The sequence below is a fragment of the Lutjanus erythropterus genome, chromosome 21 (assembly GCF_056507025.1).
Source record: "Lutjanus erythropterus isolate fLutEry1 chromosome 21, fLutEry1.hap2, whole genome shotgun sequence".
Classification (NCBI taxonomy): domain Eukaryota; kingdom Metazoa; phylum Chordata; class Actinopteri; order Lutjaniformes; family Lutjanidae; genus Lutjanus; species Lutjanus erythropterus.
The window spans coordinates 18,189,728-18,447,610 of NC_139337.1; the positions used below are offsets into that span (position 1 = coordinate 18,189,728).

At 38.8% G+C, this 257,883-nt stretch overlaps 11 protein-coding genes, 1 long non-coding RNA gene and 1 other non-coding gene across 16 annotated transcripts; 7 read left to right on the forward strand and 6 right to left on the reverse strand.

The window, feature by feature from the left end:
* The first annotated feature begins 300 nt into the window (after positions 1-300).
* cpa6 (carboxypeptidase A6) lies at positions 301-24,738 on the forward strand. Its single transcript, XM_084747742.1, has 11 exons — positions 301-1,028; positions 6,782-6,857; positions 13,971-14,095; positions 16,764-16,878; positions 17,448-17,549; positions 17,660-17,764; positions 19,389-19,499; positions 20,556-20,646; positions 21,428-21,630; positions 21,779-21,863; positions 23,322-24,738. The coding sequence occupies exons 1-11, from the start codon at positions 919-921 to the stop codon at positions 23,534-23,536; spliced, it is 1,338 nt and encodes a 445-aa protein (XP_084603868.1). The 5' UTR covers positions 301-918; the 3' UTR covers positions 23,537-24,738.
* A 4,698-nt stretch (positions 24,739-29,436) lies between these two features.
* Positions 29,437-107,541, forward strand: arfgef1 (ADP-ribosylation factor guanine nucleotide-exchange factor 1 (brefeldin A-inhibited)). Of its 2 annotated transcripts, XM_084710379.1 has the most exons (40): positions 29,437-29,766; positions 56,918-56,948; positions 62,314-62,470; positions 63,705-63,851; positions 65,749-65,928; positions 67,088-67,141; positions 70,094-70,469; positions 71,527-71,652; positions 73,249-73,496; positions 73,905-74,038; positions 77,171-77,405; positions 79,467-79,566; positions 79,870-80,009; positions 80,133-80,241; positions 83,540-83,741; positions 83,842-83,953; positions 85,197-85,402; positions 85,541-85,625; positions 85,769-85,934; positions 88,306-88,457; positions 88,552-88,680; positions 88,776-88,934; positions 90,052-90,196; positions 90,331-90,421; positions 91,799-91,839; positions 91,987-92,156; positions 93,291-93,442; positions 95,206-95,378; positions 95,706-95,866; positions 96,735-96,865; positions 98,061-98,190; positions 98,545-98,680; positions 99,179-99,317; positions 99,611-99,683; positions 100,446-100,605; positions 100,714-100,853; positions 101,061-101,232; positions 101,430-101,568; positions 105,511-105,628; positions 106,200-107,541. In XM_084710379.1, the coding sequence occupies exons 1-40, from the start codon at positions 29,643-29,645 to the stop codon at positions 106,419-106,421; spliced, it is 5,865 nt and encodes a 1,954-aa protein (XP_084566505.1). In that variant the 5' UTR covers positions 29,437-29,642; the 3' UTR covers positions 106,422-107,541. The 2 variants fall into 2 exon arrangements, with proteins under 2 accessions (XP_084566505.1, XP_084566506.1); XM_084710380.1 differs by lacking the exon at positions 67,088-67,141.
* Positions 107,542-109,537: 1,996 nt separating this feature from the next.
* On the reverse strand, positions 109,538-124,025 carry cspp1a (centrosome and spindle pole associated protein 1a). Its single transcript, XM_084710381.1, has 26 exons — positions 123,671-124,025; positions 123,482-123,579; positions 123,298-123,378; positions 122,220-122,321; positions 121,663-122,027; positions 121,463-121,540; positions 120,243-120,334; positions 120,024-120,120; positions 119,608-119,665; positions 119,141-119,460; positions 118,928-119,052; positions 117,168-117,240; positions 116,815-116,926; positions 115,033-115,180; positions 114,781-114,927; positions 114,566-114,636; positions 114,226-114,369; positions 113,870-113,974; positions 113,679-113,783; positions 113,530-113,590; positions 113,319-113,445; positions 112,187-112,326; positions 110,596-110,733; positions 110,485-110,519; positions 110,221-110,284; positions 109,538-109,659 (listed from the first exon to the last, which is right to left on the reverse strand). Exons 1-26 carry the CDS (start codon positions 123,717-123,719, stop codon positions 109,538-109,540), a joined length of 3,057 nt encoding a protein of 1,018 aa, XP_084566507.1. The 5' UTR covers positions 123,720-124,025.
* On the reverse strand, positions 122,907-122,979 carry trnar-ccg (transfer RNA arginine (anticodon CCG)). Its single transcript has one exon. It is a non-coding gene; the product is annotated as a tRNA-Arg (tRNA).
* Positions 124,026-124,833: 808 nt separating the features above from the next.
* cops5 (COP9 signalosome subunit 5) lies at positions 124,834-131,308 on the forward strand. The gene is made up of 8 exons (XM_084747716.1): positions 124,834-125,119; positions 125,498-125,732; positions 126,765-126,893; positions 127,302-127,367; positions 127,932-128,017; positions 128,715-128,826; positions 129,549-129,697; positions 131,011-131,308. Exons 1-8 carry the CDS (start codon positions 124,983-124,985, stop codon positions 131,099-131,101), a joined length of 1,005 nt encoding a protein of 334 aa, XP_084603842.1. The 5' UTR covers positions 124,834-124,982; the 3' UTR covers positions 131,102-131,308.
* Positions 131,309-133,808: 2,500 nt separating this feature from the next.
* On the forward strand, positions 133,809-142,605 carry ppp1r42 (protein phosphatase 1, regulatory subunit 42). The gene is made up of 9 exons (XM_084747183.1): positions 133,809-133,829; positions 135,490-135,694; positions 135,782-135,948; positions 136,790-136,928; positions 137,705-137,821; positions 140,641-140,758; positions 140,910-141,044; positions 141,449-141,539; positions 142,198-142,605. The coding sequence occupies exons 2-9, from the start codon at positions 135,563-135,565 to the stop codon at positions 142,280-142,282; spliced, it is 984 nt and encodes a 327-aa protein (XP_084603309.1). The 5' UTR covers positions 133,809-133,829; positions 135,490-135,562; the 3' UTR covers positions 142,283-142,605.
* A 139-nt stretch (positions 142,606-142,744) lies between these two features.
* On the forward strand, positions 142,745-146,739 carry tcf24 (transcription factor 24). The gene is made up of 3 exons (XM_084747182.1): positions 142,745-143,894; positions 145,434-145,890; positions 146,164-146,739. Exons 2-3 carry the CDS (start codon positions 145,453-145,455, stop codon positions 146,272-146,274), a joined length of 549 nt encoding a protein of 182 aa, XP_084603308.1. The 5' UTR covers positions 142,745-143,894; positions 145,434-145,452; the 3' UTR covers positions 146,275-146,739.
* A 1,832-nt stretch (positions 146,740-148,571) lies between these two features.
* Positions 148,572-151,908, forward strand: LOC146307511 (uncharacterized). Its single transcript, XR_014772705.1, has 6 exons — positions 148,572-148,695; positions 150,572-150,616; positions 150,728-150,791; positions 151,030-151,098; positions 151,512-151,556; positions 151,765-151,908. It is a non-coding gene; the product is annotated as an uncharacterized LOC146307511 (long non-coding RNA).
* Positions 151,909-152,648: 740 nt separating this feature from the next.
* Positions 152,649-161,480, reverse strand: mcmdc2 (minichromosome maintenance domain containing 2). Its single transcript, XM_084747247.1, has 14 exons — positions 161,384-161,480; positions 159,994-160,124; positions 159,858-159,917; positions 159,514-159,709; positions 159,211-159,333; positions 158,777-158,878; positions 156,968-157,096; positions 156,291-156,528; positions 155,980-156,185; positions 155,423-155,580; positions 154,324-154,503; positions 154,089-154,228; positions 153,507-153,616; positions 152,649-152,870 (listed from the first exon to the last, which is right to left on the reverse strand). The coding sequence occupies exons 1-14, from the start codon at positions 161,478-161,480 to the stop codon at positions 152,701-152,703; spliced, it is 2,040 nt and encodes a 679-aa protein (XP_084603373.1). The 3' UTR covers positions 152,649-152,700.
* Positions 161,481-182,527: 21,047 nt separating this feature from the next.
* sgk3 (serum/glucocorticoid regulated kinase family member 3) lies at positions 182,528-199,446 on the reverse strand. The gene is made up of 17 exons (XM_084746959.1): positions 199,204-199,446; positions 192,690-192,872; positions 192,213-192,296; positions 191,986-192,058; positions 191,753-191,828; positions 191,411-191,486; positions 189,252-189,301; positions 189,062-189,119; positions 188,612-188,695; positions 188,384-188,515; positions 187,726-187,838; positions 186,504-186,540; positions 186,024-186,110; positions 185,615-185,710; positions 184,358-184,513; positions 184,061-184,150; positions 182,528-183,193 (listed from the first exon to the last, which is right to left on the reverse strand). Exons 2-17 carry the CDS (start codon positions 192,783-192,785, stop codon positions 183,023-183,025), a joined length of 1,479 nt encoding a protein of 492 aa, XP_084603085.1. The 5' UTR covers positions 192,786-192,872; positions 199,204-199,446; the 3' UTR covers positions 182,528-183,022.
* Positions 199,447-202,537: 3,091 nt separating this feature from the next.
* mybl1 (MYB proto-oncogene like 1) lies at positions 202,538-216,951 on the forward strand. Of its 3 annotated transcripts, none has more exons than XM_084747115.1 (16): positions 202,538-202,951; positions 207,040-207,139; positions 207,465-207,536; positions 207,808-207,900; positions 209,417-209,637; positions 210,048-210,249; positions 210,349-210,423; positions 210,697-210,807; positions 212,743-212,982; positions 213,393-213,785; positions 213,910-214,049; positions 214,614-214,728; positions 214,863-214,979; positions 215,104-215,208; positions 215,394-215,585; positions 215,964-216,951. In XM_084747115.1, exons 1-16 carry the CDS (start codon positions 202,929-202,931, stop codon positions 216,087-216,089), a joined length of 2,325 nt encoding a protein of 774 aa, XP_084603241.1. In that variant the 5' UTR covers positions 202,538-202,928; the 3' UTR covers positions 216,090-216,951. The 3 variants fall into 3 exon arrangements, with proteins under 3 accessions (XP_084603241.1, XP_084603242.1, XP_084603243.1); XM_084747116.1 differs by having other exon boundaries at positions 213,411-213,785; XM_084747117.1 differs by lacking the exon at positions 210,697-210,807.
* Positions 216,952-225,802: 8,851 nt separating this feature from the next.
* On the reverse strand, positions 225,803-230,030 carry LOC146307515 (vexin-like). The gene is made up of 5 exons (XM_084747454.1): positions 229,595-230,030; positions 229,337-229,368; positions 228,642-228,809; positions 227,430-227,521; positions 225,803-226,737 (listed from the first exon to the last, which is right to left on the reverse strand). The coding sequence occupies exons 1-5, from the start codon at positions 229,659-229,661 to the stop codon at positions 226,482-226,484; spliced, it is 615 nt and encodes a 204-aa protein (XP_084603580.1). The 5' UTR covers positions 229,662-230,030; the 3' UTR covers positions 225,803-226,481.
* Positions 230,031-233,275: 3,245 nt separating this feature from the next.
* On the reverse strand, positions 233,276-234,898 carry rrs1 (ribosome biogenesis regulator 1 homolog). The gene is made up of 2 exons (XM_084710334.1): positions 234,241-234,898; positions 233,276-233,989 (listed from the first exon to the last, which is right to left on the reverse strand). Exons 1-2 carry the CDS (start codon positions 234,845-234,847, stop codon positions 233,544-233,546), a joined length of 1,053 nt encoding a protein of 350 aa, XP_084566460.1. The 5' UTR covers positions 234,848-234,898; the 3' UTR covers positions 233,276-233,543.
* Between the last annotated feature and the right edge of the window lie 22,985 nt (positions 234,899-257,883).

A 257,883-nucleotide genomic window follows, 5' to 3' on the forward strand; every position in this document is an offset into this window, starting at 1 on the left:
GGCATGTTTTCAGGTTGTCCCATTCTTTTAAACTCAAGAGCACCTTGAGGAAATTTCTTCAGACTTGACACAGATGACCACCCGAATTCAACGCTTAGATTGGTTTTGAACTTTGTTGCTGTAAAGAAAGTGTCAGCCCATGTTGGAATATTTTTGTTGTAAAAGGGAGTATGAGAAATAAGAATAAGTTTCAAAAATACATTTAAAAAACATAACTAATGTGTAGATGACAGCTACTTAGTCCAGACTAAGAAGTGTGCATCATTTGCATGAAAGTGAACCAGTGGACAGTCGCAGCAAATCTGACAGTGACATTAAGTCTCTCAGTTGTTTATGTCAAGAAAAGAAAAGAGCTGAGTTTCTTCTTCAAAGGAGCTGAGCTGAATGAGCCTGTTGTTCTGAAGTGATAAAGATGAGTTACTTGATACAGTTCATCTCTCCTCAGAAAACGTTATACATCACTTTAAATGTTAACAGACACATAATTTACAATTTTAAAGATTACACTTGGTGAGTGCAAACGTGTGTTCATGGTTAGATGATCCCCTGACTCTGAGCACCCAGTGCGCACCAGTCATCAGGGATCCAGTTACCAACTTCGCCGACACCGGCCCACGTGACTCAGGTCCTCCTCGGTTTTAAAAAGAGCTGCTGCCCTGTGATTCCCTCCACAGCTCCAACGAGGTGGTAAATGCTTCCCTGTGCCAGATGACCGACTTTCGCACCTTCTGCACCTTCTGTGTCAAAGGGACAACCAGCGGAGAGCGCAGCGCCACGCTAAAGTGATTTTTCCAGTCTGCTGATGGTGCTCTGGACCGAGTCCTCTGAGTTTCAATCACATTTGAGTCCTCATAAGTCTTCGTGCATCCTGCGTAAGAGCCTCATCGGTGTGTTGCGTCTTTGATCCGCTGGCCAAGGATGGACCACAGGAGCGCATTTCGCGCCTCCGTTTTACTGGCTTGTGTGATAATCTGCAGCAACGTGTTATGTCCCGTCGGTGCCTATCTGTACAACAACCGCTACGCAGGGTGAGTAGAGTAAAGACCCCCCATTCATTTCTGGGGCTCTCCAGAGGCTGTGTGTACTACTGGGGCTCTCACTCTGCAAGAGAAGCGCACAACAGAGGAGGGAGAAGTTTTCTGCAGAGACTATCTCCTCACCAAGAGACGGGCTTTATCTGAGAGTAGAGAACAAAGAAAGTCTTTATGCTCACCAGCATCTTCATCGTTTTCCTGTTTGAGACAAAATATACCGTTTGTAGTTTACCCCAGACTGATCCTGTTGCCTGATGGCATTTTGGATAAGACTGTATCTACTGCAGAGAGCCATTCAGATCGCTCAGGATAGACGCAGATGGCACTGCTGGGGATGCTTGCACTGCTGTAACAGCGGCCTGTCAAACTGCTCAAAGTATTCATTTCAGAAATTATAGCTGTAAGATGGCAGCAACTCCCAGCTCTCTTCATGTAGCCATTCTATAATCACAAGAGAGAACAAATTTGTCACAACAGTCATTTTTGTCAGAATTCCTCCTGGCACACCAGTCTGTCTGCATGTTTATGATGCTGAATGTGGGGCACACATCTCTTCGCACAGGAATTTATCGGAATCAACTTATCTTTTCTCATCAACATAACATAAATATACGAGTTGTATTATTCAAGTTAATTAACTGTTAGATTTCAAGTGTTTATTTTCAGAACTTATTAAACTTGAGCTCCTCTAACCTGAAGTTTTTTCACTTAAACGATGAGTTGATTTAATGTCCAGTACAGAGTTAAATCAACTCATCAAATTAAGTTTCTACAGAAACATGATCAGTGCATTAGCGTCCTTCCCAGAACGCATTGTGTGAGAGTTAAAACTCTCCTGAGACCATGTTTTTACATCTGATGAAAAATTGCTGTTTGTCTCTAATACATTTTAAGATAAGACCTGATCGTTCGTTTTCACGATAATGGAAACGTTGCAAACTATGATGAAATATTGAATTCAGTCTCTACAAGTAAAATGTAAATTGATCCACCAGGACCTGAAAAGTAGCTACACTCAAAACTTAACATTGAATGTGAACTTTGGGGAGCAACTGGACAAATAGATGGTCTCCAGTGAAACCATCTGGAGCTGAACACATGCAGTAATTTGGGTAAACATACAGAAGACATGACTGGGGCATGTAAGGGTTTATTAGACTCAGACTCTGTTTATTGTCAACGCATCCATGTATAAGTAGAGATGCCATTACCCAGGAGTCTATAGTGCAGCGGGTAAAAACACAGTGCAAGACATAAAAAAAAGGAAGAACATAACCTGGGCAAATCTGTGCATAACATAAATCATGCCAGAGACAAAGACTGTAGTGCAAAAACAATATAGATTACAGACAATTGACAGGTCAGTATAAGACCGTGTAACTTTAAGAAATATTAAAAACAAGGCAGTAGTGCAAAGACAGTATAAAGTGTACAGTAGTGCAAGAGAATGTGTCTACTTTATGGTCTGTTTTTTCAAAAGAGCTTTTGATGTAATTTAGCTGAAGCAGAGGGAGACCACCTCTGCTGGAAACCCCCCTCCTCGTCTGTCTCAAACAACATATATTTTGGATATACTCCAAAAAATGTATAGCTCACACCACCTCTCGTTTGACACAAAAAAGTCTACAATGCCATGGGGCCTCTGTGAAGTTAAGTTGAGCCGAGTATGTCCCCTAATTTTCTTTGAGGAACTTTTCAAATAAATCTCTTCAAGTGTAAGTTTTAATACTGGATCACATTTTAAACTTTAATTAATTTCACTCTCAGTTTAGATAAAACTGGTTTAAAGAGAGGTTTAAATTTAATCTTTAAGCTAGTTTTTAAGTTCAACATAATTTTACGTTAAATTTAATCTGGTTTAAAAATGAATCTGTGTCAGTGCAACTCAGCCTTTGTCTATAAAAATCAACAAAGCATGCCTTATCATTCATTAACAGAGCATCTTCACGTTATTTAACATTGGAAATTGATAAATGACGATTGTCCTATATTGCAGACAGTATCAAGACACTACTAAGTTTCAGCGTCTTAGTTTAGGAGGCCGGATCTTTAAAGCAAATTGCTTCCATCCCGGCGAGAGTGCTGCTGTTGGAATCAGCAGATCTGACAACTTAAGGACAGCTTTAGCTCAGAAAGCCCTGCAGCTGGGAGATGCAAAGCAAAAGGCCTCTGCCAGGCCAGCGCTGTAACAAAAACAGTCTGTCATCATCTTTGAGAATCGTTAAGAGATGAAGAAATGGTTCAATTTAGACTGCAGCAGAGCTCTGGGGTGCCACTTATTTCTCAGTGGCCTGTATGCACTGGTGAAAACAAAACAGTCAAGTCCTACTAATTTGGTATGGAAACACATTTCTCTCCAATGAGAAAATATAATATAATAACAGAATATAAAAGCTTCTTTTTGAAGTTGGAAATCTGTTTAGATTATTTTTATTTTCATTTTTTTTAGCTTTATTTGGAATCACATAATCACAGCAGTCTACATGGTCATCTTGAGTTAACTGCCTTAACAGAGTGATCAGACTTTCCAACATTTTACAGTATAATTATTTTGGCTGCAACTAATTATTATTTTCATCATTAATCAGTTGTTTGGGCTATAAACTGTAGAAAATGTTGCTCAGTGTCCTAATGACCAAGGTGACGTCCTCAAATGTCATGTTTTGTACACAACCCACAGAACATAGGGTGTTTTTAAATTTTTTTTAATTTAATTTCATTCTTTCCAACATAAAGATTTCATAAATGATATCAGTACTCGGAAGATGGGTTTCCTGGTTTAAGCCATTTCCTTGTAATTGCTTTTCCAGCTGCTACACACAATTCCAAGCAAGTATTTCATTCAAATATTTATAGATGTTGAATACAAAAGCAGCCTCCAAAAGGAGTTTGCCCCAGTTAAAAGTCATTTTGTCCCTAATGTAGTCACTAATTCTTTGTAAACTTTCGCTAAATGGTACGTACTTTTGGACAGATCCAAAACAAGTGGAAGCAATTTGCTTCTTGGGAGCCACACTTCCTCCAGCAGCTGGAAGAGCCTGAATGATGGGATTTGTGAACAGGTGTGATAAAATATTCCTATATAAAATATATAAAATAATCTGTCTAGATTCATGGTACTGACTGTTTTTTTATCAGTTTCCTCCATTTCTGTCACATCCCGACAATATTTTTTACCTCCAAAAACAACCAACCGCCTGTTCGCTTTAAAGTCCATCTTCTGTCATTGCCATCGCCATAGAAACGGGCTGTTTTCTGGTGTTGTGGTCACTGAAACGGGGTGGCCAGGGCTCATGTGGGACACCCCGGACCCTTTTGTTCCTCAAACCTCAGAGTGGCCGACTGCCACCTTTGTTTAGGGGGGCCCAACATCCTGTGTGGCACATTGTAAAACAGCTCTTTGAAATAAACGAAACGTCAAGAGAGAGGAAGAAAGAGGTTTAAAAGTGGACACATATACAAGCTGGCACACAAACAGGTAACTCAGCAGACACAGAGAGTCTATAATTAAGAGACTGTGCTGAATTATTGGCAGTATGTTAGCTTTAAGGTCAAGCCCAGGAACTGAAAGCTACACTATGTAAGATTCACAATGAGGATAAAGACTATCTTTGTTTTGCAGTAAGGAGATGTAAAAGATGTGGTTTGCAGACTGAGTGTGAAAGGCTCAAGCCTCTCTATCTGCTTACAGTTTTTGTTTCAATTATGTGCCAAGACCAACATGTGAAGAATAATATGACAGAATTTATATAGAATTATAACCAGTGAAACTACTTTAAAACTGTAGTTTATCAAACTACACAATGAAAACTAGTTCAACTACATCTGATTGCTCATTAAAAAATAGCTTGTGAAATAAAAAGAACTTTCAAAAAGTAGTTCAGTTTCATCCAAACAGCATCATAGGAGGTTGTCATAATCTGAAAGTGAAATCTTATGATGTTTCACAGAGGTACAGCTGACACTGAGTCAAGTGTGTTTGATTTAGGGACGAGGAGAGGCCAGTCCTCGCTGAGGCAGCCCGAGGACTGGAGACAGGAGAGGATAGGGAGCAGATGTTGAAGTGGAATCAGGAAAATGCAAAATCTCTAGGAAAATTCATGGTATTTGATCATAGACTTCTTGGTCGCAAACAAATCATTTGATTTCAATCAAGCAGCTGGTGACTGCCGTTAAATACCAACAGTGGTTGATGAGCTGTGGCACTGTTCCTTATTGTAGGGGGTGAAAACGTCATGAGAACACTTTGAATATGTAGTTTCTCATAGACCTTTTTCACAGCACCCATTTTCACATAAAATAGTAGAGTAAACACAGGTGTTACCAATGATACCAATTAAAGTCCTGCTCAGTTCAGGTCAAACAGAGGCAGGGTGCTGCTAATGTGCATGTTGGGTCACTGGAAAGGCTCTGATACACTGAGTGAAATGGGACCCTATCATTGGTAATACCTGTGTTTAAGCTACTATTTTATATCAATACGGCAAAAAAAAAAGAGATAACTACAGGTAGTTAACTAAACCCATGCACTTATTATATATAATTTAACTAATGTATTCTATAACAAGATCATTCACTTTTTTCTGCAATTGACTATAATTATTTTTGTCAGCCTTCTTGATGAACAAAACTGAATGAAGTGCTAAAATCAACAAAATCACCATTGTTTTTAATCTGATGCTTAATTTCAGTGTGTTAACATGAAAGGTCAACCAGCTACAGCTAGACTACATTCATCCATTTTATTTCACTCATTTATTGTACAGTTATACAGCTTATTACATATTTAACAGATGGAAAAGGGAATGACAGTAAAAAAGAGGAACGTTCAAGCACAATGTATTGAGAATAAAACATCTACTGTCTCCACTCCAGACCACAGAGCTCTGCTGTTATCGTTTGCAACAATCCTGGTCAGGGTCGAAGTAAGTTGTAAAAGGAGTCCAAACTTAATAAAACTGAAATGGTTTGTCTCCTAAATTTAAGTTCAGAGCTCCTCAGGACACGAACTCTGTCATCCATCATGTTGTCTGACAGCCACTTTAATGCATCTTCCAGCACAAAAAAAAGGATATTTGGGGTTTTTAATGGTTTTTGAGGAACATTTGGGGGATTATCTGCACCAAAAATACATGATAAAGGACAAATGCTTACTGTTTGACCAATTATGTCATTGATTCCTGTAAGAACATCTTTATGTATTATCTTTATCTTTATGTACCTCATGCAAAAAAAACCTTTCAGCAGTCACTTCAATGTATAAGCCTGTTGCAATGTCAAACACTTCAAAGTAATTGATGATTCTTCATAATTATATGTTTTCTCCTCTAAGAAAAAAATGTTTCACATCTATCTGCAGTACATATCAGTGTATGATTGAGTGTATGAAAATGTGAAACTGCTGCTGCTACTGTATCTGCCAGAAGAATAGTTCCAGATGCTACCTGCAGAGCTGGAAACAATGAAATATAATCCTGTAATGATGCCTCCCACAGATTGTTTGACTGCGGTTTGACCCTGTCATCTATAGGATCAAGGAACCACCCATTTCACCATCAAACATCTGCTATTATGAGTGTCACCTTCAATCAGCACAAAAGGAGGTTTCATTACCTGTGACTTTATGGGCCCAAATGTTTTTGAAATGAAAATGGATCCAAGCCCTGTCGTGGTGAATTTTAGTGCCGTAAAAACCCTTTGATCTGAGTCGTAAGCCGACACTTAGAAGCGCTCTGTTGTTTTTGCAGTGATCAAGTCTTCAGGATAACTCCCAGTAATGACGAGGAGGTCCAAGTGCTCAAGAGGATTCTGGGACATATGAAGGTTGGCACATATTCTGTCTTTTTTTATCTATGTTTATATGAGCCTAGAACACACTAGTACAATGTTTGAGCTTCCCACCCTCAGCGTGTTGTCAGTGGAAAATGGCCCCCATGTGAATACAGTGAGTTGTTGTTGAGGTTTTTCCTTTTTTCTAAAATGCCATATTAAAATGTATAAATATCTGTTATTATTCTGCTCACACCAGCCTGTAGTCCCCCAGTGGTGTTTGTGTGACACTTCACAGCAGCCACAGACAGAGTGAAGCGTGACACTGGTGGTAAATGGGGGGCCGATGTGACAGAGGGCTGGGGACAGCGATAGGCAAAACAGAGCGACAAGGAGCAGCCGAGTGTGGTCATCTGTCAACGTCAGAACATATTCCCTGTCTGAAAGACTGAGATACGGCTGATGGGATGTATTCGTTTCAGTGAGAAACCCCCGAGAGAAGAATGGGAGGGAAAATACAAAACATTCTTCATAATGACGCTGAATGTTTGGAAACTATATGAACATGTGTTTCAAAGATACTCAAATTAGGGGGGGAAACCCTGGAGGACACACAGGCCTTGCCTCTTTTCCCAAGATCATTTGGGAGTAATTACCCAACAGCCTCAGGAGTATGGAAGACCTTCCTTTGCACATTGTTTTAGTTTGCAAATACACAGCAGAGATTGTTTGTAAAGATTAAAAAGTATGATGCAATTATAAACGTTCTTGATCGGCAAATTGTCAGAGTACTACTTTGAATAATTGATTGAACAGCTGATTTAAATAAAAATCAGTTTTCCAGTATTATTATTCCTCTGCAGGTCAATGGTGCGTGAATGAATGTTGAATTAATGTTGCATTCTGATTCGGTTGATGACTTTGAGGAATTCTGCTTATGAAAGAACAAAGCATATTTGTGAACATTAGTGAGATGCCGGTGATCGTTTTCAGCAATAACCAATGATTAATAGATCAAAGGCAACTAAAAAACTCATGTGATACCATCTGATCATCTAAATCAATAAATCAATGGTTCTATCAGTATTTGGAAGGAAGTCCTATAATGTATTTGATTCAGGAAAAACTGACCAGGAGATATTTGAAACTGTATTCTACAATATTTTGTTGAATTTTGGTGCCTTTGTTGAGTTTTTATATATTTTTTACATTCAGAGCAAAAGACATCATTGAACAGCTAACTGAATAAAAAAATATCCAATTGAAAATATTTTTAGACACTTTCTATGTAAGGGTTGCAAAGATTTTGATGTCAGTATTTCCACAGCCATGGAGCAGTGTGGTCCGTTCCTACACTTTGGTTTGGTGCACTGTGGTTGTGTTTGTGCAGCCAGATGCCTCACCAACATATATGAAAGGCGTCTGTTCGGGTTCAGGTCAGGCTTTCGTTGAGTGGTCCAGAACCAATACAGCTCTGAGGCGGCAAAGAACAGAGGAGGGCAAAAGAGGATTCAGTAAATGTTTATGATTTGCGGCGAGGGCTAACAGAAGAGAGCCAGGCCGCTGGTCAGGACCTGGCCGGAGTTTTATGTACGTAAGGGCAGCGGACACGGACACGGTGCTCCAAGGCCAACCAACTCGAGGCAGTGGCAGCTACTGTTTGGACAGCTGTGGACGTGTGTTTTCAGTAGCTGAGCCACACTGCCATGCCTCCATTGCCAGAGTCAAACTTTTCAGCCTCGGGCTCGACATGAGGCCAAATAATAAACAACCACTGTACACAAGAGAATGCAAGAGAATCAAGAAACAGATCCATCGTCAACAAAATAACACATCAATTCAAGTCATAATCCAAGATTTTTATATTTTGGTTGGCTGTGCTCAATGGCTGATTGACACAACATTTAAATTATACCCCTGAAAGGTTTCACCTTTGCTGTTCCAAACACCCAGAGGTGTGCAGGTCATTCCCAACACAAACCCTCTGGTAGACAAAAATCAACCTGTTCTGTATTTCCAGAAGCAGCAGCAACATTTTTGGATAAATTGAAGAAACGCGAATGGTCGAAAAACATGAGTTTTGAAAGCCACCAGATCAGTCTGATCTACAGAAATGAATAGGTAATACAAGTTTAAGGTAAACCTCACAGTCCTGAATGCACTGTTTGACTGACCTGAACTCTGAGCAGCCTGCACAGAAGAAGCACAGCAGCTCCTGAATGCACCCAGTAGAGCAAATACCTTCACCAAAGTTATGCATCGTCAAGATAAGATATTTCTGCATGTTGCATTTTCACAAAAAGTTAATAATTACTTTTGTGCGTCACACTTCAGCTCCCGGAGAACATTTTTATGACCGTACCTGACAGGGGCCATAAGATATGCCTGCTGATTCCAGAAACCTGCAATACTTTTAGATCTGGTCAGTAGCTACTAGGACGCTCTTCTACCACATTTTGGAACAGTGCGATAAAATAATGAAACATGTCAGTGACAGTTTCCTAAAGCTCAAGTTGATGGTTTCAGATTGCACTCCAAATTCTCCAAAACCCAAAGATTAAATCCCCACAATACAAAAACTGGAATTAGGTATTATGTTTGGTATTTTTGAAACACCTTTTTCAACCGTGGCCAGAGGGATTATGTTTTCAGGTCGCCCCATGTGAACGTAATACCTCACGAACGCCTTGAGGGAATTTCTTTAAACTTCAAATGACCACTTGCATTCAAGGATGAACTGTTTATAATTTAGTGGTTAAAGATCACCGTGACCTCACAATACACGTTTTTGCCCATAAACTCAAAACTTTATACACTAATTATGAAAAAATACCACACAAATGTCTATTAGGATACTAGCGGTGGTGTAACTAGTTACATGTAATTAAATTACAAAATATATGTGTTTGAAATCAGTTACTGACAAGAATATGTAATTAAATTACAGTTACTAGTCAAAATGTTGGTGATTTTAAAGAGATTATATCAAAATATTATTTTTGGGTTTCCTGTGGGAGATCTGCACTCTTCTAGGTTTTTTTTCTGTCAATCAGTATTCGATTTATTGGCTAACCGTCTCTGAGGCTAAACTGAAATGAACAGAAGTCTCTGTGGGCCTCATGCTGTTTGATGGGAGCCATGACACATAATGACTGTCTTTTTCTTGGAGCTTTAGAGGTTTTGTTTGAGATATTCCAGACATTAAATCTGTAAAACAGATGTACTAATATCTTAGTGAAATCACCATCACTGCTGTCATTGAGTACTACAATTTATTCCACTATTCACTGTCCATGAAGCAGTTTCAACTTTTGTCCACAGATGACATCATTATTACGGTCTGTCTGTCCTGCTGTTGTGGGGGAGACAGGCTGTTGGTTGTTTTGTTATAGTCCACATTTATACCGAGTTAAACGGCTTTTAAGAAGATGTGTTTATGTATGTGGTGGTTTTTCTCTTTTATGAGTTGATCCTTACTTCTTACTTAATCCGTGACTGAAGTTCCTACAAAGGTTTTTTGCAGATCAGTTGATTTGATTCAGCTTCAGCTGATTGAAAACACAGATATGGTGTGGTGAAGACACTTTATAACCATCCCTCTCTGCTTAGACGTTGTCAAAACAATAGTTTGACATTTTTATAAAATATGTTTATTTTCTTTCTTTGAAAGGAGTTGGAAGAAAACCTGAAGCTGGAGCCAGCAGCCACTTAGCTTGATGATTAGAAACGATAAGAACGAACATCCTGGGCTCTCTGCTGCCTGGCAACCTCATGTTGACAACCAAACTTCAGGAAGTGACTGCACTCAGCCAAGAAATTATCCGGCACATAAAACACCTACAACTTGTTTTTGTACAGATCAAACAAACGTTATATAAAGTGTTAATTAGAAAGTTTTAGAGGTGCTGGTTGGCAGATTTTGTTAGTTTCGAACAGAACCAGGCTAGCCGTTTCCCCCTGCTTGCAGACTTTATGCTAAGCTAAGCTAACTGGCTGCTGGCTGTAGCTTCATATTTACTGTATGGACACAAGAGTCTTCTCATTTAACTCTTTGCGAGAGGAAAAAAGATTGCCTGAGATTCAGAAACCATACAGTGAACTGTTTTGTTGTAGTTGGTTTGTTTTCTTTTACTTGACATAAACACTCAGTTACAACTTCACCTCATCTGCCTGCAGGAAAACCAACTCCTTTTATTGAACTATAACTTTTCCTTTCTTGTTTTGCCCATGCCAGTATTACATCAACCAAAACAACACAAATTCAATTTATAGCCACCCTGCATACACAGACGCACTCACAAAAAAAGAAGAATCACATAAAACAATCAAGAGACAAAAGATTTATAAAGCAGACAAAGAATCTCTGAGGCTCATAAATTCAGCTATAAAAATTTAAATTGAAAGGATTGTTTTTGAGGAGTCGTGTTATCTGATCAGTGGATGTTTAAGTGCCTTTTAGGCGTATGTGTTTTGGATTTGTTTGGCCAACGGAGGAGCCGTGCTGAAACATTTGTGGCACTTAACCATTTGGAAACGCCATAAAAGAGCAGCAGCAGAGAGCGGTTTATACTGGAGGGCACCACACATTCCAGCCCCTCTGGCTCTAAACAAAGTTAAATTAATCTGGTATGCATTCTGTAAACCATTAAACCAATTGACACATTAACAAGCATGTGTGCCAGGCAGCCTGCATGTCTCTGCCTCCATGCTATAGTAGAAATGAAATCCAGCTGAGGGTGTCTGCAAACACAGAAACACCGAACACACAGGCTCCTCTCTGCACTGACTACTGTGTGTATCATCTGCAGATCAGAGCTCAGAAATGATTCTTCTTTCTTTCAGTTTCTCTGCCTCTCTCTGTTATTTTATCAGTTACCACATGGTGTCTGTGTTTATATAGTTGGCTAGCATAGCCAATGGGACGTCTGTTTCAGCTAAAGCTAACAGAGCCAACTATCACGCCTTGATAACAGGCGCTGAAAGACTTTTGGATTTTTGTAGCTAATAAGAGGTCAAACGGTAGAGAGGAGAGCAGAGAGAGAGAGAGAGACGTTCACTGCAGGTTGTTAATGGGACACGTCCAAGAGTGTTTAGCCCCATTAACACTGTAGAGACACCTACATTCCCCTGATTCAGTCCATCGCTGGAAGGAAGAAAGAAGAGGAATGTTAAACAATTTGGCCATCATCACCAAATATTTGGTGCTATTTTAAACACCCAGAAGATAAGATAATGAAGTCTTTCTTAGGGTCAGTTCTTTTTCTCAGACATGTGCTTTTTACCTTCAGTTTAGTTTAGTTTAGTTTAGACTGTAAAAATATACAGGAACTTAGAGGAATCAGCTTATCTTTTCTCATTAACTTCACATAAATATACAAGTTGTATTTAATCATGTTAATTAAACTTAAAATCTTTAGTATTTCTTTTCAGAACACGTAAGAACTTATAATCATGAGTTCTTCTAACCTGAAGCATTTTCACTTGAAATCGTGAGTTGAATGAATGTCCTGTGCACAGTTCAGTCGACTCATTAAATTAAGTTTCTAAAGAAACATGATCAGCATATTAGCAGACGCTCAATTACACATTAAAATAAGTCACGGTTGCTCGTTTTCACAACAATGAAAACACTGTGAAAAATGTCCTGAATTCTTAAAATGTAATAAATTCACAGGGAGCAGTTTTACATCTTAATTTTGTACCAATGCTTGAACAAAATAATCCCAACAGGAGCAAATGCACCTGAATGTTTTTGTGTGAAATGAACTTACTTTTCAAATGGAGAAAATGTAAAAGAAAATCAAATTTGTTTATGTTCAGCAGTGTAACTGAACAGTTGTTGGTTCGACTTCATATCTTAAGCTTGAACATGTTTTCACAAGTACAACTGAATTAATATCAAGTTTATTTGACTAGAGAAAGTTATTTGTTTTGAATCATTGCAAAATTACCATATCAACATTAAATTTTAAGGCAGCCCAGCCCATTTTTTTAACTTTTACAAGTACTTTAGTTTAGTTATGATTATAAGAGGGCAGAATTACACAGATCTTTCAATGTCAGTGGTGAGATAGTTAAGTTCAAGACTTATTTCCACTGTGGTTTTATTGTAAAGAGTGAAGATGGCCATAGACAGTGGTTAGATATGGTACAATAAATATTTGTATTGGAAAAAATGATTTATTCTCTAAGAGTATGTTTAATGGAAAATGTGCCAATTCTTCTTTTTCTCAACCGATAGCAGTTCTGGGTTCCTGACAAAACCAAACACCAATCCAGTATGAGTGCTCTCTTTTTTCCAAAGTTTAAATCCCACGTACCACACTGCAAGGAACTAAATGGAACCATTTTTATGTGAGGTAACATGAGGTGGAGGATTACTGTGGCACTAAAACCGGAGACGGTGGCCAGCTGTGATTAACTGCATGTAACTGATTGCAGAAACCTTGTATTTTATAATGAAACTGACAAGAATCTACATGTGGATCTTTTTTGTTTTCACCGACACTTGAGCCACTTAAAAAGTCTGTATAGGTGCAGATCCAGCATATCAGACTGGTGTGTCCCGTACTAGTGAGCTGCCATCTTTACTCTTTTTTTTCTTTTTTATTTATTTGTTATTTATTAACTACGTTTTTCCATTTTATGTTAAACACATCTTCTTTCACTGTTAGAGAATAAGTTTTTTTTTTTTTTCCATAAGAAAAAGACTCCAGTAAAAGACTCCAAGAAAGACTAGTCAGACAAAAAAAGGATAAATATTAGATTCATGTAACTTTTGCTTCAATTTGATGAAGTATTTTGATTTTTCAGGCACTGAAGTAGCTGGTTTAGTCAAAAAAAGGCATTCCTGTCAGATTATTTTTGTCCAATGCACCATTTTCTCAATCAGCTTCTTCTGACAATGTTGTGTATCACAATGTTCCCATAATTAAACATGACCATAGTGAAGGATTTTGTCTCTATCATATATTCCCCCTCCTCATTATACAGTTCTGCTGGGCATTTGTCCAAAATATCTATACTAAGAAAAAAGATTTTTTTTCCTTTTTGCCATGGTGCTGAAAGAGGTATCGAGTATTTTTTATACTATACTACTACTAGTATTGTGACCACTCTAGGTGTTTGTGGAGCTTCTGATCTTATATATTTGTCCTCTTCCTTTAGGTGGACTTCTGGCAGCCCAACACTGCTGCTTTAATCAGTCAGAATGCCACTGTGGACGTCCATGTGAAACGCAACGACACACGAGGTTTACACTCACGGTTAAAGCAGGAACATATTGATTATCGGTGAGACTGGGGTGACCACCACCCACAGACACGCTCCAGTACACATGCTTTTACTCTCATACACTTGTTAGCAGACTTTCTACACCCCGAGACACATCTGTTATTCAAAGGGCTGGTGCAATTACCCCGCTTCCCCCACACAGAATATATGATTTGCACATGCAGTCAGAACTGGCCATAGTTTGCATGCAAAAGACGCTGTACTTTTTCCAAAGCTGGGACACACAGAAACACACAGCCAGTACATCAGAGCCCCTCTCCCAATCTGCTCCAAAAAGCAGCCCTTTCATCTCCCCACCACGTTCCTCATCAAAATTAACGTTGAAATGATGGAGGTTTATCAAAGCAGCCGCAGCCAGAAAGAATTCCATTGTCATCTCTGTCCTGAGGGAGGAACTGTAGATCTGAGGATGAAGCGTTTTTTTTTATACTCTGTGTTGATTGACTGAGAAAATGGTTTACACTGCAGGGGACAGTCAGTGGTAGGTGGCTGAGTTCTGAGGGGAATGATGTGTCAAAGGGAAATAATCCATCTTTTTAGACTTATTTGAGGTAGTTATGGACAGAAATGTATATATAAAGGCCTCGTGAGGAAATGTACCTCTGGCTGTCCACATGGCTGCTATGAAAACAGATCTGTTTTAGGCTGGAGTGGGAAGTGAAGAGGCACAGGGTGTGATCAGCAGTCTATAACCAGATAATGATGGTGATAATTATAGTTTTGGCTAATTTGCAGCACATTTCATTTACTGATAGACAGCAGTGGCATTACTAGTATCATTTGTGCTGTCAAACAGAAAGAAAACTATAGAAAACTGATTCAGATGTTGAGTTGATGAGTGAGAGCAGTTACATAATTAGTGTTAAGAATAAGTCAACAATAAATCCAGGACCCCTGATCCACCACCAATAAATATCAGACATAAATTCTAGACTGCTGTAAAAAAAAATATTAAATTGGAATTGGGACAGCAACTGACTATTTTTAATCCATTAGTCATTCATTAGTCAATAAAATGTCAAAGAATTGTGAAAAATGCTCATCACAATTTCCCAGAACCCAAAGTGAAATGGTTTCTACCGTCCAAAAGTGTTTACTATAATAAATGACAAAGAAAAGCAGCAAATCCTCACATTTGCCAGCAAATGTTTGACATTTTAACATTTAATCTAATATCAAAATAGTTGGTAATTACTTATTTTTTTGGATTGACTATCTGCAAATTGTATGTTCTCAAGTTAAGTTAGAGTTCATGTTGTCGGCGAAGTGCACAGACACAAACACTACTGTGCAGGCAGATCAGGTCATTTTGCTTTCACACACAAAAAAGCCAGACACAGAAACCAAGAGAAATTTAAAATATATAGAAATTTAATTACAACCACATCACAGCCCAATATGTAGTCATTTTATGTGCTATTCATATGTTTTACAGTAGCCATGGCTACCACTCTCTAATGAACCATATTTGTAAAAGTAAGTTGTAACTTAAGGCTTTATTAATGAGTGTTCGCCCCACCCTTTGGCTGAACAACACTTCAACACTGAACCAAATCAACCACAAAAAGACGTATTTAAAATAACCAAATTTATTAGCATACAGATAACAAGACACTAAATCAAGACAAACAAAAGGGATTAGGTCAAAATTTGAGTTTACAGCAACACACACACACACACACACACACACACACACACACACACACACATACACACACACACACACACACACACACACACACACACACACACAAAAGTCCCAGGCTGAGAGGCAGAAACACCAACAGTCCCCAGGCCAGGAGTCTCTGTTCTGCTGCTGGCACAGCTGCTTCCTTCAGGTGCACCTCATGGACCAATCAGAGTGGCTGAGCTGGAGAAGGCAGAAGGGGAAAAGACACAACATCATTTCCCAGACAAAACAGAGGAAAATTTTACTTACTGAAGTCTCATCTGTTTCTCCGGATACAGGTGTTCCCCCTGCGCTTAAGTACACAAGACAAATCCATATACCTGTATACATTGCATGCACAGACACATACCTACATACATACAGACACATACCCATCCATCCATGCATGCATGCCAATACACACATCTAAATGTCAACAGTTTGTGGCTTTATATCCCTTTGTTCAACCCCTTATTTCCCTCCCTACAGAGTGATCTATAATGGAAATAATTATTAGCTACATCTCCTGTACAATAACTTCAATGCATTTTCATATTTTTATTTACTTATTTAATTAAATATGCTACTATTTTGCGCACATCACCATCACTTCTCACTGCTATCATGAATACATTAATAACGATTAACATGTATGCAGTAACTTCAGGCCTAATGGTTTATTATGACACTCACTCATTTAAAAAGACAGAACAAGTTACACAAAATGTGAATAAAGGGCAGCAACACAGCAACCCAGAAGTGTTCTGATCTATAAAGCATTATTAAACGATTTATTGGCCAATAGTTACAGCAGTTAAAACTTACAAACCTTTAAAGTATTGCTTATTAGAATGTGGTACCAAATTTACCTAGAAAAGCAGACATATTGAAAATATTCAAATATTCTATAGGTAACACCTGGTTGTACTCACATGTTTTAATGTTATGGTTAAAGATGCTTCAGTGTGTGTGTATAACTCCCTCTCTTCCATCCACAGGGTGTTTATCTCCAACCTACAAAAGGAAATTGAAAAGCAGACGGGATATCGCTCCTCTCGTAAGCGGAGGTCAGAGTCTCAGTATGACTACGAGGTTTACCACTCTCTGGAAGAGGTAGATGTGAAGCCCACCATCTACCTGCCTATCTCTCGCTCGCTCTGCTCTGCTGCTCTGTAATCTAATGCACGCACAAAGTAAACAAACACCCGCTCTAAAAAGGTGCTCTCAAACTCCCAATTACCCCATTCCACAGGTCTCTCTCCCACTGCCGATCGTGCTCTCACAAACACACACTCTGCTTCAGACACTTCACAGCTTTAGAGTGTTTATTTTCCCAGCTCGTTCCTAAATCTGTCAGGCCCTATGAAGCAGCATGAATTCCACATGCACACGTCCTGGGAGCTTACACAAATCTTTAGTACTCTGAGCTTTGATCCTGTCCTTTGCTGTAAAACACACATGCATTTCTGTGTGCTTGTGCAGACACATTATCCAGACGAAGACAAAACCCCACACAAATGCACATACACATGGATGCACGTGACAGTACATGCATAAAATATCTTTTCACTCTAGCTTTAGAACTACTTTTGATTGCCTGAAAAATTAAATTCAAATGAATTCAACCATTTTTTTCCCCTGTTTACTCTTGAAAACTTTGAATCTTCTTTCTGTCCCTTAAGATCCAGAGCTGGATGTTTCAGATGAACAGAACCCACTCTGAACTGGTCGACATGTTCTCCATCGGGAAGTCATACGAGGGGAGACCGCTTTATGTGCTTCAGGTAGGAGAGAAAGCACAAGATGCATGTATGAAAAATGACATACACACAAGGGCATACACATGCATACACATGCTACTATAATAAAACTGTCAGCACTTGTCTCCTGTCAGATAGGAAAGAGAAGTCGTCATCAGAAAAAAGCCGTGTGGATCGACTGTGGCGTCCACGCCAGAGAGTGGATAGGGCCTGCCTTCTGCCAGTGGTTTGTCAAAGAGGTAAGCTTGTTTATTTAGTCTGCAGATTTAAATATAAACCTTCATTTGAACTTCTATGTATCAGTGCGAGTTTCAACAGTATCTTAACAGGAACATGTATCTAAGTGACAGCCTGTAAAAAGCAGCGTGATATTTAGTCTCTGGGGTCTTCAACAAAACACTAACATCTGTTCACATATCACTTTATTGTTCAGATGTTGAACGTAACTCCAACATTTACACAAGTTCCATCACACACTTAATGTCTTCGTCAGTACCTTATGAAGTGAGGACGGTACCAGACCAGAGCCCAACATTAATTACAAGAACCTTTAATGGCTTTTTTTATACAACTCAGATGCCAGATGAATTGGACTTGCAACACGATACAACACAGTGAGTGCCAGAACGTTAATAAAAAAAAGATAATTAAAGGAAAGTCTATGAATATCAACAGGCACAGCCTGTTTAAGGAATTCTTGCATAATAAACCTCAACTGACAAATACTTAAAAATACTAAAAAAAAAAAATGCGAAGAAATATTTCAAACCAAATGAACCAGTGTTGATGAGAAAATAACTGCTTCAACATCTGTCACTATAAAGTCTCACATGCACATTCTAAAACTTAGCTTGTCTAGACCCAGGTTTTACTGGACCGTACCATTTACAATGGGTCAGTTCGAATATGCATACTACCATACTTTTTAGTATGCCAGAAAAAGATTTAATATGCCCCAATACATGGAATGTCAAATGCACAATGCCAAAAATACCAGGATGTCCTACTGCATCTGGTCGCATTTTGCTGCATGCAAGTCACCATGCTTTACTGGCTATTCTGACCCACAATCCTCTGCACACAAGGTGCGTTGCATTGACTGAGCTACCGTGAGCACACAGAAAGATGACAGCTCGCTGATACTGCCCTCCAAATCACAAATCAAATGTTTTAACTTCAAATTTTGTCCGTTGTAAGGGCAGCTGCAGTATATAATAAAAGTAAAAAGAAAAAGTATGCCACATGGAAGCAAGCATATATTCTCTTGTGCTCTACAGTCATTCTGTTCGCAGACACTACCTCAAATAGGCTCAGATATGATGGTTTAGTCATAAATTATGACTGAGAAACAAAACAAAATACTTGAATAATTCATCATATGACATTATATAGATTTACAAGTTCTTCAGAGAAGAATTAAGCTGGATAGGAAGTGAGTAAATATGACAAATTACAGCAGTAAATCAGAAACAGAATGACATAACCATGAAGAAATGAAACAAACAAACAACAAGGCAAAATGTTTGACTGAGGAAACAGTCAGAGATGCTCCACTTGGCTCAAACATGGGAATGTACTTTAATGTAGTAACTGAGGTTGGCCACCAGAGGTCAGGGTACCATCTTTGTTTAAGGCTTAAAGCATACAGTATTAACCTTGATTCTAAGCAGAATAAACTCTAAGCAGTATTAGCCCAGTGACCGCATCACCTCACTCCAATCCTTATCTATGGTCTGAGTATTAACCTACTGTATTTGTGGATTTAAACAACTGTGATTATAATCATGAATAATGTTATAAAACAATGAATATATATGCCATCAGTCAATGCTCTAATTATACTGTTTTATATTGTAATTTAAGGCCATCAGCTCATACCAGTATGACTCTGTGATGAGACGACTGCTCAACCAGCTCAACTTCTACATCATGCCTGTCTTCAATGTGGATGGATATCATTTCAGCTGGACCACGGTACTGTAGCTCGTTCTACACACGCAAGATAGATTCAATCCTGCTGGTGATGACGGTCAGACAGTCATGAGTCAGACGTTTTGATTGTTTTCTTGAAGGGGAGGCTATTTTCATTATAGATATTCTTAAGCTGTTTTTCTACAGTACCCTAGTTCTTTTTTTTTATTTTATTCAGAGGCAAGTAGGGGAGACTGAGAGGAATTGTAACAGGAGGCAATTGTAACACACTCAATTCCTCCAATCAGAAATAAACTATAGTGATGATGCTTACTCTGCACATGCTCAGTAGGATTCTCCCTCTGCCCGTAGAACAGGAGCAGGATCATTTCACCTCTGCAGAAGTTTTCAGCAAAGAAATTATTTTGAGGGATGAAACAACCTCTTGGATGTACAGCGTTTTTCTTCTACTGTCTAAAGTTTATATGACTGCAACCTTAAACTTACATACATTTTATCTTTAGGTTATTATTAATTAAAATGAACAAACTACTTAATACAAATAATTAAAATGTAGTTACCACTACAATGGTTGTCTAGTGTTCTACAATAGAGATTTAATTTATATAAAATTGTTTATTTTGAGTGGCAATTGTACTGTGACTTTTTGCTTTAAATTTAATATTATAGTCTTGTCCTTATTAGTGAAAATATATCAATTGAGTTATTAATTAGTGCATATATTTATGTTTAAATAAGGACTACTGTATTTCAAGTAGTCTGAAGAAAAATGTTAAAGGCATTACAGTTGTCCCTGGTCTCCCCTACATGTGTGCAGGATAAGTAACACATCACCCACATTTTTTTTATTTAAAAAAGTTTTTGTCATAAGGCTGTCCCTATTTCTGTATCTGTGTACACTTTACTGGAAACAACGCCTGTAAAAAAAAAATGCCCCTCAGCCTCTGTCTACATATATCTGTGGTTAAAAATGGACCGAGGGGAGCTGAGTGAGTGACGGATGGGTTATTTTGGAGATGGCAGGTAGCTCCATTTGTTCAATGACTCTGACAGTAAGTGGATGTACACAGTGACAGTATCTTTATTTTCCCCCTGTAGGATCGGTTCTGGAGAAAGACACGGTCCAAAAATCACAAGTTCCACTGCAGAGGAGTGGACGCTAACAGAAACTGGAAAGTGAAATGGTGTGGTGAGTTTGATAACACTCAATGTCATGCACGCATGCACACACGCACACACACACACACACACACACACTCCGCAACTTGGCAGAACCCTTTTTTGTAGACTTTTCTGTCTATTAATCAGTGTAAGCTGAGGACAAAATATTTGCATGGTGTAAACAATCTGTGTTTAATGTCATTTAGTCTCTGGTGGGGGGTGGCTGGTGGTGATAGGGGGTTTCTGCTGAGTCATCATCACTCCAGGGGGGCTCTGAGGATATAGGAGCGACATTTGCGGTACACAGACATACGGAGATTTGATGCGAGTACATAAACAGATCTTTTAAAAAATACAGAACCAACAGAGCAGTTTATGGGTTGGCTAGTCGTGGGTGAACGAAACAAACTGGGACCGCTCCCCCTGTTACAACGAACAAATCGTCTACAGGGTACATACATTGATGTTCAGTGTTTTAAGCACCAAGCATGCTAAGCTGCGTGTGTTTAAAGGGAGAGACGGGGACGGAGTGCTTGTCAGAGCCTCAAACCTCACATCAAAAGTAACCAGAATCCTTTATCTCTGTGTGTAGGTCTTGGCAGTGGGGTCTGTGTTTCTGTAAAGCATTTTGGAACCATATTGTATTTGGCTTCTGCTTTTCTCGGCATTTTAATCTGACTGTGGTAATTTCAGTCTGTTCCTGCGTTAGTTTCCCCCCTTGCAATCTGCCTGCCTGGTCTCTGTAGTGTCCAGAATATAAAGAATCTAAACTAAAGAATAGAATTGTTTTCCCTCCTTTCCTTCGCCAGATGAGGGTGCCTCCTCTCATCCCTGTGATGACACCTACTGCGGTCCCTTCCCCGAGTCTGAACCTGAAGTCAAGGCCGTCGCCAAGTTCTTGCGCAAGCACAAGAAACGTGTCAAAGCGTACATATCCATCCACGCCTACGCCCAAATGCTGCTTTACCCCTATTCCTACAAGTACGCCACTATCCCCAACTTCAGCTGTGTGGTAAGAGAGCCATTGCTCATACTCGTATCCATCACCTTCCAGTAGCCTCCTGCATGGTATTATGTCGAAATCACTTAACAGGAACGCCTTGATATTAAATCCTACTGTGAAGACATGTATAGGATCGCTGTGCTTTTACCATCTACAGGAGTCAGCAGCTCATAATGCAGTAACCGCCCTGTACTCTGCCTATGGAGTAAGGTACAGATATGGACCTGCCTCCACAACACTGTGTGAGTACTCTTGTGTTTCTTCATTGCATCCTCCAGGTTTAGAAAACAAAACAGAACTGGTAATTTGTCATGTCATACCAGTTTTTTTTTTTGTGCTCTTCTTCCAACCTTGTCTATGTGTTTGTAAATGAAAATTTATTCATGTTATGAAGTAGGGAGAAGGGCCATATTTCAATTTAGTCTTGTTCTCAGTATGCGGTGTGCTGAATGCAGAGATGTTCATGTAACACCAATAAAAATGAAATGCTTTCATGGTCACCTAAAATTGAATCAGCTTGTTGTCAGCAGTGGTTGAAGAAGTATTTGGAGCATTTACCTTTATAAAAGTAGCAAAACAACACAGTAAAAATGTTCCATTACAAGTTAAGTCTGGCACTGAATATTGTATGTAAGTTAAAGTAGAGAAGTACCAACTAAATACAGTCTGAATATCCCCCCCCCAAAAAAGTGTGTGACCAGTGACTGTATGCTCAAGGACGTCTTCGTGGTTGCAGTGATTCACAGTTTTTGAAAAACCTTGAAAAAATCTTAACTGGTTTGTTTTATATCAACAAGACATACCTAGTTTGTTGCAGGCCACATTTTGACCTTTGTTGTGGCTCAAAAACTGATTAGCTTCACCGCCGTCTCCTCTATGCGTCTGCCTGGTCGCCATATTGGTCCGCTGGTAAACAAATGAGAGATGCAGACAAAATCAACTAAATTGAACATGATAATGTCTGGAATAAGACTAAGTTACTGGGTGCGATCTAATCAGCTCTATGCCAAAACTCCATCCCTCTGAATAGCTACAGCTTCCAGTGGAACATGCAGGCTCTGATGTGTGAATAGGCAACATCAAGTGGAAATTATTCAGAATTGCAGGAATGCAGATTTCTATTTCTATTATTGTTATTGTTGTAAAGCTGCGTGGTTGCTTGTAATATAAATAATCACAAAATGTTCTAAATACAAAACCAATGTTCAAACTGAAAAGTTTGGATCTATGTTGTTTCCTTTTTAAGTTCATACAGTTAGGCAAACCCAGGATGCTCAGTTACAATACCACTGCACTGTTCTATGCATCTTAAAGAAAACTGGGACTATATACTATACAAGAACACTGTATTCCACTGTATTGTTTATAAACATCTAGATAGGAAAGCTACACTATACTTACAAAAAAAAAACTTTGCAAATATCCACTGGTTCCATCTGGCATTGCAGTAGGTGCTTCACCATCTACCTCCTGGTTCAGATCTGCACTCTACTGAGTGACCACTTGTAGTGATAATCAAGCTGTGCTTTTTTGCTGTAGTTGTTTAAGGTGGAATTTTAACTACTGGATGAACTGTTTGGTAGTTTAATGCATCATATTTTATAAGCTGGTCCTATGCTGTGTGTATTGGGTTGGGGTTGGTTGTATAACGAAACACTGTTTGAAGCTTTTCTTGTTCTGTTTGATGACTTTTCCCACAGATGTCAGCTCAGGCAGCTCTATAGACTGGGCCTACAGAAACGGGATTCCGTATACATTTGCATTTGAACTTAGGGACACAGGATACTTCGGCTTCCTCCTGCCCGAATCCCTCATCAGCCCGACCTGCACTGAGACGATGAGGGCAGTGAAGGCCATCGCATCGGGTCTGCTGAAGAAGTGTGAGACGGACAGGCACAGATTTCCATATATATGACCGTCGCACTGCAGCTCCACCCTTTCAGTTACTTATCTCAGCACCTCATATTCCCCTCGAGATTTAATATTCCTCCCAGATATTATCCGGTGATGAGCTGACAAGGACCGGCAAAGTATGAATTTTAATTTGCCTTTCTTGTTTTTGAGGTTATTCGCCTTATTCTCTGATAAGATATGAACTGATGGTGGTGGGATTTTTTTGTTCCAGTCACAAGAAGTCTTCTAAATGACTGCCCTGTTCATATACAGTGCAGTAAGATCCCACTTACAGTGTCAGAGAGCATCCTGCTGTTCTCTAGCACGTAATCTCCTCGTTCCCCAGATGTTGCTCTCCACTTTAAAAATAAAATCAATAAAAATAATGCAGACTTTTCAATAATATAAGCTTTTTACAGTGAATGGCGGTCATGTGAGCACTTGCCATGATACAGCAGCACTTTTTTTTTAAAGAAGAAGCTACAATTTTTAATGTCTTCCAAAAACGTGTTATGTTAAATTTTTCACAAGAACTGTTTATAATGAATATAACCCTATCTCTATGCATTTTATTTGAAATTAGTCATACCAAGTGCCAGTTTTGATTTCCGACTATAATGTTAATGTATTAATGCCTTTATTACTGCAACATCGTTGGTGTACATGATATGCCATCATATGAAAGCCCATTTTCACCAATATGATGAAAAAAAATCCTGTAATTTTCCTGAAATTACTTAGTAGGTCAATATAAGGAGTTAGTATTTCAAAATAATGAGAAACCTTCTCAAAATCATAACTTAGTATCTCAAAATAAGGAGTTATTGTCTCAAAATGATAAAAAACCTCAAAATAATGACTTACTTATCTCAAAATAGTTAGTATATAAGTGCTTATTTTGGGAAAGTTTCCCATTATTTTGTAATACTAAGTTTTGACATAGTTTCTTATTATAATGGGTTATAGGGTGTTTTTTTTTTTCATCACAATGGCAGAAATGGGCTTCCACCTGACAATCTTGGTTTGGTTTAAACTGAGATGTGTTTTTGTTACTTGTTTTTTTTTTTAGACTGGGGTTTGGACCTGTCTTTTCAGTAGCTTACTGTGTCATTACTCAGGTATGGATCAATGACAGAGTCACAAATGTTTACTTTTGACAGCTGATGTGCTGAATATGAGATTTTAAATAAATGTCTGACTTGAATAAATGTTGTTATAAACACAGTTTGTTCGTGTTGTCACATTAATCTCATCTTTGCATCTATACTAGTCAACCAATCATCAGATTTTTCTATTGTGCCCATATTTTGTGTATGTTTTGTACACATGCTGGTAGGGATGTTTGATAATAAACATAATTTTAGTCACGTGATTTTCATTATGATAGACTCGCTGACTTATTTTATTATGAAATGATAACTTTAAGCACTTTAAATCAAGCTCACTCCGGTTTTTCTTTTCGACTCTTCATATCCAGTCTCTGATTCCGCAGCTCTGCTCTTATTTATGGATTCAGAAACGGTGAAACTGACACGTAAGACATCCCAAAGTGAAAGTGAACTCTGCCGCCCACAGCTGCCAAATCCGTGTTGTCAAACTGCCAGATTTCCTGAGTGTATTTTCTGTTGAACTTTGCTAAATGTTACCCAAGCCTGTGAAAGGCAGTGCAGCAATACTAAACATGTAGGTGTGTACAGTCAAAGGTGAAGTGAAGTGCTAAGCAAAGTCATGGTGGGATTAAATTATCAGGTACAATGATATTTGCAACATCATGACAGAAATGAGAAGGAATATGTCCATTTTCACAAAAGCTGAATGTCTCATATGCATGTTTGACAAGAAATTGAAGTAAATTTATAACATATTTGTGATTTTAGTGTTGCAGACAGTGAAATCTTTTTGAATACAAATAAGTGGCCGTATGTAGGACTAATCAAACGTAAAAGAAATGTAAACCCACCAGCAAAACACAGGAGTGAAACCTGCTTTCACACTCTAATTGATTGACAGGTCTTTTAATGCATTTTTAGACACTAGACAGCATCCAAATCTGAGTTATTAGTGTTTCTTCATCGAAGGGGTGGCATTAAAAATACAGTCCCAGCCTCTCAAGTGACAAGAAAGCCTTTTAATAAATATTGGTGAAGAAGAGAAGTGGTTGTTTAAAGGGACAGTTAACCCCTTTTTATCCATCTAAGATAAGGTTGTCAACTCCTTATCTTAAGAACACCGCAAGGGAATTTCTTCTCAAACATAGCACAAATGTTCACTTGGACTCAAAGATGAACTGAGTGAATTTTGGCGGCCATGAGTCAAGCTCACTGTGACCCAGAGAGACAGGTCGGAGGGACCCCCGGCACGGCTGCTGCCTCAGTGGGCCTCTTCGGACTGCGGAGTAGATAATTAGTAGGGAGGGGAAGAACTTTTACAGTTTTTCCTCACGTTTAAACACGTTTCCAGAAACCAAAAGCTGACTTTCTTAAAACTCTAACTGCAAAACTGAAAAGAGTAAACCACTTTGTCAAAACTCAATAAATCTCTTGAAACACTGCACTCAAATCCATGTGCTCTCCTCCCAAAACTGATTCTTGATAGACACAGCTGTCATGAATCTCTCTCAGAGCATCAGTTTAAACACTGGTGTGATAAATTTAAAACACTACCATCAAAGCTCCAACTCCAAAGTAAGAAAATGGTTCGACTGTCTTTCTGGGAGTGTAATGATGTAGCTTCAATCATTGTTAGGACATGATTGAGTACATGGCCGAGTAAAGATCCAAATTTCATGAGAAAAATGGGCTCCCCTTCCTCCTCCTCATTCTCCCCTCCTCTTGCTCTTACTCTTTCTTATACTGTCCTTGCTGCTCCATTTTCCCGAAGACTGCAGAGGTCACCTGAGGCTTCTTTTGTGCTCTGACGCATGAATGAAGTGTTTTGTCACTGGAGTTTGAACAGGTGAGAAGTGAGTGAGACCAAAAGGTAATTAGGATGAGGCATTTTGAAGGCCAGAGTTCTCCAGGTGAGCAAAGTCTGCACCATGATATGATTTGTGTTGCGAGGTTTGCAGAGATGTGACTTAAAATTCCTGTTTGAGTGAAAACAAAGGAATTGTTCCTTGGGTTTTGCAGTCTTGGAGTGTTGTTGTTAAAACATGAGTTTAACTCTTGTCTGAAGGCCGTGGTTGGCTTGCAGCAAACCCACTGGACACTTTCACTCAATGTAATAGAGCGCTGAGCTCTCTCTATGAAATCCTGAGAACCTGGATGAAAACCTAAACAGAGCCAGCCATATTTGCTTGCAACACAATACACCTGATGACATAGCCTCCCCCACGTCACATGTCATTTGTGAGTGGGCTGACAAAGCAACCATTTTACGCAAAGCTGCCAAGAGGATAGCCAAGACACTTCCCACATGAACGACACCTGCAGCGCCATTAAATGAGAGTGAAATCAGGCGGTTGGTTTTAGTGCATGTCTTCCTGGTGCAGCGAGGGGTTAGTAGAAACCTGCACCAACGCCATCCATGACGCTAAAGCCTGTTCTGCTGGTGTCACGTCTCCAAGTCCAGTCCCTACTGTGTACTGAACATTAGACAAGCATTTATAGCCTGTGTTGAATTGAGGCTTCTCACATGTATTGTCCATGCAGTCCTCAGCACTGAACCATCATCATCTGCTACTGGAATGCAAGGTGGGGAGTTAGTCTGAGATATGCCCTCCAAGACACCTCTCACAGGGGCTGGAGCAGATACAGGATGCTGTAGACCAACAGTTTTTGCTGAACTAGGCACTGTAGAGACAAGAGGATTTGTGCCCCTGCCACTGCTGATTCCTCATCCACCCATAGGCGGTTTTACCATATAGCATAGGTAGGCAGTTGCCTGGTGCCTCACCCACCAGGGGAGCCTTGTGAATCATGAGTGGTTACACACACACACACACACACACACACATATACATCATGCGCTGTGCATATGGCACCCTGTGCCAGGGGAGACACCAGAACATAACATATGGACATAAGTTTAAATTTTCTTTGTCCATAAAGTCTGATGTTTATCTGTAATTCTGTGGTATATCAGAAATGTATAAACCACACTGCAGGAGTCTGTTAGAAACAGACAGATCTCATCTCCATACGTCTGTCTCTATGGAGGAACATTTCTGCTAATATGATGAGAAAAAAGATCATGTAAGACACTGCAATTTGAATTTATTCTCCAAATAATGATTTGTTATCTCAAAATAATGATTTAGTATTTCAAAATGTTGAGTTAGTATCTCAAAATAAAGACTAATAAGTCACTATTTTGAGATACTAAATCATTATTTTAAGATAGTGAGTTATTATTTTGGGAAAGATTGACATAATAATGACTTACAGGAAGAAATAATTCATGATATTTAAATACCAAATAATTATTTGGAGATACTAACTCAATATATTAGAATACTTCATCATTATTTTAAGGCATTAAAACATTATTTAAAGACACTAATTTATTATTTTAAACCATTAAATTCATTATTATTATTATTATTATTATTATTACTATTATTATTATTATTATCATCAATATTTATTTGGGATACGTCAGTATTTACACACACACACACACAGCCAGAAAAAGATCCTCCTAGGCAGGGCAAGTAGGAATTTAGATGGGGTAAGTAGATTTAAGAAGTACTTGCCACTAATTGTGATAAGTTAGACAGAAAAGTTATTTGTCTCATAATATATTGTAGAATACATTATAAGTAAATAGTGGTGTGATTTGCATAAAAGAAAATCATTTTTATTCTCATTTGGCAAAACACACTGAATACAATTTGCATTATTTCAAAGAAATAAATTGTAACTTAACACGCGATCTGAGACTGACTGTATGTGGAAGTAACCTGGATTTCACCACAGTATCTGTGTTTGGAAAATCTCTGTTTAGCCGTAGACATCCTATTGTACGCAGAATATGGCAATATTCTGAATAAAGTTAATATATCATGGAGCATATTGTGATTATATGCTGGTATTATTCTGTTTTTAGGAGCCTTCTTTGGACATGTAAACAGTAAACCCAGAATATGTGTCTCAGTTGGGGTTTTTACAGCAGTTTGTCACACACAACCTCTTCTGCTCTGTGCTGTAAACAAACCGAATAGCTGAGGGACGCTAGGAGTTTGCGCACTCAAACATCTCTGCCACCAGATGCCACCAGTGGAAAACGCAGCTGCATGACTCATAAACAGACACTCACTCACTGAGAGAACATTCAGCATTGATTTGTGATTAATGAGAAATGGCCAAACTGAAACACTTTAAAATGTTTTTTTTTAATGTTTTTAAAAACATTTTAAGAATTTAAAAGTTCAATGAATTGATGAAATAATTTAAATTTTGTGATTAAAAAGTGTCTTCATTCTACAGTTTGTATATATATAGTTAGTATAGTATTAAAATTAATACAGTAATTACTTTTACAGTAGTTGAATGAGTGTGATAATAAATACAGCATACAGCATGATTATTTCTGTAATAACAATTGCAGTACTGTGGCACTGTGATTAAATTTACAGTAATACCAGCTAATTGCTACCAGTAAGTTGAAGAAAACTTTACAGTATTCTTGTTACAGTGCAGACTTACATAAATGCATTTACATCTAACCCATACATACTGGATAATGGACATTATTCTAAGTATGTTAAGTATAAAAGTGGCATGTTTTATTCAGCAAGAAAAGTAAATCTATTTGAAGCTGGTATGCTTCCTTTAATTCATGACATGCATTTATTAATTTTAGTTATTTTACATCTGACTTTAATAAGCCCATGTGGGCACACACATATGTGTAGACAGCTCCTCTCTCTCCTCTCTGTCCTCTCTCTCTCCCTGCTGCCTCACTGCGGCCGTTCTCAAACGTACGTGACGTCGTTTCCTCTCTCCAACATGGCGCAGGAGGCAGGTCGTTAATGGAAATCTGAGGGATTTACCCCACCTTCTGTGTTTATTTATGTTTGTCTGTTAGGGGCTCTGCGGCTGACATTTGTAAAGGAATACATCTCCATTTCGAGGCGGCTGCAGCCCCCCTTGGGACCAGGCACACCTCGCCCCAAATTCCGGTGCGACATGTTTGAGGGCAAAAAGACGAAAAACATGTTCCTGACACGAGCTTTGGAAAAGATCCTGGCCGACAAGGAGGTGAAAAAGGCTCACCATTCACAACTGCGAAAAGCCTGCGAGGTGGCACTTGGTGAGTTGTGTTGTTTTAGCATCACATTTTAAGCTGTCTTGGACTCATTGATTTAGACACGTCATGCACCCTTTCACTTATTAACCGGTTATTCTGCAACTGTGTCGCAGTGTTTGGTAGCACAGTGGTTTCCCACTCCTTACAAGCTTTTTGCTAATATTGTCTCATTGTCTTGAATTCTAATTCAGCAAAACCTGCGTATTTAATTGACGTGGCACGGGCTCCTGTGGAAATGATTCCGTATAAAACACGGAAATGGTGCAGGAGGGGTGGGTGTTTGCGGTCGTGTCTAGAAGGGAACCTCAGTCCCACAAACTATTTCGCGAGAGCGATTATTGTAACCCAAACCATCACCTTTCCCTGACCCTAACCAGGCGCGTTACGTCCCTAAACATACTCAGATCCCAACTACAGCGTTATCACATTATAAAACACAATTAGTTTGTACAAGATGCAAAATGAATAAACAACTCGAACAAATCTCGCGAGAGTTTCGCAAATCAACGGTTCCCTTCTAGACACGGCCGGTGTTTGCAACACTGAAGCGATGCTGCGAAACTAGTAGCGATGTGAGAAGAACAGGCCGGACACTGGACGGAAAAACAAAGTTATTTACGGCTGTATCCCCAATCAATATCAACCTACAACATAACAACACCTTATATATTGTTCAGGTGCTAATTATATTGATCTAAACTGCTAAATGTACGTGTTTAACCCCGTAAAGGTGAGATGTTTGTGTCTCTTCCTGGTACACAACTGACGTAGCCGTGCCCGTAGTACAGGGAGTTCTGAGAGGTATTTTATTTAGTCTTTATTTATTGACCAGTTTAATCATTGAATACATTGGCTCTACTTTTCATTATTACATTGTAAAACGTGATGTCGGAATAGTGAAAGCAGAAGGTGACAGCTGTCAGTAGCACATCTATGCTAGAACACTGTAACTCTGGCGGAAATAAGGAGAGAGGGTTTCCGGTACACACCAAAATAAAATTGAGCTTAAAATTACAATTACGATACATGTGATACTAAACAAATTACCAATAAATGAAAATACTGGCAATGTCAAAATATTTACTAATTAATTTTAAACTACAGACTCCCTCTTCTTATAACACGTTTTTCCTCAACAGTAGCAAGACCATGACAGCCGTTGTGACGCTGGCTGCGCTTTTATTTTGAAGTCAGCACTTAACGTCCGGTTTTGATTTTTGTGTATGTGTTACTTTTATGAAACTATTTGTTAGCAGGTGTTTTTTCCGAAGTATGTCCTTGGGGTCGACTAAAAATAATAAATATATAATTTTAAAGCAATTTATTACCCTGATTCTAAAACGTACATAAAAGCAAAATAAATCATATGCAGAATGAGTGTACATTTACAAAAAAAAGTTTATTATTTTAAACATTAAATATCTTGACTTTGCACTATACTCGACCAGAATTTACTAATAATTGCGTTCTGTTTTTAATTACGTTTTACACAGGGCTCCAACTTTTTTGGATTCAGTTTGCAAACAAAAGAGAAATTCATATATGATCAGACCAAATAATATACTACCATAATATAACCATATACAGTGTTTTTATTTTCACATGATCGATTCACATCGATTAGTAGGTTAATTACATAGTTGACTGAAAGAAAATTAGTTGTCATCTATTTTGGTAAATCGTTTCAGTCATTTCACAAACAAAATTTCAAAGACTTGCTGGTTCCAGCTTCTTAAATGTAAAGGTTAGCTGCTTTTACTTGTCATTTTTCACACTAGTAAATATATAGTCTTTGGATTTTTGACTGTTGATTGGACAAAAGAAGCCATTTGAAAATGTCACTTTGGGCACTGGGAGCATTTTCATTTTGACATTTTATAGACTTAACGATTAATCAGGAAAATAATAAACAGATTAATTGATAATGAAAATAATTGCAGGCTGGAGCCCTACACATGTCAGGCTTTGTAAAAATCGTCTCTGTGTCTTGGAACAAGCCTTGTTTTGTCCTGCAAAGGGAGTAATATGACACTACCAGAGAAACAATGAGTCCATGTTGTGCAGCAGGCAAACAGCCTACCTACCCCAACAGTTACTGCCCCTATTAACTCGTTCAGCTGTTGTAGGGTTTTGCAGTGGCCTTGAAGGCTAAATACACTGATTGTGTTTGTCTTTGCTTGCTCTGATATTTTTTCTAAAGACCAACCCCCCCAGACAAATGATATAGTCCTTCCTCCACCTTATTGTCTGTCGAGCAACAGAAAAAAATGAGTGCAATAGGTTAGCTTTCATTAAGAGAGTGAGGCACTCTCTAGCGTGGATAATGATCTGTTTTTACGTAGTGCTGCTCCAGTGATCTGTGGCGAGTCAGTATTGTTTATTTACCTGGGAATCAGAGCATAAAGACTTGAATTGATGGTGCCATCAGGTGAAACTCTGCGTTCATTGTAAGTGAAGTAGTCACTCACCCCGTAGGTTTTATTGAAATTGAAAGTGAGTCAGACAAAAACAAACATGGCTGCTCTCATCAGGGCTCAATACTAACTTTTAAAAGCAGTTGCCAAGCATCAGCTTTTGGTTGCAGAAATTGAATATATGGTTGCAATTTTTGGTCCCCTTATATTTTGAGTAATTAAGATACTATGCAGATATACATCACCTCAATAATAAAAAAAACTGCCATAAAAAAGATTTAAAAGTTTTACTTACAGTAACTGTTGGTTCTGCAGGATGCACTACCTCAAACTAGGGAACGTGTATTACTTATCGAGGTGTATGTTTTACATGTGTTGTAGTATAATCTGCCATTCAGCTCAAATTTTGTTTTTATTTTTCATCCAAGTTCATCTGGCAAAGAGCCAGTGACAACCTGACAATTGTTACTGTCAAGACCTCGTATAGGAGCCAGGCAGTTGTTCTATTATTTCCTGTTTATGGAGCAGCTCCATATTTTTGACATAATTACTACAGCCTGTCTCAATGATGCAGATTAAAATTCACACCGAATTCTATTTTAGCATGTACTTTCCCTTTTAAGAAGCAGTATTAGTCACACAGTCAGTGGTTGCAGGTCTTCTCAGGTCAGAAAAGAAAAGAACAGTATTCAGGTAATACCCTTATCACTGTGCAGCATTACAGTTAAAAAATGAAACAGTATTTTTTTTTATTTATTTAACCTTCATTTTAGAAGGAGAATCTCATAGAGATTTGTTTTTCTTTTTCAAGGGAGACCTGGCCAAGACAGCAGCATATATAAGAAATAAATGGTTACAGACAAAAACCATAAAAGGAGACTAAATGGAATTTTAAAAAGTCCAAGGAATTCACTTTTCAAAAAGAGAAACTTCTAGGACTCATAAAATCTCATCATGATGAACTGTCTTAGGCTCAGCCGTACACTAAAGATCTACAAAATGTGAATCTCTGCAATGAGCGTAGCAGCTCTACAGTTGTAGTGCATATCAAAACCGACTTGGTGACCCAGTATACTGAGTGACTTACATAATCCCCTCCAGCTCTTGGGGCTCTGAGACATCTCAGAGAGAGTGCCTGTGCCACAGTCTTCTTTTTGCTGCCTCTCACTGAAAGTTCTCCTGTTGTTCATTGACACCGTTCAAAATAGGTATTATATATTGTTGCAGTCCAGGTAGGTTTTTGGTTGCAATTGCCCCTGGTAGTGAATCACTGCAGGGATTTAATGTATAGGAATGAGCAGTGGTGGACAGTAATGAAGTACATTTACTTGAGTACTGTACTTAAGTACATTTTTTGAGTATCTGTACTTTACTTGAGTATTTGTTTTTGTGGAAACTTAGTACTTTCACTCCACTACATTTCAAAAACAAATATTGTACTTTTGACTCCACTACATTTCTAGGAAGGTTGTTGTTACTTTTTGACTGAGCGCATCGTTGAAGTCAGCTGTTGCTGTTTTTTCTTTTCTAAAATGCAATTGGTCACATGCTGTGTTACTCACAAAACACAAGAAAACAATCACAGTAGCTCCTCTCAAATGGGACTGATGTAAAAGCAGAAATACGTCCATGCGCTCTCTGTAACAACAACAAGCAAGCTCTCCCTCTTTCATTCAAACAAAAAGCAGTAATGGTGACAGCAGGAGAAAGACAAAATGAAATCTCAAGATGATATTATAATTATTCATTATTCCAGGTAGCTTTTAAAGTTGGATTGTTTTTATTGGGGTGAAAAATACCACATAATTCATGTACATACTGCCTCTGAAGACAGAAAGAAATCTCAGTTATTTAACAGACTTGGAGAACTCCTTACAGTTATCTTCAATCTAATTTTATGTGGTGATTTTAATACAGTTACATCAGAAAATGACAACAGCTGTCCTTTTTGGTTTTGATTGTATTTCTATGCTGAAGTTTTTATAGGTGTTTCTATAGACTTTGTGTAGCAGAGTGGTTCTACAAGCAGGTCAGTGCATCATTAGATGGTTTCAGAGAGTTACAAGCTTCTGTAAATGCATCATGAAAACAATACAGCATGTATTGACATTAGAAAATGTACTTTGTAATTTGTACTTTTGAATACTTAAGTATTTTTATAAACGTGTACTTCTGAATACTTAAGTATTTTTAAAACCAAGTACTCTAGTACTTTAACTCAAGTAAAATTTTGACTGAGCAACTTTCACTTGTAGTTGAGTAATATTTGACCAGGAGTATCTATACTTTGACTCAAGTACTGGGGTTGAGTACTTTGTCCACCACTGGGAATGAGGTAAAAGGCTCTGTCCAGGCTGCCTTTGCCAGACAGCCCATCCTCCTTGCAACCAAACTGACCTTTCTCTTGGATTATCAAAATGTCACTCAGCAGTTTCCCAAAAAGAAAACCGTCTCAATTTCTCACACACTCTGAACTGCAGCGGTGCAGTGGCGTCCTGTTATCTTTGGATCACACCGGCGGCTTCTTTGAGAGGAGCTGTCTGAAAGCACAGAACAGAAAGAGAGGGCGAGACTGACAGTTAAGTCACAATATCAAAAGGCCCCTTAGGCTGTATATGCCCACCACCTCTGAGAAGTGAACATAAAGCTTTGGTTCATTGTTGTCATGTGTTGCTACTTTTGTATTATGCTGACTTTGTGGACTGGCTGTTGTTTTTAAAGCCAACCTGTCCTCTACGACTTAAAGAACTTCATGTGGCTTTGCTGCTGCTGGAAAAACAGTCACACTGTGAATGTAACAAGCTAAATCAGGGGACTCGGTACAAGCTACCATGCTAAAAGGAGTGAGAACTTGTTTCCAACCTAGTAGTCACTTAAGGAGTTGACTCCTGCTGAGCACACTGCTCATTATCTCTCCCCATAGGGTGTATGATCTGAGGGTCAGCTGCAGAGGTCACAGCAACCTGGAAATGTGTTGCAGCTGCAATCTTGATGTCTCCCATCAATATTTGTTACCTTCAGGTACATATTTTCATTCACGTTCTGGAGACAGCTATACAAAGAGAACTCCACTAAAGCCCCTTTTACACTTGACAAAAAATCAACCAAAATAACACCCACTAACATCTGGCTTTTGTCCTCAGTGGGAAAGGGTACAATTAGCAATCTTTCCTGGGTCAAATGACTCCGCACTAGTCACGGCTATTTATTGGCTCCAATCAGCAGTGATGTAAACATGACACCCGGGTAGACATGCTAATGCTTGCCCCTTTTCGGCTGAGTCAATGAAGGCTCGTTTCCTCTGTTGGTAATTTCTGTGACTCTTTTGCCCACTTTTCATACACAAGCCGCTTGGTTTGACTCGGTGTATCAGCCTAGCACAGCAGAGTTAGCATCCAATTAAAGGTGTGTATTTACTGATGAAGCAAAATCAGGAAATGTCGGGTTTTCACCTGCAGTAAGTTTACACAACTCCTACCCAGCTGAGAGAGATCATGAAATAGTAAACTAAAGCAGATACTTGAAAGTACAAACAGCAACATGGGAGAGAAAATAAACTTCAAACCACAGAGATTCAGTTAAATACTACAAAAGTACTGAGAGCTGAACACACAAACTTTTAAAAACAACTTTCTCTTGTGCACAGAGCAGAGTCTCAGCTTTTACATCTGAAAAAAACAAAGGCAAGCTTGCTTTCTGGCAAAGGGAAAAGGATCAATTGCCTATTTTTGCCGCATTTAAAAAACCTGCATATATGTGCTAATTTTGGTGTTGGTAGCTTTGTTTGTTTTGTTGTATTTTTATCCCGAACCACAATTATTTATTGAGTACTTACGGCTTAAGTTTAGTGGCCAGTAAGTTGTAGTTTGAGCTGAATTAATATGGTGACAACTGTTGACAGACACAGAGCAACATGAACATACAATTAGCAGCATCTTTATTGCCACTTGATGAAATCCATCATTCAGCTGTGTTTTCTTCCTGGTTTGGTTTACCAGCTCTTGAAACACATCAGGCTCTCGTGGCTTTCTACATACTCAGTGCTCTTCATCAGAAACTTCAGCTGTTTCACACTGCACAGGTTTGTCTGGGCTTATCTGGTGCCTTTAGTTTTATACGTGAGAGCAGAAAGTTCTGTCTGGAGCAAGCTTTATTATAGTTGTCGATTGGCTTGTCAGCTTGCTTGCTCACAGATATTGACAGTTTTAGTGCCTGTGGTGTGTTCCTGATGGTCTGAGGGGTTTGACATTCATTAAATGTGAATGTTTTGCAACATGGGGTGGTTTGGAGAAGAGAAAATTAGAATAAACGAGGAGCTAGCAGCAATATTGTTATGGTCCACTGAATCTTGGCATGCTATACTGGTGGTGTTTGTTTTCTTTAATTGATTTATTAATGCTCTTAAGTTCATTGACATTATGCTTTGTTCTATGAAATTTAAGGTTGGGTGCAGATAATAAATGCTCTTAAATGTTGTGCATTTGTTATCATAGTTTTTCTAGTTTTGGGGTGATACTTTGTACTTTTATTGAGAATAAAGAATATCAGTTGATTTATTGATATGGGATTTTTTTTTTATTCCTTTATTTTGTTATTGACCCCATAAGTTCAGTTTCAGTCAGGCCCAGGCTCCATTACTTTAATTCAGAAGAACTGAAGAAAAGTCTCTGTTGATGGGTGTTTTTCATTTGAAGAGACCTATCAAAGAGGCCTGTGAAATAGATCTTTTTGTGAAGAAAGTTCTGAAATAGAGATGCAGATTTTAAGCTTTTTTCTAAAACTGATCCTTTGCGACATTATAGTCATCATTAGGGCCATGCAGTTTATCAAAATATTATCAAAGTCGCAATATGACCAAAAGCAATATCCAAATTAAAGAAGCTTCAAGTTTTTGAGAAAGTAAAACAGCATTATAATGAAATGCTGTAGTGCTGCAGAGATGCCCTGGCCTACAAGTCTTGTTCTCTAGGTGTAAGAAAACATGTTTGTTTGGTACAAACCCCAACTAATGTCACATCAATTCTTAAATCGTTAACTCAAAACAGCATGGATTATTTGAAAGTTCCTTAATTCTTACATTTGTTTTTACAGCGAAGCTTGAGGTGGCTATTCTGTTTTGTTGTATGTTTAGTTGCGGATCTTCCCATGGTAAAGAGAGTAAAGAATATTTCATGTATCTGCCCCATATTTCAGCTCCAAAGCTAAATGGGTTGTTCCTTTGCCCATGTTCCACCCTTCCACCAAGTTTCATGAAAATATGCCCCGTAGTTTTCCTGTAATCCTGCTGACAAACAGACCAAAAAACAAACTGAACCAAAACATAACCTCCTCGTGTAGGTAATAACCTTCTCAACTGTGGGCAAACAGAAAGTAAGCAGCAGACCTGTTGCTTATCAAAGTCACATTCAAGATCTATAAAACCATCATCAATTAATCATTAACATTCCTACTCTCAGTGTACTTAAACTTTTAATGATTGTCTCCTGCTCATACATGGGATTTTTTCTTAACTGTAAGACTTGATTTAGACCAATCACACACAACATTATCTAACAGCTTCACAGCCTTTGTGTGGAAAAACATTTCCCCATCCAAGGTCAAAAGAACCTTGAATAAAAGCTGTAAACACAGACAAAATCAACAGGAGTTTGCAAGCTGCTCTTTTGCTCCAAACACAAGGCCACTGCCTGCATGAGCCACCTTTTCTGTAGAGCCGGCAAACCTGGCAGGGAAGCCGAGGGGACAAATGTACGTCTGATCATTAAGGATGGCGGACACATGCTCCCCCATGATAAGCTGCACCATAGTCGCCACATGCTCACCCATGATAAGCACCAGGCTATAAATGATCCTGTTTGTTGATTAAGGTTTTTACCATGACTCCCTAAAGACCCAAACAGCCTTCCCTAAATATCAAGTGCAGCCTCGGATGTTTGTACTCTTACTGCATAATAAAAGGTTCCCTGATTTGTGTACCTGACAGCCATTTTTACCAGCATCCTTCATATTCCTGACAGAGATTTATTAACCCAGAAGTTGAAGTCAGGCAGTTTCATTCTGATTTCCATGCAGCGGGGATACACCAGGCAGGTAACCTGCTGGTGAAACTCGCAGGCACTGCTGGGGATGAGAAAGTGTAAATGAGGGAAAAGATTCCACCCGTCAGCTACATTTTTATGTCACCTTTTATTCGTCAGGGTGCTGTAAATGCTCATGGCACTAGATGAGTTATCCTGAGGCTTTTCCACTGTTTGACTTTAACTTGAAACATGTAGTCCTATATGTGCGTGTATGTGTGTAGTTCAGTACTCTTAAAAGTATGAAAGATGTCCATACTTTCTTTAACGGTGGAGCTTCAAACAAATGGAGACCTATTAGACATCAGACATGCTTTGTAGCTCTACATCCCGTCTAGTCTGTTGTAGGGCTGATGATTAATTACATTACTTATTAATCCATTGATTAAAGTTTGAGAAAGTAGTGATGAAAACCTACAGAGATTTCTCAACCAAAAGTGATGTCTGTAAGTTGCTGATTATGTCCGATCAACAGAACAAAACCCAAAGAAATGGCAGTTCTAAAAACATGAGGAATAACAGCAATTTTGTCACATTTGAGAACTGTGAGCCAATAATTTTTTTTTTCCTTGATAAGCAATTTTTCTTTGTTTCTTTGTTTTTGTTCAAGCCACAAGGCCACCTCTCTTATCCAAACACTGCTTACACCAAGCAGATAATGGAAAGCTATATTAGCTGCTCTTGTTCATCAATTTTAGGCAGAAACAAAGTGTGGGCAGTGGCAGATTTTACTATTTGTGCATTAAGCAATGAGTAGAGGAAAGGTCTGCTAGCCACTAAGCTACCTTACCTAATGTATAATAGCATAAGCAAAGTGAATAGTGGTGATTAGCAAAAAATAATTGTTTCGTCTATAAATCTTATGATCAAGCCGAATTAAATATATTTTGTTAAATGTTGTTAATTTAGTAAATTTAAAGTAAACTTTGCTGCACTTAATCAGTTAAAACTATTTACAAATACGTATATCATATAATTGTCCAAATAATCAATAAAATATTGCATCATGAAAAAATTAAACCTGTGCTTTACATCCCTAGGGCTGTATGGGTTAAGAAGTTAAATAAATGTATTGAGATAAATTGTTCCATAATCAGGTCTACTGCTTCATTGCCCTGATGTAAAGGGAGAAATGAGAAAGGGTGAGGCCCCGTGCCTGGTTTCTGTCTCGGTTCTCCCCTCCAGACTAAGTGCAGACACTTAAGCTGCTTGTAACCCCAAAGGTTGACTGGTATTCATATAATGAGCAGTGGAGTAGTCAACATGGCAGGGCCAGTGCTTGCTCTGAAAGCATAAATAATCCTTTTATCTATATGGAGGAGACGAGTTAGAATTTAGAAGGAAGTCTGTTTTTTTCCCCTTCCACTTTTTTATTTATTTTCTTTCACTGATACCTCCATACATAATACATTATGTCTCTCCGCTGATGCCTCCTTTAGTCCCGGGTTAGGTGATAAATTAATTATACCGCAAACAGATGAGGCAGATGAAGAGAAACCCTCCCCTCTCTGTCTCTTCCTATCTGTTTCTTTTGCATCTCATGGTGCTTGTATTTATTTGTATTATCTATCTTGTATTGATCCATCATTTGTATTCATCTAAGGAAAGCTGGTACCAAGCACATCATACATCACCATTACTGAGGGGTATGGAGGGAGGAAGAGGGAAGGCCTGTGAGGATGGAGGCAAAAATTGAACTCAGATTAAAATGAATATTTGCTAAAAAATCAGTGTATATTTCCTGGGTGCAATAGCTGTGTGGAAGGGCACTTAAAGTAGTTCTAGTAGACATACAGCAGTTATCTGGGGGTTGAGCATTCCTTATGTTTCAGCTCGGCTTAGCTCCGCTTGACTCCACTCACACTTTTTTGGTTTTCCATTTTGAAAAGCTGTGGATTGTAGCTGGTACCTGGCAGTTTTTGTTATCACCTCGGTTGCAAAAAAGCTGTTTCCATGGCTGTTTTGGGACTCTGTACTAAATGTCTTACTCACACCGGGAAAGTAATGCAATAGTTAGCCATTTTTGCTAAATTTTCTGCTAACTGTTACTTTTCGTTCATGTCCACCACGTGGCACACATGAATGAAAAGCAAAGTATGAACACATTCGCAAGGGCAACTAACTAGCTATGTTCTATGTTCCTAGTGAAAGCTAGTTAGCCTAGTTAGCTAGCTTCCAGATATTGCATGGAATTTGAATTTAACAATGTGATGGATTCTCAGAAGTATTGAATGTTGTAAAGGGGCAGGGGTAGGTTTAAATCATGAAGTTCTTCATATGCAGTGCTATGTGGGCTTGTGGAAAAAGAAAAGAAAATGTCCTGTATCAATGGGCTCTAACTTTGTCATTCTCTTTTAAAATATGTAACAGTATTCACAAGTCTGTGAAAGTCTCACATATAAAGTACCGTTTTACTCCATCATAGCTTGCTGCTGAGCATGCTGGGACCTAAATGAAGGTAGGCTGGATGCGAAAGGGGCACTTTCGCTGAATGAGGTGAAGAGGATGCAGTTCAGAGTGCACATATTTATCTTCCATTGACTTGCTATTAATGTTCAGCTTGTGCAGCACAACCCTGCACAATAATAATAGCCCCAATTCGGAGAGCAGAAAGTGCAATTCACAGTGTTGGAGCAGAAAAGTGCCAAATCATGTATCAGCAGCGGAGTTATTGAAGATGAATTCATTTCAATAACAAAGCCAACAGCTGAGTAATCAAGGCCTTGTGGAGGCCGAGTGCTTTGTGACTTTTTGGCTGGAAAATGAGAGCCTTGATTCAGCCTTGGGAGTGAGACTATTGATTAGACACAGGCTTATGAAAGTGCAAGTGAGGGGGTTGGTTGGACACACACGAACACAGACTTAACGCACACATACAGGCATGTGCGCACACATGAGCACACACATGATTAGGTAGCCCAGACAACCTCTGACAGTGTTTCCTTCTTCCCCTCCAAATGTAATTACTGCTGTGCAACCTTTCCTTTCAGCTCAGACAATAGAAATGTCAGGGGTCTGATTTTTCTCAGGCTCTCCGAGATGGTCGCAGCTGCCCTGTGTTTATCTGTGTTTGGTAGGTGGTAGAGGTAGACACCTACACATAGATTCATCCTCAGATTAGCCTGTCTTAGCCGTGCCTAGCTGCAGTGTGGTCTTTATTATTATTATGCCTATCGACATTATCTTATTACAAACTGTTCTCAAAATGCTTGATTAATGAATACACCAGAGATGTAATAATGTTCACGGCCTGGATAATGGGGTTAATTCTCAGAATGGAGATAAAACTTAACTATTTACATCTTGCACCATCATAAAGTCACAGATTATGTCCATATGAGTCCTGAGGCAGCTTTCCTGGTCACTTAGGTTTATTTTTCTTATCCCATCCTGCCACACACGCCTCTCTGTCTCTTTACCTGTTTGAACGTCCTGCATGGTCAGTAGTCCATATCTGGAGACACACAGTTGCCGTGACCGCAGTGCTTTACTGAGGTGAAAGCAATTGGGCGGTCGATTGAATTTTAGCTCATCGCTGTGTACGGAGGGGTTAGAGCCGAGCATGGGATCCATGCCAGATGCAGATGGGCTCTAAGCTCTTTGAAATGGAAATGCTACTGCAGGAGGCTGAATGCCCTTTCTCAGTGTCCAGCTCCTCGCTCAGGTGATGGAAACTGAGTCAGGGAAAGACCCGTAACCTCTCCTTTCTCTGTCTGTGTGTGTGTGTGCATGTGTGTGCACATGTAGAGATCGTTGTCGTGAGACGATTATAATTCATGACCTCAAGTAACATGGTACATTTTGGACTTTTTATAAAGATGTCTCTGAATGTTATATAGCTGTTTTAATGACAGAGTACAGGACCGAGGTGATTTAGCTAACAGAGTTACCTATTGGGCAGACAGCAGTGAGCTAATTTACTTGTTGCTGAAGTAGGCTAACCACTGTCTACTGTTACCTGTAGCTGACATTAGCTACTTAGCTAGGTAAGCCGTGGAGCTAACTGTCTAATTAGCTGACTCTGACTGAGTTAACTTGCTAACCCCAGCTACAGATGACAGCAGCCTAAGCCTAATTTAGCAACAATTAAACTAGCTAACTGCTATCTGTCCTTCATAGCCATAACCAAGACATCTCTAACAATGTCAACTTTGCATTAAAAATGACATGATTGACCAAATGACACTGAATACCGACAGTCATAAACATACATAAAGACTCCTTCATTTTCATGGCAGGTGTTATGACATGGTTATGATAGTAAGTCTTATGCACACCCTTTAAAATAAAGTGCCACCCAGATTTGTGACCCACCCAAAGGACAGGAAATGATAAAGAACTGAAATCCTTTCAATTTTCTTTCTCTATGCGCTGCCCTTTCTTTCTTTAAATTCTTCTGTGTTATTGGCATATAATGTTGAGAGCTGCACAGAGAAGGAACCAATACATGTCTCACTACAGTGTTAAAATGAGACCTAGCATACTGTTCCCCTCTAGTAGCCTTGTAATATGAGCACCTAGATACACACACTCATACAGCACTTGGACACAAACCACGAAGCTGGCGAGAGACAGGTTTATATAGCGGATTTATTTTGGACGCCAGCCTCGTCCTTGTCCCTGCTTTGTCTCGCTTTCTCCCTTTTCTCCCCTCACTCTTGTGTCTGAACCCGCTGTCCCCTCCCAGTGAGCTGTTTTCTTGCTGCCGGTCTTGTGACGTACTGCAGAGCATCTCCAGAGAGCTGTCTGTTTATCTCTGTCCCTCCCACCGGTGGGGCAGCCGTGTGCAGGCTCTGCTGTGTCTTAATTGATGAAATGTTAGAGCTCTCAGGAGGTTTTTGGTGTTTGTGCATGCGCATTAACTGTGTCTATGTGTGTACTGTATTTGTGCGCATGTATTTATTGTGATTCTCTGTGTGAACATCTTGCTGGCAGAATGACTGCTTATTGAATTAGTGTTGATCCAACAGCTTTAGTCAGCAAGAATATTTGCCCAGGTGTGCACAGCCTCCAATGCCTGTCATTGCACGTCTCTCCCTGCTGTACACACTGTTGAAGTCTTAATGATGATACTGTTTAGACGAGCCCAGGAGAGTCCAATAAGTGGACAGGGGTACGTTGTCAGACAGTGTTGTTAGGTTTTGGTAAAAGATATTGGTAGCACTTCATCTTAAGGTGCTTTCATTAAGTGTTCAGTTTTAGTAAGAGGTCCTTTATAAGATGCATAACAAGAAATTTGTTAACAGTTTATGGACTCCTTAAGAATGTTAAAAGCCTTATAATTTTTTCAACTGTTTATTTAAAGCAACTTAACTAATTTAACAATAATGTCATTGTTAGCTTTTGTTGTTGCTTTATGAAGAATTCTACATACTTTATTATGCACTTATTAGCAGTTACCAACGCTTTTATGGGGGACCGGAGCTCAAATCACTTTATCCTTTATTATGCACTTATTGACTGATAACCATTTGACCGGATGGCCTGGGCCAGATTTGAACCTGGACCTGGGCTATAAACAATGACAAGAAACTCATAAAGTTTTCATTAACATTCGTAAGGGGTCTACAGTGCTCATAAAGTCTTATAATTTAACAACGAACATGTTTATGATGCTATTATTAACAGTTATATAGCTTTATTAGTCATACTAATGCTAATAAGACCCTTATAAGGATAGTGTTAATTTATACCTAACATTCATTATAAGCACTTTATTATAAAGTGTTACCAAGGTATTTAATCTTGTTTTCTAACCTTTTACCTGATAAGGTATACGAGTTGGTCATGGTATTTGAATACATTGCATTCCAGGTGCAGCATCTCATTGTGTTCACTTTTAAAAACTAAGAACCTATTCCTGACGCATAGCTTTGCAAGAGAACTGCAGGGCAGCACGAACAAATAAACAGCAGCCGCGTATTTTCAATTAAATGTCCGCATTGACAGCATGCATCAGCCAGCAGAGCCCCCTTGGGTTGAAGTAATGGCCTCTATTTGCACAACATTCTGCAGATGTATTCTACATCGGATTAGCTGCTGGTGGTTGAAAACTGCTTTTGGACTTCTGTATTTGTTTATGCTCTATGCCTAAATTTAAACCCTGGACAAACTCAACAGATTCACACTGACACTTCACTCTCCACAGGTATTAGCCTTTTACAAACCAATTAAGGAAAGCTTCAATGCAGGCTACATTTTCTTATGGCAAACAGGCTGTTATGCATAACAAAATCTGACTGATTTATAAATATAATGCAGCTCTACTTTATGCCGCGTGGGCAACATGCAGCTGTATTATGACCCTGTATTTTATGTGGGGAAAAAATGGATGATGGATAGTTACTATGACGAAATTATGAAAGTATTTGTTTTAATTTAGTGGTTCCCAAACTAAGGGGCGGGCCCCGATTGGAGGTGTATGGTGAGCATCACCATACACCTCCGTATGCCGTAATATTGCAGTTTCAGCAGATTTCAGTCTGTACAACCATATCTAGTTGTCAAGCAACCTCATTTGAGGCTCATGTGATTGCTCAATTTTTGAAGTAACATTATGTTAGTAATGTGACTCATGCTACTCTATTCTGCTATATGAAGCAGACACTTTCAGTTTATTATTGTAGCGTCTGTCCTCTGACAAAATATTGATAACTCGCTTGGTTGGTGATGCCTGAACTGTGCAACATCGGTAGCTCCAGCTGCTGTGGCAAGCCTACCTACTGCAGAGTCCACTGTAACTGTGTGGGTTAGCTAGAACAACAGCGTGTTTTAGAACTAACTGGAATGTGAAAGTGTTTTTGTTCACAGACATTTTCTTGTCTGCCTGCCACTCCTTTCTTGTCATTAATGGCATGGACCCCCTAGATGTCTCACAATCTAATCTTACTGTACACCTTTTAGGCTAATGCTTGTTGGTTATAGGCTACTGAATCCTCACAATGCTTGAAATGACAGTCGTTATTTTCTTTATTTACATTATTTTCTGTATTTTCTGATTCTGTAAAAAGCCTCACTTTACACTTAACATCAGTTACTTGCAGGCAGCAACTGACGGCATTACATTTGCTTAATTCTCTGTTGCACAAGTGCACATTACATAAACCCAAACACGCCCCGGGAGGGGATAGGACCTGTGATTCCTGTGTTAATGGTTCTTGCGAGCTGTCCTCCCTGTGGTGGACACTCCCAGCAGGGTGCTCTGCTGCTACTGCTGGCTGAGGAATGCTTTGTCACGCCACTAAGGCAGGGTGGCGCCCAGGACGATGTAGACTTGAGTTAGCCTGTGAGCCGCAGCTTTAGTCTGCAGTGGGAGACGAGGAGCAGGTTGTTTTGTCATGCAGCCTCGAGACGCACTTTGATGTGATACATCAAGAAAGCAGACTGTCATTCTGTTTACATGTGTGTTAATGGATGTACTTTCTAAAATGCATCATCATGTGTTGTAACAAACACAGTATAGTTATAGCTGCTCTACCATGTTTATTTATTCAGTGAGGGTTTAATGAATATGCATGCACATTTTTAGCAACACTGTTTACTTTCATCCAGATACATAAACTCACATTTGGAGCATTAGAGTGTAAACTGCAGTGCTCTGGGGATTTTGGTAGTAGTTGCTCCATGAGGGGAGCACATTTCCCATTCACTTTGCTCAGATTTTCCTCCAGATATTCCAGGGATTTGAGCTGGTAAACCTGCCACAATCCTGCCTCTAACCTTTGGCTCAGGCTTCCCAAATACTCCTCTTGCTGATTCATCAGCCTTATCTATCACAGCTGCACATTTGCATCCTAAGAGGCTGACTACACCATTGTGCACTTGATATCTAAGCCATGATCAGCTTTTGCTGTAGCTCAGTGTAAGTGTGATTGAAGGGATCACTGATAAGCCCCTTTTGAAACATGTATTACATAAAGTGCTGCAGAAACCCGTCTCTGCTCACTGTCAAGTTCAGCGACTGAGTGTGATGTTGCTGTCTCTCAGTCTAGTTCAGGCTGTGTTTATCCTGGCTTCTCAGTCACACACTGTCACCTGAAGCTGTGAGGTTGTTGTGCTTCTCTCTCGCACAATAACAGCTGTCCTTCTCAGAGGATTTCAGTTGCTCTCACTTGTACTTATGGACCACAGTCTCCATACAGCGCAATACAGTAGTAGTCACATGTACACCATGCCTGCTCATTTTTTTTTCCATTCAGATACATCATTGTAGCTGTTTTCCATTGTGCTGACAGAGGTGGCATTTGGTTGTTTTGCGTGAGCTGACTTCAGACTGAGGTGCTGAAGCTTTTCTCTGAATGCCATCATCATCTCATGTATTTTTCACACACAGCCTCAGTGTGCAGGTGTCGTATATCCGACTTTGTTGTATTGAAGAACCGAGGATATCATGTTTTCTTTAATAAGTCTGCCACAAAAGCTCAGGCTGACATAAAGGATTGTTTGTGCAGAGTTGTCTTCACTAGATATGGAGATATCCTATGATGAATGTGATTCTAAGGAGGATATGCATCATTATAAAGGCTGGCAGCATTAACTCAGCAGCATTAAAGTGTGTTATATTTTCAGGAGATCAAAGATTTTCAATACTGTTAGTGACAGTGGGGAATAGGGTTGGGTTCCATTCAAATTTCATGTCACAATTATAGCAATCAAAATGATTATGGTTATCAGTATTATCATGGTATTGTTTAAATGACCTGAAAATCTTCAAAAAGTCCTGATGTTATACTGAACAACTTTAGAAGCACATTTGTTACGTGAAACATTAATTCATAAAGCACAAAACAATTTAACAAACACAAAATAATGAAAGTAAAACAATAAGGGTCTCGCTCAAAGTGGTTGCTTTTGTCCACCTGTTCTTATTCAAAAAATGGTGCCGCTAAGCGAAACGATGTCTGATGGGACGCATTTACTGCCATTTCTGGACTAACAAGACAGAACCACCAAACCGTGAGAAAAATTGTGAGCTCTGGAGAAATGGTGCACGAAATGTGCATTGTCGGTTAATACATATTTAATTGGATAAATTCATAACAACGATTAATTAATTAATAATTAATTATTAACATCCCCAGTACACACGCACACTGAAATAATTTCACCAAGTTTTATATTGAAAACCCCTCAGTGATGTCAGTGTTTTCAGTGACTCTGAATGTTGTATGGGAGACTGTTGCTAACTTGGTTGATACTTGGTGCAGCAATCAATCACTGTTTTAAAGATAATTAAAATTTTAAATGGTAATCCTAACCATCAGGGATTTTACTGTAGTTTGTTGTGAAAACTGTTATTGTTTCATAATGTCATTATATTTGTTGGCAGCATTGACTCAGCAACTTTTAGGCGTGCCATTATGTCAAGACAGTTGCCGAGGCTGTTGGGCTGAATGTTTTGTGAAATTCAGGAAGTGTTTTATTTCCTCGTCAAGAGGACAAAGGTTGTTAATACTGTTGGTGACAATGGGGGAATACCTGACTGAAGTCTGTGCCTGCCTATCCCTGGTTGCTCTCATGCATGTCCATTTTGCACTCTTGCTCGCTCACAGAAATCTCACTCTCTCCACTCTTGCCTTTATCCAGGCTTGGAGACTGCAGTCACTCCGGAGTAGAGTGGAGAAATGATTAGCCAGCTTTTGACTGACCTTCTCCCCAGCTTAGAGGCAGCTTTAGGGGGGCCCTTGAATAGATGACAACCTCAGGGTATATAGGATTCTGCACAAACTGAAACAGGGTAAAAGGCTCATACTTACACAGTATCTGGACTGACTTTGGTCAGGGCTGGATTGGTTATTTGGCCTTTGTGGACACTGGCAGCAGTAGCCCAATGCAATAACACGCCAGAGAAATGGGAGATTTCTATGTGTATCTGACCCACTTGTCTCTTTATGATGTAAGACTAGTTAAATGTAGGCCTAAAATGACTGTCTCCAAGGGGGAATTTGATGTGCTGACATTAATGTCTTACTGTCATCTACTGTAAGGATCTGGGTCAAAGTCAGGGTAAGAGGAAAAATTACCTTGAAGATAAGGGAAAATGGTTGAGGTGATTCAGGGCAAAGCAGGCTTGCCTCAAGCATTATGAAGCTCTGAAAGGCTTTGCGTTGAGGTCTGGCATGGCTCCCTCTAATGTATCTGGTCAGTGGTCAGTGTACATAGTCTTATGTACACCACTTTCCCAGTGGGTTTTGGTAAAAGCAGTGTCCTAGCCAGTGTTTTTTTTTAGGATAGTTCAGAATTTCTTAAAGTTGTATACCTGTCCATAGTCAGTGTATTACCTACAGCAGATGGTGGTTGACATGCCTGCAGTTTGGAGAAGCAGCAGGAGTACTGGTGCAGGAAGCTGAGCAATGTACTGGTATGGACAGGGTCAGCAGTAAAATGTATTTTAGCCACTTAAATAAGGTCCATCAAGGCAGCGGTAGTCAAGCAATTCCAGTTTTTTGCAATATAAAATTGCTGCTTTTGCCTTTGGAGTTTAGTTGGTTTCGAGAGAGAGCAGTATTTGGGTTATAAAGGCTGTCTGATGACAAGGTAAAGCGGTATAAAAAAATGTAAAAATAGCGTACACTTAAACTGATAATGATTTATTTTTTAGGTGAACCTTTTATTAAACTGGATAAAATACATTTTGCTATTGACCCTGTCTACAGAAGTACATTGCTCAGCTGCCTACACTCCTGCACCTATGCACCTGTATCTCGTACAACTCCACTTCAAAACATCTGGACTATCCTTTTAAAGGGAGTGTGCGGAGGGCGAGTAGTTATATTCTCATCTTCAGAAGCATCAGTACATCAGTGATGCTGATGGTAGAGCAAAATCAAGCTTGTAATTCATTATTGAATAGTATGATTAAAAAATTATAGCAATTTATTCTCATGAACAATGCATCCCTGGTGCAAATCAATTTGTTTCAAGAGTTTCTTTCAGTCAGTTTAGACAAGTGCAGTGATTTCATTTATTTTATTATGGTATTTTCAGAAAATTCTGTCGACTTCTTTGAAAATATGTTTTTAAGGTGCAATGAGAGAATAAAGGATGTGTGGAGACATCAATTTTTGGCTTTGTTTCTAAAGTTTCAGTTTCACATTTTCAAAGTTTTAATGAGTTGATTGACAAAAGCCCCTCACTGGGGTGATTGGTAGCCTTTTTCATGTGGACTCATTAGATTGAAAAGTGGTGAGCCATTCGGTTTCATCTGCATCACTGTCATCTTGTGTGACAGCAGTGTGGACGACGTTTTAACCACTCCACTGAACCACTGTTACTGTTTCTCCTTTGATTATACCAGAGCCCTGGGACAAACCAGCGCACAGAACACGGTGTCTTCAAGGTCAGCTGTGTTTAGTCAGGCTGCTGCAGAGTTGAGGTAGAGGGAGAGTGAGGTCGGGTAAATAAGTGACAAAAAGCTACCATTTCAGGGCTGATGAGAGCCTGTGCGAAAGAAATTTAAAGCTTGTGTCCAATCAACTATTTTTTTTAAAGCACCGAAGTGTTTGAAGATGTTTAATGTGTCCAAGCTGGGCCCACACTAGAGGATAAACGGTCAGATTTTAGGTCTGATTTGCTCCTCTCAACAATTGCGAAGGTGTTCCTGATTCAAGACTGGTCTGAACAGATTATCTCCCGAAATGGTCCTGTAGTGTGAGAGATTTATAGATATAATCGTAATGTTACCAACTGGATTGGAGTCTAGTGATGAGCAGAAACCTGCAATAGCTTATGACAACGAGCTGACCAGGAAGTGTCCCTAACCAGATGTTGCAAACTTGTAGTAGCTTGAAGCATTTGGCACTAAGAATAAAACTTTGAGTCAGCTTATCTCTAGCTTGCACTACAAAATGTGTGAGGCTGGGACAGTGGAAAGATGAACAGAGATGTTTTATTTAATGTCTGTAAAGTTTGAATGAAGATGACGATGATGCAAAAGGATTCCGGTGAGTTTGGCGAGTACAATTAAACAATAACAATCTGAGCCTGTCACTGGCGAAAACAAGTGCAAACAACAAGCAAGCGTCGCCTGCTCTGCATGCTCAGTGGATTCGCCTGCATGAGGGGGCTGACAGCACGTCGCGTTGCACTGCGCTGCGTTTCTATCACCTTTCATCACCGTTTGTTTTGTGGTTTGTGGTGATTTAGAGACTATTTTGAGAGTTTACAGCCTGTCATGCTGTTTCATTGCGCTGTCTACAATGACACATAAAAAGAGCTGAAACTTGTTTACCCATAGTGTATGTGGTCCTGAGGATATTTTTTAATAAGTACACCAGCTAATATAAAAAATATAATTATGATTACTATTGATTCCTGATTGAAATCTTCTCCCTGTGCATTTCTTTAAGCTATGTTTTATCCTGTAACTGTAATGCACACTGACTGACAAAGGGACCCCCCCCCACCACCCACCCATGATAAGGTTCAATTAAAATACAATGTAGCACATGCAAGGGAAATAGTTAAACAAATAAATAACCATAAATATGAAAATTGTGTACAATAATCATGGTGAAAGTACATTCTGTTTTCTGGGGCACCAACGTGCACAACACTGACATCTCAGGATCTTTCCTGCCTCGGTTGAGATTTTAAAATACTCTTGTGTTCACCACTTTGTTTTTGTTCATTATTCAAGTTGTCCACTAAATAAAAATTCCTACTTTCACGTAGTTTTAGCTTTGTGGATTTTTTGGCCAGTATTTGGTTTATTTTAGGAAACCTAATCAGACTTTGATTACCAATTTGGTTACATCTCATCCAGGATGAAAATATTTGTATTTACTGTTCTCTTGTGTATTCTGGGTGCATTTGTTATGATTATATTGTGGTTAATTTGGTTAAAAAACAGATGCAAATGAATAAATAATTGTTTAGGTTTACGTGTGTGTTTTGGTCCCACTCAGCTGTCTGTTCCTGCCTCTCAGCATATGTCTGGGCTCTATAACTGTGTGTGTTTGTTTTGAAACTGGTAGCTGGCAGAGGATTCGTGCTTCCATAGCTTTAATTTGCGGCTCGCGTCTGCCCATTCCCAGGAGTATCCAGCACTTATATATCTATTCTCTCTCATCACTGCAACACCACCCACTGTTGCCATGGTTTCACTGTTCAAATCCTGAGGTGACAATTCCTCATCAACACACTCCTGACACACAAAGCTAATTATCTGACGGTTACTTACACAGTCAATATGACAATCCCCATTCTTCCCATCAAACTGTCTGCCTGTGTGTGCGTGCACGCCCCGCTGTGTGTCTGCAGTATGTGTGTGTGTGTATTTGCATAAATCTGATAACCCTGTGCTACAGAAATCAAATGATGGAAGTTGATATTAAAAGCAGAATAGCCTGGGTCAGTGCGAGTTTGTAATTTCACACATCCTGGAAAAGAGACCTCCAGAGTCCTGATATAACTTTTATATTATAGAGTACAGAGCAGCAGACCTACACAGACACTGAACAGACAGACAGCTTTTCTTTCACTGTGACGTGCAGTGCAGTGTGATATTGGTCTAGTTTTCTCTTGGGTCCAGCCCTATGATCTTAGGCTTTGTGCTGCGCTCTCGCTTAAGTGAAAGGGTAGCTGAGAGAGATAAAAGATCAGATTGAATTGATTATTCACTTTGGTGGAAACACCCCCCCTCAGTTTGGCTGTCAAGATTCTCAAAGTTTGAAAGGAATGCACAGAGCGAGAGGATAATACAGATTAATATTTATGTGTATCATAATACGGTATTCATGATAGTCACAAGTAATGTATTAGTCAATCAACATAAAATGATTCAGCAACAGTCATGATAATTGATTAATCATTGTGGTTATTCCTTAAGCAAAAATGCAGAACACTTTCTTGTTCCAGCGTCTCTTTTTATATTAGGGTTGAGTGATATATTAAAGTTTCAGCTGAGAGATATGTGTGTGAACAGTGTGTGAGTGGTGAGTTCGCTGCACTTTTGTTATGTCCAATAAATAAATGAAATAAACTCACAAAATGTCAAGAAAGGAAACATTTTTACACTTTACATTCTCATTGAATGGATAAATACAAGATTCTCTCTTTTATGACAGAAAAGAGACCAGCGATGGACTCTCTGTCAGCCAGTCGTTGGTAGCTGATACATACGTTCAGTCACCCAACCTTACTGTATATCTTTGTAAATTAAATACTATTAGAGTGTTGGACTGTTGGTAAGACAAAGTAAGGAAACAATTCACAGATTTATTGATAATAAAGATGTTATTTTGCAGCTGTAGTGATAAAACAACTGACTTCGAGCAATGCATTTGGTTCAGGTCAATATGCTGTCACACTTGTGTGGTCAGGACAAAAACAAGCAGTAAAAGTAGCTACTTACCAGCTCTTACCATTTAAGTTAACACCTCTTACTTAAAGGAACTAAAACTCATTCAGTTATTGCTTCATGTATTAGATTTTACTTGCAGTGAGACAGCTGTGATGGTATGTTCAAGCCTGCTGCAGTTATTCCATAATCACCTGATCGTGATTGTTTTAGCTGACCGCAATCATTTTTCTTAATCACCTGAATAAAAGCGGTTGGATGAAGCTAAAAGAAATTTCAGATCTCCATCTCTTTTTCCACACTGGTGCCTTTTTTTTTAATCATCTCATTTCCTTCCTTCGTCTGCTATGCTTTAATGGCACCTGAGTAGAGAATTAGTGCCTTCAACTGTTTATTTGAAGTTGTTTAACTTTTAATATTCACAGAATTGTAGTGGATGCACATTACTTAGCATTTTCTTTTGCAGATTTTCTGGCAATTTGTTTGAAATTTGTTCTAGATTGTTGTAGATGCCAAGGACATGCCCTGTTTTGCCCATTGTATATTATTTATTTTGATAATTGGAGCATATCTTTGCCAGTAATTTCTTTGTGTATTTCAGTAGTAAGCTTTGTATAATTATATCATGTCTGCCTTGCGCAGTTTTTGTTTACAAAGCCCAAAGACATACAGAAATACATCAGGCTTATACTGTAATAGTAGCATTAAATTAACAGAAAAAGACCATTACAATTTCAAATAGCAATTGTTTGTAAGACAATTAATTTTCAACTAAAATTTCATGACTGCCATAGCCCTATGCCAAAGATGAATAAAACACACAAAATAATGAGAGGTTTTCCAAAAATGTTCCTGAGAATTAAAACCAAAAGGCCAAAGCTAGTATGGGAGAGCTGTCATCATTATACTGTAACAAATTCATTAGCAGTGCCTGGTATCTCTCAGCAGCAGTCTCAGCAAAAACAGAGAACTCAGTTCTCTGTTTTTGTTTGTTCCTGTAAAATCTGATGCTTCGTACACTCGGACTGCATCAGTTTGTCGGCTTGAGCCAGCAGTCAGATTCATCTCAGGCTGAATTCTGCCCCTTTTTCTTATTGTGGCAGCTGAAGTGCATCTCAGATCAAGCATCCATTTATGTTGGAGTCTCAGCAACTAGAAATATCTTCAGTTTTACACACAGATTTTCACATTCTTGTTAAAACAATTAGTTGATTTAACTGTTTTAAGTAAAAATACCAAAATAGCAAGTTTCAGCTTATGACATGGTTGATGATTTTCTTAGTCATCTGTGATAAAACTATTAATACTGTTGGGCTTTGGACTGGAGTTGCAGTGGTATGAGATTTTCGTGGTATGAAATTGATATATGTATGAATAATAATTGGCTCAGAAAAATCACAGTTTATATGCTATGACAAAATAATTGTTATTTGTAATTGCAGCAACCCTTAAAGGAATAAAAACTGAAGGATTTTTGTGGTTGAACAAGTGATTTAATATGATTTCACAAAATATTATGTCCTGACAAACATTAAACTTAAACTACATATAAACTTGAAATATTTTTATTTAATAACACTAATGTGGTAGAATTCAATACTGTTGAGAAGAAAATATATATGGTATGATAACCATCAATTTCTTTTACCATGACATGTTGGTCAAAGAAATTTGACATAACAATGGATGTGAGGATGTTGGCTTCAGCTCTGAGATATTGTGATGTGTTTACCCGATTTTCAGATTTTTATAGCCAAACAATTAATAAATTATTGAAGAGAATAATCTTCAAACATTAATTAATAGTTGAAATTATCCTTAGCTGCAGTTGCTGTTATTAATTGATTAATAATTTATCAAGTAAAGTACCACATATTCGCTGTTTACAGCTTCTGAAAATTAAGGATGAAGCTTCTTTTTTCTTTTTTTTAAATCTCTTTTAACACAAATTTTAATATATTTGAATTAGAGCCTGAGCAATATATTAATTGACCAATGTTATTGGCCCAGTATTGACCTATCACAGCTATATCTGTATTGTTATCAGCATGTTGTCCTTTATGAAAACATTTTTCAAAGAAATAGTGCATAACCCAGACCCAGACATAACCCGGCCCCAAAAATCCATTATCAGTCGGGCGTTATTTGAATTATTCATGGGACAAATCAGGTAGTTTCAGGATGTTACCTTGGGCGCTAGGAGACTTATAGACTAAAGAGTTAATTGATTAATAGACGAAATAATCCACAGACTAATCATTAATGCAAATAATCATTAATCACATCCCCAGACCATGTGTACAGGGCATTGAAGGCTTGAATTTAGTCAATTAACTCCCTGTCCTACCTCATCTATCAGCTCTTACTGATTTGTTGCCCATGCAGCACAGCCACCATAACACTCAGCTTGACACACACACACACACACACACACACACACACACACACTAGAGCACAGAACTGAGAGGCAGACGAGACTTGAGTCAAGGATGCACGAACCCTGTTCAGTCTGTCTGAGAATAATGACATGAAACGATGACATGATGATATGTGCTTGGATCTCATGTCAGGTTTGGCTCCGCAGGGACACACACACGTCCTGTCGGCCCGTTATGACTGCATGCATTTAGTCGGCTGTATAAATTATCATCAGACGCTTCCAAATCAAAAGCGACACTTGACTTCGCTTCTTCTACTCATGACTTTCCCTCCTCATGGGTAGTACAGTAAAACACGGTGGAAACCAGCCTTAATTTAATTCCACGGAGTGTTACGCGCTAAATATTCTCGCCAAGTGGATTTCTTTGAAAGGACTGTTAGCCTTCCAGCAGTGAAATAATTGGGCTGTCATTGCATTACTGGGGTTTTTCCCAACCATCGCAGGCTGGTGCAATTCTGTGAGGACTTTACCGATTGCCACTGTGTTTTTAAAAAGCTTCCTCATTGAAAGCCCCCTTTAATGTCTAGCACCAATTGGCCTCTCTTTCTCTTGCTCCGGCTCTATTTTTGTCTCTCTGTCTCTCCCATCCCTCCCTCTGTGTGTCTGTCTCTTTTTTTTCCTGCTCTTCTGTGCCAGTGCTCAGCAAGTTCATACAACTGCTTTCATGCCTGGAGATCTGTGAAATAAACACAAATGTTGGCCGCCTGGCTCACGGACACGGCGCACACTGAATAATGATTACATTTCTGGGGCTGAGCTGCAGCTGAGGCAATACATTAACCAGACTCCTTTCTGCGCTCTGTGGCGGTGGGACGTCAACAAGCCCGTCACCATGACGACACAATGACATTCAGGCAGAAAACACAATGCACACATTCGTCTGCTTGGATACTTTTAATGTGTGTTTTGTTTTAAGTGCTTTTCTTGCATCCTGAGTACAAAACATGTCAGATGTGTACAGTGATATGATTGTAAGTATCAGCTCAGCACAGTTTGTAGTCTAATCCTCTGATGGGAATTCTTCTCCTGTCTGGTTTTGTAGCAATAAATCTGAAATAAGCGAAGCTATGGATACCATTTTTCAATGCATGCAAGAATACGTTTGACCAGCACATATGCATACTTCACCAAAATGTCAGGACACACCCTCTTTTGGGGGCTAGAAAACCGAAAATCCTTCCTCCCACTCAAGCTAACATTAGCTCTCCGTCAGTAGTAACAATTACCGAATGTCGATCAGTGTTTCGAGAAGCCCAAGACGATGCCCTCATGTCTTGTTTTGTCTGCAAACAAATATATCAAGTTTACTGTCATAAAGGAGTTAAGAATTCAGAAAAAAGAGGAGAAGAAGAAGAGAATTTTGACTTTTTTGTAAGCTCTAATTTTTGCCACTTTTAGATGTTCTTGTTTTTCGTTATGTTGTTTTTTTGTTGTTATTTAATTATTTTCCTATTTCTTTTTCATTTATTCAGGATTCTTGAGCAAATGTAACAGTGTTACCCTTAATGTTATTATTCTTCCCTTATTATGATTATTATCTGATGGTTGGGAAGGATATACAATAGCTATAAAGTTGTTTCATACCTTTGTTTCCTTCATTGTTGAGAAGTAACTACTGTGAGGGACCACAGATTAATAAAGGAAGATTATTAAAAAGGGAATCTCTGACTGTACACACATGCACACATACTCACAACTTCAGCTTGCTAAGAGGAAAAATATCTAATCTGAGGTACAAACAAGTTTTGCATTTTTCTAAAAACTGTTCTTCATAAATAAGTTGCATCCTCGGTGCTGCGAGGCCTGATGTGTGCTCTGCTCCCTGTTGTATCATTAGCTGAGTAAAATATGGCAGAATTTACATCCCTAAAGCCCATACTTGACTAATTTAACATCTTTTCTCTTTCTTTTTTTTCTGTTTCAGAGGAAATCAAAGAGGAATCAGAAAAATTAAGGTAAGCAGTTGATTAATTGCGTAACAATAAGGCACTGGGGGTCATTTAATGGGTTTTGTGTCTCTTTCTGCGTGCTCGGGCACTGTAAAATTCATGGTTCAACTGCAAGCCTCTCTGTTGCTTTCTCCTGTGTTCAGACTAGTAAAGGGGATTAGAACTGTGTGTGTGTGTGTGTGTGTGTGTGTGTGTGTGTGTGTGTGTGTGTGTGTGTGCACGCAGCCTCTAGTGTGTTTTTGTTTGCGTCTCTCTGGCTGGCCTGTTCCCAGCAGCCCCTTGCCTTCTCATTAATGGCTTTCTTCACGAACCCCTGCCTAATGCTGAACTTGTTTTTGAGAGTGTGTGTGTGTGTGTGTGCGCGTGTGTGCGTGTGTGCGTGCATGTGTTTGGTGTGCTCGTGTCTAGGCTGCCAAGTAACGTGGTCTTTGGAATGAAACGTAGCATGAGTGCCACCTCTCCTCTTCCTCATCCTTTCTTTCCTCCTGCTGTTTCATTTTTATCACTCGCTATTTCCCCTCTTTTCCGTCTTCCATATTCACTGCCCAGTATTTCTCTCCAGCTTCTCATTCTCTCCAAAATCGACATTACCTGTAACCAACTTCATTCAGATTTTTCCCCTAAGGTTAGGACTTCTAGATCAAAGATAGATAGATAGATGTAGAAGCTTTTGTGCAGCAGCCACACCCACCTCATACAAACGCTGCTGCTTTTGGATTCATCTCGGGTGCTTTACAACTCTCACTTATTTTTCATGTGATATAGATGCAATAGTCTCGCAGTTCTTCTCAGGAATACAAATATGCTTCTTTTGTGAGCCTGCAGTCCTTTTTAAATTGTTTCCCTTTGTGTATTCATTCTGCGGCACAGTTGCATACGAGGCCAGATTTAACAAGGACATCTTCAAAATCTCAGCAGGAGTGCTGGGTGATCTGTATCACAGTTTATGTGATTTTATATCACTCAAGAAATATATATTCTGGTATGATTTTCTGGAAATCCAATCAGGAAACTGTTTATGCAGTAGATAAAAGGACCAGATGCTTATCAACAATGGGCTATATTTGCTCTTTATGTAATGTGATATTTTAAAAAAGCACCTAAATATTGATATATAGAAATGGTGCTTTAGGAAATTATCTCAAAATAAATTGTAAATTGAATTTGATGACAAAACAGATTCATTTTAATGTAATTGTTCTTTTTTGGGGGGCTAATCACGTAACACCACCCCAAAGACGTGGAAAAGGAAACATTTAAGATCGACTTCGATTCCCTTATTGGTTCCTGATATATTTAAGTTGAGCTGGCTGTAGCCTCAGTGCTAGTTGTAGCAACAGTTTGTTTCATTTAGTTTTCATAGTCGAAGAAAAAAAAATCTGCTAAGCCTGCCTGTGCGGCGTTAATCTTATTATAATGTGCTGCTCGGTTGAGAAGGAGTAGCACTTGGCGCATAGTGTCAGAGTGTGGCATTTCTTGAATTTAAGCCCATGTTGCGTAGAAAGATGTTTCAGCATATTGCTGCTGTTTCCACCCTTACTTGAAATAGTTTTCGAACATTGCAAGTTGCACTGTTTTTATCTTTCTTTGTGAAATGAAGCAATGCTTTAGACTGTTTCTTCCTCTCCACTATGACTCCTTTGTATTTGAAGTACCGTATGAGGTACTTCATTAATGCCCTGAAAAGGAAACTGAATTTCACAAACACAAGACAGACAAAAACATACACATCTCAAGGCAGCAGAAGACAAGTGGAGAACACAGCAGTAAATTAAAGTAACCAACAATGAAACTGCACCAGTGTATGTTACTGGTTGTATGTAACATCAACAAGTTTGCAGTATTGTAGATGCATTGGTTTGATGTTGGTTCTGCTACTTGCAACTGTCAGAAAAACATGCCGACACTGATAAAAAGAATTGATAAGCACAGAGGCATATAATTCTGATATTTTTGACATTTTGGGACCGATTCTCAATATTTCTGGTTCTCGATTCCCATCTCTTCTTCTCATCCATGTTGGCTTAAATCAAGTACAGTAGAAAGAATCGTTTGCTATTTTGGGAAACATAATTTGCCTCCTTGCCAAGAGTTAGCTAACAAAATATATCTGTCTGATAAATATGAGGCTACAGTAAGCAGATATTCAGCCTAGCTCAGTGCAAAGACTGAAAAAAGGGGTTAACAGCCAGATTGGCCCTGTCTAAAGCAGAGCCTGACTGATACTGGGGTTTGTGGGGATGATGCTGATACCAATATTAGGGAGTAAACAATCCTAATATTGATATGTCAACCGATATTGCAATGATGTGGTTATCAAACATTTGAGAGGGGTAAATATAGTATATTATACAGTTTGACAAAAAACCTTCAAAACATCAGGGCACTGAAACAGTGAGGTTTCACAGTTATTTAAAAAAAAATTAAATAAAAAGAATACAACGAGAATAAAAAATATGTAGCCTATATATTAAACATGAATTAAAGAAACACATGCCTATAAAACTAAAAAAAACAAAAATTGCATTGCATTATATTGTGATATAGACTGATATAGCTGTGATAGGCCCATATCGGGCTGATGGTATCAGTTTGGCTTTAGTCAAAAGGCAATATATCCATGTACCAGCACCTCTAAACCTCAGTAGTTAACAAGTTATATTTTGTTTCTTTAATCCATGAAAAAAATGCTATTTCCAAAGTCAAGGGTGAACTGTTAAGCTCAAACTTTAAGATGCATAACTATAACCAATACCAGATGACATTTACACCATGATATTGATATTATATTGATCTACAGCTGTACAAATCTGTCTTTCCCTCCATGACAAAATGCACCCTGCTAGCTTCAAATGAAGCACCCGGCGACAGCACCAGGGAGTCGTCAATGTAGACCCCACTGTCTGACTGAAAACCCAGTTAATGGCCATATTATGTTTTATAAGCAGGCTCAGTCTGACGCTGGGCTGATTATAAGGGGGAGAGCAGGCAGGCTGACATTAAGCAGGGAGTCCAGTAATAAGCCAGAGGAGAAGAGCTCCCTGGAGACACACAGCACAATGGCTGAGAGAAATGGAGACCATACAGATGAGCCGAGAGAGGGGATGCTGAATCACAGCTCTACTTTGATGTTATTGTCCAAAAGGTTTTGATAAGGGTGACAAGCTGGTTAAACAGATTCTTCCAAATATCTCTGTTTTTACATTTGTTCTGTAGCTTATTCGCTCTCTAATTCCTCTTTAATTTGTTAGTGTTTCCTCTTTTGTTTTCAGATGTCTCTTGTACTATTTTGTTGGTTCCCTTCCTTTACTAAGCTCCTAACTCCTAACTCTTCCCCTGCTTCTTCTTATGATCTCTTGATCTCTCTCTAATTCCTCTTTAATTCAAGCTTCTTGCTGTCTGGTTCCTCTTTTTTTTTCAAATATCTCTCTTTGTAACATTTTATCCCCCTTCCCTTCCTTTACAAGACGCTTCATCCTTCCTCTCTTCTTCTGTTTCTCTCCGTGATTGTGCCCCCGCTATACTTGGTGAGGTCGTCCCTCTAAAAAGAGCTGAAGTCTTCCTTTTTCATTGCCAAGACATAAACAATACAACCCCTCCCTCCTTCTCTATCTGTCTCCCTCCCTTCTCCCTCCTCCCTCCTCCCTCCTCCCTCCCTGTCTCTGTTCTCCTCCTATTCCAGCGAGTGCAGTCTGGGTGTGGTGGTTGTGTTCAGGGATGTTGTAGACACATTGCTGCTGAAAGCAATGGTCCATACTTTATGTCTGGTCTGTAAAAAAATCAGAAAATAATAGCTGTATCATTTGATTTAAGATTTAGTCGAAGCATGCTCAGGAGATGCTTTGTCAGCATGAACACGTGGCGAGGTCTGAGCCTGAATAACAAACCTCAGGGATTAGTGCCCCTCCCTAAGAGAGATCAAGTGAAAAATTTGAAGCAGTCAGGCTCTACATTAAATTCAGTGTAATAAAGGTTTTGTTACTCTGCATTTTCCCAGAGGAGCAGGACGCAGTGCAAGACACTTTTTAGATTTAGCACATTTAATGTTGTGTTACAGCTGTGGATGAGAAGAAGTTGCTCTGCACAGTCAGACATGAGCACAAATACATCGAAAAGTATCTTGTTACAAATTACAAATAATTGCTCATCAAGTGTATTTAAATAAAATGCAAAATACTGGTATTGAAAATGTATTTAATTATTTGAAAATACCAAATTACAATGTATACAAACTAATATAAAATCATTTTAAGTCACCTCAATATGGGTCTGACTTTCATTCAGGATATCTTGGTGATGAAAAGTTGTGAATTCAGAGCTGCATGCTGTGTGGTTTCAACATGTTCTCTCCAGAAAAAGTCATATAAGTCACCTGTACAATCAGCCTAAAATCCATATTGAACTTTCCTTTCCCAGTGCAGTCAGTATGAGCTGCAAAGTGACTCCCATTCATCAGTCTGGCTGTCATGATTGTTAACACCAGTTTCAAGTGACTGGAGTCACTCTCTGGTCCCTGTGACATCTGACTGGAGCTTTTGGATTTGAATTGACAGGTCTTAATTCAAATCTGTTATTGCATGGAGCAGATCTGATAACAAAGCTTCATTTGATTTAGCTGCTGGCAGAGCCTGTGTTCACTGCTGCAGGGCTCACCTTGTGGGTTGTGGCTAGCTGGCAAAACTTTTAAAACAGAGGTCGGATATTCTGTCTATCGGCAAAGGTTTTCTCAGTCTACTTTGACATTGGTTTAGGAGCCACAGTATAGAGAACTTTAGTCAGAAGTGGAAAAATTACTATGTTTTAAATCAGTCATTTGTGAAGCTGTCAAAAAATGTGTCTACTCCGTTGCATGTTCAGCTGCACTGCCAAACACAGGACTTTCACTCAGGTCATGAGGAACACAAATGAAATATGGTAGTTCACAATGAGCTCCTTGCTGGACCTGACATATTTAATGCAGCTGCATTTAGCCACTGACTGTGATTAGATTGATTGTTGTCCAGTTTTTTTTCTACAGTTGAAACCTGAGGATAAAAATGTCTTACTTGAGAATAAAATGACATTTTCTATAATGTATTTCAAATACACAAATAAAAGCTCTTTTTGGTTTCTGTTACAACTTGCATCTTTTTTTCTGCCAGCAAAATATTCAGAAGTTATTAAATACATTTAATTGAAATACTGTGTACCGTGAAACATGCCACTCTTTGCACTCGTTTTTTCATGCTCCGTTAGCCTGGATGTCTGTGAATGTGTCAGGCTGATTTCCAAACCCTGCTTCTTTTTTCCCAGTGACTCTGGTAGACAGACTGGACCGTGTGATCACTGTGTTTATCTCACAGTCTCTCTATCTCTTTTTTTTCCTCCCTAGTCCACCCAGTGGAGACGGCAAATCGGGTTCCAGCACTTTACCGCCAATCAAATCAAAGACCAACTTCATTGAAGCCGACAAGTACTTCTTGCCGTTTGAGCTGGCATGTCAGTCCAAATGTCCCCGCATTGTCATCACCTCGCTCGACTGTTTACAGGTCAGTGGTGGGACAGGTTGGACTGCAGTCTCCTGAATGTTTACATGAGTGTTTCTATATGGCAGTCTGCTGCATGATGGGTTTTTCATTTGCAATGTCTGTTAAGATCTTATAGTCCAGACATTATGCTATATGTCATGACCCCATACAAACTGCAACAGAAACTCTTTCAACTGCTTAAGTCTCATAAATATTTAATTAATAACATATCAGAAGTTTTAAGAAATCCAAGTGGGAAAAAGTATGAAAAATACTGATATCTGTGATGCCAAAAAACTGATTTATGCATGTCTTCTTGTCTGATGTCCACACAAGGGTTCAATTCTGTCTACAATAAACCAGAAACTGTGTTTTACAAGAGACACAGAGTTGGATGCAGCACAGTGAACGTGCAAAAGGAAACTCTTAACTCGTAGATGCATAAGTGGGTCAAAATGTCCTGGTAGATTTGTTTTCTTTCAATATCCTATAATGAAAATATATCTGGCTGATTGGCAACTTGTTTCACTGCATTTCCATATTCATTTTCAGAGAATCAGTCAACTTGTTGGAGTGGGCAGATTTGAAGGTCTGGACCCTTGCAGAACACGTTTAAGTTAATATTCATGATTGCCAACATTTATGTAGATTACTGCCTGTATGGCAGTCATGAATATTTTGAAAGTAATATAAAATTGCTGGTTTTCAAATGTATTTAAATAATTGTTTCAAATTTATTTTAATCAATGCCAGCATGTATATGGATAAGTGTCAATTTGTTGACTTGTGCACCAGTATCCTCATATAGTGATGCAAATTTAATTATTGTTTTAGAAAGCAAAAAAGTAATGCCAGGTACTTGGATCTCTGAGAACTTTTTATGTTACAGAGGAGATTTTTTTAATGAGTAATAAACATTTGTTAGAGTTTCTGTTGTAATTTGTGGGAGATTCACCCCTTCTTTTTCCCAGAACACCTCTGCTGATAGACCTGATTTTGGTTGGATCATAGTCAGGTGATTTTCAAATCTTCATAAGACTCTCATTAAAAAAGTGTATCTCAGCCAAGTCTTGTTGAGACAACTGAGACAACTTATGCTTGAATATACATTCATGCAGATTGTTTCTTGACTAAGGTCACTGTGCTGAAAGTTTCATGGCAATAAAGTCTGGCAGGTCATGTTCTGAAGCATCACAAGTTGTCTTCATATATATGTGTGTGTGTGTGTGTGTTTGCATATGTATCTGCCTTGTAGAAGCTGATAGCGTATGGCCACCTGACAGGCAGCGCCCCGGACAGCACGGCCCCGGGCAAGAAGCTCATCGACAGGATCATCGAGACCATCTGTGCATGTTTCCAGGGGCCGCAGACTGATGAGGGCGTTCAGCTACAGATTATTAAGGTGTGCTCCGGCCCACGTTTTCTGAGATGTCACAGTTCATTACACAAGGACCATTCAACTCAAATTTTTAGGAGGGTCAGATTTGGAAGTCAAGTCAGTTTTATTTGTATAACCCCTAATCATAACAGGAGTTTCTCTTTTTTTCTATGTTTCACGTGCAAAGTAAGGGAGTAAAATGTGTAAAACAATGCACATTTTTATTTTTTAGCTCCAGTGTAGCTTGTTGTTTTAATGAACATAATGTTGCATTTAACATCTTTCTTCATTCAGTTTGTTTCTTTTTTCCCTTCTGCTTAAACAGCCTGAGTTAACCTTTTAAAACACTAAGTGTCTCTGCTTAAAGACATAACCAATGAATGGGCTCATAAATAAAATGATAATCTTCTGAACAGTATAAACACCCATAAACTTAGAATGTTTTTAAATACAGTCACAGTGATATACTTGTTTGTCATACTCATAAATAATCAAATGGCCGGTTTGAGGTTGTTAAGGGGCCTCATTCTGCCCATGGGCCACCAGTTGAATAGGCCTGCATTACAGAGATACTTTTTTATTTCTCAAAAGCAGATCTCTATATCTTTGTTTGATCATTTGCTCTGATATGAAATCAGGTTTATTGATATATAATTACATTAATCCACCCTGTAAGTAGCTGCTTTTTGGTTACTGCAGACAATCCTTCTGCATTATTGTTTTGTGACAAGACAAACCTTGTTTTAGAATATGAGTCAATATGTCATTTGTCAAGACTAATTTAGTTGTAGTTTAGTGTGAAATTAAGTTATAAATGTGATAAATTACAGGGAGACGAGACTTAAATTGGTGATTAAAGTGTGAAGTGGAGTTTCTAGCAATTTTGCCAATCTTCTATTCTAAAATAAACAGTGTAATTATATTTGTAGTATTCGTGATCTTTATAAAGGTCAGAATCTGTTTGATTCTTCTAGATTGATATTTTTTTGTTGTTTGTTTTGTTGTTAGGTGCTGGAGAATGGCAGTGAATTAGAAAATGTTGCCACAAAGGCAGAAGAGCACTCACAGTTCTCAAAGGCTACCCGAATTTTGATTTTATTTTGCTGTTGAATGGTTGTTTATCGTCATAGTTTGGTTGCTGACCACAGGCATTGTGGAATGGAAGCCTCAAACCTTCCACAAGCTGTAAAAAAAAAAAACACCTTTGAAATTTTGGTCATCAATTTCATCATCAGTGAGATGTGACTTGTAATACTGCTGCAACTTTGAAAGTGCCAAAGCCGCCATCGTTATTTTCCTCACATAGTAGCTTGTAGCCAAATCTGTTTCTCTGGATTTTTCTCCTGTAAGCACTTGGTGCGAATGACTGATGGTCTTTCTTGTGGTGCTACACTGTGGGTAAGAAATCATCAAAGAAACTTATCTTTAAAAAAATGCTCACGTCTCTTCTGTAACCTCATGTTATTCCCTCAATGTATCATCTATCTGTTAATGATTCACTCTTGAAGAGTTAGTGTTAAAAGGCAACTTGGGTATTTTTCAACCTGGACTTTATTTTACTATGTTTTTGTGTCTAAGTGACTAATGGGGACAAAAAATTTTGAAAATGGTTCAGTATTGGCAAGATGTGACACAACTGGCAAGTGGTGAGGTTACATGTTTAAAATTGTGACGTAAAAGTATGTAAAGTAAACTTAAAAGTAAGTCACAAAAATGACAAATATGTGTTAAAATTCCTGACTTATGTAGTACCTTTTGCATATGAATTCGAGCCTGTTTTGTAACCCGCAGTAACAGCAGAGAAAATTAATTTGTTCTGGTAAATCTCTCCACTGTCCTTTCCTTGCACAAGATATAGCCATAAGTCTTGCCTCTAACACCTCCTGTGCTCCCCTACTTCACTCTGTCCTCTCTCTTCCAGGCTCTGTTGACAGCGGTGACCTCCCAGCACATAGAAATCCACGAGGGCACCGTGCTGCAGGCCGTCCGCACCTGTTACAACATCTACCTGGCCAGCAAGAACCTCATCAACCAGACCACGGCCAAGGCCACGCTCACACAGATGCTCAACGTCATCTTTGCACGCATGGAGAATCAAGCAGTATGTCCAACCGTCTGGAAACACTCACTTGTAACACTGAATGCTGTTTATGTAGACGCACAAACGCGAGAGAGAGGGCAACTCCTCCCTTGAGCCATTCTCTGATGAAATGTGACACTAAACAAAAGCAGCTGTTTTCAGGATCAAACTTTGCGAGGTTGCAGTTTGAAAATGCTGCAACAAATTAGCAATATGTAAAGCTGTTTTGGCATGGAGTCAGATTGGACTGTAATATAATGAAAGACATTATATTCTGTGGGAAAGCTTTCTGCTTGATGGTTTACTTAAAACAACCTACTACTGATTTACAACCCCAATTCCAAAAACGTTGGGATGTTGTGTGAATAAAAACAGAATGCAGTGATTTTTGACCTGTATTCAATTTAATATAGTACTGACACAAGATATTTAATGTTCAAACTGATAAACTTTATTGTTTTTTGTAAATATACACTAATTCTTAATTTGATGCCATTAATGCAACCTTTTTTTAATAAAGTTGGGACAGGGGTGACTGGTAGTAACTGATAACAGGAGACAGACAGATTGCTAATTTCAAAATCCACATCTGTGAAGGCACCATTAATGCTGACAGGTTCATAGAGGTTTTGGAGCAACATATGCTGCCATCCAGACAATGTCTGTTACAGGGACGTCCCTGATTAATTCAGCGAGACGGTGCCAAGACACATTCTGCACGTGTTCTAACAGCGTGGCTTCATAGTAAAAGAGTTTGGGTACTAGACTGACCTGCCTGCAGTCCAGACCTGTCTCCCATTGAAAATATGAGGTGCCTTATGAAGCGCAAAATACAGAGACCCCGAAGTGTTGAACACCAGAAGTTGTATGTCAAGCAAAAATGGTTAATCGGTTTATCAGTTTGAATACTAAATATATTGTCTTTGTATTGTACTCAATTCAATATAGGTCAAAAAGTTTTTGTAAATTATTGCATTCTGTTTTTATTTATGTTTTACACAATGTCTCATTTTTTTGGAATTGGGATTGTAATTTAAGTCTACTGTTTGCTTTGTGTCCAGAGGGACATTTTAGGTGTTGCCTTTCAAAACAAAAGCTTGCTCTAATGTCATCTTTTTCTTTTTGAATGACACTTTTCCCCCTCCTCACCTGCCTCCCTCCCTTCCTTTTGGACACATAGCTTACAAATCACAAGCTATCTTGGTCTCTGGCCTCCAGAAAGCGTGATCGCCAGGTAAAGCGTGCAGGACTTGCCGTGACTTGCCTGATCAGAACTCTTTTGAACTCTTCTCTGTGTATCTGTGTTTGCGCATTAAGCTTTATCCTCATCCATTCATGCACTCATCCGTCCTCTTCCTTTGCTCCTACACTGCACAGGAGCAGGTATGCTGTGTACTCTTTTCCACCATATGCTTGCCGTGGCTTTTGTTGACTTGCCTACAAATCATCTTGCTTTTTCCTGCACCAGTCTACATTTTAGTTTACATTCACACCGGAGTGAAGCAGTAAGTGTTTTATTGCAGGTCAGCTATGCCTGTCTCACTCCTGCCAGCTTTTTTGTTACGTTTTGACTCTCCAAAGGCCTAATATAGTTCTGTTAGAACAATGAGCGACTGGTATTGAGTGAGACCCAGACAGACGGGGAAATATAAAGAAGCAGTCAGGGGTAGAGATAGAGAGACAAGGCAGACTTTGAGGCAGAGGCCTATTGTTGTGTTGTCACTGCCTGCATAGTGTGCTGCTGCTGCTGTACAGGGAGATCCACTTTATGCGTTCGTGTATAGATGTATCCTCCTGACTGCAGCTCAGCATGGTGTGATCACACACGCACGCACACACACACACTGTTTGTCTGGCTCACTCTCACACAGACTCAGCCTTCACTATCCGACTGAGGTGGCATTTAAATAATGAGCTTAGTTTGTTTGCGCTGCCTCTCGCCTGTCCCCTCCAGCCGAGGTGTGTTGTCTGGCCTTGTTACTGTTGCTCATATTCAATACTAATTGTTTCACTCAGAATGCTGTGTCATTGAATTTGGTTTGCTTACATTTAAATGTGACAATAGCAGCAGGCTCATTTAATTAGAGGTGAACAGCTTCTGGAAGCGTGGTTTTGAAAACAACACATAATGGGTTTAATAAAAGGAGTTAGATTTGAAATGCAGCTTTTGGTTTGCCTTGTGAGATTTTCTAAGAAAAAACATCATTAAATAGATGCAGAATTGTGACTTGTGGCTAGAAAGGCAGATGAGACTGAAATAAATTTACATTTGCCATCGGTGTCCCTGTACTTGGCAGATTTATGCCGTTAATTACAGTTAATGATTGGAAAGCTCGTCTGCTATAGATAGAAGGATCTCCATCTATCACCACTGTTTTGTAAATGTGCCACACTGTTCATATTACCATCTGTAACCCATGTCTCTCTCTTTAGTTACTGTGCTTTTTCTCTTCGAGTCACTCAAGTCTATAATTTGTTTTTGTTTTTGTTTTGTTTTTTAACATTTATGCCCGACAAATCTACAAATGCACTTGGATTGAAAATGCACCATGGGCTGTTGTTAATTTAGCTTGGCTGAGAGAACTTCCACTGCTTGTTAATTGTTTGCTCTCTCTTTTTTGGAACTTGTATTGGTATCTGCTATGAAATAATGAAGTATGTAACTGTGCATTTAAGTACTTTTTTTTCTCCCCCAAGATCAGCAGAGATCTGCTGTAGAGATTTAATCTGCTCAAAATTAGGGACCTATCAATACCAAAAACTCACTCACTATAATATTGCTATTAAGGCTGTAATATTTAACATCTACACATTAAAATGTCTAAAAATGCTATGCATCTGTTATATGTTTAATTAAGTTCCAGCTGGCTGTTTCTAGCTAGTTGCTGTAACTTCCAGGACAACATGCGCTATGTCGGATACGTTAGAAAGTTAGCAACAAAGTCGGCGAATATGACTAATGTAGCCTGAATAAAACTTTAATATTACCTTGGCCATTAACATGATTTTGTCTGAATCGTGTCAGATTTTCATTACCTATGGTGGTTGTATAAAAGTGAAGAAAACTCCTCTTCACAACATCTTTTGTTATTGATAATATGAGAGAGATGGTTAATAGTGCAGATTTAAAAACAAAAACAAAGAAAAAATGCTAGGCTTGATTTAACTTAATTCATGGCATCTACTTTCCTTCTTAAATAAAATAAAATACAAATGGCCATTCCTAAGCATGCGCAAAACTGGCATGCACTGTCTTCGGTTCATAGTATTTGAATTATGTATAATTGCAAAACAAAAACGATGCAACATAAAATGCTCAAAATAAATGATCAAATAAAAAACAATTAATCATGTAATATCACAGTAGATATCGTCACAGTCAGGTATTTTATTGTGGCATTTTTAAAATTGTCATATTGTAATATTTGATATGTTGCTACATCCCTTCTCAAGACCAAACTTTATTTCCGCTATGACTCATCCTTTTATGTGAAATAACACAATAGTCACTAACCGCACATACTCTTTTGGCCACAGACCGTGTGCGAATGTCTTGTGACCCACTTCTCGCTCATGACCTACCAAGCTAAAGCACAGCAACACTTTCCAGTACTCCATATCGGAAGCAGTGGATAACACATGTGAGCCATGACGCATCAGCCAGGACACGGCTGTATGAGCCATTTTCCATCAGAAACACCTTCTGCCACCAGCAGACTGAAATAGACCCAGTTCACACGCGCCAGCATGAATCGATTCCACAAAGTTTGTCTCATCGCTCTTGTAGTAGCATGTCCTACTTCTCAGTGAGTGCGTATTCATATACATTTCCATTAGAACACACATCTAATGTATGCTGACACTCTGTAGATGCTATAAAATCTTGAAAATAGATCTAAGAAACGTTGTCTTTTGCTTTGACATCTGGAAGTGTTGTGGCTCTGCTTTGGGTTCAGTGAGCCCTCAGGGAATCTAGACAGGTTGTTCAAACTTGTAATTGCTGTTATGAGTTTGTTTACATAGTCTTAACCTGTCTTTTTCTCTGTGTGCGTATGTGTGTGTGCTGCATGTGCCTGTTCTTTGAATGCTTTTCCTGTTCTTTGCGTGAACTGTCTGTGTATGTGCGTTTTTGTTTTGTTTTTATTTTTGTTTTTTTGTATGTGTGTGTGTCCCACCCTGCTCGCAGCTGCAGGAAGCAAAGCAGCTGGAGAGAGAGCGTCACCGGCAGCATTCCCCGGTCACCCAGCACACCGAGCCAGACTCCCCCCAGCTCCAGACCCACATCCACCCGCCGACCAAGGGTCAGGCCCAGGAGGCCAACGGGCCCGTCACCCCTCCGACCCCCAGCATCACCATCCCATCCACCCCGTCCACCCCCTCCACACCCGCCACGGAGAGCGGCAGCAGGTCTGTGTCTGGGGAGGCGGAGGAGCAGAGGGAGCAGGAGGAGCAGGGAGAGCAGGGGCCTGTCTACGAGAGCCCAGATCCAGAGAACGGCTCTGATTTCTGCGTGGCTGAAAACGAGCAGACTGAGGCAGATCAAGCCACTGCAGCGGCACAGAGTAAGACTGCTTACAATTGATTGTTCTGGAGTTGTATTAAAGAAACTTCCTATCTTGAGTCTTAAGTTAATATAGAAAGAGACTAAAATCAGATTTTCCCCAATTCCAACATCGCTTGTCAACTTTTATGTCTGTTACCTAGCAACTGTCACTACCTTTCCCATCTTGTCGAGCAAAACAACCCTATAATCATTGTTTTTTCTCATTGAAACGTACAGAAAATAGACACAGCAGATGAGTTAAAGGTTTTCATAACAATAGTAAAGAAATCCAAAATGTTCTTTTGGGGAAATTTACAAGATATTAGCTACTGTTAGTGAACACTGCTGTTAGATACTGTTAGCTAAAACAACTGTGAACCATTACCTACTGTCAGCAAAAACTAGTGTTAGCTAGTTAGTAATTTAGCTTCTACTAGAGGTGGAGGAAAAATGAAAGTTAGGACAGCTTATTAGATGTCCTAAAGCTGGGAGAGTTTTATTTAAGATTTTGGGAAGTTAGGATGCTTTTGTAATACACTTTTCCTATCTTCATTTAGGATAGAAAAAACATACTTTGGAAATGTCCATCAATCAAATCCACAATCAAATTGTGTTTTAAAAATAATTTGAACTCTAAACGCATTTGATAAGCAGCCACAGAAAAACTACAATCATATATTTTAAACATTTAATTTCTCTTGAGCTCTATGCACATTCAGTATCGTATATTTTCTAATAAAAACCTCTTGAGTTACAATAAACATCCTGTAAATGCACGATAAAAGCCTCCCTCTTGACATTTCGTGCAATTTCATTCAAAAAAAAAGAAAGAAAGCCGCCAGAATCACTGTTTACTGTTCTAAACATCTGATACCACATTCACCACTACAATGGCTCATTCACTGGTGTAGAATATGAGAAGCAGGATTTAAAAAATAGTCTGTCAATCACACTGTAACTGAATTCATGCTCACCCAGAAAGCACTACGCTTATAGCAGAAGGGATATGATTGCTTTCTGCACCTTTTAGTCAATAAAAAGTCTGTTTTCCTAAACTGTGTGTGTGTGTTGTTTAGATGCAGCAGCCCAGCAGCATCCAGAGGCAGTTGAGGAGGAGGACGAGGAGACCCCAAACTATGAGGAGAAAGCGCAGGAAATCGTCCAGAGTATTCTGCAGGAGGTGGTCAACACTGTTGCAGGAGGTCAGATGTGTTCTGTTTGCAGTAAAAAATATAAAAATAAAAATTTTTAAAGGCAGTTTATGATTGTAATTATCTTTATTTATAGGCATCATCATCATTCAACTATTTAGAAAAATAAAAGCACAAGAGAGATGATACCTGTATAACAGATTTTCTGACAGTAAAGTAAAGCCATAAAAATATTCTAAATATAGCGTACACTTTGATTTTTTTAGGCGTACCTTTTCTTAAGTGGCTTAAATAAGTTTTGCTGCTGACCCTGTCCACAGCAGTACATTGCTTTGCTTCCTACACTGGAACTCCTGCTGGTTCTCCAAACTGGCAGCCTGTCAACCGCTTTCTGCTGTAGGTAATGCACTGCCTATGGATAAGTACATCATACAGCTTCATCAAATGATCTGAACTATCCTTTTAAAATAACTGGCAAGTGAGTGCATTTGACATGGTGCATTAGCAGCTCAATGAACAGAAAGTATAGGTACTTCAGGCACAACTACCCCTCTGCTCATCTCCAGGAACCCTTTTCAGTATGCTCACCTTTTGTTTGTTGTCTTTGACATTTCTGTGGAATACAGGTTATTTGAATGTGCACTTTTCCACCAAATGCAAAACTGACCCCTACAAATTTCCAACAGGATGCAGCTCAACCGTAGAATCAGCCACATGTATAATTTATCCTCCTATTATTTGCACTTTCCTATCTGAAATGCATATGGAAGAAGGAGAGAGGTACAATTTACAGATTATACAAGCTGCACCTCAGCGAACAAGTGACAAGTAAACTGTTCTTCCAGGCTGGTGCTTTTGTTTGATAAATAAGAAGCACCTCTTTGGGTACAAAATGTGTCTGAACAGAGATGCAAAAGTCTAAAATCCCCGGCCCTTTATTAAGAAATAACCTGGAAAGCTATAGTTTAATTTTAGGTCGGGTCGAGCTCCCTGAAGTTCCCTTACACGCTGGCAAAAAAAGAAGGCAGAGCACTCTGTCTTTGTGTGCAAATGTTAAAAAAAGCCCTTATTTTTTCTTGGTTGCAAAAAAAGCTTTATTAACTTGTACACACAAAAGAATAGTGCTTTGGCTTCCTTTTTCAAATACACTCTTGCCTTGAGCAGCAATTTGACAAACAGGCTTTCATGTTTGGGAGGATCTTGAGCAGAAATGCACTCCAGTATCCTTTTTTAACCTGAGAGTTCTCTTACATGCTGTTGAACATGCCATTTGCTAATGTGCCGCTGTCATTTTCTCTGTTTGTACTTGACCAGAACATCACGTCCAGATTCAGATCCCACAGTTTAAAGGGATAGTTCAGATTATTTCATTTGTGGTTGTTTGAAGTACTTATCAATAGCCAGTGAATTACCTACAGTAGATGCCGGTCGGCACACTAGCATCTACTGTAGGTAATTCACTGACTATTGATAGTCAGTGGCTTACTTACAGATAGCAGTACATTGCGTAGGTTTAATGCTGGTTCTCCTCTCTTCGCCTCCAAACTGGGACGTGCCGGTCATAAAACATGTAGTTCTGGTAGAGGATGTTTCAAGGTATTTAAGTGTCTTCATATCCAACTCCTCCCTGCTCCATCATCACCACAGGTCACTGCCTGGACCCCACAAACCTTTGCTCTGACACCAAGGAGTCTGGCGGAGAGAGTGAGCCAGCAGAGTCAGAGCCGGCTGAGGCGGTGACGGAGGGCACCCAGAGCTCCCTGGAGGACGAGGGCACTCTGGGTAGCGACAGCGAGCACGTCCATGCAAACGGCATCCCCGGCACGCCTATTTCTGCCAGCTTCACTCCCTCGCTGCCTGATGACAGACTGTCTGTCTCGTCCAATGACACTCAGGTGAAGGACAGAGCGGAATGGTGGAAACAAAGCATGATCGAGATTAAAAGCGCCTCACATTTCCTTTTAAAGTTTAAGTCAAATGTGTTTCATATTTCTGTGTTATGATTGTTAGCTGAGTTCACTCCCGTTTAAATATTTCATTCTCGTCTATTATGATGTAACATTTTAGCCCTGCTGAACAGCAGTACTGGCTGAGAGTAAGAGGAAAATCATGTACAAAAAAATTTAATATCTGATCTAAAAAATAATGAAAACAATAATGAAAAATAGCACCGTTAACTAATCAAGGTTTTAATAGACCTTGAGACTTGTATTCATGCACCTTTCACATTCAGTAGGCTGGAGGATGTGAATAAGCTGTTGCTGTAGCTGTGCACTGATTTGATTGTTTCTATTTGTCTGTAGGAATCGGGGGCAGCACCGGGCCAGCCGCCGGGTGCAAAGTTTTCCCACATCCTTCAGAAAGATGCCTTCCTTGTCTTTCGCTCACTCTGCAAGCTGTCAATGAAGCCGCTGTCAGATGGACCACCTGATCCTAAGTACGAATGCAGCCTGTGTGCAGTGTCTGGTCATTTTGTTTTTCATATTTCATCTTATCTGACAGCTTGTTGTAGAGTATGCGAGACAGCTTGTTTTTAGGTCTGCGTCTTTGGCATAAAAATATTCTCAGTATACTTAACAAAGCATGTGTAGAAACAGGCTGTGATTTGACACAGCGTTGGGGTGGGATAGCGAGAAGCTCTGTTCTGATTGGTCGATTGATAGAAAGTTAACCAGCACCAATTTTAATTATCTTTAAATCATAAAAAGCTGTAATAGGCATTATTTCATTAAAATTTTGGTTGAGAGAGCTCATTTGGACCATTGCCTGTCACTAACAATATTTAAAAGCATTACTTGAAAAAACAGTGTGTCTGTGAGTGCCCACCCGTTTGTATTTTAGTTTTTTTTTTAAATTGGATCCAGTCTGAATCAAACAACCAATCAGGGTTAGATAGCATGTAACTAGCCAATAGCAGAGACTCTGTATACCATCACTCTAGCAATCTTTTAATTTCTAACAAACCTTTACCAAATATTTCTTTAACCATCGCTGCTGTACCTGACTGAACATTACTAAAAGAAAACCCTTTCATCTGATAAGCAAAAGAAAGAGGAACTTTCACTTTATGGTGCTGCTGTATAAATGAGTTCATAGTGGAGGAAACATAATAATTCTTGTAATTTGTGTCAGTTACTTGTGGATGTTCTCATTCTCAGACTTGTTTGAGAACTTGTAGTCTTGCAACACCAAACAATCTGAGATCTCCCTGCCTACCACTTATCATCTGGGGATTTCTAAATGCAAGGTTGTTCCTTGAACAGTGGATTGCACAGCCACTAAAATAACGTACACCCCCTCTAATTTTGTACCCAGTTTTAGCAATGAAAGCTGGGCAGTTGTCCTCAGTTTCTACTGCTCAAAGCATTTAGAGACTGACTCGTGAGTCCAGAGAACTTGTTCTTTGTCATTTAGATATTTGTCCAGCTTTTGTTCCTTAGCACATCAATACTTAAAGGTCATATTGTACTCTGTTCTGCAGTTAGTAAAGCCACTGTGAACCCCCCTGTACTGTACTGGCTCAGTTATTATTCTGTGTGAGTGTGCTGGGATAAGAATAGACATGAGTCATGGATTGCTCCAGCGCTAACGATAGTGTTTTGAGAGATGATGATGAAGGAGACAATGAGGCATCGCTCAGCATTTTCTGAATCACTTCCTGGTTTCGTGAAGCGCAGAGTCCCATTTTAACTCTTCCCTTTTCAAAGCACCAGAGATGGAAAAAAGTAATCAGATTTTGCCATCATTCAATATATTGCCTCTGACCATGCCAAAATAGAGGCATCTGATTGGCTCATCCTGATAGCAGCAGCTTTTGTGAAACAGGATTTCCTGCATCTGGTTTCTGTGTGTAACTCAATTCACATGGTGTCTGTGGGTGCACTTTGATATTTGTTTGTTTATCTAATCTTTTCAGTTTTTCACTCCAGTTGGCAAAATATAAGCTCGGCCCATTCTTGAATTTTTCAGCATTTCAAAATAAATGTGGTAGAAATGCGAGAGAGCAGCGTGTGTGTATGTGTGTGTTTGTGTGTGTGACGAGGGCCACATCACTGCCAGACACAAACCTTTTACCCTCCTAACAAGGCTGCTCTGTGGGATGTTTCACTCTGTCACGCACACAGCAAACAGGCTGAAAAGCTGCATTATTATTACCTTAATTTTGATTAACCTGAGATACTCAGCATTTTCAATGTTCACTGAGACCGTAGGCTGCGTCTGTCCTCAGATGCAAAAGCCTCACCTTCAGAGTGGTGACAGGTGCAGACAGCAGTACTTCTTGGTCAAAGTAGAGTAAAACTGTAATGGTAACAGACTGCATATTGCAAAACTAAGGTGTTACATTGCACATCAACAACAAAAAATCTATCTAAATCTAAGTGCTCTATTGCGTTACTTTCCAACACATTAGATTACTTTAGATTTTTTTTTTTACCCAACAAAGCAAGTAAGTCTCAAGTCCCAAGTCCCAAGCTCTAAACTTTGAGTTTTTAATTATTAGGATTATTGATAATCACTTAATTGTTGCAGATCTAGTGTCCTATTAGTGTTACTTAATGTTAAAATGACATTAATATATACAGAGGATTTTTCTTTTAGCAGTTTTTCATAAACTATTTTCTATTTAAGTTTTTCAGAAAGTTTACCTCGAGAATGCCTGTGTGTAGCCTTTTTTGGGGGAAAAGTCCATATTTTTGGGCACTTGCAGAAGCAGCAGCAGAGACATTTTTGTTGTGCCACATAAATCCTACTTTGTCTGCTCGCCAGAGATGGAAGACATTGCGGAGAAGCAGCCAATCTCAGCATATAAAGTAGCTGAAAGTATGTTTTTTGAGCTCCGGTTTTTCTGTCCTGCTGCTGCCGAAAAACAGTTCAGACAAGCTGGGGCTCCGCGCACACAGGGGCTTTGATTTAGTTGCCCTACCATTTCTTTTGATGGCTGTTGAAGATTTTAACTCTCAGATGAGGAGATAAAGTATGATGTGGTCTCAGTGTGCATTACACTGCTGCTTCTTTGAGGTATAACTTTGCTTGAAGGACAGTGAATTTGCCTATAAGTACTTGGTTTTAGTTAGACTGCTTTCCTTTTTATGGCTGGATGTATTGTTCTGAATGTCTGAAATGTTAATGCTCATCAGATTGGACAATGTGTTCCCAGAGTCTTGAGCAGATGGCTGGGAAAAAATCCCTCAAGTTGTTTTATGCAGGAGCCAGCTTCATTCTCAAAGGGTTAGCGTACACAATACAGCATGGGAGCTAAAGATACAGACATGGACCTGCACTTTACACACCGAAATACACACAGTCAGTCTTTCCTCTCTCACTGCATTATAATTTCTTCAATATATTATCATCTGCTTCCTTATTAAAACAGTCAGACTGACCTCATAATACTCTTGATCATATTCTGCAGTTTCTTTTGCTTGTTTTTATTACTTTACATAACCTTCTCCCTCTGACTTCACACAAATAGTTTTAATAATTTTACTGCCACAGCTGTGTTTCATGCTGTCTCTAGATACATGGTAACCCTGCCTGAACTTCTTCCTTTTCTCTCCTTCTGCTTCAGGTCCCATGAGCTGCGATCGAAGGTCTTATCCCTGCAGCTGCTTCTGTCCATCCTGCAGAACGCCGGGCCCATCTTCAAGACTAATGAGATGTTCATCAACGCCATTAAGCAGTACCTGTGTGTGGCCCTGTCCAAGAATGGAGTCTCCTCCGTGCCTGAGGTCTTCGAACTGTCACTCTCCATTTTCCTCACTCTGCTCTCCCACTTCAAGACGCACCTCAAGATGCAAATCGAGGTACAGCATTCACTGCTGCATCAAGAAAACTTCAGGTTTTTTGTCAGCTTGACTTAAAATATAACGGTAATGGCAGAGATATCTGATGACAGCCTGAATACGCCTTAACACGATGAAACAATAAGACATCTTAATGTCTCAGGGTTTGTCAGGCTAATACACTCTGAGGAATAAGAATTCCAAAAGAGTTCTTACCTTGAACTATTTACTTCTGAAGAACCCTTTTTTGAAGAAAGGATTTGTCGCAGGTTCTTTCTAAGAATAAGGGTTCCATTAAGAACCTTTTTCGTTAAAAAAAAAAAAACTCTTGGATGTTGGATTACTTAACTCTTTTGTCAAGGGTTCATTGTACCATAACATAAAAGGGTTCTCGGAACCCTTGGAATATAAAATGGTTCTCTGTACAGCCCCCTTGGTTGGTTCCCGATAAAACCCTTGGACTATAAAAGGGTTCTCTGTAGAACCCCCTTGATGGGTTCTAGATAAAATCCCTGGTTCACTGTATAACCCCCTTGGTGTGTTCTAGGTAAAACCCTTGGAATATAAAAAGGTTCTTGTCAGAACCCTCTTAATGTGTGTTCTAATCTACTACAGACTGTAACACTTTCTGTTCCTCAGCAGTTTGTTCTCCATGTCATGTTTTGTGCTCAGTTCTCTTTTTCAGCTCTACTTGATTGATATATGGAGGTAAAACCTGATGAACTAGTTGGTTAAGTACAGTATCTATATTTATTCAGTATGTCCACCCACTGTTTCTTCATGAGAAGCAACACTTTGACACCTTTTCTGGCAGCTGACAGCCTTTCTGGGAAACACAGGAAATTAATGACTACAGTGGGAAGATCGAGTCAAAGAGGGTGTAAAAATATTAATTGGAACAGATAACAATTAAAAAATCTGCACTTGTTATTTTACAGGACCTAATTTATCCATCTGTACTCCTTTCACAACATGCTTGCTCAAATAAAACAGACATAGAAGTTCTGCTCTTTTCGGCGTGTTTCCCTGTTGGAGAACACGGCGTGAATTATATTCTGATTTTGACACCAACATTTCTCAGTGCAGCAGGCAGCTGACACACAAGTGATGTATGGGAGATGTGGTTTCTCACAGACTACTGTAACATTTTTCCACCTCAGTGAAGTTAAGGGTTGCACTTGGGATGCCACGGTGAGGAAATTTTCACACCAGTTACAAAGTTCGTTGTCAGTCCAGTGTTGCTGATTATACTGAATATTTTACAGAAAAAGATCAAGAGAAGCCAGGTTTAGTTTATAAAACCCTGATATCACAACCTCAAAGGGCTGTATATGTAATAAAAGCAATAATCACACAAAATGCATAACATAAAAACCATACTATAATTTTATACAATAAAAACGGTAACAAGCAAGATTAAAAAGTGTAACATGCAGTTTATAGATACATAACCATGGTTACATAGACTGAGTATTTGATTTGTTCAATGTTTAAGGCAGACTAAAGGAGGTTGAAGGCTGAGGCAAATAAAATGAGTTTAATTTTTTTAAACAGTCAAGACATGGGCATATTGACATTGTAAAGGCCTAACAGGTATATGAGGAGTAACTACAGCTGATAGGTAAGATGGTGCAGGTCTGTGCAGTATTTTATAAAGTAAAAAATTGAACTCAGACCTAACGTGTACAGGGAGCCAATGTGAAGTAAGAACGGGTGATGTGAACAAACTCAGAGATGTGAGTGATGACGCTCAGTATCTGCAACGTTAAAGCACTTACATTGATCTTTAACGTAAGATCTTTAGAGCTTCGCCTTACTTTAAACAAGGTGAATGCTTAGAAGGTTGATGTATTATTAAGTTTTTCAGCTGCTAGGTTTGTTTAACATCCTCCACACTGACCTCAACAGCAGCTGATGTTGATGACCACCTGTTTACTGTGTCTCCTGATGGAAGCTCATGTGGGCTCCAGGAGAATATTATGTGTTATGTTGGCAATGCAGACAGCTGATGGTGGGGTTTTTTTCTGCTCCTCCTTGTTTGGCTGCTGTTGTTTCTCACTGTCACGTGGACTCTGTCTGCAGGTTTTCTTCAAGGAGATTTTCCTGTACATTCTTGAGACGTCAACAAGCTCCTATGACCACAAGTGGATGGTCATTCAAACCCTCACTAGAATATGTGCAGGTTTGTGTCTCCTGTTTTTTACTTTATTAAAGGAAACTGCCCTTTTTAACATAAATAGGAAATATTGGTACTTTGATCACGAGGCACTAATCGAAGCTTCTGGTAGAGTAAAACCTGATTAGCATTGTGTTTAATCACATCATATTTTATTGAAGGTTTCAGTTAATTTAATGATTAGAATTAACCTCTCATAAAAGGTGTAGTTATGTAGCTGCTCACATTAGACTTCATAAAAGTAGAGCACACAGTCTGTGTTTGTTTCACTGTCAAACTCCATCTGTGTCCCATCTGTCTCTCTCTCAGATGCCCAGAGTGTGGTGGACATCTACGTGAACTATGATTGTGACTTGAACGCTGCTAACATATTTGAGCGGTTGGTCAATGACCTCTCGAAAATTGCACAGGGTCGCGGAGGCCACGAGCTTGGCACGACGCCCCTTCAGGTCAGATTTTTTTTCCTCCCTTTTTTTTTCTAGTATTTTGCATTATTTGGTGTCACAGTTTTTTGTAATGGAATTAAAAATGCTCTAAGGCGTTGCAATAACGAGTTTTACATCTCTTTGTAGGAGCTCACCCTGAGAAAGAAAGGCCTTGAATGTCTAGTGTCCATCCTGAAGTGTATGGTAGAGTGGAGTAAAGACCAATATGTCAACCCCAACTCTCAGACCAGCCTCGGTAAGACACTGATGCTCTGGACATGAATCCTGAACTGAATATGATAAACAAAACCTTTGTGTTCATTTGATAACACTTTATTTGACACCTGTCATGAACATAAAAGAGTCTTTATGAAGGTTTATGTCTGTCATCATTAAGTCTATCCGTTATGTCATTTATGAAGTGCTATTCTAATCCAATAGACTTTTTATCAAACTGACGATTGATTGCGTTCACCATGGACAGAGACTAATAAGCTTACTGTGAACAGCCATGATCGGCTCCTACATGCGTGACTGCTGCAGACAGGCAAGACCAGAGATATATCAGCCTTTTAACCCCAAAAGTTTGAACTCTGAGCTTCCCTCCTGCCAGTAAAGTAATCTGCATCAGGTCTGTCCTTGGCTCTCAGCAGCTGTCTGTCAGCTCTGTGCCAGTCTTCTCCACACTTGTATTTTCATAGCAATAAAATATTACCTTCCCTCATTGACGCTACCGGTACTCCAGCCTTCAGATATGCTGGATTTTGCCATATTGCTCAGTTACTGTTTTCTTGGCAATATGCATTTGCGAATTTGAGAAGCAGAGCCTCTGAAGGGAGGGGTGTCTCTCAAAATGACTCACTCCTCATGTCTTTGTTATGACAACTTGATATTAACCAAGAAACAGAATACTAAATAACAAACAAAATGTCACAACTGACAGAATGACCACAGTCACTAACATTCATAAAGGCTCCTTCATGTTCGTGACAGGTGTCATGACAGTTTTATGCACAGCCCTTTAAATAAAGTGTTGCTGTTCATTCTGATTGCTCACACACATTCAATATTTAGTCTTTAGACACACAACAGACAGAATTAAGGTTTGTTTATGTTCACAGCTTACATACAGATGGTACATGCTGGAATTGTTTGTCTGCCTGCAATTTTACGCTTTGTTGGCTTTGCTTATAAAAATCCAGATTGAAGTTTTTCCTCTAAAGTCTGTAGAGAATTGAACTTATGTTGTGTCAGAGACGAGACTGCCAAGGTTACCACCAGTCTTTTCCCTGATCGGCCTGGTTGTTGGCAGCAGTTGATCATTGAGGTTAACTGGGGTTAGTGGTAAAGCTCACATCCATCAGCTCGGTTGCAGTTGGTTGTAGGACTGACAGTTGGCATTCATCAGGGAAGCTACAGCTCTGAGGAGGAAGGCGAGCATCCGTCAGCTGAGCTCCAGCCAGAGGAGGCAGTGAGATAATGCCCACAGGGCCGGCGCAGACAGACTAATCCAGGAGGTTTAGTCTAAAACGGAGCAATACCTGGAGCCTAGCCGCTGTGAAACGCCTGTCTACAACATATAGAGCATATCCATGGGTGTGTGAGAGTGACTGGCCCCTGGGTCTTCCGCACACCAGAGGATTTCTGTTGTTTTCCAAAGGCTCTAGCTAAGCAGAAAGCGCAACTATGTGAAAGGGCTGGAAAGATATCCCACAAGCCCCTGGGACTCCTCACAGGCTAGCCTCAGGCTAAGCTGTCAAGGCTAACCAGCTGAGGCAGTTGTGGTAACTCGCAGGGACGTTATCTTGCCAAAACTTAGGACAACTCATGAGCAATCTAACAGGAGCTCATAGGTCAGAATTTGAATTTTGAATGTTAAATTCGTCCTGCCGGCTGTTGGGGATTTCAGATGAAGACTGTTTTCTTCCTCATACAATGCAAGCATGTTATGATTTGTGAATACAAAACATTGAACCGTGCAAGTACAATATACCGTATATCATCACTCTTTCAATTGTCTCTTGTTGTGTCATTTTCTCCCCGTTTTGTTTGACTTCAAAGCAAGAGCAGGTAATAGTAGAACAGTATGGAGTGTTTGTGCTAGAACGTGTTTTTGTGATGGGAATCACTCATTTTACGCTTGTTGTGTCTGTAGCTTGAGATGATTTTGTACTAGTCTTACAATATATAACCTGTGTTGTTCGTAGGGTTTCCCCTTATTCACTTACACCACATGGCTCGAAAGTGGTTGATAGTTGGGTCTCATTCCCAGTAAGCATGTTCCTGATAGCGTTATAATACTAGAATTTTAAACTTTGATACAATACTAATATGAAAAAAAAAACAATACTCATTACTTCATTACCTTATACCATGACAAAAAGAGAAAAAAGTCCAAGGCAAACAAAATACAATGATTTTTTTTTCTTTTTTTGTGCTAGTACAGAAAAAAAGTCATTGCACTGGACATTAATATTGAAGAATGTGATTAAAAGCATCAAAGGACTCTTAATACACACAGTATTTATTATCAATTAATATATTGTGCTAAATATTTTTTCCTGCTGTTAGACTAGTTGACTAGTCTAAATTAAAATTTGCATTTAATTGACAGGGAAATTAGTGGCGAGGAACATCCCTGTTACCAACATGTGTCTCCTGTGACCTGTTAGATTTTTGTAAAGCCTGAAAACAGAGCCAAGAGGAGAAGCAGAAGTCTTACATTACATTAAGCTTAAAGGTTATTGTGGAACTTTTGCCCAATGATGCCAGAAATAAATTGCCTAGCCCAGCTTTAAATACAAATGCTGTCCATGAATATGTCATTAAGTATTTCCCCAGTACGCAGCAGCATTCAGGTCATTTTACCTTCTCCCTCTGTATCCCTCTGCCTTTTTCTCTCTGCTCTGTAAGCCTAAGAATGGGAAGCGCACTGCCAGCTCACATTACTGTGACACTGGCCTGAATGTTTTAAAGAGTTTCCGATGGGTAATCAGACGCCTGGCCCTAGCACGGTGGTTGGAGGGCGGACCTGATCCCTCAGCTCATCTCAGCAGCCTTGAGAAACCACCTCGCTTGGTCTTTGAGTTCTGGTTGCTTCCTCTTTGACTGCCTTGAGGTTTTTAGACAACCCACCTTTTTATAATAACTTCCCCTTCCTCCCCAGCCTTGCACCTGCTCTGTGTGAAAAAGTATGTGTCCTCTGGAATTTGTTAGGCTGTGGTCTTGCGTGCATGTGAGTAACCCCTGTGCGCTTACCCTCCCTGCCAACAACAACCATTAAGAAGGCCTTAGGGTCTTTTTGTTCTCTGTGTTGCAGTTTCCCCTTTCAATTACTGAAGTCTCTGTGCTGCAGTACTAGCTTTAAGTTAGCTCGCTTTTCTGCAGCCTGCGGACTGAGTTTGTGCCACGGACTGAGTTTCAATTAAAAACTTCCACCTCTGTGATGGTTTCAGGTGGTTTCTTCTTACAGTAACAATAGAAGGACTCTGGTTATTTCCACCCATCTATCATCCCCTCTGGGTTGTCTTATCTCATATATTTTTGCGCTTCAGGTCAAGAGAAACCATCAGAACAGGAGAGCACGGAGACCAAGGCCCCAGAGACCATAAACCGCTATGGGAGCATTAACTCGCTGGACTCGACAGCCTCATCTGGCATCGGCAGCTACAGCACCCAAATGTCGGGCACCGACAACCCCGAGCAGTTTGAGGTCCTCAAACAGCAAAAGGAGATCATCGAGCAAGGCATTGACCTGTAAGTTCTGCTACATGCACTTAAATATTTTATTTTATTTTGTTTTTACTGTGATGCTGTGTCAGCTACAGTGTGTTATGTAACTCTGGGTCCTATGCAGGTTCAACAAGAAACCAAAGAGAGGAATCCAGTACCTTCAAGAGCAAGGCATGCTGGGTACAACCCCAGAGGATCTTGCTCAGTTCTTGCACCAGGAGGAGAGGCTTGATTCGGTAATAAGTCACCCTGTTTTTATTCAGTTTCTCAGATGAAACAAAGTACAGAGTTGCTGTGCTGCTCTCACAGCAAGACATAAAGGTGCACAAACCACACAACTGATCTCAGCTGAGCTGTACCGATTATATGATTATAATGATTAATATGATTATTATTATAAACCTGAGTCTAGTGAGCCATCATTCAAACCAACGTCATCTTCAGCCTCCATCTGAGTCCTGACTTGAAGGTTTTTGTGTCAGATGTAAATAAATATGTCTTGGACAGGCGAATCGTGGCACAGGTCTTGTAGTCTGCAGCAGCCCCTTCTCTTTTTTAACTGTGTTTATTGCTTTGACACAAGATGCATACAGGAGGTACATCAATGCTAGCATGCAACCTTTTCTTAAACCCTCCCCTCTTAACCTCCCTGACCTCTTTGCTTGTAACAAGTACATTAACAAAAAGAACACAATATATTTATTCATATAAATACAATTATACTGTATACTTAAACTATAAAAATATATTATACTGTAAAAAAGAGGGTTCTTCATGAGGTTGGACAAACTTCACAATCTGTCATAAATCATCTAAGTGTTCTCCTTCTTAAGTAAAATAAGCATCCAGCAGCAAAATGTTTGGCAAATAAACAAATAGCCAGTCCAATGCACCTGTACTTTCTGCTTTGTGCATCAGGCAGCCAAACCACACAACAAGCCACACAATAATCTGATCCCTGTTCACCAGCATTAAACAGCCATACAATGACTGTCCTATAAGCAGCGCAAATGTTAGCTCTAATGAGAAGCATATTCTTTCTTGAACGGAGGGCCTCAAGGGTGTCACTGCACAGTGGTAATCGGCAATAAATTGAGTTCATAACATCTGGTTAGAAACAAGGGGCCCTTGAGATGCAGTAGCAAACAGAGAGGATAAACTGTGAAGGTCCATCATGTATTTATCAAATCTACACTGACTGGATAGTCCTGCTGTTGTCCTGATGTAGTCGTTCATAAGAGCTTCAAGTGGAAAGCCTGTGTGGTGAAAAGACCAACAGGTAATAAGTTGTTTATTCACCATGTTGGAATCAATTTTCTCCCTGTTATGTGAAACATGTTGGTTGAAGAACAAGTAACACATGAGGTTTTAGAAACAGAACAGCCTTCAGGTTCTTTCTGCAGGACTGTCTTGTTTCAATCTGTATTTTACATTGCAGTATGTTAAAATAAAACTGACCTCTCTCTTTGGGTCTTTTAGACTCAAGTGGGAGAATTCCTCGGGGATAATGACCGCTTCAATAAAGAGGTGATGTACGCCTATGTGGATCAAATGGACTTCCAGGGCAAAGACTTTGTTTCTGCGCTGCGGATGTTCCTGGAGGGCTTTCGGCTCCCCGGAGAGGCCCAGAAGATCGACCGGCTCATGGAGAAATTTGCAGCGAGATATCTTGAATGCAATCAGGGGTGAGTTTACATCTCTAAATGGAATATCCTGCCTGTGGAAGTAACTGAATTTGATTTTTCATGGCCCAAATACATCATGCTGTGATATTAATATGCATCCTCTCTCTCCCTGCCTTTTTCTTCCCTTCAATTTTCCAGGCAAACCCTCTTTGCCAGCGCTGACACCGCATACGTCCTTGCCTACTCAATCATTATGCTGACAACAGACCTTCACAGTCCACAGGTAAGCACTCCACCTCCATGAGGTGGTAGCAGCTTTTGGGAGCGTGTTTTAACAGCAGTCGTTCCCTCAGATATCAGCGCAACATAAATCACAGCGATTGCACAAGCAGCTTCTGACCCGTATCCTTGTTGTTCTCTGCGAAGGTGAAGAACAAGATGACGAAAGAGCAATACATCAAAATGAACCGAGGCATCAACGACAGCAAAGACCTACCTGAGGAATACCTGTCGGCCATATACGATGAGATTGCTGGGAAGAAGATCGCCATGAAGGAGACAAAAGAGCTCACCATGAAATCCAACAAGCAGAGTGAGTCTCGCTGCTATGCAGGGGCAAAAGTGGGCCAGTACAGTCCGATACTCACTACCAATAAAAGATTAAGTGCCGGTACGCAATATCTTGAGGAGGGGACGGCAGCTTCCTACCAAAACCCACATACAACAACCTGCCACGATTACATTTCCAACAATTAAACATATCTGAATATGTAGTAGAACTTCTGCAGCTGACTGTCCAACATACAGGCTGTGCATTTTTGGCAGGCAGCCATTTTTTGTAAAAATCTCCCAAGTAAAATGACAAAATAACAAAATATGTTGTAATATTTTGTGATGTGACAGTTTTATTACTGTTAAGAATAGTAGGTCAAATATATGTCAGATGAGGTGTCAGATGTTAACTTCAAATAAGAAGGAAAAGAATACAATAAGTCATTTAGTGAAAGAGTTAAATGCTTAATGAAAATATACAACGGACATACATTGGGTTGTTTACATTTGCATCAATTGTTCTGTGACAAAACATTTCAATGAGCTGCTTAAAATTCAAATAGGCTATTGTTACATTTTTTTTTTTCTGTAGACAGTTCAGCTTCCTTTTGACACTTTTGCAGAGCTCGTGATGAAAAGCTGCTGTGTTTTCCTTGCTGAGTTTGTTTGGATGCTGTAAAAAGCTTGTGGTGTGTGACTGTTCATGGCTCATTTTAGCTCAGTTGTAGAGGTAGAAAACATTCTTAACTCAAGTAGAAGTACAGAAACTTGTTTTAAAAAAAACTGGTGAACGTAGAAGTCCTGTCTCAGTGTTTTTACTCAAGTAAAAGTGAAAAATTACAGGCTCTGAAATGTACTCTGTAGTATTAAATTAAAAAAATAGCTCTCTGAAGGACATTTCTTCCAGCTGTTTCTGTGCAAAGTTAACTGAAGTTGACTATTAAACCAGTCTAACATCAAATAGAATTTAAAAAAATAAAACAACCGTATACTGAAACTATGAAAATCAGCTCTGCTCTAACGTGCAAATCAGTCAGCAACATAACTTGAAACATGATCAACACGAGAACACACTTCAGGTCTAATTATGCCTTTTCCCTTTTGTTAGAAATTCCCTCAACTCTACTGGACGACCAAAATCTTTTGTTCAGCCTCAGCAGAGGCTGGTTCACAAAGTTCTTTGAATCAAGGTGCCCTTTTTGGGTCTAAAAATCAGGCCTGCGGTGCTAAAAAGCCTCTCACATACAGCTGACAGATTTGCTGGATGTCTTTTCTCCACAGTTGAGTTTCCCTCTCTTGTTGTGTCTTTTAAGTTGTTTTCGTCTTGTTACATCTTTTGTGCTCATATGTGATATGCGCTGATGGATACACCAAGGAATTGTCATGTTATTATCCCATCCATTTAGGCTGAAATCAGTCTTGATGTTGGAGAGGCACAAAATAAAAATAATCCATCAAAACAACAACAAAAAAAAGATCCAAAATAGTGCATCTAAATGAGTTCAATACAAGAGACAATGAATACGAGCAAAAAAAAGGAGTCAAATTAAAAGCCGTTCTGTGAAAAATAGTTTTTAAAAAGAGTTTTAAAAGAGGATGCTGAGGTAGCTTGTCTGACCCTCAAAGGAAGGTTATTCCACAGTAGAGGAGCCCTTACAGTGAAAGCTCTACCACTGTGTCTCAGATCTGAGAGTAAGAGCAGGGGTGTACGGGGTGAGAGGGTCAGTTAAGTAAGATGGAGCAAGGACATTCAAAAACAGGTAATAAATTCTAAAAATCATGGGTAACCAGTGCTATGAGGGGAGAATCTGTGAAATGTGCTCGTATTTTCAAGTTGTAGGACCCCTAGCTGCTGTGTTTTGTGCAAGTGGGAGGCGGTCGATTGACTTCTGGGGGAGTCCAGCAGATATTGAGTTGCAGCAGTCTAAATGGTGAAGACAAAAGCATGAACGAATATTTGTGCATGACTGAATAATACAAAATAGCAATATTCCTGATTTGACCGATAGCTGGTATGGTGAGATTGCAGAAATGTCTATAGAAGGTCAGATCTGAATTGTAAATTACGGCCAAATTTCTGGCCTAAAGAGTGCACTGCAGACCCTGGGAAACAAATATCTGTTTACATAATCTGTGCGCTTTGGGTCCAAACCCCTTCACTTCAAATTTAACATGAGAAAGTTACACGACATGTAGGACTTTATGGCAGTGAGACAAGTTGTGAGTTAACTGAGGGGAGCTATAAGGGATTTATGGACAAGTAGATTTATGTATCATCTACATAAAAAGTTGTCAGAAAAATAAATACTGAAGTTAAGAACAGATTCCTGAAAACTCTTCTTAAGTGTAGAAACATTACTATAGATATAAATAACTATGTATAAAGCCTGTTACTTCCCACCTCTGCTCAGGTGTGGCCAGTGAGAAGCAGAGGCGTCTGCTTTACAACGTGGAGATGGAGCAGATGGCCAAGACTGCCAAAGCTCTGATGGAGGCTGTCAGCCACGTCCAGGCTCCCTTCACCAGCGCCACACACCTGGAGCACGTGAGGCCCATGTTCAAGGTAACGCAAGCGGACATAGATACACACACACACACACACACTATGTGACACACACACTCACTGTGTAACACCTCATCTGTCTGTTGCTCCTCAGCTTGCATGGACACCGTTCCTGGCTGCTTTCAGCGTGGGTCTTCAGGACTGCGATGACACCGAAGTGGCCTCGCTGTGTCTGGAGGGTATCCGCTGTGCCATCAGGATAGCGTGCATCTTCTCCATACAGGTACTGCGGTCTGAACTGAGGGATTAGTTGTCTTACTGTTTCTCTCACCGTGCAGTATTCCAACCCACTGCCTTGTCTTTTTGTCTCTGCTACAGTTGGAGAGGGATGCGTATGTGCAGGCCCTGGCGAGGTTCACCCTACTCACAGCCAGCTCTGGCATTGCAGAAATGAAGCAGAAGAACATCGACACCATCAAGACCCTCATCACTGTGGCCCACACTGATGGCAACTACCTGGGCAACTCCTGGCATGAGGTTTGCTGTTCTCATTCCATTTAAAACTGCCTTTCATTTGCTTTTGCTCTCTGTAAATCGACATATCTCCCTTTCCTGATCCAAGCTGTGAGCCACAATAAGCATTGATTTCCACTGGGATACACGTGTCTTGTCTTCGAACAGCAAGAAGCTGCTCCAAGGCACAACATGAAACAAACTAACACTGCCTCTTGTGGGTTATTACCTAAAAAGATACCGTAAAGATGTCTAAAAACAGCAGCACTGTATCAAAGAAATCATAAAGTAAAGTGTTAGTAAATGCAGTTGCTTGTCAAAAAAAGAAGTACATGTTTTAAACTACAGCTGTAAAAATAGATAAAATAGACCCAACCATAGTTGCGACATGTCATAGCAGGTCAACAGCATTTTGTCACATAGAAGTGGTTCATGATCTAAAAAGATTGGTACCTGACAATTAAGTTAAGATGCACTTTGTGTGAAGATTTTCCAGTCATGAATCTGTAATAAACATTGTGTTTTTTTTATATTTAAATTTTGAAAGTTTACAGTGTATAAGAACTTAGAACATTATGATTGAAGTATATGACGGCCATTTCAGTGCTCTACTATGGCTCATAAGTTGTTGCTGCAGTTTTTTGGTTAATATCATTTATCACACAGATGTAGTGCACAATTTAACAATATGTTACCAGTTGAGAATGATACATATGGTCTAAAATCCCTCCAAAATGCCACAGTAAGTCAGTAACAGGCATTCCATTGAAAATTGATGCTTTGATTTGGTAAAGAATACTTTTGACTTTTGGAGATAACCGTAAGCATTGCACTTTTTTGGTAGTTGGATGGCAAGCACTTATGTTCTGGGGATTTCTAAGTACCCTCTTATTCTAAATATACATACATCATCTGAATGCTGCAGGTCTCTAGTTTGTGGTTGTCAAGTTTCATGAGGCTGTGATTATCCTAGAGGTCACAATAGGTCATTTTATACAGAGAGGTCACGATTTTCTCTCGGCAAAATTTATCCTGCTTCAGTGCAGTATCCCCTCCATCCTATCAAAGTTTTCACTGTCCATTTCTGTTATTTTCTCTGTGTTTGTTTCTCTAAATGTGCTTCTGTCTGGTGTCTTCTCAGATCATGAAGTGCATCAGTCAGCTGGAGCTGGCTCAGCTGATCGGTACGGGCGTGAAGGCACGCTACATCTCAGGGACAGTTCGAGGCAAAGAGGGCTTTGTAGCAAGTACGAAGGAGCAGAGCAACGACGAGTACCTGGGTCTAGGTTAGCACCATAATATAAATACAAAATGCAAAGCAAGTCCAGTGTCACGGCCTTGTCCTGTTTTTGTGGTAAATGGCTCCAAACAACACACAGCTCTTTGTATGATGTGTATTATTCTGTGGTTTGCTCTGTAGTCGGAGGGACGGTGGACCGAAAGCAGATCGCCAGCATTCAGGAGTCCATCGGAGAGACAAGCTCTCAGAGTGTGGTAGTGGCTGTGGACAGGTACAGTAGTCACCTTGAACTGAAAATAATAATAATAGCAACAACTTTATTTATATAGCACTTTTCAAAATGATGAACAAAGCACTTCACTTGCAATTTAAAAAAAAAAGGCAATAAAAGCAAGCAAGGAGACAAAGCATTAGCTTCTCTAAACTTATTTGGCAGGTCATTCTACAACTGTGGGTCAACAGCAAACACCTTTATTTTCAAGGAATGACCTACCTTGACCTTGGATTTAGGCTCATAGGGGGTCAGGAGGTCAGCTACATATTCGGGTCATAAGTCTGGCTGCAGCATTTTGAATAAGCTGAAGTTTTTTTAGGTTTTGTTCCGCGAGGCAAAAGAAGAAAGCATTGCAGCAATCTAACCAGGATGAGATGAATGCATGAATCACTGTTTCCAAATTCTTGGCAGATAGAAATGACCTGACATTTTTCTTCGCTGCAAAAAAACATGATTGGACAAAAGAATTAACATGCTGGTGATAAAAATTGAGGTGGTTATCAAAGAGAATATCAAGGTTTCTGCAAGAGCTGGTAATGCTAGATGAGAGGGAAGGGAAGAGGGGAGATGAAATTCTGGACCAGGACCCGTGATAATAATCTACCTTTTTTTAAGGTAAAAAAATGTCATCTAGTTATTTGTATCTGCAGTGCACATGTGGAGGTTGCTTAATTGACTGGTGCCACTAGTGTCAAAGGAGAGATATAAGTGTGAGTCATCGGCATAGAAATGACACTGTGTTTTGTAATGATATGATCAAGTGGTAGCATAAAAATTGAAAATGTTAAGGGCTTAAAAACTGAAACCTGTGGAAGCCCATATTTTAGCAGTACTGGAGCTGATAATTCCCAGTTTTAGCACATGATGAACTCCCCGAAAGATAAGAATGTAACCTAATAATCTAAATCTAAAACCAAACCTGAGATGCTTGTTCAGTTTCTAAGACGTTCAATTAAAATACTGACACAATCAACAGTGTTGAAAGCTGCAGACAGATCCAACAGAAGTAAAACAGTGTGTTGATCACAGTCAGATGCTTAAAAAGAAATCACTAAAACTTTGGCTCACTTGCTTTGGCTGAATTCTCATGACTGCAAACAAAGGAAGTAGAGACAGAAAATGTTCATCATATCTACAAAATGTATATATTAAGATGAGAACAACTTTTAACTTTATCAGAGGAAAACATTAGATTAAAATAAAACTGATGAAAAATGCAGTCACACATTAACTAGTTATGCTGAAGTGAGTGTATGCAGTTCATTTTAGCAAGTAACACTTTATTATTCCCTTATTAAACTGTCCTAAAAGATTTTTTTCCATGCAGAGTGACTTTTAAATGATAATTGTCGCCTTTCTTTGTTTCTGTTTTAGGATATTCACTGGTTCTACGAGACTGGATGGTAACGCTATAGGTGAGTCTACTTTTATACTGTACTGTTTTATTCTCATTGCTCCAAGGACGGCTGCATTCAAGCTATTTGTGATCGTCGTGAGTCACGTTGCCCGCACAAAGCACCCTGTCTTTGCTCATTGCCAGCATATTTCTCTCTGTTCGTCAGTTGATTTTGTACGCTGGCTGTGCGCTGTGTCCATGGATGAGCTGGCCTCGCCCACACACCCACGTATGTTCAGCCTGCAAAAAATAGTCGAGATCTCCTACTACAACATGGGCCGCATCAGGCTGCAGTGGTCCAGGATCTGGGAGGTTATTGGAGACCACTTCAACAAGGTGGGTGAGGACCGGTTATGTGAAAACAGAAGCACGATTTTTAAGACATGGATACAGAATAGTGCTGTTGTAGAGAAAAAAACTAAACATAGTGTCAGATATATTTTTTGTTTATTTGCATTATTGAAAAAAATACAAAATCTTGTGGATAAATGTCCTCAGTTGGGAAGAGTCTGAGTAAGCTCCAAAGGACTGTTTACTTTCTCTCCCACCTTCTGTTTTACAGCAGGCTGATTTCAGTCACTGATAAACACAAATTGTTGCCAGAAAAGCTTTCTAGTAGTTTAGTATTCAAGGACACCTCTCTCACTGAGGCACTGCTTCTCGCTGAGTGGTGTGCGTAAAAATCAAATCTTCAAGTTAGTCATTCATCATGTTGGAAAGTGGATTTAAAGAAATCTTTCTTTCCTGTTGGAGAGTGAACTGTTTATTCTTATGTTTTTCCGTTGTAAATCTCACTGAAGGAACAGTTTGTTCTTGGAAAGCTGCACTTGTTGGGATTTAAGAAAATGGTTACGTGACATTATTCCAACCCACTTTCTCTCGCATACATATAAAACTATTAAAACCATCTTATAAAGGGTAAAAATTTAAACTTCAATGTACACGCTTTAGTGTTATCTGCAGAGGTCCAGAAGTGTGGATTGATACCCCTAAAAAAATGCCATTATATGTGTCTGTTTTCAAAAAGAGCTGAGGGCAGCAGTTGCCATTAAAGTATATTGAAGCTTGGATACCCAAACTGGGGTACATGCACCCCCAGGGGTACGTGAAAAAAAAGTTTTTCAAAATACAGGCACAGATTGTGTGTAAAATGATTTAAGACAAATGTTGCAGAGTTGTGTCTATTCAAGCAAATCCTTCTCATTCACCTGTGTTGAGTATTTCACAGTTTCAAGTGGATTTTTTATATAATCCGGCTTATTAACATGAAAAAAATCATATAAAATTGGGTCGTTTGGGGGGGCATACGTTAAACTGTACAGGGCTGAAAAAAAGTTTGGTAAACACTGTTTTATATGATTGTAATTGTAATTGGTTGTCAGGAATTGTTTTGTAATATACTAAAGCTGTTAAAATAAATGTATAGAACAGTGCATTAATGCTGAACTGTGTGTTAATTTCTGTGTGCAGGTTGGCTGTAATTCCAACGAAGATGTGGCGATCTTTGCTGTGGACTCTCTCAGGCAGCTGTCCATGAAGTTTTTGGAGAAGGGGGAACTCGCCAACTTCAGATTCCAGAAAGACTTTCTGAGGCCTTTCGAGCACATCATGAAAAAGAACAGGTAAAGAGACAAAGTCGTACATTTATCTGCGAGTGAGAGCTCATGTTACCCCTCCACAGTGCAAACACAAGGCCTGTACTGTGGTAGTTACTATTTCTGGGTTGTTTCTCACATGGCTGCAGACTCGCACTCCCCTCCTCCCCTCAACCTCTGTAGCAGCTCTCCACCTCGTCTTTCTCTCCATCTCTGTGTTTCTTATGGCAGTGAGTAAGCATATTGTTTGGCAAGCAAAGATTTCCGACCCATTTCAGTCTGTTTGCATTACCCTTTCAGTGAATTCATGTAAAAGCCTTTTTATTTCTTTGCTCGGTCCGAATCACTTCTGAATGGATTTTGAACAGCTATCAGTTATAAATGAATTTGATTTTGCCGTTGTGACTGTGTGCATGCAGCACGTCAAAAGGCAAGCTGTTTTACCGCAGCATCCTTTTCATTCATGTGAAAGAGGAGTAGCGGTGTAAGTATAAATCCACCCACAGACTGAACAGGCTGAGAGCCTCAGCAGAGAGGAGATGGCAGGCAGCCATGTAAACCCTGCAGCGCTGTGTGTCCATTAGACTCACTCATGCTGCCCTCCTGTGAGTTGCTCTGCGCGTGTGTGTGTGTGAGAGAGAGAGATGGTAAGTGGAGGCAGAGTTTTCTCTCTCTCATTCATAACTACTGAGCAATTAGGAATGCTCTTCACTATGGCAACAGTTGCTGCAAAAACATGTCGTGCCAAAACTGGCCAGTGCTGGAGTGATGACGCTGCCTGAAAATGGAATTGAGGCTCTTATTAAGAGCTTTTAACGATAATTGACATCAATGAAGAGGTGAATTTCCTTCTTTTTAATGGATTGAGTGTTAGGCTTCCTGCTTTCTTTTCCTCGCTTGCTCTTTCTTTGCCTCTGTCTTCTCATTCTTCACATGCTGCTCCTCTTCCTCAAGTCTTCTGCTGAAAACTTTAAGAAAACAGTTAATTCAGCAAAAAGCATGTACTCATGTCTAGTTTTAAAATGCAATGTCCTTTTTGCTGCAGTTTTTACTATACTTTGTTGTATTCAGTTCCAATCTCTTATTTTAATAAAAAAAACCCTCTAGGGACAGGTTTTGCAAATTAGTATTCGCTACAAACACTGATACTTGCGTCGGATAGCTGTTTTCAGCTTGTCTCTGTGTACTGCATCTGTCCTTATCAAAAAACAAACAATGAATAAATAAATAAACCCTTTTCATCTTTGTTCTGACCTGTTTGTCTTCCAATTCACTCACTCTCCTCCTCTTCTTCTCTTTTTTAAAAACAATTCCAACATCTTTTTATTGAGCATTTATATTTCAATACATTTCACTTGCACATTCAGTACTCTGTTTTTCTGGTTTTGGACTTGTTAGTTGAGCTGCAAGGATTAGTCAGTAGCACTTTTCAAAGAAATGTTCTTAAATGTGATGATCTGCTGCTTTTCTTTGTCATTCATGATGGTAAATGAAGAGTCTTTGGATTTGGGACTGTTTGTTGAACAAAGAAGCAATTTCAAATCAGTACTTTGGCCTTTGGAAAATTGTGATGAGCATTTTTCACAATTTTTTGACATTTTATTCATCAATCAGTCATGAAAATGATGGTCAGATTAATTGAAATTGAAAATAATCATTACTAGCAGACCTTCTCCTTAGGGAGTTAAATAAATATTTGAATGCAAAAAATTTAAAATAAAGGGATAAGACATACAGATCACAAAATACTGAGTTGTTCTCTCTTTCTTTTACCCCTGTTTCCTTTCCAGGTCTCCCACCATCAGAGACATGGTGGTGCGCTGTATAGCACAGATGGTTAACTCCCAGGCAGCGAACATCCGCTCAGGCTGGAAGAACATCTTCTCCGTCTTCCACCTGGCTGCTTCGGACCAGGACGAGAGCATTGTAGAGCTGGCCTTCCAGACCACTGGCCACATCGTCAGTAAGTCCAACAGACACACGGACACGGAGACACCTCAGACGGTTTTAATAACTCAAAGAAAGAGAGCAGATTATTTCATGTGGGATTGTATGAGGCACCTATTCATAATCAGTGTAGAAACCTCGTACAACCTTACATCAAATAATATGCACTATCCCTTTAAATGCCAAACCTCCTTATTTATTTTCTTAACTGGTTACATTCATCTCGTGGTCATCAGATTCTGATGTTGCTCTTTCCCTTTATCTTCCCTCTTTCATCCACCTTTATCTCCCTCCCTCCGCCCCTCTTTTACTCTGCCTTAATCTCCCTCTGTCCGTTTCCCAGCGAATGTATTTGAAAAGCACTTTGCAGCCACCATCGACTCCTTCCAGGACGCTGTCAAGTGTCTGTCAGAGTTTGCCTGTAACGCCTCCTTCCCAGACACCAGCATGGAAGCCATCCGCCTCATCCGACACTGCGCCAAATACGTCTCAGAGAGGCCACAGGTCGGTATCAGGCTGTGCTTTTTCCAAAAAGGGCTGCAGCAATTATTTTCATTATTGACTCATCTATTGAACATTTTCTCAATTTACTGATTAGTTGTTTGGTGCATAAAATATCAGAAAGTGGTGAAAAATGTTTTCTAAAGTGTCAGGTGATGTCCTCAAATGTCTAGTTTTGTCCACAACCTAAAGATACTCAATTTACTGTCATGGAGGACCTAAGATACCAGAAATATTCACATTTAAGAAGCTGCAATCAGAGAATACAAGCATTTTTCTTGTAAAATATATTTAAAAAATAGTTGGCAGTTAATTTATTATTTAACAGTTAATCAATTAATCAGCTAATCATTGCACCTTTAGCACAGAACAATTTATTTCTCATCGTAAAGGTGCCATAACTGTGCATCATATTAGACGATGAGTATTAGATATTCTTGTTTGGTTAAAGCAGCAAAAAATGAGATAAATAGAGAATAATGTAGACACTGCAGCTTCTATTAAATGTCATCTAAAGATTAGCATAATATAAACGTGTTGTGCTTAGATTTTAAGCCTGACAGTACAAGATGGATTAATGTGCAAGCATGCAGTCGTACATCAACTTCACATCTATTTACATCAGTCAGTGTGTATCAAATTGTGCCTCGTGTAGACGTTTACCGTCAGAGCTTCAGCGTAGCAGTATAATCATTTTCTCACCCTTGACATCGTAAAAGAGAATCTGCATGAGGAAAGCATGAAAGAGAGTGAGCGGGTATAATGTGTACCAGCATGTATGGAAATGTTTATTTGTTCAGGAGGGTTAATTCTCCCCCGAGGCAGCAGTGGTACAGTAGTGATGTGAACATGGATTTTATTTCCCTGGCAGGCCTTCAAAGACTACACCAGTGATGACATGAATGTAGCGCCTGAGGACCGTGTGTGGGTGCGGGGGTGGTTCCCCATCCTCTTCGAGCTCTCCTGCATCATCAACAGGTGTAAGCTGGATGTCAGGACCAGGTAGGCGGGGTTCACCTTTAGCCGGCTAACCAGGGCTGAAACGGTGGGCATCGTTAAAGTCGCTGGATATTTTAAAGGGACGGTTCATCTCAAAATATAACATATTTTTATATTTATCTATCTAGATTGTTTTGGTGTGAGATGCTGAGTTTTGGAGACATTATTGGAGATATGGAACTTGTTTGTTCCTGTGGTATAAATCAGGCCTATTCAATTACTTTTAAAGGTCAGATTTGAAAAAAGTGAAGTGCTAAGGAGCCGTATGTTTACATTTCCTATTTCTGACTTTGAATGTAGGAATTTATATGAGTAAAACAATGCATATTTTTGCTTTTCCCCACTTAGTTTTCACAATTTCACAAAAGTACTTGGAAAAACAATGCAACTTCTAATCCTAGATTAGAAGTAGTTTGTTTTAATAAACACAGTGTTGCATTTACCATCTTTGTTTAATTCAGTTTGACTCTCCTTAAACCCCTCTGCCTAAACAGCCTGAGTTAAAATAAAATAATTAAGTGTCACTTTGCTTAACAAAGGACATAATCAATGAATGACCTAATTAGCCTTCTAATAAAATGATGATCTTCTAATCAACAATGTAAACACCCATAAATTTAGAATGTTAGCAGTTTCTTTAAACAAAATCTCACTTTTGATTATATTTATAATGATCAAAGGGCCAGATTGAGGTCGTCAAAGGGCCGGATTTGGCCCACGGGTCGCCAGTTGAATAGGCTTGGTATAAAGAAAGCAGTCCTTACATGAAACTGTGGATTATCTTGAGCAACTGGGTCATGATTTCTTGAAAGAGACTCTGCTGTTGAGTTTTTGCAATGTATTTGTGGCGCTTTGAGCACCAAAGTATGAGTGTCATTTAGTCCCATTATGTTCAAGAGAAAGCAGACATCTCTACAGCTGATATCTCCAAAACTCTGCAGCTCACAGAAAAACAATCTAGATGGCTAAGTGGCACTTCAGGTAAGAGGGAAATGTGTATTTTTTATTTTGACCTGTCTCTTTAACACCTATTACTTTAGCTTTTAATTGAGTGTAAAGACAGCACAAATAGAGGTTCTGTGTAGAGCTGCTGCACATCCAGGGTTTGCAATATAGAAAAGACTGCATGTTGTGAAAAAAAGCAAATGTCAGCTGGAGCAGCAAGGAAAGAACAAACGTTTGTCTGTGTATTTCCCAGGGGGCTGACAGTGATGTTTGAAGTGATGAAGACCTACGGGCACACCTTTGAGAAACACTGGTGGCAAGACCTGTTCAGAATTGTGTTCAGGATCTTTGACAACATGAAGCTGCCTGAGCAACAAACTGAGGTACACGACAAGTCTTTCATCCTTAACAGCTGTTTTTTTGTTGGTTTTTTGTAACAGCTGTTTTGACCATCATGACCAGCTGTTGTAAATGAATGTCTAGGGTTCCCAAACGTCCTGTGAAACATGAAAAACAGTTTTCCTGGTCATGGAAAATGAGAGAAAAAGCAAATTGTCCCAGAAAACTTGTGCTGTCCTGGAAAAAATGTTCTGGAAAATGTTCTGGAAAATCTTCTAAAAAAGAATGTGAACCCTGCTGTCTCAGATATTAAAAACAATCTCTACACCGCACTATTGTTTTTGTTCTTCATTTGTTGATTAAAAAGAAATCTCACAGAGGTTGTGTTGCACCCCCAGAAAGCAGAGTGGATGACCACCACCTGCAACCATGCACTTTACGCCATCTGTGATGTCTTCACCCAATACTTTGAGTCCCTCAATGACGTCCTGCTGGATGACATTCTGGCTCAGCTCTACTGGTGTGTGCAGCAAGGTGAGCACTCTTTCTGTTTTCTGTCATATGGCATTGCCCCTCTCTGCTTCTCGTAACTGCACCATCTACTGTGGCTGATACACCGACGGTAGATAATTACCTCATACAACCCTACTTCAAAATAATCTGAAGATTCACAGAATTTCTGAGTTGAATTTGTGTGCAATATCAGGGTTCAAGCAGGCATTACTGGCATTAGCTGTGCCCCGGGTTTGGCTGCACTGACACAACTTAAAGATTGCTTCTGAGCTTTTGTGTGCTGCATCAATACTGAGGCATCACTTTATAAAAAGACAAAGGTTAAGTAAATAATCAATGAATGTTTTTAGTATTTTGGGATTGTTTAGTGGAAAACAGATAAAAAGGCAGAAATCTCAGTAGACTTTGTATATCGATAATGCTCACCTCTTTTTAATTTACCCTTCCCTTGTCTCTCCCTCCTCCTCCTCCTCCTCCTCCTCCTCCTCCTGCTCCTCCTCTTCATCTGTGTGTCTGTAGATAATGAGCAGCTTGCCCGCTCAGGCACCAACTGTCTAGAGAACGTGGTCATCCTGAATGGAGAGAAATTCTCCCCGGAGACCTGGGACAAGACGTGTAACTGCATGCTGGACATCTTCAAGACCACCATCCCACACGCGTAAGCTGCTGCACTGACTACAAAACACCCTCCTACTCAAAGTCAGAAAACAGTGACTTTAGTTGCTAAATAGTAGTAGTTGCTAAAGTGGTAAATGGAATTACACAAAACACTATTTAAATCTTACTTGATTTATAATGAGTTTTTTTTATGTAATTTAACTTTTAAACAAAACTAAACAGACATTTAGAAAAGAAATGTAAAATACTGATTATTTCATGTCATTTTCTAGCCTGGATGATGTTTTATGTTTGTCCTTCTGAATGTGATTTATTGAGTAAACTGTTTTTCAGGCTGTTAACATGGAGACCAGCCGGAGCAGAGGGAGAACACCTGACAACACAGAGCCTGTCAGACAAACAGCTGGTGAGCAATGACAGCATTTCTCTGTTTTGCATGTGAATGAATCACTATTTGTTTGGTACATGTGCAAGTGTGCTGCTATAAAATAAATATGCTACGTCTATTACATTTTAGCACACTAGTGTACTTGCAGTCAGACTAATCATCAGTATATTTAAAGTGTGTTAATGATTACTTAACTTGAAGGCTGATATTTTGGAATAACTAATTGTGTACTAAGTATATTTTAGTTGTAATTAAATTGCACAAAGGCACAATTTTAAGTGTATTTAGTGTTGCTTTATGTGCTAAAGTGGAACAACTTCAAATATACTTAGTGCACTAAGTATTTTTCAAAGTACGACTTTAAATAAACTTATGTTCAAGTTCACTTTTTGTACACTTCTAATTAAGTGAAATTAAAGTACACTTGAATAAATCATACTAACTGGATGCATACTACTTCTAATACTATGATGGATTAAATGCACACTGAGTGAACAACATAACATACACGTTAACTTATAACAACTGTTGTATTCTTTAATGATATTCCTACTATACGTAAGTATGTTACTTTTTTACCTGTGTGCTGTCATTTTTGTGAAATTAATTAACTTTTCTTTGATTTTATTTACATATCAGAATTTTACTGCTACAAAACAAAATATTTATTTTTCTCCTTTCACACAGTTTTCATTTTTTCAACATATTTGTATTTGTTTGTATAATGTTTAGTACTGTGTATATTTGGGCGTGGAGTAACTCTGCTCACTTTGCTCTCAGGACTCCATTTCCCAGAAGTCAGTGGATATTCAGTCCCGCTCTGATGACCAGCACTCCATCAGCAGCGCTGATAGGGTTGCCATGGAGAGCCGTCGGCAGAGTCAGTACAGCTCGGCCTCAGGCATGTGTGAGGACGGCTCCAGGAACAGGACCCCTGCGAGTAAGCCTGTCACTGAACTGCACACAACACTGAACTGTGAGTGTGTTTAATGTGTGTGTGTGTGTGGGTGTGTGTGTTCTGATGGGAGTTTACCTGTATGATCCACAGAGGTCCAGGAGCAGCGCTTATTCTCAGCTCTGCTGATAAAGTGCGTCGTGCAGCTGGAGCTGATCCAGACGATTGATAACATCGTGTTTTTTCCTGCCACCAGTAAGAAGGAAGACGCTGAGAACTTTGCTGCTGCTCAGGTACAAACATCAGATAATAACAATCAGCTGTTGTAGTATTTTTGTTTCCAGGTTTTAGATGACACCTCTCCTCAGATCTAGTCTTTTTCTAGTTTTCTGTGCTCTGTGATTAAAGTGAAGATGAAATTATCTGAAAATTGTAGTGACCAAAACGTACTGATGATGATCATTTCATAAATAATGTGATGTTTGGGGGTTTTTTTGTAGAGGGATGCTGTATATGCAGCAGATGTCCCAGTGGAGACCCAGGACCAGGGCATGTACCGCTACCTGACCTCAGAACAGCTCTTTAAATTGCTGGACTGCTTGCTGGAGTCGCACTGCTTCGCCAAGGCCTTCAACTCCAACAATGAGCAGAGGACCTTACTGTGGAAAGCAGGTAGAGCAAAAGAGTCACACTGTGATCTGCTCTTTACCTCTTCTCTGATTGATTCAGTGAACCTTTATCTGATTGAATTGTTAGAATCTGCGGTGCTGAAGTCAGATTTGTAACTGTGACTTTTTCATATTATAAGAATAAAAAAAACTGAAATTAGCTGAATTGACTGTGTGCGTCTGTATGCATGTTTGTTCAAGGTTTCAAAGGAAAGTCGAAGCCCAACCTGTTGAAGCAGGAGACCAGCAGCCTGGCGTGTGGCCTGCGCATCCTGTTTCGCATGTACACAGACGAGAGCCGCCAGGACGCCTGGGAGGAGGTCCAGAGACGACTGCTCAAGTAAGGAACAAACACAGGACACATTCATACCTACTGCTGCTGCTGCTGACCAGTGTTGGATAGCATCACTTTTAGAAGTAACTTGTTACACTACAAGATTACTGCCATTAAAAAGTAACTTGTCACGCAACAGTGCAACATACTGAGAGAAGTAATTCCTTAGAATACTTTTGCATTACCAAAAACCATACAACCATCGATACTCTTTTATAAGGCATGAGAAGTTCATGTTAGACAGTTGGTTTGTCTGACCAGACTGCTGAAGCTAAAAAAGCCTCTCCGCAGGTGCGCTTGTCTGGATGTTGGAGCATTGACTCAAAGAAAAGATTTTATCATGCAGAATTTGTTCAATACATCCATCTCGAGGTCAACCTTGAGATAACTCTGCGATTTCAGTGTCCTCAGAAACTGTAGGCTGCGAATGTCTCATATGCAAAAAAAGTCACCTTCAGAGTCTCCGCCGACGACAGCTGCAGGCAGCAGTACGTCTTGCAGTGAAAATATGGTCAAATTGAGCAGTAGCAGGTTGTTTCTTTAAAAACAGAACTAAATAAATAAGTACTTGAATCACATAAGAATGGTTTCATTACCCCTAACACCGCTGCTAACCCTCCAGTGGCAGGAGGACATTAGTCAGAAGATCTCTCCTACCTCCAATGATATTTAATATGATTTCTAAGTAGCTGCACCACTCTTCTCATATTGTTCTGACATTCATCATTGCAGTTAACCTTCAGTCCCCCTGTGAGTGAACCACAATCTGCCCACAGAAAATGACTCAAGTGCACAGAGATGAGTTTGTCAGTGACCACCACATTAGCAGTGCAGATTCCCCTGACAGGTTAAACTACTGATCTTTATAATGGATTCTGATGTCGTGCTGCTTCTCCTCATCCCACTAATGACGCCGTCTGCAGAGTAAACTACTCCTTCTAAACATCTGTTCAGTGACAGTCGGAACAGTTTGAGTTTATGTGTGCAGATGCCTGAAAATGTGCTCTCAATTTGACAAGAGTTCAGAAACTAATTGGAGGTTTTGTTGACGGTAGTTTTCAACAGAAACATGATGAATGCGTTCAGAACATGACTCCTTTTTCTGCTTGAATAAACTGGTTTAGTAAATTAATTATGTGTGTGCACGAGATAGATACAAATGGGAATTTTTCGTCTGATTATGGTTATAATTTCAAAAGTTCAGTGCCCCTTTTTTTTTGTTTTACTCAACGTTTATACACTGTGGAGGAAAAGAGAACAAATTAATGATTTTAATAGAACTCAAGGTCTTGAGGGCATATTCTAGTAAATGAAAATTCTCCTGATCTTTATAGTCAATTTGCCAGCCAGTAGAGCTCTGTTACGAACCTGAAAAAGTTTGATGTGAGATGTGCACAGTTTCGGTCACCAGCAGTCAGAAACTGATGAATGCTAACTTTCATATTTTGGGCAATTATATTAATGCTAATGTGGTTTTGGCGGTTATTGATGCTGAATTCATTTTTGACATTTTCTAAATTGTAGGATTTTATAAATTGTAGGATATTTATGAACACAGATATCCACACTTCACTTTGAGGTGAGTCACAAGTTATCTGTCCGTTCCCAGTGATCAGCATCCTCTAAAACTTCATGAAAGTGGATAAAAATTGACTAATAAAATCATAAAAATTGACCAGTATTTGAAATATGGCCACTTCAGATCTAAACAATCATTTTGAATTTTGAAAATGTCAGAAATGGATTCAGTTTTCTCTCCAACCCCTCAGAATATTATCTAAAGCATCTGTATTGATTATGCTAATTAATACTGATTGTGCAAATTCCCCAACATATGCAAGTTATCATCCTACAGTTTCTAAATGCTGCTGATCCACACTGTACATTTCTAACATAAATTGTCTGGGTACTCAATATTTCCAGGTTCACCTTGCTGACAAGCAGACGATTAAGGCTCCTTCTTTTTATCATTTCTGCAGAATCGATCGTCATCATATCAGGGATGTTTTTCCCAAAACGTCTGTAGAAGTACTGGATACTAGTTTAAAAAAAAAAAGTGGTAAAAGTAGAAGTTCTGATTCAACTTCTTTATGCAAGAAAAAGTCAAAAAGTACAGGCTCTGAAATTTTCCCAAAGTATAAAAGTAAAAGTAGTCCTCTGAAGGACATTTCTACCAGTCTCCCTCTCTTGTCTGTTAAATCTTATATATGATTTTTCATCTTGTTACATCTTTTGTATCATTTTTGTCTTGTTACGTCTGTTTCTGTCTTTTGCAGGAATAAGATGAAGGACAGATATTTGTATTATAATTTAGGGAGTAAAAGTAAAAAGTTGTCAGAAAAAATAATACTCAAGTATTGCACAAATATCTGTAAACTCTACTAAAGTACAGTAACAAAGTATTTTTACTTAGTCACTTCCACTTCTGGTGAATATCTCCATGTTCTCTGAACTGAGGACAAATCGGTCAGACTGGGGTTAAGCCTGAGACGTCTCTCACACATTCACTATCACTGGCTCTAAAATGGGAATCAAGACATCACACTTCTGCAGGGCAGAGCCATCAATAGGCACCTCAGAGGAAGGAGAAATCAAAAAGACACCAGCCCTGAGAGGAGAGGAGACGAGGGGAGGCTGTTTTTGTGTCACTGTCTCCAGTCAGTTACTCGTGGCAAAGGCGCAGCGTCTGCACAGCTCTGCACTTCTCTGTAACGGATGCCGTCTGCTGTATAGATCCAAAGGAATCAGCACACTGATGTTTCATTGTTCAGTCAGCACTGCTGTCATCGCTGCATCTTTATTCAGTGCCTCACAAACAGCCGTCACCCCTTTTTCTCTCCCTGCCTCGCCCTCGAATTGATGATGATATCAAGATAAAGCGGAATCATTGCCTGTCTCTCCTACTTGCATTCTTTATTAGAGAGAAGATGAGAAAGAGGAGGAGGAGGAGGAGGGATGGAGCCTTCAGTGCGAGTGGCTCAGAAATCCTAATTCATGGAGACACTGTTGTGTGTTATCATGCCTGTATTTTGCGTTCCTTCTCTCTCTCAAACATACGTCATTCTGTCGTCCACGAGCAACACAGGCACACATTTACTCTCAAAATCATGCACACACACTCACACATGCATAGTTTGATTAGTGTGGGGTGCAAAGCAGATTTTGGAGGCGATTAGGTCACAGAGATTGGAGCGCAGAGGGAGCCGCGAGTGTGAAGGGAGGAGGGGGAGAGGAGAGATGGGGATGAAAGGCTAACAGATGGTGCTGATGCCAGAGGAGGGCCGCGGGGTCGGAGGAGAAAGGTCAGAGGCCGCGTCACTTTTCCTCAAGCTGAAACTGTGAGGAGAAGTGTCTTAATTGTTTTCCTAATAGCCTCAGTCAGTGGCTTTAATTAGCGGTTACTGAGTGAAAACACTCTTCATCTTCCCCATCCTGACAGTTTTTCATGTGATAAGTGAGGCAGAGGAGCAGATGCTGTTTTTGCTTTGAACAACACACCTCCAAGAGGCTGTTTTTTTTCTGCCATAATATCCAGTATTTTTCTCAGTTAAATGCAGGGCACCAGACTGAGAGAGAGTAGCCTCGCACAACAACAACATGTCCACTGTACTGACCGTATAGCATATTTTTATATTTGTAAATTTATTGTCTGGTGTCTACTTGATGATTTTATTTGTTAAATCACTACTTTGTGACCTTTTCCCTTGAAAATAAAGTAAACTGTTATTTCTGTAAATTGTTTATTTAGTACCAAAGTATTTAAGTAAGTAAGTACAGTTAAGATGAAAAAAAATGTTTGTTTCATGTTGATTTAAGTGGTGGTCCTAAATTTGTGTCGGCAGCACCAGTTCCACTTGTGGAAAAAGTGAGTCTGGAGCGCTGGTTTAATGTTCTTTCAAAATGAAAATATACGTTCCTGAAGTGTTTGTCTTTGTCTGTGTTCTGTAGTGTGTGCAGTGAGGCCGTAGCGTACTTCTTGGCTCTGACCTCAGAGAGTCACAGAGAGGCCTGGACCAACCTGCTGCTGCTCTTCCTCACCAAGGTGCTAAAGATCAGCGATGAAAGGGTAAGGAGACCAAACACCTGATCTTGACTGTGTTAACGCTTGTGTGTTTGTTATTATACTTCTGCCATTGGTGTAACAGGCAAAAAAATAGAAGCTGTGTTCAAATCTTCATACTTGTCAAAGCTTATTGGTGGTTGTGTTTGCAGTCAAATATGCCGTGTGCACTGATTTGTTGTTTTATGGCTATGTGTGTGGTGTCCTGTTGTACTGTTTTAATTATTATTATGAGGTACTTACCAATAGTCAGTGTATTAGCTACAGTAGATGCCGTCTGGCATGCACCCATTTTAGAAGGAGCTGAAAGGAGACCCTGTCCACAGCATCGCCCTTCTCTGCTTCTCCCAACTGGAGGCATGCTGACCACCATCTACTGTAGTTAATACACTTTGTATAAATACTTCATTTAATGCCACTTCAAATAATCTGAACTCTCCCTTTAACAGACACCTGCTGGCAAATCAGGAACTAAGCAATCAGAAAAAAAAAGTTTTTCTCGCTTAAAGCTATTTTGCAACCAGCTGTTGCAAAATCACCAGCTGTCTCTGACTCTTTTCTCCTCCTCCTCCTGCAGTTCAAGGCCCACGCCTCCAGGTACTACCCTCTGCTGTGTGAGATCATGCAGTTCGACCTCATCCCCGAGCTCCGGGCCGTTCTAAGAAAGTTCTACCTGCGCATCGGCCTCGTGTTTCACATCGCACAGCTGCCTGAGCCCGAACCGGAGCCTCAGCCGGCACATGTTGAGCAGGAGGCCGACATGGAGGTGGGGGAGGAGGCCGGGGAGGAGGCCCAGTGATGCTGCACCACAGACAGCCTGGAACACAGATGAGGCCTCTATGTGGTTCATGCTAAACACTTGACTTAAATAGCTGATTATCAATCAGCTATTGGTTACCACCCACCCGCACCCTTAACCCCGTCACCACACACACACACACACACACACACACTCACACACACACACACACACACAGACGGAGTACTTGATATCACAATGAAAACAGTAATGTCTTGTACAAGGTGTAGCGATGCATCCACTGGATAAAACTACTGATAAACAACTGACAGTTACCAATATCTCTGATCTGCTCAGAAGGAATATATTTCAAACAATGTGTGCTTCTTACTGTATATTTAAAAAGTAAAGAATGAATGGTTTCAACAACATGCAAAAAGACATATTTAGTAACTATGAACTGTGACGTTTGTCACACATTGATAGTAACGATCTCTCTGTCTGCACCGCAGATGGCTAACATTAGTATTGATAGCCTCCTGGATGAAACTAGTTGTACAGATCTGCCGCTATGTAATATAATCTTATAACACTAGATTTCATTTATTTTTGTTTATTTCTTTCCTCCTCTGGATTTGCTGCACTTGATCTCTTTTTGAATGCACTGGAGATTTTACTTTTGTGATAATTTATTTGACTGTACCATCTCCTGCAGATACAGTACGAATTTGTAATTGAACAAGAAGACCGTGGCAAGTGAAGGGTTAAATTATTCCATTTTATATGTTCTTAGGTTTTTAATGGAGATAGACAATAACTGGGCTTCTGAAACTGGAAAATAAGAGAGCAACCTGATGCTAGCTGCTTTTGAGTCACTAGTCTGTTTTTATGTTTGAGTTTAGTTCTCACTCTTGTGTACAAAATCAAAAGTTAATAATATATTTAATGTTTTTTTTCTTTGGTTTGGGGGAAAGTTATATGTATAGAGAAAATGACAAATGTTAGCTGTGCTTTAAGTATGAATGGGATGCATTCCTGCTCATGGATGTAGAAAACAAAATGTATATGATACAGCAATGTAAAGTTTTCTATGTTGCGAAAAAGATTATGTACAACTTTCTGTACAATACATCATCTGGCATTCTAATCAGGTTCTAGGTCAATAAAGTTTTTGAACTTGGTTGATTTGAAAAGCTGATTCACTGACTTCTAAATGACAGAACTGCTAGCTGTTTGTGTTCCTACATTAATGATGAGCCAGGGCAACATTAAAATAACATTTTTATTAGAAAATACATTCTATGGTATATATTCATAAGTAAAATAACTAAAATAACACATACATTTACAGATATACACATTACATGGACTAAAGTCTTTAACTCTGTATTCCAGGGTAAAAAGTGCAGTTTTAATGTCGTAAGACAGTTCTTGTCTAAACTAACAGTAATAATTTTACAGACAAACTTTAGTCTCTAACAAAGCTTTTTAAACTAACCATCTCCCACAATTATCATGTTGGTCAGTGAAAAGTGATATAAGCATCACACAGCAGTGATGCTCATTCTCATGAGAGCCACCCGCATCCAAATAAAACGAAGAATGAGCCTCCCTCATTGCAGTTTACCACCCGTGGACACCAGGTAAAGGGAGTTATGTGACGCGGCGTGTCAGCCAGGGTGGCTTCCCCCTACTGCCTGAGCGCTTTACGGTGTCCGGTGTGCCAGGCCGCAGCCAGGGCTCAGTGGCAACAGTATCCACAGAGACACGCCTCTCCAGGGCCGAATGCAGAGACGAGACGTCCACTTCATCACCAAGCAGCCCCTCTGGAGAGGACAGAGGCTTGTCATCACACATTTGTGTAGGCAGTCAGAAATGGAATGATGCTTAAAGAAGAAATCAAATATATTTGCTGTACTTAAACTCATAAAATGACCATGATATGTCATCAGAGATTATAGAAACATGCTAAGTTGAAATACTGACTTCTCTGACAATACTACAGCCAGTGTGTTTGACTTCTGGTCTTCATTCTGGTCCAGAACGTCTGTTATAGTTTGTTCCACATTAATTAGACTTAAAATTAATGCTGAAAGTGGCTGTTTATGAGTTGTAAGAAATAAGAAATAATATTTTAGGAGGAGTAGATGTTTATAACTGTGGAAGTGAGCAAAATGTTAATGTAGTTTGGCAGGCAGTCACTGAGCTCAAACTCTAGAGTGTGTATTTTTGGATCAGTGGGTGTTTGTTTCAAGGATAACAGGCTCAGCTCTACATCAGCAGTCTGACAGTTATAAACAGCTGATTAACTTACAGTGGAGGACTTGTCATCACTTGTCAGGGTCAAAATATAATGTTGGGCTTGTTTAGCTTCAGTGTCCCTGAAGGCTGCCTGAGATTCAAGTGTGGGGAGGAGGCGGCGGGGGAAGCAACTTGCTGCAACCACCAAGGCTCCAACTCTTTATTTGTAGTCAAGTACTCCTTTTTTTGAATGCTTCTTTAAAGTCCAACATGAACATTTTTATTTTGAGGCATAATCATTTCTACAAACTAAAGTCAAAACAGTTTTTAATTGTTCTAAAATAACCTGTCTCATCTTTGTTGAAAAAGTGGCAAAGCTTTAGTAAGAGACCTGAGCATGTTGCAGAAATCTCTCAAAAAGGAAATTAAGAGTTAAAAAGCCAGCTTGATTTGAATCTGTTAATTTATGAGTGAAAGATGTATAAGAAGAGACAGAGATGTTAATGGCATCACCTCTCTCTCAGTGGACCATCACTTCCTCATTCCCATATTTGCTGCTGTTTTATTAGCACATAGTTTATTTAAATACTTCTGATGTAAGCTGTTTCCTCTCACCTGATTTGCCGTTGTGATCATCAGTGTCATGTCTTGTGGTGCGGTGCTGGTTGTGGGCCCTGACTTTAGATTCAAGGTTCATACTAGTCACCGACTGCGAAGAACGAGCGTCTGGCTGGACGTTATGGCTCTGATTCACGGACACAGCGTTTTCCTGTACAAAATAAAAAGGAGGTCAGAAGGAAGAATGTTGATGTTGTAAAAAAACTAATGGGTCTTCAGTAATACAGAAGTGAAAGCATCAACAGGGGATGCTGCTCTGTTACTGTAGTGACTCAGCTTGTTTTGACCCAGAGCAAACAAAAGAGTCCATTTACTGATCAGCACCATACATCATCATCACGTCTCCTCCGTGGGGTCGTCCTCTCCCGCTGCTCTGCTGACTGCTGAGGGCGTCTCTGCTCATGAACACGCTCTTCATATGTATCACCACTGTAAACATCTGACAAAGCCATTCATCATTACACACAAACCTCTTACAGCTGGACCTAAAAGTTTGTTCAGTTCAGAAAAAAAAATGAAAACAATCAAAATCAGTCCATTCAGAAAAACTTTTTTACTGGAAAAGGGTAGGAGGAAAGCGTTCAAAAGCCTCCCCTCCTGCACCAGGCGTTTTAACAATTTCTCTATTGCCCCGCTTCCCAATCGCTGGCACTGTGATATCGCCACCCTGCAGCTGGCATGTGTGCCTTGCACCCAGCATTGGCATCAGCTGCAGCACAGAGACGCGAGCTGGCGTGCGCCACAATTAGCCTGGCACAAAGACAAAGAGCTAAATTAGCCTGGCACAGAGGCTGTTGTAGTGTGGTATTGTGAAGGTGTATGTAGCTGACCTCCCAGGCCATGTCACCTTTATGGAAAATGTCTGCAGCCGCACAAAAAGACGAGTCCCAAAAGATATTGTGTTTCCTCTGATGTAAACACTTTCTTCATACTTGAAGGAAGAAGGAAGAAAAGGAACAGGGACAATCTTTACAAAGAGACTATGTTTAGCCAGGCTTACCAATAAAAGCATTCTCAGATGGTAACATGGAGTCTCTGTGGATGTAGCGTCCAGGGTTGTTCCTCTGAGAGAAGAAATAAACCACCAATTACACTCTAAACATGCTAGATGTTCCTGGCTACTCTGTTACACTGTGAGTCTGTTGATCTGTTTTCTTCTGCCTGTGTTTGAACAGCGCTGGTCAGCTCATGTTGTTTTAAATTCGCTATAGAAATACATTTGAATTTAACTGAACTGAAGAAAATGCGTATTGAAATGACTCACAGAATGATGGTGGCTCAGTCGGTGGTCCAAAAAGTCTGTAGCAAAACAGAGAGCAGTTAGTTAAAGGCAACAACAGTTAAAAGAGAAATTTGTGTGTTGTTACTCGCTGACCATGCTCTTCCTCTCTCTTCATCAGTCTGATTTTGCGTTGTTGTTCGCGAAGAAGTGCCTGCTGTTGGACGTCCAGACTTTGCGCGTCGGTTGGAGGGTCGGGATACATGTGACGGACCTCCTCACGAGATGCTGTGTCTGACAAATAAGGGAAAGTAGGGGTGTGTGGATTGATCTCCAAAGTATTAATACTTACGATACAAAGTCTTAAGTTGAGTATTGATACTTGCATCAGCATGATCAATACCCAAAAAATCCATCAGTCACATGCAACATTTTTATTTTTTAAAACATTTTTTGGGCTTTTAAGTCTTTAATGGATAGAGCAGCTAAAGAAAATGTGGCGAGACAGTGTGGGGATCACAGAGGACTCAGTACGTGAGGCAAACACTACCATCTGAGCTATCAGGCCACCAGGAGCATTCCTCTTTGTTCTGCAATATACACATCTCTCCTATGTTTGTAAGCACATGGTGATCGTTCACATAATGAACATTTATTTATAATTAAAAATAGTCTTGTGTTTAAACATACAAGTAATTAAGTAATTAACAGGGAATAGTGAAAAGAAGTTTGCCAATATTTGGTGGAAATATATTCAGAAGTAGAATTAGTAGTAAATCATGACAGATTTCGCTACCTTGCAGGACAGTACATTAACTGCTTTTAACAATAAAAAGTGTCAATATTAGTATTGATACTGGTGATCCTGGCCCTGGTACTACTTTGCAGAATAAGTGGAGGTACAGACTAGAGGTAGACATTAAAAGAAAAACAGTTTTTAATTTCTAATTGCTCCCTTCCTTACTGTCTCCCTCATCCTTCACTCTCAGCATCATATTGGCTGTGACTCAGCAGCTCCACAGCCTGGCTGCATCATCCCCACAGCATCCTATTAAGGTTTGACTGAACAGAATCAGGATCTGATGCAGCTTTAAGATGTAAGTTTGGCACAAATCCATAATTTATATGTGGAAGTTTGATAAGTAATTTGGTCAATTCGTCACAAACTAGCATTTTTTTCTGTTTTGTTGGAGCTCTGACTGTCTTTCAGAGCCCTTGCCTGCATTAACTTGGTCTGGGAACCCATCCAAAGCCATTTCCTTGGTCGCTTGCATTACATTCTCTGTTGACGCTGCCAAACTGCCTGTCACTGATGGACGCCACTCCTGTGACCTCATGAGATTAAAGTTTCAGCGTGGCTAGAGGGAGACAGAGGACTGATGAGGCTCTGGAAAGTCTAAACCATCTGGCTGGTTTAGGACCGCACTGATCCTTGTGTCTCGTCCTTACATCAACACCACGACAGAGGCAATTATAGGAAGAGAGAGGAAGAGCTTTCAATCGCTTTCTCAATGAAGAAAAACGGGTTTGGTACAGAAGCAAAGTAAGCAGCATCCAATTGGTTTCAGTTCAGTGGGATAAATTATTATCTCAGTGATGAAATAATATTTCATGTGGACAAGAAAGTTACCACTATGAGAAGTCTTGCTATAGCTAGTGAAGTGCATTGTATGATGTCTTCTTTAAGTCATGGTAGAAAACTGACTTAGGGTCTTTTTGTGGTAATAATCAAAGTGTCTGTCATTACCTCTGTATTTAAGCTGGTTGAACTCCCTGACATTTTTCATATTAACACGTGCAGCATCCGCGGAGGGACTCCTGTCTGATGGCTGGACAGCTGGCTTGTGCGCTGGTTCAAAGGCATCCGCTCTGGGTCGTCCTCTGGGCCTGAGTGAAGGAGGACAGCACCAATTTAAACAAGGCAACTGCCTGAAATAACACAGATGCTTTTCTGAAAAGGTCCTGATAGTTCACTATCCTGAATGCTTTACAGTAGAGCTGCAACAATTAATCGATAAGTCATCAACTATTAAATAAATCTATGTCTCTTGACTTCTTGTTTTTCATTAAGCTGTGGGAGGAGGAACCAAATTTGAAGGTTGTGTTTACCAACAAAGCTGCATATTCTTACTTTAAATAAATCATCATTAGCTGTCACCCTGTTTTACAGTTGTGCACAGTAACTACAGCATGCACTTAAATACTGACCACCCTAGGTTAAGGCTATAGATTCAAAAGGAGTTAAGTGAGTATTATTTTAAAATAGTAAGACCATAACACCTGGTTTGTGTGTGTTGAGAACTTCCAAATGCTTTTATGGGGCCTAAAGCATGGGGCTTTCTGTGTAAGCAGCTTATATTGGAACTAAAGCGGGGGCTTGGCACCATTTCAAAGGCATTTCTCTGATGATTTGCAGCAAACTTATTTGAATATAAGCAGAGATTGTACATTCCTATTCTTTTGGGGGGAGGGGACTTTACTCACATACTGTGTCACGTGTGTTTTTAAGGGTGGTTAGAGCAATGAAGATGGATGAAAAGAAAATTCCCCTTCAGGGATCATGCTATTACATTACTGCTGTAATGAGTCCTTGAAACAAATCCGAATGGAGATTAGAAGATAGCCAATTTGACCTGGGTCACTTTCATTAGCTTGGAGCACAAGAAAGCCTCCTTAAATACGAACAGTATTTAAATTACTATTGTGGCTTCACTTTAAATGCATCTGGGGGTGCATTAGGTGAAATTGGACCTAAAGGGGTAGAGCACATCTAATAAGTTCTCCACGTGGCAATTCTTTTAGCTGAGAAGAAAATGATAAAATCCTTTTCATTCTGTACACCTGCACAAATCACCCCCACTGTTCAGGGGCTGTAATACCTGCTGGGGGGAGTGTAGAAACTCTCCTGTTGATCAGTCTGGTCCATCTGAACTTCCAGTTGTCTCTGCTCTTTCCTCAGGTATCTGCGGAGGGCCGACAGCTCTCTGATCACTTCCTGCTGACCATCTGAAGCAAGCAGACGGAGTGAGACAAGGATGGGCCAAGGATTTTATTTTTTAGGGTGGCGCAGATAACTCAAGACTGTCTTACCTTGGAGCTCAGGTGTTTTCGCAGGGACTGGTCGGTAGTGTGGTGCTGACACGGAACGTTCCTGTTGTGGAAATTGCAGGTATTTTTAAATTCTAAATTTACAGCAAAACAGCAATGATGTGAAAATATTTGTTTACTAAGCCACTTACAGTCCTGGAGGAGAGTTGACTCATGACAGACGAAGGTCTGGATGCCACAAGATTTGTCTGCTTCCTCTGCAAGGTTGGGATGGGAGGAGATGGTTCTCTCTGAATCTATAGGAGCAGAATCGCATTACTTGACAAAGATGTTCAATTAAACTGCAAGCTACAGTACCAACGACCTTTCAGACTTACTGTACCTCATAATTCGACTGCTCTCTCTTCTCCTCTCTGGTGCTCTCAGGCACCTTCTTCTCAATCTCTGGTTCCTGCCCTGCCTTCTTTTCCTTTCTCTCTCCTCCTCTCTTCTGCTGATGAGTTTTATGTTGATAGATCAAACTTTGGTCTTCCAGCCTATGCTGCAGAAAGCAAAGAAAACTTCTTCTCAGCAGTGAGCCCAGCATGAGGGACAGTTCGGATTATTTGAAGTGGGGTTGTATTTGGTACTTATCAACAGCCAGTGTATTACCTGCAGTAGTTGGTGGTCAACATGCCCCCACTTTGGAGCAAAGGAGCCATTATGGAGAGCCCTCTATCAAAGAGATGAACTTCTCACCTCAACCTTTTTTTGCTTCCTTTGTTCCTCTTCATATTCCTGCTGCATGCGAGCCCTTTGGTCGGCCAGCCTCCTCTGTTCTTTTTCCTCCTCAGTCCTCATTCGTTCTTTCTCCTCCTCCTGCCTTCGCTTGTTTTCCTCAATCTGTCGGTAATGAAATGGATAAGTTACTTTTATCATTCATTTATAAGGTCTTCAAAGTGCACAGGAGCACTGAAATGGTTGACACCAATAAAAAACACACATACACTAAAGCATTTCATGCTTTGTTTGATTTATGCCCTCCCTTAGCATCTAAGCTGTTACCTGCAGAGACGGAAGGCAGTCGCCTAGAACTTACCTGTTTCATTAAGTCGTCTTTGTACCTGTCCTGCATGTGGAGCTGCTGTGGTGTTGGCTGTTCATTGAAACCTGAAAAGTCAAGTGAGACAGAAATCTACAAAGACAAGCAGTGTGTACAGTGTGCACACAAAATGCTCAGACCACTGAAATACACCAGATGACAGGACCCAGTTTGCTACTTTGGCACAAGCATGCAGACAGACTGAACTCTACCTGATCGTCGATGGGAACGAGGAGCCCTGGCTTCAACTCCAGGACTTTCTTCATTCTTCCTCAAAAAGCTTTGTGTCTGTCCACTATTCCTGGACACAGGATTCCTATATAACTCCTCGTTGATCCTGTGCATTTGATTCAGGTCACCTGAGGGAATGGAGACATTTGTAAGGTTCTAAAACATGCTGTGTATTTATTATGATTCATCATTAAACTATCTCAGGTTGAAACAGAAAGTGAAAGCCAACTTACTAACAAGGTTAAAGTTTTGGTCTTTAATTGGAGCGCCTCCCCCACTTTTCCCCCAGGGGTTGTACGCCATCATCTCCGCCTCCATCTTGGCATCATAACGCTCCTTCTCTTCTTTCTCTTTTCTTTTACGCTCCTCTCTTTCTTTGATCTGGACACAAAGACGATAATATAGGTTGTTTATAAAAGTTGATGCATTTCTTTGCCCAACTCTGAAGTGATTTTCCTCAGCAAAGAAGGGACTGCTACAGTGCCACACTGAGTATATAGTTTACGAAGTTGAGTTTGGGGATGAACAGTGCTACATTTGCATTTCTTATCATTTATTCTTACCCTTTGTTCAGTAGGTACTCGTGTTGATTATTTTAGAGGATGTTTACACTATTATTATACTCAATTGAACACAATTAGAAACACCTGTTTCTGTTCTTATCAATCCTGTTGACCATTAAGTTGTCTGAGCCTTGTGGTCAACAGTATTAAACCTACTGTGTATTTTACTTTAGACTATTTTCCCTGGCTTTTACCTTTATTAGACAGGGACAGCTGGAGCAAGGATGGGGCAAAGGGCCTGGGCTATAATCGTACACAGGCCGCTGCTGTGAGGATCCAGCCTCGATGCTATTATTTATTGTAAGTTGCCACATGCCACACAGCTTTAAATTTTTACAAACAAACAACAAACAACAATACTCCAATAGAGCAGGATCTCAAAGAAGAAATACAACTATCAATTATCCTGAAATAACACAAGATTTCTCCACAAAACATCAAAGTTCCTCCTCAAAACAAATGAGGAAACTTCCCAAGATTTAAAAAGGATGCAGAAAATAGTGCCATTAGATTCAAAAGCCTAAAACTTGTACTCAGTGTGCATTACTATTTAAACCTTTTAACTGCACCTTGTATTTGTGCTCACTTACTTACCATGAAAACAAGCAGATGTTTGAGAATAGGGGTGGGGGGGAATTGATTCTTAATTGCATTGTGATTCTCCTTTGAAAGATAATGAATCGATGCAGAAAAGTCAGTAGTTGGAAATTTAAAAGTGCATGTTTCTTCCGGCTGAACCAATTGAAACAAAACAGATGCACACGTTTGTTGTCTTTATGTTGTAAATTTGAGTCAGCCGGTGTATGCTAGCGTATGCAATGAATTTTTTTTTTTAACTAAACTAACTATGTATCATTACAGTTACTGTATGTTTTAAATCTAGCAAGTAGTCATACAGTGAGAATTAATCAATAAATCATGTGCAGATATAAATGATGCATCAAGATGCTTTGATAACAATTTTAAATTTGCATCGTAGCCCTCTGAATAGGAATCAAATTGAATCATGAGGTTCCACCCCTATTTGTGACAAACTTTCAAATGTTTACACTAAATTTATAAAATGACTCACTATAAATCTACATGACAATTACAATTATTGTCAATATGATGCCCTCCAAGAAGCCGTCAAAATATTTGGTTTGTCTCTAAAAGTCAGTGAGTCAATGTTTGGCTTTCTTCTGCTATCAGCATGGAAGAAGCAGCTGTTCCAGCAATTATTAGCATGTCAGTGTGACAGTTAGCCTGTCAGACAGTGTGCGGCTCCCTCAACCCCCTGAATGAGTTCCAACTGCCAGTTAACAGAATTGGAAGATGGACAGAAAAACACACTGTCCAAAGCAGTTCTCAGTCACAAACTGTCATTAGTCATTTGTGAGTTAGTTATTATATATGAGATCATGGGGTCTGCTTATGGCGATCAGGTTGTATCTTGTAGATGTGATGTCGTACCTGCTGTCTGAGTGCTTCTTGGTAGCTCAGTGCGCTCTCTCTCCTCTGCTTGGACCTGTCTGCAGGAAGCTCTCCAGCACGCAGAGGAGACGATCTGGGCTGATCAGGTGCTCTAGAAGCAGAGAGACAGAGTGAGAAAGGATGGAGAGGCATGTGTACAGGAGGTACTGACAGATATGCAGTGAGGGCCCTCTTCTGGAAGACAGAAAAATCTACCAATGTAAAAGTTTTACATTGTAAGGAATGGGAGTTGCAAACATTTCAACATGGTTTTAAATTCTGTTCACTGAATTTATTATCTAAATAAATAAACTTCTATTGTATGAATCTTGGTGATTAGGATGGTTACTGACTCAGTGTGGCGAGGTGGTCTTTGATGAGGACTGTGAGAATTCCTAGACTCCTGCATGCCTCCAGGCAGACCATCTAATGAATGAAATACAAAAAGACAAGATAATAAATACAAACAGTTTTCACAGTTTCAGTAGCTAACTGCTCAAAGTGTCTACCAACTTTTTATCCCAGAATTAAAAAGTCTGTGAGCTCAGAACAAAAAAAAAATTGGCAGATTTAAATGCAAAAGAAAATAAATGTAACCAAACAGAGCAGCTGGATGAGCTGAGATCCATCTGGATCTGCTGAACTCATATCCAACAAATGGTATATTCCCTCAGTAATAAAATCAGTTCTGCTGTAAAACGAGATTTATGAATTTCTATGCCAAGTCCTCTTGGCCATTGATATGGTGATAAAGTGGCTCCATAATAAATGGTAATAGTTCTCTACAGAAAGGTCTGGCAGTTTATTTAAGCCAATGTGAATTACTTCCATCTTAGGTTAAACTGCCAGATACCACAAGTAATTTTATGACCGTGAAGACACTCGGCACAGCAATGACTGTGGACCATAGGAGTGTTGACTACAAGTGTGCATACTTTGCATTACTTCTGACCATTTTTCAATGCTTAATGTATTATTTTAGATTTTTTATGTGCTTTTATGTTATTATTATTTTATTATTTATGTGCTTTTCTGTGCCTTTTAACTCCAAGCATTTCCATGCAATATGAAAATTGATGAAAAGCAGAGTTGACCCTTTCCTAATGATCTGTAACAGTGAACCTCATGACTTTTATTTGCTTTTATTTTTGTCAATATGTTATGTCAGTCCGCACTTAGAGCTACATTGCTGCACAATGATTATGTAACTTTGACAGTAAATGGAAGCCAGTCAAAAAAGACACTACAGCCTGCATTAAAGAATGGTTAGCAGTAATGCAATGCATGCATGATTTCTCATAAAAGCCAAAGTGGCAAAACATTTTGAAGGTACAGTTCATTAATTTATGTATAAATGTACATGTTTTAACTTTGTTGGCATTATAATTCCCTGTATAGATATTTTCCAATATGCTATCTTATATAGGCAGTATGGTTGGGGATGAAGACAAAAGGAAAATGTTTGTTGTTGTTGTCAAACATTTGTGAACAATGTTATTTGTCTTAAATAAAAATAAAACAGGGGACAGTTCACACCAAAATCAAAAAAACATATTTTTCCTCTTACCTGTGGTGCTGCTTATCCTTCTAGATTGTTTTTGTGGGCACTGCCAAGTTTTAAAGATATTGGCTGTAGAGATGTCTGCTTTCTCTCCAATATAAATGGAACTAGATGGCGCTCAGCTTTTCATGCTCAAAGTGCCAAAAAATACATTTAAAAAAACTTGAACAGTGATGTCTCTTTCCAAAAATTATGACCCGATTACTAAAGATAATCCAGACCTTCTTTTGAGGAGCTTCATTCATGTCTACCAAACTACAAACCACCAACGGTATCACTGTGCATCTACTCATGTGGTTGGTGGGTCATGATTTATGACACAAGACAGTTCTGTAGAGTTTTTCAAATGTTTCTTGGCGCTTTGAGCATCACAAGCCAAGTTCAATTATATTCAAGAGAAAGCAGGCATCTCTGTGGTTGATATCTCCAAAACTCAGCAACCCACACCAAAACTATCAAGATGGATAAACAACACTACAGACAAGAGAAAAATACATATTTTTATTTCGGGCTGATCTGTCCCTTTAAATGAAGACGGTGGTAATACTATACTCTGATTGTAAGGAAGATTAGGATCTAATGGATTCCTGCTCCCATAGTAGTAATAAGCTGCATCATATGGAGTCTTGTAATCATTTGCCACAGTGGGAGGAACAGGAGGAGGAACAGCAGCAACCCTGGAAAAAAAAATCAGACACAAACAATGCAAAGTTACAGATGTGTCCATTTCATTCATTACAGAAACACAAAGAAACAGTGAGCTACCTTGGGATGGTCGCCTCTCCAAGCATGTTTGTGAAGTCCCTGTGGTAATCCTCATTAAAATAGTCTAGCAAGGGAACACCTCTCATTCTGGAGCCAGGTGCTGTCCTCCTTGTCCCCTGACTGAGAGCTGTACTGTTGTCCATGTGGGATTTTCCTGGGGGGGCTTGCTGTTCTGTGTCCTCGGTAGGCTTGTCACCTTTAGGCCTTGGATTTGTATCCTCCACTATGGCCTCTGGATCTATTTTAGGCTTGTACAGGACATCTCGTCTCTTGCTGTCATTCTGCCGATTTACAGACCCAAACTGCTTAATTCGGTCAGGCTGGAAGAGGTGATGCATCCAGAGATGAGATCCATCAAAGGAAATAAGGCAGCAAATATTAACAAAAACAAAAATGTTGCTGAAGACGATAACATAATTAACTTCATATAGTCATCATCTATGACTCTGCTCTTGCCTCTTCTTTACCTTTTTCTCAGGGTCTGTGGCTCCAGTGGCAGCAACCCTCAGCTCAAGTTCCTTCTCCCTGAAAAAAAAAACACACCATCCTTCTTTGACTCACATGAATGTGCCAGTTATAACAACCCTAATGGAAATGCTGATTTAACACAGGAGAGTATTGCACTCACTTGAGAAAACAAAATTCTGCTTAGTTTTTCTGAATCAATGAGATCAACAAAAAAAAAAAACACAAAAAAAACTGACTGTTTTTCTGATTTAATGAGATCAGTTAACGATTTCTGCTCAGACATTGCTGCTCTAGTCTGAAGCCTGTTGTCCATAATGTATTTCATTAATTCAGAAAAACAGAATCAATTCTATTTACATGAATAATAATTATGAATTAGTAATAATTAGTAATTATGTACCAAATAAGTACTCACCTGGTCTTGTTTCTCTGCTGTTCAGCAATTTGTTTTAGCAGTTCTTGCTTATACTGTTCTTTCCTCATCTGAGACGCTGTCTGCTCCTCTGTTGCTCCTGACAGGGAGCCGTAAACATACAAGTCAACTATGATGCTAAAGAGGACTTCAAGTAACAAACTCCATCAATAATCAATAAATATGTGTCCAAAAGCATCATGCAATAAGATCTGTATTTACCAATCATTAGTCCAGTTGCAAACTCCGCTTTCTCCTTGCTGATAGCAGGTGTAGATCTTGCAGCCATCGTCTTGCTGTTTGGCATTTGCAGACTATTACAGATATACAAACAGATCCATACACTCAACAAGAGTCATCCAATTCCTGACAATGCATACGGGTAACAGCACTGAGCCACACCCAGCTACCATTTTACATCATACACTGCCTCATGGTTTGCCTGCAGAGCTTCCTGGTCTCAGAGTCAGGGAGCAAAGCGTCATTCTCCAATCAATCCAGCTCCTGTGATAGAACTGGGGTGAGTAATTGTTTGCCTGGAGCTGGGCCAAGAATCACCCTCCATCACCGCCCCACATGTTAACAGCTTACTGAGCATGGCTCAACTTAATGGCATAAATGGAAACAATAAAAAGCAACAGGATGTAAGAAAAGTGCTGGAGGGCAATACTGAATATGGCATCAATTATCTATACCTGTCTTGTTTTGGTTCATTCAATTAGATTACTTTATTGACTGGGAAAATGTATGACTTTTTAGGGGATTATTGTCAGTCCTGCTCAGTATGTGAATACTGTTTCTATCTTGGGTGATTCTGTTTCAGAATTACAAATCTCTTTGCTGCAGTTGACCAGAACTATACAAAGAAATAATAAATAGCAATGGTGCGTTCATCTGGTGTCAGAGCAAGCTGAAAAACGAGCTCCTAACTAGGAAAATTCATGTAAACGCCCCCTCAAGTAGAAACAACAACTCAGAAAGCCTGGGAAAACTTTTGTTACACTGCTTGCTGGGTTGTTGTCTGTTGATGCCATATTTGCAGAAACATGGCGGACAAGAGTAAATGTTTTTGGTGGACAGTGTTTTATTAATTCATATACTGCGTATCAATTTTTTGCTCACATGTAATTCGTAATATGGTATTAGGCAGTAAATATTAGTTGCTGTCTGCACAGAGTGACTTAGATTAGGTAGAAAGGTTACTGATTTGTACTAACCCTGGTAACAAGTCAGGTAAAGCTGTATTTGAATGTAATGATGCATCTATGTTGTGACAATTTGAAAGCTTGTGAAAAAACTACAGTCCTTCTGTCAATCCCCAGCTCTCTTATGAACATACTTATAAAATACTTAATAAAACACAGTTGTTGGAGGAACAACTTCCCAACTCAGGAAATGGGACTATCCGAAGAGCACATTAATGCAGCAATAATGTTGCTTACTTTGACTTCCAAACCCATTCATTGTTGTTCTGATCATGAACACCAGGGGCCTCCACCTCCGTTGTGTCTTGAGGAGTTCTGCCATAAAGACAGAAAAGATAAGTAAAGAAGTATTATATTATCATACCTGATGTTCTGTTAAAAGTATAAATTTAACAGATGAAAATAGCACAAAATCACACCACAGAAAAAAGCTACACCTGTTAGCTCTGCGTTCTCTGGTTCTCCTCTCCTCTTTGTTCTCAGGCTCTGGAGTGTGTCTCTCCTGCCTCCTCCTGTGTCGGGATTCCAACTCCTCCTCTCTGTCCGTCATCAGCTCCTCCTCAGAGCTGTAGGGCTCATGTCGCCAATGCCTTCGCTGCCAACGCCTTCGCCCCTGATGGGGTGGACCCCAAGTCCCTGTCCTTTCTCCATTATCCAGTGCCTCAGTGAGAGTGGCAGCATCTCTCCTTGATGCAGGGCGCTCAATGGGAAGAGGGTGTGTGTTTGTATGGATGTTGAGGATGGGCAGAGGAGAAGCTGATGAAGAAATGTGCAAAACATCTGGAGCATCAACCTGTCCGGGCTGAAAGTGATAATGTGAAAATAAACATGAGAGGTTTTTTTTTTTTTTTACCTGGATGACATAAAAAAAAATACAGCACATTACAAAAAAAATGCAACCTATGTGCTTCGTTCAGGGAGCTCCACATATTTAAATTGCTATCATTTTGCAAAAATGTAATAATGAATGTGCTTGTTTGATTATTCTCATTACCATTGGAGTGACAGAAGGTGTCCCCCTCTTTAACCTTCTGATTTGAGCTTGCTCCTGTAGGAACAGGTTGTATTCTTTATTTCTCTCCTCTCTCAGTTTTTCCTGTGAGGGAAACAAATTCAGGGTCATGTTTCTGAAGCATCCGTCTCGTTCAGGTAGGGCACCAGCTATCCAATGCTGTGTTTCAATCTGACAATCAAACTAAATATACAAAACCAGCAATATATAGTAGGTCATCTTTTAAATATAAGATACATTAGTGTAGCATTCATATATCATAGTTTTTAGTAACTGCTTAAAGGCAACACTTGGATCTGTATCAAACAAACATGTTTTCTTTCATCTGAAGAACAAGATTTTTAGGCCAGGGCAGCTCTGCAGCACTATAGTACTTCACAATAATACTGTTTTCTCACACATTTTTCCTTTTTCAAAGAATTGTGATTTGGTTCTGTGATCTGGATATTGTACTTTGTCGTATGACAATTTCGATGATAATGCCATTAATTGTACAGCACTAGATTACAGTACATATTAATTTAAGAAAGGCCTGTGTGTTACAGAGCTATGTATTTCCCAAGCACTATCGGGATTTTACGCTTTGTATATCTGCTAAATTTTCAAAGATTCAGAGAGAGTAAATTCTTAAGAAAAAATAACATCAGAGATATCCAGATGTGTTTCTAACGACCCAGGTGGGACTTGAACCCACAATCCCCAGCTCCGGAGGCTGATGCCTTATCCATTAGGCCACTGGGCCCCTGACACTCTTATTTACACCCTCTTACACTTTGTCAATAAGCTTTGACAAGTATGCAAACACTTGTATGTTGTATGTTGTCACGAGACACAAAGCATTGTACATTCAACAGTTCATATCAGCTTAAGGTGAGGCTCTGCAACATATCAACTGCAGAAGTCTTGTTGTGAGCAAATGATATCATTCCAGGGGGAAAAAGTCCATGGCCGTGGAGAGTTACCTGCTTCCTGTTGTGTCACACTGAGAAACACACGGAGGTACGCAAATGTACACACATGAAGTTCCCCCTCAGGCAAACACAAACACAGAGACACACACCTTAACTGATATCTTCTCATCAATAGGTAGGGAGAGGAACTGGGGTTGTGGACGAGGTTCACTAGTTTTCAGATCCTTTTTCTGGAGGAATAACAGGACAACAAAGGACAGGATGGAGAGTCTGCAAAATGCAATGCAGAGTGCAGTGAGACATGTCTGAATTGTTTTCAGATACACAGCAGACCTGAGCAAGGTAATGTTTGTAGTCCATTTGAAGCTCCTGCTTAAGTTTATTCTTCTTCCTTTCATAGTCAGTTCCCAGCAGCAAACATAAGTCCAAAACTAGAATGTTTAAAACATAAACATATACTGTATGATATAACATTATGCTCAAAGAATGTAACCTGTCCAGTATGCGGGACTAGCACAATACCTCTGTCTTGATTAGGGGATATTCCTTGTGTTGCTGATGCTGGAGGCATATCTACAGTGTTGTTTATATTATCAGCCCTTCACTGCAGAGAACATTCACACAAGAACTGATAACAATCAATATATTTACTCTAAGTAACACCTCTTGTGACCATCAAAGCATTGGTATTTCACATACCTCGATATGCACTTCAGCGGTGATATATCTTTGGGTGTTTCTTCTTCATACTTGTCAGAAAACGTCTTAGTTTTGTCCATTAATGACTATATACATCAAAAAAGGTATTTAATGGTGTGAAATCTTGACTGACATTATTATGTGTATATTTTTCATATTTCTATGATTTCCCTTCACAGATCAAGAGAAATGCTCTTGTCTAGATTGTCAGCCAGGCGCAAAGCATCATTTCGTTGCTATGGGCAACCATGACACAAAGGTCCTCCTGGGAGTGACAAGCTAACCTAGCAAACACAGAGCAATGAAATAAAGAATATATATATATGTCAGGCGTCAAACTCACTGTTGAATAGTTGTTACACTAGTCGGCAATACTGGCTTTTTCTAAGTCGTTGGCTGCTGAAGCGGTTTTAAAAATTACAGTGCCAAAGCCCTGAGAGCTGAAGTCTCCATGTGCGAACTTTCTTTTTCCGATAACCGCCGCTAGATGTCAGTGCGTGCTTGAGCGTCTGTTGAAGTTGGTCGTGTCTAAACGGCAACCCCAGACCTGCCAAAGATCTCGCGAGAGTAATAATTTTAACCCAAACCATGCCCTCTCCCTGACCGTAACCGAGTGGTTTTCTCCCACTAAACCTATACAGATCTCAACTACAGCGCTGCAGCATTATAAAAGGTTATACGTTTGTCCAACGTGCCCACTGAAGAAACAACACGTACAAATGTCGCGACAGTTTCGCATATCAAGGATTCCCTTCTAGACACGACCGTAGACGTCCCATGAAGGACTGAACCATGCGTTCAATCGGAGGGGTAGTTGTATTTTGATATGAGTGATAAATACGGTAAAAGTCGCTTCAGTGGGATATTATTTTATATCTATGGTTCAGTTTAAATATTAAAAAATGTTGACAATTCTCATTTAGCGTACAAATACATCAGAGTCATATTTGTCTAACACTGAAGCAAACCTGCTTTACCGTTGCACATGGTAGCATTCACTGTCATGGCTCCCCGAGCAAGTGAAGATTCGGCCTTGTAACGATATCAAAATCTTCGGAGAAGTACAACATTTCTTCGTGTATTTGAGTTAAATAGGGGTTTTAACGACTCATTTATCTTCCTGTGAAAATTCAGCATGGCAGGGAGCAGCACCGCTCAGAAAACATGGGAGCTAACCAACAGCATGCAGGAAGTTCAGAGTATAGATGAAATTTACAAATATGACAAAAAGCAACAACAAGAAATCCTCGCTGCGAAGCCATGGACAAAGGAGTAAGTACATAGCAGTAATGTGGAATTTAGTTTTCTTTTTTTAAGCAATGATGTAATTGTTCAGCTAATTTTTTGGTGTCTTATGTCACGTTAGGTTATTGTGAGAACACTCATGATACCTTGGCTACAAACTAGAATTGGTTTGTTTGTCAACAGCAGACAGCAGCAAAGTGTTGTGTGTTTTTGCTAATGTATCCGCTCCTTAATACAATCCTTAATCACTGCCATGTACCTTATATTGAATATGTATTTGCTCTTTAGTATAGTCATTAGAACGCATATTATACGTGATATTTGAAACTGTATCTACTCATGAAACTAATACTTAATAATCTTAATATACCTGATATTGATTATATATCTGTCTTTGATCCACAGTCATCACTATTTCAAGTACTGCAAGATCTCAGCCCTGGCTCTGCTGAAGATGGTGATGCATGCCAGGTCTGGAGGAAACCTGGAGGTGATGGGCCTCATGTTGGGGAAGGTGGATGGTGAAACCATGATCATCATGGACAGCTTTGCTTTGCCTGTGGAGGGCACAGAAACTCGAGTCAACGCCCAGGCTGCAGCATATGAGTATATGGCTGCCTACATTGAAAATGCCAAACAGGTCAGACATTGACTTCTAAACAGGGCATCTCAAAGCTTTAATGACTAAGGGAGGAGGAACCAAACTCTTCATTCACACTCTTAAGACTCGCATTGTTCTGATATATGGTACATCACTTTCTGTAGGTGTAACTGATTCAACCTAAGGCTGAGCAATATCTATATACAATCTATACTGTGATATGAGAGTATATATTATTAGATTTTGGATATCGTTCTATTGTGATATGCCATAAGTGTTGTCTTTTCCTGGTTTTAAAGGCAGCATTACAGTAAAGTGATGTAATTTTATGAACTAACTAGACTTCTGTCTGTTCTATTATTTGCATTTACCCACTTCTATTATATCCACATTATTGATGCTTATATGTGAGAAATATCATTGTGGTAATATTTTGTGAAAGCACAAATAGTTCATTTCAATAGTACTGAATTTATGGTATGGTAATTTAGACAAAATGCGTGATATATACTGTATATCAAGATATGTGCTGTACATCACAGAACAGCCTAAAAATATAAAGATTTTATTTTTAAGCCTTATCAGCCAGCTATATGTTTTTTGTTTGTTTGTTTGTTTGTTTTTTAACTTGGGCAAATTCATTCAGCTGTTGTAGAAAACATCCTTTAATGTTTGTAATGTTGACTAGACATACACCAACATGATTTCTGAAACCAATATGAAGATGTATATATTGTCAGATTATATTAATTTGTTTACTTTTAATACCAGTGTAGCTATCACTTTATTATCCTGTGTTACATTAAGCCATTATGGGCAATAAGCAGGGATTCTGTATTGTAGTGCTGGAAAATTAAAACAGAAAAATAATTTCTTTAATTGAAAGATGAAAGATGTTTGAAATGGCAAAAACAATATAAAAATGCCAGTTATGCACTGCATCAAATCGTGCCAGCAAAAATATTATTTGATAAATATATGTATATTATTTTTCAATGTCTGTGGTGTTCTCGTATAATGTTGTGTTTCCTGCCTTAAAATAATGACCTCCATCTATCTCTAATCCATCAGGTTGGCCGGCTGGAGAATGCTATCGGCTGGTACCACAGTCACCCCGGCTACGGATGCTGGCTCTCAGGCATAGATGTCAGCACTCAGATGCTCAACCAGCAGTTTCAGGAGCCTTTTGTGGCCGTTGTGGTGAGACTGTGGAAATAGTAATTTTTCATTTCAAGCTAAAGTCTTTGTTTACTGTGATTTCTAATTGGACCCCATTAAAATGATATTCAGGAAAGTAAGATCTTTTTTGACTATACTGCACAAGTTAATGTGGCTGAAACTGAGAAGGGGCTGAGATTGTTGATGTATGTGTTGTAGGTTTCCATGTAGTACTGATGAATATTTTGCTATTGCAACCATATATGCTATTTACACTTCATTTGGTTTAGCAGTGCTGAAATGCCACGGGCATCGTATAATTAAGTGTGTATTTCCAGCACACTGACAGCCGTAGTAAAAAGCTCCTGGTGGCCACATTCGAGTGGTCCCTGGAGGTTTGTACGACCCCTGACTTTGTTTTCCTCTTCTACTGTATCTTGCTTCCTACAGATCGACCCCACTCGGACTATTTCTGCAGGGAAAGTCAACCTCGGCGCCTTCAGGACCTACCCAAAGGTAAAGCACAGGGCGTATATAGCAGCAACTCTCCAATTACTATTATTCTGAAAGTTTTTTCTTGTTTGTAGTCTATAATTTGGGTTTTATTGTTGTTTATTTGTTAAAGGATAATAACAAGAATTCCCAGCTGTATGAATAAATATAAATAGTATTCATTTACATCAAATTATAAATGCATCAAGACAGTAAACCTGACCATATGCACATACATTTAGGTTAAAAAAAAATGCTATAGAAAAATAACTATATAAATAAATAAAATTCCTAAAGAGAATAAGAAGTATGTAACTCATATGAAACGAAACACAAATATTAAAAAGTACCTCTTATTCATTCTGTCATCTGCATGCCAATAAATGCCTCTGCACATTCTTTTAAAGGATGATTTATTTTTTTATTAGGTATTTAACTTCCAGTATTGTTGTTATAATAAATACTAAAATTAAAATTTATGATCTGGCAATTGCAAATGTTTATTTCATTACTTGTTTCTTCATTTTTGTTACAGAAAAGCTAGTTTGTTTGTCGTTATTTCTCAGAATGACCTTTTTGGATTTTCAGGGTTACAAACCTCCTGATGAAGGACCCTCGGAATATCAGACAATCCCCTTGAACAAGATTGAAGACTTTGGTGTTCACTGTAAACAGTGAGTATTGATTGAAATATATAGTGTTGTCACCATGTTGGAGATATTTACATCAGTACTTATACATATCTTGTAAGTTACAGTTTTTAATTTTTACTTTCATTGCAGTACTGTTTCAGTTCCCTCATGACATTAAATATTTATCGTTTAACCGTAAAAATATTTTGCCTCCATTACATATCTCTATCACAACTGTTTAATAACCACATTGGTCATCTCATAAAATTTATGTTTATGTTTATGTATATGTTTTATATATTCTGTAGAAAGAATATTGGCTGATATGTTGATATTAGGGGGGCAAATTTTGTTTATATTCCTTAACTTATAGTTGAACATGTTAACAATCAATAATTAATTAACAGTTAATAAGATACAAAATTTTCACTTAAAGCTTTATTTAAAGAATGCTAGTGCCACATTAGTTGCGTCAAACATTAGGCTAATTAATAAGGCTTAAGTGAATGGAAACAATGCTGAACGTAACATAAATTGTTGGTTAATGAATTTTTAATTGGTTAAATTATTAACATCGACTTCTGATTAATTATTAATATCCCTAATTGATATCGATATAATTTTTTTTTACTCCCTAATATCGGCATTGGCCTCAAAAATCCAGTATTGGTCGGGCTCTAATCTTTACTGTATGACTGCATACTATACATGACTCATGTTTTGACTTTGTTTTGTTTAGGTATTACGCCTTGGAGGTCACTTACTTCAAGTCCTCTCTTGATAGAAAGCTTCTGGAACTCCTCTGGAATAAATATTGGGTCAATACCTTAAGTTCCTCAAGTCTCCTCACGGTATGTAGGCAACTTCAAAAAGCAAAATGTTTGCTAATTGTTTGACATTTTGATTTATGGTTAATTATTACACTATAACTCATTGAGACATGTGGTCACCCACCTGTGATGTGGTGATTTATTGCTGCTTAGTAGCTGAGAGTCGCTGTTTATTGATTCTAGTAATAAGCTTAATTTGAACTTTTTAACAAGGGGGATAAGTGTTAAAGTTGGACCCTACTCCAGTGACACAGATACTGTTGTGGTTCACCGTGGATCATCTCATCTCCCCTCGCAGTTCATTCTTAAGATTGAAAGCCCCTCATGTGAATTCCCTTTGTGGCTGCAGTCACTCTGTCCCGAGCTTGACTAAACAGTCTAAATAGGCATCAGGCTTATCCAAACAGTTAGCTCTCTGGCATTCTGGATGAAGATGAATTGACTAGATGTCAAGAACGAGCTGCTCCTCTGGGTGACAAGCTTTGTCAGTTGCTACAGTGTCGCCCTAGTCAGGGGCCCCTGTTTCATTGTGTTTTAATTACCTTTTCCTCTAAAAACACGGCCTCACCTTAAGCAAACTTTTCACTGACGTCTTTTCATTCATCACGATACACAAAGTGTTCCAACAGCGAGTCAGACGGAGTTGTTGCCATCCTGCAAAATTCTTCTTCTTCTGTTATCTAGCTTTTGTCGACAAATTGTGCATGAATGGGTCTCTGTGTGTGTGTTTGTTGGATGGTCAGAACTCGGACTACACCACAGGCCAGGTGTTTGACCTGTCGGAGAAGCTGGAGCAGTCGGAGGCTCAGCTGGGCAGAGGCAGCTTCATGCTCGGGTTGGACACACATGACAGGAAGTCTGAGGACAAACTGGCCAAAGCAACACGAGATAGGTACTTTTTTTCTTTGAAAAAAAAGGCTGCAAGCTTAAACTTAAACTAGAACTTTGTTTATTTTTGGCACCATAATTTCAGTGTTGTCTTTGGTTGTAGTCTTTTGTTGCTACTTTTGTTTTGTTACTTTCCCCACTTATGTTTGCTTTCCCCACATTTTAGATACTTAAAAGAAAGTCTTTGATGGTATTATTTTTAATTAATTTCATCATATTCTGTTACTTTGTGACTCAGTATTTACCAGCTCACTTGATAGGTTGATGATATTTTCTTTCCCTTATGTTAATAATAATTTTAATCCTGTATAAAATGTGCTCATTGCATCTTCACAAATAACTGTCATGGAATTAGACATGATAGAGACCTCATTTACAATGTAGCTGAATTAAAAAAATAAATAAAAGCTCCTAGATACAAAGAAATACCTATAAAGAGCTTTGAAAAAAGTGGTGATGGAAAGCAAAAACAATAAAACTTTTAAGAATAAACAAAAACCTTAACAATAAATAAAAACTGTTAAAGTGGACGAATCAATTAAAACAAGATCATCTGGGAGTAAATGTGATACAGTAACGGATTTAAATTGCACTAAAATGTTAAATGTTTCATAAAGAACTGAAACCAACATTGTTTTTATAAGTGATTAATTGAAGTGGATTTTTTCTCAAGTAAATGATAAATCTTTTTCCTATAAAATACCATAAAATTTGCATCACAGTCTCCAAAGAGATATCTTTATTTAATATTTGCTCCGTCTAACCAACTGTCCCACACCCAGAGATTCAGTTTACAATTATATAAAACAGAGCATTATTGAAATGATTAATTGTCAAAATATCTGCTAATTTTCTTTTGATAGATAGATAGTAGGATTTCAGTGTAGTCTTAGTCCACGATCTGTTGTCTCTGGGGTTTTCTAACCTTCCCATTTACAAGTAGTGTCATTAAGAAACAGAAAAAGAAGAAAGTTAACTTGTAGTACTACTACATTTTCCATTATTTTATCTTTTTAATTCAATACAATTAAATATGATTTAAACCAACCAAAAGAGTAAACGATTGAATAAATTATCAAAATAGTTGGCAGCAAATTTTCTTTGCCTCAACTAATCGATTAATCAACAAATCAATGCAGCTCTAAATGCCACTTAAAATAATATCTGATAAACAGATAGAAACATAGTACTATAAATAGCCTCAAACAACAAGTGGAAGTCTGCTGTTTCCAGTGTAGACGTTGTGTATCTGTATGTTCTGCCTGTTTTGCTGAGGTCATTGAACTAATCTCCATTTCTCACTGTGGTTTGTTTCAGCTGCAAAACAACCATAGAGGCAATTCACGGCCTGATGTCTCAAGTCATTAAGGACAAACTCTTCAATCAAATCAACACATCTGCCAATTAAAACCTGAATTACGAGCCCGTTTGGATCTCACCTGGATTTCTTGTGCATGTCTAGCACTTACTGGTTTATGGTTAACTGCTAAGGGTAGCATTATCTGTGATTTCTCTTGGGAGTTTTTTTTAATTCTATTTCTTCTTTTGTCCCCGAAGTAGCTAAGAATTATACCATCAGGACTCATTCAGAAAAATAAAACATTAAAAGTGCAAATGCTGCATGTGAGTATTTCTTTTTTTTTCAACAAATTATGTAATTTTATTTCTTTATTTTCTTTATTTTGCAACATAAAGCTTGTTGTAGCTGGGGTTTTTAAGGTGTTAGGCACTGTGGCATTGTTTCTCTTCATGCTAAAAATCTGTGCATGCATGACCTGTATTCCTCTGCAGCCCGACACATGAACACACACCATGGTTGCATTTAACGCACAGCCTAACCTCGCACCAGTCAGTCACTCAAGTGCACCCTGTCACAGCATTACATAATGGAACAACAAACTCAAGCTTCTGCACAGGCTCAAAGGGAATCGGCTGCCATGTGTGGGACGTCTCTGCGGAGTCACTCCCAGCTCACTTCTTTGGCTCTCGGTGGTACACGCTGGCTCCAGCAGAGTGGCCTGCTCGTCAGGTTGTGGCGTGGCAGTGATGCAGCGCAGAAACAGAAGCCATACACACTGGAGTCTATTCACCCAACGTGTCTGCTCTCCATCGAAACAGACACTCGCCTAGTCTGCCTTTTTTTACAGACAGACTCTTTGGCCTGGGTTTGTGTCATGTCTTTTTTTCTGGTATTGTAATGGCTAAATGTATATTTTTGATGTCATATATCACACAGGAGACAGTCCCAGTGGGGCAGTAGAGGTGTCTGTTTTTTCTCATGTGCATGAGCCTTGGCACCACTTCTTATAATGATTTTCTTTTACTATTATTTAAACCATGTCTTACATTGGAGGGTGTTCAGTGTAGCGGTTTAGGAAGAGGAAACTTATTAGATTATATTTAATGTAATTTGAAATTGTTGAATAGGTTTTTCTGCACACACAGTCTACTGAATAGCTGGTGTTTTTGCCAGATATTTAAATACATTACATGGATGACTGTCACAGTGCTGAGAAAGTATTTAGAGTATGCTTTTCTAAAATAGTTTCACCTAGTGTTTGGTCTTTTGTGGTGTTTTAAGAATCAGTGAAACATATTGAACTCGTTGGACATGTAAATATTGTGATTATCACCAGATGGACATTTGTATGCATGACTAAAGGTGGAATAGGAAAATTTATGTAAATTCTAATCAAGTCAAATTGTGGGCAGCCAAAAATCCGTTACCCTTGTATTTTACCTTACTCCTTTAACATTTAGCAATTTTCTAATTCCACAGTATGTTCCACATTAGTATAAAAAAAAGTTTTCACAGATTGCAGTGGAATGCTTCTCCTCTGCTGTCCACACCAAAATCATAAGGTGAACAACTGGGTGATTTGACATTTACTGATCAATGGATTGATAAGGCTCATGATTAAAAGTCTACAGTACTTAGGCCTCACAGATCTAATGACCCCACTGAGGTCTGGAGATGTTGTGTTTGGTTTGGCTCTCAGAAGAATTAACCTTACCAGCACGGTGCCGTCAAGTGTGAAGAAGTTGATCCTGGAGGTGCTACACTTCCTCTCCACCATGTGTTCCTGCATAAGTGAAGGCAAGTCACTCTCCTACAGAAAACCCAGGTCTTAACATGATATAGATTAACATTGCAGGGGTCACTGGGAGAAGTGGGACGTTAATCTCCTGTTTTCATTATATCTTGGCTAAAGGAACTGACAATATTATTGCAGTATTTAAAGAATCTCTGTTATCTCTGATTGTTTTTCTTGGAAAATGAATTACTGTCAAAATGTGAGTGTAGGGAGGTGAAGAGTGTATAACCATAATAACTACGAAAGCGAAGAACCTGTTAATCCTCTATATAGATGGTGAACAGGCAATCAGCTGAACTGATAAACAAAAGATCAGCAAGTCCTTACAATATTACCCTAAGTCTACTAGTAACAGAATATCAGTATTATATGTTTTAAATATCATGGTTATCATCAGCACCAGTATGTTGCAACACCCCTAAAAGTAATTTTTTTTTTTTTCAAAGCCAGTACCTGATTGCAGAATAATTTGTCAAAACCATCATTTGCTTTTTTCCATTTCTCTTAGTTTTTCGTGGCAAATAAAATAAAAAATATTGCACTATTTATTTAAGCAATTACCTGTATATCCCTAAAATGGCGATAATATGAACGTGTGGTTGTGACCCATATAATACATAATATATAACAAATGCCACGTGAAAATCTTTACTGGTCTATGGTGGACCAATTTCTTACCTAACACAATTTGGGTCGTGTCTAGATGGGAACCCTAGATTTGCAAAGCTCTCGCGAGATTTACATGCGATATTTGTTCATCGCGTTGGTTGTATAAAGTAATTATGTTTTTATGATAGGACAGTGCTGTGTTTAGTATCTGCTTTGGTTTGGAGCAAAAAATACCTTGTTAGGAGTAGAGCGAGAACGTAGTTTGAGTCAAAAAGATCAATCTCGCGAGATCTTTTGCAGATCGGTTACTTTACGCTTGGCTTCGTGATTTCCATAGCAACTCGATAAAACAAGCCACTGTACACAGGGGTTTGTGTTATGACTTCTTTAAAACGGCTTTGCTAGCTAGCTAAAACCTGAAGACCTGGGGAGGTAGGAGAGTTAAGTTTAGTTAACATTTTACACATGTCCAAATTTATCTTATCCATGCTAAAATTGGTTCTAGAAGACGCTACATTGGTGTGGTTGCTTGTAAGCTAGGCTAGCTACTAATAAAGCGTAAGCTACATAACTAACCATTTTTAATTCTTACCACTCGACTTAAAATTTTTCGGGCCTTGACCGACTGCCTGAATCCCATCTTGACCTTATTTTTCTCTTTATTTCAAAATATCAACATTAAGGCTGCACGGTGTCAAAGGACAACATCGGCATCATCACAAATTAGAGATGAAGCCATTAAAAACAAAACGTCTTTGTTTGTAGATTGACATTCATGATGCTTAATTTAAAGATTTACACTATATTCAAAGCAACGAAATGTAATATTTCTGTAGTAAAGAGCATGATCTAGTGATCTAGAGTTTTTGACATCTTCCCACAGTTCATATGTAGCTAAAATTACAAGACCAAAGTTTCAGGAAAGGCAAGTTTACATCTATATCTTTTTTCAGCTTTCATAAGAAATGTTTAGCTGAATATAATCTGTGGATAAACTTAGTTAAATAAAACTTTGTGTACCTTTCCTGCCCCCCCACTTACCCGGACCTGGACATCTATGAGCGCTGCACTCTCTTTGACAATGATAAACTGCTATCCCCAAATCCCTGGAGAGGAAAGACCCAGAGGTGTATAAGTCCAGTTAGCTTACAGCTTCTGTCCATAGCTGAGCTGTGGTTTATTGATCACTGTCTCTTGTCTCCTATAACCTCAGCCTGATGCTTTTAGATCAAGTGTGGAAAAGACCTGCTGTCACATCTCTGTGCCTTTCTCTACCCAACATCATATCTTAGCCACACACACATTGATTGCTGTATAATTAGCAGGTGGAGATATGACATATGATAATGCATATTCGCAAGCTTGCTGACTTATATTAGTGTAAACAATGTGCAATATCAACATCCCACTCAGAGAAATATCAGTGTATACCACACTGTGCAATATTATTTCATACCAAAATGTGCAATCTAATTTTTCAAAAATATGTGTAATAGTGTTGATTTAACTGCCAAGTCTTTTTCTTGTTTTCTTTTCTTTTTACATCTTACTCATTTGCTTAGTCATTATATCTTACTGTTTACCGTTGGTTAAGCTCTTAAGATCTTTTATTGATGTTCTTGTTTTTTTCCCCCTTTTACTGCCGTAACAGTGCAAATTTTCATTGTTGTGAGATTAATAAAGTGTTATCTTAAAGTCAAATCAAACTGCAAATTTTCATATGTCAATGTCAGGTCAAGCTAGTAAACAAGCCCCATGGGCAATGAATGAAAGAAAGTAGTAGAAGCTCTGCTCAGTCTGCTCAGGGAATTGAGCTCTCTAATTACAACACAAATCGAGTGGTCACCCAACCTTTGGCCTCTCAGCAAGTTTCCTTGAGAATGGTGATGTTTTTTTTCCCCATCAATTATCCCTAATTGTGAATTGACAATTAGGTTTTAGGTCATTTACAGTTCTGTAAAAGGTTAATGTTTGTCTGTCATTTGTAATTATGAATGCTGTAATAATTTGGCTTTAGTAAATAGTTATTCAGAGGAACATTTGTTTGCCAGCTAAGGTCTATTGCAGCTCACATGAGTCTATTTTTTTCTAGTCGCTGCTGTGGGCTGAACGCTTGGCTGAAGCTGAAAAGGATCCTCTCTGAGCAGCGTCTGTGACGAGCCACCATGGTGCGCCTGACCGTCGATCTGATTGCTAAATCTAGACACCACTTCAAAAAGAAAAGGGGCCTCTCCTTCCCAGAGTACCTTAAGACACTCACCCACCTACACTTTTCCAGCAAGAATATCGATTATATTGTGAGTAGCCATTATCAACGGTGGAGTTTTATTTCTGTGCTTTTTGTCCTCAACTACACCTCACTTTTTATTTACTTCTGTTTTCAGGGTGATCTCTCCATGTGTAGAAACCTCACAGTCCTTTACCTGTATGATAATCAGATCACACACATTTGCAACCTTGACTTTGCCTTCAACCTCACCCATCTGTATATGCAGAACAACAACATCACTCATATCGATAATCTCTCCAGTCTGCACAGGCTCTCCAAACTGTGAGTAGACACCTTTGATGGATTGTTGTCTTGTGCTGTGACAATCATTTAAAGGGATAATTCAGATTATTTGAAGTGGGGTTGAAGTATTTATTCATAGTCAGTGTATTACCTATAGTAGATGGCATTCAGCATGGCCTGTTTGGAGAAGCAGCAGAAATACCAGTGTAGAAATCTAGACAATGAACTGAGTATCTTCACCACTTTACCTTGTCCTCAGAAAGGCTACTGATGGAAAATATCACTCTCTCAAAACCAATCAGGCTCCATATAGGTGAAATCCATCATTTTACCTTGCAGAATATGGGAGCTGCTGGTCTATCGCTGTCTTGATCTTTTAGTTTGTTTGAGTTATTGAGTGACTTCAGTGAACCTGCACCAACCATTTAGAACACCAAAGTCACATAATAGCACAAAGAAGCTAACAGACAAGGCAGGTCAGGTAAAATGACTGATTTTGGAGTCTGGTTGTTGTGGAGGGAGTGATATTTGGCTTATATAACTGTGGTTTCCCATCGGAAAAAGGCTGTTTGATGGCAAAGGAAAGCAATGAAAATATTCTTAAAATAGCATACACTAAAACGAATATAGATTTTTTTTTAGTTGTGTCCTTTATTTAGGTGGCTAGAATGTGTTTTGTTGCTGACCCTGTCCACAGCACCACATTGTAAAGCTTCTTACACCAGTACTCTTGCTGCTTCTCCAAACTGGGGCAGTGACGACCACCATCTACTGTAGGTAATACACTGACTATGGATAAGTACCTCATACAATCCTTCTTCAAAAAAATCTGAACTATCCATTAAAAGTCTAGGATGTGTGTGGTTTTCCTGCTTTCCAGGTATCTGGGTGGAAACAAGATTGCGGTGGTGGAGGGCTTAGAGAACCTCAGTGAGCTGAAGGAGCTTCATCTGCAGAATCAGAGGCTGGAACCAGGGGAGAAGTTGCACTTTGACCCCAGGACTCTCGTCTCACTCGCTGTATGACCTATTTTTACTGTATAGTACAGAGATAGTATGAGAAAGAAGGATGATCCACATATAATTTGAGGCTTCTTCATTTAAAATGATGTATTTTTAAGCAACTAGAAAGTCTGAGGAAAGAGCTAATTTTCTCTTTTTATACACAAGGATATGTGTGGCGCATCACCCTGGTAGGTTATCATATCCATTTTAAAAGCTCTTAGATTTCTCAGAAGCTAGTGATCCATGTAAAAGCAGTATTGTGCTGGGTTTGATGATGTCAAAGGGACCTCTGTTGCTCTCTCTGGTCTGACAAATCAGTTAGGTCTGTCTATTTGCTTCGTGCCATGGATAAACACACCAAAAGTCTCAGCTTCTTGTTTGTTTGGATAATTAAAGAAATTGCTGTGTAAATTTAAAGAGTTCCAGCTTTTTATAAATGTGCCATTATAAACTTCAAACCAAGATGAATATTTAGCAACAGCACTATCTAGAGTCCGATTTGGACATGAGCCCAGGAGCTCAGGTATATAAAGAGATCTAAATGTTTAATTCAGCTGGATCTCAAGTGGAGAAAAAGATCAAAATACTATAAATAAATATATTTTGGCCACACGCACATACTGAAATGTGCCTCCTTCATATATGTTTTTGTAGACAGTAAAATTTTCTTTGAGTTAATGAATTTGTTACTTTGTGATATTTGCCTTTTTCTAGGAAGTTGAAAGATATTTGAATAACTGTAAGGTTTGATATTTGGCTAATAATGAAAAATTGAACTCTTCTTTGTACAGGAATCTCTTTGTGTCCTGAATATCAATAACAACAACATTGATGACATCCAGGCTCTGACAGTGCTGAAGGAATTGCAGCATTTTTCTGCTGCTGACAATAAATTGCACAATATGGAGGTAAGTCTGACTTAAAAAAAATGGTTGTGCATGGTGCAGTCAAAGTAAATAGTACCACATCACAGCAACTCTGCATGACACGGCATATTTAAGTCAACATACCAGCTATTAGTTGATCAGGTCAGCATTAGCATTGTTCCGTAGCCTTCTGCACTGATGTGTGAAATGATATGGAGAACAGGGTTCTAAAGAACCAAATCCTGCAAATCCCGCCATAGGTTCCCAGCCTCCATGACTCGCACAGGGTCAGAATTATTCAACAAATCAGCGAGCTATTCCCCAGAGATTTTTCTCGCTGACAGCTTTAAACAAGCACAAGTTTCTCTCTTTCCTTGGGAGGCTGATTTTTCCTCTCTGCCTCAGAATCCTCTATTTGATACCCCGGACCAGCAGTACTTAACTTTATGGGAGATTCATCTGAGGCAGAGATATGATTTATGCTCTCCGACTTCCTTGAAAAATGACCTGCTTGTTTTTGAGGCTCACTCTGTCTCGTGGCAGTAATTTTTCTGTTTGAATTGATATATCAAAGGGATAGTTCTGATTTTTTGAAGTGGGTTGTATGAGGTATTTATCCATAGTGACATGTATTAACTACAGTTTGGTGGATGGTTTTCAACACAACCCCATGAGTACTGGCCTGGAACAGAAGTCTGTGTAAAGGGAATTCAAATATTTTCCTCTTAACACATTTTGCGCTGAGTTGTAGACTAAGATTGTTAAACTGTTGTTCATAGTTTCTGTGTTCAGAATATTTTTGGGCTGACTTGACAAATGGTTTGGTGACATGTCAGAGCCATGATCCCACAACACAATATAAGCCCCGCGAACTGAGACATGAATGACGACACCACTTCCCCTCCCCTGACCCTCCCTAATGGTCAGTTATGAACAAACATTCAGCAACTCTCTCAGTCCAAATCAGCCCAGCAGTTCACTTCAGCTCACTTCAGTTCCAACAACCTGACACAGAAGAAAATAAAATACCATCCTGTCACCGTCCTCTGGTGAATTAAAATGCCTGGAAATGTCCAATAAAGGTGCTAGACAGAACATCCATGTGTCAGGTTGTTTTCAGGTGGTGCTGTTGTTTGACACTGAGACAGTAGAACAGACACAACCCCAGCATTTTATGGGTGAAAAAATTGCTAATTTGTTTCATGATTTTTTGACCAACTTTAATATACATTCATTCTTTTATTCTTTGAAATTTAGCAGGGTTGTTAATAACACACGTTTCTGTGGCGTGAGAAACTCAGAATACACATTTATTGTTGCTTTACATGACCTTTCAATAAAAATGGTAATTTTATCTCCCAGTGTACAGGAGTTGCTTGTCTATTGCTGCCTCAATCTATTTCTCTGTTTGTGGTATTATGTGACTTGAATCTTTTGCCAAAGTCACACAATGACACAAACAAACTAACTGATTGAGGCAGTGCTAGACGAGCAGCTCCTACATACTGGGATGTAAAATTACTGATGTCATCTATAGAGTTGGTGAAAATAAATATAGTGCACCCTTAAAATGATTGTGTTTTTTTTTTTTTATTAACATTTATTTAGTACAATTTGCTGCTGACCCTGTCCACAGCAGTTCATTGCTTAGGTGCTGTGCTGGGACTCTTCTTTGCTTTTCCAAACTTGGAGCATGTCGACCATCATCTGCTGTGGGTAATGCACATAGACTATCAATTAGCACCTCATACAGCCCCACTAATCTGAACTATCCCTTTAATTGAAAAGGTTGATGGCTTCATTTAAAAAGGGCTTAATTCTTTTTTGTCGCTGGCACCTAACACCAGAATGAGACTTTGAAAGCACTTCATAATCGACTACAGTCTAAAGTGACTTTCTCTTGAGGACATTGATGCAGGTAATTGCTGAACACGTGTCATTTTCAGCAGATATCTCCTATAATTTATACAACCCGTCTGCCACTATTGATCCTGCAAAGACAGCACTCCAAAGGATCAATCCCTTCTTCTGCACTGTTTGCTCAGAATCCTGAGGAAACATTATGGATTTTTAAAATAGATTATGACAGGCAGTCAGCTAGGGTGACAAATGGGGAGCATCTTTGGAGACCGTTAGCTGTGTGCAGGGCAGAGAGGACAGGGGAATCGAAGCCCTGGTCAAATACAGGTTCATAACTGGCCCATCATTAGTCCATGTGAGAGACCAGCCGAGCTCAGTGAGTATCCAGCCTTTGCTGTTCTCTTCGCCCCCGCGTGGGGGGCAATTTGGCGCTGGGCTGCTCTTCGGTGAGGGCCTTCTGAGTGACGGCCCTGACACGATCATTTATCAAAGCCTGGGAGCGCGCGAGGCTCAGGGGTCCCCTCTGAACTGATTGCAGCACGAGCTGGAAAAGTGGAAGCGCTTTGGCCAAGACAGGAAGGCAATGAACAATCAGAGCGTGTCCAGAGAGTATTCATATTTCCAGGCTTGGATTAATGTGCCTTTAGATAAACATACAACTGCAGGCAACTTGCTGGAGGAGCCAGCCTCACACTGCCCCAGGAGAAAACTTGTAGTTACATGACACCGGCGACACTGTTTATTAAAACAGACTGATGTCTTGTTTATGAACTTTCCGTTGGCCCTTGTACTGCACATTGCTATTCACTCATACCGTGTCTTTAAAAGTTTAAAGGATGTTTGTCTTTAATTAGTAATCGTATAAATATGTATCATATTTGTTTAAAAGAAAGTTGTCCATTGTTTCCTGTTTGATCACTGAGTTTTAGAGGCACAGTATTACAATTTGAAACATTAGTAACATATTATAGGTGAAGTTTCTCTTTTTTGTTTATTTTCAGGAGTTAGAGGATGTGTTCGGCCACTGGCCTCAGCTGCTTCAAATGGATTTGAGTGGGAACCCTGTGTGTAAAATACTGAAATACAGAGACCATCTCATAACGGTGTGCAAAAGCCTTGGTGAGACATGGCATCCCAATCTGAAAATGCACTTTAACACTTTAAGCTAATATTTAAGTCACTGCCTTGATAAAAGCTAAACTATACACTGTTTACTTTTTAATTCCAAATTAAATTTTTGTTAACTTAATTTATTTATTTATTTTTATAGAGGTTCTCGATGGCAGGGAAATTAATGAGTTAACCAGGCAGTTCCTTATTAACTGGAAAGCATCCAAAGAGGCTAAGAAGAAAAAAAACAACACACATATGATGACCGGACCATTGATCACCTATCCCTTAATAAGTAAGTCTGTTTTAATCCACTTTAACATCTAATGTAGTGTCCACATTATCACAATTACTCCCTAATTACAATTCAAGAGATGAGGTACATTTTGGACATCATTTGAAAATCTGTACTAAGATACAGCAGAAATAGCCTAAAAATATACTGTATATTATTTATAAGCAATATTGTCCAGCACTAAGTCACATATATCTGCTATTTAAGTGTGTTAGGAATGTGATGATGTGGATGGTCACAATGTTGAGAAACATCTACATGTTAATAACATCATGTTTTGTTTCTGCAAAATGTAGAAGCCACTAAAAATTGTATGAATTTTGTATTGAAAAACTTTCGCAGTATCATCTTATTTAAATTAGTGTGTTTGCGTGTGTTCTTGTGTGACTTTGTTTATATTCCAGATGACTTTGACGCGGGTCAGGGTCCACATCCAGGTCACATCTACAGCCATGCTGCTAACATGCAGAGGTGGAATCTGCAGCAGTCTCTCAGGTCCAGTATTATAACACAAGGACACATGTTTGACTTTCTAAATGATTTAACTGAAGACATAAAATATTCTCATTATAACCAGCTGTCATACAGAATTTATATATGATGATGAAATATGCAAATTGTGAGTGATGACAGCTGCTGATAACAATTCTCCCTAAAATCCTTTTAAAAAATTATATTAAGTTTACTGTATTTTATCATTTATTTCATGTCCGTATGTGTCAGTTATTTTAATTCCCCTCATTCTTCCTACTTGACAAATTACCTGCTATTTTGTGAGCAAATGCAAATAGCGGTAGGGCTGCCCTAACAGATTATTTTCAATATCGATTAATCTCTTGATCATATTCTCGATCAACTGGTTAGTTGTTTGGTCCAACAAAATGTCTGAAAATGTATTTTTAAAAATGTCAAACAGTGTTTCCTAAAGCACAGGATGATGTTTTCAAATGTCCACACCCCAAAAATATTCTGTTTACTGTCAGGGGACTGAAGAATCCAGAATATATTCACATCTGAGAGCCTGAAATCAGAGAATCTGGACAATATTTCTTTAAAAAAATATATGACTCCTGTTTCAGGAGAAATGTTTCATGACTGTTAAACTGTGATCTCATAATGAAAGCTTGTTTTTCTTTTTTCTCCAATATCACAGGGCACAAAATTCAAAGATTCCTGTAAGTGGACTTCTCGGTCATGTGACTGTCCCATCACCAGTCCAGAGTCATATGGATGCCTAAGACAAGCCTACCAGTCCTGTAAAATCTCCACCTCCTCCTCTACACAAGTTAGCCAGAGCCCAGGACTAATCCTCAGCTGTCGGTCTTTCATCCTTGTAAAATTAGCAGGACATAGAGCAGTTTCTGTGATGTCCCTAGCTGCAGGATACTTCAGAGTATCCTTGACTTTGTGGATTATAGTGGTTTAAAACTGTGACCTTTCCCCTCACAGCATATTTAAAATGTTTTGATTTTATCTTACTGTTACAGCTAACTCTATTTTTTTTTAATGAATGAGTTAATAACGTGGAAATATTAACTAAATGAAAGAGTAGAACAATGAATTAATGGTTTGTGCACACTTCTTTCCTTCGTTTTCACAGCTGATTTATTTCTAATTACAGTTTCGGGGGTGAGGATATAAATAATCTGTCCGAGTCAAACTATAACTTGCTTATAGTCCTATTTTCTGTGGTGTGTGTCATTTTTCTTCTTGGCAAATAAAACCCCACGATGCAAAGTGGCACAATCTAAATGATCTGTTTGCCCTACATTTACAAAGCTTTGAATTATCTAAAGCTAACAATATGTGCTTCTGTTCAAATTGTGATGAATGATTCACCCATTTTTAATTTCAAATATTTATTGTCTCCATTGTTACTAAATGTTTGAATGAGATTTTAGGAGCCACGTGGGTGTGTGCCCCCTGAAAGATGCGGGGTTATTAGGGAAACAAGCTTACTTAACCTCCCTTTACTTCGCCTTGTAATTAGTGGCCTGGAGCAATACTGTTACCCCATCCTTACAAAAACAATGTTTATTAAGAACAGTCCGAGGATATACATATTCTGAATAATTCCTTTCATTAATTTGCCATTTGACATCTCCGTTTGCAGCCCTGCAAATCAGAGTGATTAATTTATGAGCCTCACAAGAATTTCCTCAACGCCCGCCTGTTGATTGCAGTGCAGGAGTTTATTTATTAGCTTGTTCCAATGAGCTTGCAATTCAAGACACCCTGGCAATTAGTCAAATGTTTTGCAGATCACCTTACACTTGTCATCTTGTCTTCAAGGTCTGTTGCAAATAGCGTTTTGAAAGCCTAGCCTTTATTTCTGACCATGACGAGCACATTTTTGAGGCAATTCTGACTAACTTTCACTTTTTTGATAGGCCTATAAAGAAAGTACAGTGTCAGGTTCGCAGCCAATTAGAGTGGCGATCTGGCCTACCACATATTAGAGCTAAAGGAGAGGAGAAGTCCTGCCTCTGGCGCTGAAAACGAGCCTCTGCTGCCCCTCAGACTGAAATAAGTTAGGAAAGGGAAAGAGCAGCCTTCTGCACTGCGAGGGAGTGATTAATTACGTCGGAGTGAAATACTTGTCCGCCGCTTTGTGTATCCAATAAATTAAGGGCTCCGGAGATTTTTACGCACACAGGTGAAGTGTTGGATGAGCGCACAGGGAGCGCTGCGCACCTTTTCTGCAGACGCACCACTTTATAAGGATAACCAGGACGTGGACTGGGAGTCTTCTGCTGCACCGAAGAGCCAAACATCCATCCTGTCGAAGTAGCCCTCTTTGGATCGCCTTCATGTCGGGTTTTGAGACAACGCCTTTGAGAGAAAGCAGAGGTAAACTCCAAATTAAAGCACCAGAAACAGAAGCTGCTCTTATGAGTCAGTCTCCAAAGATTAAGATGTATTAGTGCCACATTTTTAATTTAATATAATTTAAGAAAGTTTTGATTCAAGAATTGAGCCGCAACCTATTATTTTAACACTGCTTGGCTCACAGACGATTTATCAACTACTGCTTTATGTCAACTAATGATGATGTGGAAGGGTAAAGACACCCCACACTTGTCAATACTCTTGAGGTTGAGAGAATTAGATGTAATAGAAATGATCATCTGAGCTTATTTAATGACATTTAGCAAGTTGGATCCTTTGGGTGGTGTATCTGGGTGTGGGTAGGTTTGGTATTTCGTTTGTTTATTCTTTCTCTTTTCTTTCTTTTTTTTTATTATTTTCCACAAGTCTTAAAATTGCAATTATGTCTTTATTAGTTCTGTAGAATTTTACAGATTTATCGTCATGCTGCATTGTATGTGTATATGCATGTATTTATACACAACTAATGCTTATATTTGTATGTCTGCTCATCAAAATGTTTGAAGTGAGTTTTAACACCGGTAATATGACGCCTGGCAGAGACTTCGTTTGGACTGCAGGTCTTTTGACATGTCACTGAGTAATCAGGACGTGCATCTTTGGACTGCTGTCTTTTTCTTGCATTTGGCTTTTTTCATGTTTTGTTTATTAGTGTATGATGAGATGTACACTAGGAATGTGTTGTCTGTTTAATTTTTAGTAACCTGCGATTTGACATCATGCATGTTCAATAGGCAGACAGCTTAAAGCTACTACAATAAACTTTATTATTGCTTTGATTTTGGAGGCCCAATAATAACAGCCACCAAATATGACGCTAAAAATAAAATTATCTAAATGAAAATGTCTTTCTGCTTCTTTTTAACCAGTGAACTTCTTACTCACTGTAACTTTGCCTGGGAAAGTTTCCTGTGAATCAACCACTGGCAGGCATTAAGAACAATTAAACAGAAACAGACATCTTTTTACTGATGGTCTTGTTAACTTATGTAGGTCATACAGAGGCATCAGTATTAAACTGAGACTGTTTCAAAACCAGTTTAAAACTCGTGTAGTAGCTTTAATAAATTACATTTTTGCAAGGTAATTTTTCTTTGTTTATTAATATCACGATAAATATGGACTTTATATCATATAGTATTGCGAGTTTTTGTTATCTTTACATCCCTACTCAGCATTACAGACTATTGGTGGATGAGCTAGCAATGTGTTGTCTGTTTAACTTGCAGCAACATGCAATTTTGATGAAAATATATTTTCAGTAAGGGACTGCAGACAGACAGCTTAAGTTGCCGTTTAATAAATTAATGCAAATGCAGTAAGTTAAATCATTACATGAATTTAACGTTAAGTTAAAGGTAGAACATGCATATAGACTGCAATAAATAACTAATAAGTTGTCTATAAAATAGTCTTGTCTCTTAAAACTTGAGCTTAATAAAACGGGCAATATAGGCAAGTTAAACAACTAAAAGTGGTCCATGTGATCTAATTCCTCAGGTCTGTGAGTGCATCTTCCATGGTTGGAAGACAGACGCTCCGCATGGACAGCGCTAATATCTCCGGGGCGGTGGTGGACGACAGCCCCACGTCCAGTCCGAGCTCCAGCCCCAGTCCGGACGGCCGTCGCCGGGAGCTCCAGCAGCGGGCCCGGGTGCTGCAGAGCCCCAGCAGCAGCGGGCTCGGCGGCAGAGGACGGCCGGCAGCAGCGAACGCAGCGCGGGAGAGGAGCCGGGTGCAGACCCTGAGGACCGCGTTCCTGGAGCTTCAAAGGACTTTGCCGTCCGTGCCGCCGGACACCAAGCTGTCCAAACTCGACGTGTTGATACTGGCCACCACCTATATTGCCCATTTGACTCGAACACTGCAAGAGGAAGGCACGGAAGAAGGAGAGAGCACGAGACAAACAGAGGCGTTACACTCTTTGAAAGGTGATGGCTACCTGCACCCAGTCAAGGTCAGTAATAATAATAATAATAATAATAATAATAATTATAATTATAATTATAATTATAATTATAATCTATGTTTTGTTGTAAATTGTGATTCAGTATTTTATTTTGATTTTGACAATTCATTAATGATTTTCTTACTGCATTGATCTACAATGATCTACTTTTTTTTAAAGTAATTTTGAGTATACCTAATTTTTCAAAGCATGCAACGTCATCCTCGCGTGCATTTGGGCCTGTTACAGAAGCGTTCGTTAATAAATTCAATATCTTTGCAGAAATGGCCTATGCGATCCAGACTATACGTCGGAGCAACCGGACAGTTCCTCAACACCACAAATCCTTCAGAGTCAGAGAATGAAGGCCCATCATCGTCCACCTCTCAGTAATAATAAGCTTAAATAAATCATTTGTATGATATTTCATATTTGCATGAGTCCATGCTGGTTATTATGCCTTATGATTGTAGCACAATTATCAGATTTTACTCCCACTACAAACAGGAAGACATTGTAAATTAATATATTAATTTTATTGTATAATTTTGAGAAAGCATACATGATGTTACTCTGTTGTTATTTTGGCTAATCCTTTGTGCAGCTCCCTACATGTCCCTCCTAGGTATGATATTTGTAGAAATTCCACGGGGTAATAATGAGCCCGTCATGCTTGAGGTGTGCACTTTCAGTTGAAAACATTTGCACTAAATGCATGTGTGAATAACTTAACATCTGTCATGTGAAGTGGTCTGTCAGAGAGTCAACAATGGAGGCTCTCCATCTCATGTTCCTCTTTATTTTTTACATGCATGGTTGTAAATGTGTTTGTGAATAAATGACTGCAGTGAAAAAAGACGAGTTTGCTAAAGTTTTGATGATAATCAGGGGGAAAAAATTAATGAACGTGCCTTTTTTCATTAGCCCTATTTAATCAGAATCAGAAATCCTTTACTGGAGGGGAAACTGGTTCCATTACAGATGCTCCCATTCATGAATAGAGGTATATATAAGCATATAGGGGTGTAAGAAATAACTATGTAAACATATTTGCATTATATATAAATAATATATATATATATATATATATATATATATATATATATATATATATATATATATATATATATATACATATATATATATATATATATACACATATATATACATATACATACATATACATATATATATATAAATAAAACACACAACACAACACAACACATAAGCAGTATAAACAAACAATAATGCTGAAGGGGGACATAATAATTGTGTTAAAAAGCAACTATTATAAATTAAAGGTTGGCTGAAATGCACAGTATAAATAAATGTATAACCAGTGAATTGCACTATGAATTATTGTCACATCGAGTATTGTGCTTTTGAAATTTTAATGAAATAAAATAAATAATTGTAAGAAAATTCAAATAACAACTGAGAGGCTACATAGAGATTATTATTATCATTATTATTAGTAGTAGTAGTAATAGTATCCACTGATAGTATTTTCTGGACATGATTGTTCTTGTGATCATAGGATAGTCTCTGTTTCTATTCATCAATAAAGTACTTAATTGCAGACTGAAGAATATGCAGCAAGCTTTATATATCCAATGGGCTATATGACAATAAATACATACGTAGTTCTGGTATTTTAGTTGTGTTCATAGTATCAACATGTTTAAGAAAGAAAACATTTGTACTTTGTACAGATCAAAGGCGTACTGAGTACATTTTTCCCGGGAGGCGTATTAATATGAAATAGTAGGGTAAACACAGGTATTACCAGGTGTTGCCATATCACACAGGTGATATTAATTAAGGTTCTTCTGGATTTAGCATAGCACATCGTTACCAGTTAGCCAACACGGTAGTAGCATTGATAAAGCCTGTATACTCTACTATTTCATATCAAAGTGGCTGTTGTCAAAAAGGTCTATTAGCTTCTTCACATTTATCAATTTATCATTTAAGTGGGAGCAAGTTTGCTTCATCTTTATTAAGTAACTATGCACAAATCAATAAAGCAAAACTTTAAATAAATAAATAAATAGGGTCAGAGGTCTAATAGTAAAGAAGTGTATATTTTTGCAGAAACAAGGCTTGTTTGTTTTTTATAAGTTTCAAGGATTTCTTAAATTTCATTAACTCATTCACAGAGATTTAGAACAGTGGTCTGGCATTAATGAATCTGCATCTGTGTACAAATTGTTCTGCCATGATAATCAAGCTATTGTAGGCTAGATAATTTCCTCTTTATTTGTAAAGTGGAAGCAAAAGTTAGATGTTGCATATGTCTTACTGACACTCAATACATATTTTTTTTTCTTTGTCTTTTCTTGGACTAAAGCTGATTGTATAACTTCTTAAAATACTGATAAACACACGAGAAGGGCAATGCATTTTAAAAGGAAACAAGGGACAGCATGTGTTTATTTTAGCCAGGAAATGAGGAAATGAGGAATATACAATTTTTCAGGTATAAAATCTGTTTTATCTACAGTGAGCTAAAGAAAATAGAGAGCACCTTAATTTCCAGAATAAATAACCAATTCGCCACAAACCTGGTGCTTATGTGCGAAGAAATAATCAACTTAATAGGATATAGCTGGCGCTGACAATATAATTACTGCACAGCTGTACGCCTCAGGAGCTGCAGTGCGCAGCTTTGCGGCGCAGTGAAATGAGGTCGGATCCGGAAATCCACCCTCTTCTCCTGGAGACTCAACCACGAGCAGAGGGCTGCGGTACTGCTCCCCTACACCACATCTGAAAACTAAGAAAACTGCTTCATGTTTAATCTTCAGTACAAAGGTAGGCAGTAGGGAAAATGCTTGTTGTATTTCCACAGCCGTGTTGTTTGCATGTAGTGGACGTATTTCTACACGGATTAACTCTTAGACGCCAGCTGCCTGTTAGCTTTAGCTAACAGCTAGCTAGCTCATTGGTTTGCCACGTGGGAGAAACGAGAACAGCTTAACACTTGATTTGAGGAAGTCTTGATAAAAAAAACAAGTTGCACTATAATTATTCTCTACTTATTAAATGTACATCATACATGGGCAGTTTAATTTTAACATGGCAAGCGAATTTCTCAATGTGCAATGGACTGAACGTAGTTACAGGGTCTTCTAATCAAGTCACTTATTCTCATACCTGTTAATGGGATATTTCATATATGGCTTTTCTTCTTGTAATCAGTATGCAGGCTAAACAGACCTCTTTTATACTGGAGCCATTTTTAAATAAAAATGGGATACTCAACTTCCTTTGCCTGGAGCCCAAATTTGCAAGATGACACGTGCCGGTTTTAAACCTTAATGTTATAAGCCTTCAAAGGCCCATAATTCATCTTCTCTCAAACTGTCATTTCCACACTAATTGACTTAATTTCTAAATTAAATTGACTTTGTGCAAATATAACGATCATATTTTACGGCGTTTAATAACTGCATTTTAGATGCAAATCCTCTGGTAACATGAGTTTGTAGTAGGGTTCCCAAACTTTTAAAAGCTACAACAAATAATTCAACTGATAATCTCTGGTTTGTGAACAAAACAAGACGTTTGAAGACATTACTTTAGGCTTTGTGATCAGTATTTCACCACCTTGTGACCTTTTACAGACCCAATAACCAGTTTGAGAAAGTGATCAACAGCTTAATCGATAGGGAAAATAATTAACTGCAGCCCTAAACTTTTCCATGTCAAGGACCCCTACAATACAAAAAACTTTAGAACATTATTTTCCTAAGGAATCCTGTTAAGCTTTTTTTACTGTTATGTTTGAAGATCCTAAAATCTCTGTCAGTGATTAAACTAGGATCACTGTGAATCAAAATGGCCAACCTGTTTATTTCATTGATCCAACTTAGAAAAATGTGTTAAATTATAATATTACATTGACCTCTGTTGCTCCCCGACTCAGACGTAAACATGAACTGCTCGTGCCACAGACGGGATGAATGGCATATTTAAGCTTTTTATTTTAGTATGAATTACAGGTTTATGGGATCAGAATGATCATCTCTAGAATAAAACGTGGATGTTACAATGAAAAAAAATGGTTTGGAACTAATTTTCTTTTGATCAACTGATTATAGCTCTGTAATGTAACTTTCGGGTAGTCTTACTTACTAGTTAACTAGTTTTGATATTTCGCTATAGACAGGGCTCATCCCTGAAGTAATGCAATAAATCATTCTTTTTGACAGTTCAAAAACGCCCTCTATGTCATTCAGCTTCTTACAGCCCATGACCATATCTGAATGTGTCCAGGGGTCAGCAGAAGAGCTGCTGGTCACTCAGGGGAATGCCCTCTCCCATTATTTCACTGGGGGAAAGTCATCATGGCCCCCTCTGAGGACGTAAGGTCATGGCAGAGGTCGTGACCTGCTGTTGAACCCGTCTTCAAACCTGCGACATTAGCCATGCTCCCAAGCTGTGTTAACACTGTACCCTTTGACCTTCGGGTGATCAGTCATCTGTCCTCAGCATATTGGCTATTTCTTCAGTACATGTTATTCATGCAAGCTGGTGATCAATAGATGACTCCTGAGAGTAATTACTTCTGAGGTTTTGTAGAGTCACTGTGATACTTGTACAGGTCTTGTGGGAAAATACTCCTATTTAAAGTATTGAACAGGAATTTAAAATGAATTAAGAGACTAAACTTTTTTCTTTTTTCCAGCTATGAAGGTGGAAAATCTGCTCTATGATTGGTACACCTGATAAGGTATGATTAAAGTTTTAATTGCTGTTAAAACAAAATTGCAGGATTGGTTAAAAATTTAGCCTCAAATTGACAAGTTTTACTCAATTTTTTTTTTTTTTTTTTAAATTTCAGATGTCAGGTCACCACTGCACACTACAGATGGACAAATGTTGGTTTTCATCATGTGGACCTTAAGGTGAGCCTTTGACATTTTTTGTTGTACTGCAGGGTATATGTCAGTCCTGCTGCTGGGATAGTGATGACTTCACATTTTTGCCGTTTACCCATCAGACAATAAGGTGGTGAAACTGTGACTAACTGAATCGCCAGTGTAATAAGATCAGTCAGGACTGGTCTTACAGATGGTGAATTAGATATTGATATTGTTGATAGAAAGTTAATCTTAATCCTGTTACTACTTGCTTTTCTTTCAGCTGCATCAGATGTCATGATGTGGTCAGAAGCGCCAGATGTGCTCCCGTCTCTCCTATGCTGATCAGGAGGTGAGTCTCTTGCTATGATTTTCTTTTTGTACCACTATATCTTTATGACACTGGAACTGCAGGTGGGGGAGTCTTCAGATATAGTGAAGCTTCTCAAAATAATTTTGGTCAAACACCCCCCTTGTGTGCAGTGCTGAGTCTCTGACACTGAGCCCATTGCTCAATTCTTGCAGTTGAAATAGTGATGATTTCACCTTTTTCGCCGTTTACCCATCAGACAACAGAGTGGTGAGAACTGTGATGACTGAATTACCAGCTGCAATCTTAGTTTTTACTGAGACTAATCTGCACTGTTATTCCAATGAGCTGGACTGTTAACATTTACCATAACACAGGGGTCACCTGTAGACAGATAATGTCTATTTGACTTGCAATATGTAATTGTAATGAGTACTTCCACTTTCTCCCCACAGATGAGCAGTTGGAACAACAGCAGTGTTTCCATCGTGTCATCTGAGGTAAATAAAGCCTAAACTGAACTACTTTGTGTCCCTTTCATCAAGACTGGCTAATTTTAAGTAATGATGAGTTCACTTTTTCGCCGTTTACCCATCAGACCAAAATGGGCTGCTGAGAATGTGACTAACTGAACTAAATGACTAAGTTTTAATACCACAAATATTTTTTTCCCCAGTCAAACTGATTATTTGTTTCCTACGCTTACAGAATCAACTGAAAGATCAGACCATCTGTGGAGGAACCTCACTTCAAAGGCAAGTGCTGAATCCAGCCTGTCAAACAAATGTTGCACTGATGTTGAATTGTAGCTTTGTACATATTATTTCAGTATGGACACTTTTTTTTTTTTTTTTTTTTTTTTTTTTTTTTTTTTTTTTTTTTTAACTCTGTCTGGAGCTCATCTGTCAGCATTTGGAGGGAATCTAGAGTTGATTTGCCGGTTTTCTTTTTGAAATTTGATGCATTTTATTAATAAAACCAAACCTGCAAGAAAATGCCTTGACCATGATGTTTTGAATTTGTGTCCCTGCTTATTCCCCCTCTGTCACCAGTGTGTTAGATTTAAGTTTTTTGTTTTTTTTTGTATGCCTGCATGAATTCAGTCTCTGCAGATATGGAGGACTGAAAGAAATAGGCCAGGGCAATATATCTCATGAGACTAAATGGCATACATTTTTGATAGGGTTATATTGTGAAATGGCACAAGTGTTAATTTGTAAAGGCCACATTACAGTAAGATGGTGCATTTTTCTAAACTTCCCAGACTGCCCTAGCTGTGCTATTTGCCTTTACCAACTTAGTCATTAGATCGATAAAACTATTACTTATCCAAAAACTTAAAATATTTTGTGAAAGCATTAATATTCACATCACCAGTCCCAAATACTTTATACTGTTTGGAAGTTAAATGTGCAGAAATGCATCATGTTCCTTTCCATCATGTTTGCTCTACTTAATTTATTTTCTCTAAAATAACACTTAATGTCTCAAGATACATTTTACATCACATAATAAAAAAATACACCATAATGCCCAACCTTAAAAGGAAACAATACTTATGGTCATTTAGAGATATAGGTGTGATTTTTTTTTTTTTTTTTGTGCTGCCTGTACCTTGTGTTTTTTTTAACCTTTAGGGAGGTCTCATTCCTCTTCTGTGATGTATGTGTCTGCTCCTGGTGCATAGGCATAGATGAAGCGTAGGATATTCTGGTGGAGCTCATCCAGGGTCACGTCTCTCCTGTGTAAACCATCCGATTCTCCCAGGTCACAAGGGAAGACTGCGTCCGATGGAATAATGAGAGCAGAGGCTCCTGTACAAAGAGGCAGGCATATCATGAAAAAGCTTTAGAAACTGTTGGCCTTGAGCTCTTGTAGTGCTTATTAATGTAATGCCCAAGTCTGAGTAAAAGCTATGGTAAAGCTGTGTATGTACAGTAATTTGACTTGGTTTCACATGTGCTGATTGAACATTTAAAAAAAAGGACATCCATTTAACAAAAAAACATTAAATGACATGTTAATAAGGTGTAACGCAGGATTTATGCAGGTTTCAAGTTTCATTTAAGACTTCAAGAATGTAATTAGACAAACATCCATACCAGCAAAAAAGTAAATGTATTGTGCAATAGTGTTTATTGGTTCAATGTTGGTTTTGTTTTTTAGTTACAGCATGATCATACATCTGTTTTTCTCAAAAAACATTTAAAAAGAAGTCTGAAATTATATCCAATTTTATGATAGTAATGTTAACTTCATAGGTCATTTTTTAAGACCTGTCAAAATTGTATTTGACATTTTAAACTCAGATTTATTGGATTTAAAAATTGAAGGACCTGCTAAAACCCTGTAATTCAATCAGTATTAGTAAACTGGGCAAACAGACATGACTTCTTGATTAGAACCATTAGTATTGGTAAAATTGAGAATGAATGGTTAAAAAACACTACCATGCTTGAGAGTGACTGAGTTTTCACAGAGGAGCACAGCAATCACAGCATCTTCTTCCAGCACTCGTGTTCTGAGACATAGTTTGCAGTGCGCCTCAGCCAAAGAGATCCTGCAACAGAAAAAACGCATGAAAACGCCATTTATAAATGAATGTTTGCTTGAGTTTTTAATTTTTTTTTTTTGAGTGTTATGAACAAAAAAAAATAAAGTTGTATATAGTAGGATGGCTACAGATAATTAAAAGTAATCAAAACTGGTTTAGGCCATGTAAATGTTTAGAGATTTAAAACTTAATGTGACATTTCTGTCTTGCAGTTAAAAACAGATTTATTTTCATAGTTTTAATTTCACATAAAATATGTCACCACAGGGAAAAAGATTTGTAAACATTTGTCATACCCACATGAATAATAGTCATCTGAGAGTGTAGTTTGAATGAGAGCTCCACCTAGTGGACGATACTGGCATTACACTGGACAATGATAAACTAAAATACAGTCACTGGTTGAGAGGCAGAAAAAGTGAAGAATAAAGTATTTTAAAAACAGTTATTCATTTGGGTTCTGTAGTAGAGTGCTTACAGTAGTTTGATAGAGGCCATAGACATCTTGACACCCTGACTCTGTGTTCGGACTCTGCGACTGGCCATGTAGTAACCGTGGATTATTTTCTCTGCTTCAGGGCTGAGCTCCACTTGTAAACTCTGTGCATAAGCTACTAGCTGGAAAGCAAAGAATAAATCAAGAATTAAACAGCAGTTACAATATAAGATCAATGTGTAAACACACATATTTTAATAAAAAAAAAAAAAAACACCTCCTGGTAGTCTTGAGTAGAAAACTCCCAGCAGAGTGAGTAGAGGGGTTTTCCAGGCCGTACTGCCTGCTGGAGGGTGTGAACAGTCTGGGCCAGCAGGGCCCGCTCACTCACCATGTCCCGACACTGAATGACCAGGCCAAAGGCATCTGCCAACTGAATTGGTATGGGACCCATTTCCTGCTCACATAGAAGAGACTGGGCATTAGAAATCTGTCAAATGTCCTGTTTACGAAACTGCAGAGATGACCCTCTTTTGAAAGGAAAATTCAGCACTTTTCATGTGGGTGTCCAGTAGTGTTGATGGTACAATGCAGTCATCTGATGCAAGAAAATAAAATACTAAAGCAATGAACTAACACATTTTCCCTTTAAATCAGAAAGTAAACTGGGATCTAAAGCAACTCTGAAACTTCTATTTGACTGGTCATACAATTTATTGTTTGTTGTCAACCTTTCCCCTGCAAAAGACAAAAACAAAGCACTAATTCTCCTCAAGGGGGTTAATGAGGTAATGTTGCCTGGGCAGGGCACTTCCTTCAAGAACAGTAAATTGTCTCAATTTCCTGTTTTGTTTGTGCTGTCTGCATTCAACATCTGCGCTGAATGAAATGTGACAATTGTAGAAGTGAGTTTACTGCACCACACAATTTATAAAACATACTATTATTTAAAAAATGTCAATGCAGATCTACTTGTGGACATTCAGACCATGTTTTAAATGAGCTATGTGAGGGATTATGTATAGAGAGTGGATCATTATTGTGAAATTAACCATGACAGAGTGGTGCAGGACTGAAGGGGTTTATTTCTCAACAATGCTCTGCTCACTGTAGATTATCCTGCTTTTTATGTGGTTACTTAAAAAAAGAAATCAATAATTTGACACAACATATTAATTTAAAAATTATCTCAGGGATTTAAAAATGATTTTATTATTCTATGACCAGAGCTGCATCCATTAGAAAGGTCTGTTATTCATAGCTATGGTGTGCTATTCAGAAATAAAAGACCTTAGGGTGCTGTGATTGACCTTTCATAATGGAGTATTTTATTATTTATTTATTTTAATACAACACAGTGTTGTGATTGAACCCACTGCTGTTCCAAGTACTGCAAAGTCTGGCCTTGCAGACCGTCGAGAGGCATCTGTGAGCGCCCAGAAGCTGCACTGGACTGGGAAGGAAAGCTGCTGGTCAGCATCCTCACCATACTTCTTCCCAGGGATGAACATAGACACTGTGCCGCTCTCCAGAACTGGGAAAAATTCAGAAGAACAACTAAGTAAACTGTCTTTTTATGTGTAGCAGAAATTAATAATAATAACTTTAATTAAATTTAATTATTTACAGGGTTTACTTCCTGCACAATTCAACAGGGTAAATTTAAGACTTTTCAAGACCATTTTAAATGCAATTTAAAATACTGTCAAAACAACACAAGCACAGTTTGGATTAGTGGTTATAGAATCAAAGTTGATACTGTTTGTTGTGACAGTGTGATCGATACAAAACATCAAGTTTTAAGAATTGTTCAATGGGTATTTAAAGTAATTTTAAGGCCTAAAATTCAGATTACTGGATTTCAGACTTTGTAAGCCATTTTAAGGACCTGAAGCAACACTGTATTATTTAATTATTCACTTTGGTCGTCTACCTGATTGAATGGCATCCAACCTGTCCTTTTTGTAACAGCCCAGATCTCCCAGCATGCAAATGCCACCAGTGGCTAGCAGGACAGAGCCAGCGTGAATGTTAGCAGTGCCTGCCCCGTGTTCATCGCGGGACAGAGAGGCAAACATCTCCCCTGAGGCTTGATGCCTGATCCCCCGACACGCCAAGCTGAGGCTGTAGGTCATTAGTCTAGCACAAACACAGGGGTTGTGGGTAATGAGAAGGATTAAATGTCAAGGTTCATATCCAGTGCATCCACTTATGATGTGCAAAGTTGGCTTAAGACCACTTTACCTGTCTGATATGAGAGTGTCACTGGTGACGACGAGGAGATCCAAGCTGTGAAGTGTGTCTTTAGCATCTGCTCTAGTCTGTACCAAACTGAGCAACAATCCAAGCTTCAAGGTGTTGTAGAGGCCTGGAGGGGCCACGTCCAGCCCAAAGCACTGAGCCACAACAGCAGAGAACCTCCAGGGAGAACCGGCTGTGGCCTTCAAAAGCTCCTGGAAGCTGGAACTGACTTTACGGGGATCTACAGGTAGAGTTGTGAGACATGGTAGATGTTTCAGTACAGGCTCTTACACATTTTTTCATTTCAGAGATCCATACTTTTCCAGATTGGAATTTCCAGACTTCTGGGGGGATTTTTCACCATATTTGACATCTGAGTACAAACCGCTAGATGTTTAAATCGATTTAAAATCCAGCTGTCAACATGTGTGTTTTGAGTAGATTGTAGTTAGGTACTGCAGCTCAAACAAATACAAAACATACTGAACAAATATTATATTATCATTATTCCTCCATATTCTGTGCAGCCTTGTTTATCACTGAGTCCATATTTCATTTGCAAAATTGTTCACAGTAATCAAAAAACGGTATCATGATGTGTCAAAATGTCTGTTATCAGTATAGCTGTGATTTCTGCAGATTTGGAGCAGGATTTAATATGAGATAATTTACTGTCTTACACTTTGGCTCCCACGGTTGGACGTTATTTGCCTCTACACTCCAGGTGATGCTGGGCCACTGGTGCACATGCGCAGCAATGCCCAACACCCTGTAGAGTCGGCCGATTCTCATTGAGTTACACAGTTCATCTGTGTGAATGGGGGAAACAAAGCAATAGCACTCAAATGGCTTGTTCTGTGCTGCCTGGTGATTATTGAAAAAACATGCATGCCACCTACAAACCACTGCCAAGAGAAATACAGAGTGAGGCCTTAAGAACAAAGATTTCTCTGTGTGCGAATTGCACAGCCAGCTAATGAGTGTTCCTTGCACTTATTAACATATATGTTTAGTAACGGGAACCCAGTGTATTGAATTCCTTCACAGGACTGGGTCAACAGAATATGTTAATCCTGGTGCTGAGATTTGCTAAGCTCTCAGGGGTACTGGCTGGACAATGTTATTAGAGGGGACAGAAACACTTAATATCCCACCATGCAGCACTCTGTGTGTGTGGCTGGCTGCACAAAAATCTATTTATTTGAACTCTACCCCACTAAGTTTGTGTTACAAAGTGAGCCTCATTAAGAAAGCCAGAGAGAATTAATGGCAAACTTCAATGTATCTGACTGTGTGTAAATATAAGCTATTACAACCACATTACTCAGGACTGGGGGTGAATATAATGGATGAGAATATGATTTTACAAACAAATAATACCTTTTTAAAGTTGAGACTATCAATCTATAGTACAAAATCTTGTTTAAGGGTTTGACTTGCAAATGAAAACTGAGCCTTTAAAACTGGAAAAACTAATTGACTAACTCTAAGTACTCAACTCACGCTACACTTTTGTTTTATGTTACTGATCACCGCGCCTCACAAAATTTGAGAGAGTGCATAGAAAAAGTCTTAGATCTTCTACTTCAACTCATGAAAATTCAGAACAAAAAGGGGTTGGGATTATATTTGTGTGACAGTGTGACTATTCATTCTCCACCAGATGGAGATTAAATGATTTTGTGCTCTTTAGTTTAGAAGCTGTAAAGGAAAAGACACTGTGTTCTGCAGATGTTCTCCACAATAAAGACCTGATACCACAAAACAAATCAAAATTCTGTTAGAGGTGAACTTCACAAAAGAGTAGTTGTACTCTGCACTGTTTATCATTTTGTAGTCTTAGTTGTTTCAAGATTTGGTTATTCTCTTGTGAACCTTTCAGACATCTTTTTGCTTTACAGCTACTGTTGTTGTCTTTGATTTGCAGTTGGTGATCTCACAGATGAAAATAGGATACCAGCTCTGTTTCACACATTTTATGTTACAACAAATATTTGCATTATTTGCCACCCGGGGATCCTGATCCTCACTAGGGGTCGCTAAAGCATCACAAGAAGTCACAAGGCCTTGTTTCCAAGGGGTGTAAGAAAACTTTTACTTACTTACTGCTCATTAAGATATATATTTTTTAAAACTGTCAAAGGATGAAGGCAGAGTGAAAACCTGAACTCATGCTATATTCACAGAGTCTTCAATTTCTGCCATCTGTGATGCAATATTCACAGGACATAATCTGCTCAACACTTGTTTTATTGTAGATGTTAGCAGTTGCTCTGTACTTTTATTGTTATGCATTGAATATAATGTGAAATATTAATCGATAATGCCTCTTAGTCAGCGGCAGTCAGTCTACTCAGTGATAAAAAAAAGCGTCCCCTTCTGGAAAAGGGCTTGGAGCCAGTGCAATAGGGGGCAAAATACACAATAACTGATTGAGCCTGAGCCATATGAAGCCCATCCACTGTCTAAACTGTCTGATGCAGACTTACCTCTCAGAAACAGGGTGACAGACTGGTACCTGAATGAGCTTTGCTGATGGACACTTAGACCATCCAGTGCTTTAACATCAATCAGCTCCACAAGCTGTTTGTCTGTCTCCACAAAGACACATTTGCAAACACACAGATCATAATAATGCACACAGTTGTCTTTTAAAGGGATAGTTTGGATTATCTGATGTCAGGTTGCATGAGGTACTTATTGATAGACAGTGTATTATCTACAGTAGATGCCAGTTGGCCGCCCCCCAGTTAGAAGGAGCAGAGAGGGGCACCAGCATAGAAGGCGAGCAATAAACTGCCATGGACAGGGTCAGCAGCAAAAAGTATGATAGCCTCTTAAAAAAGGTCTTTACATTGGCTGACCAGCATCTACTTCTGGTAATACAATGACTACTGACTCCAGTGATGTCTGACACTCTCACCTCCCAACACTCTGAACTTCACATCCTCTTTCAGTGGGGAGGTGCAGACCATGCAGCTGAAGTTGTTTCCCACAGTAGCGGACTCTGTAGCTCCAGGTGCGTGGACACGAATGTGATGAAACCCTAAAGTCAGCAACCATGAAATTAAATCAAATGTGAATCCAAGTTTGAGTCAACAAATCTTCCTTGTATGATAAACGCTTGAAAAACATCAAATTTTGTGTACAAGCCCAACTAACTGTGATTTGTCTTTGCAGTTAATACTATTAGAGGATAAGCGAAACAAATGAGGGTTAAGACTACCTGAAGAGCAGGGACAGTCATCATTAATGCAAAGGAACCTGGCTCCCTGGGTGTATTTCGTGACCCTTGTCATGGCGATGACCACGCCCTCCATGGTGACAGGCCTCATTGGACCATACCCACGAGGAAAACTACAAAGGTCCAACGTGTACTCAGGGAATGGAGGCAGATGTGTCAACTTCAGAATTACATTCACCTCAAAAGGAACAATCAGATTGCGGTGATAATCAACTTTCCTTTTCATATCAGGTGCCTGCATACTGAATTTAAGGAAATGGCACTTAAACTAAACATAGTGTTATCAGTAACCAAGGGGAAGAAGACTCTACATCCTTTATTCATACCTGACTCTCTGTGTGTATTTTTTCAACAAGTGAAAGTACTTTTATCGCCAGGAAGCAAACCTGAAAGAGGAATTATGAATTAACCTCACAATATAAGTTTACAATTCATTATAGCTAGCTCACAATTTTCACTTACAGACTGAAACAGCGCTGCTGCTCTCAGAGGATCATGCAGAACACAGTCACCTAATACAGGATCCACCTCTATCACATCGGAGGGATTCACACTGACACAAAACCTGTAGACTGCCTCAATCTGTTGGGGGTCTGCAAAGGAAGGGCAAATGTTAGTAAATTTGACATTCTAGCTTAAATGTAACTTAGTTTAGTCATTTTTACATCCATGGCTGCTAGGGAAGATTAAATGGATAGTTTGAATTATTTGAGGGGGTGATGTAGTTTTTTTTACAATACCAGAATTTTAAACTTTGATACAATACTAGTATAGAAAACAATCCTTTATACTTCTTTTGATATGATGACAAAGAGAAATAAAGTCCCTGGCACACAAAATAGGATTTTTTTTTTGATTTTTTTTACTAACCTACACAGTGCTGGTACAAAGGAGTCACTGTGTCTGGTTTTGCTGCAAGACAAATTTCAGCCAGGACAATAAAGACTATACTGAACTGAAGTCTTGAGTGAGCACTTAAATCATTGTTTACAGCGTCTGTACTTTCAATACTATCAAATGTCAAATGAAATCTTTATGCATGTGGTATTGAAAAAGTATTGATACCTCAACACGTTTGACAACCTTATTGTTGTTGTATGAAGTATTTATCCATAGTCATAGTGTCACCTGCAGTAGATACCAGTCAATATGCCTTCAGTTTGAAGAAAGAGAGGAATACCAGCATGGAAACTACGCAATGTACAGCAAAACATGTTGTAGTCACTGTAAAAGAGGCCCACCTAAAAAAAATCAAAGTTATCTTAAGAGCATATTATAAGTGTACATTGTCACGGCTTTAACTTGCCATCAGACTTCCTTTTTGGATGTTAACTGCCATTATATAAGCCATCCATCATTCTCTCAAAAGCTAACATACTCATTTGCCAACAACCACACAGAACACAGGACTACAGCTACAGCTGCACTACAACTTCCTCAATCTCTTATTTTGTGTTGTTTGACTTTGGTGAATCTTAATTAAAACACCAAAGTCACACATTAACACAAAGGAATTGAGGCAATGGTACACAGCAAAGCTAAAATGACTGATTTCACCAATGGAGTCTAGTTGAGTGAGAGAGAGAGTAATATTTTGTGTATATAATGTGCTAAAGAAAAAGACTGTCTGGCAGCAAGGTAAAGTGGTGAAAATATTCTAAATGTAGTGTGCACAAAGTGATATTATTTTTTTAGGTTGGCCTTTTTAAGGTGGCTAAAGTAAGTATCGCAGCTCTTCCTGCCCACAGCAGGGCATAGGCGCCTGCCAACGGTTCATTACACCACTTCAAAAAAAATCGTTACTGTCCCTTTCAGCAGAAATTATTTTCTAGTTTTTAATTTTCAGTCCTACCGCTGAATGGTTTGCAGTCTTCAGCCAGTTTCTGAAGGCCGCCACTTCTGTCCAGGTAGACCAGAGCTGACTCTTTCAATGATAAAATGTCAGCCATTTTCACTGCTAATGCTAAGAAAACTAATTCATTGCTATATACTAACGTGACGGCTGTTGATGCAGGTCTTGCCTAGAAGGGAGTCCTTGATTTGCGAAAGTCTCGCGAGATTCGTACGCGCTGTTTCTTCGTTGTGCAAATTAGTTATGTTTTATAATGTGAAAACGTTGTGGTCAAAGTCTGGGGATTTTTATGGACAAAAATACATGACTGGGGTTAGGAAAATGTCATAAGTTGGGTTAAAATGGTCACTCTCGCAAGATAGGTCGCGGTTCTGAGGTTCCCTTCTAACCTACCCAGTGAGCCGGCTCCCACACTGCTTCTGATTAACGTTTGCTAAATGCTAATAATACTAACAAATTAACTTTTTTTTAACACAGTTTTTCACATGTCCACTCAGGTGGACAGCGTGCATTTGCATTTTTAACGAAAGAAATATGTATTTAACAAACCAATTAATAAAATGATGAAATAAAATAATATATAACACATAGTTGTAATGCAGTTAAAGTAGTGTTTTCACATTTTATAACATATTCAATTTTCCTTGATCCATGAGTCCCACATCGGATGGTGGGCTCATTCCCTGTGAGGTGAAGTCTTACTTGTCAGCCTTTGATGAACTTTTCAACCATATGTATTTAGCATTTCCTGTGACTAGGCCTTAAACAGCATGTTCACATTTGTGCAGACCAGTGTTGGGCAAGGTACTGAAATTTAGTAATTACTTACAGTTACTAGTTACTTAGAAATTGAATACTTTTTTCAATTACTGTATATAAAAGTAGTTAGTAACTACGGAAATGTGTCATTTTTAAATGACCACATCTATTCTCTTATGAATCATCATCATTATTCAGTATTCATCATTATTATCAGTGATCATTATCAGTGATAGGAGTTGTTAATACTACACAGGATGCTGCATGTATGTTAACCAAGTGGTGCTACAGTAGTTAATACCATTTATTACAAGGCTTTGTTAAATACTCGATTCTGATTAGTCAATTACAGCATTTTAAGGTTTGTTATTTCTGTATAGCAGACTGTTGCTGTGGATGCACTTCTGACTGTAGACTCTGGGGAAACGATAAAATCAGTTTAAAATCAATTATGTAATTTTTAAAATAATGTTTTTATTCAAATTCCTGATTTATTCAGGTGAGTAACTGTGTAATAAGTGGGATAATGCACGGTGAACAGGTCATTTTTGTGAAATAGACCCCTTCAGGATGATCTTAGACCCCTCCTGTGTCACCCTGTCAGGGTTTATTTCATATATAATTCTAGTTTTAAACATTACAGTGACCATCATCAAGCAGAATGAACCGTTTTGCCCCACTGTAAGGCTGGGTGACATTGGATCATTAAGCAGACAAATCAGGGAATATGCTGCATTTTGTCTGCTATCCATGGCAGTTGTCCACTATTTTCTCTACTCAAAAGTAATGAGCAACAAGCCCATTTAACTTTATTTGGTACTTTTGTATGATAATTCACTTTATTCTCCTTTTGTTCTAACATGAATTTGGACTGTTGACTATTTTTTCTTTTGTGTCATTAATAAGGCCTCAGTAGTAGCCTGATATGAGAATGAATTGTCAACTTGTTACACCTCATTTCAGTATTCAGAGAATCAGTCAACTCAGTGGAGTGGGCAGATTCAAATGTCTGGACCTGGGTCAGGTTGTTAGCTGACTGAAAATTAGAAAGCAGGGATTCTGGCCACAGACCTGATATATGCATGTCACTTACCTAACTATCCCCGACATGAGTATGTATCATATGTTAACATTTATGCACTATTTATGTATGTGTATACCTCGAAAAACTTAAACCTACATAAAAGCAACCATTTTTTCTGTTGTAAAATACAGCTGAAGTGTATATGCTGACTAATATATGTGTCACATCTATATGCATATACAGCGAGAGTAATTATTGATTTATTAAAAGATTAATATAACAAGGCTATAAGATGATATTCACTCTAATTTAATCTCTATACTCATGAACCTTTGCCATTACATACATCTTACATGTATTATGTCACCGTCTGTACAAAGTCCATTATGTATATCTTGATTCTCACTGTTTTGTTTTTTTGATTTTGATTGTTTTTGCTGTTGTTCATGTTGATGCTGTTTGTTTTTTTTTTTTTTGTTTGTTTGTTTTTTATAGAAAGGGGGGGAAAAAACACTTCATTAGAATATTGGCTTTGATCTCAGAATTCTGACGATGACGTCATGACGTCAAAACCCTAACCATATGACGCCAGAATTCTGGCTTTGATCTCAGAATTCTGGCTTCGGTTCAGGGTATAAAATTTAGTCAAATTTAGCAGAGAGGTTTCAGTTTGTAACCAACTACAGACAACTCCCCTCAACATCCGGTTCCAAGTGTGTAGGGAAAACTACGGTGGCCGCAAGACTGCAGATATAAACGCCTTATTCTAAGGTAAGGAAAACGCAACTGTTTATATTTTCAGGTGATTATACACTAAGGTGCATCGTTTCAGATATTTTTTATCATATATTGCGCTGCTGGAGGGTTGGGACGCACAGCCGAGGTGCTGCACTTCGAGCCGCTAAAACTCATCCTCCAGCGGGGTCAGTGGTGCAGCAGCTGTGTGCGTCCCGCACTTCCACGCCTCTTCCGCACCTTTTTTTAAAGGGAATTTTGCATTTGATTCATGATTCTGCCTTGGGTACAGGCTGTCAGTTTGAGTGACGTGTGAGAGACTGCAGACTGCAAACAACTGGATGTCCTTTGCCTCACCCCCCTCCCCCCTGCGCCTTTCCAAGCATACGAGAGAAGGTACAGTGACTGTAGAGGGCTCATTCTAAGGTAAGGAAAGTGCAAACATGATTATTTTCAGGTGATTATGCACAATTGAAAAAATAGCAAACTCAAAGAAACTTTAAACATGTGTCCCTAATATCCTCTTACACAATAAACACTAGCCTTTCACTGACAGATTGTGTCAGACAATTAAATACATTGGGCTCTTAAGTAAGCAAAAAATGACAATTATATAACATAAATATGATAAACCACCAGTTTTTGAACAGACAAATTAGAAACAGTAACCATAACATTTCAATTCTGTAAATTAAAATTTTTAGTCAACAATACAAAACAATAAATTTAAACATTGTTTACAGCCATAGTGGACCATGAGGAGATATTTAACTTTACATTGTCCTCTTAAACTTCCACAAGTGAACAAATGATGATGCAAAATGCTTGAGACACATGTGCCTGTTTACTCTCAGAATATCATGTCGTTCATATCATGTACCAGGGCTCAACAAGATGGCGTCAATCATCATTGAGTAACAACATGGCACCTCAAGCGCACTGAGTTCACTTGAGAAGTCAGGGGGTTAAATAGCTTACTGACTCATGGTTACAATTTTAAGCTAGCGCAAAAAATTACACCATGGTTTGAACAGACAAATTACAAACAGTAACCATAACATTTGAATTTTGTAAGTTAAAATTTTCAGTCCAGCATGCATGATGGGACATGAAAATTAGCTGGAATACTAAACTATTAAGTGAAATGTAGCTTTTCCTCAAACAATAAATTTAAACATTGTTTACAGCCATAGTGGACCATGAGGAGATATTTAACTTTACATTGTCCTCTTAAACTTCCACAAGTGAACAAATGATGATGCAAAATGCTTGAGACACATGTGCCTGTTACTCTCAGACCTCGAATCAGTTTATATCATGTACTGACGCTCAACCAGATGGCATCAATCATCATTGAGTAACAACATGGCACCTCAAGCGCACTGAGTTCACTTGAGAAGTCAGGGGGTTAAATAGCTTAATGACTCATGATTACAATTTTAAGCTAGCGCAAAAAATGACACCATGTTTTGAACAGAAAAATTACAAACAGTAATCATAAGATTTTGGATCTTGTAAGTTAAAATTTTCAGTCCAGCATGCATGATGGGACATGAAGATTAGCTGGAATACTAACCTATTAAGCGAAATGTAGCTTTTCCTCAAACAATAAATTTAAACATTGTTTACAGCCATAGTGGACCATGAGGAGATATTTAACTTTACATTGTCCTCTTAAACTTCCACAAGTGAACAAATGATGATGCAAAATGCTTGAGACACATGTGCCTGTTTACTCTCAGAATATCATGTCATTCATATCATGTACCGGGGCTCAACAAGATGGCGTCAATCATCATTGAGTAACAACATGGCACCTCAAGCGCACTGAGTTCACTTGAGAAGTCGGGGGTTAAATAGCTTAATGACTCATGGTTACAATTTTAAGCTAGCGCAAAAAATGACACCATGTTTTGAACAGACAAATTACAAACAGTAACCATAACATTAGAATTTTTTTGATTAAAATTTTCAGTCCAGCATGCATGATGGGACATGAAAATTAGCTGGAATACTAAACTATTAAGTGAAATGTAGCTTGTCCTCAAACAATAAATTTAAACATGGTTTACAGCCATAGTGGACCATGAGGAGATATTTAACTTTACATTGTCCTCTTAAACTTCCACAAGTGAACAAATGATGATGCAAAATGTTTGAGACACATGTGCCTGTTACTCTCAGACCTTGAATCAGTTTATATCATGTACCAACGCTCAACCAGATGGCATCAATCATCATTGAGTAACAACATGGCACCTCAAGCGCACTGAGTTCACTTGAGAAGTCAGGGGGTTAAATAGCTTACTGACTCATGATTACAATTTTAAGGTAGCGCAAAAAATGACACCATGGTTTGAACAGACAAATTACAAACAGTAACCATAACATTAGAATTTTGTAAGTTAAAATTTTCAGTCCAGCATGCATGATGGGACATGAAAATTAGCTGGAATACTAAACTATTAAGTGAAATGTAGCTTTTCCTCAAACAATAAATTTAAACGTGGTTTGCAGACAACTTAGAAACACAATTCCCACAGCTTTAAAAATACTTTAGGAGTCAAACTTTATTAATTAATTATTAATGAAAATTAAATTTGATGGGATGAAATATGTGATCTGCACAGTAGGCTAACTCTGATACATGCTTATGTACATTAAGTGGAGAAATGACAAACTACACCTCATGTGGCTCTATAATACTCTTCCATAAAGATATTTAACTTTACATTGCCCTCTTAAACTTCAACAAGTGAACAAATGATGATGCAAAATGCTTGAGACACATGTGCCTGTTACTCTCAGACCTTGAATCAGTTTATATCATGTACTGACGCTCAACCAGATGGCATCAATCATCATTGAGTAACAACATGGCACCTCAAGCGCACTGAGTTCACTTGAGAAGTCAGGGGGTTAAATAGCTTAATGACTCATGGTTACAATTTTAAGCTAGCGCAAAAAATGACACCATGTTTTGAACAGACAAATTACAAACAGTAACCATAACATTTGAATTTTTTTGATTAAAATTTTTTTAGTCCAGCATGCATGATGGGACATGAAAATTAGCTGGAATACTAACCTATTAAGCGAAATGTAGCTTTTCCTCAAACAATAAATTTAAACATTGTTTACAGCCATAGTGGACCATGAGGAGATATTTAACTTTACATTGTCCTCTTAAACTTCCACAAGTGAACAAATGATGATGCAAAATGCTTGAGACACATGTGCCTGTTACTCTCAGACCTTGAATCAGTTTATATCATGTACTGATGCTCAACTCAAAACTTGCGTCATCATCGAGTAACAACATGGCACCTCAAGCGCACTGAGTTCACTTGAGAAGTCGGGGGTTAAATAGCTTAATGACTCATGGTTACAATTTTAAGGTAGCGCAAAAAATGACACCATGGTTTGAACAGACAAATTACAAACAGTAACCATAACATTTGAATTTTTTTGATTAAAATTTTCAGTCCAGCATGCATGATGGGACATGAAAATTAGCTGGAATACTAAACTATTAAGTGAAATGTAGCTTGTCCTCAAACAATAAATTTAAACATTGTTTACAGCCATAGTGGACCATGAGGAGATATTTAACTTTACATTGTCCTCTTAAACTTCCACAAGTGAACAAATGATGATGCAAAATGTTTGAGACACATGTGCCTGTTACTCTCAGACCTTGAATCAGTTTATATCATGTACTGACGCTCAACCAGATGGCATCAATCATCATTGAGTAACAACATGGCACCTCAAGCGCACTGAGTTCACTTGAGAAGTCGGGGGTTAAATAGCTTAATGACTCATGGTTACAATTTTAAGGTAGCGCAAAAAATGACACCATGGTTTGAACAGACAAATTACAAACAGTAACCATAACATTAGAATTTTGTAAGTTAAAATTTTCAGTCCAGCATGCATGATGGGACATGAAAATTAGCTGGAATACTAAACTATTAAGTGAAATGTAGCTTTTCCTCAAACAATAAATTTAAACGTGGTTTGCAGACAACTTAGAAACACAATTCCCACAGCTTTAAAAATACTTTAGGAGTCAAACTTTATTAATTAATTATTAATGAAAATTAAATTTGATGGGATGAAATATGTGATCTGCACAGTAGGCTAACTCTGATACATGCTTATGTACATTAAGTGGAGAAATGACAAACTACACCTCATGTGGCTCTATAATACTCTTCCATAAAGATATTTAACTTTACATTGCCCTCTTAAACTTCAACAAGTGAACAAATGATGATGCAAAATGCTTGAGACACATGTGCCTGTTACTCTCAGACCTTGAATCAGTTTATATCATGTACTGACGCTCAACCAGATGGCATCAATCATCATTGAGTAACAACATGGCACCTCAAGCGCACTGAGTTCACTTAAGAAGTTAGGGGATTAAATAGCTTAATGACTCATGGTTACAATTTTAAGCTAGCGCAAAAAATGACACCATGTTTTGAACAGACAAATTACAAACAGTAACCATAACATTTGAATTTTTTTGATTAAAATTTTTTTAGTCCAGCATGCATGATGGGACATGAAAATTAGCTGGAATACTAACCTATTAAGCGAAATGTAGCTTTTCCTCAAACAATAAATTTAAACATTGTTTACAGCCATAGTGGACCATGAGGAGATATTTAACTTTACATTGTCCTCTTAAACTTCCACAAGTGAACAAATGATGATGCAAAATGCTTGAGACACATGTGCCTGTTACTCTCAGACCTTGAATCAGTTTATATCATGTACTGATGCTCAACTCAAAACTTGCGTCATCATCGAGTAACAACATGGCACCTCAAGCACACTGAGTTCACTTGAGAAGTCGGGGGTTAAATAGCTTAATGACTCATGGTTACAATTTTAAGGTAGCGCAAAAAATGACACCATGGTTTGAACAGACAAATTACAAACAGTAACCATAACATTAGAATTTTTTTGATTAAAATTTTCAGTCCAGCATGCATGATGGGACATGAAAATTAGCTGGAATACTAAACTGTTAAGCGAAATGTAGCTTGTCCTCAAACAATAAATTTAAACATTGTTTACAGCCATAGTGAACCATGAGGAGATATTTAACTTTACATTGTCCTCTTAAACTTCCACAAGTGAACAAATGATGATGCAAAATGTTTGAGACACATGTGCCTGTTACTCTCAGACCTTGAATCAGTTTATATCATGTACTGACGCTCAACCAGATGGCATCAATCATCATTGAGTAACAACATGGCACCTCAAGCGCACTGAGTTCACTTGAGAAGTCGGGGGTTAAATAGCTTAATGACTCATGGTTACAATTTTAAGGTAGCGCAAAAAATGACACCATGGTTTGAACAGACAAATTACAAACAGTAACCATAACATTAGAATTTTGTAAGTTAAAATTTTCAGTCCAGCATGCATGATGGGACATGAAAATTAGCTGGAATACTAAACTATTAAGTGAAATGTAGCTTTTCCTCAAACAATAAATTTAAACATGGTTTGCAGACAACTTAGAAACACAATTCCCACAGCTTTAAAAATACTTTAGGAGTCAAACTTTATTAATTAATTATTAATGAAAATTAAATTTGATGGGATGAAATATGTGATCTGCACAGTAGGCTAACTCTGATCCATGCTTATGTACATTAAGTGGAGAAATGACAAACTACACCTCATGTGGCTCTATAATACTCTTCCATAAAGATATTTAACTTTACATTGCCCTCTTAAACTTCAACAAGTGAACAAATGATGATGCAAAATGCTTGAGACACATGTGCCTGTTACTCTCAGACCTTGAATCAGTTTATATCATGTACTGACGCTCAACCAGATGGCATCAATCATCATTGAGTAACAACATGGCACCTCAAGCGCACTGAGTTCACTTGAGAAGTCAGGGGGTTAAATAGCTTAATGACTCATGGTTACAATTTTAAGCTAGCGCAAAAAATGACACCATGTTTTGAACAGACAAATTACAAACAGTAACCATAACATTTGAATTTTTTTGATTAAAATTTTTTTAGTCCAGCATGCATGATGGGACATGAAAATTAGCTGGAATACTAACCTATTAAGCGAAATGTAGCTTTTCCTCAAACAATAAATTTAAACATTGTTTACAGCCATAGTGGACCATGAGGAGATATTTAACTTTACATTGTCCTCTTAAACTTCCACAAGTGAACAAATGATGATGCAAAATGCTTGAGACACATGTGCCTGTTACTCTCAGACCTTGAATCAGTTTATATCATGTACTGATGCTCAACTCAAAACTTGCGTCATCATCGAGTAACAACATGGCACCTCAAGCGCACTGAGTTCACTTGAGAAGTCGGGGGTTAAATAGCTTAATGACTCATGGTTACAATTTTAAGGTAGCGCAAAAAATGACACCATGGTTTGAACAGACAAATTACAAACAGTAACCATAACATTAGAATTGTTTTGATTAAAATTTTCAGTCCAGCATGCATGATGGGACATGAAAATTAGCTGGAATACTAAACTATTAAGTGAAATGTAGCTTGTCCTCAAACAATAAATTTAAACATTGTTTACAGCCATAGTGGACCATGAGGAGATATTTAACTTTACATTGTCCTCTTAAACTTCCACAAGTGAACAAATGATGATGCAAAATGCTTGAGACACATGTGCCTGTTACTCTCAGACCTCGAATCAGTTTATATCATGTACTGACGCTCAACCAGATGGCATCAATCATCATTGAGTAACAACATGGCACCTCAAGCGCACTGAGTTCACTTGAGAAGTCAGGGGGTTAAATAGCTTAATGACTCATGATTACAATTTTAAGCTAGCGCAAAAAATGACACCATGGTTTGAACAGACAAATTACAAACAGTAACCATAACATTTGAATTTTGTAAATTAAAATTTTCAGTCAATAATACAAGACAATAAATTTAATTTAATTTTATTGTTTAAAACCATAGTGGACCATGAGGAGATATTTAACTTTACATTGTCCTCTTAAACTTCCACAAGTGAACAAATGATGATGCAAAATGTTTGAGACACATGTGCCTGTTTACTCTCAGAATATCATGTCATTCATATCATGTACCGGGGCTCAACAAGATGGCGTCAATCATCATTGAGTAACAACATGGCACCTCAAGCGCACTGAGTTCACTTGAGAAGTTAGGGGGTTTATAAAAGGCTGTGAAACTAATAGCTTAATGACTCATGGTTACAATTTTAAGGTAGCGCAAAAAATGACACCATGGTTTGAACAGACAAATTACAAACAGTAACCATAACATTAGAATTTTGTAAGTTACAATTTTCAGTCCAGCATGCATGATGGGACATGAAAATTAGCTGGAATACTAAACTATTAAGTGAAATGTAGCTTTTCCTCAAACAATAAATTTAAACGTGGTTTGCAGACAACTTAGAAACACAATTCCCACAGCTTTAAAAATACTTTAGGAGTCAAACTTTATTAATTAATTATTAATGAAAATTAAATTTGATGGGATGAAATATGTGATCTGCACAGTAGGCTAACTCTGATACATGCTTATGTACATTAAGTGGAGAAATGACAAACTACACCTCATGTGGCTCTATAATACTCTTCCATAAAGATATTTAACTTTACATTGCCCTCTTAAACTTCAACAAGTGAACAAATGATGATGCAAAATGCTTGAGACACATGTGCCTGTTACTCTCAGACCTTGAATCAGTTTATATCATGTACTGACGCTCAACCAGATGGCATCAATCATCATTGAGTAACAACATGGCACCTCAAGCGCACTGAGTTCACTTGAGAAGTCAGGGGGTTAAATAGCTTAATGACTCATGGTTACAATTTTAAGCTAGCGCAAAAAATGACACCATGTTTTGAACAGACAAATTACAAACAGTAACCATAACATTTGAATTTTTTTGATTAAAATTTTTTTAGTCCAGCATGCATGATGGGACATGAAAATTAGCTGGAATACTAAACTATTAAGCGAAATGTAGCTTTTCCTCAAACAATAAATTTAAACATTGTTTACAGCCATAGTGGACCATGAGGAGATATTTAACTTTACATTGTCCTCTTAAACTTCCACAAGTGAACAAATGATGATGCAAAATGCTTGAGACACATGTGCCTGTTACTCTCAGACCTTGAATCAGTTTATATCATGTACTGACGCTCAACCAGATGGCATCAATCATCATTGAGTAACAACATGGCACCTCAAGCGCACTGAGTTCACTTGAGAAGTCGGGGGTTAAATAGCTTAATGACTCATGGTTACAATTTTAAGGTAGCGCAAAAAATGACACCATGTTTTGAACAGACAAATTACAAACAGTAACCATAACATTAGAATTTTTTTGATTAAAATTTTCAGTCCAGCATGCATGATGGGACATGAAAATTAGCTGGAATACTAAACTATTAAGTGAAATGTAGCTTGTCCTCAAACAATAAATTTAAACATTGTTTACAGCCATAGTGGACCATGAGGAGATATTTAACTTTACATTGTCCTCTTAAACTTCCACAAGTGAACAAATGATGATGCAAAATGCTTGAGACACATGTGCCTGTTACTCTCAGACCTCGAATCAGTTTATATCATGTACTGACGCTCAACCAGATGGCATCAATCATCATTGAGTAACAACATGGCACCTCAAGCGCACTGAGTTCACTTGAGAAGTCAGGGGGTTAAATAGCTTAATGACTCATGATTACAATTTTAAGCTAGCGCAAAAAATGACACCATGGTTTGAACAGACAAATTACAAACAGTAACCATAACATTTGAATTTTGTAAATTAAAATTTTCAGTCAATAATACAAGACAATAAATTTAATTTAATTTTATTGTTTAAAACCATAGTGGACCATGAGGAGATATTTAACTTTACATTGTCCTCTTAAACTTCCACAAGTGAACAAATGATGATGCAAAATGTTTGAGACACATGTGCCTGTTTACTCTCAGAATATCATGTCATTCATATCATGTACCGGGGCTCAACAAGATGGCGTCAATCATCATTGAGTAACAACATGGCACCTCAAGCGCACTGAGTTCACTTGAGAAGTTAGGGGGTTTATAAAAGGCTGTGAAACTAATAGCTTAATGACTCACGGTTACAATTTTAAGGTAGCGCAAAAAATGACACCATGGTTTGAACAGACAAATTACAAACAGTAACCATAACATTAGAATTTTGTAAGTTAAAATTTTCAGTCCAGCATGCATGATGGGACATGAAAATTAGCTGGAATACTAAACTATTAAGTGAAATGTAGCTTTTCCTCAAACAATAAATTTAAACGTGGTTTGCAGACAACTTAGAAACACAATTCCCACAGCTTTAAAAATACTTTAGGAGTCAAACTTTATTAATTAATTATTAATGAAAATTAAATTTGATGGGATGAAATATGTGATCTGCACAGTAGGCTAACTCTGATACATGCTTATGTACATTAAGTGGAGAAATGACAAACTACACCTCATGTGGCTCTATAATACTCTTCCATAAAGATATTTAACTTTACATTGCCCTCTTAAACTTCAACAAGTGAACAAATGATGATGCAAAATGCTTGAGACACATGTGCCTGTTACTCTCAGACCTTGAATCAGTTTATATCATGTACTGACGCTCAACCAGATGGCATCAATCATCATTGAGTAACAACATGGCACCTCAAGCGCACTGAGTTCACTTGAGAAGTCAGGGGGTTAAATAGCTTAATGACTCATGGTTACAATTTTAAGCTAGCGCAAAAAATGACACCATGTTTTGAACAGACAAATTACAAACAGTAACCATAACATTTGAATTTTTTTGATTAAAATTTTTTTAGTCCAGCATGCATGATGGGACATGAAAATTAGCTGGAATACTAACCTATTAAGCGAAATGTAGCTTTTCCTCAAACAATAAATTTAAACATTGTTTACAGCCATAGTGGACCATGAGGAGATATTTAACTTTACATTTTCCTCTTAAACTTCCACAAGTGAACAAATGATGATGCAAAATGTTTGAGACACATGTGCCTGTTACTCTCAGACCTTGAATCAGTTTATATCATGTACTGACGCTCAACCAGATGGCATCAATCATCATTGAGTAACAACATGGCACCTCAAGCGCACTGAGTTCACTTGAGAAGTCGGGGGTTAAATAGCTTAATGACTCATGGTTACAATTTTAAGGTAGCGCAAAAAATGACACCATGGTTTGAACAGACAAATTACAAACAGTAACCATAACATTAGAATTTTGTAAGTTAAAATTTTCAGTCAATAATACAAGACAATAAATTTAATTTAATTTTATTGTTTAAAACCATAGTGGACCATGAGGAGATATTTAACTTTACATTGTCCTCTTAAACTTCCACAAGTGAACAAATGATGATGCAAAATGTTTGAGACACATGTGCCTGTTACTCTCAGACCTTGAATCAGTTTATATCATGTACTGACGCTCAACCAGATGGCATCAATCATCATTGAGTAACAACATGGCACCTCAAGCGCACTGAGTTCACTTGAGAAGTCGGGGGTTAAATAGCTTAATGACTCATGGTTACAATTTTAAGGTAGCGCAAAAAATGACACCATGGTTTGAACAGACAAATTACAAACAGTAACCATAACATTAGAATTTTGTAAGTTAAAATTTTCAGTCCAGCATGCATGATGGGACATGAAAATTAGCTGGAATACTAAACTATTAAGTGAAATGTAGCTTTTCCTCAAACAATAAATTTAAACGTGGTTTGCAGACAACTTAGAAACACAATTCCCACAGCTTTAAAAATACTTTAGGAGTCAAACTTTATTAATTAATTATTAATGAAAATTAAATTTGATGGGATGAAATATGTGATCTGCACAGTAGGCTAACTCTGATACATGCTTATGTACATTAAGTGGAGAAATGACAAACTACACCTCATGTGGCTCTATAATACTCTTCCATAAAGATATTTAACTTTACATTGCCCTCTTAAACTTCAACAAGTGAACAAATGATGATGCAAAATGCTTGAGACACATGTGCCTGTTACTCTCAGACCTTGAATCAGTTTATATCATGTACTGACGCTCAACCAGATGGCATCAATCATCATTGAGTAACAACATGGCACCTCAAGCGCACTGAGTTCACTTGAGAAGTCAGGGGGTTAAATAGCTTAATGACTCATGGTTACAATTTTAAGCTAGCGCAAAAAATGACACCATGTTTTGAACAGACAAATTACAAACAGTAACCATAACATTTGAATTTTTTTGATTAAAATTTTTTTAGTCCAGCATGCATGATGGGACATGAAAATTAGCTGGAATACTAACCTATTAAGCGAAATGTAGCTTTTCCTCAAACAATAAATTTAAACATTGTTTACAGCCATAGTGGACCATGAGGAGATATTTAACTTTACATTGTCCTCTTAAACTTCCACAAGTGAACAAATGATGATGCAAAATGCTTGAGACACATGTGCCTGTTACTCTCAGACCTTGAATCAGTTTATATCATGTACTGACGCTCAACCAGATGGCATCAATCATCATTGAGTAACAACATGGCACCTCAAGCGCACTGAGTTCACTTGAGAAGTCGGGGGTTAAATAGCTTAATGACTCATGGTTACAATTTTAAGGTAGCGCAAAAAATGACACCATGGTTTGAACAGACAAATTACAAACAGTAACCATAACATTAGAATTTTTTTGATTAAAATTTTCAGTCCAGCATGCATGATGGGACATGCAAATTAGCTGGAATACTAAACTATTAAGCGAAATGTAGCTTTTCCTCAAACAATAAATTTAAACATTGTTTACAGCCATAGTGGACCATGAGGAGATATTTAACTTTACATTTTCCTCTTAAACTTCCACAAGTGAACAAATGATGATGCAAAATGTTTGAGACACATGTGCCTGTTACTCTCAGACCTTGAATCAGTTTATATCATGTACTGACGCTCAACCAGATGGCATCAATCATCATTGAGTAACAACATGGCACCTCAAGCGCACTGAGTTCACTTGAGAAGTCGGGGGTTAAATAGCTTAATGACTCATGGTTACAATTTTAAGGTAGCGCAAAAAATGACACCATGTTTTGAACAGACAAATTACAAACAGTAACCATAACATTAGAATTTTTTTGATTAAAATTTTCAGTCCAGCATGCATGATGGGACATGAAAATTAGCTGGAATACTAAACTATTAAGTGAAATGTAGCTTGTCCTCAAACAATAAATTTAAACATTGTTTACAGCCATAGTGGACCATGAGGAGATATTTAACTTTACATTGTCCTCTTAAACTTCCACAAGTGAACAAATGATGATGCAAAATGCTTGAGACACATGTGCCTGTTACTCTCAGACCTTGAATCAGTTTATATCATGTACTGACGCTCAACCAGATGGCATCAATCATCATTGAGTAACAACATGGCACCTCAAGCGCACTGAGTTCACTTGAGAAGTCAGGGGGTTAAATAGCTTAATGACTCATGGTTACAATTTTAAGGTAGCGCAAAAAATGACACCATGTTTTGAACAGACAAATTACAAACAGTAACCATAACATTAGAATTTTTTTGATTAAAATTTTCAGTCCAGCATGCATGATGGGACATGAAAATTAGCTGGAATACTAAACTATTAAGTGAAATGTAGCTTTTCCTCAAACAATAAATTTAAACGTGGTTTGCAGACAACTTAGAAACACAATTCCCACAGCTTTAAAAATACTTTAGGAGTCAAACTTTATTAATTAATTATTAATGAAAATTAAATTTGATGGGATGAAATATGTGATCTGCACAGTAGGCTAACTCTGATACATGCTTATGTACATTAAGTGGAGAAATGACAAACTACACCTCATGTGGCTCTATAATACTCTTCCATAAAGATATTTAACTTTACATTGCCCTCTTAAACTTCAACAAGTGAACAAATGATGATGCAAAATGCTTGAGACACATGTGCCTGTTACTCTCAGACCTTGAATCAGTTTATATCATGTACTGACGCTCAACCAGATGGCATCAATCATCATTGAGTAACAACATGGCACCTCAAGCGCACTGAGTTCACTTGAGAAGTTAGGGGATTAAATAGCTTAATGACTCATGGTTACAATTTTAAGCTAGCGCAAAAAATGACACCATGTTTTGAACAGACAAATTACAAACAGTAACCATAACATTTGAATTTTTTTGATTAAAATTTTTTTAGTCCAGCATGCATGATGGGACATGAAAATTAGCTGGAATACTAACCTATTAAGCGAAATGTAGCTTTTCCTCAAACAATAAATTTAAACATTGTTTACAGCCATAGTGGACCATGAGGAGATATTTAACTTTACATTGTCCTCTTAAACTTCCACAAGTGAACAAATGATGATGCAAAATGCTTGAGACACATGTGCCTGTTACTCTCAGACCTTGAATCAGTTTATATCATGTACTGATGCTCAACTCAAAACTTGCGTCATCATCGAGTAACAACATGGCACCTCAAGCGCACTGAATATACTTGCGAAGTCAGGAGTTTATAAAGGGCTGTGTAAGAATAGCATTCTGACTCATGGTTACAAGTTTAAGTTAGCGCAAAAAATGACAGTTATATAACAGAAATACCATAAACCACCACGGTCTAAACCGATAAATTACAAACAATAACCATAACTGTAAAATAATCTTTTAATAAAGAAAAATCATATCCCATAATGCAGTGCACATGATGGGATATGAAAATTAGCTAGCATATGAACCAATTAGGCCAGACCTAGCTTCTTCTGACACAATAAATTTAAACGTTTTTTGTGATTATGACAAATATTATGATATAATGTGAACAATGGCACAAGAAGTAATGCAGCTAACGTTTGCTAGGTCGTTGGTTAATAAACTGGGGTTACAGATGCTGCTAGAAGTCAACATTTAGTTTTCCATACGAGCCAATGTACCGCTAGCGGATTTTTTTTTTCATCCGTATGAACAATGGACAGCCATATTGGACGCGAAGAGATATTGAGTTAGCAACACATAGCTAACGGCTTTAAAAGGACTGCGGGAGTCGTTTATAAACTTTGCGTACACACTTTATATGCAAACTTTGGGATTTATAATAAACAGACTTGACAGGAGAATATCTGGTCATGCATGGTAGGCTAACTCCGATCTATGCTTATGAACATAAACTGCAGAAATGAGAAACTCCAACTGATAACAGATGGATGAAACACGACAAACAGCTTAACATTGATACCACTGTTTAAAATAAACAGAAATATTACTTCTCACTTATATATGAAGAGTTGGTTTAAGGATTAGCGCCATTCTGACAATGAATAAACGAACAGCTGTTTTATTTACACTCTCTGGAGTGCACACACACGCACACACACACGCACACGCACACACACACACACACGATTTTAGGATAATAAATAACCTACAAACGGACATATGTCTTATAGCAAAAACCCTGAAATATGATCGGAAATGTTCTCAAAAATAATAAGGTGAACAGCTGGATAAATTATATTTCCACTAATGCCGTTTTCGACGTCTCAGTCGCGCAGATACGAGTGCATCGTTTCAGATATTTTTTTAATCATATATTGTGCTTCATAATGTGTTCATGTGTTATTAGTTTCAGTTTGTTTCATCTGTGTTAAATTGTGTGTAGTCGACTGTATCTGTGAGGGCGCAGCTGGAGGGTTGAGACGCACAGCCGCGGTGCTGCACTTCGAGCCGCAACAACATGCAGCGAATTAAAGAAATAGAAAATATTTTGGCCAACAAAGTCCGATAATAGTTGCACAAAAATTTGTATAAAATGACCTCAGTGCATTTGGTTCATTTCAAACAGATGAACACAGATAATGTCAGCCACCTGAATCATCCGGTGCGTTTGGCACACCGTTTGGCACACTGTCCCCCTCTGCCTCCATCACTACTCAACCATTCACCTCAATAATACCTGCCTGTTTCTCCTCAAATGGGAAACTGTCCTCTGCCCGTAGTCACGTGTCTTTTAGCGTTGTAATATTCTTTGTAGACTTTATTCACGGAAACTATTTCTAGGTTATTTCTTTGCGTGCTCCAGCGGGGTCTGTGGTGCAGCAGCTGTGTGCGTCCTGCACTTCCACGCCTCTTCTCCAGGACCTTTACAAAACATCTAAACACGTTTTAAACACAGTCACATCAGTATAATTTATCCTCCTATTCACCTTATTATTCATGAGAAGACATGTCAAAACATTTGATATTACAGAACTTGTTTTTATATAACAGAAATCTCAGTTTGAAGGCCATTTATTACCCTAAATCATGTTTCTGTGTTTGTACCCTCCTGGGAGTATTGATCAAACAGGGTTTTGATAATAAATTGTAAGAATGGCTTTTGCAAATGAACTCTTCACATATGATAAGTGAGAATTAATATTTGTATTTATATTACACAGTGGTATCAGTTTCCAAATGTTCCTTGTGTTTTATCCATTGTGCCAGAGTCAGTTTCTCATTTCTCCAATTTATGTGCGTACAGAAGCAAGGGTGAGTGGTAATGCACTGTTTCAATTCATATGAAACTAATAGCTTACTGACTCATACTAACAATTTTAAGTTGGCACAAAAAATGACAATTTTATAACATAAACATGATAAACCACCATATTTTGAACAGACAAATTACAAACAGTAACCATAACATTCAAATTTTGTACAATAAATGCATGCCAGCATGCATGATGGGATATGAAAATTAGCAAGGACATTAAGCTATTAAGTGAGGTGTAGTTTCTTCTCAAACAGTGCACTTTATGTGCAACCTTTATTAATTAATCATTAATTAAAATTAAAGTTGACGGGGGAATATGCAGTCCTGCACAGTAGGCTAACTCTGATCCATGCTTATGTACATAAAGTGGAGAAATGAGAAACTACAAATGACATGGCTCAGTAACAGTAACCATAACATTTTCATTTTGTAGAATAAAATTTCCAGTATGCATGATGGGATATGAAAATTAGTGAGGACATTAAAGTTTTAAGCGATTTTCCTTGTTCTTGTTCTTGTTCTTGTTCTTCTTCTTCTTCTTCTTCTTCTCAGTTTTTCACATTTTGCAGGTTTAGATAAACAAAGAATTAAAGATACCCAGAGAATCCTGAAAAAAAAATTACAACAAGCATGCCATCTCGGTTACAAATTGTATCAACAACTTTGCTTCTTGCAACTTCAGATTTGCAGAATATGACTTTTGTTACCCATTTAAAAATTATATATATATCAATGGTGAGGTCTAGTGAGGTTAAAGGGTTTTGTGTATAATCACCTGAAAATAAGAATCGTTGTGTTTTCCTTACATTTTATCTGCCATGTTCCACAGCCATTTTTCTGCAGTAGGCCAGAGCAGACTAACTAAACAGTGGCTCTAGATATGGACTTTCACGTTCTTAGTTTCACAGCCACTGTAGTTGGCAGGCAAGCTGGTTGCAATCTGTAACTACAACGCTAGATGCCACAAAATTCAACACATTAATCCTTTCCCTCCTTTATAAATGTATGATAGCCAACCGCATAGGGTGCAAAGATGGCGCTCATTCAATCCATTGAGAGTCAGTGTTTCACCCCTTGCCCCCAGCTGGGAGTTCCCACTCTGCCCACAGACTTTACACTGTGATGATGTCAGAAAATTTTTAAATTGCTTTTCTCAGCTTCCAGGCATCTCTTTTATAATGATGACTTATGGGGGAAGTTTTTGCTGTCATACTATAAGTAGCCACTCAGAAAACTTGGAAGCAAGACTGAGTGGCAGTACACTGTCTAGGTGTATATATTACATCTATACGCTAAGAGTCTAGACTGACGGGGGATTTCCCAGGATGCACTCTCTCCTCCTCTCCTTCTCTGTGCACATTCATATCCCAGTATTGCATGTTACTAACTTGGCTTCGTCCTCGGAGTTTTTGTGCCTTCTTGTCTTGCAGGTTTCCATGGATCGTTGGTCCTACTGCCAGGGTCCTGCTTGATGCCCACTGCTATTATCATTATCATCACCTCCCATCTCTCTCTCTCTGTCTTTCTACACCCAACCGGTCGAGGCAGACGGCTGTCCACCAAGAGCCTGGCTTACTTTCAATATATGTTATTATTATTGTAATAGATTATAATATGAATACTGTGAATTGCAATAAAATTAACCCATCAACAGACATGAATGGAGCATTGTTGAAATTATTCCCTTTAACTGAGGGGTATTTCTATATCTTCACTGTAAAGATTTCCTATTTCTGTTGCAAAACTTGATATTTTGATATTTCAAACAGTTTCTTTTCACTTCCATATTGCTCAGTGTCCCCTAGTTAAATGGTGGGGTGCAGTCCATAGAACTTGATTTCATTTTAAAAATAAAATAACAATAAAAAAGAGAGAGGGATAAAAAAATGTACACTATGAATGAAATACATTTCATAATATTTCTTTGAGTTGATGCCAATGACCCTCCTGCTCTGGTCTAGACCTGTTCTGCAAGAAAAGTGTCCTAAAATAACTTCTCTTTTGCTTTGACACTATTTAAATGAAACTGAATTGAAATGTTACGAATCAAAATCTGAATAGTTTTAATTTGATGTACACTGAAGGTGACTGGTTAACATATTTTCACATCAACTGGAAGACTTAAAAGAATGTTTTCACCAGGACATCTTAAAGATTTATTTAGACTAAAAATCACTAAAAGGAAACAAGTCATTTTGGATCATTTGGTGCTTCAGTTCCACCCAGCTGCCCTTCGGCTTGGCCTCATTCCCAATGACACACTGCAGTAAACTGCCCCTACCCTGTGGGTGCTTCACATGCTCAAGGGGGCGCTGTTTCATGCAGTAGCTGAGTGTTGTATTAAACTGAGTCTCTTGAAAGTAAATGTGTTGAAATGTACCCCGAATGATTAAAATATGGTGCATGCATTTCATATCAGGACCCAGAGCCACACAGAATGCCTCTCAGGGCTGGCATTGATCCATAAGTCACACTTTAAACCCCTGCAGTAGGACATCCTGGTGTTTTTGACATACTGTGTATTCAGACACAATAAATCTTTTTCTGTCATACTAAATAGTATAGCAGTATGGGAACTGGAACATTTAATGGTATTTTCAGGTTGATGGCAAGGAAAATAAAATGGTTCTCTTGGTTGGTGCATATCTTCAACCTAGTTGCTATAGTGACCACTCAGCAGTGCAGCAACAAACAAGATGTGGTGGGATTAAATGCAATAATTTAATCAAAGTTATTACAAATGAAACATTTTAAAAAATACATTATTACTGTGAAATACACAGAGACTTTCAGTACTTTTCTTGGATATGTTTTATTACTGTGCAGGAATATAGGCCTACTTAATTTCCAGCGAAGCGAAGCACTGTGATTTCTAATTTCTGCAAATGTGTTAAGGCAAGGAGTAGCAAAAAAAATAAACGCAAACAATCCAATAAAAAACATTTCATTTAGTAGAAAAACTGAAAAGTAACTGAAGACTAAGAAGGCATTTCTTTTAATAAATGTGACCTATAAACCAAAATGCTTTATTCAGTGGTCTCTCAAGTAATCCCTATTTCCAGCTTAGTTAAATGAATATGGTACATGGATGGAGTTTATTTGTACAGTAATTACATGGACAAACACTTCCAACCAACAGTCAAGCAGTGTCTTTTTGAAGTCCAGTGAAAGTTTTTCAGAAAACTGGTTACCGATTTCATTTAAGGGACAAATTTAAGACTTCATAAAGGCTGATTTTAGAAACCATCAGAAATTACATCAATAGAGGACTGAAAAAAAAAATATAATCTGTTTTATATATATATTTTTTATTTTCTGGCACACTCTGTTCCGACCAAAATCTGTTGTAAGTGCTGTTTCTTCTCAGCTGCTTGCTTTGGCTTCATAGAACAAGTTCATTCACGGTAGAGATTCTTCCCTTTAGTCAAAAGAAGTTATGATGGTTAAGGCAATTCAAGACCTCATGGGGGAATGTTTCATAGGAAAGAGTCATCAGAAGGTGGGGCATAAGAGAAGCCCACAAATGCATCATCGGCCTCCATTACACTGGCGTTGACTATAGAATGGTCTTGAGACCAACAGATGGAGTTGGGGACAGTCTCATCTGTGAACTCAGGGTCGAAGTTTGAGATGTCACAGTAAGAGCTCTGTAAAGAGGGAACAAAACAAGGGTCAAGTTAGCATTCATGAAATAAATACAGAATCAAGATTTACTGTACATCTTCATTACCACAGGGCTACCCACATGATAGTGTGCCTGTTAACTAACGTGCTAGTCTTGAGTCAAGTGGCTATGAAACTGCGGATAAATATGTCTCCAATTATTTTGTTATTTAAAAACGCTTTTAATGTGAAACAGCAAGGTCAGGAAATGTTGGTTTTCATCAGCAGTAACCACAGACGTATTATATGAACTAATCACCAGGCAGAAAGATGGCACCCATTCGGTCCAATGAGAATTTGCTCGCCTGGCACACACACCGGAAAGGTTTTTGAGCTTACAGGTTTACTTCCTGGATATATGGCCCACTGAATAAGGGCAGTAGTGTTTACCCACTTGCCCCCGCCCCCATCATCCATGAGTTCCTGCTCAGTCCTTAGACTTTACACTGTGACATCACAGATTTTCTCTGCGCGAGAAAAAGTCTACAAATATAAAGCTCCCATGGATCTTAAATTCATAACAGAAACAGCTATAATTTACCTTGTTTACAGAGTGAATGGGACCTTAATTAGTGTCATTAATAACTCCTTTGTTTACACTATCAGATCAACGTGACTGCCTTGAAAAAGGTCTATTATACAACACAGGGTTGCACAACGAAAAGGAAGCTGATGAATGTGAAAACATCCTTTGAGTATCAAACTCTGCACGTACATTTTACACTCTGAAGTTCAAATATCCAAATGCGTAAACTCCAGGAAAAACACATTTCTACATCGAGGGGAACTGACTAAATGACAACATGCTGCATTGTGGATTAACTGGGATATACACTAGAACAAATATTTACCACATTTGGTGTAAATGGGGGAGGGATTTTCTTCTGTACAAGGTCATCCCAGTTGATGGAGGAGAAGAAGCTGTGCGCTCTGATTTCATTCTGAAAATGTAGAGTAAATAACAACTTGATTTTGTATTAATAGAAAGATAGTTGAAAGACAGAAAAAGTCATCAATTACTGTACATCTGTATTGTGTTAACAGCAGTGATATAATGAATGAAGTTCAGCCACCAGAGGGAGCCCAAGAAAAAGAAATTCTGCTGTACAGTCTGTATCTGGACAAGTACATTGATTAATCCCACTCACAAAGTCATCCCGAGACCCAAGTCTGTGTGTGCCGTCTTTCTCCAGTAGGCCTTGGAGGAGAGACCAGGCTGTGCTGGACGCACCAGGACGCATTGCCAATGGCTTGTGGAGGATGTTGTCATACATTTCATGTGTGTCCCTGCTGTAGAATGGTGGCTAAGATATGAAAGAAAAGACAGGCAAAGGCATGTTAATGAGTGTAATAGTACGAGGAGATCCTTTAGGATTTAGCACTGAAACAAACTGACAAATTTCCTACAATTGACCAGTTCATCACGTTAAAGGAATAGCCTGGATCTTTTGAAGTGGTGTTGCACGAAGCACCTATTGATAATTCAGTGTATTACCAACTGTAGATGACAGTCAGCAGCGTGAGCAGCAGGAGTACTGGTGTAGGGTTGGGGTTGTTGTATGACTCCTTGTCTAGACTGCAAATGTCATATCAGCCTCACAATTGCGTCACACTGAAGTGTCTGTCTCTATAGGATCCATGTTGTCCCTGCATTTCAAATGAGGAGCCAAACTTTCTGTGTAATATGCAGTTTTCCTTTGATATGTGTGAATACTCTTGACCCCTGAACCTATTTTTCCATCAACACAATGTGTAAGTACTGTAGTGTTTGTGTGTGAGTACAACAGTTGTGGATGAGCAAAAGAGAAAGAAGGAGCAGACACGTGATGACGATCAGGGCAGAGAGATTAAAGCTTAAAGCTCCAGCCGCAGTAAATGTACAGTAACACTGCAGAAAAAGTTCAAGAATTTCCCGTGTCTTGCTTCCCAGCTGTTGGATGAAGTGAAAGGAGAGTGTGGGATTTAACTGAAGCAGAATGAGCTTCTCTCTGGCTCTGGAGCACATTCTGCTCCACCGTGGTATAAACCCTTCAGGTTGTACACAGCTGAGGCATGATACATGTGAGTGAAAAACACGTCAGAAGCCAAATATTGCTCTCTTCAAAAGCTCCTTTGGCAAAAACAGTCATTTTAACTCACATAACACAGGAGTTGCTAGTCTCTAAGCGCACACTTAAACTGAACAACTCATTCTTTTTAGGTGGCTGAAAGATGTTTTGCTGCTGGCCCTGTCCACAGCAGCACATTGCTTAGCTTCCTAGACCTGCCGCTTCTCCCAAATGTGGGTGTACCAACCGTCATCTACTGTGGGCAATACACTGACCATGGATACGTACTTTATACAATCCCATGTCAAAGAATGGATAATAATCACTGTCGACTGTGGACTCAAAGCAAAAACTCACCAGACCGAAGAGCATTTCATACAGCACTGAACCCAGACACCACCAGTCGACTGTGTTATCATACGGCTGCTTCCTCAGGACCTCAGGAGCTAAGTACTGGTGAGAAGACACAGACAAACATAATAATGTAACATTAACTTTGACATTTTCCTTTTGGCTTAAAAAACACCAATCAAATGTTTATTAGCTACTGTTTTTGCTCATTAAAGCCTATTTTCTTTCTGGGAAATATGACTCACACACACAGACAGCACTACAGTCCCAAGATGGAATACACTCATAATTGTAAAATTATTAACCACACTTTATTCCAAAAAGTCTGTCAATGATTATTACTTTTGACACTAAAGGCGAGACTACTTTGGAACACCGTGGTGCAAAATTGTCAGTATAATCACTGCTGCCATACCTCAGGTGTTCCACAAAATGTTGTGGTGGTATCCGTCTGGGAAATGCCTTCCTTGCACAATCCAAAGTCCGTCAAAATGATATGCCCCTTTAAAGAGAGGACACAGGGACATTTTTAGACAACATGTGCCACACAAGCAGCTCATTATCCTCGGGGACTGAGGATTCTATTGTTGCCCAGGAATGTTGGCTGCAGCGTCGCTCGGTCAGTCCCATTCACCGTTCCCTCACTTTCTCAATAAGGTCTAGGCAGGAAAATCATTAGTAAGAGCTAATCCAATCACACGCATGCTGTCCAGCTGGAACTGGAAATGGCACTGTTGTTCACGGGTGATACAAATATGACTGGAAAACAATGGCATTTGTGCCGCATATGTGATGGTCTTGTGTAATAAATCTGCACCCAGCGTTTAATCACTGTACTTCAAACTGTTCAAAAGTTACACAGCAGCGTGTCTAGTTAAAAAACAGGAATACTCACTTCATGGTCAAGGAGGATGTTTTCTGGCTTCAAGTCTCTGGACAAAATTAATACAAATGAATGAATTTTAGTAAATAAGAAGTAGAGCATCAGTATGATGTCATAAGTTCAAATTCATTCAAAATCAATTTATTTTCAATTGTGTACATCATTAACTTCATAGCATCGATGTCTGATTTATTTAATGTGTTATATATGCTTAAATAGAGTAAAGTGTAGTAATAAAGTGGATAGATAGATAGATAGATAGATAGATAGATAGATAGATAGATAGATAGATAGATAGATAGATAGACAGGTGGTGGTGGCTGGACTGGGAGGTTTAGAGTAGGGAGACTAATGATTTTAGAGGTGACGTGTGTGATTTTGAGTAGTTTGTTTCTGTCACTCCTGTACAGGAGGAGCAGAAGGTGGGGTTTACGGTTTGGCAGAGAACCTCTGTTGGCAGACTTTGTGGATGTCTTTGGTGTGTTGATCAAAACTGATCAAGGGTAATACCAAGGTATTTGAAGCTCTCGGCCATCTCAACTGGCTCATTGTTGATGGTTTGTTGCGGTTATCAGTGACAAGTTTCTTGAAGTTGGAGGTTGGGTGTTGATAGGCTGTGAGTTACTGTCCTTGAGAAGTGCAAGTATAGCTGTGTCATCTGAATATTTGAAACACTGTGTGGTGAGTAGTTGAAATATTGTCATAATTTCAAGACCTGAGTTATGCTGACAGGACAATTTTTAGTTTGATCATTAAAGGGATAGTTCAGGTTATTTGTTGAGGGGTTGTGTGAGGTACTTATTGATCACTAGCATATTACCTATAGCAGAAGTTGGTCTACACGTTCCCAGTGTGGAGAGGCAGAGAGGGGCAGCTGCATGGAAGCTGAGCAATAAACTGCTGCTGCTGCTAACCAGAACCTCCCATGTTCTGCAAAGTAAAATGACTGATTTTGCCAAGAAATTCTGGTTGGTTTGAAGAAAGTTTTGACTGATATTTATTTTTAGGTGGACCTTTTTTAAGTGGCTAAAATGTGTTTTGTTAAAGACCCAGTCCACAACAGTACACTGTTTAGGTTCCATGCTGGTGCCCCTCTCTGCTTTTCCAAACTAGGAGAGTGCTGAACCAGCATACGCAACAAGCACCTCAAACAACTTGCATCTAATTATCTATCCCTCTAATAGCTTAAACACTTAAACTTTACACTTGGCACTTAAAAAAATCTCCAACATACCTGTAAACAATGTTGAGAGAGTGCAGATATCCCAGTGCACTCGCCATTTCAGCAATGTAGAATTTTGCTCTGGGCTCTGGAAAGGTCCGTTCTCTTTGTAGATGGAAGAAAAGCTAAAAATGAAAATGTTGCATTCGATTATTGGGATGAATTACAAGGTAAATGTACAGCAGGGACATACAACAATGAGTACAAAAATCAACCAGGATATGACAAAGTTGCAAAATGCTTTTAAACACAAAAAAATCTAGTTCTACTGTCAGTTCTTTATCTGCTTATGTACACAAATGACAATAACTTTGACTGGAAAGTGTTACTTAATTTACATGTTACTCATCTTTGTAGTGAACTTATTTACTTGTACACAGACTGTAGTTAGTCATCCTCACACAGTCAGTCACACATGACAGCTTTAAAAAGGCTGATCACACTTGAAGGAGATCCACAGAGTAAGTTGCACTCAGGAGTCATGTCGTGATCTCTTATACAACTTTCACACTTGGAGTTTGGTATGTTAACGAGCTACACTGCTGCTCTGAGGAATTTTATTAAAGCTGTTTAATGTCATATTTCCTGCGTTACTGCCATTCTCAGCTTTTCTTGACCTTGTGACTCATTTTTGTGTGAGCACATTACTCCCAATACTGAAACAACTCACTTCTCCTCCATTGACGAAATCCAACACGAAGTATAACTTGTCTGTGGTCTGGAAGGAATAATGGAGCCCGACCAGGAAAGGGTGTTTCACATTCTTCAGCAGCACGTTGCGCTCTGCCATAATGTGCTTTTGCTGTTTGGAAGGAATGGTTAAATACAAGAAGTGAATGTCACATATGCATGCCTGAAATATGAACAGGGTCCGGGTCATATTTGATAGTATAGTTACCTCTTTTCTGTTGAGAATGACCTTTTTCTGTAAGACCTTGACTGCATAATACTTTCCATCATTTTTGCGCTTTGCAAGGAAAACCTGCAACACAAAAATGAGACAGCATGGTGAGCACCACATCAAACAGAGTCATTCCAGATCTGATTCTCACTTCCTATACTGAAAGGCCAACACATGCAGAAGTAAAACTTGTTGCTACCCCCTGAGGGAAAAACAACAAAGACACATTTCAATACACTTCTAAACATAACACATGTATAACAAAAAAATATAAAATTCAACATAAATCTTGTTGATTAGTAAAAGTGCTTTCTACATAATGAAATTTTTACTCTGAAGACAAGACATTATCTTAACAGATCCATAAATCAAGCTTGTAACCATGAGAATTCTCACTGGGATGAAGAGAAAGCAACTGTACTTTCCAGTATTGTGTTGTTCACATACCTTCCCAAAACTCCCCTTGCCTATGACTTTCAGAAAGTCAAAGTCTGTGGGCTTGGCACTGAAAAAAAAAATTACAGTACATTAATTTCACTGACGTGAAGATGTACCGTATGTGATTACACAACTGCAAAGTTTGAAATGATACTAAAGCATTAGATTTTCTTAAAGAGTGTTTGAGTAGTGAACATACTGTGGATTTCCAGAGGGTCCCAGGTTAATGTTTCTGGAGGTAGAGTTGTTCTATTAAACAGGAGAGAAAACATTATCTAGATTAGCAGTCAAGTACGAGCTCACACTCAGCACTGATTCACAGCTCTTGGATCTTTTATCTGCATGACAATAATCACATAAGAGAATGTTGTTTACTATTTGTACTGGTTTTGAGTCTAGATAGATTTTAGGGCTGCTCAATATGGTTATCTTGACAGATACAGCAACTGAAATACAATTCACAACAAGTGGGGATTTTTGCATCACAATCGTCTTTTTCATCAAGGAGATGGTTTGGTGAACACTCAGAAAGTTTGTTGAGCCTGAGACGGGGAAACTCTGGGTAGGGTTGGGTATCATTTAAAAAAATTACCTTTTTTACTACAGTAACCAACTCAGTGAACCTAACTTGCTTGCTGGCAGGTCGTCTTCAACAAACTCTAAGTTTCTCTCTGACTCCTCCCCTGACTGACACTCCATTTCATTTCCTTACTCATACAGTTGCATGTGTCCTAATGACCGCATAAAGAAACACCTTAATTTGCAGGAGTTTATGTTTTTCGAAACATTAAATAAGTTTTCATTCGTTACATAAAGACTATCTTTAACATGAGTGCTTTTATGATCAATCTGTTATCAATGTAAGGACACAGACAGCGATCAGTGACATTGTGGAGTCATCCTCAGCTCAGAATACAATATACTGTATACATCATCCTTCTTTACAACACTGTAACTCTGTGGACATGAAGGCTGTTGTCAAGCTGTCAACAAGTTCCCTGCACTGAAACATTTACCGGACATTACTGTAGTAATCACTGTTTAAATAAAACTAATCTGCACAGGACTCTGATCACTGAACAATCATCTGTCATATTGTGATGGATTGCACTAATGGAACATTCCTTTCATCGTTATCATATCATGTTGGAGATGATGTGAATATTTCTCAAGTGAGAATGATTGTGGTGCAACTGAAAACACTTTGAGATTATAAAACTAGACTAAATGTAATTTAAATCGAGTATTTGAATACTGGATACATTTTCTTCATGTGTTCTGTTAACATGGATTCATGTTTAAACATTTACATATTGAAATATAAAACGCTGTTGAGCTAGAATTTTAAGCGTAGGCCTAAAACAGAGAGCTTAAAATTTACAGTCAGTTGGAACCTGAGGAATCATTATTACTGTGTCAGACTGTCACATTACAATCAGAGGTCCATAAGTTAACTATGTTTTATCTGTCTGATCCATATTTTCATTTTCAGTTGCTGTCACCTGCATTTTGTCCCCATCAAGTTACAGCTGATGATTGTATTTTAAAATCAAATGTAACATACAGAAGGATACCAGCAATTTATCATCCATCAAGAAAATTCAAGTTTGGTAAATCATAAGTGAATAAAAAATAATAGTATTAACTTCTTGAGTCCTTTCCCTACTCCTGCTTTTTAAGATAAATGTCATGGTCTGTATCAGCACATATATTTCTAACTCCACTTTTTCTTAAATTGAGGCTGTGCATTTTAATTTCCCATTGCCATGGAGAATCATACTATCAGAACTCCACTGATGGCTTTCATGCATGAGCTTAGTTCAGAACATACTCAGAGTAGACTGAACTAATTCAATGATCAGCTGTTCTGGAACAGAAAATTCAGAGTTTCCCATCTCAAGCTCAGCCAACTCAGGATTAGGCTCAGAGTTTGTTAAACCTGCTTTCTGTAACAGGCCCCTGGAGAACAACATTTGTAGGCCATGGCACCTCTGCAGCACTACTTCATTTTAATGCTGTTTTCTCACCCTTTTTTTTTTACTTCATCAAAAATATCCACTTTCTGTGATTTGGATATTGCACTTGACCATATTGCAGTTTCGATTAATTGTGCCACTCTGCTAGACTCTATCAATATATACTCTACCAAGTACAAAACTACACACTGGGATACAGAGCTGAATCAACATCTGTACTGCACAGACTGGATGTAACCAAAACAGAGGTGAAGGACATAACCGCTCCCCTTTATCTGGATTATCCAAGACATCAGCTGAAAAGATGTGGTTAGCAGGAAAAAAGAGAAGAGAGAAAAACAGGAAAATGAATTTGATCCATTAAAATTTGTTGATTACTTACTTTATCATCTTCATCCTCAGACGCATCTGAAAAGTTTTGCATTTTGTCCATCAGCAGAAAGGCCCTCACATCCGGACTGTAAAGTTGAAGAGGGACCAAAGCAGTTAAATGAAAGATATAATGACATTAGCAAGTAAAGCATGACAAAGCAGAACTTTCTCTTCTCTCTCCATCTCTTCAAATTCACTAATTACATTTAAGTGTGAAGCATAGATAAACAAATTTGATCTCATTAGACTTTAATGTATTAAGACTTTTTTGTATTAAGTCAATCAAAGCCATTCATAAGAAAAAAAAAACAACAACCATGCGCTGTTCTACAACAACAGTGAGAAAACCTACTGGTTGCAGAGCTGAGGATGTGAGACGATTCGCTTGATGAACTCATGCAACCCTGCTCTTCTTTGCTTGATGAACTCTATTGGGCAGATACATATATTGTTATAAAAAATACAATCAAAAACTGGGCAAACAAAACGAATCAAGCAAAAAAACTGCATTAATTCTTTTAACATCACAGTCTGGGATTTTGTCTTGATGCACATGCCATACGTCAGCGTAGTGTGAACACTCACCGGGCTCAAAATTGTCCCCAAATATCCTCTTGGCAGGAATTTTCAAGTTCATAGATGGAAATAGTTTCCTTAACTGTATTAAAATATATGAGAGCAACAGAAAAAAAAAGGATGTTGAGGACTGAGTGTGTCACAAAAATCACTAAATCAGAGACTCTTGAACAGCATTATGGTAATGTGTTAGGTATTGGTGGTGTAAAATCAAATGACATTGTTCCACCACTCACTGTGTTGTAGAGTTTATCAAACTCTGCATAACGCCTGAAGACAAACCATTCCTGTTGTCCAACATTGACTATCACTTTGTAAACCTGAAAAAAATGGCAAGGAGAGTCCTTGTAAACACAAGAAGTGGTATCAGATGCTGTTATCGCCAATTAATGTGATTTTTGTTAATTGTACAGCAATACATTTATAGATACTTGATATCTGAAAATTAATATTGACCTTTAAAGCATTAATGGACCTTTTTCACCAATGATACTAATTAAGATGAAAGGTTCAATTCCATTTAGTATAGCAGAGTCTTCCCAGTGAGCCAACATGCACACTGGACAACTTTCTGTTGGAATATGTAACTGAACATTAATTAGTTTCATTTAAACACTGTGTTTATCCTACTATTTCGTGTCAAAATGTCTGCTGTGAAAATGGTCTATTCTTCAGACCTGCAAATTAACAAAGAACAGAAGTTGTGCACGTACTGTGTAACGCTTTTTCTTGTCCCTCTGCTCGTTGTGGCAGGGTATGCTGACGTTGGGGAGACTGGGTTGCTCCTCCATCTTAGAAGCTGTCGGCATTCAAAGGTACAATGTCATGAAGTAATGTGTCCTCCTCAGGATGAGACTTCAAGTACACGACTGGCCCCTCCCCATCCTGGGTCACTGCTGCAGAGGAGAAAAGAGAACAGACCTCTGTGTTATTCAGGAAGTGAAACTGGTCCTCTTCTGCTCTCTACGCATGTAAGTCTGCAGTGGTCATGATGCTTACACCAGACACCCCACACTTTGTAAACAGTTTTTTATTTATGAATTTGATTCTTAAGTACTGTTATCTAAATTATTTAATTGCTGTTTGAGTCACTGATTGTTGATCATGAGTTGCTTAGGCTGATTGCGTCATCTGTTTGTGCTATTTATTTACAGTCATATTCCTGTACAATTTCTTTATTTACATATTCCTGTATAATTTATGTGTGATTTTTCTTTCCTGTATATCAATTTTATTAATAATATTTTGTATATTTTGCATTTTCTCTTTTTCCTGTTATTGTTGATGTTGAAAGGTGTGTTTATATGTTATATTCAAAAATCAATTTTTTAAACTAGCTCATCTATCTATCCGTCTATTTTTCAATAGTTATGCCAAGACAGAGGTGCTTTTTTCAAGCTGTACACAAAAGATCAAAGATTACCGTCATTTAGCATGCAGCACTACTGCAATTAACTGAATTTTATTTGCATGGCTGCTTGATGTTATTTTTAACGACTATTTAAGATATAAAGTTTAACAGAACAATGGCCATGTCAGGGACAAGAAAACAAAGAATTTGTCAAAAAATAATCCTGTGTATGATTGTTAAAAAGCAGAAAAAAAAACAAAAACAAAACTCAGACAGGGAATTGTTTAAGAAGTATCTAAAAATATCAGGTAAACTCATCTCTAATGCAATATTCATAGCAAAGAATCAGCAAAAAAAATCACCCAAATCATTGCTTTTGTACAATTTCCTGCAGCTATTGTGTTCACTATTTGAGTTAATAGTGCAGTTTATCAATTGTTCTGTACTGTTATTGTTATGCATTTAATATAAAGTAAATAATTATAGAAAAGGAGTCCCTTAAGGAAAGGGGTTAGGAATCAATGATCTAAATGTGAAGACTAAAACACGTTTCTGCATCTAAAAGCATTGCTAGGTGAAAACCTCATTAAGAGTTCCCTGTGGTTTTCTTCAAGGATGAAGGCTGTAGCGTGCACAAGCAACAACAGGAGGGTCAGTGAGCTGCAACATGACAGCAGGCGTCCTCCCTCCCTCTGAGCAGCTAGTTAACTCACTCCTTCCTCTGAGCATGAATATCCCATCATCCCTCTGATCTGACACTTATAATAGATAAATATCACCAAAGCACGTACACTGCTTAATGACTTTTATTTTGCTACTAATGGTGCTATTAATCTTCCTTGCATGAGAATTACAAGTCTGAATCTGTGCAGCCTCTTTCACATGTATTCATGTCACACATACAAGCCAACACTCATTCACACACACACACACTGACAGACACACTCGCTCTCTTCCACATGCTGGGTCCGTGACATTCTCCCTTGTTCCGGTCAGTAGAAAGGTATTTTTAAATAACCTTCCAGGGGTCTTTGAAGCTGCAGTTACACAATAGGTTAAGAGTAAGACCCCCGGAGTTGTTCTTCCCCAACATTTAAAGAGGGAAAAAAAAGCTTAGTGTTGAAGTGTAATAGATTCCTTCCCCTGACAACTGTAGTAACAAAAGGTCAAGACCTCAGCTCCCTGAAGGAGAAGTAGGGGGGAAAGTTCATTGTTATTCCAAAGAGTCTGTTAAGTGAATTATGATCATTTGTAACAGACATTACCTCCAGTATTCTGACCTGATGACATGATACAAAACTATAATGTGTAGGGTAAACACTAAAGGCCTATCTCTTTTCCTTCACCATGACTTATGCAATGTCTTTTTCTTTCACAACAAAGCTCTTTGTCTGCCGCCCTGACTTGACCATTGTTTCAGGTTTAATGACATCAGCCTAGTTTGATCTAACCACAACCGTTGTTACTCTCACTGTTGTTAGCTCACAACAGACGGAAAACCTGCTCTGGGTCAACTTTCTCCGGCTGCGTATTGATCGTGAATGCATCCTGAAGGGACATCTCATTCTGCTCACGTTGGGGTGAGGGTACAGCAAAAGAGCAGCCCCTCTTTAAAATGCATGTGTGCAATCAGAGGGACCTTCATGCCCTCTTCATCACAAGCCTCTTTTTCTCTCTTTTGTCCCTACTTTTTCTTTTAGTTTCATTTTCACTCACATTCATTCAGAAAAACCACAAAGACATGAAAGGCATTAACATGCTCCTGTATCATGACTGTCTCTTTACTTTTACTTTCTGAAACAATTAAAAATAAATCTACCGGTGTCACTAATGATTGCTTTCATTAGAGAAGTCTGCTCAGTATTTTCTCAAGCAATAAAGAACTTGTTTTGTCTCTTAAGTGTGTAAAAAAGCATTTTTTCAGAGCCCACAGTGACATTTTAATCCTCATTCCTTTTAGAATGAAACCAATTTCTATGATTGAAAAATACTAGTAATTCAGTAGTATTCAAAGTAGTTGCTGATGTGATTTTCTGTCATTTGACTGAATCAGCTACCTGAATATTAGAGCTGAAACGATGAATCAATTACTCAATAGGGAAAAAAAACTGCAACTATATCGATAATCAATTTATCGTCTTGTAGTTTTCAAGAAAAGATGTAAAACATTTGCTTCTTAAATGTCAGGTTTTGGACTGTTGGTTGGACAAAAGAACCAATCTGAAGACCTCAGTCTGGGCTCTGGGAGACTGCGATGATCATTTTTCACAATTTTTGGACATTTTCTAGTCTAAATGGTGAATAAATTAGTGTGAAAATAATTGGCAGATTAATCAATAATGAAAATGATTAGCAAAAGCACAGATCTCATTACAACTACCTGGACTTATCTGCTTGGAGCGGGTGGAAAGGAGCCGCCGTCTCTGTTTTCATAGCCATTTGTGTTTATTACGTGGTCTTTAACTACGAGCAGAGGGAAGTAGAAAACAGGCTGATTTTATCTCCACTTCGTATGTTATTTTGTACTGCTTACAAGATTCATCATTAGAAGGACGGTGAGTTTAATTTATATATGTTAAATACCCTCAGCTCCTGGCAGTGGACTGACAGTTCAACCAAACTCCATTCTAAAAGCAGGTGTTTTATGGTACGGCTGTATTTTGTCACAGTAAAAACTCAACTCAGACTGTTTTGTGATTTGCTTCAACCGACTGGCATAAACAGCACACATAATTTACTCCTAACATCATTAACTAACCTGTGCACCACACAGGTTAGCCTTTGCCACAGATGCACGCTACCCATACTGACTGGCCGGACACTACAGCTCTTGTTTTCACCCTGTGACATGAAAGTGATGTTTGCCATACACACACTCAGCAGCATAGATAGAGGGGGACATAAACAAAATCTTCAAATGTGTTGTGTTTATATATGAAGATCATCATGAAAGCATATGACCAATTTCATCTATAACTACCAGGTTTGTATCTTGTATCAGCCACTCAAGTAGCTTTGTGTTTTAAAACCTGGCTATTAAATAAACAGAGCAGGTGAAGTCTGTGCAACTGTTCCCGGTGCACACTGAAATGGTTGCCTACTTCCCTGAGCTGCCTCACATCTGTGTACATTTTCATGGTTAACTGACTCAGTACGTCAGTGGGCAGGACCCGCTTTTTAACATTCCTGAAATATTTTAGTTCAAGGGAAACATAACCTATTGCCGTCTAGTACAACTTAGATTTTGGCTGATGCAGCTGCTCCTTCATATGGAATGCTGCAGTTCACCACACCCACTAGCAGACACATTGTCCAGTTTGTTGTAAGGATTGATAACAAAGCGTAGAGAGAGGCATATTGAGTAGAGATTAATGTTAAGCACATCCCTAGCTCCAGTTTGAGCTCCTGTATGCCCTGCATTCATGCCACAACATGAATTAACTTGTGCTGACAGGCACAAATATGCAGGACTACTACAGGGGATCAAAAATAGCATTCTTCCTGCTTAGCTCAAACACACATCCTCGCCTGTGGATATCCTATGAGGATGTTGAACATATTTTTTCTGTGTGTGTGTGGGGGGGGGGGGGGGGGGCGTGTATCATGTGTGACAAGCAATTTTAGCGAGAAAACAAGAGGCTGATGTGAGCCAAAATGGTGAATATAGATAACCATACAAAGACCTGAAACAGGAAGACAATCTCTTTCAGAAGAGCTGTCAATTAACCTTTATCATGACCATGTACTTTTAATCTTACATAAATACAAATTAATGTATGAAATCTGTTAAGATTCCCTTAAATATTTAAATTTTGATAATACACCTGGTCCGTTTCTTGTTGGATAAAACGGAATAACATAAAGATTAATCTTGTTTAGAGGTATCTCATTGTAATGCAACACAGACAGGTCTCTGATTGAGGAAGTGCAGCTGGAGAAGCGTGAGAGGCTTGAACTCAGTCAACCCCGGTACGTGCAACCGACCTCAGCATCTGGACAAATTCCTAACCTAACCTGACTGTCCAGACAGCTCACAGACGTCCACTGTCTGCAAACTGTGGCACTGACTTCCTTTTAGAAATAGGTCTGAATCAGCTTGTGCACTGAAGACAAAATTAGATCACAGACTGTTAGATGCTCTAGAGCCTAGGCAACTTCTTGGTTAGCGTTTTTAAACCCCCACACCACAGTTCTTGTGGATGTAGAGCAAAAAGTGTGCTATGTACATCTATTAAATCCGTCTTGCCATCTTCCAAGATTTGAAACTCTTGTTAAACAAAATATGATCTTAATAGCCACCTGTTACATCAAGGAACCAGCTGTGAATCTCCTCAACTCATGGCAAATGGCTAGTAAGCAGATTTCTACATAAACAATTATGAAGACATGAATTATCAAGAAAAGTAGGGATGCTTAAAATAAGAATTTGGCTGATAGCTGATGCTGATGTTTTTGTGGTTTTTCTTTTGTGCCAGGGAAACAAAGAACTCTTCATTAGAAAAACCACAGCACCCACTGCCCTCTTATGTCACCCCACATTTATGTCCAGCGAGCAGCTTCTTCTCTGAAACAGCAACTGGATATACTATCTTGTGTTGTCTGAGTGCCACTGCAAAAACCAATACAACATTCAGTGGGTGCAAAACCGATGCAATGCAACAGATAAACATCCACCACAGCCATCGACAAATGTCATCTAATTTGCTCATAGGCAGACTGCAGTCAACAAGACAAATATTGATGTTCAGCTGATTAATCTAAGCATCCTAGAGAAGAAACAGTATGAAAATTTCAAAACACTTTTAGGACTGCAACTAATGACTCTGAAAAATGGTGATCACTGTCCCCCAAAGCCAAAGGTGATGTCCTCAAATGTCTTGTTTTGTCCACAACCCACAGACATTAAGTTTACTGTCACAGAAGAGTCAGGAAACCAGAAACAATTAGATGAGAACAACTATTTAATCTGCAGACTATGGTTTTATCTAGAGTATCAGTTATTGTTTCATCCCTAGTGCATCCCTAAAGACAAGCCACTTTCATGTTACTCCAAATTTGATTTGCCAATTTTTTTTTGACCCAAATAGCATCACACATACACATCCAACTTAGAAATGCTTGTGTGCCACTGTCCATTCACCTCAGCTGAATCAACATCTAACATGGGGATTCATTTTGACAGCCCATGAGGTCTGACACATACTTTGTACACTCAGAGAACAATTACACGGGGGTGGACAACATGTCCCTAGAACACACAGCAGCACCGAACAGGCCTCGCCTACTTATGTTAAATTTTGGCCGGGCGGTTTGGTGAGCTCATGATGGTTTTCACGCTGAGTGTGTACTTACACCGGTACGACTTCTAAATCTCGGCACACATCGCGTGTATTACAGGAAAACGGATAACATTACCTTCTCCTGCCGAGGAGGAGAAGCGAGGACAAAAATGAGCCAGAGGGAGGAGTTGAACACACACACACACACACACACACACACACACACACACACACACACAAATAAAACACTGACACGCACACACACAAACACGAAATGAAAGGTTTGACTTGCTCTTAACAAGTTCCCGTGTGTATAACAAACTGTATGTTTACAATGTGTGCTATAAAACAGCGTAGATAGCTAACTTAACTTTGTGTTTATTTTGCCTCGGTTGAACTTTTGTTAAGTGTTGTATTGGAAACAACAACAAAAAGTTAAAGTTATGTAACTAATAGTCACCAGTTATCCCTACAATTAACAGTTTTACTCTAATATTGACACTAGAGCCTTACTAGCTAGTTACGGTTAGATTTCACACTACAATTAGCCAACGGTTCGTGGGCGAGAACAAGGTAACGTTCATGAACATCACGTACCTTACAGTATTTTGACGCGGTGTTCATCTATTTTCGGAGGTCCGGTGGGGATGTTTCGCTCTACAGCATTCAAACTGTCAGTACGTTAAACATTTTTCCAGTCTCGGTTCGGACGAAAGTCCCCAAACCTCCGAAGCGAAAGCGTATTTTCTTGCTGCTCATAAGCGTTATGTCAAGTGAGCGAAGCAGGAAACATCAGTCTTTCCTGGCCGTAGAAAGTTCCAATGAAATTTGTCACGGGACCTCAAAACTGCTGCAACCTCTAACACACTACACAGAACACACCGGGGTACTTCCGCTACTGCGTTTCAAAATAAAACCAGAGTAGTCACAAAGTGGTAGACTGTTGTTCGTACATTTATTCAAATTCTTTGTTATAGTTAAGAGATGCTTGTATTTCTGTTTCATGCTACTTTATGCCTCTACACCTTTGCATTTGCAGAATTTAACATTTTGCAGATAAAAATTTGTGGAAAGCAACCAAGTATATTTATTCAAGTACTGTACTTCTGTACAATTTTGAAATACTCTTACCAAGATTATTTTAGTTAAGAACAAACAACAACAACAAAAAAAACCAAAACATTTTAGTTCACTAAAATACAAATAAAAAGTAGACTTTAGGAAAAAAAACAAACTACAATGGAAATTATATTGTGTATTTACAAAACAAACTAAAATAAAATAAATTTCTACAGTAAATGGCTTTTATTTTAGGTCTTCCTCAGTTTGGTTAAATTTGTCAACACAACAAGTATGATGAAGCATTGTTACATTTATTGAAACTGGGACATCTAAATTACTGTGAGTCAATTACCTTCACAAATTATTGTGTTTGTATTGTAATGAATTTTCTGAACTTAAAGCTTACCCCTGACAAATACATTATAATATGGGGGATATCACAATTAGAAAACTAAAACTAATACTGAAAGTGATAAAAACTCAACTAGAACTATATATTTTAAATCAATAAAAACTTAAACTGATATGAGCAAATCCACTCTAGAAAGCAACATAAGATAAAATGAATTGAAAACAAACATTAAAAATAAATTTAAAAACAATAATGAAAACTATAATAACTCTAAGTTCAGCTTTACTCCAGTATTCCCAGTCTGTGGTACTGGACACTTTTACACCACTGTATTTCAGAGGGAAATAGTATTTTTTTTTTTTTACTCTACATTTATTGTTATCTATGGCATTTAAAAAACATATGATATGCTTTCATGAAATTATACACTACTATACTACTACCCATTCTACTTTCATTTATACAAAGGTTCTGAGTACTTCTTCCACCATTGCAGATCAAAGTTTTATATACAGTATAAAACATATTATCAGTTTATGACTGATGATGTATTAGTTACAATTAACATAATCAGCAGCAACATTATGCCCTGCTTACAGATTAATATTAATGCATCAATATTGTGGTATTGCTACTTTTACTAGTTGGAAGAGCTACCTGGGGGAAAGTTAAACATGATGGATGTCCTAAAATATATATATAACAATATTCTAAAATGTCTTTTTCGATTATACCTATTATTTATCTTGGGTTGACAGAATTCGAACTTTTATTTTTGGAAGCATAATAATTAATTTCCGGTCTTATTGTGGTTTGCTTAACGCAGCTACTTGTATGCTCAGGAATGACAACATTGAGATGTCAAACAGTTAAACAGTGTCACCTACAGGTAGAAAAGAAGGACATGCCTATTAACCAAAATCTCGTTCACATCCTAATTTAACCTAAAAATAAATGAATAGATTAAGATCTTTATTATAATTTTGACCACGTCAAAATTATAATAGAGTAGCCTATTATGCAATAAAAACTAATAAATTAAATTCAAGTGTGACACAATATCTAAAACTGATGAGGTATTTCAAAATGTGTTTAACAAAAAGGCAACAAATGGTTTGGACTTACTGTAGTATATATAACTCTGTGTGGTATTATTATTATCAAAATCCATACAGACGCATTGCACCATGTCCCGAGTCGACCTACCTTATTTGAGCTGATGGTGCGCTGACGAAAAATAACCAGACATGCTGTGATAAATTAAAAGGAATAGTGCGACCCATAGACATTTTCAGATGAGATAGCACGTGAACAAAACACATTTTCAGTGGTAAATATTGTCTTTTTCTTTTATGAATGAAACCAAGAAACGATGCCAAATTTTGTCCACAAGGTGGCAGCAAAACATAGTTTAAAGGCGCCGCAGAACGCCAGTTATTGAATGCTGTAAACATTTTCTGCAAGTGTCGTATGAATCTCAAGCCTTAAGCTATGTGTTACTCGCAAATCCTCACAAATATGAAGCAATTATTATGTGAATCGTAAAAAATAATTTCTATCTCTTAAGTTGCAAAGCACAATTGTCAAATCAAAGAAACGTGCCTTTGAAGCAACAGCATAAGGTTGCATAATCAATGGTCTCAAATACAGACTTGGATGGCTTACTGAGGGGATGGGCCCAGGGGCCCAAAGTGTCAGGGGCCCCTCCTGGCTTCATGTGCAAAATAAATAACAAAGACACACAAACCAACAAGAGACATGTAGAGACCATGTGGAGGTGCAAAATCCCTGCAGAGAGGCAAAACTAGAAATGTGCATAACAACTACAAAGACATGAAAAAAAAAATATCATAAAGGGTGCAAAATTACTACAAAGTTATGTAAGGCAACTAAAAAAAGAGGCAAAACAACCACTACCACACAAAAACTGTTTCTTCCTACTTATGTAAGGAGACATGATTGTCCCTTTTATATGTCTGTGCCCAGGGGCCCATTATCTCATAATCCCTCTATGAATGTAGATGTGCACAGCATGGTAAAAATTAGCAATATTTCATGATAATTGGATCATTAGATCTGCCTCTATCAATACGTGATGGCACAAAATAACATCTCAGCACTATAAAATATTGGACAAATTGGAGAATGGATTCATCTCGCCTTATTCCAGTGAAACTGTGGGGCTGGGAGGCCCCTGAAACCCCCTCCAGGGCCTCTGAAAGTCCCCGCAGCCCACTTTGAGCCACCACAGCTCTGATGAAAAGATCCATTCTGCTGCAGAGGGTGACAGCACAGCCGTCCAACTTAACGCCCGCCTCCTCACATTATCAACCAATGGAACTAAACCCGCTCCCACTTCTAACCAATCGCACGCGAGCATCTCCTCAATTCGGCCCAATCAGTTTCGAGTACCGACTCCTATTTTCACAGCTCCATTTCTGACCAATCAGAGGCGAGGCCGCCTGCGCAGAGGGCTGGGCGCGAGAATCGGCGGGATGGACAAAAATCATAATGCAGCCAGATAGAAGAACAGAGAAGCGATATAGAAACAGCTCAGGCAGAGAGTAATGAAAGTAACGCGTTATTATTAGTCTCTTCTACATAAAATCGACTTTTTTATTGCGATATTTACTTCTCAGAAGCACGTAACAGAAGAGGACGTAGTGAAGCTTTTCCTTGGAGAGATGTTATCGACGATGGATAAGGCTTGTACACAGAGAGCGTAATATTATGGACTGTACATTAAGTTAGCTCACCGACTAGCCGAACAGTGCTAGCTACATGCTCAGAGGAAACGAGCGATGACTGACAGCCATTTCTATGGATAAACATCTATTAATGTGGGATTTTATCAAGCTGCCAAACACAGGTTCGTCTTTAAAAAGGTTCAATCATCCTACCGACTGTCATGGACAACGTGAAAGCACGCAGGTGGGTGCCAGCAATGATAATACAGTGAGTGTTGTTTCGTTATCCTGTTTGCAACAGTCACCGGTGCTTCAGTGAATATCTACTGAAAATATTAGTAGTCTCTTCTGCAGAGAAAATTATTTTTGGCATCAGTGTCCTGATAATGCATCAAGTTTAATATTTAACAGAGTATTGCCTGTGCACCTGCACGGTCAGACTGTAACCAGGTCCATCTATGAGGTTAATGAATAGCAGAATTATAGTTTGTATATCCCGAAACATGTCTTTGGAAGCACGAGTTACTATGCTGTTTTCTAAATAATGTTGGAGTAATACAGTATAGACTGCATAATATGTTTGCTATCCATGGGGGGCGCGCAGCCCATTGTCAAACAGCAGCATCCTTGAAAACAAATGACTTGAAAGTGACAAGTCAGTAAGATTAGTTGCAATAAATAAAAATATTTACTTTGGAGATTCTGTTTTGTCTGTTCTACCTGAATCAAACAACAAAACACAGATAAAAGGCTATATTAGATACAATATCAGTAAAATGTGTTTTTACAAGTAGAGCTGCAATGATTAATTGATTATGAATCGATTATTAAATTAATCACCAACTATTTTGATAATTAATTCATCATTTGGGTATTTTATTGAAGAAAAAAGTCAAAATGCTCTGATTCCACTTTGTTAAAGGTGAATATTTTCTGGTTTCTTTACTTGATTATGACAATAAATTGAATATCTTTTGTTTGTGGGCAAAACAAGACATTTTATGACATCATCTTGGGCTTTGGGAAGAACTGATCAACATTTTCTCTATTTTGTGTCATGTTATGGGCCAAACAACTAATTGATTAATCAAGCAAATAATGGACAGAGTAATCCACAGTGAAAATAATCATTAGTTCCTACTGTGTTTACAGTAATGTTTATGAATTTGTCTTGTTGGAACACTGTGTTCCAAGACCAAATGGAAATGGAATATAGCACCTAAGATTTCCTATAGTCCTTCTTCGTCTTAAAAAAATAACCCCAGTACCAAGAAGTACCTGGGAAAACAAACAGATGTGTAGGTTTGTGATTAGACTTGATAAGTTATACTGCCAAGGCTACCAGGGCACAAAACTAGCACCAGCCACCAGTCAGATGCTGGTAAAATATGCAGCTGGGTGGTAGATTTGCTTCACTTACCAGCCAACAAAAAAACAATGGTAATCTATACAGTGGCTGGTAAAATTTGAACAGTCAATAGCCATTTATCTGGTGGGCAAAAAAGTTAATTTTGCACCCTGCAGGCAGCAGAGCATGGATTATTATGTTCAACAACAGGCAGGTGCACAATAATAAGGATATTTGCAATCAAGTGCTGTCAAGTTGTCAAGCTGAAATAATAAGAGAATTAACTGATCAGACTTGATCAGCGTAAAAGTAAATACCATCAATTTCGAAAATTTGATGAATCATTTTAGTAATTTATCAAGCCAACTTGGCAAACATTTGTGGGTTGCAGCTTATCAAATGTGAAGAATTGTTTTTATTCTCAGTTCTATCTCAAAGTAAAATAATTCTTACAATGGACAAAACAAGCTGTTTAAATATGTGTCATCTTGCACTGGGCTTGTATTTTCTGCTTAAGTGATGCTTGCATTAACCTTGAATGAACTGTTTATGTCTCATCCTCGCATCTTAATATTTGTGTTCACATCTGGCGAGAGATATGTGACTCTTTTCTTTCATAATTAGAACAGCTGAGGGGTTGAAGTGGGGAATGCAAATCCTGTGTTTCACAATATCCCAACACCTGTTTATGACATAAGTATTTTAAATACTGCGAACTCTGACGATGAGTGTCCTGTACTTTGGAGTCTGTTTGTTTTACTGCTAGTGAGGCTTTTGAAAGATGTTTTAATATCATATTCTTACTGCTCCAAAGTTAAAAAGTGGGTAAATAATGTGTTAAACAAAATGCAAAGAGGTTACATAAGGCTGTCTGTTTTTTGAAACTTTTTGAACGACTGGACCGTTGGTTAGGACCGTCATCTGACCACACCCCAGCGCACCGCCTCCTTCATCTCAATGACACACACTCACACACCTCTGGAGGTGAAAGAGCCTGTTGATGTGGGATCACCCCGTTCCTCCAGCCCCCTCACTCCCCTCCTTCCTGTTCAGTCATAGGTCCAGACTCACATCCCCACGTCTCTTTGCTCTGCTGAGGCAATCCGGCCACGCCAAAATTCAATTGCTGTGTTCAGGTTTCCGCACTGAGGAAGACCTTTCATACACAGTCTGATACGAGACCAGAGGAAAGCACTGGTTTTCCCCTGTGTGTGTGTGGTTAAGTAAGTGCATGTGTGATCCTTAAGGTCTGCTGTGTAGAAACAGCTCTTAAGAGTGGATAACTTAATTTCTCCTCCATTTATTAACCTCCTCTCCACAACCACAAAGAAAGTGTTGCCCAGCAGCAAGTTTTATGGGAACACTGAAGTACAGTGCTACCTGCCAACTTCTTGTGTCAGTAGAGAGGAATTTTCTGTTGTTGTATGGAGCCTGAATAGAAGTTGGTTTCCTTTTCATTCTGACAAGGTTTATCAAAAAGTAGTGTCTTTTATATTGTTATTATGTCTTATATTGAGAGCCACCAGTCTGACAAACCAAGGTCTATTCAGTCCATCATTATACATTATTCATTTATTTGATTGTTTTTTCCCTTATTGTTTATTTGCATCAACATAGTCTGCTATAAACGTAGACTATATGTACATCTTGCTGTAAATTTGTAACATTTCTTGCTGCAGTCTGAATGCAATATTAGTGAGGTGTCAGAGTCGATGCTGTTGTGTCGTTTTAGTTTGTGAATCACTTTTGGACTTGATTGAATAACTGAAGGCCTCTTGCAAGTGTCAACCATGTTTTTGTGTTTGCTTTTATTTCCTTGTCTTGCTTGTTTTTGTTTTTGCCGTGACAGACAGAATAGTGCTGCACCACAATCATGACATTTGCTTCAAGGTTTCTGCAGGTCCGTAAAAAGATTAAAATCCAATTATCTGAATTTTAGGCCTTAAAATTTAATAAATACGATTGTGGCAGGTCTTAAAAATTCAATTATGAAGATTGATTTAACTGAAGTCTCACTTTTAATTGCAGTTTTAGGGGAAAAATGTAGTGATCATGCTGCAACAACTAAAAATGAAACCAACGTGTCACTGTTACTTTGTAACATAGGTTAAAAATGTCAGGTGTTGCTAATTCTGGTCACAGTGGCTATCTTTTCACTTCTTTTTACAGAAAGGAACAGCCCAACCTAGGTAAACTGACAAATTAATCTGAAAAGTCTATTTAAAGCTGAGCCTTTGCAATAGTTAAGCTTCTTCTACTGTTCCTGGTAAGGGAAAATCCTGAGAGCTTCTGCACTGGTAGGATATCCCTTACAAGAAGAGAGCTCTACATGTTTGCATTTGAATATATTTTTAAGACAACTCGGCTTTCAGTTTCGTAAAAATTGAAATCAAGAGCTGGACTGGTGATTCTCCCACTATTTTTTGCATGCCAGCCCTGTGGCAGGCAGGAATAACTATAAAAATACCCAATCATCTTGCTGATGGTTTTGTTTTCTCATGTAGGTTATATAGAGGCGTCAGTATTAAACTGAGTCTGTTGCATAAACCTCCTTTGTGTACGTTTAACTACCCTGTATAGCATGCACTTTTCTGTGACTGCATCAATATGAGGGACAAGGGAGACTCATTTCCTACAACAAATCAGTTAGCCTACATCACATATTGGGGTTCAGGTTACCCACATTGCCACCTTCCCTAAAGGGTGCTGCTGGCGTTTTTGCAGGTGAGGACTCAAAAGCCAAACAATGACAAAGCTGTCAGTGCTGGAAATTTTTTAAAATCAAATCGTGACACCCCTAATTTGAAATACATTAGCTACTGATAGAAACTAAGGTACTGATAGTGGTGCTTGTATTGGTACTTTCCATGCAATACCTCATTCATATCAGTATTCCTGCTTATATAATTTCCTGTATTTCGACTCCATTAATATAAATCTGCTTTTCTTTTACTATCTTTCCACATTGCCCTGTGCATTTTTAGCAATGATGAGGATGAAGAGCTGCACTCCACAGACCCAGAGAGTAAAGAGAAGAGCAAAGACAAAAAGACCCTGTGCAAAGTCAAGTGGTCACGAGATGAGGTGAGTTCATCAGATGCTCAAGTGAGGACATTATGCAGGTTATTGGAGTAAAATTTGGACTTTATACTGCATTAGATTTGTATTTTATCTTGTTGCAAATAAGAACACATGTATTTATTTTAAATATTTACATGAATGAAATAAAATCTGTAGAAACAGGAGACAAAAAAGTAACAGTAATGTGCAGGTCAAGATCAACAACACTTGATAAAAGCCAGGTTTTTGTTTTAAAGATATTGATTAATAACTGCTGTTAATGAAGATGAAAGTCCTTGAGAGGCACAGTGTTTTCACTCCTTGTGTCTCCTTTTCTCCCTCTTCTCAGGATGAAAAGCTGAAAAAACTTGTAGAGCAGCATGGAACTGACTCCTGGAAATTAATAGCTAACTTTTTTCCAGTAAGTATGTATTATAATGTGGCTGCATTGTATAATAAGATTATTAAGAGTCATATCTTAGTGATTTATACCATATTACAACAGTTAATGGTTGTCCAAGCCATGTAATAATTAACATCATTCCTCAATAGGATATTTTAACAGCGATGATAAGTCATGGATGCAGTGAAGCTGGAGAAGCAGATGTATTTGCAGCTGTCAGGAGTAGGTGTAACTGTGAGGTGGTGGTGTGGTGTAATGAGGTGTTGGTCTTTGTGTGGCTCTGTCACAGGGGAGGACAGATGGCCAGTGTCAGCACCGCTGGCAGAAGGTGCTTAACCCAGAGCTGGTGAAAGGGCCCTGGACAAAAGAGGAGGATCAAAAGGTAAGAGGAGCTGGGAGTTTCCTGTTCTGGACAGAAAGAGGGATGATAAAATAGGTAAATGATAGGGGAGACAGAAGGAAGCTGTCAGCAGCAGCTTAGACTCAGTGAAAGAACATAATACAAACGAAAATGCCACAATACGAAATGTATCTTTTACCTTCAGAGCAACAAGGCTGTGCACATGCGCAAGCTTGCTTCCCGCCAAAACTTTCCTTCACTTAGCTTCTTTTTTTTTTTCTTTTCTTTTTTTTTTGCAAAGTAAATGCTCCACTACGTCATTCCTAATAAAACACAGACTTTCCAAGTCACTAGTTTAGGGCCCAGCTCTTGTTTGTACAGAGTAAAGCTCTAATATCTTCCCCAGCTCAACAATCCTTAAATGGATCATGATTCTTACAGGAATGTCAAGAATGGTGTCTCATTCCTCCAACATCTTGGCATCACAACAGAAACACAGACCTATCAATAACAGCTGTGGCTGCCAATGATGACATTGCAACATTTTTCAGCCTTGACGGAAACCAAACCAAGCCAAACAAGCCTTGCTGCTGCTGTTACAGTCGCAGCTTTCCAAACACTGGCCCTGCTGTTTGGTGTAGATGAGAAAAGCAGAGAGATGTGATTTCCCTTTTTAAACAAGCTTGTAGTTTCTATGAATCCAGTTAGGGCCTTAGTCTGTACTTTCATTAAAATAAAAAATTACTAGAACATGCAGCAGTGTATAGATTATAATCTTCTCATTTAGAAATAATTGGGGCCGATATTTATTTATCATTTATGAATAGATGAAGATGGATAATGAAATTATAGCAGACAAATATTGGCTATAATAATATCAATTTTAACAAATTATATCAAAGCTTTGATTTGAATTTTTATGCAAAATGCTTCATAGAGATATAAAGCTTTTTGATTGAAGAGTCAGAGCTGGTTTTGTTGTAAAAGTGATTAGTTAGTTAAATTTGGTTCGGGCAGAGCCATGAAATATTAAATCATCCGTCTTCATCTTAGCCTTTCTCACCCACAGGCGTGCATTCATGTTTTTAAAATGCAAATTGTGAAATTATGGGGTATGTTATCAGTATCTGCCATGAGAAGCAGGTAATTATTTAAGAGATGATGTACAATGAGCAGGTCCTCGGGGTGACAGAGTCTGGCATCACCCTGTCTGGGTTTATTTTGCCATAGTGACCCAGGACTCACTGAATGTTATCCCCACTTATTACACTGCTACTTGGTACTTAATTAAAAATCAATAATTTTGACATAAATTATACATTTAAAAATGATTATTTTGCTTTGGTTAAGTCCTACAGAATCTATGATCAGAACTGTATCCATTGAAATAGTTTGTTTTTTGTAGAACTGGTCTGCCTTTCAGAAATAATAGACTGTAGAGTGCTGCAACAGGACCAGACGGATCAGAATCGAGTATCCAGTAAAGCTGCATAGTAATGGTTATTGTACTGATTGCAAATAATCCATATTGTGAATCCCTAATGAAATCTTTGTGCAGGTTATTGACCTGGTCCACAAGTATGGCCCCAAGCGCTGGTCGGTGATCGCTAAGCACCTCCAGGGGAGGATTGGAAAACAGTGCCGTGAACGGTGGCACAACCACCTCAACCCAGAAGTGAAGAAGTCGTCATGGACTCAGGAGGAGGACCGAATCATATACGAGGCCCACAAACGACTTGGCAACCGCTGGGCAGAGATCTCCAAGCTCCTTCCTGGACGGTAATACAATATTGTGTGCACGTTGCACATCTCAACTTTGATTTCTAGCTTCTGAGTAATGTCCATTTCTTGCAATCTCCGTTGATGTGTCAGTTTTTTTATTATGTAGATTTTTTCAAGTATCCAAATACCGATGCCTCATTAATACATTCTCTTTAGTGAAGTTAAAATTGCAAAGATAAAGTACCATGTATCTTATAGGGATATCATACACTGGTATATTGTGTGTAGTTTTGAAAACAGTTTTCCAAAAAATTGATATTATGTCATTTTTCAAAATATAATGAGTATTTAGTTGAATATTTGTGTTCAGTTTTTGGTATAGGGCAGATATAATTCTAATTTAATATCTCCATTTCCAGTTAAAATCATGAAATGGATAAATGCTAAATTGATCATCTCCCCAACAGGACGGACAACTCCATCAAGAACCACTGGAACTCCACCATGAGAAGGAAGGTGGAGCATGAGGGGTACCTGCAAGATGGCTGCAAGAGTTTCACTTCCTCTCACGCTGGAGTGAAGAGACGCCACCACAGAACGTGTCCTCCGACTCCAACAGAGCCGCAGCACTGTGATCGCAGTCCCCTGCCATTACCAGGACCCAACCAGGTCCACTTCCCTCCCTGACTCCACACTATGTGGTCTTTTGATTTCTTTTATTTGTTGTCTTAATTGATTTTTATTTAAATATGATTCTCTGTATTTTAGATGACGGGATATCCTTATGATCCTCACAGTGGACACTTGATGGACAGTCTTCCTGATAATTCAGGCTTCATATCGGTGAGTCTTTTTGTATTTTTTTGCATGCTAATGGGAAAACTTGTCACATTCTTTATTTTCTTGTCTTTCCGTAGTTATCTTTGTGATTTGCTAACTCTGGACTTCAAATCAAACACTTGAACGTCCTGTTATTTTCACCTAACGTTCAATAACAGGGGGTAAATGCTCCCGCAAATATGTGTGAATCTGTTTTATTTTTTTGTCTGGTTTTCTTAACTTCTTCCTTTCCTCCTGTCCTCTCGACCTCTCCTCCCTGACGTTTGTTTATTTCAGCCATCCTGCCTGGATGATCCCGACAGAGAGCAAAGAATTAAGGAGCTTGAGCTGCTGCTTATGTCAGCAGAGAGTGAAGTCCAACGACAAGTGCAGTGCAGAGGTCCATGTGTAAGAACACACTCCGAATGTGTGTTTGCATACTTAGCCAGCATAGCCTGCGTGTGTCTGTAGCTGACATACACTGCAAAAAGTTATTAAATGGTCAGTTGTAAAATTAAATGTATTATTTAATTCAAGATTGAGTCTTAAAATCAAATCAAAGTGAGATGAAGAGAAAATATTAGGAATTTTCTTGAACCAGGTGTCATTTTCTACACCTTATACTTGATTAAGGCTGCAGCTAATGAGTATTTTCATTGTGTATTAATCTGTGGCTTCTTTTCTTGATTAATCGAGTTTAGTTGTTTGGTCTATAAAATGTCAGAAAATGGTTTAAAAAACAAAAGCCAATCAGTGTTTCCCAAAGCCTAATGTGATGTCCTCAAATATTATAAATATAATACAGATATTCAGTTTATTGTCCTAAAGGAGTAGAGAAACCAGAAAATTAGCACATTTAAGAAGTTGGAATCAGAGAATTTAGACTTCTTTTTTAATGACTCAAAATAGCTGGCAATTAATTTTATAGTTGACAACTAATCGATTAATTGTTGCAGCTGTTGACTTGTTACAGAAAATTCCCAAGAAGAAAAAGATTTTAAGAGACCAAAAGACTTTTTGCAGTGTATACATGTGAAAACAAGAATGGCGCACATGTATGTGTGTCTGTAGCCTGATTTGCTGTAGTGTTGCTATAGTAACTACCTTCCCCATCTCGCTACTCATTCAGACTGGCCTGAAGCTGTGCTTGGTAGCCACCCTACCTCCCCCCTCCCATTACCATCATTTCAAACATGAACCTTCATCTCCTCCAGTCCTCCTCACCCCCCATGCCCACGCTCAGCCAGCAGTTTGAACCAAGCACCTTCCTCTGTCTCTCCTGTTCCTGTCCTATCCCTCCCCGACAATTCACACCATTCATGTAATGTCTCATTCGTCACAGTCAGTGACTTAATTTTCAATGCTTTAATGGTGGAGATTGGGCTTATATGTTGCAGTAACATGAGTGTTTTCTGCACTTGATCATTCTAAAGGACCAGTGTGCAGGATTTAGTGGCATCTAGCAGGGGGCTTGCAGGCTGCAAAAATGCCTCATCATCTATGTTCCTAGCATGTGGCTGCAAAACTCGCTAAAAATGCAGAAGGGCTCCTCTAGAGCCAGTGTTTGATTTGTCCATTCTAGTATGCTACAGAAACATTGCGGCGCACCACGGCACCTTCCATGCAATGGTGATCCGCTCCCTCTGTAGATGTAAACGTCTCATTCTAAGGTTAAATTTTATGTGTTTGTGTGAAAAATTTGTATTGATTACACTGTACAACTACAAAATGAAACCAACATGGAGCCAATAACCTGAGCATTACTTTCATCTAATATCAATAAGTGGATGTTCAGTGATATCTGGCAGTACATTTAGTTCTCGGTTGAAGCCTGTTGAAAGTAACAAATTATGCAAAAATTATGTTTATGCAAACAAACACTTAGGTTAGGAACTTATAGTTTAAAGGCGTTAGAGTCACATGAAAAGTCAGATGAGCATAAAGCCACCTTAAAAAAAAAACACCAGCAAATATCTGCCATCGCAAGTAACTTACACTGGGAACAGCACCAAAGTCTGGCTCCGGTGTGTCTCACTGTGCAATAGCAATGTTATTGGACTCAGATTTGACTTATTCCTGCAGTATGGATGTGAGTTAGGTCTTAATTTTCAAAATCGTCTTAAAAAGTCTTCATTTTTTCAACAAGTTAAAGTTTCCAGCAGAAAGTTCAGTTTCAGCCATATTCTGCCAATAGATCTCCATAAATCGTACACACTGGACCTTTAAAAGCGATCCAAGTTTAATTTAATTTTACTAAACATCTGTCAGTCTCTCACCATTAAATCAGATCTGCTGCTGGAGCCGGAGATCTAATACCACTGTTCTCTCATCCTGCCTCCTCAGAATCTGGAGCAGTACTCAGCCTGGTCCGACAGTGTGTCAGATGACACGTTGACCACAAGTAGCAGCAGCCTGGAGGAGCAGGCGGAGAGAAGGACCTGGAGGGGCCCAGAGATCCCTCAGGGGCCTCCACCACAGCTTCCTGTGTCCCCCAGCAAGTTCCTGGCTGTAGAGGCCAGCACTGTGCTCTCCACCCTGCAGACCATACCAGAGTTCGCAGAGACCATGGAGCTCATTGACTCTGTGAGTAACAGAAGGTTGTCAAAAGTATATCGATACTTAGAGTCTTTTTCAGTATCATGTCTTGTAAATGCTACTGATGCCATAAAAAATCTAAGCGCTCATTCCAGATATCGTAGCAATTCAATTTTTTATTGTCCTGCCTGAAGTCTTGGCTTGCAGCAAAACCAGACAGTGTTCACTGACTTTTTTGATTGTTGATTCTCTTCAAAAATATCCCACTTTGAGTGTCTAGGCCTTTTTTTCTCTTTATAGTGGTACTGAAAGCAGTATTTAATATAGTTTTTTCATGTTAGTATTGAGTTTAAAATTCGGGTATTGTGACAACTTTAGAAGGAATGCAACAGATAATAAATGTATATCAGTATTTTTTATTAACCAAAGGTCATGAATGTATTAAAGATCTACTGTAGATGTGTTTTGCTCTGCAGGACCCTGTTGCCTGGAGCGACATGGCCAGTTTTGACCTGTCAGAGGCAACGACACCGCCCAGGCACAACCAGGCTGGCTACACCACCCTCCTGCAAGAGAGGACGATTGACAGTTCAATGGGCTACACACTCAACGCTCAGACTGGCATCTCTGCTCGAGATAAGAACTGTGCTCCGTTTGGTCTGGTTGGAGTCACTTCCCTGACTCCTATCAGCTCATCTAAACCCACCCAGGCCTCCATCGGGAGGAAGAGGAGAAGAGAGAGGGGGGAGCCATCTCCATTGTGTGACAGGACCTGTTCCTCCTTCTTAGAAAATATCTCAAATTCTCCCAAGAAAACACCCACGAAGTCGCTGCCATTCACACCGTCACGAGTAAATGAAACCTGTTTATCTTTCTTCACACACGCTAATCCCCACCTTAGCTTCACTACTTCCTCATAGAATTAGTGTACTGAAGTCGCATTTGGTCATATGCTTTGTGTGTTTGTTTCTCCAGTTCTGCAACATATCAGGGGCGGAGCATCTGACCCTGGATAACCCTGCGCTCACCTCAACTCCTGTGTGTGGCCAAAGGTGTCTCCTCAACACGCCGCTCCAAAAAGAGACCACACCTAAGCACCAGAAAGAGAATGATGGGTAAATAAATATGTAAAATCAGTATATGCGTTCCAATCAAAGCTAATGTTGATATATGAGACAGTTATGTTAATGTTTGGCCTGCTAGCTACAAAGTTGCTACTATTAATTATCAATCTAAACTCAGGTTGCACATTGCTCGGTGTCCAGTGGGATTATTGTGTGCTGAGAATATCTCCTCCTCCTCTTCTTCCTCATTCACCAGAAATTCAACCATAGTCTCATGTTCTTCAAATTATTTCACTTTTTTTTGTTATGGTCCCTGAATTTTTATTTTTTTTATTTTGAGGAAAATGGATACTATTAGCAACGCATAAGGGAATAGCTTTGTAGCTAAAGGCAAAAACTAAGAGATTAAAGGGTTTTTCCAACATCCTGAAGAGGTCCTTTTGGTGATTTTATATAACTAGGATGAAAATGTAAGGGAAACCTTAGCCTAAGTGGATTTATAAAATCAGGTGCAGAAGCTTGCTATTTTTTAAAATGTCCACAAGGATCCTCAAACTTAATTTGATTTAATTATTAGGAGGAGAGTACTCAATATGTACCCTGTCAACTTTCTAGTTCCCGGACCCCCAAATTCCGTAAAACTGTCATGATTCCAACCCCGAGGACACCGACTCCCTTCAAAAATGCTTTGGCTGCACAGGAGAAAATGCACGGGCCACTAAAGATGGAGGTAAGAGGTCAAATGTGGCTGTATGCATTTCACCTGTGTGTTTTCACACTTTTATTTACCTTTATTCATGATAAACTTAACTTATTTTGTACAGCATGATTTTGTGGTTATACTTATGTGTGTGTATTTTTCAGCCACAGCCATTGGCCTTTCTAGAAGAGGACATCCGAGAAGTTCTGAAGCAGGAGACCGGAGCAGATATCTTCAACAGAGTAGACATCCAGCCAGACTACAGAGCATGGAAACATAATGTATGTGCACTATAAACAAATTTTACCAACCTGTGCTCTCTTATCTGAGAACAAACAGACACATCTATGCAGGACAGAGTCAGAACATTTACAGTTATTTACATTGTGGTCCTTATATTTTCAGATTGACGGCCCAGCGAGAAAGGTTCGTAAGTCCCTTGTGCTGGACCCCTGGGGGAAAGACTACCTAAATGTCCAACTCTTTCAAGAGCAGCTCAACAATGCACAAGTGAGTAGCTAGATGGGAAAACTAACTCAGTAGTTAACACTGAATGTTCAAGAGTCAGGCACATAACCCTGAAGAGCTATTCACTTATTGGTGGTAATGGTATACATTATTTTTGATTAATTTCAGCACCATCATTTCACGTGTTCTTAATTTATCTACTCCATTTACTGACCGTCATATTGCAGGTGCCAGATGAAAGTCTACTGACAAACTCCTCACTGATCACCCCAATCCCTGAGCAGGAGGAGTGCAGCCATTCTTTGACTTCTAACCGAGAGGAGCCCTCATTAGTTCCTGTTCATTCTCATCGCTTTACAAGCCCCCGGATGAAGAAGCTTCTTGCCTCCCACAAAGCACCAAAACACGCCGCTGTACAGGTATGTAAAGAGTGGAACTTTACCTGAAACCACTGATGAGATGACTGAGTGCAGATAAACATCAGGTTGCACTAATATTATTAGCATTATAGTAATTCCAATAGGAGTAGTTTAATTTCAGTATTAAATCAAGAATCAATTTCAAAAATTTAATCAAAAGGCAGAATTGGCGATTCTTCCACTATTTGTTTTTCTTTCCATCCCACCAAATTACAGCAGTTGCAGTGGAATTCAAATCACTACTAGAGATCAAAAACTCCTCAGTGAACCTTGAATAAGAAATGTTAGGATATAATAATTAATTTTTTCCCTATGATGGTTTGCATAATGCAGGTTTAGCTACTTCACCATAGTAATCGTTGGTTGCCTCCTCTGCAGGTGAGTGACTGGGAAGCAGTGGTTTATGGGAAGACGGAGGACCAGCTGATCATGACAGAACAGGCCCGTCAGTACCTGAACCCTTACCCATCGTCTGGCTCTACCTCAAGGGCCCTTGTGCTTTAAAGCCGTCCCCTCACCGTGCAGGCAACACTACTTCACCCGTCCAAAACCTCCACTGAATCCTGTAAGAGACAATCCAGTGAAGACAAATGAATTTATTTTTCTTTTGAAGCAGAAATGCACTGCCAAGGACGTCCACAAAAACAGCACGGTTGCCGGTATTGTTTTCCACACACTTCTAGGTCACTGCCCAAGTAGTTCTCATTTAAAGGTTTGGCCTTCGAAACACACACAACCTGGCAACAAAAACACTTTTGTACAGATATGAAAAAGCTAGAATATCTTTCTGCACTAGTCAGTAATGTTGAAACAACCTGCACATACAGTAGGCTGTAGAAATAGTGTTTATTACTAGCAGTGGCTGCTTCTGAGTTTTATATTGTTAATATATTGTTTAAATGACAAGAAAGACATTTTATAATGTAACGCTACTCATTGTGTTTCTCCTCCAGCTTGTTTTGCTAAACTGCCCCATTGCTGTTATCAGATAAAAACCACGTACATGTAAGATCTGTGACTTTTTATAGACACCCATGTCTTTTTAGAATCACACCATGGGTCTTTAACAAATACACATACAGTACAGAATATGATGTTAAGAATTGCTTTAAATATTAGAGAGACAAAGTCCCCATATTCACCTGGTATTCAACTGCGATCTGTATGCAGAGACTTTAACCAGATAAGGAAAAAACTTCTGTAAATGCAAGGTGCAAATTAATTGTGATCAAAACGTGATTGGATCTGTCTGATCACCCAATAACAATGATCAGTTCTGATCAAAAAGGTCTCAAATACAACCGTAGAGTGTGAGCTAATGTACGTGCGTCAAACCTGGAGGTAGGTGCAGCACAGTCCTCGACTGGCTCTGTTTACATAGATCATGAAGTCTTGAATATAACACGGAAAAACTGCAAAAACTGCTGATTGGATAACACCCACCAGACAAGAGAAAAAGTACCTGAAGGCCCGTTGCAAACCGTTTTAAGGAAACCTGTTCGTTCAACCCAGAACTCACAGCAAAACGGTGCACACTGTTTTCAGACTGAGCACGCCCCAGGCTGTGCTTTGGAGGGCACAGATTGGATCTCACTGAGGTTAACAAGAACGGACTAAAAGTACCAGGTGTAAACACAAAACATCCAGATACACAGATCCCATTTTAATACCAGGTGTAAACAGGGTGAAAAATGCATTTTCGTGGTTTTCTGTGACAGCAGTGTTACTGCGTTGCTGAATGCTTGCGTGTCCATGGTGATGTGAAGTTTTTGAGGATGGAAATAAGAAGCTGTCAGTATTGCACTACTGAGTTGATTTTGCTGCTGAGAAAGGAGCAGTGTTTTTAAGGGCAAACTGGATAGCACTTGTGATGGTATCTTTTTTTTAACAACACAACGTTTCCTTTCCAAGGCCATAGTGTCCGTCGAGACATCGGTTGAATGTATTTCATTGCAATGTACATGTGTAAGAACCTCAGAAATGGAAGGGTACCTTAATGTTTATTTCTGTTTGTTTTATTTATTATCTGACAGCTCTAAAGCTTAGATATTAATATAAATCGGACACCATGAGTTTTTTAAGAAGTTTAACTTTGCTGACAAAACAGCCTAAAAACCCTCACTTGCTCTAAATCAGTTCTCTCTGTATAGAGGATGAATGGTCACCATTGCTTTGGTCAGTCGTTTGAAGGCGCTGACCACTTTTCATATCGTCAGTGTTCTACAACAAGCATTTGGTCGAGAAGGATTTACTTTTTATGTGAAGGCTGTAGGTTTTATTTATTTAATGTCTACTAATTTATTTATTTCTAAAAAAAAAACATTTAAGAGAAATTATTGAAGAATTTTATTGTCTTTTCTCTTTCAAAATCAGGATTGGGCTACCATTCAGTTTCATTACTCCAAGTTAGAAGAACCATGCACTGCCACTAATTTAACATGTTAATTCCTCTTCCTGATCAGGCGAGATCTAGCAAATAATCATTGTATAGTTGTATTTGTGATCTTGTAACATATAGATAGGACTTTTTTTTAGGTAGCAGGACGCCATCTCCGACCTCTAATCATAGACAAATTGCACTTTTTACTCATCATTTAATTTTAAATGTTTGTTCATTCTGATGATGTAGCTCTTGTCCTTATTTTTATTTTTGTTAATTTTTTTTATTTTTTTGGCGTGCGCGTGTGTGTGTTTGAGGGTTGTCTCCCTGTTTTGTAATGAATGCTGACGTTAAATGGATAGTTTGGATCTTTTGAAGTGGGGTTGTATGAGGTTCTTATCTATACTCGGTGTATTACCTACAGTAAATGGCAGTTGGCACGCTCCCAGTTTGGAGAAGCAGCAGGAGTACTGGGGTAGAAAGCCAAGCTACGAACTGCCCACCTAAAAAACAACATCTGTTTAAGTGTATGCTATATTTAGAATATTTTCACCACTTTACTTTGACATCAGACAGCCTTTTCTGATGGGAAACTGCTGTTACATGAACCAAATATCGTTCTCTCCAAACCAACCAAACTCCATAAGAAAAATCTGTCATTTTACTTTGCATTAACATGGGAATTGCTGGTGTACCGCTGCCTCTATCTGTTAATCAGTGTTATTGTGTGACTACGGTGTTTTAAAAGGGTAATTCAGATTCACCAAAGTCACAAATGAACTGATTGAGGCAGCAGTAGACCAGCAACTCTAGTGTTTGGTTTCTATAACAGCAGTTTCTCGTTGGAAAAAGCTCTCTGATGGCAAGGTAAAGCGGTGACAATATTATAAAGATATTGTACACCTAATTTTTTAGGTCAGCCTCCACACCAGTTCATTACTGCTTGTTGGGGCATATTGACCGCCATCTGCTGTTGGTAATTTACTTGACTATAGATAAGTGCCTCATACAACCCCACTTCAAATAATCTGAACTATCCCTTTAATATCTTGCTGCTTGATTTCAACATTCTTTTCTCCTGTTCTGCTGCAGAAATGTGTGCTTAAATACACTACATCAAAGCATTACACTCAACTTTTTTTCTTGTTTTACAAACAAGAATCAAATTTGATCGCTGCAGCAGCCAGTTTCTCATTAACCTTATATCCTGCTGAAATGCCCTCGAGCAAAACCCCTAACCCCTCACTCATTAGTCGACACTCTGTGTAAGAACAAAATGCTTAAAAATGTAATGTAAATATGCATGAATTTGGGTGTGATTCTGAAAAAAATGTAGTGCACTGTGCTTCCATGTTAACAGGCTGATTCATGCTATTTTTAACCATACTGAAGCAAAAAACTTTCTATAATCTGGTGAAGTAACACTACAGCTATAAATGGTCTTCTTTGTATTGTCGGCATTAGCAGATCCAGCATTAGTTATAATCTGGATTATCCTGCATTAAGCATTTGAGTGAGAATAAGAAGGGAATCTTGTCAGGGAGATCAAGTGGAAAGATCAGTATACAGTACACAACTCTAAAACAGAGGGTAGACTAACATCCACATGAGACATTTTTGCATTTGAATCTGGTGGCTGAGATGTGTCTAATCTGTATATAATTGTGTTAAATGTTCTGTTTGTTGGTTTGTACATTCCATTTGTTCAGTCCAAGTTAATATGTTTGTACGTTAACAACATTTGGCCATGTAACATCATAGGTTTTGAGGGAATTAAGTACATATACAGGATAGTAGCAGCTGTTATATACTACTGTAGTTATGCATGAGCAATACACAAGATGCTGGACTTTGCTTTAACTGACGAGGTGAATCACACATGTAACACTCACTCTATATTTTGTAGCAGTTGAAATCATAACCAAGGTACCATAGAAATCCTGCCAACTGTCTTTGTAACCGTGTACTTAATTTGGAAAAATAAATGCATATGTTGCATGACATCTATGGCATTTCACATTTTTTTGTGTCAACATTTTTAGGGTTCAGCTTTGGTGTTTTTTCTTACCTGCCTGGTCAGACAAGTGGGTCAGAAATATGCTTGTCCAAAGTCCATTTTTACTTTTCCTTATACATTTTATTTAATTTATCAGCAGTAATCAAGTCAATCAAGGGCATTTATTATCATCATACAACACAGGATTGTACAACAAAATTAGTTTTCTAGTTCCTTAATGCTACACAAAATAAAACGGCTTAATGTTATTTACATATATACACCCCTTACACACAGCCGATAATTCTGGCTGCATTTTCTAAATCATGTTTCATACAAGCACCAAAAAAGCCCTGGACAAGGAATTGTTAGCAGCCCTCTTAGCTGCCATGCATCTTATGACGGCACTCAAGCAACATTTTTTGGAAACTTGGCATGAAAGCAAATACAATTTATCTACCTTGTTCTCAAACTTGCAGCAATTTACGCAACACATAGTTGGATTCACGCATCCTCTAAGGCATTGGTTCTCAACCTGGGGGTTGCGAGATCATTTCTGGGGATCAACACATGGTGGAGAATAAAATGAAATATTCCATATTCCATCCGCTATTTCTTACAAGTGCTTGTTTGGTATTACATGAGTGCAACTATCAACAGAGATGAGAAGGAAGTGAGATGGCTCACTTCTTTGGTACTTCGATCATCAGGTCTGGAAAAAAATGTTTTTATTTACTCTTTATCCCATGCCCAATCAGGCAAGTGAGCTGCAAGTTTTACTAGCCTGACGTGGCTTTTTATCTGCCCTGAATGCAATCCTGAATATTGAGCCCTGGTTTTTCTATGGTGCTGTTTCTTTCTGCCAAGTGGTCCTGTACAAATTAGCATAGGTTACATGCTATTTCCCACATAATAAAGATTTCTGATGATCCTTTAGTTTTTTCTGACATGCTCACAGCAGGCACAGAAACTTCTTGAGCTCTTGCCAAAAGCTGATTCCTCGAAAGCCATTTTCTCGGGGAAAATCCTCCATCTTTAATCTCATTTTGTCACTTTCCCTCAGGTGGAGTTGACAGCCATGCAGGTGAATTGTCAGGGGGTTGGGTGGCTTACAACTGATGGAGAAGTTTAAGCTGAACCCCCCTGTCATGTGTGTATGTATATGTTGGAGATGCTGTCAACTTGGCCTGGGGTCCAGGGACACGAGCCCCCTCCACCAGAACAAGAGGCCTCTCCACAGGGTCAGCTGCTGGCCCTAAAGGGGCCCACTCACCCATGACTTAATGCCCCCGGGCTCCTTTGTCCTCAGGGCTGTTGGTTTTACAGGCCCATTCACTCAATTGCCCCCCAAATGGAGGAAGGGAGGCAGAGACTTGACGTGACGACATGCCTTATGCTGAAGGAGCGGCAGCGCACATGCATATAAACAATGTGCACATAAACACACGGGCGCCACATGCACGCCATGTCCACTTAATCAATCTGTCCTCCCTTCGCTCTCGTCCTCGTACAAGAGGGTCTTTTGTTCTTGTTTGACCCACACTCAGATTTGAAAGATGTCAGGGACCTTTTGCCTCTTAATTGGTTATTGGCAGCAGCCCCTCCACCTTATGCTTCATGCACGGATTTAAAGGACGCAATTCTTAAACTATATTGACTTACTGACATGTAGACGCGTCTATCTGTTGTACATAGCAGAGTTATCATAGTCTCATTTTTTTCATTCATTTTTATTTGTTTTCAATTTTTATTTAGTTTTAATGTTTTAAAATGTTTAGTTGCAGTTTTTGTCAACTTTTTAGTTAGTTAGCAAATAATGTAATATTTTATAAATGTTTTAGTCAGGTAATAAAATGTAATACTTGGCTAACTTTTCAGTTAGCTCAGAAACAATGTCATGTTTTATTTTTGTGTTAACTATTTTTTAATCATTTTTATTTATTTTTTTTTTACCTTTAATACTATTTTTTTCAATTCATGTTAATATTATATTATTGATTCATATTACAACATATAAGAAGTCTAATAATAAGTATTAAAATACAAATACAACCTTGGTATATAGACTCAACTTGTTAGATGTTCAAAGCTGTTATTGCAAGATTTATTAAAGGTGAGTTATATTTTTCATCTTTTTATTTTATTATTTTGTAAAACTGTGTGCACCATCCATTTTTTTTTTATTATGGAGTACAGGTCTAGTACCCCGTCTATGTCTTCAGTCATTGTGTTAGCCATTAATGGACTGACTAAGGTGTGTTCATTTTTGTGTCCACCTTGTACACTGAAGACATGAAACAGAGCCTGCAGGCGTCCGACCCTGCCCTCTTCCTCTGAGGCGCACACCCAAAAGCAAGCGCACAAACTCACACTCACACACACACACAGTTTGCCTTTGTGTATGCTAGACAGCAGATGGCAGCCCATTATTGGGCTGACGGAGCAGTCATCTGGCAGGCACCCTGTTACCCCTCCTCCCCCTCTCCTCCCCCACCATCCCCCCGAAGACACCCAGCACAACACAGCAAGGATAGGCCACTTTTAGGCGGGAGAGTCCACAGCCCTGGGTTTGCATGTGTGTGTGTGTGTGTGTGTGTGTGTGTGTGTGTGTGTGTGTTAAAATTGGACCCTGGCCTTTCCTCCCCATATAGGTCACAGTTTCCACTTGTGTGTGTCAGCACCCTGCGAGGTAAGTCAGGCTCCTACTTGACTGGGAAGTTGCCATGTTTTGAAGCAAAATCTACAGTGAATAATTCACTTTTAGCGATGTAACAATGTATTTAATATCGCCATATAAAATGTCTTTATACTGACAGTGACATTATCTACTGCAATATTACATGGTTAACAAGTTTATAATTTGATTTGATTTGAAATTCCTGTCAGTTTTTTGTACATGCTTATGTCATGATTGGCTACTTATATTTTATTAAAGAAGGAAAGCAGAAGCATTTTAAGTTAAAAGGAAAAAAAACATGTATATGCACAAAAATGCTGTGCATGTAAGATTTAATATTTAATAAAGGACCTTTTTAAAGTTGTAATTTTTCTTCCTTTTTGAATATTGTCATAAATATCGTATTGTGAGCTTTTTATTTTGGTTTTATCGAACCTTGAGTTTATGGTATTGTTACATCCATACTTAATGTAATTACCATGTGACCTTATCTGAATTTGAATTAATCAGGTCTACTCACAACTACCTATACAGAACCTTCCTATCTTAAATCTTAAGTTAAGACAGGGAGGGTCTAAGGGGTTTTTTTCCCCAATTTTGTATTACAAAAGTAAATGCTAACTACCTTTAGGAATCATATTAACTATAGCTAACTTATCTTACTTCATTTTATCTCAGGTTATGAAATCTGTAATACTTAATCTAATGCAGTTTATCAACTTTTAATCAATGAAACAAACATTGACAAACAACACAAATACACCAATGGAGTAATAATCATTGACGGGCCCTTGACAGATGAGTTAGAGGTCTCAGTAATGTCTGTAGAGAAATACAAAGATATTCTTTTTGAAAAATTTATAACAATGCTAACCTGGGATATTTAAAAAAGACTGGGCTGTGATAGCACCTGTGTCAAAATTCATGGACTTCCTGATTGAGTGCATAAGTGCGTTCACACTGACATTTACAGCAAAACAATGTGGACTGCAAGTACCTGGATGTTGTACTTAAAAAGGCCAGAAGGCTGAGTTTGGATTGCTGGACACTTCTTGCCTCCAACATTCACCATCTTTTCTAGGTAGCTGAAGAGGCCAGACTACTAAACCTTTGAACGTAACGGACCAGGCAGCCGAGGAAGCAGCTGTGGTGACTACAGCAGCCAAAATAAACACTGAATTGTACAGATTTAAGTCATGCATGTATTTTTATTAATAAGTACCACTACACTGTTGTCGTATTAAAGCCACCAATACGTTTATTTGGTTAAGTTAGTAAAGATTTGGTATCGCAGATCAAATATAAATCAAAGTATTGTTTTCAGCCAGTAGGAGAAAGGAGGGGCAGCCTGTCATCAATGAACGTAATAATGTATTTTTAACCCCCTGTGAAACAGAGGGCAAATAAATGCAAATAAAATTAAAAGGACATTGATGTTGAATGAAGTGAAATTGAGCACAAATCAATAAACAAACCAGTGGGTGTTTTGGCTGGTGGCCGTAACCCTAACCCTAAACCAGGCTTCAGTTCGCCCACGCAGAAGAAGCTGCAATCTGCATTTCCAGTAAGATCACAATGGCCGTCCTTGATTTGAGACAGCACCACCCTGTCACTACCCTACGCAAGTTAATACATAGTGTGCAAAGTGTGCAGCATGTCAGTGTACTAAAAGAAGTATCTGAACTGAGACACAGCTAGTTAGTAATTCAGCCAGGTGAAAAAGTGAAAATTAGGCCATCTTAACAGTTATTCTACAGATGTAATTTAAGACAGTTTGAATTCTTGTGTGGACTAATACATATTTCCTATTTTCAATTAGAATAGGATCATTGACTTAGGAACTATTCATCTGTAATGGCTTTTTCCCTAAGATCCTAACCCTCATTACCATGGTAACCAAACTTTAGCATGGCTGCAACCTTTAAGATAAATGACCTTTCTCCTTATATACACCTGCTTTTCATGCACAAATTGAACATTATTAGAAGAACAGATATTTCATTCTTTGTCATATGTCATATGTGGTCGTTGTAATCTCAATATAAATGAGCAATAGCCACAGAAATTCCTTCTCAACTATTTACAAGTGAGAGTCACAAGCTGAAGATAAGCCGTAACAGTGACGGCAGTGGAAAGGCCCACTCAGATATTCTCCTCATGAATCAGAGTTTGCTCAGAGGACCAGTGGAGCCGTCCCTCTTTGTAACATTTACACCCTTGCAGTGCAAGACATGCCGCCCAAACACTGGCCCCAGAGTGACTGCCTCCTACAGCCTTTATTACAAAGGATTATACAACAGTGAATATCAAACGGTGGGGGAGGAGGAGGAGTGTGTTTTTCCTACGGAGGTCAAGGCCAAGGTTAGGATTAGGTTTGGTTTTTGTGTCCTCTGGAAGGAGGTAATCTACAGCCCACCCTATAGAGACCCCAGTACGGGGACATGCTGGGAGGCACCACAGAAGAAGACTACATGCGACATCTGAGAGCTGCTTTAGCGTTGCCGGGGCAACCGGCACAATCCCTAGCCCTTTGGCGAGGCTTTCAGCAGGCCTCAATCACACTTCCTTTCGCTTGAGAGAGTTTTTTTTTTCCTCCAGCACTGTTAAAAAGGAGGGAGGCCCAGTGTGTTCAAAGGAAAATGAACAGGAGCTGAGGTATGAGGTAATATACTGAGGCATGTGTCCACTGAAATGAAAAGATGTCAGCCTGTAAGGGTTTACTGGTTTTATAATCATAATAATTACATTTAAGCAGCCAAATATATACAGAATATCAGATTCACATGAGCAGATGAAGTTAAGAAAAATGACAAAATGTGCACAGACAATGAAAATAACATTTCTCTTTGGTAACAGAATCAAAGTTGTAGAGAAAGGCTACATTTGATCGGTGATGCATTGCTTATTGCTTCATTAATTGCTACCAACTCCTATGTTACAGTATGAGGGTCTGTTACAAGCCTCAATTCATTATGGCCCTCTCATATACATATATTCTCCTTTTACATACATATGGTTTTACTCTAACACATACATTTTCACTCTCAGATACAAACAAACTCTCCTTTCACATCCATGTGTATATATACACATTATATTATACTATTTAATATATACACATGAGGATGTGGTGTATGTTTTTACTTGTGAGACTTAAAATATATATATGTAGGAGTTAGAATGTATGTATCTGAGAGTAAAAACACATGAATGTGCTGAAAAGTAAAGTGAATATATATGTGTGAGTAGAAAAATATATTTTCACTCTGCCAATACATATATTGTCCTTACATAGATATTTTGACTACATATAAGACTCAAAATACATGAATGTGTTGAAAAGTATGTAAAAGGAGAATGTATGTATATGAGAGGACCAGGATGAATAGTGGCCTGTCCGGCCCATCATATTACTGCCCTCTGTTACACACATGACTGCAGTGATTTTAATTATTTATGTTCCATAGCGTAAGCCTGGCATTTGATTTTGCAATACTGAAAAACAGGGCAGAAAACAGCAGCAGCTCAGCTCTCTGTACATTCAAACCTTCAGGTATGTTGCACTTGTGGCCACGCCCCAACCAGTGATGTCACATCAGGCGTAATCCATCACATGTGATGGACAAAACGCCTTCTGTGACGTCACTGATGCACTCGCGATTCAGCCTCTCGCTCTTCAGAAATGCAGCCAAGTCAAGAACACCTGATATGACAACGAGTACCTGCCACATCAGGATATTCGAGACTCGTCTTTTCATGTTTCAGAGGTCCCTCCGTTCACCCACACGCTCCCCCACCAAAGTGAACTGGGCTCAGCCACCCAGCACAAAGAGGAGGGCCTCTTTAGTCGCCCTCGAAGGCCCCGTTGGTGGCTCCCTGGCATTCACTCTTTTTCCGGCACTTGGACAAGATCCTGTGGAGCAGGCTCGGGGATCTGTGTGTCTGAGGTTGGGAGGCCACGGGCTGAGGCACAGGGATCTGGGGCCTCCGCACCAGGAAGGGGCCCTCGTTCTCGCCTTGGCCCCCATCCAGCCCCACTCCTCCTCCTACTCCACCTCCTCTGCTGCTCCCCCTCATGAGCGCCTGCAGAATGTGTCCACTGGGGGACAAAGAGGAAATAACAAACACAAAGGCCCTGTTTATTCCTCATGACCCAAATTCCACCGCTAGCAGACAAGACAGGCACGGAGCTGTACAGAGGGCTCTGTGTGGTGTGTGTGTGTGAGCAAAGTTCAGTGGCAGGCTGTCAAAAATAAATGCCCCCTACTGTTAAATAAACTGCACGAGCGATACAGTACCCTATCAGAATCATATTCTACAACACTGAATCAAATGCATTGATAAAAAAGTTCATATTTGATGATCATCATAAAAAAAAAATCATAAAATTTACAAACACTTCCATATCCTTTTGGATGAAAAACTACAAAGTGTTTCCTTTCCCTCCTGTGCCTCTTTTAATGAGATGCAGTGCAGTGAGAGGGGATTGACTAGTGTGTGTGTGTGTGTGTGTGTGTGTGTGTGTGTGTGTGTATGCCTGCATGTATGTGTGTGTTTAGGGGGGTTAGTAATCAGTGTGCTTTGTCAACTAATGAGGGACGAGAGGGGCCACCTGTTCAGGGGCGCTGGGCGGAGAGCAGTGGGATGGGATTTGGGGATGGGGGGATGTGTGTTGGTGGAACAGCTGCTGGGTGCTGCTGTGTGTGTGTGCACGATGTGTATGCATGCACTTGTTGAGGGGGACGAGTGCATTTGTTGTTATGGCTGCTGTTGTATGAGTTTTACACTTACTTTGTGTGTCTGCTGCGCACACCTGGGTCATTGTCACAGGCTGAACTTCTCAGGGACACACTCCTTCGCAGGGGTCTTGAAGGGACATTCACCTGAGAATAGGAACCAGTGAGTGTGTTTGCGTTAAAAATGTCCTACAGATGTCCCGAAATAAACTGCACACTTCCTCTGGTGTCGGGTCAAATCACATGACAGCTCAAACTCCTTTGATTTCATTTTGCTTTAATTTATTGGACAGTAAACTGGACAGAGATGTAAGATTATTTGTACTGTTTGATTGTGGGTTTTAACTTTGAATACTAGAGCAGCCATTCCCAAACTTAGGAACGCCCCCGCCCAAAACGAAACCAAAACGAAACCAAGTGATAATAATAGGGAACAAATATTTTCATTAGTTCTTATTACTTTTTAAAAATTAATCATAAATATTCCATTGTCTTCCAATCTTACAAATTTAAACTTAACAATGTTTTATTTACTCAATTTTAATTAAATCTCACAATTGACCTGTGGGCCACAGTTTGAGAATCACTGAATTAGAGGTTGACTTACGGGATTTATAATGCCTTATGAATACCTATACTCACTCAGATAATTACAAGTAAAGTCTGTCTGCTTTAGGAATGACACCTTAAGCTATAAAGCCTATGTGATATATTCACAGTGAATGAAAGACAAATACATTAAACTTTATTTTCACTATGGGATAAGAGCAATGAGTTCAGTTGTTTGTCTCTGCACTTTGGTTAATAATAACTTATAATGCAGCATAGATGCTTTTAAATGCATGGAAATGCATTACACTTCACCACTAACAATAAAACATGATGAAGTGTGTATTATTATAGATAGATCAATATGTACATCACTTTACTGAACAGATACAACAATATGTTTTTATACTGCATGGACAACAAGTGAGTATATTTAGTCAGAATGTATCATCAAACAACCTCTAACTTTATAATTAGGCCATATGTGCAAAAACCGGTGGAGTTACACCTTTAAAAATTAATATATTAAGATCCAATTGCTTATAAGAAGAAGCTGATTGAGAAACTATTTATTCAGGGTCTTTAAAACCTGCACACTGTTGTGGAAGAGCCGAACAGAACAGAATAGAAAGTACAGTCTGCCTTGTGACATTAAGCAGCAGCAACAGCACAGTCCAGTAATGCTGCATTGCTGAGCTCATTCAGGCAGCCAACCAACCTGGCTCAGCTCCATCACACAGGAGGCGGGGAAGTAGCCCCGCTGGCCGTCCTGCAGCCGCCCAAACCATCTCCCCTCTTCATGTTTGGACAGCACCAGGATGACGTCACCTGGAGACAGCTCCAGCTCATCTGGCCAGTGGGGCCTGTAGCTGTGCACCACTACCATCTAATGGACAGAGGGGGAGGTACAGCTTGTCAGTTGTATTTTAATGCTCTTCATATTTGATAATAAATATTTAAATAAGGTACAGATTGTTGTGACTTTGTGTGTACTGATAAAGCTGTGGTCGTTGTCTATGTGTTGTCTGCAGTCTACAGGTCAGACTGAGTGAATGAAGAGGATTATGAGTTAAGACTCAGAGATTAACTGCTGTGCAGTGAAATAGAAACCCTAAATCTGGGTCTACTCTTCATTATCTGTTCCTCCTAAATGTTTGTCGGAGGAATTAGATGAATTAAACACATAATGGAGACACAAGAAATTGACTGACTTTATGTAACATCAATGTCAAACTCGTATCAGTCAATCAATCTCCAGCAAAAGACTTAGAAAACATTAAATGGTCTGTTTTGATTCATATTTCTGCTGTAACTTAGTCTTCATGATGTTAAATTAACAACCAGACAATGCAAGCATTTTTTTATTAATGTATATTAGATGGATTTTTAAATGATGGAGAATGTTTTACTTGCCTTTTCAGCTTCTGCTCTGTATCGATACCTCCCTGTTAACCATCGAGAGTGGAAATGAATCAGCAAAAAAGGTTATTTTTTTTGTCATAGATGCAAATGTGCATAAAAATGTCTTTACATAAATGCAAGTACACAAGTCTAAACAAGGAATCTATCTAGCTCATCATATTTTAATCATCTGACATTGATCTGCTCTCACCAACAATGTAAATAATGTCATGCGACGCCACACTTCACTGCAGATATGATTCCACTCACCTTGTGGGGCAAGGACAGTGGTGAAGACTTCAAAGTGTTCATTGCTGTGCATGTAGATGCGCTGCATCTTGAAGATCTGACACTTGCACACTGAAGCGAAGCTCCTGCAGCCTGTCTGCACTACCTTTAAATAAATGCAGCTGACTAATCCACTGCAGCACTGACTGGAGCTGGACACAAGCAACAGCACGTCCTCTCCAAGGTGCAACACACACCAACATGTACAGCATAAGACTATGGGCAAATAAAGTCTTAGTTTATGGCAGGAAAGTGTGTGGTTATTAGACTAGGACTAGACTGCACCAACAAAAACGAATTTAAGATTAGTTTTAATTTACTAAAACTAGGTTTAGCAATGTAATCTTGAATCTAACAGAGTTTAATTAGCATAGATATGCTTGCTAATCCGAACTAAAATAAATAAATATACATTTGAGTGCTGTCTGTACCTACCTTGTTAATACAAACCAGGAAGTAAAGTGCTACTCTGCATTTATGGGAGAAAAAATAAGTTAACTAAACTAAATGTTATATTTTTTGCTACCTAGTTAAAAAGTTGACAAAATGTTGCATTGTTTACTAGTTAGCTAAAATGTTAGTTAGCCTACTCATGATGGAACAGCATAAAGTGTAATCTAGGTTTAGAGTAAAAGCTAAACTGAGGTTTAGAGAGTGGTTTAAATTTAATCTGTCTGTCTGTTAAGCTAATTTAAAGGTTTGGTGCAACACAATTTAACGTTAAACCATGATTTTACTGGGTTTAAAATTCAGCCTAATGCTTGTTGGTGTAATCCAGCCTAATAGTTGGATTTATTTTTACTTGCAAGATTAAATTTCACCAGACACAGTGGATATTTTTTCAATATTTTTCAGCTCAGCAGTGGAATAAAAGGCTTTGTGTCAGAGATCATGCTTGACCACCTCATCTTCACGCCAGTGGCTATTGTTCTCTGACCATCTGGTCATGTGCAAGAGAAGTTTACCACTGCTCGCCCGACGTGGATGAGAATTCATAATTTGCCTCGTCAAGAGTGCTTGATTGATTTAGGATTATTGACTGTTCGTCCCATTTTCGAGTGACCTGGGTGAGCAGAGACAAAGATGAATGGGTTTGGGACGGGGTGACGGACTGATTAACAGATGTGTGAGATGAAAGAGGTCGCTATGATGATCCCTCTTGTCCTGTGTAACTACTCCACCTGTCTTTCTTGAAGAAGCCGGGCGAAAGGAGGTTCACCTGGACTGCTGGGCTGCTCAGTCCCTCTCTCAGCTCCTTTAAAAAGTTAACATTAAAAAAAAAAAAAAATCACTTTTGTTGCAAACTTCATGTGTGTTTTCCTCTTTCCATAACTTTCAATGGGTCAAAACTCACTGACAAAACAGAAAACACAACAAAAATTAATTTCTGTATTTTTTTTAGAGTATTAATTAAAGTGTTTGTGGAAGCATTACTCTGTAGTGGTCCATAATCTGTCCTCGATAGTGTGGTGTTGCTGCTAGCTTTTTCACTTAAACAAACACACAAAAAGGTCTGCACGGCTAACTAACACAACTGAGTCTTTAGCATAAGAGAGAGGCTGGTATAATGCTAACATTGCAAAACAACTGAAATGGACATGCTACTGTTAAATGTAGGTTGAAGACCTTCGAGGATTGGTGTGCAAGATTTGGTAGCATCTAGTGGTGAAACAGCAAATTGCAACCAACTACGGTGAAACAACAGTGGCTGTGAAAACTGCAAAAAATCCAAAAGGTCGTATCTAGAGTCAGTGTTTGTTTGTGTCTTCATTAAAGACATAGTGCTGTTCGAAAATTGAAATTTTAAATTTGGTGGATAAACATGCTTATGGCACTTAATCACAGGAGCCTAGCTCATCATTGTTTTTGGCACTGGCTGCTAAATAAGATAAGTGGAGCTGCAGAACAATACCTAACATAACAGATCTTTTAACATGAAATAGTAAAAAAAAAAAAAAAGGTGTTACAAATGACACTAGTAAAGGTTCTGTTCTATTCACCTTTATGATCCAGTGTGTAAGATTCATGGGGATTTAATGGCAGAATATGGCAGAAATTGAATATAATATTCATGCATAGGTTTTTATTGGTGTTTAATGACTTGAAAATAAGAGAATAATGTTTCATTTCTATCTACAGAGAGCATGGGTCCTCTTCCACAGAGGCCGCCATATTGCATTACCATATCTCTAGAGTAGCCCAGAAGGGACAAACCAAATACTGACTCTTGACATGCTCGCCTACATTTTGGACAGGGAGAAGGAATCTGCAATCTGCAGCCTCATTGCTAGATCCTAGTAAGTCCTGCACACTGGTCCTTTAATTAGTGTCAATGATAACACCTGTGTTCACGCTGTTATTTCATATCGGTATGGCTGTCAGGAAGGCCCGTATGGATCAGCTTAGAGAACCGAACGAGGAGAACCATGTTTGTCTGTAAGAGGAAACAGCTGTAAATGGATGAGACAACTAATTAACCTCATTATCTTTAGCCTCATGAGTCCTGCAAAACACTTGATTGGACTGAAAACCCTCTAAGAAAAGTGTCTTTCAAAACAGGTCGCACATTCAGTTAAAGTAATATGCACATTGATGATGGAAAAATAGTATTATTAACAGCTTTTTATGTACTTAGGTTGTGTCCAACAGTGCTCGTAATTCAGTGTGAAGCCTCCAGTCTAGACATCAAGGCCAAAGCAAAGCCTTTACATAACCAAAAACCACAGCTAAGCCGCTTAGAAAACAGATCTGATGTTTACTTCTCAGGAGAAGAAAATACAAGAGCACTGAGTACCGCACTGTTGAAGCTTTTATGAAAAGTGTTCAGGTTAAGAAAAGCCAGGGCAGCTATTAAAAATGCACATGAAATCTACAGAAAAAAACTTGTGCACCACAGGGTTAATTCAAACATACAGAGATATGTTGGAAACATTAGATCACATTAGTTACATCAACCATCATCACTTCATTAATAATAAATTTAATCTGTTGCTTGAGATGCTTTCACTGACCTGAGCTTGTATCAGCTGTTTAATTCAAGCAACCTGATTTCATTCAAAAAGTGAAGGTCTTTCATAGCAGGGCTGCGTGATATGAAAATTTATACAAATATGATTTAAATATCTCTGGGTCTATTAAATCACTGAGCAGGGCTGTTTATGACAATACTGGATTAAGGCTGATTATTTTCATTGTTTCACAATTAATTGATTAGGTGTTTGGTCTATAAAATGTTAGAAAATGGTGAAAAATGTTGATCACTGTTTCCCAAATGTCTTGTTTTGTCCCAAAGACATTCAGTTTACTGTCAGGGAGGAGTAAAGAAACAAAAAACATTCACTTTTTAGAAACTGAAATCAGATCATTCTGATATTTTTTCTCTATAAAAATGACTCATTGACTTCATCAATTAACAAAATAGTTGGTAATTAAGTTTGTGTTGGATTATTACATCGTCTTTGAGGAAATGACTATTGCATACAGTTTGCAATGACTGAAATTTAGTGAATACATTCTTTGCTAGTTGTTATAATAATATACCACTTTTCCTGCTATTACAAGTGAAATGCATGCAAAAAATTATAAATATCTGCTATGAAGTAATGAAGTGAAGGAATAAGATACTGTCTTAAATTCTGTGTTTAATCAAAAACAGGAAATGAAATACAATCACCTGTTTTTTAATTAGAGTGGCAGCTGAAATATTTGAAATTAATATTACACATATTAATCAAACTGTGAATGCAGGGACACATATTTACAGATTTGGTGACAGTATAAATATACAGTGAAAGAGCCACAAAAATCCTGGACAGCTCCAACATGACACCCATCATTCACAGTCATTTCATATTGCATCATTTAAGTCCAGTCTGATGTTTTGATGCCAAGGCACAGACAGATGTAGCAGGAAACAGGAGGCTTACAGTCCTTAGCGTTTCCCAGGTTTGCCTTTCTTCTTCCCTCCTCCTCCTCCTCCTCCAGCTTTACCTTTACCTTTTCCTCCTTTGCCACCCTTTCCTTTGCCCTTTCCTGACATGTTGCCTTTGCGTCCTTTCTTCCCTGCTCCCTTCTTGTATTTAGCCGCAGCCTCCTCCCTGTCCTCCTCTCTCATCTGTTTATTGACAGCCTTCGTGATGTCCAACTTGGGCTTCTTGCTGTCCATGATTTTGAGAAGATCGAGCTGCTTCTGCTTCTCGTTAGAAAAGTTACCGATGAGGGGCTCGAATTTCCTCTTCTTGCCCATGTTCTTTGGTGCCTTTTCTTTCGGCAGGCTGTCCTGAAACTTCCCCACGGAGGCTGTGGAGGTTCTGGCCACACTCACCGCTCTGGACAGCTCGTCTTTGGACTGCTGGGCTTTGGGGGTCAGTCCCATACCTGCACAGATGGACATAAACACATCAAAAAGTATCTTATTACAAATTACAAATACTTTCATCAGATAGATTTAAAATAAAATACTGGTATGAGAAATGTATTTCATTAAATTAAAATAATATGTAATCTGAAAATACAAATATTCATTCTACATAAACCGATTCTTTTTATTCTTATTCTTATTTTAGATTAAAATGCAATATAACATTATAAATAAACATTTAATTGAAATACTGTCCACCTCTACATACCTGGCACTTTGATTTTCTGCGCCCTGGCGATGTTCTTCAGTCTGTTGAACTCATTTTTAGCCACTCTCTCCTTCTTGGCTTTGACTCGTTTGGCGAACTGGTCCTCATTTGGGTCAGCGGTCTCTGGTACCTCGATCAGCCATTCCTTGGTGTTATCGTTGGCCCTCTTGTAGCCCCAGCGTCTCCTCCACTCCTTGGCAGTCTCGTCCCACACCAGGTTGGTCTTCTTCTTCTTCTGGATGCCCTTCAGTTTGGCGAATTGTTCCCATTTTGTTGGAGGTTTGGGCTTCGGAGGAGGTTTCTCTCTGGGCAGCTGGGTCGCAGGGTCTGGTAGTTTGGCAACTATCGCCTCCTCGATTCTCTCCGTGGGCTGTTTCCAAATCTCGTTGATGAGCAGCTGCGTGTTGTCCCGAGCTAACGACCGCAGAAAGTCCTCTTTCTTCTGCTGTTTGAAATCCCGCGACTCGATGCGGTTTTTGTCACAAGCTAACAGGTTACCGATGTCAAAGTCCAGGTCCAGCTCCTTCTGGACGGTGATACTTCTCAGTTTTTCTGCCTCTTCTTGCTCAGCTTTAGCTAACAGCTCCTCCACACTGCACGCAGCCATGTTGGACAGTGCTATTAAACGTCTGCTCCCCACGTGCGAATCAGAAAAACACACTAAAGTTCTTCCGGGTGACCCTTATCGTCATGTCTAGATCTCATAGGAACCCCAGATCTCGCGAGAGTAATCGGTTTCCTCCAAACAATGATCATTCCCTAACCCTAGCCATGATTTTTCTGTCCCCAAACCGGTACTAATTTTAAATATCGTGCTATCATATTATAAAATGTAATTAATTCGTGCAACATGCACAATGTAGAAACAACACGTAAAAATCTCGCGAGAGTTTTGTAAATCTAGGGTTCCCACCCAGACACGACCACGAGTCGTGGAGAGGGTTTTTAAACTTTCGCGAGATTTGTACAGGTTGGTTCTTCATTGTGCACGTTGAACGACCTGACCTGACGCATTACGCATTGAAATTTGGTTTAGGGACAAAAAACACTTTGTTGGGGTTGGGGAGTCATGATTTTGGTTAACATTTTTACTCTCGCGAGATATTTCGCGGGACTAGGGTTCCCACAGGCACGACCATGGAGAGGTTCCATCTCTGGCCACAAGATGGCGACATCGTTCCATTTCACATTTTTTGGTGCTCTTTTGAAATGTTATTTTATTAAGATAAAATAAAGTAATTCAGTTCTAATCCCACAGTAATGATATTAGCATTGTTACAGCAGCATAAGGATACAGCATTATAACAAGATATTAGGTACACAGTAAACAGCAAGATATAATTAATAAGTAAACAAGTAAGATTTTAAGAACACAGACATTACATATGTATAAGCTATGTACAGCTGTATAAGAGGACAGCAGTAAGCTACTGGATAAAATCCATCTATCTCGACTTCAAGAAGAAGCAGCTGTCTGATGTCACGACACAATGGCAGCACCTAAGGGTGCAAAAAATAATAATGCTTTATGCAAGCCATGACATAAGAGGTGGGAAGAAGGAGAACTGGGAAATTCTGACCTTTGACCGGAGGATGAAACACAGCAAAGAGCTGTTGGCTGAAATGGAACCCATGGCTTCTGCAGAGGACTCAGCCTCTGTACATGGGGTGCACTTTACCAACAGAACTAGGGTCCCCGAAATGTACAGCCAGTGTTTTTAGCATGTCTGTTCTGGGCTACCACAGAAGCATGGCGGTGACAGCCTCCGTAGATATAAATGGCCCATTCAATCCTTATTTTCAGGCGATTACACACTAATGAGCACAAACTTAAGAATATTATTTTCTATTCCTGCCATATTCTGCCAATAAATCCCCCTAAATCTTACAGACTGGACCTTTAAAGTTATGAAGTTGTGATAAACTTCATAATAGGATTACTTTAAGTGTTTTCATGAGTGATTAAACTCACTGAAGTGTTCCCATCCTTCCCTCTCTGTAATATATTCTCTATGTGTTTCTCCCATAGATCTCTAATAACTCTATTTTTGTCCTTGTCTCCGCTGATTTGGAGGAGATGGAGAGGGAGGAGGAGAGAGGAGGAGGAGGGAGGGGGGGTCCTATTACAATTGACTGGTTGCTGAAAGACGATGGTGTTATTATTTTGGGCTCCAGTAATTACATTCATCGCCACACTTGCCATGTGAATGCTAACACTCTGACAGGCACAGAGATAAGGTCACAAGTGATGCTGTGTTTGGAGATGTGAGGAGGAAATGCATAATTAGTGGCCCAAAGTCCCTGTCCTGATTTAGAGAGGACTATAAGGTCCTCTGTGACGTGAATGTATATTGTCTAAAATCACCCAATTTAAACATGGTCCACTAGTTAGCTGCTGGTCTCGCCGCCCGCATGTGTCATCATCCACAAGTGTTGGAGGGTTTTTTTTATTTTTTTTTATTTGCTGACTTTTGATCCAGGGTGAATTCAGCCAAACAGGATTACTTTTCCACGGTGTTTCTTTTATGGAAGAATACGCATCACAGGCCGGATAAAGTTCTCCATGAGCTGTGACCATGAAGCAAAGTCATTCGCACTCCCAGTGTCTGTGTCTCCACAGCTCTTAAATGTGCTTAAAGGATAATATTTAGAAATAGTTCTCTCCATAACATACCGCTGCTTTCATGTGAAAACCCTCCTCACAGGTTCAGATTTTTTTTTATTTTATAGTTTCAGCTGAAGGAGCTCAATCCTGTTATGATTCTTTGATTCTTTATTTTCCCTTAAGTTCCTGAAAAATTGACATTTTGGACATGCAGGAAAGCTTTAACCTGACACTGTGCGACTGACTGAGTGTCACCTGAGTTCACAGTGTCGCTGATGCAGACAGGTGGGACAAACACTCATCATCTAGTCTAAAAGTATTAACATCAAAATGGCCCAGTTTAGAATAAAATTCTATTAATGGATTTTAATTAGTGATACATTAATGTTTGAGCATATTTTACATTTTGCAGCTGGTAAAGGTGGGAACAATTTTAGTCACTTTTTATTTTACAGCACATCAATAAGGCTGACAAGCTGTAATAAACAAAAATTTTAAAAAAGTGTTTATGTGCAAATTACTCGTTCCATTTGCTGGTTAAATGTGAGAATTTGCTGCTTTTCCTTTTCAATTATCATAGTAAATGAAAAGTCTTTGGGTTTTGGACTGTTTGTTGGACAAAAGAAACATTTTGGACACGTCACTGTGGCCTTTGGGAAACTGTGATGAGCATTTTCCAAAAAAAAAAAAGTGACATTTAACAGCCTAAACAATTAATCAGTTAATCATGAAAATAATGCGAAGTCGCTTAAAGCTTTAAGATAAATATAGCTGTGTAAAAAGTACAATATTTCTCTCTATAATATAGCTGCATCTGCAACAGATGATTTGCCCCGGCCTTTTGCATTTTGCTTATGTTTCTCTGCCACCATAAGTTCTGTTCGATAATATAAAAATCTCTTCATCGCAGGGAAAACTTACAAAAGGAATACTTTCTCTACACATGAAATCCCCGCTCCCCACTCTCAGATGAGAGGTGAAATGTCTTCAGGAAATTCAGGTAAGTCCAGTTGCCCACGACTACCAGCACCGTGACCTGGACCTGAACGACTGCGGATTTTCACAGACACAGACACTTGTTCATTTCATCCCACACACCACATACGTAAGTGAAACTAAACGTCATCTCATCCTCAGTGTGAAGGAGATCCTGAAATAACTAAGAGAGAAGAGTGAGTTTAAGCACGTTTGCAGATTTATGTTTTTTTTTTTTTTATGAATGAATACAGCTTGTGAATGGTTCACTAAGCCGGGACAAACCCAGAACTCCAACAGGATCAGTGATTTGCATTAGTGAAAAGACTACAAAGACCATTCATTTCACACATTAGAGGCCATTCATAGAATACATTCACATGTGCAGCAGTATTGTTCTTTGAAGAACAAAACACAGGAACAAAAATGAATCATAATGTTTGATTTCTCGACCTGCACTCATCTGTGTTAAAACACTGCTGCAGCAGCACTACTGCAACCCTTTTTATTTGCTGCTGTTTTAAGTGTGCTAACCAACCCTGGTATCCCCTATTTTATCTGAAGCTTTTCACACAGTTTTTCAAGCCTGTGTAGTATTTTAAAATGTTATAATAACATCTATATTCTGCATTTCCTCACAGAGAGAAACAGTCAAGTGAGGATCTGTGCGCTTTGCTTTTTGTCATCTTCGTCTTTAAATACCTACTGACTGGTGGCCACGGTGATCCATGAATCACAGGGGGAAAGAAAGGACGTTCATTCATGCAAAAACTGGCTCGAGGCTTGAAACTTCCCGCTGCTTCCATAAGTTGACCCGTTAGCATCAAAGAAGAGGTGAGAGCGCTGCAGGGCCAGATATAGAAGGAGGGCAAAATAATCTCATCAGCACCATCCTGGCATAAATCTGACGTGATTAGCTGCTGACAGTTTGCTCGTGTATTTATAGTCGGTGTATTATTATATAAAATTCTTTGACCTGCTTGGCTGGAGGACAGAGAAGTTGTTTTTTTGCACATTTTTCCAGGAATTTGTGGAACATCGTGCTGCTTATTGTCTTTATGACATGCCTTATTTTTGTATGCTTTACATCAGACTGTAGGGTGACGCTTTTCTGCAGGGATGATTGCGCATGCAGAGGACGATTTTCAAGGTTCACACGTGTCACAGAAGCATATAGGAGGCTTAAAAATATTCCCTGAACATACAGTGAACTATAGATCCATTACTATGGTAAATATCATGTGTAGCAGCTTCACGTGACATGATTTCTCAGAGAGGAATCAATAAAAAAGGGACTGGCTGTCCAGGTTAACCCTAAGCTGCTCATGCAAAACCAAACATCCACATGAGTGAGCTGTTAGCTGACAGGCTTAAGCACTTTTGTAGATTACAGTCAGTACTTCCGTTTCCACTGTGAGCGTCCCCTGGCGAACAGAGTTTAGTTGGCTGACAGTTGAGGTCAGAGCTTTTATTGATCTGCCGTGTTTGGGACAGAAACACCATTTGGCCCTGTCAATGCCTCACAGGCGCCCGCTGCTCCTAAACTACTGCCTGCTCCGCGTGGTATCTCACACCCTGAGAAGGACAAGCCAAAAGATAAACTGCATCATCTGCATCTCCTGTATTCATTTCAAGTCTTTAGAAACCAAAACCAAAATCCTGTGTTTAGACTGTGGCAGGTATTGCCCAGCTCTCTGGAGCCAGGTCACAGCGGGCGTGCTGCGTTCAGGTGAGCGGGAAACACAGCTGTGATCTCCCAGAAGAAGTGCATGAAATAGTTCAACTACTCCCCAAAAACTGGCTGGGTTCCTAGAACCAGCACGGTGTGGAGGGGAGAGTCCTTGAGATATCATTCCAGCCACATTACCAGTGTGTGTGTGTGTGTGTGTGTGTGTGTGTGTGTGTGCATATATGTGTGTGTGTGATCATGCAAGTGAGTGCATGACGTATGTGTCTGCACGAGTGTGGCTCCATGCTGGATGTTGGAACCAGACAGAGCTGGTTAGTGCCTGGTGTCATGGCAACTTACAGAGGTCGTCCCTCAGTTTGGTATTCAGCGGCGCTGTGGGGGCTTATTGCAGTGACATCATCGGCTGGGTACACCCTGTACTCAGGGCCTGCACCAAGTTTCCTCACAACTTTGTTAGAATGATGGTGAAATAATTAAAGGATCGTTTCAACTCCTTCATCAACGTCAGACAATTATTCCTATAGTTTCTGCACCAGCCTACAGCAACTTCTTGCAAATCACAGCATTCCCATCCTTTCCATTTAATCAAAATTAAAATCACTTAAAATCCAGCAACTTGTTAATGATCACCACACCTGCTGATCTATATTAACCTCCAGCGTGCCTTTTTATACACTCCAGCAATGCACATACATGAACCAAAATAAAAGGTGCGTATGGCGTTTAATGTCCAAATTTCAAGTGAGGATCCAAAGTATTTTGCCTGTTAATTGTGGTGAAAACTGGGACAATTTGGTACCAGAACCAGGATATTTTAGTGTTTTACAGATATCTGTCTGGACTCAGGACACACAGCCTGAAACTGGGACAGTCCTGGTCAGATGCCATAAGAATAGCCCTCTCATGTCTGTATAGCAGGCCTAAGTAAGAAGCTACCTCTCGCAGCTAGTTAGCTTAGCTTAGCTTAGCTCAAAGCCTGGAAACAGGGGGAAACAGCTAGCCTCTAAACCTTTAAATCTAACTGATTCATGCAACATCTGGTTTGCTTAAAAGATACAAAAAGTGTAAAAAACAAAACAAAACAAAACAAAACATGGTTTATGTCTTGACTGGGTGCAGTAACTTCCTGAAGCAACCTTCTGAAAAAAAAAAAAAAAAAATACAAAGTGTTGTTTCTACACTTTGGATTTTGTACTAATTAAACAACAGATGAAAGAAAAGCTCTTTCCCCATCTCCAGACTTTGTTCTAAGCTAACAGTAATGATGGTAGCTTCATATTTAGCAGAGATATTAAAGTGGTATCAATCTTTTCATCTAACTCTCTGCAAGATTCCTTTAGGCTGCGCACAGTAACTAGTTAGATGAGCAGTGCAGATGCATTATGGTTAAATTTGTGCTGCCACAGATTCTTCCAGTCTTTCACCTCATAATCATGTTAAATCTCCACTGGGCCTCATGACTTGTGGAGTGTCTTTAAATAGCTTGTCGTCTTCTTCTACAGCCTGTGGTATTTTTCACATACTTATAATCAGATCCAGCAACACACTCACACACAGAAAAGAGAGAGAGGAGCTGAAACACCAAGTTTTGCCAAACCTGAGCAGCCTAATGTGTCATCCAGCCCCTCGGGTAGAGCCTGAGAAATCCTCTTTGAAGCTTCGGTGCAACTCCAATAATGAGGGGGCTGAGTGCCGGGCCCCTACGTGAGGGGCATCCAGGGCCCTTATTGATCCCCTGTTAATTAGTCCGTAGGTGCACATTGGCGCATAATTAGACTGATTCTGAGCTTAATGAATGCAGACAGCCACTAATTCCTCTGGGGAATTGTTCACTGCAGGAAGGATGTAGAATTCGGTCAATCAGACAGATATTTTGGGGAAAAGCATGTTTATAATAGATATAATGTATGCAGTTAAGAGCTGAACGGGATGTATATAATTTCATGTATAACACTGTTTTTTAATGCATTTTAATGAGCGCTGAGCAGCCAGTGTGAAAGTGTGGCTTATAAAAAGAAAGCACCCTGATGACGTACCCTTCACATGCTTTATCAAAGACAAGAGGGCTTTTAGCCACTAAGTGCTACTCAACTTGACGCCAACTGATTTGATGGCAACGGACCATGGGGAATGTAAGAAAAAAAAAAAAAATACCGAAAGAAATTGTTTCAAACAAAATATGCGTTCTGACAAGTGACAAATTGGCTTTCTCAGAGACACACTGAAGACACTGTGGAAGTGCTGTTGTCTCCCTCGTGGGTGGCAAGTCATGCACCGCTGATGTTTCAAGAGGGATTTGGAGAGTCATTCGGACATTTCGTCCCTCTATTGAACTTCAAAAACTCTTAATCATTTGTGACCACAGCTGGAAAGTGTTGAGTGGGAGATGCGTGTCAGGATGTAAAGGATGAGTCCAAATCATTGACACAGAGGTCAAGTTTAGAGCTTAAGTTGTTTTTTCGCTTCTTTTGTAAGTCACCATGAAGTTTTTAATAAACTGTTTAATTTATTCTTCCCATGGCTAGGAAGTTTTTGCATTTTTTCATTTCTGTCTCTCTAATTGAAAAACCCATTAGTCTGAGTCTGACCTTACTTACATCTGCAGCAGGTGATGATTTTACACGCTTGTGCACTTTTGTATGATCCACTCTCTTGTAAAAGAGTCAGTAAGGAACCCAACCGTTCTATCCCCTGAATCAAAGACCATTTAACCACAAAAAGGTTTTTCTCAGCCCATTTAGACATATCTGTTGTGCTTTAACCATTTCTGTTTCGTTAGCATGAGCATCTCCACATGTTGCACTAAAGGCTGGTTACACATTTCAACATAAGGTACAAGCATGAATCAAATTCTGCTGTAACATCAGTTAAATGTCATTTAGGCTAAGAGTTAGCAAACAAAGTGCTTAAACTTGTGGGCAGTGGTGGCATAAAGGTTACAGGACCAGAAGGTAACAACAACAACAACATTAGTTACATGTGTTATAGTTATTTGGCTAACATTGCTTAAACATATAAAATGCAACTTGACAGGTCTACAACTTATAATATTAGCAAAATGCTAGGATACATAGCTAGAGAGGCCAAGAAACCATGGAGAAACTGGAACAAGTGAATGTTTGCCTTTTCTGCCTGAAAAATTATTTCCCACCATTAATCAATTGTCAAAATATTTTTGTGTATTTAATTTAATGTTTATTTGCATTTGATTAATGTATTTTCCTGAAAGAGGTTGTACCATTTAGGGGTGTCATGTGTGTACCAGGACGTAGTCGGCTACCTGAAAAGGACAAATATAGCATTTTAAGACTGTATATTCACTGCAGAGCACTGCACCCTGAAGACGCTGAGATTCCATCATAATCACCAGGGAATTAAGAGTCATTCAACAGGAGCAGCTCCTCCTGTATCCGTCAGTGTTGTTGAATGAGTCAGAGGATCGGTGCTCATTAGCAAAAGGGCAGAAGTCACCTTGCTCCACTCATCCTCAGGGCAACTGTCACATATCGCTAACAGAGTGTCAGAGAGTCGCCGGCATGCTAAACATCCCTGTATGATCAGATTCATGTCAGAGCAGAGAATCATCGATGATGATAATATACAGTCATGACCCTGCTCTCATGACTGTGCCCCTCAAAGTGACTCCTGTCAGCCAGTTCGCTTTGTTCTCCAAAAAGTTCTCTGATCAATGCCGTGATTAAATGTTGGTCACGCTTCATGCAACCCTTTGGCCTGACATGATGCAACAGTCACTAATTGCAAGCTACATTCACCCAACTGTCCTCACTTGTAGCATGACTGACGCCGAACAGCGTCAGGATCCCAGGGGACGTTCCTGAGCTATAAATAATATGGATCACATACATCTATGCAGGGACCCTCAAGCACCGGTATGCTTGCTTTGATATGCAAATTTAATCCCTGCTTTCCCCCCCTTACATGCCCTAGAGTTTGAGTATAAGTGAAACAATTTAGAAGAATTTCACAAGAAGTGTCAGGTTTAGAATACTTAAACTCCCTAAAATGGTTCCTAAGATAACATTTGATCTTGAGCATCATTTGTGTTAAATTGTTCTGGTATATGTTCACATTAATGAGTTATGATAATGATTTTATCACGAAGGCTGAGGCCTATTTGCATTTAAAAGCCAATCCTGCATCTTTGCAAGTGGTGTGCAAAACACCACATGAAAAATGGAATTCATACATTACAATTACAAATGGAGAAAGTGAGTCATTCATATGTTGATTTTCTATTAGCAGAATGTGTCAGCTCTGAACAATTTATGTACATTTTGCAAAGCAACATGAGAAATCATGACGGCAGGTGCCGGACGAAGACAAAGTGCATCTGCAAAGAGTAACTCTTGTCACAAATGGACACTTTAAAGTGAAGAGGTTAAGTGCCTCAAATGTACAATATGGCCACTAAATTGAACTGGCACCTTTGCTACTCACTCCTGAGAAAACTGTAGGTTTTGACCTTCAGCATACAGAGCTTGAATGTATGGCAGGGCTGCCGTTCAGAAACCACTTTTATCTAATACCGGTGCACAAAGAAGCAAAACCTGGTGTAAGAAGCATAAAACCTGCACCCCTGAGAAATGAAAAGATCTGAACATCAAGGAACCTTCATGGGAAGTTTAGGATCTCTGCGTGCAAAGCAGATTTCCACCTCCTCCATCCTTCAAAGAGGGGATTTTTTTTTTTCCTATTCAATAAATAGTTTCAGACTGTGACAGCATCTAAAGGAGGCTTGAATCTGTTTTCAAAGCAGAAGTGTGACACTGCTCCCCTCTTAGGTGCTTCATGTTGTTTGGTGTTCCTGTTATTTTGTCCACACTTGCTGCGGCTCCAACGTTAGATGAGAGGTGGCTGTTTTGAAATGTGTGAGTTGTTCTGCTCTGCTGTCATTTAGGAGTGAAGAAAGCGGGTCCATTGTGTGAGAATTACAATGGACAGAATATTGCAGAGATGCAAAGTGTTTACATTAGGGTATAATCACCTGAAAAATCTGTTTTTATTGTTGTTTAATTCCAACTCTTCTGAGTAAATCATCAATCTGATTATAAAACGCTCACACTGTCCATTGAAAATAGAAAATACACTGGACCATCAGACTTTTCTGACAGCATATCCTCATATCACATGAAAAAACAGGTCTATTGCCAGTTACTCCCAGAATGACATATTATCAGCTGTGACAAACTTACTGGACCTAAACTTTGTCATGCAAGTCACATGACATAACTCAAGAGACATTAAACACGTGGTTTATGTTCTGAAATAGTCGCAGTTTGGTTAGATTTGGCCATGAAAACTACATTGGTCCGTTTAGGCAACAAGAGAAAATTATTTTTTGATTCCGTTTGAGCTGTGCCACAAATTACTTATATATGTTGTTAGTCTACACACCCAGAAGTGCAGGAGGATAAATGGGGTGGATGGATGGCAGAAAGAAAGAACCACTGTTAGCCACTTTCTAGGAATCCACAGAAAACAAATACAAAACTAGAAAACTCTTAAACACACTTGAGCCAGACTAGTGGATGCAATGATCTACTGAGGACTGGCTGATTGAACAGGGATCTTGTAGCAGAGATGATGAGTGATGCTGGACAGGTGAGCTGATTGCTGATGATGAGCAGGTGTGGAGCCGAGCGGGCGAAGAGCCACACCCTCAGCACGCACAGAGACAAACAGAGCAAAACAGGACGCACAGGAGGAGAAGGAGATGGAGGATAACAGGGACACCTGGGAGCACAGCAAACCACAACCAAAGAAGCTGAAATTACAAAATACAGAAGTCACTGAGTTTCTACAGGTTCTTCACGGTCACTGCTAAAAAGGGAAGGGTGAGGCAACGTGGTTACAATCTGCAGGTTTGCCACTAAATGCCACATCATAAACTCTCCTCTCCTAAAACAAACATCTCAAAGTGAAACCAAACATCACCAGCACTGTGCTAATTCTCAGCTTTATTTTGAGTTATTTAAATACTTTTCACCGCAGCACAGATTTATGGATAATTTACACTCCAGGTTTCATATGCTCGTTGCTTCAGTGTACATGGTGTCAATGGAGAGTAATGCAGAGTGACAGCCGCAAGGCCTCCACAGCATATGTACAGCCAAATAAAACATGATGACTCAGTGTCACTGATGCTTCACAGCAGATAACAGATCCATTTTATAATTCTTTACATGCAGTTACAGAGGGGGGGAGGAGGGGAGCAACAAAGCAGCATCTTGACTGTGATTGTGCGAATCTCCTCAGGCTATCTACAACCTACTTGTGGTTAGTTAGACGACTGTTCTTTCTGCGCTGTTTGAAAGTCATTGCCAATCCAAGTTCAACTAAACTATGTCCACCCCGGGGCTCACTGTTATATCACACAACTCAATCAGGCAGATGGCTGCATACACTTAGTCTCAGCTCACAGCTTTCTGCTGGAGGTTTATTACTGTATGCATTGTTGTGAGCATCATAGACACACGACGCTGCGCACACATACACATGTACTGGGATACAAAAAAAAACTTAGTGGAGAGCGATGGCTTCCAGCTCAATGCAGAACGAGAGATATTGGTGTTGTGCCACTATCCAAATCCCTCATCTAATTAATGTTTACATAACTGTGGTTAATGTAATTCATGCTCGCCTATCTTGAGAGGGGTCAAGGAGCTTGGGGAAGCCCACCTGAGTTGACAATCGCCTGTGTGGGAGTTGTGTGCACAGCCCAGTGAACTGGACACATCAGGAGGGATTGAGAGGAGAGAAAAACACAATCTAATTACAAAACACAGCTCACAAACAGCACACGGTGCAGGTCAGTAATCAAACTGCAAGTTCTTGGAAAAGTTGTTGAGTAACAATTTGGCCATTTGCTCCTCACATGTTGATTAATATGTCAAAGTGCACAAAACAATTAGCTGTGTAAATGCAAGTACTCAAATCTGATTAATTTCTTCTATTTATTGTATCCTGCAGCAGAAAAAAAACTAAAGCCATCACCACCTCCAGCCTTCACAGAGCACTTAGTGAGTTTTTAAAAGGCGCTCTAATTTAATTGCAAGGAATCGTGAAAGCTTATCTAAATTGCTGTCTCGACAGAGGAAGGGCGATAAAGACGAACCTCGATTTTACGTCATGTGACGTATGTTATTTTTATTTTCAAGGAACATAATTATCAGCAAAGCAGGCATTCTATTTTTAACATGAAGCAAGTTTATCTGTAGAGACATATCAAAGGAAGTGTTAGTTGTAGGTCACAATGGAGAGAATGATTGTGTAGTGAGAGCAAAACATAATATGAAACATCTCTGCATTAAAATGTTGTTAGACGTGTATTATGCCAAATATTTCCAACAATGTTCAAATGAAGAGAAATACATAATCGGGATAATAATTATCATCCCTGAAGGATCTCTGTGATTCAGGATTCTTGAAAAACCTTGAAAAACCTTTTTTAAGGCTCCATGCTAGCAACAACCATGCCAGAGGCGTTATGTTTTCATGTCAGCCCATTCTTGTGAACACAATATCTCAAGAACACATTGAGTAAATTTCTTCCAAGTGGACACAAATGTCCACTTGGACTCAGTGATGAACTAATTAAATTTTGGTGGTCAAAGGTTATTATGACAAAATTACACACAAATATCTAATGGGATAAAATAATGAGGTGATGACATTTTATATCCAAAATGTCAAAGATCACTGTGACATTATAATATTCAGCTCTCTATCAGTCCTCTCCAAAAATAGTCTCTTGGCGAAGACAGCGTGTTTCTCACACAAAATTATTCACCTGAATCACACATATGTAGTTAGAGCTTCTACTTTGCCAGGAAATACACTTAATGCCTTTTATGAAATTCCTTCAAAGTTATAGGTCAATATGGTTGTAAGTTCCATATTAAATCCCTTCAAAGTCTTAATACATTATAATGAGTCTGAACAGACATGGATGTAAACTGTAACTTGACTGGTTGGTGGAGATAAACAACTGTGAGGCAGTAAATCTAATTTTTCACTGCTCTGTTTTATACAACCCTACACAGCTGACTTCCACCCTTCCACTAATCTGCACTCCACTACGTGATCTCTTGTAGGTTATGAAAGATAAGTGTTTCTTGCCAGCCGTTGCTAGCTAGTTACTATAATTTACAGGAAAATACGGGATACATTGGATACGTCAGCCAGAGAGGAAGGAAGTTGTGACTGAACGGAACGTGAATGAAACTTTAATATTTCGTCTTCCATGAGCATTTCTGCCTGAGTCATGACAGATTTTCATCAGCAAGGGTGGTTGTTAAAAAGTGAAGATAATAACTCCTGTGACTCCACAATATTTAACGAGGTTGTCAAACCAAGTCTTTTGTTATTGTTCCAATGTGAGAAGAATTTTTATATTGTACGTGTAGCTGTGTTACAATTAGACACGTTTATAAAAAGGCTGTACTACATTGCAGCAGTACAGATCAAAAACTTTTTTTGCAGCTGTAGAGATACAGCAGAAAACACCATTACCAGTTATTATGGTGATGTCTTGGCTCTTCGTGACTAGAGCTTTACTGAGAGGAATGATTGTTAAGGTGGACTGTAAGGTGAAAAATAAAATACACTGCATGGCAAAGATACCGTTTTTGGATAGTGGAGATGTTTTTCTAAAGATTAAGACGACAGTATAATGTGAACCTTACAACAAAGAAGAGATTTAGGAGCAGGCAGGATGCGGTAAGCAGCTTAGACTTCATAGAGAGGTCAGTGTTAGCAAGCAAACCGAAACTGTTAAATCTACAGATAGAGGTTATTTAATTCTAACAGAGGATTCAAAAGTGCAAATCTTGCTGCCAAGATAGGCCAAAAGTAGGAGGTGTAGTAGTGAAAATAGATCCTGAAAGAGGCAGCTGAACAGTGAGCTGCAGCTCTTGAACAAAAGAAAACACAACAGGGCTACAGAGGTCCCGCTCTTGACACAGATAACCCCGTATGAAACACAACAAAAACAAAACAGGCAACTGGTCGGAGCATCGGTGCATCACCAGCGGGATATCCTGAGGTCTGCCAAAGCCACTGAAGCAGAGACAGTGGATAAACTGCGGCAGCATGAAGAAAGAAGAAGATGGATTACATCGTGGGCAACCTGCGATATGCTGCCATCAGCGCAGGAGCTGAGGCGGTGGCTGTGCGAAGACCACGCACATCCTCTGGGCTCAGACACAGCGGTGCTTTAACATATCAGGATGCAAAGTCTTTCACAAGGTCAATATGCTTGGCAGCATAACAACAGCCTGGCAGCTGCAATTGAGAGCATATAAACAGAAACTAATTTTTTAGCCTTTAGCGGCACAGAGGCTGGTAAATAAACTTTACAGAACATAGACGGAGAGAGTTTTTACTTACTGGGTGGCTGAGATAAAAAATAATATAATAATCATGCCACAAAGGTGTATATCATCTCTGTCCTATGAAAACCAAGTATCTCTGAACTGTCAACTTTTCCTGTTCTGATTTCAGCTTAGTGACAGTGTATTTCTTAACTAACCTGAAGGGATCATTAGGGAATAGTTTACCCAGATATGAAATTTCACTCATTATCTGCTCACATTCATGCACTGAAGGGCGTTTAGTTTTTTTAGTCTGCAAAACACTGCTGGAGTTTCACAGGAAAACAGATCAACAAATGTTGGTTATGTTTTAAAAAAATGGTATTGGTTGGGATCTTGTGATTTGATTTATGATTAGAAAGGTACTGAGAGTGTAAAGACAAATTTCTGGGGATAATTTGAAGCATGTTTGACACAAGGTGTCAACTTTATTACCCCAAAAAACAAATATTACTACTTGTCTTCAAATGCCAATAAGTTTCTGCATAAACAGCTCGTGTGACAGTTGCACCAGCTCCTCTGTACTGCTAAATGTTTGGATGTCCTCCCATCATCACTGGATAAAAAGGGGGACAGTGAAGGACAGTGCAGTTCCTGGCACGTCTTCTCTGACAGCCGCCTCTCTATGTTGCTCATCCCGAGAAACGATGTCACTCTCGCGTCGTTCAATCAATCACGCTGATGAATTTACAAGACGAAACCAGCTCGCGTGTCCAGCCATCCGTCCTGACTGTACCTGCCCCGTCCTCCTCTCTGTCTCCCACTTGTGTTTTTTCTGCCCCTGTAATCATAACCCTCCCTACTGTATATCCACTCTGTGCCTCTCTCTGGAGGGTTAAGCCTGTGTTGAAAGGCCTCTGACACAGCAGCACTCCAGATTAATGTGTGTATCTCTGTTGATTGATTCATTACATTAGTTTTATTTGACTAGTTCAGTTGATTGATGCCGAGCTCTGGAAGCTTTTAAATTACAGCCACTCAATCGAATTAATCACAGAGAACAAAGTTCAGTCCAGCAATGACTCTCTGACACAGTTTATGTCTCAACACTGCAACTTTATTTATTAAAAACATATTATTAATTGGCAAACTATATTTTTCAGTTTGTTAAATTTATTCCTTCTTTCTTCTATCTTTTCTTTTTCAACTTATTCGTTCCATACAACTCATCCATTCCAACATTAAGTTCTCTTATTTATCTTTACACATGATTTTTATGGGTTAGAAATGTATGAATAAGAAACAAAAACCAAAGAAACAACATCAACAAACCTGATATAACTGAAGAAAATACTAAACAAACAATACAATAAAAAAAGCAAAAAACAAATAAGCCACACGTGAGACATAACAAGTTCCTATATTTTTAGCCCTTTTTTTGACATGGCTATATTGCAACCCGGTATCATGGCAGTTAAGATACAACAACACATAAGCATTGTCTGGTTAGACTTTCAAAATAAAGCTTATTGACAGAAATTTCAGGTGTCAGTCATAGTTTGGTTAGGTAGAGGCGAGAAATCTTCTTGGTTAGGTTGAGGAAAACCAAATTATTTGGCCTAAAATAACTATTTCTTTGACTATTTGTATTGCACATGAATTGTTGATCCTCCTTATATGTCTCATCCTCTGTAACGCAGTTGACCTTTGCTCCCATCATTAGCGCCCCCTGCTGGTACTGCACCTTCATACTGTGTAATTTTCACTCTCAGGCGAGCTAAAACATGACACAGTATCCTCTGTGTGATTACTGTCCATTTTCAGCTGTATCTTAGCTGTGACCTTTTCCATAATGAACACCTCAATCATGTTTTGTTGTTATTGTTTTATGTTCGGGGATTGAGACTTCAGTTAATAGGACTGTAATAGTTTTTTTGGCTATTAAAAGTAGGCTGCTTTAGCCCTTTGGTTTCCTAGGGAAATGCCAGAGATGAATGATTTTTTTTAACTTTGTATCTAAGATTAGTTTTCCTATTTCCTTCTTCCTTTTCAACATCCTCCCAGCACCCCTGCATACATGAACAAGCCCATAATGTGCAGTATGTGAGAGGTGGCTTGGTGGCTTTTCTGTGAAACTTCTTCCAAATTGGGTGATTTCTTAGTTTACGACCAGACAAGCAATTTTCATCCCATTCGTTTCTGAAAATTACTGTGTGTGTCAATTCCAATTCCCACCTTTTTACTATACAAATCGTTCCCCTTGAGACAGCATTGTAAAGAGCTATACCAGTGATTCTCAAATTGTGGGTCAGGGACCCTCGGGGGTCCTTGGTAAAAGAGGATCATGCAAATTGTTAAAGTTTGAGAGCCAGCATCTGTGATGGTATGAGGCAGTGTTAAAGCAACATATGCTGCCATCCAGATTATGTCTTTTTCAGGGACGGCTCTGCTTATTTCAGCAAGAAAATGCCAATCTGAGGGGTCCCTGATATATTTTATCTTGTAAGGAGCTGTTGGCTGAAAAAAAAGTGACAAATTCTGCTCTATAAGATCTTGAAATAATTCCTTTCTTCAGCTTTTCTTCTTCACATCTAATGAAAATTAAATTCCCTTTAATGTTTCTTTTCTTTTCTTTGCTTTTCTTTTCTTTTGCCGCTCCTACATTTTTTTACTGAGTGCCTCTGCCTGGTGTAATTTTCTCTTCTCTTCTTTTTTTTTTTTTGATTTTCGCCTGGTGCCACTGTGTGATCAGTGCCTGTTAGCTCCCCTCTGATCAGAGAGAAACCAAGGAGAGAGCATGGACACCTACACAAACAATTAGAGAAGAAGGAACGCTTTGGAACATAGTGTAAAAAGTCCTCACTCGTCTTCTGATCTTAACCAGTAAAACAGAGAAAACAAAACAAAGCATGAGTCATTCGATTTACTCAGGGGGTAAAACAAGCAAAGATAACAAGGTCAGTTATGTACAGCATGTTTTTATTTGACAGACACTCTTCTAATTATCTTTTCATGTGATAAGGACAAAATGAAGAATGTATTTGTGTGGATGAAGGCTGTCAAGATATTCATTGACCCGGGCCTGTTGTTTTCCTCATTATGACTACTTTAAATGCACTCTCTGAAAAATAGCAATGCATCTCATGCTGGACAAACACAGCTGATTTCACAGCATCTTCACTGGCTTGCATCCTGCCTAATGTGGTGGAGGATATCCATTATGCTGAGAATACGCTGATGTGTGCTATGGGGCAAATGCCCAGTGTGACCGTTTGTGAGGTTTTGTGCACATGGCTTTAAGAAGACACATCAACCCCTCTGTTTGTACACATGTAAAGGCAGAGCGAGGTTTTCTTGGAAACTGGCGACTTTCAGTCAATTCAGTCACCACTCAGGATGACATCACTCTGATTTCTTATAGACAAGGGCCGAGAAGTTAGTTTTGACATAATTGATGTCAAATGCACCATTTCATATGTGTTGACTTGTCACTGCTGTGATGTACTGTAAAAAATAAACTATTTATTTTAACTTAATCTTTAAAGTTATCCTTAAAAGGATAGTTCCCCCCAAAATGAGAATTTAGTCATTATCTACTCACCTTCATGCTGACTGAAAACAAGCATTGCAGAATCTCCCAAACAGTTTAAGTAAACGGCAAGTTGGGGCTGTAGGAGACTTAGATTACACCAGAAGAGCAGATTGGAGGCATTTTATGGTTTTATGAAACGTTTTCCTGTGAAACACAAGAAATGTTTTGTGGACTAAAATACTAAACCAGTCGGCATGAGGGTGAATAATGATTGAATTTTCATTTTTGGATGGACTATCCCTTCAATGTGTGCCACTGGGTCAGATTCTCTTTGAAATCAGATGAAACTAGCCTGTGTTTACATTTTCCCACCCATTTTTATTTTGATAAATTTCTTTTTGACGTTATATTTTGTGGTTAGGACGGTAGAAACCCTCACACTTAGTAGCTTTATGAAAAGTTAGAGTTTGGGCTTTTAAATTTGAAAAGACAAGTTGAGATGATTTTATAATGATTCAAAACAAGTCAACCTTTCTTGTCAAATAAACATGTTCAATAAAGTTACAACTTTACAAAAAAATTTGCTGTCCTTTTACAGTCAAATACTTATTTCAGGATTTCAAGTTTGAAGAACTCATGTTTGTAAGTTCTAAAGTTTTCTGAAAATAAGTTTAATTAATTTTATTTAATAAAACTTGTATTTTTACCTTAAGTTAATGGGAACAGATTAGTTGATTCTGCTATATTCTTGTCTGTGTCTGTTATGCCGCAGTCTTTGCTATCCTCATGCTGAACTGTAACTTATTGTGACTCCTTTTGTTTGAAAGAAAAAAGCTGCAGCAGACATTGAAGAAAAGACCAAGCTGCTTCCACCTACACTGACTGTTTTCTCTCATTAGGACTCCACTTCACAATAAATACATCTTACTTCCATCCAAGCTGCATCTGCTCTTAAAATCAAAGCATGAGACTGGGAAGAGTTTTTCCATACACATTAAAATATTACATAAGGAAAAATGGTTATATAATCGCGAGCATATGAATCTGCATATCGGCACCTTTGCTTGGTCCAATGAACTTGTTTTTGGATATTAACCCAGATAAGAAAAAGTCCTTGTATAAACATATCTGAGTTAAACCACTGAATGCTGTAAAACAGACTAAAGTGACAAACATCCACAGAGACAGGAAGAAACTCGTTCAACCATCTCAGTCCTTCTGCCTCTGATTGTTACATGGAATGAGGGTAGCTGCGTTGAAAGAAAAAGAGGGATTTTTAAGGTCATTGATGCTCAGAGACAAGGCGAGTCTAAAATAAAGAAAACATCTGAAACGTCTCTTTTCTCTAGCTGTCTTCTGTCACGATGGCCTGTATGATAACTGTCAATGTGGATATATTTGATGTTTGTCAATCATTCTGCACTCAGGCCCGGAGTTACTTTGTTCTCCTGCCGCTGGTAAAACATTACGGGCGCATAAAGAAATGACAGAAAGGCTGTGTTATAAATGATTCAAACCTTCGCTATGAGACTACACGAGGGGGAAGATGGTATCAGCATTATATGTTCAGATTAAGGGACCTCTAAGAGCCAATTACGGTCAAAGTGTGTGTTATCAAAGAAAAGAAAACTGGGTTACAATTTTGGTAGAATGGCTTTGCCCCAGATTTCTCTTGAGATGGCAATTTTTTGTCACATTATGAAGGCAAGGCAAATCTACACCGTCTTAAAGTCGCCGTGTGCTGCCATGCATTTGAGTAAAACATTAGTAAAATATCACTTAATAAAACAAAGTCATGCACAGAAGCAAAACATTTAGCATTTCATGAAACACTGCTAAACCCCTAAATATATATCTCGTTCCATGGACAAGATGGACTTCCCACAGCTGCGAGCTTGCCTGAGATCTTCAATTCACATTATAAAAGCAATATGCCATCAATATATGAGCAGAGTAGGTGTAACATGACAACCAAGAACATTTCATTTAGACTAAGTAGTGATATAAGACATCCTGTGCCAGTACTAAATAGCAAAGCAGGTATTTCATTTTCAAGCAGTGCAGCAAAAAATGTAAAATTTTAAAAGTCCAAGACTAGATATATGGCACAGTGATGACTCAAAACATTTATAGCCCTGGGATTTTGGTTTTTCTTCTTTTTCTTTTTTTTTCTTTTTAACAGCAACATCCTAAAACCTGGTATTGTTTGCAAGCAGTAGCTAATGTAAGTGTTCTTTAACCATAGTTAACGGTAGTGTTCACTAACAGGAGTTAACGGTAGTGTTTACTAACTTGTTGCTGCTAGGTAACAGACATCAGACATGAAAGCTGATAAGACATCTTGATTGCGCACTTAGGATTTTTCTAACCTGAGATAAGACAGGACAAAGGAAGATAGGACTGGATTCTTAAAGTTAGCTAGGATTTGCTTCTGTAATACCAAACTTAGAAAAGTCCTCAGACTCTTCCTGTCTTCATTTAAGATTGAAGATAGAAAGTTTCATGGGATGTCTGATTGATTTGAGACAGAATAAGTGATATGACAACACTGTAACAAATTCCATTAAAAATCCCATTAAAAGACCAAAACCAACTGTGATGCGATCATCCTTCTACCAAGTATTGTCCATTTCCAAAGCCTGATATTTCACTCCATTATTGACCAAAAACAATTTAAAACATCAACAGACGACACTGTTGCTCTGTGTGACATGTCCATTCATTGAGATGAATATGGGCACTTCATTTTATTTCCACCGCTCACCATCCAGGTGCTGTAAACAATAACAAGCTCACCAAACGTATATTATATGGTTCTGAACAAATGCAACATGTACTCCTGTTTGAGTAACCTTTGACAAAAACTGCAGCTGTCCCGGGAAATTGAGGCTTTTATAGAAAGAAAAGCATATATTTGTGACCTGTTTTTAAGGATTCATGTCTTTATAGCTGAGTGACACAGACAGGATAGAAATGTCAGAAAGTAATAAAGGATGGGGTAGCATATTGTTTGTTCCTGTCCTTTCACAGGATTTTGTTGGCAATAAAAAAAAAAACAGAAAAACACAGAACTTCTCATTTAATTTAATGTATTCAGTACATTATGCAACGGCAGATGGCTACACCTACTACCCAATTTAAAGACAAGCTTTTCAAATTAAATTTATTTTGATGTTTAGTTTCCTAATTGTTAAATTCGTTCTGGGAAATCCAGCCGTGGTTGTGAATAAATAGAAATGTGAGTCTAGACAAGAAGGAAGGAGATTAAATGTTGCCCTTACAGACGTTATTTTCCTGTGAGGAGACTGACATCCACTATGTGAACAGGCATTAGGCGAGCCTCTGGTTTAACACCTTCACAGCTAAACATGTTAGATTCATATAGACAGAATGGCCCTTGAGGGCTTTGCTGCATTATGGACAACTCTGCTTCTCATGCAGGCTGCATAAGTTGCATGCAAACCACAGGAGACACCCAGGAAAGCCAGCTGTCTCACATTTAATTTTTCAAGAGGTGATCATGTCAAGAGCTTCAGGAGTTTATTATTTCAAATGCATCAACAAATTCAAAATAACTCCTTAAAAGCAGCTGAGTTGCACTGAAGGATACTTTGATATCAAGTAAACTGAAGGGGATACTGGCCAGCAGCTCTTTCTGCATAATTAATGGGTCTATTTATCCTTAAACAGCCATGACTGAACATTTTCATATATTAAGTTACATATATATCTAGCGAGCGGGTTGTATGAAAGCTTTTGGTAGGTTAGTGGCAAACTGTAAAAGACGAAATGCCATTTCTGTAAAAATTTCCACATCTTTTTTCTCAAGATGAAAGGCCAAGCACCCACTTCTATTAGAGAGGTGTTCATATAACAGGTTATATCACTGAACCATAAACCAGAAGGACACCTGAGCTACAGTGCTGCAGTCAGGTGGTGGTCTCCAAGAGCGGAGCCCTGGGCTCTGCAGCAGCGATCAACACCAGACTACCTGTTCACACTCATTTAAACAGCCAGAGTGACCTTGTTTATGAAAATGAGTTTGTCAAAGTCGAGCAGCACACCGGAAGTATTAGGAAAAACAGCTCAATCCACTGGGGAAAGCTGTCCAATTATTTAGGAAGGGACAGTTCGGCGAGAGGCACTTCTCCTCGTCTTAGATCACAATTAGAGAGGCAAATGATCAATTAAAAGAATCTGTTGCCATGGAGTTTTTCGTCTGACAGTGGTTCTATGAAATCCTTTCTCAGAAGCAGTTTGCAGTGTCTGCTGTGAGAATTCAACTTGATAAAGTCCAGATTTTCTTATCATTTTTATTTCTGCAGAAAAAGGTCAGATGCAAAGGTCATAATAAGTGGCGACATCCCAGTTTTCCTGGAGGAATCATTAAAATTTTATCTAATCTAATCTAATCGTCTGAGAGACCTGCTCTAATTGAGGGAACAAAGGGATAACGTTTTAAGCCTGAGTCTTTTCCGGTGTGGCGTCACAGGAGAGGATTTCTCTCGCAGTGATCTGCACAGGGACAGTGATTTGAAAATGAGGTGACATGACTTGACCACGAGCAGTCACTCTCTCATCTGGCGGTGTTTGCTATTTGTGTCAGCCAACATGTGTTTCTCATGATGGGACCTGACACCTCCCCTGGAGCAGCACGGAGCATGAAGACCGACAAAGTGGAGATGCTATAAGAGAAACAATTTCACACCGGCTGCAAATTACACTCACTCAAATGTCTACAGATAAAATGTGAATTTCAGAAAAAGAGGGCAGATATTTATGAGGAAAAATCCACCTTGTACTCTATGACTGCATTTACTAAATCAAATGTTCGCCTCTCCTCTTTTATAATTGACTGATTAAACTTGAGTGCACAGTATGTGTGAAGTCACTTTGACCTCTGTGTAGACTGTGTGTCTGGAACGGGAAGTTTTTCCCAAGCTGAATGTCTGAGTGACTGTTAAGGATTAATGGAAAGGGTTTTACCACATTGTGAGAGATAACTTAACAAATTTGTGGAGTTTATGCTTCAGTGGAAAAGTGCCAACCCTTGCTTGTCATTCATTTCCGACATATTTTACCGTAGGTATGTGAATCCATGGAAATAAAGCCCATTTCCGTCAATGTAATGAAAAATTAAAGATCCTGTGAGTCATTATACTGAGAAACTTTCTCAATATAATAACTAAGTAATTATTTTTAAGATATAGCATCATTATTCTGAGATACTAACTCATTATCCCAAAATACTAGTCATTATTTTGAGATAATAATTCATTATTCAGATATACTATCTCATTATTCTGAGATACTAAGTCATTATTATGAGACACTAATTACTTCAAGATATCTCATTATTTTGAGGAAGTTTTTCATCATTTTGAAAATACTAATTTAATATTTTGTGATAGGTAAGTCATAATTTCGAGTAAGTTTCTCATTGTCATGACCTACAGGACGCTTTTTTCATCCTATTTGCGAAAGTGGACTTCCATATTAATCCACAGAC

Excerpts from the sequence above, each read along its gene's own strand:
- tcf24 (XM_084747182.1), top strand. The coding sequence starts at position 145,453 with ATGGTTGGAAGACAGACGCTCCGCATGGACAGCGCTAATATCTCCGGG. Across the intron at positions 145,891-146,163 it reads GCTACCTGCACCCAGTCAAG|AAATGGCCTATGCGATCCAG; the intron begins GTCAGTAATAAT and ends ATATCTTTGCAG.
- rrs1 (XM_084710334.1), bottom strand. The coding sequence starts at position 234,847 with ATGGCTGCGTGCAGTGTGGAGGAGCTGTTAGCTAAAGCTGAGCAAGAA. Across the intron at positions 233,990-234,240 it reads GCAGAAAATCAAAGTGCCAG|GTATGGGACTGACCCCCAAA; the intron begins GTATGTAGAGGT and ends CCATCTGTGCAG.
- mcmdc2 (XM_084747247.1), bottom strand. The coding sequence starts at position 161,480 with ATGGCTGACATTTTATCATTGAAAGAGTCAGCTCTGGTCTACCTGGAC. Across the intron at positions 157,097-158,776 it reads TGTCACCCTGTTTCTGAGAG|ATGAACTGTGTAACTCAATG; the intron begins GTAAGTCTGCAT and ends CCATTCACACAG. Across the intron at positions 154,504-155,422 it reads TTGCAGTACTTGGAACAGCA|GAAATGGGTCCCATACCAAT; the intron begins GTGGGTTCAATC and ends CTATGTGAGCAG.
- sgk3 (XM_084746959.1), bottom strand. The coding sequence starts at position 192,785 with ATGCCGACAGCTTCTAAGATGGAGGAGCAACCCAGTCTCCCCAACGTC. Across the intron at positions 185,711-186,023 it reads CATTTTGTGGAACACCTGAG|TACTTAGCTCCTGAGGTCCT; the intron begins GTATGGCAGCAG and ends TCTTCTCACCAG. Across the intron at positions 184,514-185,614 it reads ATGAAATGCTCTTCGGTCTG|CCACCATTCTACAGCAGGGA; the intron begins GTGAGTTTTTGC and ends TTCATATCTTAG.
- cspp1a (XM_084710381.1), bottom strand. The coding sequence starts at position 123,719 with ATGCCTCCAGCATCAGCAACACAAGGAATATCCCCTAATCAAGACAGA. Across the intron at positions 120,335-121,462 it reads GAATGGGTTTGGAAGTCAAA|TCTGCAAATGCCAAACAGCA; the intron begins GTAAGCAACATT and ends TATCTGTAATAG. Across the intron at positions 119,666-120,023 it reads CAGCAGAGAAACAAGACCAG|GGAGAAGGAACTTGAGCTGA; the intron begins GTGAGTACTTAT and ends TTTTTTTTTCAG.
- mybl1 (XM_084747115.1), top strand. The coding sequence starts at position 202,929 with ATGGACAACGTGAAAGCACGCAG. Across the intron at positions 207,537-207,807 it reads TAATAGCTAACTTTTTTCCA|GGGAGGACAGATGGCCAGTG; the intron begins GTAAGTATGTAT and ends GCTCTGTCACAG. Across the intron at positions 210,250-210,348 it reads CATTACCAGGACCCAACCAG|ATGACGGGATATCCTTATGA; the intron begins GTCCACTTCCCT and ends TCTGTATTTTAG.
- ppp1r42 (XM_084747183.1), top strand. The coding sequence starts at position 135,563 with ATGGTGCGCCTGACCGTCGATCTGATTGCTAAATCTAGACACCACTTC. Across the intron at positions 137,822-140,640 it reads ATAAATTGCACAATATGGAG|GAGTTAGAGGATGTGTTCGG; the intron begins GTAAGTCTGACT and ends GTTTATTTTCAG. Across the intron at positions 141,045-141,448 it reads GATCACCTATCCCTTAATAA|ATGACTTTGACGCGGGTCAG; the intron begins GTAAGTCTGTTT and ends TTTATATTCCAG.
- cpa6 (XM_084747742.1), top strand. The coding sequence starts at position 919 with ATGGACCACAGGAGCGCATTTCGCGCCTCCGTTTTACTGGCTTGTGTG. Across the intron at positions 1,029-6,781 it reads TACAACAACCGCTACGCAGG|TGATCAAGTCTTCAGGATAA; the intron begins GTGAGTAGAGTA and ends TTGTTTTTGCAG. Across the intron at positions 21,864-23,321 it reads ACCTGCCTCCACAACACTGT|ATGTCAGCTCAGGCAGCTCT; the intron begins GTGAGTACTCTT and ends CTTTTCCCACAG.
- arfgef1 (XM_084710379.1), top strand. The coding sequence starts at position 29,643 with ATGTTTGAGGGCAAAAAGACGAAAAACATGTTCCTGACACGAGCTTTG. Across the intron at positions 65,929-67,087 it reads CACGCATGGAGAATCAAGCA|CTTACAAATCACAAGCTATC; the intron begins GTATGTCCAACC and ends TTGGACACATAG. Across the intron at positions 74,039-77,170 it reads GATGGACCACCTGATCCTAA|GTCCCATGAGCTGCGATCGA; the intron begins GTACGAATGCAG and ends CTTCTGCTTCAG.
- LOC146307515 (XM_084747454.1), bottom strand. The coding sequence starts at position 229,661 with ATGCAGCGCATCTACATGCACAGCAATGAACACTTTGAAGTCTTCACC. Across the intron at positions 229,369-229,594 it reads CACTGTCCTTGCCCCACAAG|GGAGGTATCGATACAGAGCA; the intron begins GTGAGTGGAATC and ends GATGGTTAACAG. Across the intron at positions 228,810-229,336 it reads ACAGAGCAGAAGCTGAAAAG|ATGGTAGTGGTGCACAGCTA; the intron begins GCAAGTAAAACA and ends TCTGTCCATTAG.
- cops5 (XM_084747716.1), top strand. The coding sequence starts at position 124,983 with ATGGCAGGGAGCAGCACCGCTCAGAAAACATGGGAGCTAACCAACAGC. Across the intron at positions 125,733-126,764 it reads ACATTGAAAATGCCAAACAG|GTTGGCCGGCTGGAGAATGC; the intron begins GTCAGACATTGA and ends CTAATCCATCAG. Across the intron at positions 126,894-127,301 it reads AGCCTTTTGTGGCCGTTGTG|ATCGACCCCACTCGGACTAT; the intron begins GTGAGACTGTGG and ends TGCTTCCTACAG.